Genomic DNA, 212,107 nt, shown 5'->3' with positions numbered 1-212,107 from the left:
TAACTAAGTTACAGGCCCCTGCGGTGCCCGGCCGCAGGGTCCCCGTGGCCCCCGCGTTTTAACCCACTCTGCTGAACCAGAGGCAGCTCCGCCTCCAAGCTCCTAGGAAATAACTCAGGCAAAAGTCTTATGGTTCAGGCTACGTGCTGCTCAGAGGGCTTGTAAGTGTTAAAACGACCTTGATTAGTGGAGGCAGGTGGAATGCATTTGATGACTCCTCAGGCGGGGCTTCAGTCTCACAAAACTGGCTCCTGGCTGCTGCTTCTTAGAGAGTGAGGGCTGGGGTTGTTGCTGGGCTTCCCCCTCCTCAAGCAGTGCCAGGCAATGTAAGGAAGATCTGTTGGAGGAAGTTTGCATGGACCACGTTGGACATCAGCGTGTCAGCCGTGGCGGGGCATGGGAGGGTCCAAGGCTTTTTCTTTAAAGCTGAGTACAGGCAGGAGTTCCCATCATGGCGCAGCGGAAACGAATCCGACTAGGAACCATGAGGTTGTGGGTTTGATCCCTGGCCTCACTCAGCAAGTCAAGGATCCGGCATTGCCGTGAGCTGTGGTGTAGGTTGCAGACAAGGCTGGGATCTGGTGTTGCTGTGTCTGTGGTGTAGGCCAGCGGCTACAGCTCCAATTCCACCCCTAGCCTGAGACCCTCCATATGCTGCAGGTGCAGACCTAAAAAGACTGAAAAAAAAAAAAAAAGAAAAAAGAAAAGAAAAAGCTGAGTACTGGCAGAAGGGGTGGGGGCAGTACTGAATGGTGAAGGGGCCACGGGGACCCTCACCTCACCAGCGTTACATTTACATTTGGCTCTAAGAGTGGTCTCTGCTCTTACACTTATTTGGTATTTGCTTAATAACTCTTCCAGGGAAGAGTTAGAGAACATGTTAGTCACGGAGTTCCCGCTGTGGCTCAGTGGGTTAAGAACCCCACAGGGTGTCTGTGAGGATGCAGGTTCCACCCCTGGCCTTGCTCAGTGGGTTACAGATGCGGCTCTGCAGTGTTGGTTGCAGATGCGGCTTGGATCCGGTGTTGCTGTGGCTGTGGTGTAGGCCGGCAGCTGCGGCTCCTACTTGACCCCTAGCCCAGGAATTGCCATATCCTGCCTGGTGTGGCCATAAAAAGAAAAAAGGAAAGAAAACAAAACTGTACGTCTGCCTTTCAACTTTTGCAAAAACAAAAAAAACAAAAAAAAACCACCCAAAAAACAAACCCACTGACTGTTTAGAACAGCCTTCGGGGCACCACCTCCACTACCAGGCGGCACACCCCCAAAGCCAGGGGCGCTTGGTGACGTGGGAGTGCCTTCCCGCAAAGAGGGCAGAGCCCGCACCCCGGCAATGCTGTACCCGTTGGCTGGGCTGGCCTCTAGGGGGCTCCTCGGCTCTGCTGGGAAACAGGACTTGTTCTGGGGATCTAGAATTCTACATCCTGCTCATTATCAGTTCAAGTAAGCAAAGAACTTGTTTATTGATTTCCCCAGGATTGAATCTGCTTGGCAGATCGTCTGGCTTTTCACTTTAAATAGCTTTCTGGAGACATTGGTGGTGAGATGCTTAAACACAGCTGCGTTGTATTCCTCTCTCTACACACTCTTATCCCACTGGGTTATGGGGTCTGCTTCTCCCTCCCTTTCCAGGGGCTGTGATCCCTGGCAGTGCATTTCTAATGAAGAAAAAAAAAAAAAGTATGTTGGGAGAGTTCTGAGTTTTTGTCAAAATCTTCTGCATGGGAGTTCCCGCTGTGGCGAAGCAGAAATGAATCCGACTAACATCCATGAGAATGTGGGTTTGATCCCTGGCCTTGTTCCAGTGGGTCGGGGATCTGGCGTTGCCATGAGTTCTGGTGAAGGTCGGCAGCTGCAGCCTGGGAACTTCCATATGCTGTGGGTGTGGCCCTAAAAAGCAAAAATAAAATAAAATAAAAATAAAAAAATGGATTTTTATGACACTTGAAATTTGGCCGAGTTGGATTTAAGCCTGGCTGCATTTAGAATGTATTGGTATGACCTGAAGCCTGAGAGACATGGAATTTGGAGGGTGGGAAGGTGGGTTGATTGGACAATGACCATGGGCTAAGTAGTTTGTTCATGTATCTAAATATTTATTGATCTCCTCCTATGTGCCTGGCAGGGTGAGAGATGCCCTAGAAATATCGATGAAAGATACATATTTAACCACAGGAATCCAGTGTTTTTTGTGGGGGAAGGAAAATCCGGAAAGACATGCTGACAGGATGGCCTAAAGAGAATTATGCATAAGGGTATGGGGACCTGGACAAGGGATACCCGCCTCATTGGAGCCTGCGGGTGAGCCTACTGGAGAGCTGACTCAGGCTGGCTGTTTTGTTTTGTTTCGTTTCTATCCTACCCTATCTTATCCTCTCCTATCCTATTCTATTCTAAATTTTTTTTTTTTAAGGCCACACCTGCAGGATATGTAGGTTCCCAGGCTAGGAGTTGAACTGGAGCTGCAGCTGCCAGTCTGCACCACAGCCATGGCAACGTCAGATCCAAGCCAAGGCTGCGACCTACACCACAGCTCATGGCAACACCGGATCTTTAATCCACTGAGCAGAGCCATGGATACTTGGTTGGGTTTGTTTCTGCTGAGCCACAGCGGGAACTCCCAATTTTTTTTAAAAAAAGGGGGAAAAACAGTGCTGGAAGGGTGGGAAGACACCGGTGGGAGGAGACGTGGTTTCTCCCGGTGAGGTCCAGAATGGGTGGGGAGCCCCTGAAAGTCTGGGGAGAGTGGACAGTGGCACTCTGAGCGGGATCTGGGATGAAGGCTGGAAAGCTCTCAGGGGCAGATGACAGCAACACCTCAACCTCAGGGATGGCCCTGGGAGCAGCAGGAGCTGGAATGGATCAGAAGTGGGCAGTGGCAGTGAGGAGACCCCCCCCACCCAGCTGCCTGGAGCCGGCAGTGAAAGGCCCTCCAGGCTCCGCCCCCACCCCAGCCACACGCGATTTTATTTATTTATTTATTTATTTATTTATTTATCTGTCTTTTTGTCTATTTAGGGCGGCACCCACAGCCTATGGAGGTTCATATGGAGGTTCCCAGGCTAGGGGTCCAATCAGGGCTGTAGCTGCCGGCCTACACCATAGCCACAGCAACACGGGATCCCAGCCACAGACTCGGCTTGTCTGCGACCTACACCGCAGCTCACGGCAATGCCGGCTCCTTAACCCGCTGAACGAGGCCAGGGATCGAATCCACATCCTCATGGATCCTAGTCGGGCTCGTTAACCAGTGAGCATGAAGGGAACTCTGTGTTGGCACATTTGAAACGCAGTGGTGGGTTAGGAATGTGTTCCGAGGTATTAACTTCTAAACAACTAAACAACCTACGGGAGATGCCCCTTGTTAACAGTGACCTCTTTGTTAACAAATTTCATTTTTTGTTTGTCTCAGAACTGGTCTGGCTCTAGAATAAATCAACGTGCTGGGCCGAGGGTACAGTGATTCCAAACAGTTTAATGTAATTCCAAGACAGAGTGTGATTACATTTCTACACATATACAATATGCATATGTGAGTTTACGAATTTTAATTAATAACTCGTTTCACCTCAGAGACCGAAAAAATGATCAAAAAGAAACTGTGAGTAACAAGCTATAACATAGTTCACACGACGGGACCCCCCTTTCTCACCCTACAGTTAGTAATATTACAATTAAAATAACTATATTCTTCTATAATTTTTTTTCTGTTAAAATCATCTCATAAATTTACAATGCTATTATTAGTTTCCAAGACTAATATAAATTCACTCCATTTTTCTACAACGAAAATGATCATTAATTTAGAAGCACACGACGTCATGATGAAAAACACAAGCATTTTAGTAGCAAGGACTTGATCAGATAAGAATTATTTTTCTTGTAAAACATTCTAAAGCCAAGTAAAATATCCATTCTTATAACATACCTATAATATGAGACTAAGGAATAGGTTACATATAGGCCTACAACACATTGGTTTGTCTTTTAAAAAAAGTAGACATTTATAAATAAAAAAAGAAAAGAGGGACAATTCACATAGGAAAAAGAGGTACACGAGAAAATACTGTTGCACGCAATAGTTTTCACAAGGATTAACATGGATTAACACTTTTTATTACAGAAACCGTACAGTGAAGGAACACAACAGAGCAGGGCTTCCCGAGGGTAACTGAGCGGAGGGACCTGGTAGAGAAGGTCTGGGCGAGACGACCCTGGGGAGGAGCTACGTTCCTTGGACCGGGGACCGAGCCTCGCCCGGTCCCCTCTTCCCTGCTCTCGTTCTGGGGAGTGTGTCTTCCTGTCCAGAGTGTCCTGAATTCGTGGGCAGCTGCAAGGTCAACATTTCTACGGATCCGTTCTCTTTCCGGCCTAATGGATACCATTTTTGGAAACGGGATAGAATATCAGAGGCTGCCGCTCAATACCCACGGTCGAAGCAAAACGGGATGGAAAATTCCAGTCATCCTGATGTGTTGCCTCCCCTCACTCGTCTATGCCCTTGTCGCTGGGGACCCAGAGAGAGCAGTGGCACCCTGCAGGACCTCTTGCCTCCGCAGTGGCAAGGTGGTGGTGGGGGGGCCGGGCGCCCTGCCTTGGGCCCACGTGCGAAGATGCAGCCTGGGCTGTGGTCCAGGGCTCCTCTAATATGCCAACCAACACTGACTCAGGCTTTTCAAATCGCCTCTTCCTCCTCATCTGTAAAGCTATACTTTTCCTATCAGAAATTTGGCTTGATATATATATACACAAACATATATATCAACATCTACATCTATACAGTGATTCTACTACACTAGAACTTCCGCTGCCCCAGAGTATGACTTCCTGGTCTACTTCATTTGGTTAAAAAAATGCACACAGAGAGGATGAGGAGATGCTTTGGGGGCCAGAAATGATTGTGCCCTGGAAAAGCCACGGGAGAAAGCTTTAAATGAGCAGGAACACAACAGTGAATGGGGTGAGAAGTGAGAGGGAGCGAGAGTGGGTGGAGGCAGCCAACAAGAGTACCTGCAGGAAGGGAGGAGGGAGTGTGTGCGGGGGGGACACATTAGGTGCCATTCAGAAGTCACAGAAAGCTACGAAGGATGGGCATGGTCAAGTCACTTTCCATTTCCCAAGTTCTTCCTTATAACCTGAGCCAAACTATTAAAATAATAATAATAATAACAACAACAACAACAACAACAATAATACTAAAAAAAAAATCTATTGCCCCTTCAACCAAGCAGGTGAATATCTGACAGGGAGGCAAGACCACCACTCACAAGGCTAAGTGGGTCCTTCTTCCTGGCTCATGAGAGCTTCCTGGGAGTCCTGGGTGCCTGGGTGTGGGGCTGGGGCGACAGCAGGGGAGAGGCCAAGGTGGCCACGGGGACAAGACCCAAAACAAGAAGGGGGAGGGAGTGCCAGGAGGCTCGTGTGGAGGCTGGCTGGAAGCAAACTACGAGTGAAGGAAGAGCCCTTTTTCAGATACAGCATATTTACTTTAAAAAAAAAAAAGCCCATTTCTGTACTTCCATTTTTTAAAAATATAATTTACAGCCCAAAGACAATGACATAAAATTCATTTGGTTAATCAAAGCAAAGGAAAAAAGAAAAACCACACAGAGGAAAGCAGGAGTACAATTCAGAGTGGCAAGATGAAAAATATTTTACAATGACGTTTCTAACCAAAAACTGTATTAAGAACATACTATCGACAGAGTTCCCAAGGGAAGAGCAAATGCATTACAAACAAAAACCAGTTCCCTGGTCCCGGGAGGGTTTTGCAGTTTTCAGGGTGTCATCTGCTAAAGGAATGTGACTCAGATCACAGCAGGTCCTCTGTGCTAAGGCTGGGGCACAAGAGAAAAGAAGAAATGAACCAAAACTCTTAGGGAAACTGGTACCTTCCTGCATAAGGAGGGGTCCACTCTCAACCATGACCTCTACCTGGGGGGCGGTCTCTCACTGCCCCTCCCCCCACAGCCACCCCCTCCTCCTGCTCAGCAGCACTTACAACCTCTAGGAAAAAAATCTAGGCCCCCATCTCCTAATGACCCAGGCTTCAAAACGAAGAGTGAAAAAAAAAAAAAAAAAAGTAGACACATCCTTTGACGCTTATTTTGAAGGAGAAAGGAGTGACAGCAGACATACGGAAAACCCAACCAGTGAATATCGGCACGGGGGTGGGGCACGACTCTCCCCTGCACATCACCAATCTGCATGCGGCTGGGGGCCTGGAAATAGCAGCTGTACCTTTGGGGCCACCTGAACCCCAGTGTCCTCTACTGCCTGGTGACTGGAAGCCAGTAGATCGATTAATAAATTAAACATTCAAATCAAGACGAAATCAACGAACCGGGTATCTATCCTCTCTGTCTCTTCCAAGATGTCCAAGAGAAGGCCCTGACGACCCGTATGGATACAACACAGCATCATGAGCTCTTCGCATCTGGCCCAGGCTGTGGACCCACCCCTTCCTGCCCCCCCCCCCCCCCGGAAATCCCTTCACATCTGCTCTTGTTTGCATGGAAACCCATCTGGAGGCGGATGCTCTCGGTGGACTCACACAGCATATGGGCAGATCGCACCTGCCTTGGGGGGAACGTGGCCTCCGATTAGAGACGCAACGGCTGGGGTTTGAAGATGTCAGTTAAAAACAAAAACTTTCTTTAAAAAGTACCAGTTTAAGTGTAAACTATGAAACACGTGAACTATAAAATGTAGCCAGAAAGATGCTGAAGTATCCACAGTCAATTACTGAAAATGTGACTCTCTGGAGATCTTAGAAGGCTCAGAGCATTTGACAGCAGCTAAAAACATATATCCTTAACATGTGCTTTTGAAAATCACATTTGATTACAAGACAGAGAATAATCTCTTCCTTGGTTTAATTTTTGTGGTAGAGATGAGCTCTTTTCAGAATTCACTTAAGCAACGATGATGACCAGCGTATGAGTGAATCGTTATTTTCAGCCCACGCAGAGGTCCTAAGTCCTTTAAACCCCAAGATCAAGCTGGCTACATGATTTCAAAAAAGCCTAAAACCAGGATGAATGCCCACATTTGAGGTAATTATTGCCATCAGGTCACAGTTTGTGTAAGATAATGTATCTAAAACCTTCTTTAGAAAGATCTTTAGGTGCTCTGTCAGAATTCCAGAATACCTATTGAAACCAACCAATTCTGATTAGTTGGCTTTGCTTCCAATGGAATTAAAGTTCTAGAAGGTTCTAGAACTTGTGTAAACTACCTAAGCATTTAGGCAAACAAGCCTGGAGCCAGTCAATAAAGAAGTTTCTGAAATTAAAAGGAAAACAAAAAACCCACCCGAAAACAACTGAGATGTTTCTTAAAGCAAGAATAGTTTCCTAAAAAATTAAAAATCTAAAGTATTTCTAAATTCTTGCCACCTTTCAACCAACATAAAAATGCTCCTGTATTACTAGTAACCTCAAAACTTGGCAAGACACTCTCCTTCCTGATATCCTGAAAGTTGCCTAGTTTTTCTCAGTTTACAAAACCGCTGCCTTCCGTCTGAGGTTATCTCAAAAGACAACCTTATTTTGTTCCTCTTTCTAAAAGTCATCTTGTCTTTCTCCTCCTTTTTTTGTTTTTGTTTTTGTTTTTTACACAAAGAAAACAGTTCCTGGACACCAGACCCACACACAATATTTACAAATTTGGTGTGAATCCTGCACCTGGGTCTACCCAGAGCCGAAAGAGTAGATGATGACAGAGACCAGAAGTGTCATGATATTTCTCAGTGCAGTAAAAAATAGCATTTTGAAAAAAATATATACCTTTAGTATTGCCTTTATAGAATTAACTACAAGCAAGAAAAAAATTATTTTTTTTAAAGAAGAAAAGAACACTTTTTTCCCTCACTCTTACAAGAGTTAGTTGTAGCAGCACTATGAAAGCTAGCTGGTACACTGGAAAGGAAGAGCCAATGAACTCTGCTGTGAACCAAAAGAAACACGCTTAAGAGTTTTCTCTAAAAGTCAAACTAATCCTGCCCCTGCTGCTTGGATCTGATGCAAACGCCCCCTTCACACAGACCTTCTGCTGGGTTCCACACACGGGGCAGGGGTGGTGCAGGGGGACGTTCCTTCGAGGCTTTTCTTCGCACAAACAGCCAAGGAGACAGCCGAGGCTGGCGTCTGCGAGCTCGGTTCTGGAGCTGAGCAGACCCGGGTTCAAGGCCCGGCTCCCCTACTAGCTGTGTGACCTGGGTTACCAGCTTGTGGAGCCAGGCGCCTCACCTGTAAAGGGACTAGTACTGCCGATTTCACAGGGCTTATTACAAAGACGGAGTGAAAACAGGATAAACACGTTTGGCACATTGGAAGTGGGAGCATGATTAAATAAGTGAAACAAAATCCTATTTCAGGAAAGGGTCTGATTAACAAAAAATTTCACTAGAACTTGGGGATTTCGGATCACTGCTGTATTTTCTTTCCTTGAACACAGGCTACTTTCTTAGAGGGTCAGTCAACTTGCTCATCAACTGTAAAGGGGGGTGCTGCAAATGGGGTGCCTGTGGGTTCCTTGACTCATAGAGGGCCAGGTATGAGCCTGACCTGCTGAAAGCACTGAACAAACTTTGGCTAGGACTCGAGGGACACCGCAAGTTTTAACAAAGAGATCGTCAGCAGAAGGCTCTGAGGCGAGGGCTCTGAGTCTGGGGGCGGGGGTATCTCAGAGGCGTGGGGGAGTCAGGCTGGGGCATCACGAAGCTCCTTTCTGGTTCAGGTACCCGGAGCAAGGGCGCCCCTCGGGAGGGTCACTGCTCTGTAAGCGCGCACTGAGTCTTGTGGGAGGAACTGGTTTGGAGCTGGCCCTCTCGGACTCCTGGAAGCTGCAAGAACGATGGGAGAGGCCTCTCCTAGGATGGCTCACTCCAGGGAGCGAGGGCACCAAAGGCCTTTGAGAGGTCTCGATTGCATTTACATGTCATTTCGCCATCTCCAGTTCTCGGCTGAGTCCAGAGACCAGAAGTGAGTCTAAGGCATCAAAGCGGAAATGTACCCACACCCCAAGCCTGGCGCCGGTGTGCAAGTGAACCCCAAAGCACCTCTGGGCAGAAGGTCTGACTCCCCTGGGAAACATGAGATGAGCTAAGCCCCCAGATCCGTGCTGTGCTTCTCAAGAGCAGCAGTATTTAGGGCGACTGACCTCGACTCCTCTCACAAGATGAGCTCAGTTTTGAAAGAAAAGAAAGCAACAACAACAAAAACTCCAGACAAAACGAAAAGCCAAGTCAGGAGAGAGGGGAAAGAGAAAGACAAATGGGATGGCATCACTCAATGATGAAGTCATTATTGCCCAGAAAGGAAGCCGTTCTGTCCGCATGTGGGGGTGTCTCCTAGAAGGGTTCTTTGGCTAAAGAAAGGAACACTTGCACTTTCCTTTCCAATTTGGTAAGGACAGCTCTGGCCTGCTCCATGCTGAGGCTCCCCCACCTGAAATCTCTAAGACACACCGGAAAGAGAAGACAGAGCCCGGGAGAGAAGCGCGTACAGGGCCAGGGGCCAGAATGCTCATGGCAGCGTCGCTTGGGCTGGCGGTTACAAGTGCCTCTCGGCTGCCCCAGGACACCTAGTTTCCCTCTTCTCCCTGCGTTCTGTCCCAGCAGCTACTCATCAGGCCAGCAAGAGCCCTCCCCGCATCCCATCCTGCCCCCAGCACCAGAGACCCCAGGCTGAAAGCCCGGGCCAGCCGGTCGATGCCCCTCGTTTCATCAACCACAGCCCATCAGCAATAGTTCCTTAAGCCTCCTCATCTCCTTCCTTCAGTTTCCAAGAAAGTCTGCTCCCCTCACACACACGCACTCGCACAACCCAAATCCTCCAGCACAAGCTTGTTCAAAAATGAGTGTCTGCAATTCCAAAGCTCTGGTCACGGGAAAATCCGCCTGTCAGCGGCTGGGCTCATCTCACCTTCCCTTCCTTCCATCCAACAATCTGGTGTTTGGGCGGGTTGAGCCTGCCAGGGTGAGGAGGACAAGGCCAGCTGGCCGCCACAGCCTGCCGGCCACCCACCGCCAGTAAGGCCAGAACGCAAATCCAGTCCAGGAGACAACCGTCCGTTCGGCCTCACCCTTCCTTCCCTCTGAACCCCACAAACCACATGCTCCACTTGACAGTATTCACTGGCATCAAGCCTCAGACCCTCCCACCCATCAGCTGGCTCACCCTTTCCCTTAGAAATGGCCAAAACATCACCAAACGTCACCTAGACGGCCGCAAAGACCCAGATGGGTCCACAAGACCCCACGGAGCAGAAGCCAATCCACCTGTGGTTTCTGAGGCTCCACTTGCGACGCTCCTGGACCTTCCTTTCTTCCCTCTTAGCCTCAGCCACGTTTCTTCAGTAAAGAAAGACGGAGCTAACTCCAGAGCAGGTGGCCTTCTAGGTTATCTGTGGTCCTACAAGGACTCCACTGGCATCCCTCTACTTGAGAGCTGGGTCCTAGGGGCGGGCAGCCTTTTATCCATCCTTCTTGCCAGGGCGACTCAGAGGATGGGGTGAGAGCATACGCAGAGGCTGGCTTCTCCCACTGGGGTCTTTCCCTAGGGCTTCTGACCCCTCAGCTCCGGGGCTTAGGCTGAGGAGGGGTTAGGGATAGGGGTGCTTGGGGAGGGCGCTGATGTGGGCTGGCCACTGCCTGAGGTCCCCTTCATTAACTCCAGGGAAGCCAGTCATTCCAAACCTTCCTTCATCTCAGGCCCCGTAGTTTCTAGGTTTGGGGAGCAGCATGTGGGCCATCAATTTTGGGGGAGCAGCAGCCGGAGTGTCCAAGGAGCTGCTGGACTTGGGTCAGTGTTTCTCTAGCCTCCTACTATCCCTCCACCAATTTTTTTTTTTTTTTTGGCTCCATAGTTTGTCCCTGGAATCATGTGCTGAGAAGATGGACTGGGGTCAGGGTGGGGAAGGGGGCCTGAAGGAGGAGGCAGAGTGGTGGAGGTGGGGAGGGGAGGCTCTTTCCCAGGGGAAGGTACCACCTGCCTGGCACCTTCCATCAGCTCATTACCTCCAAGGGCTCCTAGGAGGGGCAGTTGTCTCCGCACTGAAGGCTGCGTGCCGCACGCCACACTCCGGCTGTGCTGATGGGACACGGGGGGTGGGGGTGGGGGGGAGCATTTGGGAAAGGAGCTGGGTCAGCTTGGGCAGAGGTTTTTGTTTTTTACTTTTTTTGCTGGACAGGTAAATAGCAGATTCCAGGCAGGCCCAGGATCTAGCTGTCAGATGGCAGAAGCGCAGGGAACGTGGGACGGACCCGAGGCTCAAGGTTCAGCCAGGGACCCCTGAGCCCGTCTTCTCAGGTCTCCTCCCAGGCCACTGAACACCTAGGAGCACACAGTGTGGATGGGGCCCGTGTCACCAGAGCCCAACGTGGCCTTTTGGCCTGTAAAGAGATAAAGGCCCTGCTTCTTCTTCAAACCTTGTTTTGTGGTGTGTCTTTCTCGAGAGCCTTTTCCTAATTCCTGGATCGTTTTTTCTTTTCTTTTCTTTTTTTTGGTCTGACAAAACCGGACATCGGGATGTCCCTCCTGTCTACTCAGATACTCACAGATAGAACAAAATAAACTTAAATATTCAAGAGAAGACACAAAGATACCTGGAACACCATTTAAAACCCCAACTAAAATACCAAAATGATGATTATGCGAGTCATTACAATGCTAATAACCAAAATAATCCGTACAAATCATATTCTCTTTATGAGCAGCATGGAACTTTCATTCCTGATCTGGAAGAAAGGGCAAGATGATATCAGGCGAGCGCATCATCTCCAGCTGAGGCGGACGAAATCATTCTCTTAAAAGGGAAGGCTGTGTTGTCTCTGCTGGCAAAAGATCAGATCTAGAAACGGGCTGGAAGGGAACCACACAGGGGGGTTCAGGATGCTACCCAATAAGGCAAAAATGCTGGCTCGTGGGCAGCGGAGACTTCTGTACCCGGGTCACCGGGCAAGGGGAGATCCGACGGGGCACTGCTGCCCTCTGGATGCCCAAAGTCCAGAACAGAGATGAGCCCCCCCCGGCGGGCTGGCTCTGGGAAGGCTCTATCTAGCGCATCCTTCAAAGACTTTTCTCCCCCGCCCCTCGCTCGGAGGGGCCGCTTTCCCGTTGTCTCAGGATGATGGCACGTCCTCACGCCTGGATGATCTGGTATGGGTCTCAGCCCCGGCTCCCCCGAGGCGAGCGGAGCACCTTGTCCACCCGCTGGGTACCACGGGCTCGGCCCGGGGGTGCCCCTCCCGAGTGGGTGGTGGTGTCCTTCCTTCCTTCCGGCCTAAGCTGGTTTCAAGCTGGGGACCGATTTCTGTGTAGGCGAAGCAGAATTTACGGGAGGAGAGGGGACATTTCCAGAGTTACTTCATATTTCACAGCTAAGAGCTAAGGTAAGGGCTGGGTTTCGTTACTGAGTTAGGTCAGACATCGTGGTACAAAACACCTTTCACAGTAGATCCTTGAGGGGGCCTGTACAGGGAGGAGGGAAGGTGGGGGCCGCAGACTGAAACCGGAGTGATCTCTTTGCACCTTGGAAACTTGGCTTTGGGGTCAGTTAAGGACTCGGCATCAAAAAAAAAAAAAAAAAACAAACCACTAGGACCACACTTTGAACATCCTATCTCTGACCAGATGGAGCCTCCCGATGTGCATGTGTTCAGGAATAATTTGCTGTAGGTAGAGCCCTCTCCACCCCACCCCCACCAGTGTGCAAAGTCTGACATTTCCAGAATGTATTGAAGGTGCAAAGAGGACAAAGGGCACATTTCCTTGGAAAAAGCTGACTGCCCGTCACCCTCCTAAGTGTCCTTCCAGCCTTTTGCTCATCAGGCCCCCGGAAACCAAAAGCCGAAGTGGGCCTTGGCAGGCCCGGGGAACTGGAGGACACATTCAGCAGCAAACACCGGTTCCTGGTTGTCCAGAGAGAGAAGGATCTGGCAAAACCGTGAGAGCAAAGCACAGCCGGTGGAACCAGAGGCGAGAGGGAGGCAGGCAGGGCTGAGAGAGCGAAGCAGAGGTGCGTCTGAGAACGTGGGGCTGGGCCCCAGGCCCCCTCACCACCCTGCAGGCAGCCACGGGAAGGGAGCCCTGGGCCTGGAGGCGGAAGGCGGGCTCCTGTCCTCTGCCCCTTCTGCATGAGGAAGGAGGCAGCTGCCTGGCAAGGCCAACGTTCCTGAAACAGAGATGGGCCCTCTAGGCCCACACATGGCAGGGCTGGGCCCCTGCGGCGGAATGGGGTAGGGGTGCCGCGTGGGGAGTCTCTCCTGCGGCGTCTCCGAGGTCATCTAAAGCCATTACCACCGTCAGGGCCCCCCACCTCTCTCTCCAGATCCCGGGGCTCCTCCTGGCCCCTGCCAGCTTCCCGACACCCCTCTGCTAGCAAACAGCGGGGGAAAGACAACAGGTGTTCAGATAAAAGAGAAACTTAAAAAGCCCAAACCAAACCAAACCAAAAGAAGGAAAGGCCAGACCAGAGGAAAATGGTACAACAGCACAGAAGAAGGGCTGAGATGGCGGGGCTCGCCTCGGCCGGCTTCGCGGAGGACCGCGGAAGTAAACCCTCACGCCGCATCCGACGGTCGGTAAGGCACTAGGAGGGACAGATGTGAAACCAAGACAGCGAGAGCTGGCGGCCGGGCCGGGGCAGGAGGGCGCGCCACGTGCGCACACGCCCACGTCAGATCACGTTCTTGTTGTGCAATTACACTGAGGCAAAGTCTATTGGTATCGTCGGGGGTGAACAGAAAGGACGACACACGGGTGCAGGCTGCTACATCTCCGAGGGCTCGGCCGAGGCCTCGACCCTGCGCTAACGGGACGAGGGACGGAGTGGAAGAGAAAAGAAATCTTCGGAGAAGAAAACCGACCTTGGAGTTTGCAACACACACTATTAATGACATTGGCGGAATATCACTGCTTTAGGGATTTATCCAGAATGCTCAGAAAGAGACTGAAATGGAAACACTGGACCCTCTCTGGGGGGGGGGGGGTGTCCTCCTCCCCCCGGCCGCCACCCCCCCAGTCCGTCCTGGCAGGTGAGCCAGAACCGGGCTCCGCCAACCCCAGGCCAGCCTCTGAATATGCCTCCTCAGGCCATGGCTGGACCTTTCCAGAGGGCTGCTGACCCTTTATAGAGTTCTGGAAAAATCCCTAATTCTTATGTTCACTCATTAAAAATCTATTGGATTTCCATATCAGGTGTCCCTGACAGCAAATTCGTAAGCGTCACTTGCTGCCATATGAAAATAATCTTTGAGAAGTTCATCAAGTTCTTCAAAAGCTGAGGCCACCCCCCTCACTTCTGGAATCTTCCGTCGCTCTATTCTTCTCCTTTCCAGTTTGGTGCACAATGGGTTCGTGAGCTGTGGTGTTTTTTTTGTTTTTTTTTGTTTTTTTGTTACTGACGTTTTCTTTTTTTTTTCTTTTTTAAAATAAAAAGCATAGATTTCCCCCCTCCTTAAATCCCTTCCTTCTTAAAATGTTCTCTTCTCCACGCTCAGTCCTCCCACTTCCTAGTTCAAGTTTCGTTTGCGTCCCGTCCCTGCCCCCTGCCCCCTCCCCAGCCCGGCCCGTTTGCATTGTTCATGTGCGCGTCTTCAGTATAGAAGGACCAGCTCCCCCCTCGGTCCCTCCTCCTCTCCCTCCTCCCCTGCGGCCATCCCCCCTCCAGTGTTTAGATGTAAGGGTACTGGTTGACCTTGGCGGGGCTCAGTGGGTATCCAGTGTAGACGGTGGAGGCTGGAGAGGCGCTGATGTAGGTCTGGTGGGCAAACTGGGCTGGATACTGACTCGGGTGGATGGTGGGCGAGGGCAGGACCCGGGGGCCCATGCTCACGGGGACCTGGTGGACGATGCTGGCTGGGTAGGCAGTGTGCTGCACGGTGTGACGCGCGGAGCCTTGGGAAGCCACCAGGTGGGCCACGGTGCCGGTGGAGCCCAGGGCTGCGGGTGCCGTGTAGGTGTAGAGGTGGGGCTGGGTGGGGAGGTGGGCAGCGGCCAGGTGCGGGTGCACAGCGCCGTGGCTGGGGCTGTTGTGCGGGAAGGAGTATGGGGCCTGGGCCATCGTGGGAGTGACGTAGGCCTGCTGCCGTCGGTGGCTCCCGGCGCGGTCTGCGGTGATGTGCTGCTGAGCCTGGAGAAGGAGAGGCACCAGGAGAGGTTGTGCTGGGGGCTCGATGCGCTGGAGAGCGGGGGAGGAGGAAGTGGGGAGGGGAGGGAAGAAGAGGAGGAAGGAGGAGGGACAGGAGAGGGAGGAGAAAGGGGAGAAGGAGGGAGTGGGGAAGAGGGAGGAGGACGAGGCGGGGGGGGGGAAGGGAGGAGGGAGACGTGGAGAGGGGAGGAGGGAGAGGAGGGAGGTGGGGGAGGGGCAGGAGGGGGAGGAAAGAAAAGGAGGAGGAGGGACTGGGGAGGAGGGAGAGGAGGGGAGGTGGAGACGTGGGGGGTGGGGAAGAAGGAGAAGGGAGGAAGCGAAGGGGGAGGAGGGATGGGAGGAAGAGAGGAAGGGGAGAAGAGGGAGTAAGAAGGAGGGAGAAATGAGGAGAGAAGAGGAGGGAGAGGGAGGAGAAGGGAGGGAAAAGTGGAGAAAGGGAAGGGAGGGAGGAGGAAGGAGGGGAGGAGTGAAGGGGAGGAGGGGGGAGGGGAGGAGGGGGGGACAGGCTGGGAAGGGGGAGGAGGGGGAGGGCGAGAAGGGGAGGAGGGAGGGGGAGGAGGGAGGGAAGGAGGAGGGGGGAGAGTAACAGAAGACGCCTCCCTCCTGGGCTGGGAGGGCACCAACCGGCCTGGGCTGAGAAGGCAGGCCATGCCCACCTGTTCCCAGGCCGGGAACAGACAGAGCCAGCAGCTACGGGAACGGGAGATACCCCACGGTCACCCAAGGCCACCTGGCCGCTGTGAAGTGTCAAAAGGAGCCCCTCTTGGAGAGCCTGCTGCTTCTCTCTCCCCGTGAAGCTCTGCTCCCTAAGTCGCAGGCTCTCAGAAACCTGGCTGTTTCAAGTCAGACCCACAAACGAGGCAACTCTCCCTCCGTCCCTGCCGCAGAGCCTAAGTCACGCTGACACGGACGGACAAGGCCTCAGGTTACAGCCCAGGGGCTGCTCCACCCAAACTGCCCCACATCTCAGCCCCGAGCTCTGAGGAATCTGGCCTCCTGTCCACCTTGCAGTGCAGCCCCGAGGGACCCTCTGCACACGGGCCCAGCAGCGCCCTTGTTGACACCCCACGACGCCCCGCCAGTCTCTGTCTTTTTCTGGGTTTGGGGTTCCGAGCAGGAGGAGCCCTCACAAGGACTCGGTGGGGCCTGCCTGCTCAAGACTGAGGCCCATCCCTGGTGTTCTGACCCGACTGGGTCGGGGCGGTACTTTATCCTTTGTCGGGTTCACGCAGCAAACTGCGGGCCTGTCTACTTTAAGCTCTGGCACCCTGTCGCTCAGGGCTTCCGAACAGCGGACAAGTCAGTTTGCTTTGGGCTGGCACTCAGTGAGTCGGGGTGCCACCTCCCCCAAGAAGACCCCAGCAGAACATGAGGGGGCGCTCGGGGCACCTCCTGCCACCACTGGAGGGGCCGTGGCCGTGGGAGGCGGGCAGGGGTCCGCTCCGCAGCTGAGGGTGGGGGGCACACCCGTGCTGGGCCGGCCACAGCGGCCTTACCTGGCTGAGGTTGAGAGGCTGCTGCTGCTGGAAGTGTGGCCCCGGCCGCTGCTGCCGGTAGGCGACGGCTCCCGACGAGCTCCCTGAAGAGTGACCGCTGGTGGAGGTCACGTTGCTGGAGGACTTGGACTTGTAGGAGGACGAGTGGTGACTGGTGTTGACTGTGTTAGGAAGGGCAAAGGGTCACAGGTCAGTCACAGGTCCTCAGCTGCCCAGAACCCCCTACCCTTCGGGGGACAGCCGTGGTCTCCCTAGAAGGCATTCCCAAGGCTGCCGGCCACCACTCCGGCGTCTCTCCGAGACCCAGGGCTGGCCTGGGGCTGCGGCTCCTTCCACTGGTTGGGAGCAAATTTCGCTGGACTTGAGAATGACTACCTGGTGCTGACTTCCTGTTGTGGCTCAGCAGGTTACGAATCTGACTAGTATGCATGAAGACGCAGGTTCGATCCCTGGCCTCGCTCGGTGGATTAGGGATCTGGTGTTGCCGTGAGCTTTGGTGTAGGTCACAGATGAGGCTCAGATTCCACGTTGCCGTGGCTGTGGTGTAGGCTGGCAGGTACAGATCCGACTGGACCCCTAGCCTGGGAACCTCCTTATGCTGCGGGCCTAAAAAGTAAAAAAAAAAAAAAAAAAAGAAGAAGAATGAAGAATGAAGAATGACTACCCTGTGACGCTGAAAATCTGAAAATTGTAAGGGGAGTCAGGGAGGGAAGCAGAGTGCTCGCAGCTCCTGTGTCTCATCCAGGTGCAGCTGCGGGCATGTGCCCGGACACAGAGGTGCAGGCCCAGATGCAGCAGGATACAGATGACTGAGTGTCCAAAAAGGGGCCCCCCGAGTCTGGAGGAAAAACCACCGCAATAAAACAAATACGACAAGGACACCATCTTAGTTCATTTCAGTGCCAGGTGATGTGTGAACACCAACTCCCCACAGAGTGGAACTCAAGTCTCGAAGGCGCAAAGGCAGGGGACGGCACGCATGGGCACAGGACTGGTGGAGTCAAGTGCTACGGCTCGCCTGCCTCTCAGTGCCTTTTTTTTTTTTTTTGTCTTTTTAGGGCCATACCCACGGCATATGGAAGCTCCCAGGCTAGGTGCTGAATCACAGCTACAGCTGCCGGCCTACACCACAGCCACAGCAACTCAGGATCCGAGCCATGCCTGCAACTTACACCACAGCTCACGGCAACACCAGATCCTTAACCGGCTGAGCGAGGCCAGGGATCGAACCCATGTCCTCATGGATACTAGTCCGTTCGGAATCCACTGAGCTACAATGGGACCTCCTCCAAGGCTTTGATAAACACATTTCAAGTGTTTTAAGTAATGATACAACATACCACAGGAAAAGAATCACATCCTGTGCAAATATTTAAAGAAGCGGGATGGATCTAGTTTTAGACAATGATGTGAGGGACATGGGAGCAGAAAAGCAAGGACCGCTGCTCTAAGCGGTCCTGCCTCCTGGGCGAGCTACTCTGTTTGCCTTACAGGTTCTTTGCTTCTCATCAGGATTTCTGCTCAAACACGTGCCTGAGAAAGAGCGATTCAGGGCGACGCCCCCGGCCCCCACTGGGCAGGCTGGCCCATGGCCCCGAGCTGCAAAGGCCCTGGAGACACTGCTGTGAGCTTGACCCTCGGCCCCCAACCCCCAGGTGGCCCGCAGGGCAGCACCTGAATCGCCTGGGCCCTGTGGGCCTCACACGGGCCACCACCCCAGAAGGTCCCAGGGCCTCTGGAAGCCACCTCAGGGACACAGACAGGCGGTCTCTCCTCAGGGACAACGGCTTCTTCCTCTGACAAAATCTCCTCGTGGTCTGCAGCCCTGTGCTTCTGAGCAGAGCTACTGTGGAGGTGCTGGGCCTGGGCAGGGCTGGTTTGTGGCCGAAAAGCAGAGAGAGCAGATTTCCTCCAGTTTATTCCCCAGCTTCTTCCACGGCGAGCACGAGCAGGGGGTGATAAATTCCTACTGCGAAATCTGGGGTGAGCCGCTAAATTTATTTGGACGGTTAAGTCCTCAGCCTTTATTCTACGGCCTGGTTTGTTCAGGACAGCCTTCATGGGGTGGAAAGGAATCTTTTTGGGGTTTTTTTGCTTATCTTTTTTGGCTGCCCCGTGGCACGTAAGTTCCCCAGCCAAGGATCAGATCTGATCCTTTAACCCGCTGGGCCGGGGAACGAACCTGCAACCTGGCGCTGCAGAGATGCCATGGATCCCACTGTGCCACAGGGGGAACTCCTGAAGGGATCCTTTTAATCAAGTGGTTACAAAGGGAGAGAGAGAAACACGCTCACTACCACCTCTCTCCCAACGGGGAGCTCCGAAGAGATGCTAAACTCACCAAGATTCGAGAAGGGTCTTTCCATCCAGGAAGCCCCCACCCCCACAAGGCTCCCTGGAAGGGAATGATGCTACTGGTCAGTCAGGAACTCCCCACACCTCATGTCCTTCCAGACCAGCAGCAAAGGAGCTGGGCAGCGTGGATTTTATGGTTATCAAGCTAGTCAGAGAGCCTTCGTAAAGGCAGTGAGGTATGAAAAAACGAAAATGCTGCTTATACAGTGTCATGTCGAGCAGAATCCTACCTTGGCTGCTGCTTCTTTTTTTTTTCTGATCTTTTTAGGGCCATACCCTCAGCACATGGAAGTTCCCAGTCTAGGGGTTGAATCGGCGCTGTAGCCACTGGCCTACACAGGATCTGGGCTGCGTCTGCCTACACCCCAGCTCATGGCAAAGTCAGATCCGTAACCCACTGAGCAGAGCAAGACCAGGGACTGAACTCACATCCTCATGGATACTAGATGGGTTCATTACCGCTGAGCCACAGCGGGAACTCCCTTGTCTTCTTGAACAGGATCTTTGGTGAGGACCCACAACCCCCTGGGGACTCCTGGGGGCTCATGAGCGCTCACATAACAAGGTGGGAAGCAGCAGGAAATGAGAAAACCAGCCCCCGGAGAGACGCCCCAAATTACCTGGCCCCAGGCTCTCACACTCCACCAACACTTCGCTGGCCTGGGTCTTCAGAGGGGGCACAATGATGGTCCGGGGGTTCCCAGTGCAGTGCGTCTCCAGGCTCCCCTTGGTATCAAAGGTGGTAGCGTTGTGCCCGGTGCGGTGCTGCACGGAGTAGGGGCTGGTGTTGCTGGAGGAGTCGGAGTAGGGAGAGTCGTGGACCGTGACACAGCTGATGACGTTTTTTCTCTGCTTGGAGACAGTGCTGGGAACAGAAAGAGAGAAACCAGGGCCATGAGAGGCTGGGAAGTGAGACACCAAACCGGCATTTCGGATCCGGCTGGGGAGAGCCCCTCTGTGTTCCAGGGTGGCGGGGTGGGGTGGCGAGTGGGCAGAAGGGGGACTCCAGCTCTCCAGCGGGGCCCATGAGCGGCACCTGGCTCCCCGGTGGTGGTGGGGTATGTGTGAGGACACGAGGAGGGGCTGGAGCTGGGGCAAGAGAAGCTTCTGGGCCCTCCCTGTGCAGCAGGGCTCGGCAGCACTGCAGGGGAGGCACCTGTAGCCCACAGCTGTGTGGCAGCGCCCTCAGAGCCACCAATAAGGATGTAAACAGAGCAGTTCCCATTGTAGCACAGCGGAAATGAATCCGACTAGCATCCATGACGACATGGGTTCGATCCCTGGCCTAGTTCAGTGGGTTAAGGATCTGGCGTTGCTGTGAGCTGTGGTCACAGATGCGGCTTGGATTCAGCACTGCTGTGGCTCTGGCATAGGCTGCCGGCTACAGCTCCAATGCGACTCTTAGCCTGGGAACCTCCATATGCCACGGGTGTGTCCTTAAAAAAAAAAAGAAGATAAAAGCAAAGAGAAGCCAGCCAAACCCAGGCAACCTGAGGCCCTGGTGCGGGAGAAAAACACCGCTGGGAAAGGAACAGCATAAACTCATGAGGTTTGGGGATGGGACATCCAGGCAACGGAGGACAAGGACATCCAAGAGGAGCTAGGACGCACTGCGAGGGACGGAAGAAAGTGAGGCCCTGAGCAGGCGGCTGACCCCACTTGCCACAGCTGAGGCCCGCAGAGCAAGAGCGGTCGGAGCTGGACTCAGCCTGGTCGACCCTTTGTCGGGAGGGCGGGAGATGGGATGACTGCAGTGCAGGCCGCCCAAGACCTGAGTCCCTTTCTCGGGGGAGGTGCTTCCCCAGTGCCTGGCCGAGGGTCGGGTGGGGAGGCAGTGCAGCTAGGGTGGGCAGAAGATGCCCTGGAGGGCGATACTCTGAACCCCGGCCTTCAGCCTGCCACGGCACCTGAGCACACCGACAGGCAGCCACCGGCTCTGGATGGCTCCTGGCCAGCGTATTTTTTTTATTTTCCTGAGATGTTTATATTTGTGTGGTTACTTGGGGAACCAACTCTGTCTGCCTCCAGGCTTAGTGAGAGGCTGGTGGGATGACGGACATGGCATTTGTTGCTTACTGTGAAGGTTTTAAAAATGGATTTTCATCTATTTTTGAATATTGATCACCTATTTTTAAGAAACATCGATTGCCCTACAGTTTCCAATTCATTTGCTAAGAGAAGACGCTGTTTACAGAGCATCTAATGGAAGACCGCCCCCCCCCCCCCCCCCCCAAGCCCCACGTGTCTTGCCCAAGGTCACATATCCAGTCACAGGCCAGATTCCAAGATCAATCCCCACCACCCTAAGGGCAGCAGAGAGGCCGGCCAACTTGAGCCCAGGCGGTGGGAGGACAGCAGGGCTGCAAGCCCACCAAAGACTGAGGGGCTGGGAGCGAGCCCACAGGAGGTCCCCCGCCCTGCTCCCCGCAGCCCAGCACTGCTGACATGTGGGCAGGGTAAATCTTCCAGGGTTTGCACAGGCAGTCCTCCCTGACCCTGTCTGTGGGTAAGGTCACGGCCTGGCAGACAGAGGTCTGACTTCAGCATGGGCTGGTGCTATGGCCCTGGGTAGCTAGTCAACCTCCGAGTGATTCAGTCTCCTTATCAGTCCGATGTAGATAATAACAGTACCTACATTACAGGCTTGTTTTGAGAATTAAGTGAGAAAATATATGGAAAGTGCTTTGACTCTGTTAAGAACACAAAGTATTGGAGTTCCCGTCGTGGCACAGTGGTTAACGAATCTGACTAGGAACGATGAGGTTGCGGGTTCGATCCCTGGCCTTGCTCAGTGGGTTAAGGAGCCGGTGTTGCCTTGAGCTGTGGTGTAGGTCGCAGGCGCGGCTCGGATCCCGCGTTGCTGTGGCTCTGGCGCAGGCAGGCGGCTACAGCTCCGATTAGACTCCTAGCCTGGGAACTTCCACATGCTGTGGGAGCGGCCCTAGAAAAGGCAAAAAGACCAAACAAACAAAAAACACAAAGTATTCGATAAAAGCTAGCTTCTCTTATTATTAGCAGTTGTAGTTGTGTTACCTCATTTAACATGTGACAAAGGGACTGCAAAAAACCATCTCTAGGGAGTTGCTGTTGTGGGGCAGTGGAAACAAATCTGACTAGTATCCACGAGGACACGGGTTCGATCCCTGGCCTCACTCTGTGGGTTAAGGATCCACTGCTGCCGTGAGCTGTGGTGTAGGTTGCAGACACGGCTCAGATCCCATGGTGTGGGATCTGTGGCTGTGGTGTAGGCCAGCAGCTGCAGCTCTAATTCGACCCCTAGCCTGGGAGCTTCCGTATGCCGAGGGTGCGGCCCTAACAGGCAAAAAACAAAACAAAACAAAAACGAAAACAAAAACACATCTCTAGGCAAAGTGGATTCTACAAAGGTCCAGACTTGCTGGAAAAGTTTCTAGTCTATGAATAAACCGGAAGATTGATATGAAAGAAGTGCAAGCGCATCAGATAGATATCTTGGAGATCTACTCTAAGTGCTACAGGGAATTTCTATACAGAGAAATATAATTCACGTCTCCACCCTTGGCGGAGATTAAAATCTCAGTGGGGGACTGTATAAAAACATGACAAGTTAAACAGTAAAAGCTTTAAAATACTCAGTTAAGGAGAGGGATGTCACAAAGCCTTCCACGAAGAACTGTCAAGTGAGCTGTGCAGACGGTAATTGTTAAAAACTTGAAAGAAGGGGAGGAGTGAACTGACTGCATATACTTACAGCTAACTGAATAAAATGGCTATATTGTAATTAAGGAAGACCTACACTCTAAACATCGTTACCATAAGAGCCAGCAAGTCCATAAGATATGTACACAAAAGGACTGAAAGCAGGAACTCAGAGGCTCGCATGTTAACATTCATGGCAGCATTATTCACAGTAGCCAAGAGGTGGAAACAACCTGTGTCCATCCACAGATGAATGGATAAACAAAACACGGTGTACCCACACAATGGAATATTATTCAGCCATGAAAATGAATAAAGTTCTGATCAACCCTATACTATGGATGAGTCTTGAAAACTAAGTGAAAAAAGCCAGACGCCGAAGGACAGACACTGTGATTCCGCTTACATGAGGAACCTGGAATAGGCAAATTCATACAGACAGAAGGCAGTTAAGAGGTTACCAGGGGCTGTGGGGAGAGGGGTTTGGGGAGTCACTGCCCAATGGCCAAATGAGTACAGAGTTTCTGTCTGAGGTGATGGGAAGTCTGGGAAATAGTGGTGATGGCCACACATACTCTGAATGTATTCGACGTCATGGAATCTGTACTGAAAAATGGTAAAGAGGCAAATTTTATTATTTAAAAAAATTTTATTTTTTGTCTTTCTAGCGCATGTGGAAGTTTCCATATGGGGAATTCCTGTAGGGGTTGAACTGGAGCTGTAGTTGCCGGGCTACACCACAGCCACAGCAACACCAGATCCAAGCCGCATCTGCAACCTACACCACAGTTCACAGCAACACCGAATCTTTAACCCACTGAGCAAGGCCAGGGATTGAACCCGAGTCCTCATGGATTCCAGTCAGGTTTGTTACTGCTGAGCCACAACGGGAACTCCCCAAATTTTATTTTACACACACACACACACACACACACACACACACACACACTTTAAATGGGTGAACTGTAGGGCAGGCAAATTATATCTCACGTTTTAAAAGTCCATATGCTTATTCAGAAACAAAAAAGCAAACAGGGAGTTCCCTGGTGATGTGATGGATAGGATTTGGGGCTTTCACCGCTGCAGCCCAGGTTCAATTCCTGGTCTGGGAACTGAGATCCCACATCAAGCTGCTACACGCTGCGGCTGGGGGCAAGGGGAGGAAGCAAATGAGATCAGTGGGAGGTGAGGTGGGGCACTGACATCTGGCACAAAACCAGACAGTGGGGTGCCAAGGAAAGGTCCCCATGCCTGGAAGGTAGGGACAAGGAATCCGAGGGCTGCAGGAGTCACAGGAAGTTGGGGAATGAGGAGGGAGAGCCCTGGAAGGAGAGCTGCCTTAAAAACACAGACGGGTGTCCCTGCAGCTGTTTCCTGTGGTGGGTGGGGCTGGACTGCGAGCAGTCCTTGGTGTAATAAGATATTATTAAAGGGAATGCCCCCTCCCCCATTACAAAAGGCTCCCGGGACCAGGGTGAGAGCTGGGAGGCTCTGAGCGTGCAGCTCCCGGGGCCTGCACTTTGCTCTCAGCTTCGGTCTTGGCCAGTTCTGCCTGATTAAATAACAGGAACACAGTGACTCATCTGATCAAAGGCAGCCGTGCTGTCAGGGTGGAGACCCCACATGAAGAACAGAGGCTGGCTCGCAAATGGGAGCTGTGCTCTAGTCCTGGCACTGCTATCCACTCACTGCTGTGACTCCGGGCAGCGGCCCGGATCTGGCGGTGTCTCTGAATGTCCCTCCCGCTCCAACCTGCTATGAAATCCATGAGGAAGAGAGGCATTAAAGGAGCCACTGTAACTGTCCCTTAAAGATTTATTATTAAAGACATTTGAAATAGGATGTTCTTTACTCCAACTTGGGAGAGAAGTAAGTGTACCCTACATGCAGGCCTGGACCCAGACAACCACTGCTGACTTCCTGAGACGTTTAGAAAATGAGCAAATGAAACACACACACACACACACACACACACACACACACCCATACCACTAACTTTGGCCAAGCTGTACTAAAATTTAAGTTGGACATACTTGGAACTCTTGACTCAGATTTGGAAATTGTGGAGAAGCTTCGGCTCAGTATGAGTACGAATTTTCTGACAACTGGAATTATCGGAACACACTACGGGCCACTTCACCAATCAGTGAGCTTCTTATCACGGGAGGGTGGCTTTCTGGCCAGTCTCACAGCTTGGTCTCGATGACCCCTGAGAATTTAGGCCCATCTCCTGATGGAAACCCAACGAGCAGTGAGCCTTTTCACCAGAGGTCGAGGAACTCCGCAGGCCGCTATCTCCAGGTCTATCAGAGTGTGGGAGAAGACCTCTCTAAGCTCTTTCTGGCTCTCAGCTCCTTTTTCTGGAAATGCTGGAAGTCAGCAAATCAGTACAACACAGTCTAACGCTGTTTGGGTTTACATGTGACAGGTTTGGAAGAGGTGAAATTAATTTGATGGCTCTGCTTTTAATCTCGTCCATTGTTAGAAATCTCTGTGTTCTACCTGAATGTACTACGCAGATTAGAGAACAAATGGGAAGCTATTATATGAGTCACTTGAAAGAGGAGCACACATCTGACATGACTGCCACAGATTCTTTCAGCTCCTCTGTGCCAATTCCTCTGGGATTCATCCCACGATAGAGCCTAATTATTATTGATAGCTTATCAATCCCATTATGAATTGGTTAATGGAAGTGAGAGAAACGGGAGTAAATGAGCGATATTTGCTTCAATGGCCTTGACAGAACATCACTTCTGCATAAAGAACAAAGCTGCCAGAGTTCGTGACTACGTTGTGTTGTCATGGCAATAGATGATTTTCATCATTATAAAAGGATGAAAGGAAATCAGGAGCGAACAAGACATCAGCCCCAACAGCCCGAGGATCAGACACAAATCTGTGACCCGTCCCTGCAGGGCCCTCTACCTGGGCTACGTGTCTGATTTCTACCCCCGATCCCGGTCACCTCCACCCTTCCCGACCAGAGTCAAAACCCATGTCTTCCAATAAACTTTCCACGACTCACTTCAGCCCTGAGTCCACAGACCATGCTGTATGTCACTGCTCTTCTACTACTGTGACACTGAATACAGGTAATACCCCCCATCCCCGCCACATATGATAGTTCCCAGACCAGGCATGGACTCTGAGCCACAGTTATGACCTAAACCACAGCGGCAGCAACACCGGATCCATGAACCCACTGCGTCGAGCCAGGGGGCAAACCTGTGCCTCTGCAGCCACCTGAGCCATTGCAGTCGTATTCTTAACCCACTGCGCCACAGCAGGAACTCCCTAAATAAGGGTAATATTTATTAAACTTACAACTGCTGTTCAAAGTACTTGACATGTTTTAGCCTCTCGAATCCTCACAGCCAGGCCACTTGGTAGAGAATATTGCAGCTTTCATTTTTTTCAGATGTGGGGAGATGAGCTCACACGGTACTTAGGGGCAGAGTCAGGTTTGAGCCAAGAGCTGGTAGCACTTTTCCTCTTCTCTTTCTACTTGGTGTGTATGTTACTAAGCATGGTCTTAGCTTTATTTTAACAAACTGTATGTTACTGTGGTAAGACTATGTAACATGAGACCTATCTTCTTAACAAAATTTTATCCATTTATTTATTTTTCTTTCTAGGGCTGCACCAGCGGCATATGGAAGTTCCCAGGCTAGGGGGCGAATCGGAGCTCCAGCCGCCGGCCTACACCACAGCCACAGCAACTCGGGATCCGAGCCAAATCTGCGACCTACACCACAGCTCAGAGCAACGCCGGATCCTTAACCCACTGAGCAACACCTGGGATCGAACCCGCAACCTCATGGTTCCTAGCCAGATTCATTTCCGCTGCACCATGATGGGAACGCCTTCACACGATTTTAAATACAGTACTAGAGTTGTGACTATACTAGAGATGTGACTAGAGATGAGGTGCTGGCCTTTAAAACTCATCCCCCTTAACTGAAGCATATACCCCTTGATTCGTGACTCCGCACTTCTCCCCACAGTCCCTGGCAACCAAGATTCCACTCTTTGACTCTATGAATCTGGCTCCTTTGGAGAGCTCATGCCAAAGGTCTTCTGCATGTTGCAGGTTTTCCTTCTTCAGCATTTCCCTGGCTGTGCACGTCACGTCTTCTCATCCATTCATCTGGCCATTCACTGGAAGGGCAGTTAAGGGATTTCCACATGTTGGCAGTTGTGAATAAGGCTACAATCAACACAGGAGTTACCTCTTTGAGGTCCTGATTTCAATTCTTTTGGATAAATACTCAGAAGTTGGACGGCTGGATCATGCGGCAGTTCCATTTTTAGTTTTTCCTGAGGCGCCTCCGTACTACTGTCTGCAGCGGCTGTGCCAATCTACATTTCCCACCCACAGGGCACAAGAGTGCCAGTGTTTCCACAACCACTTCGTCAACACCTGCTGTCTTTTGTCTTTTTGGTAAGAGCCCTCCTGACGGCGTGAGGTGACATCTCACTGGGGCTTGGATCTGCATGTCCCTGGTCAGGAATGATGTGAGCATTTCTCATAGAGCTGTTGGCCACACGTATGCCCTCAGCCCATTTGTTTTTTTCTTTTTTGCTTTTTAGGGCCGCGCCTGCAGCATATGGAGGTTCCCAGGCCAGGGGCTGAAGTGGAGCCATCGTTTCTGGCCTACACCACAGCCACAGCAACTTGGGATCTGAGCCGCGTCTGCCACCTACACCACAGCTCACAACAACGCCGGACCCTGAACCCCCTGAGCGAGGCCAGGGATGGAACCCACATCCTCATGGATCCTAGTCGGGTTAGTTACTGCTGGGACACGCTGGGACCTCCCTCAGCCCATCTTGCAGTTCGGTGTGGAGTTTGTTTTGCTGTGGGGCTGTCCAGAGCCTGCACCCCCTCTCAGTCAGTGTGTTCCAGTCTTGTTTACCAGCCCCTCCCACCCACGAGCCCTGAATACACAAGCTGGCCAGCGGAGCATCCCTCGCAGTCTTCTCTAGGTGTGAGACCCGGGGTTGTCTGCATGGACAGCCATCCCAGCTGATGCAGGCGCGGGCCCGGTCACCTGAACGGGGGTGTGTGCTTCCCACTCCCTTTCAATGCAACTCGAAATTCACACAAGATCAACTGTTTCTAACCAAACTTTCAGGTGAGGAGAGGGACCGGAAGCTGATGCCACCAGGCCAGGGGGCTCCTTCTGATGTATTATGTGGCTCTCGATCTCAAGTCATTGGTGATATATGTGTAAGAGATGGCCACTCTACTCAACACTCAGCAAGAACCGCTACGGGCAAAGACTCTGAAGAGGAGTGGATGTGTGTCTGACTGAATCACTTTGCTGCACACCTGAGCCCAACACAACACTGTAAACCAGCTATACTCCAATGAAATAAAAGAAAGTCAGGAGCTCCCATCGTGGCGCAGTGGAAACGTATCTGACTAGCATCCATGAGGACACAGGTTCGATCCCTGGCCTTGCTCAGTGGGTTAAGGATCTGGTGTTGCTGTGAGCTGTCGTGTAGGTTGCAGGTGCGGCTCGGATCTGGCGTTGTTACGGCTGTGGCGTAGGCTGGCAGCTACAGCTCCGGTTGGACCCCTAGCCTGGGAACTTCCATATGCCTCGGGTTTGGTCCTAAAAAGCAAAAAAAGTCATCAGTGAGAACCAAAAAAATCTACATTTTAAATTTGGTGCATGAATTCCATTCAAGTCATATTAGCCACATGTTTCTATCTAAATATACGGTCTCTCTTACCACACACACACACACACACACACACACACACACACACACACACATCCCATCATCATCATCACTGTGAGATATGACTAGTTTCCGGAGAAATCTGAAGCCAGGGGTGGCCCCAGTCCTCAGGCATCACAGGCGGTGCCAGCAGATGTGCACGCTCCCTCCACCTTCTCATGCAACGCAGCCTGCAAGCCTCTCCCAACGGTGCTGGGTCCACCCGCTGGGCATGGCTGTGCCCTACGCTATCCGACCACCCCTTCCCTCCTCCCTTTGCCCTCAGAAGGCAGGGAGGACACGAGGAAGTCGTTTCACACCAGTGATGGCTCTGCAATATGCTGAAGGGTTAAAGACTGGCAGCTGGGGACAGCAGGGTGCAGGGTCTCCTCTCCAAGAGGCAGCTTTTTCATAAAATGTAGTCCCTTCACCACTGGGGTGTTTGGAACGAAGCCCTGGAAAGAGCCTCATGACTGCAATCTGTGCATCTGTGGGACGTGTTGTAACTTAACACCACGAGGTTACAAGTCCTCCAAACGACACTGTGTGCTGGGTTCCTTTGCTTCCTCCCTCAAGCTTGACTCTGACGCCCCCAGCACAGCATGATGTTGGCCTGAGTGGGTGTGTGGATCCTCTTAAGTGGATGCTAGTTTTTCAGGCCAAAGGCTTTTGAGCAACAGTCCATCAGCTTCTTGACTGTGCCTTTTCTATAGTAACGTCTCTAGATTTTCAATTTAGAGTAAAGAAGAACACTTTTGGGGTCACATTTCTTTTTAGATAAACATTTTCAGAGTGATATGGATGACTCAATCTACTGCAGTTGACATTTTGGTCACATGAGCTGTGACACTCAGAGCAGCTGCTGACACTTGCCGCTGATGCAGAGACTACAGCAGTGCCCTGATGGCCGAAGGGAATAGCCCCGCCACCAGGGATGGTCAGACGACAGAATGAATGTGTGAATTAATTATGGGAACTGAACAAAGCGATTGCTAGCTGATCAGCTGAAGTGGCCCACATGGGTCACACACTTCTGAGGGCAGTAGGATACAGACTCACGGCCTCTAAAAGACAGTTTCGGGATGAGGCAAGGTTAGCAGAAGGGTCTTAATAATAAGATATGCACCCATAAACTTTCTCCAAGGAAATTTCAAGGGAGAAAAAGACAGCTTATTTAGTATATGTAGATAGTCAAATGCTCCTCAAGCAAAATCATTTATATGTATTTATGGGTTTTTTTTTTTTTTTTGTCTGTTTAGGGCCACACCTGTGGTATATGGAGGTTCCCAGGTTAGGGGTCGAATTGGAGCTAGCTCCAGCTGCCGGTCTACACCACAGCCACAGCAATGCCAAATCCAAGCTGTGTCTGCGACCCACACCACAGCTCACGGCACGGCCAGATCCTTCATCCATTGTGCGAGGCCAGGGATCAAACCTTTGTCCTCATGGATACTAATCAAGAGTCCTTTCTGCTGAGCCATGACGGGAACTCCCATTTATATGTACTTAAAATAAGGCTGGTTCTCTACCTATGAAACAGAAACGGACTCCCATAGAGAACAGACCTAACGATTATACACAGAAGCAGAGGGGATTAACAGTAAGGTCCTACTGCAGAGCTCAGGGAACTATACTCAACATCCTGTGATTAACTCGTCCTGTGGGAAAGAATAGGAAAAAAAAAAGAACGTGTGTGTGTGTGTGTGTGTATTACAACTGAATCACTTAGTTCTGTAGCAGAAATGAACACATTGTACATCAACTATACTTCAAGAGAAAAAAAAAAGAAATAAAAATAAGGTTGGTTCTACTACTTAATCCTGGGGGACCCAGAAAAATATCTGTTTGGTTTGTTGTCTGTCTTTGAGTCAACGCTCCAGCCATGAACCTAGAGCCCCCTCATCCACCATCCGGAAAGAAGAGGCTGCTGGATCTCTCTTGGCCTCCTCACTTTTTCAAATCTCCCTGGAGATTGAGGAGAGCTGACTTCTACACTTCCTGCTGCTAGAGCCTCAGCACTACTCTGACCCAGGCCTGGCCCCAGCCAGGGCTCAGGGAACAGTCTCTGGCCTCCGCACTGCCCTGGTCTGGTACCCTGTCCGCACTGGGTGTGACCGTGTGTGTGTGTGGACATGGCCGTGGTCAGAGGAGGTGGAGGACAGAATTTATACTTGCTGAGTTAATGGCTGGAGAGAAATCAGTTATCTTCACCGTCACTAGGATGGCCATTTCCCCCATGTCACAGGACCTGAGTTCCAATTCTGCTACTCAGAACCTCTGTTACCTTGGGCGAGTCACTTATCTTTCTAGGGCCTTGGTTTCCTCATCTACCAAATGGGACTAGAACGAGGGGCCACGCAGACCCCATGCAATGGTGTATAAGACAGTATAGGAGAAAACACCTAGGGAACATTCGTTAAGATGCCCCTTCTCTTTTTTTTCATTTTTGTTTTTTTTTTTTGCTATTTTAGGGCTGCACCTGTGGCATATGGAGGTTCCCAGGCTAGGGGTTGAATCAGAGCTACAGCTGCTAGCCTGCACCGCAGCCACAGGAATGTGGGATCCGAGCCACATCTGTAACCTACACCACAGCTCACGGCAATGCCAGATCCTTAACCCACTGAGCAAGGCCAGGGATCGAACCCATATCCTCATGGATCCCAGTCAGGTTCGTTAACCGCTGAGCCAAGAAAGGAACTCCACTTCTTCTCTTTAATTCACTTGCTCCCAACGTGTTCCCTCACCCTCTGGACTCCTCCTCACGAATGGGCATTGCTGACCATCCATCTGCTCAGGCTACTAACCATGCCACATACTGGGGGTCAGGGATCATAATTTTGCCTTGGCATTCCTCTGAAAACTCTAGGCAATGTCATCTGGTCCTGGATACTAGTGACTGCCTTAACAAGGCCCAACGTGGGCCTACCACGCCTTGTCTCACGCCGGCTCTAAAAGACACGGGTGGTGTGGGTGCTGTCTGTGACCCACCTTCACCATCCCTGTGAGCCTCAGAGGCCCCCAGACTCTCTAGCTGCTGTGTTGAGGCTGAGTCACATTAGGGAAAGTAATTAGCATTTCAGGCAGTGACAGGCCTTTAGCACTGGGGGTAAGTTGCAAAGAGGAAATGAGGTCAAGAACGCAGAAGAGCAGAGAGAAGATGCTCACCGCGCGGGAGAAATCAGGTTTGCGAACAAGGATGGTCAGATCAAGGAGGGACGCCTCCACGGTTCAAAGGGGAGCACTGCCGGCAGAGCAGCTTCCAGCTGGAGGGTGTCTCCAGGGGGGTGACACCCGGGGACACGTCCTTGTTTCCCCAGGACCGCTGATGCTTTCCCGTGAGCTCCTCGGCACCTCCTGGCAAAGTGGACCATGTCCATCCAAGGGGAGACCCTCGAACCCCCTTTTCATTCTGAAGTCCCGCTCTTCCAGGCCTCCTGTTTCATCTGTCTCGCGGGAATTTGTTTCTTTTATCTTGCAGGAATTTGTTACCTCTGTCTCGAGGGAACTTGCAGGCTCCTCTTCTCCACCCGCTGTCCACACCCCTCAGGACACCTGACCTTGAACTGCCCCCTCTCCCCTGCTATTTCCTCAAAGCTATTTTCCTGCTGACTCTCCAGAGTCCTCTGCTAGGTTTGACAGAACTGATACTCTGTTTTGCGTTATAATGATTTGTATGTGTCTTATTTTGCTTATTACCCTGCAAACCTCCGGAGGACACAGACTGTCTACCTTATTTATGTAGCACCTGCGGTACCGAGCAGAATATCTTACCGCTGGGGCCAATAAATATTTACTGTGTTAAATTTTATGATAATTCTGATTTCTAAGAATGAGTAATCGTATTCCCCTCTGCTTTTTTTTTTTTTTTTTCTTCTCATTACAAAATGTAGTCACAATAATGTGATCACATCACCTGGTGGCTGCTCTATAAATAAAATAGCTACTGGTTTCTGTTTTATCCTAGGCAGACTCGATACACTTTTCCTATCTTCCTGGGTCCTAAAACATTCTTCTTTTCAGGCAATAGTCATTTGACCTCTCCAGAAAGCACTATCTTCTCATTCTGTGAGCTTGCCCTCACACCCAGGGACAGCTGACACTTTTCCATTATGCTCTGGCCTCACCCTGCAGCTCCCCCGCCACGACCCCCCCCACCTTGGTGGAATATCTCTGGTGCATTTCATCACCCTGGGCCTGTGGGCTGCTCCCTGCATTTTGCACTTTCAGAAGCTCTGGTACTCAGCAGCCCGTTGTCACTGTGCATGGCGGCTGCTCACACACGCGCCTGCCTATCTGCTCCTTCCCTGCCCTCCCCTAACCTTGACTCACGGACACCAAGGGCCTCACATGCTGCCAAGAACTTCAGTCCTGTTCTCCCTGGGCCCCCAGGGCTGCTGCGGAAGCAACCTGGGCTTCCAGCTGCGGCCTGATCGGTCGGGGGGGCTCTCCCCCTCCTCCTCAGACATGCTATTCAACTCTCTCCTGGAGCACAGATGTTGAGGCTCTGTCTGGTCAGATATCAACGTGAAGTTCCAATCTGGTCAACTGTCGGATTTCAAAACTGCTTTTGCGTTTTTCCAGCTGTGGCACAGGGCCGTGTGAGGTTGTTTTATGCCTGATGCCCAGATGTGCGGCCAAGCTGCTCCAGGCCAGGGGTCCGGCTGGGAGGAGGCTTCCTCTTTGTGAAGCGAGCCACCAGGGGCAGTGACTCAACGTGGGGCTGTTTCCCAAAAGGATGCCGAGGCCAGTTCTGGAGTAGGCAGGCCGGGAGCAAGGCGCTGTGGCCCGTCTCACTGGCCCCATGGCCCCTCCGGCCCCTGCCTACTGCTAGGATGGCAAGTGCTCCATGACATTCTTCGCTGAGACACACTCGAGAAGAGCCTCAGCATTAGAGAGGACACTGAAATGAGAGATACACTAGCCCTACCATGAAAAGAAAAAAAAAAAAAAAAAAAAAAGCAAAACACTGCATTCACGGAGTTCTCTTGTGGTTCAGCGGTAACGAACCTGACTAGTATCCATGAGCATGCGGGATGGATCCTGGCCTCTCTCAGTGAGTTAAGGATTCAGGGTTGCTCTGAAGTGTGGTATAGGTTGCAGACTCGGCTCCGTGCCAAGTTGCTGTGGCTGTGGTGTAGGCCAGTGGCTACAGCTCCAATTCAACCCCTAGCCTGGGAACTTCCATATGCCATGAGAGTGGCCCTAAAAAGACAAACGAACAAATAAACAAAAACCCTAATGCATTCATTATAAAGATGGGAAACGTAGGAATAGCTGGAGTGGGGATGTTTTAATCAGCCAGTCTACACATCGTGTAATGATTTCCAGTGGAGGAATTTACTATCTAATCAAAAGGACTTGTGATGATAATTAGTGACACTGTATCTAATCAGGAATTAATAAATCGGGTCTAACTGTGAATGTTAAGCTTCGCATCCAGCCACGGGATGTGTGCTGACGGGGCTCGGGGGTGGCAAGCTTCCCTTTCTGGGTCCTTGGTCCCACTGTGGAAGCCAGCAGGCTGGGGTTGTGAGATGGGATCTGTGAGGCCCCGAGGCCCAGAGGGGCTAAAAGCCAGGGGACCAACTGCTTGGAGGGGCAAGTTCCAGGGGACCATCGGACAGCCCAAGCTCACACAGCGTTCTGTTGAATGCTGGCTGCAAATTGTGGAAAAGAGGCTCTGGGGCCAGGGCTGGGCTCACAAATGTAACAAATATTTCTTCCCTCTCCCCAGAAAACCCACAGAGAGTAAAGTGAGGTCTTGCTACTTTGGAATAAACAGTGATGCTCTCTGGGTGAAAAGCCAACTGACAGTTTGAAAGACTGGGTTAATCAGACACAGGGAAATTTCTGATTGGACAATTACCTCAAATTCTGAGGGAGCCAAAGCAATACAAGAGAAATATTCTGACCAACTGGGAATAAATGTAATAGCCCCAGGCAGTGATTTTTAAGCTCATGGAGGTGGAAGTCACTGGTATTGTGTGCCTGGTTTTTATGGCCTCAAGTCTCCCAAGTGGAGAGGGCCTACAACTATTTTTGGTTTTTTGGCTGCGCCCATGGCATACAAAGTTCCCGGGCCAGGGATCAAACCTGAGCCACAGCAGTGACAATGCCACGTCCTTAATCACTAGGCCACCAGGGAACTCCTATGACTATTTTTTTTCACTGTGCGGCATATGGAGTTCCTGGGCCGGTCATCAGATCTGAGCCACAGTTGTAACCGAAGCCGCAGCTGCTGCAATGCCAGATCCTTACCCCACTGTGCCGGGCCGGGGAAGCACACCTGCATTCCAGCGCTCCCAGAACACCGCCAACCCCATTGCACCACAGTGGGAACTCCCACCATAACTATTTTTTAAGACCAAAGGGACTCAATTATTTTGGCTTTCAACAATTATGGAAAATCTGTCCGACATTCCCTTGAAATCACTTTAGGCCTCTGGGACATGGCAAAATGAAAACTCAGGGGCCAGGAGAGAGGGATCATCACGTCTGACGATGTAAAGTGGTCCGGATCCACGACAACTGTCTCGGTGCGAGCGGCAAACACGCGGCGCCCCCCAACTGCGCTCCTTCCTGGAGCCCGAAGGTGGCACAGCCTCACCTGGTGGGGGCGTGCTTCTGCTCCTCCTCCTCGTCCGTGTCACTGCTGATGGTGATGACGCTGACAGTGGGGCTGGGGGTGTCGGGGATGACAATCGTCTGCCGCTGCCGCTCCCTGGTGGTGCTGGAGGCCCCGTCGCCCCAGCCGCAGGTGACGGAGGAGCTGCAGGCCGGGCTGCTGTGCACCAGGGCGCAGCGCGGAGGCGTGTTCTCCTTGACGCGCTTGGACCGCTGAGGGGAGCTGATGGCCTGAGAGGAGGACACCTCGCAGGTGGAGATGTTTCTGGAATGATAAAGCCACACACACTCAATGGAGAAGGTCAGGCCTGGCAGCATCTTCCAAGGACCTCAACCTAGAAACACCAGCTTTGTCAAATCTCCAAATACAAAGGCAGAGGGCTGGGGGCACTCCGACCCTAATGTGTGACTCTTTGTTAGCTGCCACACAGATGGGGACAGCACCCTGGCCTTCTCTGGGCCCTGGCCTGTCCCTGCCCCCAGAGGATAAAGGAAGTAGCCAGATTTCGAAGGGGAGGGCCGAGGACTGTGCCCGGGCTGTGCCAGATCCTTAACCCACTGAGCGAGGCCAGGGATTGAACTTGCAACCTCATGGTTCCTAGTCAGATTCATTTCTGCTGCACCACGACGGGAACTCCCAATTCGGAAAATACTTACCAAATTAGTCAGTGTAGTTTCTGATTAACTTTAGAGAAAAAGTAGTTTACTTTTCCCCTCAGCTGACCTTGTCATATCTATACAGTGAAACCAGAGACAGCCTATAATGAAATTTAAGACTGTGATATGTCCTTAGAGATTGTAGCACCTCCTAGCTAAAGTGATGGCAATAAGACATGAAAATAATTCTGTGCAGGTGGATCTATTTAATTTTCTACTTAGCTGTTATCAGATATGTTGCCTGTCCCTTTTGGGAGGCTTGTAATGATAAGTCCTACTGATAAGACTGTTTCGTTTGTACTTATCCTAAAACTATGTGTTTGTTATTACTAATATGTTAACATTTTGAGATTATGTTTTCACTACTCTAGCAGTTAAAATACCTCCACTTGGCAATGTTAAGGAAAAGTATGCCTGATGCCCCCCTGACAAGGAAGAGCTTTCTCGTCTTTTCAACTGTTTTGCCTAAGGCATTGGTCTTAAAAATAGGCAAACATGGGGAGTTCCCACTGTAGCTCAGCAGAAACGAATGGGACTGGCATTCAGGAGGACAAAGGTTTAATCTCTGGCCTCGCTCATATGGGTTAAGGATCCCACGTTGCCCTGAGGTGTGGTTGTAGGTCGCAGACTTGGCTTGGATCTGTCATTGCTGTGGCTGTGGCATATGCTGGTAGCTGCAGCTCTGATTCGACTCCTAGCATGGGAACCTCCACATGCTATAGGTGTGCCCCCCCCCCAAAATAAAACAGGCAAACACCTAACTGTCACTGTAGTCATACTGATCTCGAAATGCACTGGCAAAGAGCCTTCCTAAGGCCAGCTAGGTGGTGAGGAGGAATCAGAGAGGGACTTGCCAACAGGTCGGAGGCTAAGGGTTCCTTCTGCCCCTACTTGGCCAAGGTGAGCACAAGGAGGCTGAGCTCAGGCCCACTGGGCCCGACCCAGGTTCTTTGTGACTGCCCACCAGGCTGAGCATGCCAACGTGTGAGGATGGAGACAGTGGCCTCTGTTGCCACCCAATCTAACAGTGACATGAGTGTGTTGTCACGGGGCTGCCAAACAACAGCACTTTGGAAGCTTGTCACTGCTCCGACATGAATTTCCCTAAGTTGTCAGAAACATCCAAAGAAGAATCTTCTCCAAGAAGGATGACAATTTAGGGAAGTCAGCTTTTGGATCAGCTATAGAATGAAAAAGAATGGAAAAAGGCAGGCCTAATTTCTGGCACCTTGCCACACAATGAGTAGAAGGCCAAAATTCACCAGACATTTCATCTACTGGACTGCTCTCTCTCTCTCTTTTTCTTTTTAGGGCCACACAGATGGCATATGGAAGTTCCCAGGCTAGGGGTTGAATCCAAGCTGTAGGTGCTGGCCTACACCACAGCCACAGCAATGCAAGATCTGAACAGTGTCTGCGACCTACATTACAGCTCAGAGCAATGCCAGATCTTTAACCCACTGAGTGAGGCTGGGGATCGAACCTGCGCCCTCATAGATGCTAGCTGGGTTCGTTACCACTGAGCCACAACGGGAACTCCCTCATATACATCTTTTGATTAATCTATTCCAAACAAGCAATTAGGCACCTCCAAGCCTGGAGCCACTGGGAAGAGACAAAGGGACAACTCCGCAGCCACACAATCCTGACCTCTTTGTTAGGGGTTTGTTTGTAAATCTCTATTTTTAAAGTCAAGTCTATTGAGGTATAATTTACGTACAGTGTAAGTCACCCTTTTGAAACGTTTAGTGAGTTTTGACAAATGTACAGTCATGTAACCCTCATTACAATCCAGACATAGCTCTTTCTCATCACCTGAAAAAGTTCCCTTATGCTCTTTCCTTGTGAATTCCATTCTCTGCAGCCCGAATCCCTGGCAGCTCCTGATCTGATCTCTATCCCTAGAGTTTTACCTCTTCCAAAATACCGTATAAATGGAATCCAACAGCACATGGCCTTTTGTCTACCTTGATTTTTAAGAGTTCATAAAGATGAAACTGCATTTAAAGAGAATGGGAGGAGTTCACGTCATGGCGCAGTGGTTAAAGAATCGGACTAGGAACCATGAGGTTGTGGGGTCCATCCCTGGCCTTGCTCAGTGGGTTAAGGATCCAGGGTTGCCCTGAGCTGTGGTGTAGGCTGCAGATGCGGCTTGGATCCTGTGTTGCTGTGGCTCTGGCGTAGGCCGGCAGCTACAGCTCCAATTCGGCCCCTAGCCTGGGAACCTCCATGTGCCAAGGGAGCAGCCCAAGAATGGCAAAAACACCAAAAAAAAAAAAAAAAAAACCAACACGGGAAAGATCAGTGTTCTACTGGTCAGTGTCTATGATTAACCAAAGTTACTGCTTATAGTTAAGCAAGTACCTAATGAGTTACATTTCTGGCGATTTCAAAGCAAGCACATTTCTCCACTACTTTAAAAAAATGTTACTATGGTTTCGAAAAGGCAACTTCAGAGGTCAGTCTGAGTGTCTTCCAGAAAGAGAAGTGGAAGGGGACAGACCCATTTGAGGCCCCAGGCACCGAACACTGTACCCAGGGACCCACTCTTAGGGTGCCCGCAGGGCCGGCACTCCTACGGGCCTCAGAATGAGGGCCTCCTTTAAACCCTAGTGCTACCCACGCGGCACAGCAGGTTCTACAGGCCACAGCCAGCCCGCTCCAGGGAATCCAGATCTTCAACTTCCAAGCCCCGGGGGAGCCACTCTCACACCACCTACCTCGCAGAGGACTGGTGCTGCTTACTCTTCCGGGAGGAGGTGGTGCTGGTTGGTTGCTGCCGCATCACGTGGGCCACGCCCACATTTAAGGGTTGGGCTGCTGGAAGGGTCACATGACCGGTCAGCAGGGCAGGCTGCTGCATGATGGGATTGTAATGGCTGCCGTGAGCGTGTGTGTTCCTGAAAGGGAGAGGGGAAAGCAGACTCTTTACTGGTCTTATAAAAAACGGAGCTCTTTGATAAGGCAAAGTTCTTTCCCCATTTAAAAGCAAATTAAAACCAAAAGGCAGTTATCTCACCACCTTGGAAGCGTCCCCCTCCCGTGACTTCATCAGATAACCTTCCCCAGAGCAGTAAGGCTTAAGTGGCAGGGGCACAATTTGTTGGTGAGAAAAGAGGGCATTTCAGGTAGGGAGGATGCCAAGTATGCAGACTCAGCTTAAGTTCCGCGGAAAGGAAATAAATCCGGAAAGGAAATACTCCAGCTGTTAAAGTCCTTGAACAGGTGACCCTGCTGTGTATTGTACTTGAGAATTTACAAAGTGCCTTCAATGTGTTATTATATCCACTCCATGAAGTGGACGGAATATCATGGTAATAGCATTTTATAAGGGAGGATATTGTAGTTTATGTGAAAAACAAACTTTGAAGACTGGGAGCCATATGTTTCTGGCATTACAAAGCAAGAACATTCTTTAGAATTCTCTCAGTGGCTGGCACAGTGCTCAAGCATGTGGTAGCTGATCAACCAGTACATGCTTTCTGAATGAACAATTAGATTCACTGAAGGCTGACTAAACACGTATAGAATTTGGTATTACATAAAAATTAATAACATAGACACATGTTGATGGAAATGCTGGCAGCCATTATCCTGAAAACGGGTTGTATGCCACCTCAAGGCTTACCCCAAGGCTTGTTTTCCTACAGAAATATTGAATGGTGATAAATTCAGAGAATTGCCAATTAAAAAAAAAAAGCCATTTAATGCATAGTAAAATGAAAAGTTATAAGAGAACTCATTTGAATTTTTGAAATACTATGAAATTAATCTTTGAAACTTAGGGAAAAGGATGAATAGGAAAAAAAGGAGCTGGGAGACTGTAGAGATTCTGATAGACTTTTTTTTTTTTGCTTTTTAGGGTCACACCTGTGGCTTATGGAAGTTCCCAGGCTAGGAGTCAAATCAGAGCTGCAGGTGCCGGCCTACACCACAGCCACAGTTATGCCAGATCTGAGTCACGTCAGTGACCTACACCACAGTTCGTGGCAACGCTTTAACACACTCAGCGGGGCAGGGGATCAAACCTGCATCCTCATGGATACTAGTTGGGTTCGTTTCTGCCAAGCCACAATGGGAACTCCAGATTCTGATAGTCTTTTGGACAATGACATGGACTTTAGAAACTGATGTTATGGCTTCTTTACTTTGTTGCTGCTTCTGCGAGGGACATGTCATTCTTTTTCCTGTGATATAGGTGTGGCAGTGGTACCTCTCTTTTGTTTACTAGCCACGATTACCAGTATTCTTTGGTCCGCACATTAAATGGAGAAGAGGTCCGAAAGGAATTGTGTTGACTTTAGGTGGTGTCTGTGTGTGGTAACTAGGTCCGAGATGTGGAGGGATAAGAAAAGAGGCATGAATGAATGAATGACTATTGCTGAAATTAAATGAGCTGCAAATGCTAAAAGACAAAGGAAAAAGGGAGTACAGCATACGCGCAGTCTTTAACGAGAAAAAACACAACTGGTCAAACAGCTTTCCACTTGGTTGCTACTGCTAGTGAGCTGGAGTGGGAAGATGGTCTTGCTGAGCATGAACCAGCGTGAGCTGGGGAAGCAAAGAGAACAGATTTTTTGTGTTTGTTTTTGTTTTTTTGTCTTTCTGCCTTTTTTACAGCTGCACCTGTGGCATATGGAGGTTCCCAGGCTAGGGGTCCAATCAGAGCTGTAGCCACTAGCCTAAGCCAGGGCCACAGCAACTCGGGATCCAAGCCTCATCCGCAACCTACACCACAGCTCACGGCAACGCCGGATCCTTAACCCACTGAACGAGGCCAGGGATTGAACCTGCATTCTCACAGATGCCAGTCAGTGTCGTTAACCGCTGAGCCATGACGGGAACTCCAAAGATAACAGATTTATTTACTGCCGGTGGCATGCCAGGTGCTAGTGTGGCACAGGTTCAGTCTCCTCAAGAGCTTTGTTTCTCAACTTTAATTTAAACCTCTGAACGATCCTATGAATTGGCATTACTATCCCCACTTTACTGAAGAAGAACTGAGGCTCATAAGGTTAAGTTATTTGTCCCAGGTTGTGTAGGGCCTGAACTAAACCCAGCTTTACCTGGTTTGAAAGTGCTTCCAGCAAGTGGGGGTGGACACCGGGGGGGGGGGGGGGGGCTGTGGGAAACAGGCTATGTTCACTTCTTCCTTTTACTAGTCAGAAAACTAGATGGTGGAACAGAGGAAGCTGCAGTTGAGGCTTGACTGGGGGCCTCTATCTCTATTTCTTTGTCTTCATCGAGAGCTCTTCATTCACGGTAGCCTTTCAGGTCAGAGTTGGAGCTGTAGGGAGACTCCGTGGTTGGCACAGAGACTGTCGTCAGAGGGCGAGGGGTGGGACCTGCCCTGACGTTCGGGTTGAAGGAGAGACAGCCCAGGGGGCCAGGGGAAGCTGGGGACAACTTGGAGGGACTGCCATTTGGCTCTGCACTTGAGAAGGCGGGCACTGCGGTGGTGTTGGGAGGTACAAGGAAAAGTGGGAAGTGGCCATAAAAACAACAGAGCAGTGAGGAAGCCGATGAGTGGGATGGGGTGAGGTGTTCTGGAACCAGATGCGGGGTGTGACGTGCTGGTGGCTCTCAGCTGGATGACTCTGGGGTCAGTGGAAAGTGAACTTCGCTATCTAAGATATGGCTATCAGCTGAAGAGACACATTCAGCAAAGATACTAGAGTTTGCCATTCCAAATAAACCCTTTTCTGGCAAGCCTTCCCCTGGGAGGTCTGACATGACTCCAGTGTGCCTGTGTCTCCAAACACCTTGAGAACACCCTGTAGAATTGCCTAGGAGCCCCAGGGACTCTCTTCCGCATCCTTTCACTTGTGACAAATCTGTTTTCTGGGAGAGGAATTTAAATCTGAGAAACAATCCAAAGTCATCCTAAGCCAAGTGTGGTGAATTACACTGGCGATCAAATAATGGAACTGTGAGTTCCTGTGTGGCTCAGTGGAAACGAACCTGACTGGTATCCATGAGGACTCAGGTTTGATTCCTGGCCTCACCCACTGGGTTAGGATCCAGTGTTGCCATGAGCTGTGATGTAGGTCGCAGACTCAGAGCGGATCCCGTGGCTGTGGTGTAGGCTGACAGCTGTAGTTCCAATTTGACCCCTAGCCTGGGAACTTACATATGCCTCGGGTACAGTGCTAAAAAACAAAAAACAAACAAAAAACAGTGGAACTGAATTCTGGGTTCAAAATGACAACCAATGTGTATAACTGAATTACTGTGCTGTACACCTGAAACTAACACAACACTGTAAATCTATACTCCAATATTAAATAAAAATTGAAAAAGATAATTTAGGGGGGAAAAAAAGGGCATTCTCTGGTGGCCTAGTGGTTAAAGGAACCAGTGTTGTCATTGCAGTGACTTAGGTTCAGTCCCTGGCCTCGGAACTGCCACGTGCCAGGGGCACGGCCAAAAAAGAAAGAAAGAAAAGAAAAATGACAACTGACTGTAAAGCACTAGAGCTGATTTCCTTGTGTCCTGGTACATTTATTTAAAAATAAGCTCTTATTACACTGAAGTCTTATTCCACATAATCTTTTTTTTTTTTTCCTTCTCTTTTTATGACTGCACCTGTGGCGTATGGAAGCTCCTGGGCTAGGGGCTGAAGTGGAGCTGCCGCTGCCGGCCTACACAGCAGCCACAGGAACGCCAGATCCAAGCTGCATCTGTAACCTGTACTGCGCTTTTGGCAAGGCCAGATCCTTAACCCAGGAAGCGAGGCCAGGGATCAAACCTGAGTCTTCACAGAGACTACCCAAGGTCCTTAACCTGCCGAGTCTCAATGGGAACTCCGTACATAATATTCTTTTTAATTAAAAAAGCCCTCTACAAAGCAGGAGCTTGAGGTACAGGCTCGCCTGGCAGCTCTCTGGGTTGGCAGTGGACACACCTCCCATCCCAGCCATGGCTGCTGCTTTGCTCACCTCCAGTCGGCCAACTGCTGGGTGCCTGCCATGGTCTCGGGAATCACGGCGGCGTGCTGCACCGACGTGTGGGTGGCCACTCCAGTCAGCTGCTGCCACGCCGGGGGGAGCAGGATCTGCTGGGTCCCGCTTGGCCAGGCCTGCTGTAGGACAGAGGGTGTTTGCTGTCACCATGTGTGTTCATCCCGGAACCGATGTGCATGAGCCGAGCACTTACTCTGCCCAGGGCCCAGGGCCCAGGGTTGTGCTGGACGCTGCGACAGGTAGGGAAGCAGAGAGCAGCTCTTTGGCCTCAAAAATTAGGGGAGATAACAATGAACATATGTGAAGTAAAGAGAAGATAATAAGGAAATGGGCAAAGAACAGTACTGAAGAATGACTTGTTTATAAACTTGCTCTGATGAACAATGCTGAACACTTCCAAAAGGTCAGTTACAGATTTTTTTCTGTCACCCATTTATGTGCAAGAGACTGAGGTCAGTTGAACTGAGCCATAAGGCTTTGCCATCGAGAAGCCTTGCATCTATGTCATTTACTCAATATTTTACCTATTGTTATCACTTTGAATCTAGGGGTCCAACTTGTGTTATCTCCGAAATCAAAGTGAACATAATTCTGAGATCACCAAATATCCGATGCTCGCCTGCATCTGGGGGCAACGAGGTGTGACGTGAAGTTCTCAGCTGGGACCTTAAGCTTCATGGAAAATTAGCCCAACCCCTCAAAGCAAAAACGAGACAGACAGGAAGCCACAGCCCAACAATTCTTCATAAATACTAAGCTTTTTCTAAGAAGCCTAAAAAGAACTTTCCTGATCACTCCTTGAATAGACTTGCAGGTGCATGTGCATGGGCGTGTGTGTTGTGTTTTAAGCTCACCGTAGCTTCCATCCCTATTCTGCTTGCCTTTGGTTATTAAATGATTCACACGGCTGTCCAAACATGGAAACTTACAGGAACACCGCTAAGATAAAAGACCTCTTGGGTAGGTCAAGGATGTAAAGGTTTGGGATCTGAGTTATACTTCTCTCCGGGATCAGGCTGGGTGTGACTAACACTGGGTCATTTATATCACGTAGCGGTCCGCAAACTGTGCGTGTGCTTCACGTGTTTTGGCTCATCTGCACAAACAAGCACTCCTGGAAATGGATTACACATCTGAGTCAAGGCTTAGGAAACAGTGATGTGTAGAAAGATGTTATAGCCGCATTTTGGACCAGTTCGCCTGGTCCAGCCTTCCCACGCTGCAGGTCAGACCCAGTGCCATCTCTTCCACCTTTTGCCTGGTGCCTGCTTGCTTACTGGGCTTTCTGACATGGGCACGGATTATACAGTAAGGGCTTAATAAATGTCTGCTGACAAAATGAAAGAAGCAGTTCTACTGAGACAATGAACTATAACAAACTGTATTATACAGTAAGGGCTTAATAAATGTCTGCTGACAAAATGAAAGAAGCAGTTCTACTGAGACAATGAACTATAATAAACTGTATTTCAGATTTACTGAATTAAAACACAGTAAGCAGAAAAATAACCGGTTAAAACAGGTAGGAGTTCAAAAGGTTAAATGCATAACAATTTCACTGGCAGTCCAATTACTGCTGATTTGGTCTGGAGCTTATTTCAGATCTCATAAAAAAGCATGTGTTCTGACCAATGTCATTACAAAACGAAAAAAATCTTGATATCAAGCTAAGGACATTATTTTTCTCCCTATCTCCCTAAAATAGGGAAATTTTACCTCAAAGAGATGGAGGTGAAAGGGCTTTTTGGACCTCTGCCACTGATTGACATGGTCAGCTCTTTGGAGACCTCACTTCATCAGATAGTTCTCTCATTATTCCTTTATAATTTATTAGATTAGAGGTAACATTTGTGGATTCACATTGCGTGCCAAGCATAGAGCTAAGATCATAAATAGATGCTCTGACTTCATCTTAGCACCAGCCCTATGACACAGAGACTATTTTCCGCTCTCTTTTCTCAAATGAATAAACTGAAACACAGAGAAGTTAAATAACTTGGCTGGAAATACGGTAAAAAAAAAAAATGTACACTTACTGCTCTGTCTTGTAAATGACAACCAAAATGACAGTGAAGAAATGAAAAAATGTATAGAACCATTGGGCAGAGAGAACAGGAAGTGACAAGAACAGTTAACAAATTTTGGAAGCTGGAAAACAGAAAGGCACGTTTGGAGTGAACAGACTGAAGGACTCTCAGGTCAAGCCTACATATGAACCATGAGATTGCTTCATCCCTCCCAGATCCCTGGTATTTAGGCATATACCCTGCCCTCTACACCCTGTCCCCATCTCACAGCTGGAGCTTGGAGGATGCTCTCTAGGGAACCCGACTATCCCAAAAGAAAAAACTACAGAAACATTTGAGGAGAGGGGATATGACAATGAAAATGCAGAGATCAGTCCTTATGAGCCGACAGAAAAGCCCATATTCAACAATTCTATCCACTCCACACCCTATGTGGGTTTTCTTTTTTTTTTTTTTTAATTTTTCCTTTTTAGGACCACACCTGCAGCATATGGAAATCCCCAGGCTAGGGGTCGAATCAGAGCTACAGCTGCCGGTCTACACCACAGCCACAGCCACGCCAGACCCGAGGCGCATCTGTGACCCACACCACAGCTCACGGCAACACCGGATCCTTAACCCACTGAGTGAGGTCAGGGATTGAACTCCTGTCCTCATGGATCCTAGTAGGGTTTGTTTCTGCTGCGCCACAATGGGAACTCCTTAGTGCTTCAGTCTTAAATATGAATGAACAGCCAAGGATCACGAGATTTTTAAAGGAGGCCTCTAACGTGAAAGAGACTAAAACACAAAAGGAAACTCAGAGGGAAACAACAAGAGTGTAGGAATCAGAAGGAAATTTCCAAAAATCTGTAATTAATGTCCTCCGAGAATTAAAAAAAGATATATCTCCATGAAACAAGATCATATATAAAAATATACATCTCTATATATCTGTGTCTATATTTAGAGAACAAGAAAGAGCCCTTGGAAATGCGAACTATGACAACAGAAATGAACAATTCCATGAAGTTGAGAAAATCTTAGAATGCAGCACAGAAAGAATACAGAGAAAAGGAGAGAGAGATATGAAAATCGTTAGATCGATTCAGAAGCACCAGCGCCCAATTAGTAAGAGTCCCACTAAGAAGCGCCAAGAAAATGGAGGAGAAGAAATCAACGTAGGAAAAAAGAAAAAAATTCTCCAGATGAAAAGGGCCAATCGGGTGTCCAGGATAATGCATATTCTGAAAGACGCCCGAGGATGCACGGGGCTGTGAAATCGCAGGCCACTCTGGACAAGGCGTCTTACAGGCTTTTTCAGAAAGAAAGAAAAACAACAGCCACCGGACTTCTCAATATGCACAAACACATCAGCACATCAAACACACAAACCTTTCAGAGGTCTGGAAGACTCTGGGGCTGCAAAATAACATACAGAGGAAACTAACCCGACCAAAAAAATGAGACGGCTGTTAATTCCAAGAAAAAGAAGAGGTATGGGAAATGAAATAGAAGCAGAGCATATCGTGAGGGTCAGCTGTGAATGATATGACACAATATGGACAACTAGGTAGATAATACAAAGTGGCTGAATGAAACAGGTTATATAGGAGGAAAGGGAGAAAGGAAGAGTGAGGAGGCGAATGAGACGACGAGAGTGTGTGTCAGTGGGGGGGATGGAGGGGTCATATAAGCTAATGCTCCATCTTCCACGGAAGAGAGTCATTTAACACCTAAAATGGAAAAATCTGTAGGAAACAGCGTAAGTACATTATGTAGAAACGTGGAGTTAAATAAAATGAAAAGGTTAAAAGTTATTGTTTGGGCGGAGAACAGAGCAGGAGACGCCTATTTTCTGAGAGGTCTGTGGCAGCCTTCATCTGTACACAGGGGATGCATCACTTGGACAGAGAATTCGATCGAAATGCAAGAAACAACTTCCCCAAAGTCACGCCGCCAGTCAGTGGAGGGGCTGGCGTCTGAACACGACAGTCTAACCCCAGAGCCCACGCTCCGGGCCCTTTAAGAGGGTGATGTGCGTAGAGGATGGCCTCACCCAGGAACGGGTAGTGGCGGTAACTGCCCGAACATGGCAGGACCATCTTCGCCCCTCAGGCACCAAGCAAGGCTGAAGCAGGCAGCAAGGGGGGTGGTCGGGAAGCCTGGCTGCTGCAAACCACCCGAGGCGGCTTCGAGACGAAGTGAAGTTTAAAGAGCTCAAGCCAATGGTTTTTGTTTGTTTGTTTGTTTTTTGCTTTTTAGGGCTGCACCTGCAGCATATGGAGGTTTCCAGGCTAGGGGTGGAATCAGAGCTACGGCTGCCTGCCTACACCACAGCCACAGCCACGCTGGATCCTCAACCCACGATGGAGGTCAGGGATGGAAGACTGCATGCTCATGGACACCAGGCGGGTTTGTTACTGCTGAGCCACAGCAGGAGCTCCCGATCCAATACTATATAATCAAGAACTGGGAGTTCCCATCGTGGCGCAGTGGTTAACAAATCCGACTAGGAACCATGAGGTTGCGGGTTCGGTCCCTGGCCTTGCTCAGTGGGTTAACGATCTGGCGTTGCCGTGAGCTGGGGTGTAGGTTGCAGATGCGGCTCGGATCCCGCGTTGCTGTGGCTCTGGCGTAGGCTGGCGGCTACAGCTCCGATTCGACCCCTAGCCTGGGAACCTCCATATGCCACAGGAGCGGCCCAAAGAAATGGCAAAAAGACAAAAGAAAAAAAAAAAAAAAAAGAACTGTACTCCCAGAGGTCCCGTTGTGGCTCAGTGGTTAACCAATCTGACTAGGAACCATGAGGTTGCGGGTTTGATCCCTGGCCTCGCTCAGTGGGTTAAGGATCTGGTGTTGCCATGAACCGTGGTGTAGTCGCAGACTCGGCTTGGATACAGCACGATGTGGCTGTGGTGTAGGCGGGCAGCTACATCTCCGATTTGAACCCTAGCCTGGGAACCTCCATATGCTGAGAGTGCGGCCCTAAAAAAAGGGAAGAAGAACTGTACTCCCCATCTCTCTGCCTTTATCTGCTCATTCACAGTGACTGGTGGTGGTCAGGATACTAGTTCTGGGGGCTGGGGCTTGAGAACAGAAATGACAGCTCCTTTCAGGCAGCACCAAAAAGCGTGGCTGGTAAGGGATCCCCAAGATCACCCTCATGTCACCGAAATGAGAGGGTGTCCCTCTTCTTCCAGGGACACATCTTTGGGCCCCTCCCCGACGGAGCGTTTCCTTCTGAGGGACATGTGACACTGCTGGGAGGTGGGGGAGGAAAGGACACAGGCAATAAAACTAATACGAGGGATGGAGTCAAAAGACTCTAAACATTCACAAATAAACTTGAAAAGGTTTAAATCTTTAGAGAAAAAGAAACAGGCCACCTCTGGGGATGTATTTAAAGTAATAATATTTGGAGTGCCTCTGCCTGATATCTAGAAATTTACCCCGAGAAAACTAAAGGCATCAGCTTCAATATTCAATCATTAAAAAAAAAAAAAAAAGAAAGCTGCCATACTAGGTTTAGAAGTCAGCTTGTTTTTGTCCACTGAAGGGACCATTAAGGCATATCTAGGAGAGAACTCCACCTTAGTAAGCGAACACATTAGCATGGATTAAGTGAAAAACAGAAAATCAAAAGCGACCTACAAATAAAAAGACACACAGGGATAATGGATAGGACAGGACTGGTTTTTCTGTGTTTTAACTTCATATCTCTCAGTGAGCTCCGCACGTCCAGACATGTCAGTCTACCACGTCCTTTTAAATGGCTACATGGTGTTCCATTTTATGCACGTATCAATTTATTTAACAAATCTCCCACTGAATAAACATCCCAGTTGCTTCCAGCAGTTCCTTGCTATAAACGCGGTCCCGATTAAAACCCTCGTACATGTATTTTTTTGTTCACTTTCCCACTTAGAGCTCTGGATTAAATCCATTTAGAGAGCTGTTGCACTCTAGGGACTCCTTTTCATGTTGCAGTAGGTAAAGCCCTTCCCTGCTATGATTAAAGGACTGAAACAAACTCAGAAATGCTGAACAATGAAGAATGTCTATTGTAGCTAGTAAGAGATGCTAATTATTATTTCTTTCAGAGATGCTTTCTGGCTTACTAGGGTTAAGTGCCAGCACAAAAAAGGATCTCTAAGTACTCGTTCAAGTACATGTGAATTCTAGTTTTGGGCTCACAGGGGAGCAGCCCTGGGAGGGAAACTAGCCTGGATTTCTGCTACACGAATAAAATACGCACAAGCTGCTTTGCACCTGGAGTGAGCTGTGGGTCTCTTGATTTACCAGGGCCTTTTCTGAACTCCCTACCCCCAAAATGTGCAAAGGAAAGGGAGCCATGAAGACCGTTAAGAGAGGACGGAGTAGAAGGCGTGCTTTATATATTGAAGGTTCTCTGCCTCCGAACTTTCAGCAAGACAGCACTTTGTGTGCCACCAGAAGCTGGTATTAGCGGTCATATGCAGCCTCAGTTTGGAAGTAAGAATAAAGACACGAAGCATGGTTGGCATCAAATCAAACAAGCTCTTCCAGAAAACAGAAGAAGAGGTGATCATGTCCAACATACGTTGTGAGAGTGGCATAAGCTGGATGCCCAAAGCAGATACAGATCCTACAAGAAGGACATTCACGACATTTCTCACCTAAGAAAGTTAGATGCCAAAAAAGTTCACCTTGGAAATACAAGGATAGTTTAACATTAAGTAATATGTTATTACATCTATGAAGTAATTTGTTACTGTAACAGATTAAGGAACAAAAACACAGGAGTATTTCACTTTTTTGGCCACACCCTCAGCATGTAGAAATTCCTGGGTCAGGGATTGAACCTGTGCCATAGCAGTGACCCAAGCCACAGCAGTGACAATGTTGGATCCTTAACCTGCTGGGTCACCAGGGAACTCTGGGAGTTATTTCAATAGATACAGAAAAGACATGTGATGCAATTTAATATTAATTCGCTAAAAAATTAGCAAACTTGATTAAGTGTCCCTATCAACTACTTACAGTAACAAAATCCCTAATGGCAAACAGCTAGAAGAATTTCCTTCCAAGTTAAAGTTCAAGTTAAGGATGCCCTTGGAGTTCCCGCTGCGGTGCAGTGGGTTAAGGATCCAGCATCGCCACAGCTGTAGGTTGCAGCTCTGGCTTGGACTCAGTCCCTGGCCCGGGAACTTACATATGCCATGGGTGTGGCCAAAAAAGAAAAAAGAACCAGTTATATTCCTATTAATCAAAGACAAATAATTGGAAAATACAGCTAATAAAATCATTAATAATGAAACTGAAATACTTAGGAATCATTTTAACAAAAGAAAACTTTAGTGAAGGGAATAAAAGGTAATTTACTTACAATTATATCATGTTCAGGGATAAAATGGCGTAAGAGTATAAAGGTGTCAATTTTCCTAAAGTCAATATAAATCCAGTGCAAGTCCGATAAACACAAACCAGAGTTTGGGGTGTTTGTTCGTTTTCGGCTCGTTCATTGTGGAACCAAAATCCTTACGTAAGAGCGATGTTAACAGTCACGTAAAAAAGTTACGGGACAAGAACAGAGAGATTCTGAAGAACGAGATACAGGAGCAGGGCTTTCCTGACCAGATACCAAGACATGTTATTAAAGTCAGAACAGTTAAGACAATAGGCTATTAGCACAATGGAATAGAAGCGAGCGAGTCCGAAACAGACCCGTGCCATGGGATAGGACGCTGAAATTAAAACCTCAAGCTTCTGTTCAACAGAAGACATTATAAATAAGGTGTCCTTGGGAACCAATGTTATTTAAAAACAAGGGCGCTTCTAAACTAACAACATTTGGGTCAGGCTGTCCTTGATGCCCCCAAACAGAAGTGCTTGTAAAGAAAGAGGATGGCATGGTGGTTAAAATACAGATGCTGGTCTCAGACTTCTTGGGTTTGTGTTCCAGTTCTGTCACCTAATTGCCGTGTGACTCTGAGCCAGCAGTTGGTGCCTCGTTTCCCCTATTTGTTTGTCAAAAGGAGACAACCCCTTACTATGTTGCGGGCATTCAAGCCATGACAACTGTAAAGTGCCTGGCATAGTGGTGATGCATTTGTTAATAAGGTTCAAGCGATATTAAGGATTGATTACTCTTATCATTGCATCACTCTGTTTCCTAAAATTTCTACCACATTTTACACATTTGCAGCCACTTTCACCTCTGTGACCTCAGTCTAAGAATCCATCCGAGTAGCTGTGTGCGCAGATAAGGAAGATACCGGCCTGAAGCTTCTGAGATCCCGGTTTTCAACTATAAAACAAAGAGGTAATTGCCAAGGTTCTTTTTGGCTTTAAAAAACAAAAAAAGAATTTCTATTTTACAAGAAAGAAGTTTCAGGCAAAGAAATGTTAAGTGACTTGCCTTAGGTCACAGAGAATTATCAGTAGAGTCAGGATTAAACCCTAGGTCTCCCATATTAATTTACATCACAAAGATACATAATAATCTCCCCAGACGTTTCCTGCGTCTAAATTTCTTCTTGAAATTGTAAGCTGGATACTTAGGAAGGTAATTCACCTGGGGATCATCGAGAATATTACTGATACCTTCTAATGACTTGAAGCATCTAACTCACCATCGGGGAGGGAACTGGCGGAGATGCATCTCGTTTGCGAGTGACAGTCACACGGATGCTGTTAATACCGGTCATGACAACGAGAGACTTACCTGGGCAAGCAGGCCGGGTTGGATCTGAAGAGGCTGAGCTCCTGGGGCTTGAGTGACGATGGGAACTGCATTTTCCATTCGCACAGAGTAGCCAGCATGCTTAGAGGGGGAGGCCTGCAGTCCTGGTCCACACAGCGGGCAAGGGAGAGAAGGGCTGAGTACCTGGACGCAGTTGGATGGGGAGTCCCCTGCCGGCCAGATGTTCAGCTCTCGGCTCCCTCTGCGCTAGGCAACCCCCGACCCCCCAAATGCCTGGTCCTTTGGAAGCCTCTCCTTTAGTGTCTACCTCAACATGTTTTTTTATGTATTTACTTTTTTATTTAAAATTTTTTATTAAGTTGATTTACAATGTTCTGTCAATTTCTGCTGCACAGCAAAGTGACCCAGTTACACACACACACGTATGTGTTCTTTTTCTCATATTACCCTCCATCATGCTCCATCACAAGTGACTAGATACAGTCCCCTGTGCTATATATAGCAGGACCTCACTGCTTCTCCAATCCAAATGCAGTAGTTTGCATCTACTCACCCCGAACTCCCCGTCCCTCCCACTCCCTCCCCCGTCCCCCTGGGCAACCACGAGTCTGTTCTGCACTAATTTAACATTTTTTAAAAACGCACAAAACAACCTTGAATGCTTTCAAAGACTAGAAGGTCAAATTAAGGAGTCTGTACAGCCAAAAGTGGACAGTTATGTGGACAAATTTCAGCTAGAAAACTGCTTCTGTCATGAAGGCATATCTGTGCATCAAAGCCAGAGCTCCGGGGCGTGGAGGCGGGGGGAGAGTGAGGCTGCACTGAACCATCCACGCACGCAACTTAACACTTCGGGGTTCTCGGACACAAATTCTTGAGCTTTCTGTGTAAGCTGTAACCAAGTAAGTGGTCCATGCCCGCTTCTTAGAGCGTTCAGGCGAAGGGCAGGGGAGCAGGGCTAAAGTACCACGGTGGGGGCGGGGGGCGGGGGCAGGGCGGGGAGCAGTGACCAAGAGGTACTTTTCAGAAAGACACATATTCTTCCCCGAGAGCTGGGACTATGCTGGCTGGCGGAGACGGGCCATTTTTAAATTTTTTGCTCTTTAAGGCCACACCTGCAGCTTATGGAGGTTCCCCGGCTAGGGGGTCCAATCGGAGATACAGCTGCCGGCCTACACCACAGACACAGCCACACAGGATCCAAGCCTCGTTGGTGACCTACACCACAGCTCACGGCAACACTGGATCCTTAACCCACTGAGCGAGGCCAGGGCTCGAACCCGCATCCTTATGGGTACTAGTTGGGCTCATCAGCACTGAGCCACAACGGGAACTTCCAGAGGGGCTGTTTTCTCTAGATAATGCACACAGAGATTATTTCCTGTGAGAAAAGGCAAGAGCCCCCATCGGCATAACAACGGGAGCGCACACAGCAGGACAGGGGGCGAGGGACAAATCTGCTGGCAGGTGGTGAGAATAAGAAGGGCCCAACTTGGTGTTGAGTGCCACTGTTCCTGGGCTGGCGACTGTAGGGTGGGGCCCTCAAGTTCAGCCCAAAGACACGAATCGGGGCAAAGCGTGGGGGCCGGCGCCCCAGAGGCTGTCCGCTCGTCCTTACCTTGGAAGCCGGGCGGACACACGATGAGCGCTTGCTGGAAGGGGTCAGGCCGGGCGCAGATCTGGGCAGTTCCCGTCTGCAGGGGCAGGCTCCGCTGGGCCACTGCAGCCATGGACGCCGCTGAGGGCTGGTAGAGTGCAGATGGGTAGTTTAGTATGGAGACTTCGGGATTGGCTAAGGAAAGAGTGGCACTGGTGGAGGTGGGAGCCTAAAGGAATGGTGGGGGTTAAACAAAAATAAACAAAAATAAAACATGAGGGAGGTGGCAATGCTGGGAGACACGAATCTAAGTCAAACGAACGAACTCAACGGAGAGCAAACCAACAGACACAAACCAAGAGCGAAAAAGCAAAAATAGACAGGGGTGGAAATATGGCTGAGAAGTCGCAGGGAAAGGCGGGCACCTGCAGCCACACGCAACCCAAGAGTCACCCCTGCTGCTCCAAGCCAGGCCTGTTCCTCACATCGTGGGGCCTGGACAAAGGCGCAAAGGGACCCCGCAAGTCCTCTCTAAAGAGTGCAAAGTTAAAAATGAGCCTAGAAAGGATGTATGTATGTACGTACGTCCATTCAGACGCATACACCTTCATCCCCACGGGGACGGCCGGGTTTGAGTTTAGGATTCTTGGATCCCTCGGCTTCCTGCCCTCCCTGTCCCAGCTCCATCCCACACGTCGAGGGCCTCCGGGTGCTTGTATTTGGACTTGGTGCTACAGCCCCTACTGGGCTGATGAAGCCAGGAAGAGGCCCCGCAGGCCCAGGGTCCCGGGTACCCGGAGCCTGGCATGGAAGCACACATTCCTGAGGAGGGCCCGGGACGGGGGCCCTTTGGCTCAGGTCTCAGGGCAGCACTGCTCACAGATGCCCTGCCATGACCGCAGGGCCCTGTTACTGCGGAGACGGAGAGGGACCTGGCGAGCCTGGGGTCCCTGGTCGGAATTCAGCGCATCTCCTGTGGACGTTCAGCCACTAAGGCTGGAAGGCAGAGAAGATGCTAGTGGGTCAAGAGACCGTGAATGGAAACGGGTCAGACAAATACTGACATGAGGTCCTGTCTCCTCTCTCCCTCAGAACAAGAGAGCATCCGCGACTGAACGTCCGTGTGAAGACAGGCCACAGAAGGAAAGGGAATTCTAGATGGGAATTCTCCAGGGTCACCCTCATCTTCTCCACACCGATTCTTTAGCGAGACAGGTGGGGGCTCCCCATGGCTCCAGGTTCAACACTGTTTACGAGAGGTTTGGCCACTAGAGGTTCCAAGGACTAAAACAGACAGGCAGGAAGGAGCCACAAGGCTGTGTGGACACAAACACAATCAGAATTTCAAGAAGGATGTGCATGGGTGCCAAATTTGATAAAATGGACAAAGTTTCATTTTGCGTGTTTCTTATACTCTATTTTATGCTGGATTTCAGTGCAAAGCAGAAGAGTTTGTGGTGCCCATGTTTACATCTTAAGATATATATATATACACACACACTTATCATAAGTGTCTGCTTTTTTTGGGGGGGGGGGTGCATTGAATTGGAGCTGCAGCTGCTGGCCTACACCTCAGCCACAGCAACGCAGGATCCGAAGCGCATCTGCGACCTACACCACAGCTCACGGCAACGCCAGATCCTTATGCCACCGAGCAAGGCCAGAGATCGAACCCATATCCTCGTGGGTACTGGTCAGGTTCATTACCACTGAGCCACACGGGGAACTCCCATAAGTGTCTGTTTTTGCAGCACCATACAGTTGGCCTCCGGCTAACTGCGGCGGAAAAGAAATTTTCTCCATAATTTCTGGTGTACAGCGAAGTGATTCAGTTACATTTATATATATTCTTTCAGATTTCTTTTCTATTATAGGTTAGTACAAGATACTGACTATAGCTCCCTGTGCTAACGGTAGGTCCTTGTTTATCTGCCTTATACATAGGCGTTCGGATGGGGCCAGCACCTGTGTTGCTACCGATGGCATGACTTGTATTTATGTGTTCTCTCCATGGCCTCGCCTCTCCTCGAGCCTTCCCCACAAACACAGTTCCCATCACACGCCTGCTGGGATTCTACAGCCAGAGTCCGGACCCCCCTCCCAGCTTCCTGTCCCCTGCCTCCTCCAGGTTCCCACGCTGGTACTCAACTACTCCCCCTTCTGGTCAGTCACGGGTCCTGCGGCTCCTTCCTTGCAAAGGCCCCTGGAACCCTCTTTTCTGTTGCTGCTTCCTTAGTGGCCTTTTCTCCTGAGGCCTGTGACCTGTAAGGCCCTGACTAGGGATGTTCTGGCCTCTACTTCTTTTCTTCCAGTTCTTCGTGGGCACAGGGGCTAGAACATTCTTTCCAAAAGACGCCTTTGTGCATGTCAGCACCTCTGCTCAAAACCTCCACTTACTGCCTGAGGAACACCGAGTATGCCTCTTGGTCTGGCCTCCTTCCTCAGCCAGGCCGACCTTCCCCTCTCAAAGCACCTCCTCCTCCTCTCCACGCCCATGGCAATGGCCCGTTAATCGGCTCACTGCGATGGAGCGCTGGTGATGACAAACAAAACCACGGTGATACTGGGTCAAGGAGTTCACCTCCCTGCCTGTGGCTGCCTCAGCCTGAGGACGGAGCAAGGTGCTGGGTGGGAAAGCTCTTTATTTTGGACTCGAGGCCTTAGAGAACATTAGCTCTTCCTGCTAAGGAGGGTTGTAAGAACACCGATGGTCCCCAGGGGACAGCAGATTCCAGGCGGCCTCTCCTAGGGTGTAGGCAGAAGGGGGGCAGGGTGGGGAGAGTCAAGCTGGGCCTTAGCAACCCCGTGTGCCAGGAACGGCCTAGGAAGATGGGGTCGGTGACTCTTCAGTGGGACTGGGGACCTGCTGAACAGAGCAGACGCCGAGCAGAGTGTTCACACTTGAGGATTAGAGCAGACACGCTCCTCTCCTATGGTATGTATACACCCAGATAGGAGGGTTTCATTAAAGACTGATACTGAGACTGAAAAAACCCAGGGACGTTTCTTTGGGGGACCTGGTAAGACTAGTAGGTGGGGACAAAAGACTCGGATATCAGAGGCAGCCCGAGGTAGGATGGCAACATCACCCATTCAGTGACTATTTCCCAGGTGTCATCCATATTTCGAGCAGTGGGTTAGGGGCTGGATTCTGTTCATTTTCTGCAAAGGGTTGTGGGAAGAATATTCGGTGTCTGAGTCCCTTTTTAGGTCCAACTGCTGGGATTCTGGTGACAAGACGGATGAGCGGATTTTCCCCCAGGTGTGGAAAAGGACAGGTTTTATGTGTCCTGGAAGGAGATCATGTGGACCCAGCAGGGCCGAGACCAGGAGCAGGGCGCCGAGCGGCACGACCGCCAGCATCCCTTCCAGGTCTGGAACTCCCGACCAGGCGGATGTCAGCCCTAAAAGGATCACAGCATCTCCTTTGCCTTAATCCCCCGTTAGGACAGAGGAAAGCAGTGAGAGGGACCAGTGAGAAATAACCCCCTTAGTGAGTCATTTCTGCGACCTTCCCATGAGGCCAGGAGTCAGTGCAAAGAGGGCTTGGGTCTCTCAAAGGAACACTTTCTGACAGAGCCGAATGTGACCGCAGAGAGATTTTTGTCTGTGGTGTGTGACGGTGGAGGCGTTTTGTCTCCCGGTGAGGTTTGGTGGGAAAATAAAATTCCCGAGGTTCGCACGGTCAGGCCCCCTTGTCTTCCCCTCGGTGCCCCCACTGACCTGGTTGTGGACAGTGTTCAGCTGGTTGTTGAAGGTCATGGTCAGGTTGGTGGAGGTGCTGGGGGCCACGTGCGTGATGAAAGGGGTTTTGCTCTGGTTCACCGTGTCATACATGTTCACCCGGCGCTTGCAGATCTCCATGTTCTGGAAACACGACTTGACGCTGTTCACGCAGGAGGCAGAGATGGGGCATCGGGGAAAGAGAAGAGGGTAACGTGGAAGGAAGGGGAGAAGAAGGAGAGAGAGGAGGGGAGAACAGTTAATCTAACGAACAGCGCGACGGGGAAGCCAACTTTAGGTCTCAGGTTCCTGGATTTCTCCGGCAAAGGCTTTACGGGTGAGTCGGGGGGGACGGACGTGCACCTGCGCTGTCTGGCGACCGCATCTCCCCATCTCACGTGGGTCAAGGTTCTCCAGGCACCACAGACCTCTTTCCTCATGCTGCTAATCCGCCTCCAACTTTACTGCTCATTCTCAGCTTCCAAAGTGGTTTCTGGCCCATCAACAAATGTGTAAGTTCTCTGACTGGGAACATTCAACAGAGGTTTAGGACCGGCCTCCGCCTTCCAGGCGCGCACCCTTTCCAGCGCCTCTAGGGCACCAGCGCCATCTAGGGGTCAGCCCAGGAACTAGCCACCCTCCCCACTGGACCCTGCGTGAAACGAGACCAAAAATATGCGTAATAGTGGCTAACTTTACTGACAGCGTGGTAGGTGTTTGCAAGCACTCTTTCACTCGGTCTTACGAAGAGCCATCAGAAGAATATATACAACCGTGGCCCCTATTTTACGAGTGAGGATGAAGCCGAGAGAGGATGGGTAATTTGCCAAGATCAAGAGCTCGCCTCGGGCAGTTTTCACCTACACACCTACAGTCTCTTTAACTTCCTGCATTCTCCCTTTCTCTTTTCTAATTCTTGACCGGATACATAAAATAAAAATTTGCTCCCTCTTTTTCTTCCTCCATTGCACTGGTGGATCAAAACACTACCCTGATTGTGAATGTCAGGTATAAAAGTGTGGCTGACACCAGCATTCAGGACAAGGAAAGCCACGAGCAGCCTCGACCAAGTTCTTGAAAATCCCCCATAGAGTGTCCTTTAGGATGTATGCCTTGTTTCCCATTCACTTGCATGTCGTCTAATTAAACTTACTTTTCCTCAAAGGCTAATATTCAAGATAATAAGACTCCAGTTAAAATTTCATTGAAAGTAATTATTTCAATTATAAATAATGTAATAAACTTCTACTATTTTAAGATGACAAATGGTTACCGTTTCTATATACCATAGGTAAGCTCTTTTCTGGGCCAAGCAGGTGCAGTGGGCTGTAACCAAACATCTTCTCCATGAATGATGTTTTGAACTGACTTAGACGTTTTTTCTGAGTTAACCACGACTAACGCTGGCCACACAATGCACACGAAATAAACACAGACTGATAACCCTGGAGGGAAAGGAAAACGTATTTTCCAGTAACCAAGAGCTAAAAATACTATTAACTAATGCTGGTAATGCCGATGTGTTTTGAGTATCTACTGAGTACCAAGTCCACTGCTAAGAGCTTTCGCATTCGCTGAAGGAATGACACAATGGATTTTGTGTTCTTTTTTGGACTGTATTTGATGCATCCATGGTTTTCTGACAATTCGACACAAAGCTTTCATTTCTTTTTCTTTTTTCTTTTTAGGGCCATACCTGAGGCATATGGAAGTTCCCAGGCTAGGGGTCGAATCGGAGCTGTAGCCGCCGGCCTACACCACAGCCACAGCAACTCGGGATCTCAGCTGTGTCTGCAACCTACACCACAGCTCACGGCCACAGTGGATACTTAACCCACTGAGCAAGGTCAGGGATCGAACCTGCGTTCTCCTGGATGCTAGTCAGATTCATTAACTGCTGAATCACGATGGGAACTCCCAGCCCAAAGCTTTTAGAAACTCTGAAGTTTCTGACTGAAATGATCTGGGTTTCCAGTTGCAGGTGGGGGAAAGCACTTTCATGAGAGCGGTTTATAAGGAGTCCGTGTGCTAGAATCCCAACACGGAAAAGTGAGTGGAGTCTCTTTCACCGGTTAATCTAGATGCTAAGGCGTCTCTGGCTCAGCCCCAGCGGTGGGGTCTACAGAAGAAGGTGGCCTGGGGGTGTCTTCTGGCCCCAGAGCTCCGCATGGCCTGCCCGGCACATTCTAGGGTCCCTCTCTCGGTAAGCCTGGGTGTGCTTGAAGCCCACTCTTGCCTTCGGAGGCCTGTGTTCCGAGTTTCTAAATTGTCTTGGTCAAGCTCTAAATTGGAAGGGGATGCTCACGATTTCCATGCTTGGTCTTCGCCACGCACGGGGAAGCACGCCGGCATGCTGCTGCTGCTCCTTGGCAGAAGCCAGAGCGAGACAGCAGCCTGGGGTCCTCCTGCCAAGCCGCCAGCTCTGAGCAGTGACGGTCTCACTGACTTAGCGGGAGCCCTCTGGCCAGCACCCAGCCATGCCCACAGCTGTTTCTCAGGCATCCCACGTCACCCCTGAACATGCAAAGACGGATCTTCTGGTGCCCCATCCGGTAAACCACCAAGTCTGCCTTTCTCTCGTGGCACAGACCAACACCCCGACTCACCTTGACCACCCCCAGAAATGGGACAAACCCCGTAATGAGCGTTTGCAAGGGTCGGGGCCACGTTCCTTCTGTGTACCAGGGTCTGCTGTTTCACACATGCTTCTAAGGTGAAGAGGCAAGAGCTGGTTGTTGCAATCGGATCTGACGTGCTCAACAACAACCAGCACGGAGCAGACCTCAAAGACAGGAAGCACTGACCGTGGCGGGCACCACGCCCCCACTTCTCCAAGGCTGGTTAAGGTCCAATCCAGCCTGCAGACTCAGCCCGATCTGATTCTGGCCACGGCTGGGCCAGGGGTGACGGCAGACGCTCTGACCTGCAGCTCCCGCCCCCGGTCCCTCTCCCTCCTGCCCCCCGCGGAGGCTCAAGGACGTGCCTATTTACTCTTTCGCATCCCACGTGCCTCCGGGGTGGGAGGCTGAAGTGACGGCTCTGATCACCCTCAGTTACAGGGTGACTTGCATGTAATTCACATGTCCAAGTTCTGATCCCCTGGTATGTAAGAAAGTGACTGCATTTGGAGATAGAATCTTTTTTTTTTTTTTTTTGGTCTTTTTGCCTTTTCTAGGGCCGCTCCCGCGGCATATGGAGGTTCCCAGGCTAGGGGTCGAATCAGAGCTGTAGCCGCCGGCCTACGCCAGAGCCACAGCAATGGGGGATCCAATCTGAGTCTGCGACCTACACCACAGCTCACGGCAACGCCACATCCTTAACCCACTGAGCAAGGTCAGGGATCGAACCCGCAACCTCATGGTTCCTAGTCGGATTCGATAACCACTGAGCCACTGAACTCTTGGAGATGGAATCTTTAAAATGAGGTCATGAGGATGGGCCCAAATCCAATTTCCTCAGGAGGGGGAGGAAATCAGGACACACACAGGAAGAGAAGGCAGACCGTGCGAAGACACAGGGAGATGTTCACGGCCACACAAAAGCCCAGGAGAGAGGCCCCAAGAGAGAACAGCTCTGCCACACACCTAGATCTTGGGCTTCTGGAAGCACACGAAAATACATGTCTGCTCTTTGAGGCCCTCGGCCACTCCAGGCACTTTGCAACGGCGGCCTCCATGCACTGACACTGCCTCCCCTTCTCGTGCCGCACCTCACCTCTCCTCTCTCTTTAACCCATTCCCTGCACCCCCCAGAGACGTCAGGGGTCACCCCCGACCACCCATCAGACACTCTGGCTTCTTAGCTCCTTCTCATCTCCCGTGACCCATTGTCCATTCCCGGTACCCATTCCTTGGACCGTCAGCCTGGACCGACCTGCTCCAGGGTCCCATCACCGATTCAAGCATCCTGCCTCCTGGTCCCATCGTTAACCTCTGGCTTATTCAGCCGCACTGTACTAACCATTCTTTGAGCTCGTCGCCCCCTCAGGTGCTTTGGCTCCTCCCATCTTCACGTCCTTTCTTACTAAGCTAAGCCTCCCCCAGCCGTCCTTTGGGATAGAACTACGCCACTGCTTCATTTAGGCAACACCAGAAATCGGCGTCAGTTTTTTTCTCCAGCAGCAGCCCAGCAAAACTGCAACCCGAGGGACCCAAGCATCTGTTTCCTCCCAGTGTTCACCCGAGCAGAACAGCTCCCCTCACGCTACCACGGCCAACCGCCACGCCCAGCACCTCTGCTCCATTTCTCTGTTCTGTTTGCTCTGCCTGAACTTTTCCACCCTGCTTAAACCACCACCACCCAGGGCTCGACAAGACAAGACAGAAGCAAGAGTTCCCGTGGTGGCTCAGTGGTCATGAACCCAAGGAGTATCCATGAGGATAAGGGTTCGATCCCCGGCCTCGCTCAGTGAGATAAGGATCCGGCATTGCCGTGAGCTGTGGTGTAGGTTGCAGATATGACTCGGATCCTGTGTTGCTGTGGCTGTGGTTAGGCCAGCAGCTGTAGCTCCAATTCCATCCCTAGCCTGGGAACCTCCATATGCCGAGCGTGCAGCCCTAAAAAAAGACAAAAAAAAAAAAGAAAAAAAAGAAAAGAAACAGCTCTCGCTAAGTTACCCAGAACTTCCAAGGCATTTCTTCTAGGCTCATTTGACCTGATCGAGAGACAGCAGACAAATCTTTGCTAGAGGAACTCTCCCCAACCATTCCCGAGCACATAAATCCTTTAACGACTTCCTGTCGCTCTGAGGATAAAGACCGACATCCTAACACGGAAGGCCTGCCCTTGGCGCTCAGGTCTGCTCCTGCCTGTGTTGGAGCCTCCACACGGCGACACCCTTTCTGCTCTGCTGGCCGTTCCAGCAGGGACCTCCCTCTCCTTTGGGGCTCACATAGTCGGGGCTTCCCCACGCTGCCCCCCGAAGCGAGGCCCCCTTGCTACATGCTCTCCGTGCCCCGGCCATCCCCTGCCGACAGCCTGGGGATCCTTTGGGGATCACTGGTTTAGGACCTTTCTCTCGCCTGCAGACCGGAAGCTCCAGTGGACAGGGCCTCCACCTGCCTCTACTCCAGCCCCTGGCACAGCACGCAGCACAGCGGATGAGCGGATGGATGAATGGAGAGGCCCAAATCCAAAGCAGACGGAGTCCACTCCAGACCAGGTCTGGGAGTAACCTCCAGCAGTGAAGGCGGCTCTGCTTCACCGACGCTGCCCTGCTGAGCACCTTCCTTCGTGCCCAGACACCCAGGCCTGGTCGCCCGGCCCTGAGCCCTTTCACGCTCCACCGTTCCCTCTTTTTGTTTATGTTTTTTGGGTTTTTTTTGCTTTTTAGGTCAGAACATGCGGCATATGCGAGTTCCCAGGCCAGGGATCTAAGTGGAGCTGTAGCTGCCGGCCTACAGCACAGCCACAGCCATATGGGATCCGAGCGGCGCCGGTGGCCTGCACTGCAGCTGACGCCAACACTGGATCCTTGACCCACTGAGAGGGCCAGGGATCGAACCTGCATCCTCACGGTTACTAGTCGGGTTCGTTTCCACCGCGCCACAATGGGAACTCCCTGTTTCTTCTTTTGGTGTCAAGAAAACTTCGGCCCAGTGTCCCAATCTGGCCGCCACCTGTTTTTACAACTACTGTTTCACTGGCGCGCAGCCTCCTTCACGGGTGTAGGTACTGTCTACAGCTGCTGTCAGCTCTAAGGGCGGAGCTGAGGGCCTGTGACAGACCCTGCTCGGCTGCAAAGCCCGAGGTGTACTCTCCGGGGCTTTAAAGAGGAAGCTGGCCGCACCCCCTGGTATAAGAAGCCTCGCGTGGGATACCTACTGTGTGCTGTGGGGAAAATCGAGTAAGTGCGTCATGGTGACGAAGGGGTGGTTCAGGGTCTCGATGGGAGTGATTCTCTTGTCGGCATCTATGGTCAGCATCTTCTTCAACAGGTCGATGAACTCCCGCCGGTCCGCCTTTTCCACCAACATGTCACTCCCTTCCAAGTCTGTGGTCATGTTCACCTGGAGCAAGTGGGGACAGGTTACCAAGACCTCGCCGGGCCTCTCTCCCCCCCCCCCCCCATCCCCCTTATTCCGCGCCCGGCAGCTCCATCCGACCCCTCCGTCACCCCGTCCCGTTCCCAGACGGCTGTGTGGCCCCGAGGGAGGCCCCGCCGGGTGTGAGCACCGCCCAGGGGATGCGGCTGCTCTCCCCGCAGGAAAGAACGAGGGACGCCACTCGCTGGGGAGGGGGGGGGGGGCACGCCGGCACCTGCGGGTACACAGAAGTGACGGGAGCCCCCTGCTCCTGCTTTTAACAGTTAGGCTGGAGGGCACCTCACATGACGCCTCGCTGAAAAGAGCCGCAAGAGCAAGAGATCTGGAGACGGACTGCCTGACAATGCGAACGCACTGAATGCCGCTAAGCGGTTCGCTTAAAAATGGTTTCGATGATTGAGTTTAGAATACAGGTATTTTTCCACAGTTAAACAACAATAATTACAACCAAGCAGTGAAAGATAAGACGTGGAGGTCCTGCTGTGGGACTGGAGGCATCTCTGTAGCTCCAGGACACAGGTTCAAACCCCAGCCAGGCACAGTGGGTTAAAGGATCCAGCAAAGAAAAAAAAAAAAAAAAAAAGGGACACACACACACACACAAAGGTGCAAGGTTTAGGTTTTATTCTGGCTACACCTGAGGCACATGGAGGTTCCCAGGCCAGGGATCAAACCTGCAACACAGCAGCAACCCAGGCCACTGCAGTGATAAACCTCAAGAGAATGCCGAAAGGTTCAAGGTCGTTTGGTTGCCTTTTTTTTTTTTTTTTTTTGGCTTTTTAGTGCCGCATTTGTGGCATATGGAAGTTCCCAGGCTCGGGGTTGAATTGGAGCTGCAGCTGTCGGTCTAGACCACAGCCACAGCAGTGCAGGATCCTAGTGGCATCTGAGACCTACACCATAGTTCACAGCAATGCCAGATCCTTAATCCACTGAGTGAGGCCAGGAGTCGAACCTGCATCCTCATGGATGCTAGCTGGATTCTCAAACTGCTGAGCTACAAGAGGAACTCCCCACAAGGTTTATTTACTTCTCCTTCAGAGGGAGATACCAGAGCCTAAATGCCCCCTTCCACACGTACAGTCTTCTTGCAGCTCCTGAATCAGGGTCAGAATTATTCAAGCCCTGTGTTTGCTGGGATAACCTCTGGCCATGGCGAGCAAGATACCTGAACACAGGATTCTGTGACCAAAAGCAAGTCTACACTAGGATAGCTATCCTTTAAAAACCTTGTTTTATGGTGTTTTCTATATTTTTCAAGAAATTGCTGGAAAGAAATTTCAGCTTTCTCAGACAATCTAAGCTTCTAATCAACTGACAAGTATACTTTACCCAGAATCATGTTTTTTGGTTACACTTATCTTCAGTAAGAGGTGTGCTAAGTGTTTATTGGCCTATAGTATTATTTCTTGATGCTTTGAAGAAAAACTCACTTTGGGCTATGCTCATTTCAGCCTAGTTTTACCCTAAAAAGTGTTGAAGTTCTAGAACTTTCTCTGGGCACAAAGGTGAGAGCCTGTGGTCTCTCCAGTGAGCTGACGGCGAGTGAGTACAGTGGGTTGAACTGCATTCTTGCAAAAGACATGAGTCCTAATCCCTGGCTCCCGGGAATGTGATTTTACTGGGAAACAGGGTCTCTGCAGATGCAAAAAAAAGTTCAGGTCACACTGGAGTAGGGTGGGTCCTAAATCCAAAGACTGGTGTCTTTTTAAGAGGAAGAAAGGCAAATTCCCAGCAACAATGAACCCGACTTGGATCCATGAGGACGCAGGTTCGATCCCTGGCCTCGCTCAGTGGGTTAAGGATCTGGTGTTGCTGTGAGTGGTGGTGTAGGTTGCAGAGGTGGCTCGGATCTCTCGTTGTATGGCTGTGGCGTAGGCCAGCCGCTGCAGCTCCTATTTGACCCCTAGCCTGGGAACTTCCTTTAAAAAGAAAAAGAGAGAAAGATGGGAAATTTGGACATGGAGATAAGAAGGAACACAGGGTTGTTGGCCACATAAAGGAGGAGGAAGAGTTTGGGGCAAAGCAGCTACATGACAGGGGACACTGAGGATTGCCAAGGGCCACCAGGGGCCAGGAGAAGGGCTCTTTCTTCCCAGAGCCTGTAGAGGGAACATGGCCCTGCTGGCACTCTGATTTCAAACTTTGAGCCTCCAGAACTGGAGAATAACTGCCTGTTGTTTTAAGTCACCTGGCTTGTGGCAGCTTGTCATGGCAGCCCTAGGGACTAGTCACGTGTACAGATGGGTGTGAATCTTTCTCATGGAAACGTCAGGAAGATTGGCCAGTACTATTTTACAGCTGGGAAACCAAAAGACTGAAGCTATTTTTAAAGAACTAGTGAAAGGTCTTAAAAATGTTCCACACACCCAACGGTGTTCTGACTGAGGCTGGGGTACCACTGTTCAAGGTCAGGGTCAACCGCTAGGGTTGAGTAAGGTGGATTTCTACCCGCCATCCTGTCTTACTCTTGCAGAGGTCTTGCTTGTAAGAGGCTAACACGGCACAGCCACCCACGGAGCTTACCTGGGCCATATCATCTAAACAGTTGAAAATGTACTTCCTTGCTTCTTTTGACTTAATCCCCGTCTCTGCTTCATGGTCATCTGGTGTCTGATCAAGAGAGGCAAACGCTCATTGATAAGGTGAATTATTTCCCAGCCACGGTGGCGCAAACCCTACAGCGTCTGCCTCTCCCAACAGGAAAGAAGCAAAAGACTTGCCCACCTTTTGGAAGAGACTTGAGTGACCTGCATCCTACTTACTTTCTTTTCTTTTCTTTTTTTTTTGTTTTTTTGCCTTTTTCTAGGGCCTCCCCCGCGGCACATGGAGGTTCCCAGGCTAGGGGTCGAATTGGAGCTGTAGCTGCTGGCCTACGCCACAGCCACAGCAACGCCAGATCTGAGCCGCATCTGCGACCTACACCACAGCTCACGGCAACACGGGATCCTCAACCCACTGAGCGAGGCCAGGGACCGAACCTGCAACCTCATGGTTCCTAGTCGGATTCGTTAACCACTGAGCCACGACGGGAACTCCTGCATCCTACTTACTTTCTCTCGTCGTGCTCCACACTAACTCACTCATCCTTCTTCTTTCCTTCCCGTGAACAGCTCTGAGTCTGGTCTGGAGGGTCCCCAGATGAGCAGGATGTGCCACATCCCCGCTAAGCTGACATTCTTCCCCAAGTTCAAGGGATAAGGTCAGATTCCACAGGTGGAAAGGCAGAAGCCCTTTTCTGCATGGTTTGATTTTTAAATTTAATTTATCAAACTCACCCTCACAGATGCCAAAGGCCAGCCTCCGGTCAACAGCCTAAGATGCTTGCTTAGCTTCTGAATCTCTTTTCCTAACTCTTTTGCAACCACTGGCCACATATTATCTTTAAATGTATTATAGTTTGGCTGTGGTTTCAGTCAAAAAAACAAAACAAAACAAAAAAACAAAACAAAACAAAAAAACCACCCACCCACATCCTTGCAAAAAAAGGAAGCACCTAAAATGAACATAAAACACCCTTAAGATCTGCATTATTTTCTCCTTCCCAGGAAAAAAAAAAAGTTAATTACGAGGCACAGATCAAAGTGAAAGCAAAATATGTTTCCATTAGAGTCAAACCATGGGGTTTACGGTGTGCAATGGGGCGGCCACACCACCTGCCCGCTGGGGGACCCCTCCCGGGAGCCTTCGGATGCAGCTAAGGCTGTTTCCTCTGCCTGGAAGGCCCTCTTCATCCTCCCGACCCCCTGCCACCGCGGGTTAAAGGCGCCCTCCTCCGGGCTCCCCCCTTCCTCCGCTCCTGCTGGGAACACGGCTCGGGTCACGGGGAGGGGGCTGGGCTGGCTGCACGGGTTCGGCCTCCCTCTGGACTGGCAGCTCCTTCAGGGCGAGGGATGGTTCATGTTTCCGGCTCGGAACCCACCAGATCTTGGGAGGGGCGCCCTCAGAGGCAGAAGGCCAAAGGCAGCAGGGCCGGCCAAGCGGGGCTCCTGAGCATTCGAATGCATCCGCCCCGTGGCCGAATCCAAGGGAGAGCCTCCTACCTACCTTCAGCCGCCACAAAGGATAGGGCGAGTCGGTGTCACGGTTGAAAAACCGAGTTGTCTTTGTCCCTGCGCTTAATAAATATTCTGCTGGCAAACCCTGCGTTTGTGAAATATACCGAATCTGCAAGAAAAGAGGAGAATGAAGTCAGGGCTTTTCCTGTCACCACACATGGGGTGGACGAATGGCTCTCATGCCTCTGAGAAAAATGACACTTTTCTAGGGAGGGAGAGGAGCCATCAGAGGAAAAGGGAAAAGAAAGGCGGATAAAGGGAAGCAAGGCGAAGGGCCGCAAGGCTGGGGAGACTGGGAAAACACCCCACACCCCCATCCATCCGCCAGGTCGGGAGCGAGGTGCTGATGTGGACAGGGCCTGTGCGAATACCGGTGCCATGGGAACCCACCTGATCGTACTCTGAAGCCCCTGGATACAGCGGCCAGCCCAGGAACAGCTCCGCTATGACACAGCCCAGGGACCACATATCAATTGCCTCACAAAATGGTAAACCAAGGATGATCTCAGGGGCCCTGAAAAGGAAGAATGGGAAAAAAAAAAAAAATCATGAGCGATGCGGAAATGTGGGCAGCTATGTGTATGGGAATTCCACAGAAAATCCAAGCTTTCAAGCCTGGGGTACTGCGCCTGACCCCTTCGAGGGCCTGTCATTCTCACGCTGGGTTGCCATGGTCCCTGCATCCTTTGGCCTGGTTCTCCCAACAGCAGGGAGCCTGGCTGCATGGTTGGCTGAGATAAAGGGTCGGTCTGTGGCTCTAGAACAGACCCAGAGGGAAGGAACCACGTCTATTGATCTCATCACCACGACATGCCGGCCAGATGAGCGAATACCACTTCACGGAGCGCAGTTATCTTGTGTAGCGGAAAACCTGGGAACCAATCTCTAGACAATGCCTCGTTTTTGGAGAGGAATTCTGAAGGACAGGTATTCTATTTTCAATAATACATAAAACAAGCGGCCTCCGCCAGAAGAGAATTAAAGCCAATAACCGGTCATGCCAACAAACCCTCCCTTAGGAATTTGCATCGCCCTTTCCCAAGGAAATACTATGTTTTTTTATGAGCTTCTAAGAAGTCAACCTAAAAAGGTCTCTATTATAATGACAGAACCCTATTCCTGACACATACTTTGGGTATCAGTCAGAATTCCATGCTAAGCTCTTTCCCAACCGTAGAAATTCTGTTCCTTCACATGATAAACCAGGTTACATGCTGGAATTTCTGAAGGAAATCACCTAAACTCAAAGGGAAAATGTCGCATGTGGTTGGTAATCAAAACCGTAGGTCACAGAGTTCTTCTTTTCTAGGAACTGGTCATGATTAGCTAGGGTTACATTTTGGAGAAAACCACGCTTCAAAGGTCGAGGCAACGCCAGATTCTCAACCCACCGAGCAAGGCTAGGGATGCAGTAAATGCTTTTTAAAAAACGAGGCTCGAAGCACTCTGCTGATACAGAAACGCACCGGCCCCACTCCGGTTTTCTCTATGAACTGCCTCCTTGATTCAGCGATGCAGGAAGAAACTATTCTCCTACCCTTTCAGCGGCCTGGAGTGGGGGTGCAGGGAGCGGGGGACTTTTCTCCATCTGGGTTATCTTGGCTCATCTAGCATACGAGGAGGGACCGAAGGGCTTGGGGCTCTTAGCTGAAGTTCCCCCTGCTTCCAAAGCATCGCCCCAGCTGCTGCTTTAAATCGGCTCTCGCTGCCCATCTTTTTTTCTCTGCAGAGTGGTATTGAAAAAAAACAAGACAAACGAGAGCCAGAATGTCTTGTTTCAAAGTCTTCTGATTTTTCCGATGTAAAAAGGCGTTTCTCCACTTGGAGCTGGAGCGTCAGCACAGCTGCCGGGTGCTTCTAGGGAACCAGAGTCACGTTCTGGGCAGCGAGCACTTGTCCTGAAGCCCAGGGCTGGGTCTTCCCAGGCTTCCGAGGTGCTGCAGAAGGTGGGGTGCGAGTGGCCCCAGGGCTGTTTAATGGGTCTTCCTGGTCCCCGTCCCCCTGCTGCGGGGCATCTTCCACTGCCAGTGTTCTTCCTGGCATCTGGCCCGTCTTTGGTCTTTGTCTCCTCCAAGCCTCGTGGCGGACGGTTTGTGAGAAGGTGGGAGCTGGCTTTTGCCCTCTGGCACTGCTCTGGGGGGTGCTGCAGTGGTATTATTTTTATTTTTATTTTTTTGTCTTTTTAGGACCTCACTGGACGCACAGGGATGTTCCGGGCTAGGGGCTGAACTGCAGCTGCAGCTGATCATTGTGTGTGACTGACAGATTATTGCCGGTAACCTCTGGCAGTGCAATCTCCTCAGAGGTGGAGAGAAAAAACACCCTGTATCTTTTAGAAAAGAAAAGAATATCCAAAAAGACCATTACAGGGCAAACAACATGCTTTTATTCCATGTGTGTCAGAACCTGCTTTTCTTTTTCTTTCTTCTTTTTTCTTGTCTTTTTAGGGCCGCACCCGCTGCATATGGAGGTTCCCAGGAATAGGCGTAGAATCAGAGCTGTAGCCTCCGGCCTACACCACAGCCACAGCAACTCGGGATCTGAGCCACGTCTGTGACCTACAACCATAGCTCAGGGCAACACCGGATCCTTAATCCACCGAGCCAGGCCAGGGATCGAACCCGAGGCCTCACAGATAGTCGGGTTTGTTAACCACTGAGCCATGACGGGAACTCCCAGAACCTGCTTTTCTTTCTGCTGTTACTGTTCTAGAGTCAGGTGTGTCCTCCTCCTTCCTGTCACATGCAGACTCAGACCTCTTCCTGGAAGAGGGATCCTGGTCTGGTCCCGAGAAGTCCCTCCCGTGGTGGCTGCTGCTGGCTCAGCATCAAGCATCTCAGCACCTCTATCCCCCATTCCTGTGACTTGTCCCTTCACAGCCTGGACCCTCCGTTCACCAGATCGGGTCTTAGGAACAGGCTGGTTTGGTTCCTTGGGGACATGTCTGAACTTGACCATGGGGCTGCCCTTCCTACCAGGTTAATCAACTGGTTCTTAAGCCCCTAGGCTGGCCACCGGGGACCTCTGGAAACCCATTTCCCGGATTCTGTTCCCTGATGAGCTGCACAGCAGAATCCAACCAGTAAGAGTGTCACGCAAAGCTCACCTGAGTGATGTTCTTTGGTTAAAAAAACACTAGATGTGGCTTTTGCCCACTCGCATCACACGCACGGGGCCTGTGAAAATTGCTCTCAGGCCATTTTCCGCCAGAAAATGAAAGGGCACCTGCTCACGGTACCGTGCTACGTACAGCAGGGTATTATTCCTGCCATGACCACGGTGAACGAGCGCTCAAGTGTCAGGCGGGATGGTGGGGGGACAAAAGAAACAGACGGCGCAGCCCTGTCCCGAGGCTGGGAAGCACAAGTGACAAATGAAGACACATACAAAATGCACACCGTGCACACACACACATAGGAAAACTCATCCAAGCACACGCACGTGCTCCAGCGTCTCCCATGTAAACAAATGAAGCAGGATGCAAGGACGAAACACGCCCAAACCCGATCCGACCTTCCCTAATCCCTCAGCTCCTAGCAGCTGTTGCCGCCTTTCTCTGTTCTCCTTCCAAAGCTCCATCTCTGGAGAGTCCTCCTCTCCCGAAGCTTTCACCGCTGTGTCTCCTGCATCTCCTCTCCCTCCTCTCGCTGGACCCCCCCGCCCCCCACCGCAAGGGCCCTGAGACCTTACGACCTCTCAAGTGTCCTTGTTGGCAGTGACCCTGTCATGTCCACTGGTCAGCTGCTCAGCCCTGGAACCCGAGAACCACATTTCTTCCTGCACGCAGTTGACCTTTCGTCCCCTTGTGAAGCCGTGCTCTTGGTTTTCACGATACCACGTGCTCCCGTGTCTGTCCTGCCCCTCTGCCTGTGGCTTGTCTGTTCCTTCGCTGGCTTGTCCTCCTCTATCCAACGGCGTCAGGATGGCGAAGCCCCAGCATCCCTCCCTTTCTCCACTGCTCTTCTCTGTAATGGTTGTGGGTGGAACTGTACCCTCCGTAACTTGAAGTGTGTTCTTACTTGGGAATCGAGTTATTGCAGATGTAATTAGTTGAGATGAGGCCACCCTGGAGCAGGGTGGGTTCTTGGTGGGTCCAATATGACCTGTGTCCTTAGACGAAGAGGGATGTGTGGACAGATGCAGCGGGAAGACGGCCATGCGAAGATGGGGGCGGAGACTGCAGTGACACTGCCACAAGCCAAGGCACGCCTGGAGCCCGAAAAGGCTAGAAAAGTCAAGGAAGGATCCTCCCCCAGAGGCTTTGGAGGGAGCGCGGCCCTCTGACACCTTGATTTTGGACTTCTAGCTTTCAGAACTGGAAAGAATAAATATCTGTTATTCTGAGTCACGCACTGTTTCCACAGTGCTAGGAAACAGATACCGTCACTGCAACCATTCCTACAGGTTTACCTTTTATTTTTTTTTGCTTTTTAGGGCCACACCCTCGGCATACAGAGGTACCCAGGCTAGGGAATCAGAGCTGCAGCTGCCAGCCTACACCACAGCCACAACAGTGCAGGATCCGAGCTGAGTCTTTGACCTACACCATAGCTTACAGTAATGCCGGGTCCTTAACCCACTGATCGAGACCAAGGATTGAACCTGTGTCCTCATGGATACTAGTCTGATTCACTACAATGGGAACTCCTATTCCTACAGGCTTAAATCCACGCGAATTTCCAAACGTCTGTCTCCATCTTGGACTTTCTCAGCTCTATGTTCTGGTGGCCTGCCTCTCCACTGGAATGCCCCACAGCATCTCAAACTTGGGACAGACATCCTCTCTCTGCTCCACCCCCACCCACAATAATTCCTCCCTTTGTCTTCCTTGTTTCGCTAAGTGGAATGCCCGCCCATCCCCCACGCCCGTCCCGTTATTCATGTTGGAAACCTGGGAATGATCTCCGATTTCTCTCTCTCCCCCTCCAAGCTCACCACCCAACTCATCAATATTGCAGCTCTGAAAAATATCTCAAAGTGGCCCCTGACTCTACTTCTGCTGCCAACGCTCTGGTCCCGGCCACCCTTCTCGCCTGGGGCTTCCTGTCCGGTCTTTATGCCTTGTCACCCCTTCCTTCGGTCCACTCTCTGCTATTCAGAAGGACTACACATCCCTTGCTTGAGGCCCTTCAGGGGCTCCCCGACACACTGAATCCCCCCCCCCGGCCCACGGGGACCTCCGTGGCCAGGCCCTGCCCAGCGGGGCGCTGTCATTCCACTCCACTCTCCCAGTTCAGGAAGAGGCAGCCCAGCCAGCTTCCTCTCAGGCGCTAAGGCCTAAGCGACTTCTGGACCCAGCGCTTTCATGAGGTGCTGCTGCTTCTGCCTCCAAAGCTCCCTCTGCTCGCTCTCAGGTGGCCGCCCCCTTCCCGCCCCTCAAACCTCAGCTTCCTTGTCACCGCCACAGACAGGCATCCCCTGATACCAGTGCGTCTCCATCCACAGGGCCGGAAATGTCACTTTACAGCACCTTCCCAACAACCTGCTCACTGTCTGGCTCCCCTGCTAAGTCCAGGAACGCAGCACCGCGGCTGGCATTTAGTAGCCAGCCACTCAATCCATGAGGATTTGCTGATTGAATAAACCTTTATTAAATGTAAGAAAGTGCTAAAATATGTGCTGCAGGTGGAAAGTTCTAAGGCAGCGCAAACAAAGGAGAGTGGACGGGGCAAATCCTCACGAAGGAATGGAAGCCTGGGGGAGGGGGTCAGGCCCCTGCAAGGGTGGAGGCCTGGAGGTGGGCCTGGCCTACATCCCCGCCCACCCGAGAGCAGCCCCGCCCACGGCGGGGACCAGGCTGGGAGGATATCTGCCTATGGGTGGTTCACAAAAGAAAAAAAAAAAAAGCCACCTAAGGTAGCAGGGGGCTGAAGAGGCTGCAGGATAACACAGGGTCAGGACCATGGGGCCAAAAAGGACAATCACCTCTTAACTCTCTTGAAGCCATTAGCCACTCAGCTCCCAGGGCTACTAGCTTGATGGAGCCCTCTTCCATCCAGGCCTCTCCTGTAACTCCCTACTGGTCTCCTGCCTTTGGTCTCCATCTTTTCCAATCTACCCTGAAACTCTCCCTCGTTTCAAAGGATGTGTCCTTTTCTCTGCACGCATGACACGCTGATCACGTTTCTGATACAGCTTGCTCCCCGCCCCCGCCAACTCAAATAACACCCCGGCCACCTTCTCTGTGCTGGCAGACCGGGCAATGGAGATAGACACACATCGCTGAACCGGTCCAATAAATACGAACTGACCAGCTACTACTGTACATACGTTTGGGAATCTGCCCTCTACTAAACCTTCTGAGGGGCAGGGGCTGTGTCTCGTGTGTTCTGATCCTCATTCTGGCACACAGCGGACTGCATAAAAATCTGCTCAACATCCAGGCCACAAGCCCTCAGGTGAGGAAGGCACGACCCTATCTGGCCCCTCCCTCAGTAAGCCCAGTTCCGCTGGCCCATAAGGCTCTGTCTGAGCTCCCGGAAGTTCAAAGTCAAGTCTAAAATCTGTTTGTTTTTTTTGTCTGTTTGTTCAGCACACCTGAAGCACATTTCCTAGTTGCTAAGGCACATTTACTCTTTAGTGAAGAAGAAACCATTCTTACCAATGTTTATTCTAAGCCAGAATTCAGTGGAACAATTCGACTGCCATTGAAGTGCCTACTACGCGCCAGGAACCGTGCTTGGTGCCGAAGACGGAAAAATAAACCAGACCCTACAGCCCCTTCAGGAGTGCACGGTCTAGTCAGAGGCGACAAGCAAGCCTAAAGCCAACACGCTGCGTGCACCCAGCGCTGCGGGGAGGGGAGGAAAAGGAGGAGGCAGGGCTCCCCAGGAGAAGTCTGAGCTGAGTCTTGGGAAGTGGACAGGTGGGGTGGCCTCCAGGCACAGGCCTGGGAGAGTGCGTGTCCTCCCCTGTCGCTCCCTCTTATCCTCCCCGCCACTGCTGCCAGGGGCAGTAGGGTGCTCACCATCCATCTGCAGAAGAAAAGCATCTCTCTGTTTCAACCCCACACCCTCAGCAGGTGCCAGTTTTCCCCGATGCCAGCACCATCTCGCTGGCAACACCTCCTATGACAAGAGGCAGACGACTTGGCCTTTCTGTTTCAAAGTTTATGTGCTTAAAAAAAAAAAATAAATCACATTCCGGTTTCTTGTACAGGAGCCGTTTCTATTCTCAGTTCTGCTCCACAATAGGCAGGACGGCTGGCTTGGGAAATGGTCTTTCCTCCCGGGCTCAGAACGGCCCAGGTCCCGTCGGTGACTCATGCGTCACTCGCCACCCCACGGAATCATCTTACAGAGGCTCCTCAGCGTTATTTTGGGACATCGAATACTTTAAACATATATGAAGTGTCAGACAAAATTTGCACCTAAGAAAGAGAGAGACTGTTCCTGCCCAACATTCCCACAGCAAGACACGAAAGCTCTATTTTCCTCTAGAAAGAGAAGAAACTGCCGTCATCTTCAACACACCAGGGATGAAGCTTCGCTGTTTCTCTGCACGGGCTCTCCCTCCGGCTGTGCACACGGCCGACAGGGCACTCGCAGACCACGTCCAGACCCTGGGACCCTCTGTGGGAATGACCCCCAACAGAAGTGTGGACAACTCCCCCACCAAGGTAAGTGGAAACACTCAGGAGCCCTGTGTTCACAGGCAGAATCCAGCTGTGGCTGTGCACCGACTTCCTGGTGCTGGCGGGAGGATGCGATGAGACAGAGCGTCACAGGAAGCAGGGGCCTGGCAATCAGCAGAGACGAAGCCACTTATCTATAACATGGCTAAGGCCATGTGACAGCAAGTAAATAAAGGGCATCTTTCCTGTTTGTTTGTTTCCTTTTTAGGGCTGCACCTGTGGCATATGGAAGTTCCCAGGCAGGGGTCGAATTGGAGCTGCAGCTGCTGGCCTACACCACAGCCACAGCAACTAGGGACCTGAGCCATGCCTGCCACCTACACCACAGTTCACAGCATTGCTGGATCCTTAACCCACTGAGCAAGACCAGGGCTCGAACCTGCATCCTCATGGATACTAGTCAGGTTCGTTACCCTGAGCCACAACGGGAACTCCAAGGCATCCCTTTTAAGGCCTGTTTTCTTCCTCCTAAGCTGAAACATGAGCAGAACTCTGTTTAAATCTATGAAAGCATACACATTAAACATTTTTGGTTCACTGACTTATATGAAAAAGTACAAAGATTAATTTCATCAACAACTAAGTACCTCTCATTTCATTTTAGTGCAACCCCCCACTTCCTCCTAGCGGGGTGCACTGCCCTAACCCTACGTTCCCTTTCGTGGTACAAGCTCCTCCTTGCCCAGCCTCCCCGGCCAAGTTCATGTCGCCATCATGCGCACAGCACGCTAATAAAACAAGTGCAAGGTTCACAGCCACTCCCAACTTGGGCAACAAATCTGCAACATTAATCAGAGAACACAGGAAGAACCGTGCATTGCTGGAAAGATGTTACTCAATTTCTCCGAGTTTTTATTTCACCATCTATAAAATCTGATTATGAATCTTCTTCCCCCCCCCCCCCGCTTTGTCTCTGCAGCAGCTTATGAAGATAAATGATGGTCAGCAGAACTATAAAGCAGTTTGAACTCCTTGGAAGCAAGACACTCTGTTAGTCCATGGTATTTTATAATCACTGATATTATAAGGTGTACTCGAATTGGACTGCAGTGAAAAAGCCCGTTCCCGCAAATATATGCAGATTGAAAGTAACCTCGGTATGGCTGGGGCAGAAGCGATCAAAATGTAAAATTGTATTTCAGATAGGTTGTTAAATCTCAAGTTTCCACCGCAAAAATAAGGAGTCTTGGAAATGCTGACATGTGCTCGGAGCCACTATCTGTGCTGGTGACCGGGAACGGGAGGCAAAGGATGACATCAAAGCAACACAGAGCCCTAAAAAGGGCGGAAATCTGAGGGCGAGGGGGAGGCTTCTCGAGAGAAGCTGGACCTCAAAGCCCAAAGGATCTGCACAGAAGGCAGCCTGAGGGTGGAGTGGTGGAGGGGTGAGTGGTGGAGGGCTTCACCGGCAGCATCCCTAAGAAGATGGGTTCACACCATGTCTGGGGGACTCAGAAGGGTCCTAGTGGAGACCACAGAGCAATCAAGGTCTGGCTAATCAAAGTCAACCTAGGACTGGGTTTTGAAAAAGACACAGCTTCCTCGGTGAATATGAGAAATGCAAGGAACAGCTCTGTCTTAGGTGCTGGGAGATGAGGACAAAGACAAAGAGACGCAGCTTCAGAAGTTCGACACCTGAGGGCCCCTACTGATGTCCATGAGGCTGTGTGCTGATGGGGATGCACGACCCTCCCCGGTGATTCTGCTGTAACTGAGTATCTCCAGCTCTACCAATAGAAATGCTCAAGACTTGAGAACGAAGCATCACATCCACATGGAAAGCTCATCCCACACCATCAGGATTTGGTCACGAGGTAGATGTCATTCTGATGCCCCCCTTGGGCCGTTTTCCAAAGGAAGCGAGCTTCCTTGATTCAGCCGACCATCTGCAGCATAATGTTAGAATCAGAGCGGACGTTTGTTGGATTTGTATTGGCAGCGAACACCTTGGCTCCGAATAAGACTTTCCTGGCGTGCACTAAATTGTAAGTATCTCTCCATCCCTTCCCCCGACCCCTGTGTTGACCCTGCTTCAGCTCTGCAAAGCACAGCACCAAAATCTCACCTTCTGGCTTATACACCAGAGGAAACGGCTGGATCTAGAACTCCAATGACTATAATTTCCAAAGGCTTCTAATGACGTTGGCGTAAACAGGAAACCAGTTCCCAGATGTCTGGTTCCTTGTAAATATCAATAAGAAATGTTGCCAGGAAGAAGGAACTTGAAATGACCCATTGTGGGTCATTTCAAAGATATGCACACTGCCCTGTAATTTCTTATCTTCTTGACACGCACTGCCACACTGGGTCACTTGGCCTGTCCCAAGCTGGGTGGCCCTGTACCTTCCAGTCTCGTTACTGGGGTTTTACCAGCCAAGGGTGGCTGGACAAAGTCTGGTCTTGCTTTCCAACACCCCATGGGACCATAATACTATCAGGTTTTTTACGTGTGTACTTTTTGCCAAAGGACATACTCAGTAAATGTTTGGGGAAGCACCTGTCAGCGAGGGAAACAGACTCTCAGGTTTTTGTGTGTATCTGTATCTAGAGATTCTTTTAACACCTGCACTTCTCCAGGTTCTTTTATAAAGTTGAAAAAAAATTGATTATGACGGTTAACAACACACATACACACACAGAAGTGCATAAAGCAAAAACATATAGCCCCGTGACCTGTCAGAGAGCAAGGCCCAGTGTCCCTACCCGGCGGGTGAAGCCCCGCCCACACACAGTCCACTCCTCGCACGTGGTGGTGACAGGTGGCCTGTCCAGGGGTGTATGTGCCCTGGGGCGGACCCCATGCCCCTGATAGGCTCTGCTGGACCAGAGTCCCAGCATGCACGCAGGGGCTCAGCCCGAAGGCCTGGGGCTGCAGAAATGACTTTAGCTGGTTCACTGTCTCCTCTGCTTTGCTGTTAGTCTCAGGACTGAAACTGTGTAGTTATTTTTTTCTTTCATTTTTTGGCTGCGCCTGCAGCATGTGAAAGTTCCTGGGCCAGGGATCGTACCCGTGCCCCGGCAGTGACAACACCGGATCTTTAACTGCTAGGCCACCAGGGAACTCCCGAAACTGCCTTTGGACCTTCCCCAGGAAGCCTCGTGGTACCGAGAAGGCCTAGCCGGAGTCACACTGTCACCTGCTGTCACCCTTTGCTTCCTGAGACCACACCCCTTTTCTCTGCGCTGGGAGGGAATTGGGAATTTCAGTTCCTGGGGACCAAGTGCAGACGCAGCCCCTCCACTTTATTCCGGGTGGTGATATGTCACCCCCACTGGAGTGAAAGTGGGATGTCAGGCCAGGAAGAAGGACGGGCCTCTGGCACACCTGAGTATGTTAATTCAAGGCTCCCCCTCTACCTCATTAAGAAGGTAAGAGTACTTGTGTGCACATTATCGCTGTCAGGGTAAAACGGACACTGGTTAACACTTGGCTTCGACAGGCCCACAGAGGGCACTCAAACACCTGGCCCAGGAAGGACAGGGCCAGCATGAGCCTGGAGACCAGCGCTCAGCCAGTGAACAAGGACAAGGCCCACCCTTGGGCAATTTCCCTTCCCTACAGCATCAGCTAGCTGATCCCGGGGCTCGTGGGGCTAAATCAGGAGGTGTTCTTATTTATTTTTATTCTTTTCAGGGTTGCACCTGTGGCACATGGAAGTTCCCAGGCTGGGGGTCAAATCAGAGGTGCAGCTGCCAGCCTACACCACAGCCCCAGCAATTCGGGATTCGAGTCGCATCTGTGACCTATATCACAGCTTGTGGCAACGCTGGATCCTTAACCCGCTGAACAAGGCCAGGGATCAAACTTGCCTACCTCCTGGATATCAGTCAGGTTCTCAACCTTCTGAGCCACAACGGGAACTCCAGGAGGCATTCTCCATGGCTGATGGATAGGGGTAAGCAAGACAGGGCCTGAAAACAGAAACCTGCTCCCTCTTTGAGCAGGAGATGCAGTCGGTGTCACTGAGTGGAGAACCACCAATCGAGAGAACAGGAGCCGAAACCCGAGGTGTGAAAAGAAGCCACTGAGTAAAGACGCCAAACATGCGTGGGAGGATGAATTTCCCCTGCAGCCACGGGGATATTCCTGTATCCTCCTCAGAGGCCTCCGCCCTGTATTGCACTGTTGGTAGAGAATTACAGAGAAAGAGGGGCCAACAAAGTTAATACGCTACCTAAGCAAGCTTTCAACTAAAGCCAGGGGCCATCCTGGCCAAGGGAGTAGGTTCTGGCCCACGAAATGCAGTATGTCCTGCCTCCGTGGGCGGCAGGTGTGAGCGGGGGAAGAGGAGCCAGGGGGATGAGGCTGGCTTTGCTCCTCGGGGAAGGGCACACGGTTCTGGCTTTGCCCAGAGATCAGACGAGCAGCACAGGAGCGAGGAGACGTCCTTCACCCAATTCTCCAGCAGGAAACGCTGCAGACATACCCAGGGTCGGTCTGTCAGGACCTGTCCCGGTAGGGACGGGGAGGTGGCTGGCTGGTGTTCCGGCAGGACTTAGAATGGGGAGAGTTTTGCCAAACAAAATGGGCATAAATCCCAGGTCTCTAGCCAAGGGCAACTTATTTAGGGAAAACCTTCCAATATCCAACTTTTGGGAAAGGCACTGGAAAAAAAACAAACCAAACAAAGCTCAAGTTTGCTTCCTTGTGTTTGGATGAAGGAGCAAAAAACAAAGCTGGTTTGGAGTTCCCGTTGTGGCTCAATGGTTACCAACCCAATTAGGATCCATGAGCTTGCAGGTTCGATCCCTGGCCTCGCTCAGGAAGTTAAGGATCCGGCGTGGCGGTGAGCTTGGTCGCAGAGTGGCTCAGATCCCATGTTGCTGTGGCTGTAGTGTAGGCTGGCAGCTATAGCTCTGATTTGACCCCTGGTCTGGGAACCTCCATATGCCGCGGGTGTGGCCCTAAAAACAAACAAACCGAAGTTGGCTCTTTGCAGCTCGCATTAGGGACTGCCGGAGCGCCGAGGACGCACCCTCTGAAAGGCACCTGAATCTTTGGTTCCTGTGGGACAGAGGGATGGAGCCCGCTGGGGACCCTACCGGAGAGACCCACAGCGAGCTGCAGCTTAGGGCCGAGGATGTCTGCGTCGGCGGAAGGGGAGTGAGCTGCTCCCCCAGATGAGGATCCCACGGCTTGTCTGCCCTGAGACTTTTTCTCACCCTGACCACGGGGCCTCTTTGCCATCTGAGCGCGGGACCTGCCCCCTGCCGGTGGAATGGATTAAAATGTTCCTTTTGTTCTCGCGAGTCGGGTCCGGAGAGCCAACGGGCGTGTGGCATCAGGGAGCTGCCCCGCGTCCATCAGCTGGGGCTCAAGAGGGAGAGGAAAAGGAAAGCAAGAAGGAAGAAGGAGGAAAGGAAAGAAGGGAGGGAGGAGCTGACTTGGTGCTAGAGCGAGAGGAAAGAGGGCAGAGCCCTCCGGACTCGTCGGAGCGCTCAGGACCAGGGGCCGCCCCCAGGGACCCCCTCCGGGCCGCTGTCTACTATGTGCCCCTGGCCGGCAAGGCTTCCAGCTCTAATCTGGCCTCCTCCAGAGGAGGCGCTTGCCTATTCGGTGTCCCCACAACACATCTCCAGCCCATCCACGCCTTTCCCTCATCCCGGTCCGGGTAATTATTTCTCTTTTTTTTCTTTTTGACTTTTTAAATGTCTTTATTAAAAGACAGGTTGTTTATTCCTCTTTGCCTCCTTCCTCACTGGTTTTCATGACACAGTTCACCTGATCCTAGAAGCTTCATCAGTCTAAACAGATTGTGGCTTTTCTTGATCAGTTCATGCTGTGTGATGTCTTGAAAACAGTTATCTTACCTACTTTTTTCTTTTTTTTTTGTCTTTTTGCCTTTTCTAGGGCCACTCCCGCGGCATATGGAGGTTCCCAGGCTAGGGGTCTAATTGGAGCTGTAGCCGCCGGCCTACACCAGAGCCACAGCAACGCGGGATCCGAGCCGCGTCTGCGACCTACACCACAGCTCACGGCAACGCCGGGCCAGGGATCGAACCCGCAACAACCTCATGGTTTCTAGTCAGATTCGTTAACCACTGTGCCACGACGGGAACTCCCCCTAATTATTTCTTAAAAAGAGGAAAACTGGTCGGTAGCTTCTCGGCTGGATTGGAAGCGTCTGGAGGTGGTGGTCTGTCCATCATTCATCGCTGTGCACCTGGCACAGGTGCTGTGGGGCGGGGCTGCGCCACAGATAAGGACGGTCACACATCACACTCGCGAGCCAGAAGAGGCTAGGGTTGCGGTGTCTTTTTTCCTACCACAAGCTCTGGGCAAGACACAGTAAACGCTCGACCCGCAGATGTCTGCTGAGCACAAGTGACCGTCCAAGGAAGAAGCAAGCACAGGGATTTCTTACTATGTGTTGCTTCTGTATTTGTATATGCATTTATTTATTTATTTATTTTAATTTCTTTTTTTATGACTCAATGATTTTTTTACATTTATAGCTGTACAATGATCAGGAAGAAGAAGGTGTGGGGAGTAAGCCAGCTCCTTCTAGTACTTCTCTGATAAAGAAGATTTCCACGGAGAACTCCGAATAGACACCTATAAAGTTTTTTTTTTTTTTTTTTGTCTTTTTATGGCTGCCCCTGTGGCATACGGAGGTTCCCAGGTTAGGAGCTGACTTGGAGCTACAGCTGCCGGCCCACACCACAGCCACTGCAACGAGGGATCTGAGCCGTGTCTGCGACCTACACCACAGCTCATGGCAACGCCGGGTCCTTAACCCACAGAGGAAGGCCAGGGATCGAACTTGAGCCCTCATGGATACTAGTCAGGTTCATTAAACACTGAGCCATGATGGGAACTCCAAGTTTTGTTTACTTTTAACGGCAGAAGCTTGACAGAGGAAGTTTGTATCTTTAAAAGATACCTAAGCAGAGGAATGGGTGAAAAGGAGAAACTATTTATCTGGAAATGAGGAAAGAAATAACAATAGAGATGGGAAGAGATGAGGCAGCTAGGGAGATTTTTAGAGGAGTTCCCTGGTGGCCTTAGTGGTTAAGGATTTGGCACTGTCACTGCTGTGGCACAGGTTTGATCTCTGATCCAGGAACTTCTGCATGCCACGCGAGCAGCCAAAACAAAACAAAGAACCACAAGCAATTAAATGGATGACTGAAAGAATGGTTGTGATCATTGGTGTGAAGAGTTCAGTTTTTTTTTTTTTTCTGCCAAAGAATAAAAGTTTTGAAAAAGTATTTAAAGTAACTGAGAGGCTCCCATCTCTGTAGAGGGTCAGCTATGTAAGCAGGTCTCCCCGTGTACGCTTTTAGGCTTGTCTTGGATTCAAAAGTTCCTTGACAAGAGAGCTGACACTTGCTTCCGAAGGAAGCGCTGGGCGCTGGAGTGCCACACACAGCAGGTGTGCACTCAGCATTCGACTGATGAAACGGAACTAACCAAACTCCGTCCCTAGTTTGAAAGCCTCTGACACAGAACTGTCTAGTTCCTTTTCATTCGGCTGCAAAAAGAGTTTGTTTTTCAAGAAACAAAACAACCCCAACTACCCCAAAGGTTCAACTCTAGATTCGACTTTGAGGCTAAGTGGAACCATTCTGCCAGACTCTTAACGACGCTTCCTTGTGTGCAAATCAAACAGACGTCTTCCTTCTTCCCTCGTCCGGGGCCCCCTGAGTTTACAGAGGATGCCAGGCTTCAGATGATCTCAGAGCCCCAAATTACGGGGCAGGAAATCGACACCGGCGGAGAAGTGTGGCAGTACAAACCCGAGTGTTCTGGGTGCACAGAGGAAAGGCTGATGAAAGAAATACAGCCCATGTTCCCCCACCCTGCTATTTTTTTTTTTTTTCTCCGAAACTGCATCAGTAGTTTATTTTTATTTTTTGTCTTCTTAATGCCGCATCCACAGCACATGGAGGCTCCTAGACTAGGGTCGAATCGGAGCTGAAGCTGCTGACCCACACCACAGCCACAGCAATGCGGCATCTGAGCCGTGTCTGTGACCTACACCACAGTTCACAGTGATGCCTGATCCTTAACACACCGAGTGAGGCCAGGGATCGAACCTGCGTCCTCACGGATGCTAGTCAGATTCATTTCCGTTGAGCCACAACTCACATCAGTAATTTAAATGTGAGTATCATTCCTTCATGCACCTTAAACATCTAGTGAAAATGACTTTATCCTGCAAGCTGGAGCTTACGGTCCATCACCTGCTCTGTTATCCCTCCCTCTGAGAGGCCATGATCCACACATTTCTCACTGGCCCATCGGCATCATCCCCAGGAACCATTCTCAGGCCTGTCTTGCTTGGCTGGGGGAGCCAGCTTTGGGCGAGAGAGGCAGTGAGCAGAGGTGGGGAAAGGATGCTGCAGGGGTCTTTCCTTTCCCTGCATGTACTGTGTTCAACATCACAAATAAATGTGTAGCCTGTGTATGTACCATGAACACTGGGATGAAGTGATGAGCCACTAGCTTCTACTCTGGGAAGCAGCAAAGCACAGGGGAGGGGGTGGGGCGGTGAGCGGAAAGCAAAACCCCAAGTGGAGGAACCGGAACGCCAAACGCCAGCATCAGAAGACATTACTCAAAAACAATATGGGAAAAGGCAGAAGCGTATTTCCTCTGTTCTTCTCAGAGGAAGTTCAGAAAAAGGTCAGAAAGAGAACAATGCAGGCCATCTATCACACAGCCTCTAACCTAGAAAGGTTACTACACGCCTGCAGCCTAAGTTCTCAATTCTCAATTCTGTAATTACCACCCCCCCCAACCCAGACTTCAGGCCACCACAGCCTCATGAATGATGCACTGCATTTCCATTTACCGACACCCTCCTGGGTGACCACAGCTCAGGCGCAGGGGGGTGGGCAGGCTCCTCCCCCAGGTGCACGCAGATGCTGCGGATGCTGTGGTCCCGGAGCAGTGAGCGCACGCGTGGATTCGGCTTATGTTGGCCTTCAATTCCCAGCCTAAAGTTTTGTTTATTGAACAAATAAGCACCAGCTACCAGAGGGCACTTTCCTAGGGGAAATCGAGCCCAGGCACCTGCTCTTCCCCTTAACATTTTTACTCAGGCAGGAGTTCCCGTCGTGGCGCAGCAGAAATGAATCCAACTAGGAACTATGAGGTTGTGGGCTCGATCCCTGGCCTCGCTCAGTGGGTTAAGGATCCAGTGTTGCCGTGAGCTGTGGTGTAAGTCACAGATGTGGCTCGGATCTGGCGTGGCTGAGGCTGTGGTGCAGGCCGGCGGCAACGGCTCTGATTCGACCCCTAGCCTGGGAACCTCCATATGCCGCGGGTGCGGCCAGACCAAAAAAATATATATATTTTTTTGCTCAGGCAAAATATGGTTAAAATGAGTATTAAGGATGGTTTTAGAGGAGGCAAAGGCAAAAAGGTGCAGCCTGGGCAGGTGTGTGTGTGTGTGTGTGTGTGTGTGTGAGGTGTGTCTCTGGACGCATCAGCGGTGCCCACTTGGTTCTGCTGCTTGAAATGGGGTGGGGAGTTGCACAGGGGGTCCCGGAAATAGATACTGGGGCAGGAACTGGAGGACCCCCTGTCCGGGTCTGACACGTCTGCTAACGGGCACCCCTCTCCTACCAATTCAGAGGGCCCCAGGGAATCCGTGGGGGCCATTGGTCTTCACCGACTCTATTAATATATCAAAGCAGGTAGGTACTATTCTTGGTTTAGGACATGACTTCTTGGGGATTTTCTCTTAAATGTTTAAAAAACATTAGGCTCAGTGGAGAAGTGTCATCTCAGGCAACCGAGAGAATGGAACAAGGAAACCCATGAAGCAGACAGGGAAAGCAACGACTGAAAGAGCTTCCTTGAAAAGCAAATGGTACACCTGAGTCTATCCCTCTGAGAGGTGAAACAGGGAGAATGTTTAAAGTGATTTTTAAAAAGTGGTTTAAGGAGTTCCTGTGATGGTGCAACAGGATCGGGGGCATCTCTGGAGCCCTGGGACAGAGGACTGATCCCCGGCCTGCCATAATGGGTTAAGGATACCCCACTGCTGCTCAAATCCAAACCTTGGACCGGGAGCTCCATATGCCATGGGGGCAGCCAAAAAATAAAATAAAAAAAGAGAGAGAAAGAAAAAAGTGTATTTAGATACATTCACGGAAGATAGTTCTAAGATGGGCTATAAAAACAGGATATTTAGGAGTTGCCGTCGTGGTGCAGTGAAACGAATCCAACTAGGAGCCATGAGGTTGCAGGTTCGATCTCTGGCCTCGATCAGTGGGTTAGGGATCCAGTGTTGCCGTGAGCTGTGGTGTAGGTCGCAGACGCTGTGCAGATCCTGCGTTGCTGTCGCTGTGGTGTTGACTGGCAGCTGTGGCTCCAATTGGACCCCTAGCCTGGGAAGCTCCATATGCCTTGGGTGCAGACCTAAAAAGCAAACAAACAAACAAAAAGACAGGATATTTAATTTCTGAAGTTGATTGCAAGATCACAAGAGTAAATGAGATGAACATTAGGTACGAATCGCTACTACATAAATGTTATTCGCTATGTGTTTAAAAAAAACTACTCTCAGTTTTCAATCATTTGTTAAAAGGGATGTCTTGAGAGACGACTGGGAGTACAGCTGTGACAGACACACTCCAAGGAGGTCCCTAGTGGTCTGTAGCTCCTGGCATTTATTAACACGAAATCCCTTCCCACGCTGAACGGGTCAAATGTGTGTACCCAATAGGATTCTGACTTCTGAGATGAGGTCACAAAAGACACGGCAGCTGCCACCTTGCACTCTCTCGGTTAACTCTCTCTGGGAGAAGCCAGCAGCTGCGCTGTGAGGATGCTCAAGCAGGCCTACGGACAGGCCCGCCGGACAAGGAACTGAGGCCCCCGGCCAACAGCCAGCGCCAGCTTGCCGGCCATGACAATGAGCTACCTTGAAGATCCTCCAGCCCAGGCAAGTCCTCAGATGACTGCCGTCCAGACTGAGAAGCTCACTCCAGCCAAGGTGATCCTAGATCCCTGGTCCATAGACACTGTGAGATAATACGCGTTAACTGCTGTTTGGAGGCCATGTGTTACGCAGTGAGAGATGACCAATACCTCCGTGTGGCCGTATCTTTAAGAGAAGAGGGATCATACAGAAGAAGCTTGAGGACTGTGCTCTCGGCAAGCTTTAGCGGAGCATCTGCCTAGAGACCAACATCGTGCTGCACCCTGCATTGCTCCCTTCCCTGCAGGGACAGACACTCCGGATGGCAGTCAATGATCACCCACTTAAAAAGGTAGGTGACACGATGAAAATGATGCCTAAGGGGGACTTTCAAGTGCCCAAAGGCAGCCAGGCCTGAGGGACAGAACAAAAGCTGTGAGCTGGGGTGTAGGCTGCAGATGCGGCTGGGATCTGGCGTGGCTGTGGCAGTGGTGTAGGCTGGCAGCTGCAGATCTGATTCTACCCTTAGCCTGGGGACCTCCATATGCTGTGAGGGCAGCCCTAAAATAAAATAAGACAAAAAACAAATAAACAAACAAAAAAAACCCAAAAACCTCTTTTCTGAATTAGTTATTAACATTTGGAAATCAAGTGATATTCCCTAAAAGTTTGGAATCCCAGCTTCTCTTCAAAATCTAAAGCTCTGGCAACTCAAGGCTGCACACGTGCACTTGGCAGCAATTAGCTTGGGCTGAGCAGTGCTGCCCCCTTAAATGGCATACATGTGTGCCCCTGCCATGTCCTCACAGCTGACTTCACCTGCCTGGCCCTAGGAGCCTGCAACCCCTAAGAAAGAGGCAAGAGGCAAGACGAGTGGAGTAGCTAAGCAAAATGACTGTTTTCAGCCGTATGTTGGTGACTGTGGAGTGGTATTAAACTAGTTTTCTTAAACAAAAAAGGTTTAGTCAACAGCTAGCCCAGAAGGGACACCTGAGAACTTAGCAGGAGTATAAAACAATTATTACACTTTACATTAAACAGCATGAACTCGAAAAGGATCCCACATTGAGTGGGTACAATGTATGTTTATGACAAACTCCATGGTATGAGATCCCTGTCAGAGGAAGTGCGGGGCTGGAGTCTCCTTTGCTGACCTGGCTTTCTGCTGTAACAATAATTTACAATAACAGAAGAAAGGAAGGCTCTGGCGCCATAACTCAGTGAGTATCTGCCAGATCGTTCCCTCCTACAAGATACAATAATATGCCCTTTTTTGGCCTTCTCCCAACTCTCCAGTTGAAACAGGATTATAATCAGTTTTCAGAGCAGCTTACTCAGGAATTAACTAGCCAATCCCTGCATAACGGGTTCTTTTTTATTTTTATTTTTTTTTGTCTTTTTGTCTTTTTAGGGCTGCACCCTCAGCATATGGAGGTTCCCAGGCTAGGGATCTAATTGGAACTACAGCTGCTGGCCTACACCACAGCCACAGCCACGCCAGATCTGAGCCGCATCTGTGACTTACACCACAGCTCACGGCAACGCCGGATCCTTAACCCACTGAGCGAGGCCAGGGATCGAACCCACAACCTCATGGTTCCTAGTTGGATTCTTTTCCACTGTACCACGACGGCAACTCCGGATACCTGATTCTTGAACAATTCTATACAGTCCTTTGCAAATTTACAGAAAAAGAAGGCAATGTTAAAAGCAGCATGCTCTTAAGAACATCCTTCCAGAGTTCCCGTCGTGGCGCAGTGGTTGACAAATCTGACTAGGAACCATGAGGTTGCGGGTTCGGTCCCTGCCCTTGCTCAGTGGGTTAACGATCTGGCGTTGCTGTGATCTGTGGTGTAGGTTGCAGACGCGGCTCGGATCCTGCGTTGCTGTGGCTCTGGCGTAGGTTGGTGGCTACAGCTCCGATTCGACCCCTAGCCTGGGAACCTCTATATGCCACGGGAGCAGCCCAAGAAATGGCAAAAAGACAAAAAAAAAAAAAAAAGAACATCCTTCCTAAACAGCCAAGTGCTGGGGTGGGAGGAGGAGGCCCTTGGGCTTGCTGGAAAAGCCACTCCTGGTGGTTTTATTTAAGAGCAAGAGAAAGACACCTCCTGCCTCCCCACTGCACCCCACGCAGGGGGAAGGAAGATTACTGAGTGATGATGCTGTCAACGCAACCACTAGTATTTACTGAGCTCCTAGTGTGTTCCAGACTCTGCTAAGATGGTGAGACAAAGTCATGGCTTCTGGTCTCAAGTAGCTTATTGAGCATCTGGTGTACATGTACAGAAGGATGAATGGGGACAGATATGTCAGCTGGCAGGTGCGTTTATAGAGACCAATCACTTTCTTTCTTTTTTGTCTTGTGGTCTTTTTAGGGTCGCACCTGTGACATAGGGAGGTTCCCAGGCCAGGGGTTGAATCAGAGCCATAGCTGCCAGCCCACGCCACAGCCACAGCAACTTGGGAGCTGAGCCTCGTGTGTGACCACAGCTCACGGCAACACCAGATCCTTAACCCACTGAGGAAGGCCAGGGGTCAAACCGGCGTCCTCATGGATACTAGTCGGATTTGTTACCACTGAGCCATGACAGGAACTCCCAACCACGGTCTTTCATTCAAGAAATACCGAGCCTCCACCCTGTCCTGGATGCTGCATGTTTGGCACTAAACAAAATAGACGGTTTCTGCCCTCATGGGGCTGAAGCGCTAGTGGACTTTGGCGGGCTCACTCCAGGCTGGGAAGAACGGGGAAGAGCTGAGTGAGGCCGGATTCACCATCACCGCTAGGGATGCGCAGGCTTTAGAGTTCGGAGGACGGGGAGGGCCTGCAGACTGGCAAACAGCCGAGGCAAAGGTGCAGTGGCAGGAGGACACAGGAATGGCCAAGAGAGCGATGAAGGGACACAGGGGGCTGGCCAGCACGAGCAAGGGGCAAATGACGCCAGGGCAGCAAAACCAACCCCGCACGTCCGGTGCCCTGGCCCTGGGGGAAGACAACAAGCTATTCTTCGATTCCTTTATTCAGAAAGTACAGATAGAGGGGCGTCTGCTTCTAATCTCGAGTAATAGGGAAAGGCGGCGCGGAGATAACTAAATGCAGGAAAACAGATGGTGGTTTCAGAGATGTGAGAGGATCCGTCACACACGGACAGCGCTACTACACACGGCAAAGGTCTGACACACGGCCTCCCGCTGGAGACGCCACGGAGAGGTCAGACGTGAGCAAAGGAAAGGAGCCACGCGGTCTCAGGGAGCACAGCCCAGCACCCCAGCCTGGCAGACGGGCGCCTCCAAGTCTTCTGTCGCATTAGCAAAGCTTTTCCACCTGTGCGATGTGTCTTTCCTCCTGCAGGTGGTGGGGAGAGAGGCGAACGACACACCCCTGGCCCCAAAGACGGCCTTTAAAATGCAGAGAGGGGAGCTCCCATCGTGGTTCAGTGGTTAATGAATCTGACTGGGAATGATGAGGTTGCAGGTTCAATCCCTGGCCTCGCACAGTGGGTTAAGGATCTGGTGTTGCCATGAGCTGTGGTGTAGGTTACAGATGCGGCTCGGATCCCGAGCTGCTGTGGTTCTGGCGTAGGCCGGTGGCTACAGCTCCGATTGGACCCCTAGCCTGGGAATCTCCATATGCCGCGGGTGCGGCCCTAGGAAAGACCAAAAACTGCAGAGGTGGTTTTATGTAGGCGTAGCCCAGCATACTGAATGACAAGCAAAACAGAGTCCCAAGGACACAAAGACTCTACGGGCCCACGTTCATGTGGGTCTAACGGTACCAGACACACAGAAAAGCTGTTCCACGAGAGCAGCTCTTCCAGGAAACAGCAGTCAAAACACATCTTCGGAACGGCTATAGTTAGAAGGGCTGGCTCTCCAGGTGCGGACAGGAATTCACTGAGCCCGGCATCTGGTGCCTTGCACACCCCGCCCAATGAAAGCGCCAGTGGTGGGTGGCGGGGGCGGGGGTGGGGGGCGTGAGAGCGGGAGGACCAGCAGGATACGGATTCCTACAAACCCAGCAAAGCCCTGGTATCATCTTGATACTCATGGTAACATCAGCCGGGTAATAGCAGCCCCATCCTTGGATCACCCACCCAATCTTTATTTTGGGAACAGCTGAAATCAAGAGAAATCTATTTATTTAATACGTTAAACAAAAGCTGTTGAAGGGATTCCTCGAGAGTGGGAGCGGGATAGGGTGATTTCTCAAGTCCTGGCCAGCACCACGTGTCTAGGAGTCAATTCCGCTTCCCTTCTCATCACCAGCGATGACACACGCCCAGGCGACCCAGAGCAATGGAAGTGCCAGGATGTACGTGAAGGGCTGTTACGACCGAGGAGGAATCACCAGCCTCAGAAAGCGTCTGAGTGGGGCGCGTGGGTCCAAGGCCTGGGGCCGAGGGCTGTGAGCAAGGGACCGAATGCTCAGGGTCCACAAGGTGCAGAGTTAAGGGCAATGACCACACCTAGTGGGGAGCACAGTCATGATAAATGCAAACCGGGGCAGACCCACGTACTGAGGAGTCCAACAAAGTTGGGGGCACATGAAGCAATTTAGGATAAATAAGCAAGTATCAACCTGCCCTTTGGAAAAGGGGAAGATGATCATGAGTTAAGCTGTTCCCTGCGGTGCAAAGGAGGTGAGCAGAACTCCACGGGGAGAGGCGGTGTGAGAGCCTTCCGCCCGTCCAGAGGCGCCGGGATGCAGGAAGGAGTGACCTCCACGGTGTCTGTCTGTCTCCCTCTGCAGCGCTGCACCCCACCCCACGCTGTCAGGTCTCTGCTTCCGGTTCAGACCTGCTTGCTTCCTCTTTCTTTCTTTTCTCCTTTCCTCCTCTTTTTTTTTTTTTAAGGGCCGCACCTGCGGCATATGGAGGTTACCAGGTGAGGGGGCGAATCTGAGCTGTAGCCACCAGCCTACGCCACAGCAATGCTAGATACGAGCCGTGTCTGCGACCTACACCACAGCTCACGGCAATGCTGGATCCTTAATCCACTGAGCGAGGCCAGGGATCAAACCTGTGTCCTCATGGATGCGAGTCAGATTCCATTCATGCTGAGCCACGATAGGAACTCCCCCTTCTCTCTTCCTTTAAAGCACCGCTCCAGGCCCCGGCCCCTCCCTTTCAGCAGTGCCCTTCTTCCCACTGACTCTACAAGCTTCCTTCACTGCCAAAGCAACTCACCAATCCGATTTAAAATGCGTGATTGGATCTGTGCTTTAGAATGTAACTACGGATCAGAATCAGGATTTCAAAGGAGCATGGGAGTTGCTGTCGTCGTGGTGCAGTGGAAACAAATCCGACTAGGAACCATGAGGTTGCGGGTTCGATCCCTGGCCTCAATCAGTGGGTTAAGGATCCGGTGTTGCCGTGAGCTGTGGTGTAGGTCGCAGACATGGCTCGGATCTGGCGTTGCTGTGGCTCTGGTGTAGGACAGCAGTTGCAGTTCCGATTCGACCCCTAGCCTGGGAATCTCCATATGCTGCAGGTGTGGCCCTAAAAAAAGACAAAAAGACATACAGAAGGAGCACACTCCTGACAGGCCCCTTGGGGAACCTGTCAGAGCTGAGAAGGCTTGGGGGCAGGGAGTCAGGAACCTGGCAAGGAACAGCAGGTGGGATGGCTGTGCCACCCTAAGGGGACCACCCTAAGGAAACGGGAGAAACTGCTCTCCTGCCACCACTGAGCTCGTCTTGGCTGACCCACCGGCCTTTTCCTCGGTCCCATCCTTGGCCTCTCCCCTCTTTCAGAACAGACTCGGATGACCTCCAACTCAGGGTCCAAATCCCTTTAGATTGATGTGTTTTGCCAGCTCTCCACTGATTTCGCCTACTCTTCTTCTCTTTCCTTTGCTGCCTCCTCTTCCTTCTTCTCCTCCATACCCTGGACCGCAGCCCCTCCTGTGGGACTCATTCACTGTCAGCCAGCGTCCATCACCAGCTGCATCCCGGGCCCCACCTCTCCTTGGCTTCTAGGGCCACCTTCTCAGAGCCGGAGGCATCGCTGCTTGGACGTCTTGAATTTTACTATCACCTCCTCTCCCCACCCCACACCCAGCCAAATGGGGTTCCTTTCCAGGCCACCCCCTTCATCCCCATAGAATCATTATCTCCTCATCTCCAAAACCAGGACCCTCAAGGCACCTGTGCCCATGGCATCCTCCCTTCCTGCTCTCTGCTTTCTTCGCATCGTTCCCCACCATCGCCTCTCCCTCTTCCTTCTCAGACTCCCACGGCGTCACCCAGATTTCTGACCATCTCCTGGCTGGTTTCTCTGCCTTTAATCGTTCTCCCTCTCCAATCCCAACTACAGATGCCGCCAGACTTGTTTTCCCAGAACTGCTTTCATCACGCCACTTCCGTCCTCCAGATCCCATTTGCTTATCACACGAAATCCAAATTCAAATTGTTCCCTGGCCCTCAGCAGCCATTCCCATCTCTTGATCCCATCTGGTTCTTCTCTGCTCAGTTCATAACTTCTGGCAGGCCAGAATCCTTGCCTCTTATCCCACACATCTGTGTGTCCCTCTCCCCATCCTGTGACGCCTCTTCCCTCTCCTTTTCAAATCACAAACATCCTCCAAGTTCAGTTCACTCTTTTTCGCAGCAGCCTCTCCAAGCCTCTCCCTGATTGGAAGCTGCAGGCTGCTCTCTGCTCCCCTAGCCCTGGCCTCTCCACAGGAGCTAATGCACCAGCCATCTTCTCTCTGGCATTGTGGGTCACTATCACGCTGCTCACAGAGGCTCGGAGTGACCCAAATGTCCCTTTGGACCGTGTCTACTCAGTGTTTCACTTCACTGGTCCAAACCCTGGGGCCTGCCCCATGTTGAGCTTCCAGCCCTCACCTTTAGCTCCTCATCCCCAAACTGAGCAGGACCTGGACATATGCCTGCACCTAAATGACCCCTGGCCAGGATGCCCTGCCGGCCAGACTGTGGCTCTCGCTGGTCTCTGGTTACACAGTCCCATCACTGTCCACGATTCAGCTTCAGTTCTTCCCCCGGGAATGCTTTTGGTGCATTTCAGGACTCTCTTCTTTTTCTGCACTCACTGTCCAGAAAACCTAATTGTTCCCGCCGTAGCGGTTTGATGTCCAAAGAAGCTGTAAGCTTCTTGATGAAAAAGCCATGGCATCTTCTTTTCCAGGACCCAGCGCCACATACTACGTGCTCACCAAAATACAACTGCTTGACTTATTCTGTCTCACATCACGTGCTTGGCCACCGTTCTTCCAGATTCCCTTTAAAAGTTCCAGATTAGGGGCTGGGAGACCCAGGTTCTACACTGGAAGTTCCCATGTACCTACTTTGTGCTCCTGGCTGAGTCTCCTGATGAGCCTGGTTTCTCAACTGTAAGATGGTAGGAACGATTCCTACCTGGTCACCTTATATTTGGGGAAATGTCAATATATGTAGCACTATTAATTATAAGCTTAATCCACTCATTCACTCACGGAATTATTTAATGTAATAGAAATGACCAAGCTAGGGAGTGATGATGAATCAAGAGTTTTCAATTCCACTGAATTATTTTCACAGAATAACTGCCATCAGAAATGGGAAGGCAGGAGTTCCTGTCATGGCTCAGTGAAAACGAATCTGACTAGCATCCATGAGGACACAGGTTCGATCCCTGGCCTCACTCAGTGGGTTAAGGATCTGGTGTTGCCATGAGCTGTAGCAGATGAGGCTTGGATCCCATGTTGCTGTGGCTGTGGCACAGGCGGGTGGCTACAGCTCGGATTCAACCCCTAGCCTGGGAACCTTCTAAAAAAAAAAGAAACGGGAAGGCAAAAACAAAATTTTCTTCATAGAAACTAACTTCATGCCAATGTTACTGGAATATTAGGCATTTTTTTGCACAGGGGTGAGCCTTTGGAAGCACAGATTTGGTTTATTAATGAGATGTCATCCTGAGTAAAGAGCAGGGGAAACTGGAATTCTGATGGGTACAGCAAAGGTGGAAGACACTTCAAAGGTGAGTTCCGTACGTTCCTAATCCTGAGTGCCCACTAGTACAGCTGCCTTCTTCAATTCTCTTCAGGCAGAACCCCAGGAGGTTGCTAAACCACTTGATTGCTTCATTTCATTTCATTTCATATTTTGGCCAACGATCAGGGATTGAACCTGTGCCACAGCAGCTACCTGAGCCACAGCAGTGACAATACCGGATCCTTAACCAGCTGAGCCACCAGGGAACTCCACTTAATGATTTTCTTTTTTCTTTTCTTTTCCTGTCTTTTTAGGGCTGCACCTGCTGCCTATGGAGGTTTCCAGGCTAGGGGTCGAATCGGAGCTGTAGCCACTGGTCTACACCAGACCCACAGCAACACCAGATTTGAGCAGAGTCTGTGACCTACGCCACAGCTCACGACAACGCAGGATCCTTAACCCACTGAGTGGGGCCAGGGATGGAGCCTGTATCCTCATAGATGCTAGCCAGATTCGTTTCTGCTGAGCCACGACGGGAACTCCACTTAATGATTTTATTGAAAAGCCGGGCACCGTCAGTCTTTCTCAAGGAGGGTTCTCCACCTGAGCCGCAGAACACAGAGTCACCTGGGTCACTATTGCCTTCCCAGGCCCCCCAGGCACCCAGTGGAGATGACTCATTACACACAATGGGCTTCCAGGTCGGGAGGGCTTCACTCTCCCCCGAAACCCTGGCTGGGGAAGGCTGGATGGTGATCAATGGACATATTTCTCAGTGAGGCCAATAGCATGTGGCCAAAACCAACAGGGCCCCTGTTTCTTTCTGCCACCAAGGGCAAGGGGGCAGGAGGGACGTTCTTTATGGCAGAGCGTGACCCTGAGGAACGGAGTCGCTTCTCTGCGCCCCCTGCATCCTCCGTCTTTCCCGGGAGTGGCGTTTCTACCTCTGCCTTGCCCTGCATCCCAATCAGGCCATTCAGACCAAACTCAGGTATGCGTGTCTGCAGCTGTTCTCAGGCACGACTTCATGGCATTCGGCTCTTTCTGTGCTCATTTCAGGTCTCTTAAGTGACCTTTTTCAGGTCCATCCTTGTACGAGGTTCTCCAGGCCCTGGGCCCAGGGGTGGGCAGAGCTCTGACCCCAGGCTGCGGTGGCAGCTTTTCTAAGTCAGGACTGAGACTCTTCCCCGGGCTCCTGGTGTCCCAGGCCAGGCTTGCAGTTAAAACGATCATCAGGTCACCACCTCACGTCATCCTACGACTTCTGCAGCCAAAATCCTTTCCCTCTTTATTCCCGGTCCTTGGACGGTACCTTTCTAAGGGTGTGTCCCAGCCAGTGACCTTTCCGTGCAGGAGAGGCAGCTTGCCTCTCTCCTGCCCTTTCTTCCTGTCCTGCCTTGTTCCTTTATTCGGCTCTTCCGGACCCCTCTGCACACGCCATCCTCACACAGGGATACAGTCACCTGCGCTTAGCTCAGTCACTTCTAAAACAGAACTCTCTGGGGTGTGGAGAAAAGGGAGCCCTTCCACACTCTGGGTAGAAATGTAAATTGGTGCAGCCACTACGGAGAACAGTCCACATGTGCCTTAAAAAACTCACAATAGAACGGTATACCATATAACCCAGCAATCCCACTCCTGGGCATGTACCTGGAGAAAACCATAACTGGAAAAGATACATGCGCCCCAGTGTTCACTGCAGCACTATTTACAATCTCCAAGACATGGAAGCAACCTCAGTGTCCATTGACAGAGGAATGGATTAAGTAGATGTGGTATATATATATACAATGGAATACTACTCAGCCGTAAAAAAGAATGAAATGCCATTTGCAGCCACGCACATGGACCTAGAGATTATCATTGTAAGAAAAGTCAGATGGAGAAAGACAAATATCTATGATATCACCTAGGACTTCCTGTGTGGCTCACAACATATGGTATCACTTATATGTGGAATCCAAAAAAAAAAATGATACAAATGAACTTGTTCACTTGGGTCTGTGAACACAAAGATTCACAGACACAGAAAGCAAACTTAGGGTTACCAAAGGGGAAAGGCAGCGGGGAGGGATAAATTAGTAGGCGTTTGGGATTAACGTATACACACTACTATATACAAAATAGAAAGTGACAAAGACCTACTGCATAGCACAGGGAAATCGATTCGGTATTCTGTAATGACCTACATGGGAAAAGAATCTGAAAAAGAATGGATATATGTATATGCATAACTGAATCCCTCTGCTGTGTACCAGAAACGAACATCATTGTAAATCAACTGTACTCCAAGATAAAATAAAAATTAAATTAAAAATAAATAATACAGACCTCTTTACAGCTTCACACCGCATTACCGTGGGTTAAAAGCAGCCCCTATCCTTCCAACGCTCTTATTTATAATTTGGATGTGGAGATTCAGGGTGGTGTGTTCCACAACTCAACTCAAAAATCACCTTTGGATAAGTTTATTTAGCAAGAATTTTTTACATCAAATACAAACTGTTCACTGGTTGGCAATATGACCTTTGCCAGAAGTGGCCCCCCCCCCACTGCCCGCCGCCCGCCACCTGCCCAGGGTATAGCCTAACCATTCATGGGTGCTATTGTCTGCTTCCTGGGAAATCAGCAAAGGGAGGGAGTGAGGGAAGGGGAGTCTTGAGGAAGATAGAAAAAGCCTTTGGGGTTTCAAGTGGGACACAGCAGACACATGAGAACAGTAAAAATAGTCAATTCAATTTTTTGCCCTGGAAGCTCCGAACAAACTCAAATAGAACTTGCAGGACCACAGCAGAATCTGCCATGGTGTCTGCCACAGGACATTTGCTTTCTCCTCGCATGTGACTTGGACTTCATTCAAATCCCCTCTGTAGAAAGGAATGAGGGAGAGAAATAATAGAATTAAAATCACTGCTTGCTCTCTGCCCACCAGGCAGGGGACAAGCGGCTGATCCGGGGTCCCCCACACAGCTGCGGCAGTTGGACTGCTGTTGCCGTGGGGCCGGCAGGTCTCTGATACTCAGAAGCTGGATGCGGCACCTGTGATCACGTGTCCTCCACAACCCAGAGGCTTCCAAGCCCTGTCTCGATGGCTGAACTCCTCTGGGGCTCAAGGTTCTGTAGGCTAGTGCCGAGAGGTGGGGGCGACCTCCCGCCCAGGGAGCAGCCGGGCTAGAGACTCAACAAGGAAAGAATTATTCCAAGAAACAGAGCATATCTGAGCTTCCCTGGCAGATCCGATGACAGGGAAACTCAGAGGCCTCAGATCTTGGCAGGAGATAGGAAGCGGTTTGAGCAGCAACCAGGGGAGCTGCGTACAATGAAGGGAAACAAAATACGAAAAGTCCGAAGAACATAAACAGGGACGTTCCCTTCTCGGAGCTGCCGTGTCACATTCCAGAGGCTCCCGGCTCCGAACAGACACTCTTTATTCCAGACAATTCCGGTGGTGTGCTGGCACTCGGACGTGGGGGGCGGGGTGGAGAGGGGATCTGTAACTTCGGCAACTTCTGTGGTCTAAACACTGTCCCCGAGGCTGACTTCAAGCCACCAACAGTTTAACTCCTGGCTTGCCAAACTCCTGATTATTTCACCAGCAGCCCCCGCACATTGCTACAGGCCACCGACACACCACTGGCTAACACCTAGGTAACCACGCAGTACAGACCTGGACCCAACGGTGGAGTCTCTCCTATAGAATCCCTGGCAACGCTTCATCAAAGCTCTGATGAGCTGCTCACAGAGTCCAAATGTGCTTACCCTAATTCCCTAAGTGTAGTTTGTTTGTTTGTTTGTTTTTGCTTTTTAGGGCTGCACCTGAGGCAAATTGAAGTTCCCAGGCTAGGGGTTGAATCAGAGCTACAGCTGCCGGCCTACACCACAGCCACAGCAATGTGGGATCTGAGCTGCATCTGCCGGCCTACACCACAGCTCATGGCAATGCCCGATCCTTAACCCAGTGAGCGAGGCCAGGGAGCGAACCTGCATCTTTATGGTTCCTAGCCAGTCTCCTCTCTGTTGCGCCACAATGGGAACTCCAAGCTGCTGTATTTTTTTTTTTTTTTCCTTTTTAAGGCTGCACCTGCATCATATGGAGGTTCCCAGGCTGAGGGTCCAATTGGAGCTGTAACTGCTGGCCTATACCACAGCTACAGCCACAGCCACATCAGATCTGAGCCGTTTCTTCGACCTACACCACAGCTCAAGGCGATGCTGGATCCTTAACCCACTGAGCGAGGCCGGGGATTGAACCTGTGTCCTCATGGCTGCCAGCCAGATTTGTTTCTGCTGAGCTGTGATGGGAACCCCGAATTCCCTAAGTGCGTTCACTGGAGGAGGGCAGGATAAATCCGCCTGTCTGTGGCGGTGTCTTCCGCAGGGCCCCCCTCTACATAGTTTAGACAGTTCCCAGGAATCTAGAGGTGTTTCTTCTCCTTGCTAACAACCACCGCCCTTCACATCAAAAGTAAAACTGGCCCCTCACAGTAAAACGAACATACATTGTTCCACATGTAATGCGACCCAAATACAAAGCAATGAGACTATCACCTCCCTTGTTCTAAATACTGTGTTTTTCTTACTCTGTCCTCAGATTGCATTAACCCTTTTTTTTTTGTCTTTTTGCTATTTCTTGGGCCGCTCCCACGGCATATGGAGGTTCCCAGGCTAGGGGTCTAATCGGAGCTGCAGCCACTGGCCTACGCCAGAGCCACAGCAACGCGGGATCCGAGCCGTGTCTGCAACCTACACCCCAGCTCACGGCAACGCCGGATCGTTAACCCACTGAGCAAGGGCAGGGACCGAACCCGAAACCTCATGGTTCCTGGTCGGATTCGTTAACCACTGCGCCACGACGGGAACTCCGCATTAACCCTTTTGATAGTCATTATCCTGTACCAACCACTCATCCTTACAAAACTGTTTCCCCCAACACCCCCCATCATCCTAAAGTCTATTTTTTTTTTGGGCCACACCCTGGGGCATGCAGAAGTTCCTGGGCCAGGGATTGAACCCATGCTACAGCAGCAACCTGAGCCACAGCAGTGTCAATGTCGGATCCTTAAGTTGCTGAGCCACCAGGAGACTCCTCCAAAGTCTTTTTAACTGCTCCCCAACTAATTCCGGTTTCCTCCATGAATTGTTTTTTTTTTAAAACACTATGCCAAGACTGGATTATTACTACATGTATATGGTGAGCTTGCACATGCTGCTGTCCTGTTGAAATCTTTTTCAGTTTTGATGCTATCACCCAGAAACAGCGATTCTTCCAAAGTCTGTGTTACCCACAAACTTGCTAAGCGAGCCTCTTGTGTCCTCATTCAGGTCACTCGCTTTGGCGGAATCGTGCAGCAGGCTCTAAGAGACCTCCTGCTGCTCGGAACAATTCTCTCAGCCGTGATCTTTGAGTGTGCCCCTCCCACCAGCTGAGAGGCACCCAGCTTTGCCACTGTCCAGGCCATGTTCCACATAGAGTTTCAAACAACGGTCAAATGCGGAGCTGAAAGTTAGAACGTATTTTTAGCAGAAGCACACTATATAAAGCTAAGGATGTGCCTGTTATCCACCCTCCCCCTGCAGATCGATCTCTCCAAAAATGTTATGAAGAAAATAACCGGGGCTTGAGGACAGTTCCATCGTGGCTCAGAAACTCCTTGCCTGTTAATTCCTCTTAGAATCTTCTTGGGCATCAACAGATTTACCCCTCAGGTTAGCTAGCACCTCGACTCCTGCAAGTCTCTCTTGGGCTAGCTCTCCTGCAGACACTGCCACACCAAGTTTCCTAAAATGCCACTCTCTTCATGTGGCCCTGTGTTCAAGACGCGCCTGGCATCCTAGCGCAGGTCTTCTCTGTGACTCTGGGGTCCCTCCGTCATCTGGCTCCACCATCCCACCTGTGCCCCCCGCCCCCGGCTCTATTTCTGGCAGCTGCCTCCACCCCTTTTTTTGTCTTTTTGGGGCTGCACCCGAGGCATACGGAAGTTTCCAAGCTAGGGGTCTAATTGGAGCTGTAGCCTCTGGCCTGTGCCACAGCCACTGCAACATCAGATCTGAGCTGCATCTGTGATCTACACCACAGCTCATCCAATGTCGGATCCTTAACCCACTGAGTGAGGCCAGGGATTGAACCTGTGTCCTCAGGGATACCAGTCGGGTTCACTACCACTGAGCCACAAGGGGAACGCTGAGGCAGTTTTCTTTCTGTCTATTGCTGGCTACACGAAATCCTGTTTCCACCTCCCTCAGCCCCTAAAATCGCCCTGCTTTCTGTCCAACTGCGTCCTACCTAATCTTTAAGGTGCACCGCCAGGCCCCTGCTCAGGAAGCTTGTCCGATCACTGCTGGTCCTTTCTGACGTCTGCCTTCCTTATACAATATTCGTTTGCATGTTTACAGCCGTGTCATCATGACTAATGGTCTTGACAACTTGAAGGCTAGACTGGAGACCACCAGGCTGAGCCCTGCTTTTAGCTCAGAAGAGAGTTTCCACCCGCAGAGGTGGCAGCAGCAAGATGTGGCTGGACAGCCCCAGGACCCGGGTCCGAGCAACAGCTCCGCCACGTGGGAGCTGTGTGACCCAGCTCACGGGCTCCTCCACTGCCTGAGGGTCAGATAGGAGGCTATATTGAACGCTCTTTAGAAAGAGCCACACGGCTGTTGGCTGCTGGCTGCTGGGGTTCTTGCTAGCACCCCTCAGCTAAGGTGAGTTAACTGTGCTTAACTGAGTTAACTGTGGGTGGAGACAGGCTTTATTTAGCTTTAAAGCTATTGATGTGCCTTGGGGAACAAACTTTAAGTGATAGCTTCAGGTAAAACTGGGTACATGAGACATTAGAAACAAGCGGACTGACAAACACAAACCATGTCAAAGCTAAATTCAGTCCAAATCTGGGGTAAAATTGAACCTTGAGGGATTAGCAATTTCCACCTCAACCCTGGAAACCTGGAGACAGGGTCACTGATAAGAAGCAACTGACCCAGACACCTCCTAAACTCGATCTGCAGGTTTCTCACAAGCCCACGTTTTTTTTTTTTTTTTTTTTGGTCTTTTTAGGGCTGCACTCGCAGCATATGGAAGCTCCCAGCCTAGGGGTTGAATTGAAGCTGCAGCGGCCAGCCTACACCACAGCCACAGCAATGGGGGGTCTGAGCCACCTCTGTGACCTACACCACAGCTCATGGCAACACCGGATCCTTAACCCACTGAGCAAGGCCAGGGATCAAACCTGTGTCTTCATGGATGCTTGTCGGGTTCGTCAACCACTGAGCCGTAACGGGACCCCTCAAGTCCACCTGTGTTTTGAGAGCACTCGGAACTTTTTCTGTACATGGCCCTCTGCCCATAAACGGCCACAAGCCTGCTGAAGTGGTGCCTGGGCCTCTCTCCAAGCGGCTGCTCCACGGGGGTGGAGGTGGGCGCCTGCTTCATCGCCGCCCTCTTCGCATCTAAGCACCCACCCCTCATCTTCCTTTGCCCCATCATCTGCTTTTTTTCCTGCCCTCCTTTCTGTTAACTATTCTCCAAGAACTGTTTCCCCCTGAAACCTCTCTCCCTCCTTCCAACAACGTGGCTTCTGCCTGCGATTTCCCTGTGGGGTCACGGCGCGTCACCTCCACTGGTCTCTGCTGCACTTAAATGGCTCTGAGGCCACACCGTGGCCCTGTTTCTCTGCTGTCCCTGTCCCCCTCTCCGCCACTGACTTAATCCTCCCCTTGATTTTCGCTGCTTTTTCCTTCTGCGTGCCAGCTCGTCCAAAGCGCACCAGACAGACACATCTAATCTCTGGCCCCGACTGCTCCTGAATTCGATACCTTAATTGTCCAAATGAACAGCCTGCTGATACTGGATATTTACAACACGCCAAACGAACAGCTCAGAATCCCTCCTCCGTCCTATTATAGGTACCCTGTCCCCAGCCTGTCATCAACACCGACACAACCACAGTTTCCAAATGCTTCAAATTCCTTTCCCCTGGCTACCCTTCCCCCTTCTTATCTCACATTCGATAGGCTAGGAAACCGAGCAGATTCCTTTTGTGTAAAATAGCTGCCTTTGCTGCGTCTTCCTCATTTTCTCAGCAGACACCATAGCTATGCAGCCACACTCATCAGCTCATCCATCCCAGACTCACAGCTGTTTTCCCCTCACCCACTTTCCAGAAATCCACACCTGCCCTTTATTCTCACCTCAGCACCCAATGCACCCCCTTGAATTGTATCTGGTACTTAACTTTCTCCTACATGCACGGTCACGTCAGCTGGGACACCGGGGCCAACGGCTCGTCTTGAGCACTGAGAACATTCTGCAGTTACTCCGTTTCCAACGAGACTGTAAGCTCCTTCAAATAAGTCAGTAAGCAGATCTTTTTTTTTTTTTTTTTTTTTTTAAAACACGGAGATGCCCCTTAATGGTGCTTTCAATACAGCAATGCCTCAATAGACCCTGCTCAATAGACCCTGCTGACTGGCAGTGACTGTTAGTAGCCAGAAGCCAATTTCTACAAAGGCGAGCAGTAAGGCACAAACAAAAGGACATCAAGAAAAGGACAGAGATGACATGGTAAGCAGGATTCTGGAGACTGCAATTTTTCAAAATAATTTATCAATACATATGAAGGGCAATTATTTTACTACTTGGGTTCCCTCCTTTAATTAAGAAGGCTGAGAAGAGTATTAGTCAAATCAGAGTTTTGCATGGGGGTGGGAATGCCAGTCTATTTTTAACCTGCAACCAGCGGCCACGAGTCGAGTCAGGCCTCCTGAGACTTGCGAAGTGGCTGGGCCAAGGTGCCACCTTGCGAGAGGGGCTGTCTCTCTGTCGCTACGGTAACACGGAAAACACGAGGCTCCCTCAAACCATTAGCAACCCTGTGGCACTTCTTACAAGTCAGAGGTCAGGTGGTCATTTTATGGACTGGCAAATACCATCTCCTTCCTTGAGGTTGTAACTAGGCAGATAAGATACCGCAGAACGAACTGTCCCACTGGGCAAATGACTTTCTGGGAGCTGGTGAGGGACTCTCAGAAATGCAGTCATTCTTTTAGGATGTCACAAGTGGAGGCCGTCATTTGTTAAGTGGCACCACGAGACACCTTATATTTGGCGATGTGACCGTAATCACTGACCAACCCTTTCGACGCCATGGAACAAAACCATGCTAGAAAATGTACTCAACAACTTCGTAACCATATTTAAAAAACTATTCAAAAAAAAAAAAAAAACTGGATTCTTGCTCTAACACAATAGCTTTTCTTTAATTTTTTTTTTTTTTTAATCTTTTTAGAGCCACACCTGCTGCATATGGAGGTTCCCAGGCTAGGGGTCGAATCAGAGCTGCAGCTGCCTGCCTACACCACAGCCACAGCCACACCAGATCCAGGCCACACCTGCGACCTACACCACAGCTCGTGACAACACCGGATCCTTAACCCACTGAGAGAGGCCAGGGATCGAACCTGCATTCTCATGGGTACTCCTCAGATTCATTTCCACTGAGGCACAATGGGAACTCCTAAGCATTTTTTTTTTCTTTTGTCTTTTTGCCATTTCTTGGGCCGCTCCCGCGGCACATGGAGGTTCCCAGACTAGGGGTCCAATCAGAGCTGTAGCCACCACAGCCAGAGCCACAGCAACGCGGGATCCGAGCCGCGTCTGCAACCTACACCACAGCTCACAGCAACGCCGGATCCCCAACCCCGCAACCTCATGGTTCCTGGTTGGATTCGTTAACCACTGCGCCACGACAGGAACTCCCTAAACATTTTCTATATAGTTGTCATCATCGTCCACATACAATTTTGCATTCTTTGGTCACCTGAAGTTTATCATTACTCTTGTACACTTCACACTTACAATCCAGAGTCCATCCCACTAGTAATATTCCATTTTTCAAACTTTTATTCTTCCTCACTTATTTGCTGATTTTATTGTCTCTGACATTCAATGTTTAGGAACAATAGTTGGATAATTTTATATATATATATATATATATATATATATATGCATACACCTTTTAAAAAAACAATTACTTGGGATTTTAAGGAGTGAGATTATCAGGTGAGAGGATATATAAATATTTACGGCTGCTGTTATAATTTGCTAAGCTGACCTTTAGTAGGATTGTACAAACGTATAGTTCTAAATTCAATTTTGTAATTTTTGATTTACCTCTTGTGCTGAGTCACTGCTGCAGGATCCAAAAATAGCGACTGCCATTTCAGAAGTGGCACTGACGTGTTGGCTTTTATAAAGAGAAAACAATAACCAAGGGTAAGCTCTTAAAAAAACAACTACAGTCCCTGGAAAAAGTGTGTACGTTCGTACAATACACACAACACACTGGTTAATTTCCTTTACCCAGAGAACCATCTGGTTTCATAGGCAATGAGCCGTGAGTACATTCTATTTTACCAGGACTATCTTCTAGGTAAGAGGGAAGAGAGCACTTATTTATATATGATACGCATCAATTTCAATCAACAGTATCTTACGTAACAACAGTCAGATAACTTCCTATTAACCAAGTAAGTATGATTAATGTTACGTGTTGTGGGAAACAGACTAGACTTTTTATTTAAGCTGGTGTCTGCTGAGATATCTCTCACTGATAAATGTTCTTTATCGCAGTTATGTCTTCCAGATTGACGGGAAGAAATTAACAAATGCAATCAGTTCTATTAGAGTTTAATGCCATTGAGTTTGTGATTAAAATTACAAATGTTATTCAGATTTTCTGGGATTGTTTGGCTTGTGTTAAAAATTGTACATTAGATTGGATATATGCTGTTCTATTTATATCTTTTTATTTTTGCTTTTTAGGGCCACTCCTATGGCATATGGAAGTTCCCAGGCTAGGGGTCAAAGTGGAGCTGCAGCTGCTGGCCTACACCACAGCTCACAACAATGCTAGATCCTTAACCTACTAAGTGGGGCCAGAGATTGAACCCGCATCCTCATGGATACTAGTCAGATTTGTTACCTGCTGAGCCACAACAGGAGCTCCCTAGTTGTTCTGTTGAGTGAAGACAAAATCCAGCGTTGAATTCAACTGCTTGAAAATGGTGAAGAAAGGACGGCTGACTATCTTTTATTCCTCTAAATGTAACTATTTACATTGATTGGCTTCTGCCGAATGCCTTTCGAAGGTCATGACATTCTGAAAATACTCAACCACCGAAGAATTCAGGTGGCAGGATCAGCTTGACCTGTGCTTTCTAATGTGAGGTGTGGAATTTACAGAAGGCCCAATTCAATTTTCTTATCAAAAACAAGACCAAGAATGCGGCCTTAAAACCCCTTCCTGTAGGTGAATGAATCCCGTTAGCTAACACCTACATTAAAAAACGAAGGGGAGTTTCTGCTGGGGCTCAGCAGTAACAAACCCGAATAGTATCTATGAGGACGCAGGTTCGATCCCCGGCCTTGCATAGTGGGTTACGGATCCGGCTTTGCCGTGAGCTGCGGTGCAGGTCGCAGATGTGGCCTGGATCCCACAGGGCTGTGGCTGTGGTGTAGGCCGGCAACTGTGGCTCCAATTTGACCCTAGCCTGGGAACGTCCATATGCCACAGGTGCAACTCTTAAAAAAAATAACAATAATAAAAAATAAATAAGAGGAGGGCTTATGGTTTGGGTAGGGAGTGACCTTTCTGGAAGGGCCTCAGAGCCCTCCTCCCTTGCAGGTGACCACACCCTATCCCTGAGGCCAGCGGGTCACTGTGTAACTCAGCCCGCTCTTAAGTCATTTAAAAGGATGAACCATAAACAGAAGCCGTGCTCTCTCGCCTTGAGGCGCTGAGGGTCTGGCAGGGACAGAAGCAGCTACACTGAATTCAGATCAGCAAAGACAGAGGTGACACGGAAAACCGATTTTCCCTTTGAGATGAAGATCCTAAAAACGGTCTTCTAAGTGCGGCTTCTCAGGACTCATGTGTGAATGAGAACACAAGTCTATAAATGGTGCTCCCAAACTTACCGCTTGAGTAAGGTTCTTAGACAATGCGTGGGGGGGGGGGCATTCCTGGGTCCCCCCCGAATTGTTTCAGGGACAACAATACCACCAGTCACAGAGAAATTAAGTGATAAAAGCCAAAAAGCACTAAGGCCCAGGACAGTCAAATAGATTCTATCTCACAAGGAAACTTTAATAATGCGAACTGACATCAACTATGACGGGGGAGAAAAAGCCTGGGAACATTATCAATGGGTCACAGTGCGGCTTTTAGAGGAAATGGATTAAATATAAAGAGCTATTGATGGCAGTCATATGGCAATGAGGTCAACACGACAGCCAGGCACAGGCGTACCCACGGCTGAATTTTAAACTAGGATAATTGGGCTTTATTTACGTCTTGTCCCGCCCATCATATTCATCTGCTATTTACGGAGATTCTAAGACAGAGCAAAACATGGCACAGTTAACAGGTGAAATGGATTTTTTACTAGCCCTACTAAAAGATTTGGTTGAAATTACTCTCCAAGCGCTTTTAGGCCTTTGGCAAGTGAGAACTGATAGGATAAACGCTAGACATTTTCAACTCTCATGACGGGTTTGAGAGGCTGAGCTGAGACGGTTCAGAGGTCAGACAAGAAGCCGTTCCTGCAGAAGCGGACACCGCCCCCCAAGTAACTGGAGGAGGGGTGCCCAAGTGAAAGGGTCCCCCAGGTCTGCACCCTGATTAAGATGCTGGACCCTGACATGGCACGTGTGACATGCTGTCATTACGGACCATTCCCCTTGGGTGGCGGCGGCGGCGGAGGGAGTGGGCACGGCTGTACCTCTTAGTCTCGATATTCAAACCAGATTGTTTTCAGCCACGTTTAAATACCTTCTCGTCTTGATTACAATTTGAAAAGTAACACACTTCAAACCCACAATTTAAAACAGTGCACCAAGGGAGTGATTTGAGACAGAAAGAACATTACGATATTTTTATCATACTTGAAAACAGAGTATTACACCTGGAATTCAGTGAAGTGAAACTGGCATGTCAAACATAATAGAAGGTTATAACAGTAAAAGGTAAAATAATTAAAAGAAATAGTAATTATACCCAAGACAGGTTTATAGAAAACAACATCGGTTAACTCTGCGTTTACAGACAGGAAAAGAGCTGCGAACGTGACATTTTCTCTAAGGCTGTGATTGGTCTTCGCCTTTCTGTCTGCCAGGCTCTATAGGAGTGCTGAAGGCAGATCAGAAAATCAAAGCTGACTAAAAACTATTTATATGATTTGTGTGCCAAAATGGGTTGGCCTCCCTTATGGTGCTTGCAGAGGTGAGTAAAGTTATAGCAAAGTGACTCCAAGGCGTTTATTAGAAATGAGCATTGCCAAGCTCCAGGCATCGAGCGGTATAGTTCAGATGGCAACGCAGAGAGTCTGAATTCTTTCCATTGGTTTCCTACAGGCAGACCTCAGAGATATTGCAGGTTTGCTTCCAGAATATCGCAAGAGAGGGAGTCACAAGACTTTCTGGTTTCTCAGGGCACGTAAAAGTTATTTTTACATTATACCGTGGTCTAGTGTGTTAAAGGTATATATCTTCATTAAAAAGTACTTTACTGCTAAAAAATGCTAACCATTATGTGACAATGCGGGGTTCTCACAAACTTCAGTTTGGAAGAACTGTACTACCTGTGAAGTGCAATGAATCAGAGTATGCTTGTATTTATGGATCTAGTTTAAAATGATACATGTGCGTTTTTGCATAAAATACTGTTCTGGATTTTATGAGTTTCATTTATTAATTTCTTATGGTTTGTCTCTAGCTCATTCATTCACTCAATATTTACCTAGTGGCCTCAGTGCAGACTGGGCATTTTTTTAGATGCTAGAGAGAATATAATGAGTAAAACAGACACATCCCTCAACATTCCTGCCCTCATGGAATTTACATTCTCCCACGTATGACACTTGGGTTTTTTTGGGGTTTGTTGTTGCTGTTGTTTTGTCTTTTTGTCTTTTCAGGGAAGCACCCACGGCATACGGAGGTTCCTAGGCTAGGGGTTGGATCAGAGCTACAGCTGGTGGCCTACACCACAGCCACACCAACGCCAGATCCGAGCCATGTCTGCGACCTACACCACAGCTCACAGCAACGCCGGATCCTTGACCCACTGAGCGAGGCCAGGGATCGAACCCACAACCTCATGGTTCCTAGTCAGATTCGTTTCTGCTGTGCCACGACAGGAACTCCCACATATGACACTTGGGATGTTAGCAGAACTGATTAGCTACTGACTCAGTGATTTGAACATACATTACATTTTCTTAGGTTAGCATGAAATTACAAAATATCTTCGATATGGAAGTCGAGTCAAATTTGTAAGAATGACTGGGACAGTTTTAAATATGTCATACCAACAACTACCACAAAAAGGTCAGTTCAAATCTTAAGAGTATAAGGACTTTAAAATTAAAAGTAACACTGTCATTAGAGTTCCCTCTGTGGCACAAGGGGATCCGAGGGCTCTCCAAAGGGCCAGGATGCAGGTTTAATCCCCGATCCAGCACAGTGGGTTAAAGGATCTGGCGTTGCTGCAGCCTAGGTCTGCACTGATCCCTGGCCCCAGGACTCCCGGCACAGCCACCCCCCCCAAATTATTTATTAATTTTAATTATTTATTTATTAAAATTATTTATCAATACTTTATTTATTAATAATTTAAATTATTTGTTTATTAAAATTATTTATTAATAATTAATTATTAATTCTGGGGGTCAAGATCATCAAGCCCGAATCGCAATTTATTCAGTCACTGAGGGCTGTTCCCCTACATGACCGCCTCCTCTTTAATGCCTATTCTATTTATACAGAATTTACACTTTTCTCGGTCATGGTATGATTTAGTATTTTTTAACATGGTTTCCTCCTTGCAAAAAACAAGGCAAGTTGGAACAAAGCCAACAAGGCAAAATTACCACCTGCAACAATTAAGACAAATATTTTAACAGCAATAAATCTGTCTAGAACAGAAAGTCCCAGTGGTTAGAACAGGGGTGATTCGAAAACAGCGGTGAGAACATTTTTTTATGGGGGCGGGGATGGCCAATGATATTTTGATATGACAGACCTAGAGAATGAGCCCACCCGGCTGGGGAGGGGGGTGGGGGAGATGGGGGTGGGGACAGGGGAAGAGGGTCAGTGGGCAAGAAACCCCGCATGTTGGATGGCAGCACCTGAAGAGAGTGGTGGCGGCTCCTGACCTCGACAGGGACGCACTCTCACTCTCATTCATGTTCTGCCAGCTCCCTCCCAGGGGAGAAGGCGGTGGCCTTCTGAGCACACAGCCAGTCCCCAGCGCTGCTTCCTTTCCTAAGACTACATGGGGGGGGGCGCTGAGGGCTGGGGGAAGCCCCTGGGCACTGGGGTCTGCGGGGGCCCACGTGGGTGAGGGCTCTGGGGAAGGGGGAGGGCGGCAGGGCTGGGCTGGCCCAGTGTCTGCATCTGAGTTCCCTCTCCCGGCTGCAGGTGGGGATTCCCTGTCTTTCTATACCTGCAAGGGCAGGAGGGACCCTGAGGAAGTCTGGTTTTTTTTGGTCTTTTTTGTCTTTTTAAGGGCCTACCTGCAGCATACGGAGGTTCCCAGGCTAGGGGTCTCATTTGGAGCTGCAGCTGCCAGCCTACACCACAGCCACAGCAACACAGAATCCTTAACCCACTGAGCGAGGCCAGGGATGGAAAACCTGAAACCTCATGACTCCTAGTCGGATTTTTTTCCACTGCACCATGACGGGAACTCCGAAAGTCTGTTTTTAAAATGTTTATTTCCAGCAAACCTGGCACAGGGTAAAGCCCATTTGTTAAGGGTGTTCAAAAACTTGCTGACTTTCGGTGTGGGGATCTTAAATATAAGCGAAGTAGAGAAGCGAAGATATTGCGAGCCAAAAAAAGAAAAAAAATAGTGATGCCGTTGGGAGCTCCTGTTGTGGCTCAGTGGTAGTGAACCTGACTAGTATCCACGAGGATGCAGGTTCAATACCTGGCCTCGCTCAGAGGGTTAAGGCTCCAGTGCTGCCATGAGCTGTGGCGCAGGTCACAGATGCGGCTCCGATGTGTCTGTGGTGTAGGCTGGCAGCTGCAGCTCTGATTGGACCCCTAGCCTGGGAATGTCCATGTGCTGTGGGTCTCGCCCCAAAAAGCAAAAAAAAAAAAAGCCATGCTGATAACAAGACTTGTACAGCCTGTCCTGGTTTACAAGGAGCCCTCCGATACCCCTCTCTGACCCTCAGGGCTGTGCCGAAGGCGGCTTATCAGCTCAGAGAGGTCAGATTTCACTCTGCAAAGTGAGCGGAGATTTTTGTTTTTCATCTTTTAATGCTTTCCATGATCCCACATATGAAGCAACAAGAAAATTAGATGAGAAACTGCGGGATACTGATTAGGTAAAGTGGGGAACTTAAAGAAAAGAGAGCTCCACCAGGGCCAAGACGGCCTGAGTCCGTCCAAGAGGCGCGGTGTGAGCCGAGCCTGGACAAGCAGGGCTTCAGAGGGGAAGCCTCAGAGGGAGGGTCTGTGTGTGTGGCTAATGGAGCAGCGAGAGCACAGACAAGGGAACCAGGCACGCCGTGTGCAGATGGGAAAAGACACACTGCAGACAAGGAACCCGTCTGGCCCCAGGTCTCAAACCTGGCACAGACCAAAGACGGCTACGCCAGAAACGAAGAAAAATGGACGCGGTGATCACAGTAATCAATTAGTCTTTTGTTTTCAAAGTCGGTTCCCAGATTGGATTACTTACTTCATTAAGTAGCAGAGTCTCCCTTGATTTGGGTCATTAATGCATATTACTAAAACCTGATTTGCTTTTCTCCAACTCGTGCTTTCTGTACCCTTGATGGGGCTCAGGGTCAAGACCAGAAGGAGGGGCTCGATGTGAACTGGGGTGGTCCCCTCCCTTCCCTCGAGCCAGGCTCCTCCCTGGAAAAGCCATCCAACTGCACTGTCCTTGGAATCCAGATGTCTCAGCATCCGCCTCTATTGGTCTTAAAACTAACAATGGGTTAAATGTTCTCATCTTTTCTGTAGTTACATTGTGTCTAATTTTAGTCTTATTGTACCAGAATGACTGAAGGGGGTTCAACTGCTTTATCTGATGAATGTTGGTGCATCAGACAGACAGATGTTTGCTCCTACAATTATTAGCCTGATGGATTCTGACTAATTTATGGAACGAGATGGGGTATGTTTTCTCCAACAACACACCCTGCTCACTGACTGTATCATCGCCAAACATTTAGAGATGACTAGTTATGTTAAAAATACCAACTAACCACTAACAGAGGTGTGGCAGGCTGAAGTCCTGGGCCTCAGGGCACAGACGGGTTGTGAGCTAGGACACCCAATCCACCTACTAACAACACGAGAAGTCAGGGTATGGCCGGTTGGGTGGGGCTGATGTGAGTTCTTAAGAAAGAGGAGAAGGGTAAGGGTTTCTTTTTTCATTTTTCTTTTTGGTCTTTTGAGGGCCACACCCAAGGCATATGGAGGCTCCTAGGCTAAGGGTCGAATCAGAGCCGTAGCTGCTGGCCTACGCCACGGCCATGGCAATGCCAGATCCGAGCCGCGTCAGTGACTTACACCAGAGCTCACGGCAACGCTGGATCTTGAGTGAGTCCAGGGAGTGAACCTGTGTCCTCATGGATGCCAGTCAGATTTGTTTCCACTGAACCACGAAGGGACTCTGGGGGTAAGGGTTTCTAGTCCAGGGATAAAGTGTGCCAAGCCACCTCTCAGCTGAGACTCAAAACCATGTACTTCCCGCCCTGATGCTTCAACAGGTGTGTGGACTAAGCTCCCCAGTGCCTTTCCTACACCCAGTTCCTTCTCCACTATGAACCACTCCCTGGTAACGTTCCCAACCCACAGGTCCATTAGGTCAGTCCCGTGCTCAGGGAACCAAGCACAGGCTGTCACCTTTCCTGATGGTCCTGTCGTAACTGTACTCATCCCTGCTCGTTCCTCTGGGTAGAGGCTGGCAGCCCCCTGTAAAGGGACACATAAGAAATATCTTTGGCTTTCAGGCCACATGCTGCAACTCACCTCGGCCAACATGGTGCAGAAGCAGCCATGGACACCTGGCCATGGACATGGCGTGGATACCTGTCGGCCGCCGGTGGGTGCTCAGTGCTGGGTATGCGAAGTGAAAGGCCAGTCTCGTGTGTGAGCTTGTGTCTACTGGGCTGACAGGTGGGTGAAGAGAATTCAGCAGGAGGAAGGAGCCCTGCCTCTGACTTGCCCTGGCACCTTCTCTCTACAACGAAACATCTCCTGCTTCACTATCGACACCCTGGAATAAAGGCCTCTCTGGAGGAGGCACCAAGGCACCTCACATGCAGTGGGTACTGAAAAAACTACCAATTCTTTAAATGGCTCAAGCGAATTAAAGCACATTGAAATGAACAGTGCCTTAGGTTTGTCCGACACAGTCACAACATTTTAGAGCTTTGCGATGTCTCAATGTGTAACATACTTTGTTACGGTGAGGGGACAGATTCATAAAGAACATGACTGAAAACCAAACAGGAAATGAGTAGGAGCTGGAGGCTCATCTACGTGTTTCTTTACATATATATCGAACGACAATGATAACAAAACAACAGCCCTGTGACAGTCCTTCCTGGGCGCGGCGACGTACTTTGCAGAGCAGCACTTGGCAAGATCACACCAAGGTGATGCCACTGCTCCGGGGTAGACGAGGGAGGTGCACACGGGCTGGGCTGGGAATCCTATGAGGGACGCCGACTGCTGGGACGGACCCCTCTTTAAATTAGACCTCCAATCAAAATGCTGTCACAGGGGCCCTGCCGGTTATAAATGTGCTATACTGGACCGGGAGAAAATTCCAGGGGCGCTTACAAAACCTCGCTAGAAGCGTTAAACATTCCCAGCCGTTTTCATTATTTGTCATTCAGCAAATGTGAATATTTCTTTTTGTATTCCTACTGAAGCTTGAAATTAACATGGCTTTTTGTTTATTTCTTCATTTCTGCACCCTTGTCAGCTCATCTCAGGAACACACTTTGTTAGCTGGCTGCTGCAGAGCCAAAAAAAAAAAGCCTAAAGACACTCACACCATGACTGGTAAAAGGCTCTGCATGAAATGCCATTTGTTCTCTAAGCTCTCAGAAGTAGAATATCCCTCTTAAAAGAAACTTTCAACACCTAGGATGCCTTTGCCAAGAATCATTTTGACGCGGACCTTAGTGTCTATCGGCCCCCAAAGCCAGAACCCTGGGGGGGCAGAGCTTTCCCCAGATGATGCCGAGGGAGGGTATGTATGGGGGTGAAGGCTGGAGAGCGAGGGTGAACCCGGAATTTTCTAAGGCAAACTGATCTCTGGAAGATGCCCCTCCCTGCCCCCACCCCAAGACTTTAAGAGGAACTTAGCCTATATCTAGCATTTGCAAACCACTCTGGGGCAGGTCCCCTCGGCCCCAGGTCTGTTTCTAATTGGATCCAGCTGGCTTCCTGAGGACTCACCTCCACGAGGCCTCCTCCCCACCAGGAATCTGATTTACACCCCAGCAACACCAGATCCTTAACCCACTGAGCGAGGCCAGGGGTCAAACCTGTGTCCTCGTGGATCCTAGTCAGACTCATTTCCACTGAGCCACGAAGGGAACTCCCAGTCTTTTTTTTTTTTTTTTTTGGTCTTTTTAGGGCCACACCCAGGGCACAGGGAAGTTCCCAGGCTAGGGGTTGAATTAAAGCTGCAGCTGCCAGTCTACACCAAAGCCACAGCAACACTGGATCCAAGCCGCACCTGTGATCTATATCACAGCTCATGACAATGTTGGATCCTTAACCCACTGAGCTAGCCTAGGGATGGAACCCAAGTCCTCATGGATCCTAGTGGGGTTCGTTACTGCTGAGCCAGGATGGGAACTCCTGCAGCCAATCACTTTTAACTTCACATTCAGATGGGACAAGAGCATTGGGAAGACAGAATCTTTCTCCTGCCTGGGCACGTGTATGTTCAAACACGCTTTCTGAACTTCCTCACCAGCACAGGAGAGCACCGCCCCGCCGCCCCCTGCCCCCTTTCAGAACACAGCCCGTGATAAAGCTCGGAGGACAGCTTGATGGTGGCTCTGCCTGTCCTTCTGAGGCTGTGTCTCCCGTCGGTCACAAGGACCCAGGGCCACTGCAGTGCGCAGCATCCCCCAGCCCAGGGTGCCTGCCCGCGAATCTCCCAAGAAGATCGTGATTCATCCCTCTTGGCTGATGTTGACTCATGATCTGAAAAAGCCACTCTTCGACCTCTACTTCGGGGAGACTCTGCACTTTGGGGGAGCTGGTAACACACTTTCCTAATATAAACGTACAGGAGAGGCCATTATATGCAGCCCTCTGATCTTTTAAGCGGGTCAGTGTCTTCACTGCTGTATCACATCCACCAACTAGAAAAATGAACTTCTGAAGTTTTCTCTGCCTTTGGCTTTTAACCCATCTCCTCCTTGGCTTGCTCTGTAACGGATGAAGCTGTCACCCCACAGGAGGACTTGGGACAGGATGGGGGTGGAGGGGGAGGACAAGGGGGGGAAGAGACCCTGCTTTTCAGGCCCTTCTGAGTTGTCCTCATTAAAAGTTGATTTCGAAATTCTGTGGTGAATTTTCAGAATAGGCACTTCTATAAACAGAAGCACAAATCCACTCCCAGAGGATCACCTGCTGTTTTACACATTAGCCCCGATGCTCCGCCCACCCTCCCATCAGCGTGGACAATCAGGAGGTGACCAGGAAAAATTACTCCCATGGCTGCTAAATGCTGCGTAAGAAAAAAGACACAGGAGTTCCCGTCGTGGCGCAGTGGTTAACGAATCCTACTAGGAACCATGAGGTTGCGGGTTCGGTCCCTGCCCTTGCTCGGTGGGTTAACGATCCGGCGTTGCCCTGAGCTGTGGTGTAGGTTGCAGACGCGGCTCGGATCCTGAGTTGCTGTGGCTCTGGCGTAGGCCAGGGGCTACAGCTCTGATTCAACCCCTAGCCTGGGAACCTCCATATGCCGCGGGAGCGGCCCAAGAAATAGCAACAACAACAACAACAGAGACAAAAGACAAAAAAAAAAAAAAAAAAAAAGACACATTTTCTGTGACTCCAAATTAAGCTCCGTTTGCTCTTCATGAAAATTAGGGTGCTGCAACCACCACCAGGAAGCACATGACAAGTCCTGGTTCTCTTAAGGAAAGCCTCAGAATGCAGCCTGAACTCCCCACTGGCCAGGTAGACTTCTCTGCAGCACCTGCTGCTCCTGAGAGCCGGCAGCCTCAAGTTCTCCAAGTCAGAATGTCCCCGAATTTCTTTGTCAGGTGACCCGAAGCCTCGCCTGAAGACAGCCTCTCCTTGGCCTGGGAGCTGCCCCAGACCACACTGGTTTGGTCTGAGTGGGCTCTGCTCTTTCTAGCCCGGGAATCACAACAGCATCCTTCAGGTCTGCGCCTTGCCTTAATTTGCCACCTCTGCTCCTGGCACACGGCTGGGGCCACTTTTGGTACAGACCCTGGGTGAGGCTGGGGCTCAGGCTAACACACGGATGTGGCCACTGCCCCCGCTCCCACCTTTCCTTGGTGCTGATTCAGGCACTGCTTCCACCCTAGAAAGAAAACACCCTTTACTGCTAATTATTAGCTCAATGTTCATGGCATCCCTGGCCCTTAAAACTCAGTCCAAGTTACCTCTCCAGTCTCACCATGTACCTTGGCTCGCTCATTCACGGCTTGATTGACCGAGTCATTCACTCATTCATAAAGCATCCCGAGGCCTACAGTGAGTCAAGCACTGCGCAGGGCACTAAAGACATGGAATAATGCCCATCTCTAGATGAGTTTCCGCCAAACACTCATACTGAGGAGCAGCAGCCAGATCTGTAAGCACGTATGTGCAGGGACGGGTCAGAACGAAGGAGTCCATATGTGCCCCCAGGAGGGAGGTGGTGATCCTCCATCCTGAAGGGCCCGGCTGGGCTGCCACCTCCAATGGGCAGCTCCCCCTCAGCACCCACCCTCCTCTGGGTCCTTCTGGTGGGCAGGGCAGTAATGCATGACCTTGACCCCCACAGGAATGACCAGTCCTCGAGAGCAGAAACGAGGCGCTGCCCCTCTGTGCTCCCCTGCAAGCGGCGCCTGGCTCGTACACACCAAGAGCTCTGTGCCCGGCTACTCTGAGGCCGATGTACCCAGTGGTACATCTCAGGATCAGAGTCAAGAGCGAGCCTCCCCAAGCTCTGCACTAAGAGCCTACGGGCCTCCTCCTTTTGGCGGAGGCGGCAGAAGTGGGCCAGACCACAGCCGCCAGGAGTCACCCAACCGCCGGCCTGGCGCTCCACTCTGAGCTGAGTGCTTTCTGAAAACCCTCCTCGCCCCTGGCGCCTGTGCCTTGTCTGTATCTGCGGGACAGCAGAGGCCCCAGAGGGGGAATGGGTGGCGAGGAGAGGCCCAGTCCTCGGGGAGCAACACCGCAGCCGACAAGGCGGTCTGGTGGGAGAGGGAGAACGCGCCTCCCTCCGTAGCGATGAGGTAGGTTCACCGAGAACCCGTCATCCCTCCAATAATGTCGCTCGCTAATGAATGAAGAACGCCTCTGTGTCTGTGGGATATTAAGCATTCCCCGGGGGACCTGGCTTCAAACGCAAGAGTTTGGACGACGACCTCATCGAGCGCCCGTGTTCTGTACGCACATGGGTGTCACACACATAAAAACACTGTAAGATGCACCAGCTATCCGCTGCAGGAGACAAATCACCGCAAAACTCAGTGGCTTGAAATGACAGTCCTCATCTCACAGCTGAGTAGCGGTTCAGCTATGTGCTCTGGTTCAGGCTCTCTCATGAAGCTGCAATTAGGATGATCTACTTCTGGAGTGCCTATTGTGACTTAGTGGGTTAAGAACCCGACTAGCAGCCATGAGGATGTGGGTTCGATCCCTGGCCTCACTCCGAAGGTTAAGGAACTTGGCATTGCTGCAAGCTGCGGCATAGGTCATGGATGCGGCTCGGATCTGGCGCTGCTGTGGCTGTGGTGTGGGTTGCAAACGCGGCTCAGATCTGGTGGTGATGTGGCTGTGGTGTACGCCGGCAGCTGCAGCTCTGATTTGACCCCTAGCCTGGAACTTTCATATGCCGCAGGTGCGGCCCTGAACAAAACAAAACAAAACAAAACAAAAGGACGTTTTGCTTTTAAGCTCGCCTACATGGCCACCGGCAGGCAGTCTCACTTGCTCTCTGGCTGTTTGGCTGGAGGCCTCGGTTTCTTTCCACGTGGGCCTCCACTGAGCTGCTCACAACACGGCAGCCAGAGCAAGAGACCCAAGAAAGAAAGACAGAGATAAACAGACACAGACAGACAGATGGACACATCAAGACAGAAAGTACAATATCTTTTACAATCCTATCCTGATAGATCCATTATCTATTTGTTACAAAGACACACAGATTTTTTTTCTTCCCTCTTGTGACTCTGAAGGCTGCAGATGCTTTCGAGAATGGTTGTGAAATATTTACTAGGCTCTGAATTTGAGGAGGGCTATGTACGTATGTACACACACACAAACATCTATATATGTATTTTTTTTTTACTGTATAGTGACAGTAAGTACAGTCACACTGTGCCATCCCCAACACCATCCATTTACAGAATTCTTTTCATCTTGCAAAACTGAAACTCTGTACCCATGAAATAATAACATCCTCTCTTTCCTGTCCCTGGAAACCACCATTCCTTCTGTCTCTATAAATGTGACTACTCTAAGGAGCTCAGATAAGAGGAATCATAAATATTCGTCCCTCTGTGACTGGCTGATGACACTTAGCGTTAATGTCCTCAAGATTCATCCATGTTGTAGCATCTGTCAAAATTTCTTTCCTTTTTAAGGCTGAATAATATTCCATTGTTTGCGTATATCCCATTTTGTTTGACTATTCATCCATCAGTGGCCACTGGGTTGCTTCTGCCTTTCGGCTAATGTGAATTATGCTTCTATGAACATGGGTGTACCAAGATTATTTTTAAACGTGTTACGTGTGTAAACACCTTAAACGTGTTTTAAACATTTTCAACAATTCATGTCACTGATGTAGTAGCATTTCAAGACCGTAACAGGCAATATTTGTGCTTTTGAATGAAGGCTGCGGTTGGAGGCTGGGGAACTGTAAGGGTTGTCTTCTCCGGACCCTCCGGGGCTGGGCTGCTCTCCATGTGGTTCAGGTTGGGGGCTGGGAACCTGGCGAGTGTCAAGAATGACCAGAGAGAAACTCACGTTTAACTCTATTTAAAAAAATGTGACATTTTGGTTAAATTTTGAAAGAATAATGTTCAAGGGAGTTCCTGTTGTGGTGCAGTGGAAACGAATCTGACTCGTATCCATGAGGATGCAGGTTCGATCCCTGGCCTCACTCAGTGGGTTCAGGATCTGGTATTGCCATGAGCTGTGGTGTAGGTCGAAGACATGGCTCAGATCCCACATTGCTGTGGCTGTGGTGTAGGCTGACAGCTGTAGCTATGATTTAACCCTTAGCCTGGGAACTTCCATATGCTGCAGGTATGGTCCTAAAACAACCAAACAACAACAACAACAACAAACAAGGCACATGCAGAGAAATTCTCAAAGTGAAAACATGACCACCAGTTAGTGACCCAGAGCAACAGCCAAAGATTAATCCTGTTACAGCTCGGTGATGTCTGTGGCGTGCCAAATTTGCCTGGGGTGTAAATGCAGCCACGGACCACGCGGGCTCCTCCTGAGAGCTGGGGAAATAATGGACTTGCTGCCAGGGAGGCCTGCTGGGCTGTGGAGGAAAACTTAGCAGGGTGGGGACACGCAATGGAAGAGAAGTGGTCACACCTTGTGGAGGTCATGGTGCCGCCTAATTCCGTCACCATGGTGACGTTTCCCTTGAAGTTCTCACCATTATGCTTTAGCCAATACAAGCGCATCACCCAGAAGCCCTTTAGGTTACATATTCTCTTACAAGAAAGAAGCAACTTGCTGTTCAACTGGGAATGAAAATAAGTATTTCCTGTGAAACAGCCCCAGATTATTTTCATAAATGTCATTTATACGGATGAGCTAAGCTGCTGAAGCTACTGGGGACTTTGCCTGCTACAGGGGAGCTGTTCAGAAATACTTCCCATCTGATGAGCCCAGACTGGAGTTCTTCTTGTGCAAACCTGCCCATCCCTGCCTGTTTGCAGCTTCCTGCTGGTTCGAGGGTAAGGCCTGACCTCACATTTAACCATGTGGCTCAGAACTCCAAACTTACAACTTGAATGTTGCTAGAGACTAAGTGGGGTCTAGAGATACCTAACTCAAAATGAGAAAAACAAGAGAAGGAGGAGGAGGAGGAAAGAGTCAGGAGAAATGAGTCAGTAACCCTGAGAGACACAGACCCCTGCGGGGTCATGGACAGAGGCGGCACGGGGCCCAGAGCACATGGGGGCCCAGTGTCAGGGACCCGAGGACAGGGAGCAGCAGAGACAACAGATTTAAAGGGACAGCAGGGCTAGTGTTTGGGAAGGACCTGTGCTCAGCAGGCCTCTGGAGCAGGACAAGGGACTTGCTGGCCCATGGAAGGAAAAGGGACCCCATCAACGCAAAAACACCTGCCTGGGTTTAGTGTCACAAGCACCAGGCACGGCATCAAGGGAGCTGGGCCGTGGTCCTCCATCTGGTCCCTTGGGCACACATGCGGGGTGGGGGTGGGGCCTCCAACCAGGGGTCTGAACCTGGCCAGACTCCGCCAGCAGGTGCTTAGGCCACTTCTCCCCAGCTCCTGGCCACCTCTCTCCACCCTAAACCAGTATGTGTTGGACCCGAATGTGCGGAACGGGACCTGCGCTGAAGGAGGCGGGATGAGAAGACTGTCAAGACGGCTTTTGGCACCATGGTGCTGGGATTCTGTGGGAAAAGCTCTCTTTGGATAAAGGGAAACCTTCCCGGTTATCACCGTCCAGGACCAGCTATCCGTGGGGTCAGCTGTAGAGCCTCGTTTCCACGTCCCTAAGTCGAGAGTTTCTACCGCATGACTCTCTGGCAGGGCTGCTGCTGACGGAGCCTCCGAGAACACGGCAGCTGCTGGGCCCTCGGCCGCGGGAGGAGCCAGCCCTTTGCCCTCAGCAGCAGCAAACTTCAGCGACCGCGTCTGTGGAGGGTGTGCCAACAAACCCACTGTTCTCTTCTTATACAGCAAGACAACATCCTAGATATCCAGTGTAACAGGGGCTTGCTCTTTTGAGGGTTTTTTTACGCCCCTAAGAGTACTAGGTCCCTTGGAAGCATTTAAATTCTGACCTGGCATCACCGCATGGAATACAGTAGATGCTGAGAAGCTGGACTAAAATGAAAGCCTGGTGTCGGGGGAGCTGGCTGGGCCTGGCTCTGTGTCCCGGATCCAGGCTGGTCTCAGCTTCCACGGGTGTAAGTGGGGAGGAAAAGGAGCTGATCTGATGATTAAACGAAATTGTATACGTGGTCGTGCTCTGTAAAGCACACACTTACATTTATATATTAAAAACAAACACTAAATTAAGACCTGTGTCCTATAAAGCAAATTCAGATCCTCTTTGGAATAGAAATACACCATGTAGTACACTTACTTCCATTCTCTTTTCAGAGAAGTTGTTGAATCCATCATATCCAGGTTGTGTGAAAAGAGAAGCTTTAAGAGAATCCTTTATCCAAAAGTAAAACTTAGGAAAAGGGAAAGGTATTTAATATATCAACATGCATATCTAAATTAAAAAAAACCAAACAAACTAGTGCTCAGAGAAACGCCACGCCGGTGCAATTCCTAACTACAAAACATCTGAGACAGTTTTTTCTTTGTATTTATTTTTAAAATTTTAAATTTTTTGGCTTTTGGGGGCTGCACCTGCAACATATGGAAGTTCCCAGGCTAGGGGTGGAATTGGAGCTACAGCTGCTGGCCTACATCACAGCCACAGCAGCACTGGATCCTGAACCCTCTGAGCAAGGCCAGGGATCGAACCTGAGTCCTCATGGATACTAGTTGGGTTCGTTACTGCTGAGCTACAATGTGAACTCCCAGTATTTTTTTGTTAGTAGAGATGTGTGATTTTTTTCTCTTTTTCTTTTTTTTAATGATTTTTATTTTTTCCATTATAGTTGGTTTACAGTGTTCTGTCAATTTTCTACTGTACAGCAAAGTGACCCCATCACACACACACATAAATACATTCTTCTTCTCACACCATCCTCCACCACGCTCCATCACAAGTGACTAGATACAGTTCCCAGGGCAAGTGGTATAAATTTAGTAACATCTGAAGCTTATTTATTTGGCATCAACAACAACCTAGAATAAAATCCAGAAGCTGGAAGTAAACTCAAAAAGGCCTCTGAGCGCCCTAGACAGGTGTCCTGGAGCCCACACACAAGGCTCGTGCAGGCGACAAGGAGAGGCCGGCAGGCCCTCCCTAAGAGCCTGCCTCACACAAACACCCCTGAGTGAGGGCAGAGCCCTGGGCCTGGCTCAGGGGCCCCCTGCACTGGTTCCACATCCTGGACACGCACAGCAAGCCTGCTAAAGGGGTGCAGGGCGGCTGGGCTCTCCACGGTGGGGGCTGTGGCCCAGACATTAGGGAGAGTGGGGGGGCAGGGGGCGGCAAGAATCACATGACAGTAATTGTATCTTCATTATCTTCCAACTGAGAAAACACAAAAAATGCCAAAAAGCAATGGCAGCCAAGCCATGTTCTTCAATACATTAATCACAAGTATGTCCATATGCATTAAAAAAAAAAAAAAAGGCTGTGTGCATCCGTACCAAACATGAGTCTACACATCATGCGGAGGGAGCCTACAGAGCTCTCTGACACGTGTGACCAAGGCCCAGGCAGGGAAGCAGTAAGCAGGGCTTTTTCTTTCTTCCTTTCTTCTTCTTTTTTTTTTAATGATTCTGAAATTCCAGGAGTTAATGACTAGCTCAAGGTCACATGTCTGGCCTTGAGGCCAGAGTCCAGGTCCTTTGGCTTCTGCGCCAGTATTTTTTCAGGACCTTGAACACGTCTGGTTTCGGTCCTGAACAGAGGAGGACACCACACGGGACGGTGGGGAGGAGGTGGCAGCAGTGACAGGAGATGGGCCACACCCTGGGAGGACCAGAGCACAGCCGGCGAGACGGAAACGCTGGGCTCTATCGCCTGGGGGTTGTAGCATCCCGGGCGGCCTTCTGAACCGCCTTGAGCCCGTTTCCTCGGCTATAAAATGGGGATAACTCCCGCTATGGGAGCTGCGCAGCAAGGAGATAACGTAGGTCAAGTTTCTGGCACATGATAGGCACTTAATAAACGGTGGCTCTAGTTACTATGTTAAGAACTCCGTGAATGTAGACAACGGGCGCCTTTTAACTTGAAGCAGAGAGAAGGACATATCGACACAGGATACACACGTGCACCTCTGTGGGTGGACACATTTCATCGCTTCAGAATGACAACCCTGAGGGATCAGGGGCGCTCAGCTCAGGAGAGAGCACCTTTGGGGCAAGGAACATGCACTTGGACATTCTGTGCTCTGCTCCAGCCCCAGCAGCTCTATTTCCAAACCCTGTGACACTTGGCAGTTGGCCTCCAGAAACTCGGTTTTCTCATCTATTAAATGGGCACAATAACGGCTGTCATAAGGATTAAATGTAGGCACCTGGGCTCTAGCAGGTGCTCATTAAATGTCAGAGCCACTCCCCTTTTGTCCTCGACTCCGTGTCAGAAGGCAGCGGGTGCTCTGCTGTGCTCCTGTTAGATTTCTTTCCAGAAAAATGAAGACATTTTTAAGTATGGTGTTGGAATGGGGCAGGTTCAGTCACCTATAAAACTTATACCATAGGCTACTCTTGTCTTATATGTGTGACTCATGGAAGAATTTCTAAAAAAAAAAAAAACACCTCTGCTTCATCCGAGTACTAAACACAGTACCCAGCACGCAGTAAGCACTCAAAGAAGACCTGCTGCAAAATGAATATATGAAAGGAGTGATAAATCAACTAAAATAATCCAAAAAGCTAAAAACGAGCAGTTTCTATGTGTGTAAAAAGTATAGTCTCTCCCTGAAGTAATTAATGCTGAACGGAAAAAAAAAATCTGGAATTGACAAGCAGGAACATACTTTTCCCCCATTCAATAAATAAATAAGAATGGTTAAGTCTAGAAGTTCCCCTTGTGGTGCAGTGGAAACGAACCCGACTAGTATCCATGAGGACGCGGGTTCGATCCCTGGCCTGGCTCAGAGGGTTAAGGATCCGGTGCTACCGTGAGCTGTAGTGTAGGTCGCAGATGTAACTCGGATCCCATGTTGCTGTGGCTGTGGTGTAGGCTGGCAGCCATAGTTCTGATTTGAGCCCGAGCCTGGGAGCTTCCATATGCCATGGGTGTGGCCCTAAAAAGAAAAAAATAAAAATAAAAAAAGAATGGTTAGGTCTAAGCGTTCTGTATTACTCAGGACTTTGGGCTTCTCAGGTTTCTATTTTGACCTGGTTGAAAAAGACCACTGAATTGCAAGTGAGCAGAAATTTATTTCATTGTCTGACTCACAAAACAGATACATGGGGCAAGAGTGAGCTCCTGTCACCCAGCCCAGGGACAGCACCTCCACCTCGACCACACAGATAACAGGGACTGACAGCGACACTCCAGCCACCCTCGGCTCAGAGCCCCGTGGGGTGTCCCCTCCCAGGACAGGACCAAGGACACCTGTCTCTGGAGACACGTGGAAACTCCACCACGGGTGTCACAGGGCCACGTGCCCAGGCTCAGTGGTCTGGACAAGTCCGCCAGCCTGATCACTCCTGCACCTCCCAGTGCTGTCCATGGCCACATGGGAACAGGGACCGATGGTGAAAGGGGAGCGGTGGGGATGGGGCTAGTGGGAGGATGCTGATGAGCAGACGAGGGGTGCGGGGTGCGGTGTCCGGGGAGGGGAGGTGGGGTCCCCATGCCGACCCAGCGCCAGTGATGCTGCCGCAGCCACCTTAGCAATTCCTTGCCGATCTGCCACACGGGGTATTTATCTGCCTCAGAGGACAGTTACAGTCTAAGAATTCCCAGGGTCCCCCCATGTCATCTGGCCTGCCACGCCGGCTCGGCCTCTCCCCAACACGCCATCCCTCTGGCTGCGACTTTGCCGTTTTGTCAAGCAAACAAAATGCATGCCTTCCCTCATCAACACTATCTCCACGAAAACCTAGTGAAAAAGTAATAAAAGTGACATGGAGTTTATTAATATTCACACTGCTGCCCACTGCCAGCAGCCGCACGTGCGCCAGCAACAGAGGAGGAGGCTGCCGGCAGCCGGTCCTTGTCTTCCAAGTGACGGTCAGCACAGCGGGCGGCTCCTGAGCCGAGGGTGCGGCCGAAATAGAACTGCACGGCCATCGAGAGGTCCCGCTGGGTGGGTGGCCGGCTGGGTGGCCTGCAGGGTGGCTGGGGCTACCCCCACCATGAAACGGGGCTGAAGATGCCAACCTGGTTACACGACATCGGTAGGACCAGGAGGCAAACCTCTGGAGCACATGACAGAAGTGGGCAAACGTTTTCCAAGGGGCCAGAGGAAAGCAAAGAACCAGAACCAATCAGGGCTGTTCTACTGAAGGAGTCACAGGACGAACAGTCTGTTACAACCCACATGAACTAAAGGAGCAGGAAGGATGTGCACTCATGAGAAAACTGTGGGCAAAGTTGCTGACTGTGCCCCCAAAGGGTGGTTTGGACAAATTACCCCCAGTCATGGGGAAGCATGACTGGGGAATAGGGGGTGATCAAAACAGAGCCTAGTGAACTCGTATCCCGCTGAAGACAGCCTGGCTGTGGTCACAGTGACTTCGAACCTTCCTTACAGGAGTCCCCTTGAGAGACAGGACTACTTCTTTTTTTTGGCTTTTTTGCTTCTTTGGGCCTCATCCGTGGCGTATGGAGGTTCCCAGGCTAGGGGTCGAATCGGAGCTACAGCTGCCAGCCTACATCACAGCCATGGCAACGTGGGATCTGAGCATCATCTGTGACCTACACCACAGCTCATAGCCACCCACTGAGCCAGGCCAGGGATCGAACCCATATCCTCATGGATACCAGTCGGATTCGTTTCCGAGAGGCCCACTCTGCTGCATCATGGCAACACTGCCTGGCCTTTGACAGGTGTCCAAGAAATGTTGCCTGAATGAAGGGGGAGAGCAGAGCCGTACGTCAAGATCAGGGGAAGAGCAGACAACCAGCCAGGAAGGGAAAGGGCGCTGCAGACCCGCAGACACCAGGGCAAGAAGCAGGAAAGCCATGGATAAGGCCATCTTTGTGGAGCACTGGCTGGTGGTGTGGACAGTAGGGGAGGAGAAGCAAATATGTAAATATACGTGTGGTAAGATGCAAATTTCTTTTTCTTCTAAAGGCTGGTGGGAATAAAATCTAACTATCCACGTGGCCATCGGGGGGTGGGCCAAGGGTGAAATGCCGAGTCTTTATTGATGAAGGAAGACAGGTGACGGAAAAACAAACAAAACCCAGGCAGTCGGAGCTCCCTCTAGACGGCAGGGCCGAGAAAGGGGGGTGACACAGAGGGGCACAGACATAAACAGAGGAGGACAGGGCGGGGCCGGGGGCAACTGTGAAAGGCAAGTACTTAAGTACTTGCGTACTTGCAGCTCCCGGGGGTCACCATCCCTGGGGACACACGCGTCAGCATTTTCCTCTTCAGAGAGGTGGATGTTTCCAGGCATTTCCACAGGCCGGGCCCTGCATGCCTGGATTCCACCTAGTCCTCACACGTTTATTCTAAGACAGTGTCACTGTCCCTGATGCAAGGATGAGGAAGGCTAAAGAACCTGCCCAAGGACACGGTCAGAAAACTGCAGAACTAGAATTTTTTTTTTTTTTGGTCTGTCTTTTTAGGGCCGCATCCATGGCATATGGAGGTTCCCAGGCTAGGGGTCAAATCAGAGCTGTAGCCGCCGGCCTACACCACAGCCACAGCAACACAGGATCCGAGCCGCATCTGCGACCTACACCACAGCTCATGGCAACACCAGGTCCTTAACCCACTGAGGGAGGCCAGGGATTGAATCCGAGTCCTCCTGGATACTAGTCAGATTCATTTCTGCTGAGCCACGACGGGAACTAACCCTAACCCTAACCCTAGAATTTTTATTTCAGGTTTTCCAGCTCTAAGCCCAGCAACACCAGATACCTCAGGAAAACCAAAATGTCATAAACCAAGGTCTTTCTTTTAAGACCAGGATTAGTCTCCCTGGTAAGTCAGGGACAGGGGAGGCAAGCACCACACCACAGAGAGGCAGACGGCCCGGCTCTGGGAACCCTGGATCAGTGACCACCGCGCACCTGTTCTGCAGGTAAGATCATGTTCCCCAGAGCAGCACCAATCTCCACCTTTACACCCTGGATGCCCTCAAAGAGAGTGAAGTTAAAGCTGTTCCTTTTCTTTCCAAGTCAAGGGAAAAACAAAACAAAACAAAACCAAAATCTACATTAGTGTTTCAGCCTAGCACCAGAAATATATAAATGATCCTTAAAAAAGTCTGCTTTTCTAAGGATTTTTAGATCAGTTCCCACAGTTACCACACAAATACAGCTCTGAAAAGCTACTCATATTTGGGAGTTCCGTTTGTGGTGCAGTGGAAATGAATCCAAATGGCATCCATGAGGATGTGGGTTCAATCCCTGGCCTCAATCCAGTGTTGCCGTGAACTGTGGTGTAGGCTGCAGACTCGGCTAGGGTCCTGAGCTGCAGTGGTTGTGGCGTAGGCTGGCAGCCACAGCTCCGATTCGGGGCCCTAGCCTGGGAACTTCCATACGCCACAGGTGAGGCCCTAAAAAAAGCTACTTATATTCAAGTTGGCATTTTTGACAATTCTGGGCCCCATGTACAAAAAAAAAAAAAAAAGAAGGGCTTAAACCTCAGTTCCCAATAAAATCTCATCCTACTCCCAACTTTTAATTTTCTTTAGTTTTTACCATTCCAACTTTTGAGCCTGAAAAAGTTCTATTGAGGTGCAATTCGCATTTCATCAAATTCACCATTCTGTGAACTATGCTGTGGCATTTCATATATCCCCAGTGTTGTGTGGCCACTACCTGACTCACCTCTACCACATTCCCATCCATCACTCCAAAGAGAAACCTCTTCCCCATTCAGCAGTCTCACCCCTTCCTCCTCCTTTCTGCCCCCGTCAACCACCAATCGGCCTTCTGTCTTCATGGGACTATCTGTCCTGGTCACAGAAAGAGAATCATATAACAGGCGGCCTGTGTGTCTGGCTCCTGTCACTCAGGACAGTGTTTTGGATGGACAGCCACGTTGCAGCTGTGTCACTGGTATCTTCCTCTTGACGGCTGACTAATCCCCCCTTGTACGGCTATGCCAGTTTGTTTAAATGGTTATCCACTGCTGGACATCCGGGCTGTTTCCACCTTTGGGCCACCTGAATAATGCTGCTATGAATGTACAGGTATTTGTCTGAGTACTTGTTTTAAATTCCTTTGGGTAGTGCAACTGCGAGGATCATATGGTAATTTTTTTTTTCTTTTAGGGCTGCACCTGCGGCATAGGGAAGTTCCCAGGCTAGGGGTCGAATTGGAGCCATAGCTGTCGGCCTATACCAACAGCTGCAGCCACGTCAGATCTGAGCCGTGTCTGTGACCTACACCACATCTCACAGCAATGCCAGATCCTTAATCCACCGAGCGGGGCCAGGGATCAAACCTGCATCCTCAAGGATACTAGCTGAGTTTGTTATCACTGAGCCACAAGAACTTCCTCATACAGTAATTCTACACTTAAATTCTTAAGAAACTGAAAAATGTTTTCCACAGTGGCTGTACTAATTTAAGTTCCTACCAGTGATGTATGAAGGTTCCTGAAAAAATTTCTTTAAACATATCTAATTTATGAAAAAAAAAATCCTGAAATGATTTTAATTAATGCTGACCTTTGCGACTCATGAAAGGCTTAGGGGATTTATGTAACAGTTTTCCTTTAAGAGGCCCTGTGAAAGCTCTAATCCCCCATCAAGTACAGAGACCACGTTAATCCCAGGACAGACACACAGGACATTTACAATCCAGCTAGTGGGGCTGACACCCGGGATCCAATACAAAATACATATAAGTCCAAGAGTTCCATCAAATGCAAGGAGGCATAGCATACAGATTTTATTTGATTTGATTGATTGATTTTTTTTTTTTGGTCTTTTTGCCTTTTCTAGGGCCGCACTCGCAGCATATGGAGGTTCCCAGGCTAGGGGTCTAATCGAAGCTGTAGCTGCCGGCCTACGCTAGAACCACAGCAACGTGGGATTGGAGCTGCGCCTGTGACCTATTCCACGCTGGATCCTTAACCCACTGAGTGGGGCCAGGGATTGAACCTGTAACCTCATGGTTCCCAGTCAGATTCGTTAACCACTGAGCCACGACGGGAACTCCCAGAGTACAGATTTTAAATGCAACAAGAATTTATACCACACAAGGGAGAGATGCACGGAGAGCAAAGTGACCAGAGAAAGATGGATGGAGAAATGAGAGCTAAGCCAGGCCTTGAAGGACAGGTATGATAAGTAAGAAACAGAAGAACCCCTGGCTTCCAGCCCACGGCCACCTTATGGATGAGGATGCTCTGTCTGCTGACGGAGGGCAGTTTGAGGAGCAAGCACCCCGAGAAGGAGGCGCTGGAGAGCTGGGCTTCTCCACCTCTCCGGCCACCACAGGGCACTATCTCATTTCCCAAGGGCAGCAGGGAGTTTGTCTCCTGCGGAAGAACCCCTCTCCTACCTGCTAAGCAAGGCAATGCTGGCATGTGTCATTAGCAATGTTCAGTTTCTGTGGCAAAACAAACCCAGCAATCCTCCTGCTGTGCAGGCAAAATTGAAAGTATTTAAGTGGTGGGTCTTGCTAGATGAAAGGAGAGGCCATGAATAAATGCGCAAGGTCCCTCCCTGCTCCCTCCGCAGTGCCTGGAGACCTGGAGACCTGGAGACCGCCAGCTCGCTGGGCTGTGTGGGCCTTCCTCCCATCGCGGGAAGTCAGATTTCTGCGCAGAGGAACACTTTACCGTGTGACGGTTGGGGACACCCAGCTGCTGCAAGGCCTGGAGTGAGAGGGTGCGGGTCCCTGTGCCCCACGCCCAAGGCGGTCCTTCCCAGCGCGGAAGTTCGCAGCATTTGCACTTCGGCGAGTTCATGGATTAATTGTCTCAGCCTGTCGATGCCACTGTCTGCATCTAAGCCATTTACCTTTACAGGAGTAAGCTCTCCAGGCTGAGGCTGACCGGTTCCTTAACACCCGGAGGGACCAGCCATCTGGAGGATGCGCATGCGCACTGGGGCCGCGGGGGCCACGCCGGAGCTCTCCCAGCCAGACACGTTTATTTCCCAGCTCTCGGAGATGCTGTCCCGCCCTGTGTGTCAAGGACACCACGTTTCTAGGGAGGGAACAACAAACAAAACCAAGCAGTATGCAAACCCAAGTACGTGGCTCCGAACACGATGAGAAAACATACCGGCTCTAGAGGATAGGTCGCTCCTCTGTATGAGGGTGGGGAGGGCAGGAGGGCAGCACAGGAGCCTGCTCAGATCAAACACGCTCCTGAGCCTGCATGCAGCCCAGGCCCGGGCAGCAGGAGCTGGAGGCTGCCCTTCTGCATCCGTCTCTGGTCTAGATACCTCTGCAGGGGTCCTCAACCAGGGCAGGAATCACCTGGACAGAATGGGACACGATGCACTCCTCGGGGCTGGTCACTAACATGTGGGTGGCCCGAGACAAGGCACTGACCCTGTAGTGAGATGGGGAACAATGCTGCCCCACATAAATCCAGAGAAAACTGTAATTCACAAAGATACATGAACCTCAATGCTCACTGCAGCACTACTCACAAGAGCCAAGACACGGACGCAACCTAAGGGTCCTCTGACAGAAGAATGGATAAAGAAGATGTGGTATAGACACACACACACACACACACACACACAGGAATATTACTCATCCACAAAAAATAATAAAATAATACCATTTGCAGATTATCATACTAAGTGAAGTCAATCAGAGAAAGATAAACATCATACATGACGACTTTTATGAGAAATCTAAAAAAAAGATACAAATGAACTTATTTACAAAACAGAAAGAGACTCACATACACAGAAAGCAAACATGATTACCCAAGGGGAGAGGTGGCAGGGAGGGATAAATTAGGAATTTGGGATTAACGGATACACACCGCTATACATAAAATAAACAATGACCTAGCGCACAGCACAGGGAACTATACTCAGTATTTTTTTTTTTTTTTGCTTTTTAGAGCCGAACCCACGGCATATGGAGGTTTCCAGACAAGGAGTTGAATCAAGGCTGTAGCCGCTGGCCTATGCCATGGCCACAGCAACGCCGGGCAGGATCCGAGCCATGTCTGCAACTTACACCACAGCTCATGGCAACGTCGGATCCTTAACCCACTGAGCGAGGCCAGGGACCGAACCCGTAACTTCATGGTTACTAGTCGGATTCATTTCCACTGAGCCACAATAGGAATTCCTATGCTCAATATTTTGGAATAACCTCTACGGGAAAAGACTCTGAAAAAGAGTATCTGTGTATGTATGTATCACTTATGTGATACCTGAAACAAACACAACGTTGTAAATCAACTCTACTTCAATAATAAAAGAAAAAGCAAACAATGCTATCTGAGCTACCCCGGTGCTATGATGACAGTTACATAAAGCTACGTTCTAGGAGCACAGAAAATGCGAGTTATCATCATAAGCAAAGGTAAGCTGTCAATTCCCCCTCAGAGACAGTCAGGCCCACTCAGCCCCTCTGCTCACTTCTCTGGGAGCTTCCAGTTCCCGAGGCTTTCGTCCCAGTGGGTGGGTTCCTCAGAGGTGTTCTCTCCAGAGAAGCTGCAGCACACTCCCCAGGCCAGGGGTCCTGTGCCCACGGCCTCTGCAGTGCCCTGCGTGCCTCTAGAGATGTCTGGCATCACGTGCTGAACGGAGCTTGAAAAGTAAGCCTACCAGAGGCAGATACGGGTTCTTCTGCACAAACCAGGACACAGAATACAAACAGGAAGAGTTGGAAAAAGAAATTCGAATTCTGCACTTCTCAGAGAAAAATCTATCTTCAATCTTACTGTTTCTGGTGGTGCCGGCAGAAACCTCACTGGGGTCTGCATGGCCGCAAATGGAAAGTCAACACACGAACACATTTCCTGCAGGGACAGCAGGGCAATGAGCTGGCTCTATTCTGAGAGCCAAGCTCTCACTTAGCCGTGTCCCTAGCATCCATGTGTGGCGGTGCCCGGAGAATTCCCGCTGCTGCGGGTGTGTCCACCTGGATTAGTGTTGGGAACACAGGTAGAGGGAGAGAAGGGAAACGCCGGGGACAGTGAGGAGAGGCAGGTCACATTAGAAACAGTAACGAGTTACCACCTCCACTCTGCCCAAGGCACGGGGCGGGGGTGGCTGCGCGGGGCTGAGCGAGGGTGGGAGCGGGGGTGGGGGGGACTCACACAGACCTTCTTGGTCCCCATGGCCCTGCTGAGGGAGGTCAGGTGACTCACCGGGGTCACATGGTCGGCCTGACACTGAGCCCCGGGTCTCTGTCTCCGTGTCCTCCCTGGATGAAGCCAGCAGTGGCTGGTCAGCTCAGCTCACTGTCCACACCAGCCCCGGGTCTCTCGCAGGGTCTAAGAGCCAGACTCTGGCCCCGGGAAGGGTACGATTCCCTTGGAGGGCAAATGGACAAGTGAATAACAAGCCAGATCCCACAAGGCCCGAGTATCCCCAGGAGAAAAAAACCACTGCTGGTGGTGCAAAACCTGGCACTTGGGTGGTTTCACAAACAAGAGGGACGGGGCTGGACTTGGGGGTCTGGGTGGGGTGGAGGGAGCTGTGCGGGCTCACGCAGGGGCCGGGGGTGGGGAGCTGGGCCTGGAAGAGGATTCTGAATTCCGCGTTGGGAATTGGGAACATGGGAGCCAGAGCAGGAAACACGGAATCACGAGGGAGCTGCAGGGGGCATCTGATGAGCCAGGAAGGGTACCTGGTGCCCCTGCGCTCCTTGGAACTAAAGCAGAGAGTGGCCTGGGTGGCACCACAGAGCCAGGCAAACAGGTGTGTGGTGGCCGTGAGCTCAGGGCTGCAAACAGACGGGGACCTCTCACTGCCAGGAGGGTCACAGAAAACCTGTGTCTTCAACCAACCCTGGGGAGGACACTGCAGAGGACACCGCGCAATGACAGGTACACACTGGGGACTCTCGTTCCTTCCAAGGAAACAAGTGAAAAGTTCCTGTGTGGGGGGGGGGAGAACGGAAGGAACGCGGCTCTGTGCCCAGCATGCGGCCTTGGGCCACAGCCCAGTTACTGGGGTGCACAGCACAGGTCATGCTGCCGGGAACAGGGGCCTCTCTGTGAGGCCCGTCACCCAGAACACAGACAATGGAATCCACTGCGTCGGGGATGGCACACAGGTGCCGTCTCTCCAGCGGGGGATAAAGGGGAACCTTCGCTACAAAACCAGCATGAATATCCCCACGGATGGAAGGCCTGCCATAGGGAACAGCTGGTTTTAGGAAAACTGCTTTGTCTAAAAGGATGTCTTTTCACACCTGCATGTGCTGGCCGTGACCAGAATCCTGTAAGAGCCAAGGGCAGCGTGGTAAAGCTGGATGACCAAGCCACTTTTTTCTCTCTCTCCTTTTTTTTTTTTTCTCCCTGTCTTTTTGCCTTTTCCAGGGCTGCTCCCGCGGCATACGGAGGTTCCCAGGCTAGGAGTCTAATGGGAGCTGTAGCCACCAGCCTACACCACAGCCACAGCAACGTGGGATCCGAGCCGCGTCTGCGACCTACACCACCAGTCATGGCAACGCCGGATCCTCAACCCACTGAGTGAGGCCAGGGAACTGAACCCACGTCCTCATGGGTGCCAATCGGGTTCGTTAACCGCTGAGCCACAACGGGAATTTCCATCATTTCTCTGTTACTAGTGGTCACTGTCCTTCACCTTTAGAGGACAAGCCCATGACCTACCTACACATGAAACAGCCCATAAAATAAAAAAAACCTTCATGATTAGAAATGCTTCCGTCAGCAGCAGCTGTTTATTCCCCAGAGTTGTTTTCACAGCTCCCTGGTCCAGCCATTTCCAGAAATGACTGCTGCCCGGCTGGCCATCCTGTTACACGATGAACCAGGATATCTTTTCCCCAAACACAACACAACACAAACAGGAAGAAAAACTGGGCGAGATAACGTTGAAGGGCTTCATATTACCAACCATTTCCTTAGAGGTCTTTGGGGGTAAGGAGCTTTCACACGGTTACTTAGAACTTTTTTCCATTGACTTTGCTGCTGTAAGTTCTCTGACTCTGGGCTCATCGCCCCCACGACGGGCGGGACAGCGCAGTCCCCCTCCCTGAGGCCTCCCTGCCACTCCTCCTTGGGGTGAGGACTCGCCCTTCACAGCGAGAGCATCTGATCCTCAGGGCCAGGGCTATTTCTGTGTTGCGCGTTCACACTCGGTGCATTTTCATTTGCCAACAGACGTTCTAATTCACAAAAAGAAGGGAATAAGAAATCCTTCACTGGAGGTCCGTGGATGACAGAGAAGCGGCACCAGCAGTCTCTCCCTCACGTTCCGCCCAGAGAACGTTTAGGTCACGGTCAATAATGGCCTAAGTCACGTTGTGACTGGAGAACACACTTCTGCAGTCACACGAAGCAGGATCGGAAGGGGCTCCAAGTATGGGGACCCCTACGGACCAGCCTTCCTGCTGCCACTGAACTCACACACCTGACACACCCACACCGACACACACTCACCAATCCACCACCCCTACACACGCACCAACACACATCACATTATAGCACACCCCCCACACATCCAAACTCACACCCCCACATGCACCAACACACATCACGTGTGCAACACATACCCCACACATCCAAACACACACGCCCCACACATCACATATACAGCACCCCCCCACACACACATCCAAACACACACCCCCACCCACAGCAACACACATCACATCACACATACAGCATCCCTACCCCAACACACACCCCTTCGGGGAACCCCTAAGCAGAGTCTTGCTCATCATTCCAGTCTTCTGATGTTGGCAGAGATGGCACGTGGAGTGGGACACTGGCAGGTGGCAAATGCCATGTCCCTTCATGAGGCTTCCAGTGCCTCGCACCCCACTCCCTCCCCAGGGCTTGTGCACCCGTCTGACAAGGGCAGAGCTCACGGCTTTTCTGCAGGGATGGGAGCAGTGGCAGGAAGGTGATGGCCCAGCCCCTCAAGTCAACAACGGGGCCCTGAGTCTCCCTCCCAACTCAGAGAAAGGGACGTGGCTCCTCAAAAGCGAATACCTTCCCTGTTGCACTGGACACGGTCCCTTCCTGCCACCAGAGGAAACCCACCAAACACACTCCTCGAATGCCCACTGAATGGGCAGTTTGTGCTGGGCCTCCACAAGGCTACAGGGATGGAAAGCAGACAACTCGTGTTCCCAAGGAGCCTGGGACTACAGCTCATCATCGACAGCTAACGACGACGCCAGGCCAAAGAAAGCACATGCTAGGTGGGAGCACATGAACTGGGCAGGAAGCTGGGGAGGGCGTGATGGTTACTAAGGGCACCGACGTGAGGGGCGCACAGGCGGCCACCTCACTCAGCCCCTGGAACAAATTCAGGAGGTGCTGCCGTATTTCACTCGTAAGAGAAAACAACCGTGAGGCTCAGAGAGGTTTGGGAACTCACCTTAAGCCACACAGCAGTAAAGCAGCAGATCTGAACTCACATCTGTCAAGGCAGGGATGACGAGAAGCAGCAGGAGAAATGATAATGACAGCCGTGGGCAGAGCGCTGGCGTGGGCCAGGCACGCGCTGAGCAGCGTCCACTGGCTGTCCTCGCTGTGGGAGACCTTTGTGCCCTGAACTCCTCAGTACGAAGACGATGTTATGGGCACACGACTAGTGTGTTCGTAACGTCTCAGAAGCAGAGAAGGGGTTAGTGGCCCAGCAGATGGCACTGTCTCCAGGCCGCCAGGTTCCCTGGGCAGGTCCTGCTGTGCTCGGTGCCGTCTTCCTGCTGGGAAGTCATTTCTAATTTTCTGTAAAGGTACAATGGGACCTGACAGGTGTTGGCTGATTTCAGGGAACTCATCTGTTAAAAGCCGCGTCAGCTGTCTTCAGGTTTTAAATTGAAATCTCACAGGTGGAGAGGCGAGTCAGAAAGAACATTTTTGGTGGCATGTGTCTGCTCCCCAAAAAGCGGAGGGAAGGGGCTTTCATGATCCAGAGTTTTGGTGGAAAATAAAATAACTGGCTGGGGTCGCCAGTGTCGGAAAGTGAGACACGTGGACAAGGAGAAATCTCGACAAGGCTCTTTACTTCTGCAGAAGGGCGCGGGTGCTCAAAAAGTGTGCCCGCCCAACAAAGGACCCTCCCCTGTTGACCCCTAACGCAGATGATGTATCTGTTGGCTAATCTGAAACAAACTGTTGCTGGGAGAAGAGGTAAGGAGGAAGCGGGGTCGCAGGGGTGTTTCTGCTGAAACCGGATCAAAATGGAGCAACCAAGATTTCCTTTGATAGAAAAGACATCATGTTACTTTCCACAGTCCCGAGGAGCTGTGCCGGCTGCCCTGGGCCCGAGGTTTAGGTCAACAGGGAAGGGACCTGGAGGAGAGACTACAAGCAGCGGTGCACAGACGGGTTCCTGGAGGGTGACACCGTGAGCTGAGCTGCAAGGACACGAGGCCACCAGTACCATTCATTCCTTCATTTGGCCCGTTGGTCACCTGCTCCTGCAGCAAAGGAGCCTGGGGAAGTAGTTCCTACACTGTCCCCTCGGCATGTGGCAGAGACCAACTCGCCTCCACCTCAGCCCTCGGCTCCTGACACTCATTCAGGCCCCTCCCGCGGCTCAAGCACCTTCTTAGCCCAGAGGATTCAAGTCTGCCTGAAAAGGCATTTCCCCTCTATTCCCTTTCCATTCAAAATGCCACATGTAATTGGTGGGGAAGACAAAACCGGACCCCCCGGGCATGGGACGGAGCTCCCATTTTAGAGCTTTTGCGGTGAAAACCACGGTCTTTCTGACCTTGACCGCGGCTGCCAGCGTCTGTTTCGGACCCCATGTCATTGGAGTCTGCTCAGGCCCACCCAGTCCCCACATGAGCTCGGCCCAAACAAAGGCACAGGAGACCAACACCCTTGGGGACCCTCAGAGCCACAGCTGCCTTCTTTCCGGGGCACGATCCCAGAGGCTACGGCAGGCTCCTCGGAGGGAGAATGGGGCAGCCCCCCCAGTTCCCCCTGGTATCAACCCCCTTCCCTGCCTTCTGCTTCCTGAGCTCTTCCGCCAGACAGACGCCCTGTAACCAAGCCCTGTCTCAGGCTGTGCTTTTGGGGACACTTAATCCATGATGATTGCGTCTACAATGTCATCATCTCCATCCCTGCCCAGGACCCAACCCCAGAGCCCCATTCCTCCATTGGCTCTAACACCCCGTGAGCCAGCAGCGCAGGGCACTAAGGGAGAAAGGGCGCGCTGGGCTCCACCTGCCCTGCGAGGCCATGGCTGGGCACATCCCCTGGGAAGGCGGGTGAGGGGTGGGGAAAGGATGCCCCATCTGTCCTCACTGCTCAGAGACCCCAGCCGTGGGAGGGCCAAGGGCAGGAGAGAGAGGGTCCATTCCTCGGGGAGAGCACCCAGGACTCGGAACATCCCAGCGGCCCCGGGAGAGGGGCACAGGGACTCCAGGGCAACGCGCTCCGCCTTCTCGCTTTCCACGTCCAAGCGGCGAGGACGTGGACGAGGGCAGTGGCGCCTGGCACACCCACCGCTGGCTCCCCGGGGACAGCTCATTCCATTCCAGATGTGGGGGCCAAGCTGCATAGCTGAGGGCACTCCTACTCGTTTCTTGAAACCTCAGCACAAAGCACAGTGTCTGGCACATCTTCGGAATTCAAAAAATTACTTGTTCGGTGCATAAATGAGGGTTATGGTCCTGAACCCAGCTTGGGTTCCCGGGAGAGCTCGGTGGCTCCTCAGCAGCAAGCGCTACACCAACGGCAAATTATGCACAAGTCATGTCTGCTAATGTCTCTGCCGCCCACGCTTCCCCCATCCACCCGCAGAGCCCTTCCTGTCGCCCGCGCCAACCACGTTTGGATCATCACTGTCACCACCATCGAGGCAGAAGGTGTTTGACCACAAAAAAAAAAAAGTCTAACAACGAGGCCCCCTGGAGGGGCAACCAGCCACTCAGACGGAAGGCCAGCAGCTACACACCAGGCTGTCAAGAGTGGGCCCACGTCCCCCGTTTCGATGGGGCAGATAGTAAACCCCCTCTGGAGGATGACAGGCTCTGGGATCCAGGCCACCTAGAGCAGCAGTTCTCGAAGGACAAAATAATTCTAAAAGTTTAAATAAATGAAAACACTGGCAGGAAACCTCTGGAGGTGATGGTGAGGTGATGGTGTTTGAGGCATACATGAGTTTCACAAGAGTACAGACTTTTCTCCAAACTCATCAAGTTGTACACATCAAATATGTCCAGTTTTTCTAAGTCAATCATACCTCAATAAAGTGGCTTTAAAAAAAGAATGAGGGAGTCCCGTAGTGGCTTGGCAGTAATGAACTCGACTAGTATCCATGAGGTTTTAGGCCTCGATCCCTGGCCTTGCTCAGCAGGTTAAGGATCTGGCATTACTCTGAGCTGTGGGGTAGGTCGCAGACTCGGCTCAGACCCCTTGTTGCTGTGATTGTGGTGTAGGCTGGGCTGCAGCTCCAATTTGACCCCTAGCCTGGAAACTTCCATATACTGAGGGTATGGCCCTAAAAAGGCAAAAAAAAAAAAAAAAAGGCTGCAGAGCTGGTATTAAATCTATGTCACCTGGCTCCACCCCCAGAGAGCCTGCCAGTTAGATTCATTTTGCAACCCAGGAATCTCCATTTTGAACAAGCACATGGGTGACACTGCGGCAGGAAGGGCTTTGGATCACACTTGGAACGGGTTTATACGCTGAGCCCAGGAGTGGTTCCAGCCCTACTGTCCTCAGGCTTGGGGACATGCAGCAGGGCTGAAAACTGGGCTACCTTTCCAGGGAATCGACATGGCTTCTGCACCTGGGCTCTTGACCTCTGGGGTCGCTCCAGTTGGCTCATGCGATCTGTGAAGGCATATAGTTTTTCAATGTCTTTGAAGTTGTGCGTGTTTGGTGCATGTGTCTGTGCGTCTCCCTCCCCGTGGCAGGCACCTATGGACGTCAGCATCTTTGCTGTCACCGAGGTGTTCGCAGACACACCTAGGTCTGCATGTGTCACGATGGGCTTACACGGTGTTTACTGAGTTTATTCATGTGACTGTGTGTGCATGCATGTGTGTTTCACCTGGGCAGAGAAAACACTCACACACACAGAGATGCAGAGAGGCTCTTGCTTTAATTATTTCACACCACAGAAGACCTTAATTTCAAGGTATTTCACCACACGACTCGAGGCCCTAGAGACAAGCAAGGGAAAAGTGATGATCACGTAACAGCCCAGGTAACTGCTTGCTTCTCCTCAGAGAAGAAACTGCAACTAAAAGCCTTCATACATTTCTTGTTTTTTGGTTTTGTTTTTTATTTTGTCTTTTTAGGGCTGCGCCCGCAGCACATGGAGGTTCCCAGGCAAGGGGTCGAATTGGAGCGGTAGCCACCTGCCTACACCACAGCCACAGCCACGCCAGATCCGAGCCACACCTGCGACCTACACCACAGCTCACGGCAACGCCAGGTCCTTAACCCACTGAGCGAGGCCAGGGATCGAACCCGCAACCTCATGGTTCCCAGTCAGATTCGTTTCCACTGCACCACGACGGGAACTCTAGCCTTCACATATTTCTACCCACCTCCCCCACGCGGGTGAATGAGACTGTGAGGGAGTTGAATATTTCACTCGATATTCTCAAGTGTAAACTAGCACCTTTTTCCAATGTATCTGCTAGTAACAAATGGTAAATTAATTGAAAAGGCTAATGCCTTAATGCAGTTGCTTTCAGAGCTCGTCTTGTCAATCCAACTTAACTTCCAGTCAGCAATCTTTTCCACCTTGTCATCTGCACACACGACACTTTCTGAAACTATTTTTAAGGTTTCATTAAGCGATGCCCCCTTTCTAAAAAACGTTGCTATAGTTGGTGTACAACGCTCTGTCAATTTGTGCTGCGCAGCAATGTGACCCAGTTACACATGTACAGACATTCTTTTTCCACGTTATCCTCCACACGTTCCATGCTCCATCACAAGGGATGAGACACGGTGCCTCAGAGTATGGGGTCATCTTCCCCGTTGATGGGGAGGCGATGACGGAGGGTTCCCACTGTGGGCTGAGGCCATGGCCCCAGTCCACAGGGGGCTGAACCACAGACCGAACCCCCAACTCCGGCCAACTGTCTCCTAAGTGGATCCCCCCAGGAGTGTGGGTGGCTCACAGCTGACACTGTACCCATCTAATGACTCAGGGGGACACAGTCAGCTGGGGACGGACGGGGCTGGGGCTGGAGCTAAAGTCTCTCAGGTCTCCTTCCAGAGCCTATTGCGTGACAGCAGGGGAGGGACCTGAGACCAAGTCCTGGAGACCCGAGATGCACCGTTGTGCCTTAGGGAAAGCCGGGCCCGTCAACAAAAGACAAAACTCTTCCCTCTAAGGCAGCTCTGCAATCTCACTACCAGAGTTTCAAAGCACTGAACGTGTCCACATTTATACTGCGGGTGGGGGTAGGGGGATTAGAACCCAGAGCCCCTTCCCTTTATTCAGGAATAACTGCTCTTGTCTCCTAGCCTCTGGGTCGCCCCCACCCGCCCAGCTTCTCAGGCTGCATCCAACTGATTAACCTCACCGACATCCTTAGCTTCACTGACTCACTCCTTCATTAAATCCAAGCCCTCACGCCTCCATCCAAACGCTCCCTTGTCGGACCTCCCTCACCCAACCCTTACAGGTGTCACTGCAGTGCCCCTGGGAACTTCCACATGCTGAAGCTGCAGCCCTAAAAAACAAACAAACAAAACAAACAACAACAAAAAAGATGGACCTCAAGAGTCCTTCAATATGGCTCTTGTTCTATAAACCTTTCCTATTAAACGATCTTGCAAAAGCTTTCATTGACTGAGTTTTTTTTACCCGTTTTTTCCTCATCACTGGTTCCCTAGAGTCTCAATGAATATCTGCCAAGTGATCAAACAACTGCAATCTCAAAGTACTGGAACTACACTCTAGCAGATTTGTTCGCGTCTTTTCATCTCCTCAGACCAACCGTGGACTCCTCCAGGTGAGAGGTCATGCCTTATGTCCTACCTTTCAGCGCACCTACCGCAGGACACACAGCAGGTACCCAAGGAATGTTGGATGAATTGAACTGAATTAACACAGCTCTCCACCCCTACCTAGAACCACTATGGAATCGACTTGAACACGGTCTCTGCGACCAAAAGACCCGAACCAAAAGGTTAGATTATTTTGAAAAAGCAAATTACTGGCCATGTTTTATGTCCGAAATTTTTATGCTCCTCCTTTTTTTCAATCCTAGTAATCGTCTGAAGTGGGTCCAACCAAATTGAGACACAGTATTTCTCTCTCTCTCTTTTTTTTAATGGCCACACCTGCGGCATATGGAAGTTTCCAGGCCAGGGGTCAAATCAGAGCGGCAGCTTCTGTCTACCCCACACCCAGAGCGACCCCAGATCTGACCCACGTCTGTGACCTAGACGGCAGCTTGTGGTAACACCGGATCCTTAACCCAGAAACACAGTATTTCGAAGAGGCTGGAGCAGAAACAAAAAATCCACACATGTGAACCGCTGACTATCTCCTGCCTGAGTGGTGTGTCTTTTTGTTTGTTTTTTCCTAAGTGGAGCTTAATATTGGCTCTTGTTTTTAATGCACTGGTCTCGCTAACAGTGGAAACACCCCAACATCAATTTACTGCTGCTTGCTCTAAAAAATAAGTGGCATCACTGTAGAATCAAATGCAATAGTCCCCCTTTATCCACAATCAACCACAACCCAGAAACATTAAGAGAAAGATTCCAGAAATAAACAATGCCTAGTGTTAAACTGCCTACTGTTCTGAGCAGTGTGATAAAAATCTCAAGTCCGATCTCTCCTGCCCAGGATGTGAATCATCACTTTGTCCAGCGTGTCCCACCCCCCTATTGGCCCCTCAGTAGCCAAGTCAGTTTTCAGATGGGCTCTTGAGGTGTCTTGGCGCTGGGGTCCTGTAGCCCTCATTGTACTTAACAATGGCCCTGGAGTGATGCCGGCAACTCAGATACGCCAAAGAGAAGCTGGAAAGTGCTTCCTTTACGTGAAAAGGTGAAGGTGGTCTATTTAGCAAGGAAAGAAAAAGACAGTCGGCTGAGGTTGCTAAGATCTACAGTAAGAATGAACCCTCTCTCCGTTACATGGTGAAGAAGGAGAAAAGAAATCTGTGCTAGTGTTGCTGTAGCACCTCTAAGTGTGAGTTCCAGCCACAGTGCATGATAAGTGCTTGGTTACGATGGAAGACACTGAATTTGCACAATCAGATATTGTGAGAGAGAGCGAGCGCATGTACATAACTTTTATTACAGTCTCCTGGTATACCTGTTCTATTTTAACATTAGTTATTGTCGTTAATCTCTTAACTGTGCCTAATTTATAACTTACACTTTTATCACAGGTACGTATGCATAGAAAGCCAACGAGTACATATAGGGTTCGGTACTAGCCTCAGATTCGGGCATCCACTGGTGATTCTGAACGTAACCCTGAGGATAAGGCAGGCACTTCCAAGGCACATGAGCAGAAGCACACAGAATTACCTCCAACTCCATTCCTCAGGGTGTGAACTCGTGAGAGGTGACACCATTAAGGAAATTCCTTTCTCCCAGCGCGGGCCTCAGACACGGGCCCAAGCTCACCTCCAATTCCCCCGTGGTGCATCCCGGCACACGTGTACATGTGTGTACTTGAAAGTCCCAGGAGGACTTTCTCCAGGGACGCCCCTCTGGAGACTGTGGGGTGGTGGGTGGCACCCTGGTAGAGGTGTGCGCTTAACAAGCTCTCCGGGTGATTCTTAGGCACCATCCAGCCAAAGAACCAGTATGGTTTGACAATCAACGAGGTAACAGACCTTCAGGTTGGAAGGTCACCTTGGAAGGGGCTCTCCACACATCAGACTTTAATAATGGAAAGAGCAGCCTCTGCTTCCTGCAGAACACACGGTCGGCCTGCCCCTGAGAACACCTGCGGAGGTACGCCTGACCTCCACAAACACGTGCCTACAGCCGGGAAACAGCTCCCCACGGCACAGCTGCTCCTCCAGGTCCCCCCACGGGGACAGGAACAGCTCTTTACAGCACAGCATCGCCACGTCACTAGGCAGAGACGAGGGGGCGCTGGGACAGTGAACACTGTCATTTACAAACGAGACGGCCCAGGTATGCATTCTCCCCTCTCGAAGTGAGAGGGCATCCAGCTCAGATGCGGGGGCCCCCGGAGGACCCAGGTCCTGGACCCATGGGGTGAGGACTCCTTTGCTCCAGGCGGCTCCAAGAGACAGGACCTCAGGATGGAGCTGAGGACGTCTTGCTCAGGTTCACAAAGGGGAGCTGGAGAGCCTTCCCCCACCCGGCTCCCCTCCCTTGTAAGGGGCAAAGCGATCGGGAAAATCAGCTGGGTGATGGTGGCCGGGGGCTGGCTGTCCCACACAGCTAGGGTTAGCACCGACGGCTGGGGACTGTCCTTGCACCCTCAGGCTGCTGTGTGGTGGGACACCACTCCGGGGCTCCTGGGGGACAGATGGGACACTGCGACCAATTCAGAGATAAAGCATCACTGCGGGCAGGAAAGCTGGGCTGGCTTTGACGTTGACTGTGCCCTTGAAGGCAGGGCGGGGCGCGGGGGGCCACGGTGAAGACACTTGTCTTTTTGGCCAAAGTGACCCCAAAGGAAAAGGTTACCGTGTTCAGAAGTTCAGTCATGTAAGTGCGAATGACAGGGGGTCACATGACACCCACTTCCCAGGGAAATGGGGGTGCAGGGGCCATAAGTGGAAGGCGTAGAGGGGAGTCAATGAAAGCCCTGGACCCTCGGCAAACAGACCTCCACACCTGATGACAGGGCGGTTTCTCTTGCTGCCAGACCTCCTGGGCCCCCAGTGCCCGGGCACCGGGGCAGACGGGAGAGCACAGTAGGCCTGGGAGTGGGTCTGCGGAGAGAGGGGTGGGTGCCCAGGGTCTCGTGCAAACACGAGAGTGCCTAAGAGTCCTGAAGTCACTTCGATTCATCAAGTTTTGTTCTCACTCTCTTGCCTTTTAAACAGTTTTAAAAAGCCCTTTTACAAGTTGCTATGCTCAGTTTTTAATAAACTCAAATAAAGCCAGTATTGTTCACGAAACAGCATCAAGATAACTAGTAAAAGCCTGAGCAGCCCACCTTGGCTGCAGTTCGCCCTCAGTGCAGGCCAAGACCTAGGAAGAAGCGGCCTCTGGCGTGTTGCAGGGCACCCCTTGGCCAGGGCACTGGACGGGCTGAGGACCGGCGGTGATGGTGACCTGAGGTGATGCCACCCCAAGCTCAGAGAAGGACACTTTCTAAAAAGAGGGCCTGCAGTTCCCACCCAGCCGCCTCCTCCACCCACTTCCCGGGGCCCTCCGCCTTCTAGCGCAGCTCCCCTTCCTGGGCAGCCACAGTGCTGGGGTCCGCCTCCCTCTCCACACAGCTCTGATGGGAAATGCCTGGCTCTGGGGCCCTCAGCCGACCCCCCGAGTGTAAGAAGAGTGAGTGGGAGGACCCAGGTGAGCCGGAGAGGGTCCACCCCTCCTGAGCCCAGCAGGTGGAGCAGGAGCCAGGCTCCTCCTCAGAGGCTGGGAAATGCCTCCTACAGGGAGAGCGGGGCTTGGGGAGGGAGGGGCAGCACCAGAGGAGGGGCCTGGAAACCTGAGTCAGGATGAAGATAATTCAGGCGAGGGGGCGCGTACAGGGAGGAGGAGAGGGGACATAAGGTCATGTAGGAGGTCACACAGGGAGACCTGCTGGTCCGCCTCAGAGCAGGTGACAGGCCAGCTGTGCCCACACACAGAAGCCAGGCTGACCTCATAACGCAACAAGCCCCTCCCTCGTCACCCCTGTCTGGATTCTTCTCATCCCTGCTGACCTGGCTCCCCTGCCACGCCTCCAGTCTTTGCTCCCAGCCCCCGGGAATCCCTCCCAACGCCAGAACGTCTGTGCCAGGAATCTGACCTGGCTCCATTCTTACACGGCTGCTCAGCCTCATCTCGATGTGCACATGGCCCGATTTCCCGACTAAACGATGAATCGCTTGAGGGCGGCGATGTTCTCTCCCCCGCAGGGACCAACCAACGCTGCGCCTCCTCTGTGAACCCCGCCGGGGCGGGGCAAAGGGCCTTACCTGTAATACCTGGACTGCAAGTAGGTGGAGCACACAGCCTTGGACACGTGACTGGCTGACCCAAAGTCGATGACCTTGACTCGGTACGGCTGTCTAGAGGGATCGACCAGCATGATGTTCTCCGGTTTGAGGTCGGCATGGATGAGACCGAGGCTTTTTAGTTTCATCAGGGCCGTGGCCACCTGCTGGAGGACCGGGCGAATGTATTTGAGGGGCAAGGGGCTGAACTTGTTCTGCTTCAGAAAGTCATAGAGGTTCTGCTCCAGCATCTCGAAGACCAAGCACGTGTGGTTCTTGTGCTGGAAGCACTCGTAGGCGCGGACGAAGTTGTAGTCGTCGGCGCTCTCCGTGCTCAGGCGCGCCAGGATGCTCACCTCGATCTGACCTTGGCGGGCGTAGGATGGGTGGTTCTTCAGGATCTTGATGGCCACGATCTCATTGGTGCCCCGCTTCCAGCACTTGACCACTTGCCCAAACGTCCCCCGGCCCAGGAACTCCAGAACTTCGTACGTGTTGGTCATGGAGCACAGCACCTCATGCTGGACCAGCTGGTAGTCCCCCTCGCTGTTGGAGCCACTGTTTTTGGAGGTGGCAGTCGAGGTGGTGGCAGTGGCGACAGTGGCCCCACTCGCGGTGTTCTGAATCATGGGTGGGTGCTCTTCGATGATCTGCACGCTGCTCGTGTTCTCAATCTCCTCACTCTTCCGCTTGAGTCCGCATTTTTGGTAGGTGTCGAGAAGGCTCACAGTGCTGCGACGCATGAGGTTGTGCGGGCCACCGAGGACTTGCCCAGTGACAGACGTGCTGCTGGCGGACGTGACGACGATGTGCCCGGCGCTCCCTGGGAAGATGATGGTCTGCTCGTAAGGTAGGCCTGGGTTCGGGATGGGCAGGGAGGCGCTGACGGTGGCGGCGGCGGCTGGCTGCGAAGGCGGCGCGTTCTTGCTCTGGCCATACACCTTGCTGTGCGAGCCGTACCCGGTCATGTCCCAGGTGGAACTCGGCTCTACTTTCAGCTTCTTCACGCTACAGAAGGCACTTGATTGGAGGGTGTGAGGGGAGAAAACTTGCACATGTGAGGCCATACCTGCAGGGAAAAGAAGAGACGGGGAAACAGAGAGCTCAGTCACCGACGCGTGAACCAAGCCACGCAGCCGCTTCGGGGTGGCGCCGCGGCCCCAGGCCCTGCAGTCTTCTTCCCATCTCGAAAGAAGGTCCGCAAAGCGAGTCGGCTCCACCCCGAGGTACAGGCTGGGCACTTGGTCTGTGGGCCCCGCAAGTTCCCGTGTTTCACGTGCCACCAGCGGGAGGGTGGGGGGCTGGGAGAGCCAAGACTCAGGGATACTGGGACTCCCCCCGGTGGTCTAATGGTTGGACTTGGCGCTGTCACCTGCTGGGGCCCGGGTTCAGTCCCTGGTCTGGGAACCGAGATGCCACATGGACCTGCTGCACGTCGAGGCCAAAAACCAGATAAATAAAAAAAAGACTCAGAGACAGAATACCAGGACTTGGGAGTTTGTTTTTTTTTTTTTTTTCTTTAAATAAACACTGTTTGTGATAGAAACAAATCCCTCCTCATCGGGATGCAATCCTATTAAAACTGAAGACTGGGGAGGTCCCGTTGTGACACAGTGGAAACGAATCCGACTAGGAACCATGAGGTTTCGGGTTGGATCCCTGGCCTCGCTCAGTGGGTTAAGGATCCCATGTTGCCGTGAGCTGTGGTGTAGGTCGCAGACATGGCTTGGATCTGGTGTTGCTGTGGCTGTGGCATCATCTGGTGGCAACAGCTCTGATTAGGCCCCTAGCCTGGGAACCTCCATATGCTGTGGGTGCAGCCCTAAAAAGACAAAAGACAAACAACAACAACAACAAAAAACCCCAAAACTGAAGACTGTATGAGATGGTCCAGGGAATGGTCATATACTTAGTTGTCCCATGTGGTCAGCTACTCCTGGCCGCTGACCCTAAAACTGTCAGGTTAACTCACTGGAGGAAACATCTTCCCACAGAGGTCAGATCGTGGAGCCCCTTGTGATCTGCTGGCTTCTGGATGAACTGTAATTACCCCCTGGCATCTTAGTCACCTCAATTCTGCAGGGCCGAGTCAATCAGCAGTTGGTCTGGTGTTTTCACGCAGATAGTCTAAAACATTTTATCAGCGTTTTTTGGAGGGGAGCGGGCAGCACAATTCATGGGCTCTATGCACTCGCTTTTCCTGTGAATTTCATACAGCAATACATTTATCTAGAAAGTACTATTATTTTATATCAAAATCTCACCTACGATTGAGACAACCTCAGAAATCGAATGACGGAACACTGTCTGACTTATAACTATGGTGATATCAGACGCAAACAAACATTTAAAGAAAATGTACTCAGGCTAAAAGATAAGGCCATCAGGAAGGATAAGTCCTCGCAGGTCAAGGCTGAAGCAAACACCGCCCACCTTCTCAGCTGCAGGTGAGAAACATCTCCCACAAAAGCACAAAGATGGCATTTCCATCAGCACCGTTGGTGGTTAGCCACTCTGTGTTTGTGTATGCACCCCGGGACGCAGACCTGGGGTGCTCATTTAACGTTTTCCTTTTCACCTCGTTGGTCATCACACGAGGCCACCCTCTCAGCCACGACCCACCTTGCACCTTGTCCAGAAGCCCGAGGCCGGCAGCCTGGCTTTCCGCCTTCACCCTCTTCATGTCAAAACATCCCTGAATTTACCTCCCTTCTCCACTGTCTCCTCCGTCCTTCAGGGCTCAGAGGAAGAGGTGTCTCCCTGCCAACACTAAGAAGCTCCCCCTCTTCTCACGATTCAAGCTCTCTCACTGTCTCTTGAACTCCACGCCCCCTCTCGTCCACTCCCTTTTGGCTTTCCATTTCTCCCCGTTAACTGGATCCAAATCCTTCGGAGGCGCTTAATAATTAGGTTTTGCCAAAAGAATCCAAGGACAGTCTCTTTCTTCTGCCTTCGGAGGTGCACAAGGAAACTCCAACCTGGAAGGCAGGAGAAGTAATCCTTTCCCTCTTCCCTATACTCAGCGGTCTACGCGCCTCTGCTTCAAGGCTCACTCCTTAATCCACCTCCCGCACACGTCCACGCACTGCAGGACTGCATCTTAAAGGCAAATGACTTCATAAGTGCCTCGTTCGACGGCCTTTCTTTCAGCCCCTATTCTCCTTGACCTCTGAGGAGCATCTGATACTGCTGACCACGACTTCCTCCTTGATGCTCTTATCTGCGCTCTGTGAATCTGTAACCTGCCCATCCTGTATCTGATTGCACACTACGGGCTGGCTGGTTCCTCTTCCTCCTTTGGTATGTGGGCATTTCCAGTACTGGGACTCCGGTCTCTTGGGATTTAAACCGTCATATCTACACAGGCAACCCTTTCGTGTTCATCGCAGGCCAAGCACTCCCTCGTGCCTCCCGCTACAACATCCAAGAGGATCGTCCAAAGATGAAGCCCTTATGTCCCCCGAACACCCTGGCCTTTTCACCCTCCGAGGTAATGTCCTCACGACCAATCATAACAGAGTCGTCTCGTCACTTGGTTCCAAATCCAGGTGTGGATTTACCTTTGATGATTCTTCTCTGCCTCTGTGGACAAGAAGGTGCGGGGTCTCATTGCTCCTTCCTTCAAAATGTCTTTGGCACCGGTCTGTTTCTGTTCTAGCTGCCCCTTCTATGGTTAAAGCACTTACCACCCTCTGGCAGATGAAGGCAAGTGCAGGCATCTGGATGACCTGAGCCCTCTCTGTTCCTCTACTTTGCCCCTATTCAGCCACCAGATGATCTTCCTAGAACATTTCTAAGCATGACACTCCTCTGTCCAAAAACTTTCCATGCTTCCTCAGTGTCTAGAAGATAAATCTGAGGACGCTTAACACCTTCGCATTTTGATTTCGACGGCTTTGTTGGCTTCGCCTGCAACGATTAACCTTTCCGACCCCTCCATTTGAGTTGAGCTGTTCTAGTCACTGTTCGTTGAATGTCTCCGGAATGTCCGACCTGCAGGCTCTTACACCACGGCCCTGCACGCCTTCTCGGCTTTTCTCAACTTACCCAAACAAGAGCCAGTTCAGATGCCTCCTCTTCCCAGAACTCCAACCCACAGTGACATTCCCAACCCTTTGCTCCTAAGGCGCTTATCACACATGCTGCCCATGTGGCCACAAGCTGCACTTCCATCTTGCAAAAATCTCTTACCTTGAATTACCTTTTGTGCTATGTAACTTTTTACAGGATTAAGTCACGTTTCTATAACCAGGCTATATTCTGAGGGTGCAAGCTACAGTTCCTTCCTCTGTCTTCTCCCCCCCCCCCGCCCCTGCCCCCAGCAATGAGCCAGGCTCGTTATACATGGTGGGCATGCAGCTGATGGAATGAAGCATTCTAACTGACCAGACTCCAGGAGAACTTAGTTCTCTGGCTACAGAGCAATTACCAGTCACAAGCACCTCTGGAACCTGGTCTTCCTCTGGGGAATAAAGAAAAACCTGCCAATGCCTTTCCACCTAGACCAAGGCAGAGTCCAGGCAGCTTCTGTCCTGGGGGCAGCAGTCACTTTCTGTGTGTACGTCACCCTGGATGTGCTCTGAGGTCCCAGGGGCAACCTCAGCCTAACACCTGCTCTGAACCCCACCTTGATCCTGATCCCACAGACCCGACAGAGGCTTCCTTCCTTGCTGGGGTCCTGAACTGTGTGATGTGACCACACTTCTGCAGACAGCCTTCTGCCTGACCAGACTCCTCTGGCTTTTGCTCATTCAGAGGTCACACTTGACCTACTCCTCCGACTGCACTTTTTGTTCAAGTCCATCTCCCCTAATTCTATAATGACACAGACAATGGCTTTTCTACATTTCTCAATATTAAAGAAGCAAACTGCTGAAGGTATTTTATACAACCTAGAGATGACCAAGCCCTCGGCTTTTAGTAACTCATCCATTGACGAGGCAAAGCAAAAGAAGCCTTTCGTTTATTCCGTGCAATTTAGCCTGCCCCCCTTCCTTACTCCTCCATCCTCGGCACTTCATGGTGGGAGGGTGCTGAGGGGTCAGAGATGGCAGAAGAAATATGCTGATGTGACATAAAGGAGATGCAGCTCCATTCTCTATTTCACTGTCTCAAAAACTCTCGGTGGATAGGCCAGGGCGGAGAAGTGGAATTTTACAGAGGGGAAGAGAATGGCCTATGACTTATTTGCGACTGGGACGACAGCCAAGCGTCATAAAATTGTGGAAACTGTCACTGGCTACCTCTGGTGACAGATTCCCAGGAGCAGAGAGGGGACCTGCATGGCTAGAAATAGCCTTCACTGCGCCGGCCGCCGCTGCAGACTCTGGCCTGGCCTTGGCGTGGCCGCTCAGCTCCTTTGTAAGGTCAGCAGCCGCTATTCTAAGAGCTGGACGCAATTCCCGAGACAGCCTTATTTTTCCTCCCAGCTTTGCTGAGATATAACCGACACAGAAAATTGTGTACATTTAAGGTGTGCAATATGGAGATTTGATATGCGCATATATCGCGACATTACGACCATAATAAGGTTAGTTATACTTTCACCACCTCATATAATTACCTGTGTGTGTGCGTGTGTGTATGGTGAGAACATTTAAGATTCACTCTCATGGCAACTTTCAAGTACAAAACACAGCATTGTTAAGCCAGTTACCAGGCTGTATATTATATCCCAGAACTTATTATTATTATTATTATTATTTTGTTTTTTTGCCATTTCTAGGGCTGCACCCGCGGAATATGGAGGTTCCCAGGCGAGAGGTTGAATTGGAGCTGTAGCCACCGGCCTACGCCACAGCCACAGCAACGCAGGATCCGAGCCACATCTGCGACCTACACCACAGCTCACGGCAACGCCGGATCCTTAACCCACTGAGCAAGGCCAGGGATCGAACCCACAACCTGATGGTTCCTAGTCGGATTCATTAACCACTGAGCCACCATGGGAGCTCCACATCCCAGAACGTATTTATCTTAGAACTGGAAGTTTGCCGGTACAGCCTTGCTACCTTTACTCTGTAGCGGAGGCCATTTCACTCTGTGAAGCAAACTGCTCAAAGAAAACAGCTAAAGAGAATGTCTTTAATAATAATAATAATAATAATAATAAAATACTATTATTTGTTTTTCAATCTCTAAAATAATCCTAGTAATAACCAAACTTATTTCCAAACATTTCTCCTTGAGAGGACTTTTCTGGAACAACTCCTTCTAATAAGTGGTGCTCAAACGGCACCCAGCCCACACTTTCCGAGTTCCCTTTTTTTTTTTTTTTTGGTCTTTTTAAGGCCTCCAGTGGCATATGGAGGTTCCCAGGCTAGGGGTCCAATCGGAGCTACAGCTGCCGGCCCACGCCACAGCCACAGCAACACCAGATCCTTAACCCACTGAGCGAGGCCAGGGATCAAACCCGCAACCTCATGGATGCTAGTTGGGTTTGTTAACCACTGAGCCATGATGGGAACTCCAACCTTTCACACTCTATTTATCCTGATCCCCGAGGCTGGGGGCAGGAAGGGGGAAGGCCTCTGTGTCTCACCCGAGGAGGAACTGCTTCCTCTCCTTTCGTTCTCTGTTGACCCCCGTCCTCTCCAAGGCCTGCTGCCCTCTTATCTGTCACTCTGCTTTTCAGAAAAGGCAGGGGGCTTAACAGACCTTTTCAGTTGGATCTGATGGCACAATCTCAATTGCTTTTGGGGTCATCTCTGCCCTTCCTACTGGGCTCTTGGAAGGGAACATGAATTTTTCTCCCCCTTCCCTGGGAGACTGGGAGGCTATGACCAGATGGGGGTGAAGCTGGATTTTTGAGCCTGGGTTGTGAGGGAGCCGGGAAATCCCTGGAGGATAAATCTGTAAAACTTACCCCCGCTCCCTGGAGGGGCCGCCAGACCCCGATCATTGCACAGAAGCCTGGGGAGATGCCGGCGTAACTCCGGACGTGACGGCCGCAGTGTCACTCATGTGAAAGCACAGCAGTCACTGCGATTGGGAACTCAAGTTTCTAAAAGGCACGTCCCAATGACCATCTGTCACATAAGCAGGTCAAAATCCCAAACACTGTGTATCAGATATTCATCAGGACCTGACATGCTTGTTAATGTTACAAGTTTATGAGGATGTCTGTTACACAAGTGACCATGAAAAGCACTTAAAAACAGATTTATTAGAATTTGAGTCTGCTTACATCATACAACCATATGTAAGGTATTCCTCCTTGCATAAGGCAAATGAAATACAGCTCCTATAAAATGGGCATTAAAATATATCCTGCAGTTAGCAGAATTTAAGTCCACTACTTGAGAGAAGTCATTTCTTATCACCACAGATACAAAAGACTGCCTCTTTCATGCCTCGCACAAATCTGGGTTCCTGGTTACATTGGGTGCATTTCTGACAGCCTGTAAGCTAAAGGCAATGAAATTCCTGGGGCCCATTTTTGGCCACTTTAATCAAATGCTTATTTTGCACTTTTTTTTTTTTTTTTTTAACTGGGGAAGCTGTGTTCTCTGGTTTGGTTTTTTTGGCTGTACTATGTATGGCATGTGGAAGTTCCCAGGCCAAGGATTGAACCTGTGCCACAGCAGTGACCCGAGTGGCTGCAGTGACAACACTGGATCCTTAACCCACACCACAAGGGAACTCATTTTTTTTTAAATTTTTCATTTTTTTGTTTTTTGATTTTTAATTTTATGGCCACACCTGCAGCATATGGAAGTTCCTGGGCCAGGGGTCGAATCAGAGCTGCAGCTGCCAGCCTACACCACAGCCATGGCAACACTGGATCCCGGCCACATGCTGAAGCTTGTGGCAATGCCAGATCCTTAACCCATTGAATGTGGCCAGGGATGGAACCTGAATCCTCACGGACACTATGTTGGGCTCTTAACCTACCGACTAAGCCACAATGGGAACTCCCTTATTCTGCCTTTAAAAAAAAAAAACATGCATGTAAGTCTGTATTTCATTTTATTTTATTTTATTTTTTGTCTCTCTCTCATTTTAGGGCTGCACCCATGGCATATGGAGGTTCTCAGGTTAGGGGTCCAATTGGAGCTATAGCCACCAACCTATGCCACAGCCACAGCAACGTAGGATCTGAGCTGAGTCTGCAACCTATACCATAGCTCATGGCAACGCCAGATTCTTAACGCACTGAGCGAGGCCAAGTATCGAACCTGTGTCCTCGTGGATGCCAGTCAGGTTTGTTAACCACTGAGCCATGACGGGAACTCCTAAGTCTGTATTTCAAAATACTACTTTTAAAACATCTGCCTTCTACTCTTTATTAGAGATGCTATTTATGTCCATAAAATGCTATCATATTTGACTTCAAACCCTATTAACTCAGGATTCTCCGGATTTTAAAATCTTGAGCACCTAGTACATGCCAAGCTCTGGGCTGGATATTTGGTGGACACAGCAAACACACCTCTGACTTTGTCTGAGGCAACCCAGAATTACCCTTGTTATGCCAGTTCAACTAAAATGTGCATTCTCGCCTCTTTCATTCTTACAAGGGTCCTAGTTTGAAAACAAGGATGTTGGAGTTCCCGTTGTGGCTCAGCAGAAATGAATCTGACTAGCATCCATGAGGATGCAGGTTCAATCCCTGGCCTTGCTCAGTGGGTTGAGGATCTAGTGCTGCCGTGAGCTGTGGTGTAAGTCACAGACACGGCTCGGATTCTGAGTTGCTGTGGCTGTGGTATAGGCTGGCAGCTACAGCTCTGATAGGACCCCTAGCCTGGGAACTTCCACACGCCGAGGGTGCGCCCCGCACCTCAAAAGACAAAAAAACCAAACCAAAACAACAAAAAAAGAAAACAAGGATGTCAAGTGATGGTTTAGGTTCTTATAATAAGTGGAAAAATCAGACCCTGACCCCAAAAGTTCAAATCTGGGTAATTCTATGTGTCTCTGTCTTAATAATTTAATGAGAAATTTATTTTTCTAGGGTTATGAAGAATTTTTTCCTACCTTAAAAAAAAAGAATAGTGAAAAATCTTCATAATCTTCCTGAGCTCTTAACTCACAAGAATTTTTAAAAGGTCATTTGTTAAAGGACTGGCTCGCTTAGTTCATCTTTTCCTACTTATTTGCTGAATTTCTTCATAATTTTATATTTCACAATTAGATGAACTGAAAAGTTGCTTCATATCTGAGTACATTTCCTTTCCATTTCACCACCCAAAGTTATCTACTGGAAGATCAGACTCTGGTGAAACTACAGGGATGAGTTCAACCATGATTTTAAAAAAATATTAAACTAAATTCAATTTCACTGAATTCTATCAAGGCTCAAGAGAAGGAATTAGAAATAAAATAGTGGCACCATTTTTATCAGCATGTAGAATTTAATTTTTTGTTCTTTTTTTTTTAGGGCTGCACCCACGGCATATGGAAGTAACCAGGCTAGGGGTCCAATCGGAGCTGTAGCTGCCAGCCTACACCACAGCCGCATCAACGCCAGACAGAAGCTGTGCCTGCAACCACAGCTTATGGCAACGCAGGATCCTTAACCCACTGAGTGAAGCCAGGGATCGAACCTGCATCCTCATGGATACTAGTCGGATTCATTTCCGCTGAGCCACGATAGGAACTCCTAAAATTTAATTTTGGTGTCGCATGTGTAAAATAGATCACCACTCAGAATCCAATTACATTACTGAACAGAACAGAAGCATGACCACCTAGTTTAAGAGGCTCCAACTTCCCCACCTCCTAAAGTCCTTTGGCCACACACTTCTACCCAATAGTCAGCATTTGATGGGAACTACAGATTTTTTTTTTTTGTAATACAGAACTCAAAGGAAGGACCAATCCCCATATCTAGCTGAAAACTATATCTCTCTTACATGTCATGTTATGCACATAAGATATAATAACATTACAGAATATTTCAAAAAACATCAAAGAATGTTAGAATGTTAGAAATATGCATCTGAGGAGTTACCGTCGTGGCGCAGTGGTTAACGAATCTGACTAGGAACCTTGAGGTTGCAGGTTCGATCCCTGGCTTTGGTCAGTGGGTTAAGGATCCAGCATTGCTATGAGCTGTGGTGTGGGTCGCAGATGTGGCTCGGATCTGGCGTTGCTGTGGCTGTGGCTGTGGCCGGCAGTTACAGCTCCAATTAGACCCCAAGCCTGGGAACCTCCATGTGCCGTGGGTGTGGCCCTAGAAAAAGGCAGAAAGACAAAAAAAAAAAAAGAAAAGAAAAGAAAAAGAAATATGCATCTGAATGGATGTTTAAAAACCTAGGAAAGGGTTAACCTGTAATCCTTGATTACCCGTATAACACCATCATTTGATGCTTCAGGCGGTTGAAAAGTAACACCAAAAAATTTCTTCATTGACATATGGAACAATATTCATAAAATTTCAATGACAGTCACCCTGCTTATCAAGTGTACATTTCGCAAGTGGTGCAAAGATAATTTTAGGTTAGCACATTTCTAAATGATACATTTCCAGAACAGTATATACTAAATGTCTAGAGGGCCTGTGTAGCATTTTCCACCCAAGTCTCTTTATCCACTAGTTGTGTAATGTTAAATAGCATATTCCAGCAGAGCACAGTTTAGGATCCACCACAAGCTCTATAAAATTCTTTATCAATGACAAAAAATATCACAATACTGATTTCATATGGGTCCTCTATATGAAAAGACTGGGGTTGGAGACAAAAGGAAGCACAAAGACATCTAAGACATCAGCACTGTACTAAAGGAGCTTAAAAATCTCTCGGGAGGTTGCCAAGTTCAATGCAAAGTGAAAAGGACAACTGGCAATTCTGGGCACCAGAAGCCACTTGCCAAAGTCAGCACAACAGGAGTTCAGAGGCAGGAAACCCTCTGGGTTGAGGTTAGGCCAGGGTTTACAAAGGAGGTAAGATCTGAGCTGGGATTAGAAAGATGTTCTGTCCTTTGAAGGGCAGAGGGACAGTGCTCCAGGTCCTGCTAACTGGGTGCAAGCAAATCAGGGTGCTGGTGGGTGGGAGTGGGGGTGCAGCCAGCGCTACGGTCTCTGCCCTCAGGAAGTTGAGGCTCTTCCTGGAGACAACAACTTAGGAGCATTTAGTTACAGTAATACCTTAACAAATGCCCACCCCTGAAGTAACTATGGGTCCACACTGTGTGTACCAACAGCCTCCTTACCCAGAATTGTCATCTTCTGATAATTCAGATCTTCTAGAAGTAATTTTTAGATACTGAAAAAGCCTGTGTGAAGCCCTCTCGCTAAGCCACTCACCTTACTCACTGTCATCTAACACAACTGACAAGTCGTAGAGGGACTGGGTTTGCTCTCTGGGTCAGACCCAGAAGCTCACACCCCTCAAGTGTAAGGTCAGCTGCATTTCCCATGTTCCAGGTGAGTAAGCGGAGTGTAGGGAGATGCCACGGTTTTCGTCCAAGTTCGCTCTGCCACCACTAGCAGGGCTGGGATTTGAACTGAAGTCTACTGGACTCCAAATCCATGCTGCTAACCATTCTTCTTCTTTGTGCTTTCGGGTCTTAGACTCAAAGCACGAGATAAGGAGACAGGTACCATGACAGCCAAGGCAGAAGTGAGAGCTGGTACGTGAGAGGAGACAGATCTAGAGTAGGGGGCACATTGGAGTTCCCGTCGCGGCTCAGTGGTTAACAAATCCGACTAGGAACCATGAGGTTGTGGGTTCAATCCCTGGCCTTGCTCAGAGGGTTAAGGACCTGGCGTTGCCATGAGCTGTGGTGTAGGTCGAAGAGGCGGCTGGGATCCTGTGTTGCTGTGACTGTGGTGTAGGCCAGCAGCTACAGCTCCGATTCAACCCCTAGCCTGGGAACCTCCATATGTCGCGAGTGCTGCCCTAAAAAGACAAAAATAAATAAATAAATAAAGCAGGGGGCTCATCGACTGTATGCCACCTGGTAAGACAATGACACCCACTACTGTGATCCCAGCTCACCCAGCGTTTCTCTGTCCTCCGGTTATGGCGACATCTGAGGAGTTGACTTAAAACTGCTTAAATACAATAAACTGACCCCCTGAAAGAGGTACACGTCACTCCTCTGGGGCACAGCGGCACCGCGGCCAGAGCGCTGGTCCCGAGGAGGAGGACCTGGGCTGTCACGGCCGGCCAGGGCCGAGGCCACGGGGACCTGGGCTAGAGAACTGCCTGAGAAAACAGCAAGGACGTGGCAGGGAAGGAAAGGCCAGACACACGGGCAGATGGGACGCAAGGGCAACGGAGAGAGAGGACTCAAACAGTCCGGGGCCTGGAGGGACCAGGGTTCCGGGGATGGTGACCCGAAAGATGGGAGGTGGTGTGAAAGAGTGGCTTCTCTTGGGGGACAGGATAACGGAATGCGTCTCCCACAAGCTGGATTACAAGCACCGACAGGAGATCCCAGCTGACACAGTCACTGACCAACTGTTCCTCCTGCATCTGAGGCAAGGAGGTGCTGAATTTACCAGTTACCGCGTCAAGAGCCGCTGGTCACTGACAGTCAGCATCCAGTGCCCACCGGCTGAGTCGAATCCTGAATGAAGACAAACCGTTTTGAAAAGAGAATGGAAATCAGGCATCGGCGGTGGGGGAAGAGGGCACGGGAACCCCGAACCAGCCCATGCAGGAGGCCAAGGGCCAAGGGGCGGGGCCAGAAACATTGCTCAACGAGGCTCCGCAGGACAGAGCGACAACGACAAGGAAACGCGCAAAGACTGACATCAAAGGTTCAAACGGACCGAGAAAGGAACAGTGCTGCTGCCAGCACCGATGATGACGGCAGAGTCCAGCTGGAAGCGCTCTATTTTGGACAGAGCTCACTGGGGGCAGCCGTAACAACACATATGTAGCCAGAGAAAAACCGGGACGGGAGAACGGGCGAGAGGTCGTGGCTGGAGGAAGACCTGAGGGCTGTCGTCGGCACCTATGGGAAAACGGGGTCCATGCGGGTAAAGCCCTTTCCCAGGAGGGACGAGGTAGAAAGTAGAGCAGGAGGCCAGTGACACAACCCTTGGGGGCACAGACACTGTCAAACGGTATGAGGAGGGCAGCATGAGGTGCAGGGAGAAGTCAAGGATAAAGCGATGGGGGAAAAAAACAAAAGAGACTGATCTGGGGGAAGGAAGACAGAGAAAGCCCCACTGGGCGTGGCGGGGAGCAAGCCACGGGCCGGGCCCTCTTTTCCCACAGGGGCAGCAGGAGAGAAAGACGAGAGCCCAACGCGATGCCCCTTATTTTCCCACAGGGGCAGCAGGAGAGAAAGACGAGGGCCCAACGCGATGCCCCTTACTTTCCCAAGAAACAGGCTTCCCTTTGGGACTTTTCAAGTCTTTTAGGTCATCTTCCTTGAATCTGCACATTCTCCCATAAGCTGTGCTTCTTCAATAGAGAAAACCTCCTCTGCCTGCCATTTGCCGAGGCTCCACAATCTGTCTACCTGCGGGTGCATTATTTGTCTCCATCAGCCCCTCTCTCTGGTCAGACGTTCTCTTCCCGAAGGTTGCTAACTTCACCTACACCAGCTTCAAGCCTCTCCCAAATTCCCCTTCCTGTGACTCTGCCGCAGTGCCCTGGACTAAGCCATAAATCATTAGGGATGCGCCAGCCTTTCACTGCAGCGGGTGAGGACACGGAGCCTATAAATTGATTATCTAGAAGCCATGTTCCCAAGTGCTCAGAAGCAATCTGAAAATTACCAATCCAAGATAATTCTGATGAAGAAAAGCATGAGACTGATAAGATGACACAGAAGGTTTTCAGTTTCTTTCTCCAGGAAACTGGTAGGATCAGTGAAAGGAAAACAGGAACTCAAAAACACCTTTTTCAAGGAATAACTGCACTCATTAAGAACCTAAACTATTAAAACAGGAGTTCCTGTCATGGCACAGCGGAAGAGAATCCGACTAGGAACCATGAGGGTGCGGGTTCGATCCCTGACCTCACTCAGTGGGTTAAGGATCCAGCATTGCCATGAGCTGTGGTGTAGGTCGCAGATGTGGCTCGGATCTGGTGTTGCTGTGGCTGTGGTGTAGACAGGCAGCTCTGATTCGACTCCTAGCCTGGGAACCTCCATATGCCATGGGTGCAGCCCTAAAAAAAAAAAAAAAAAGCCTAAAAAAATTATTCAAACAAACAAAACATCACCACCACCTCAGCACAGGTGTATCTGTTTGCTAGACTGGGGAGAGGAAACAATAGAAGTTTGTTTCCTCCTGGTTCTGGAGGCTGGAGGTCCAACATCAGGGTGTGGGCAGGGTCAGGTCCTTCTGAGGATTGTTCCAGGCCTCGATGAGGTCTGTCAGCAGCTGTTTTCACTCCACATGTGTGTTTACATCCACAATCCCCTCTTTTATTTTTTTGTCTTTTGTCTTTGTTGTTGTTGTTGCTATTTCTTGGGCCGCTCCCGCGGCATATGGAGGTTCCCAGGCTAGGGGTCGAATCGGAGCCGTAGCCACCGGCCTACGCCAGAGCCACAGCAACGCGGGATCCGAGCCGCGTCTGCAGCCTACACCACAGCTCACGGCAACGCCGGATCGTTAACCCACCGAGCAAGGGCAGGGACCGAACCCGCAACCTCATGGTTCCTAGTCGGATTCGTTAACCACTGCGCCACGACGGGAACTCCACAATCCCTTCTTTTATAAGGACACCAATCGTGCTGGACTAGGGCTCGCTCGAACAACCCATATCTTGACTACCTCGATCAAGACCCTGCCGCAAACAAGGTCACGTTCTGAGGTCATGGGGTTGGGAATTAAACACGTCAGTTTCTGCAGGTGGGGGGGGGCGGTGTTGGGGGAGACACTTCAACCCTTAGCCGTAGGTTTAAGGACACCAAAAGCATTTTGCTAACGTGTAACTTTCTCGGGATACGTCGTCAAGATGTTCTAAAAGAACTCAGCTTTCCCCTCCTTGGAGAGGTGACATTCTGTGTTGTCATTTCCCTGGATCTTGCCTCAAAGGACCCAGGAGGGGACTGCGATTAGTCAGATGTTATACATGGAGACAAGCAAAAGCAAAAGTGCTTATTTTGAATTAAAGTCTGCCTAAGTTTGTGTTATTGACACAGTGCTTCTAGAAAAGAGCGCGCAGGAACGGCTCTGTAACGTACACGGAGGGATCACTGTGGTCACTGGGGTATGAAAGAGAATTGGAAGGGACACATTAATAACACCAAAGTGGGAGTTCCCACTGTGGCTCAGAGGTAATGAACCTGATTAGTACCCATGAGGACGCAGGTTCGATCCCTGGCCTCGCTCAGAGGGTTAAGGACCTGGCGTTGCCATGAGCTGTGGTGTAGGTCACAGGTGCAGCTCGGATCCCGAGCTGCTGTGGCTGTGGTGTAGACTGGCAGCCGTAGCTCTGATTCGACCCCTAGCCTGGGAACCTCCACGTGCTGCAGGTACGGCTGTAAAAAGACTAACACCAAAAACCCCCCACCAAAGTGGGAAAGTAAACGCCGCTTCTCATTCCCATTCTGAGTGTACCAGACGTTTCTGAAGGAGACCCTGAGTACACTCAAGGGACAGACCCACCGTGGGCCGGCGAGGCTGGGGGAGGAGGAGGAACTTGCTTCTTTGGTGCTGTTCTGGTGTCAGTAAGGAGCACCACCCCCCACCCCACCCCCGTTGGTCTTTTCTCAGACTCAATCTGCTTCCCTTCTGTTACCCGCCCTGTCGTTTTAGTTCAAAGGCGGTAGGGACTTAACTTTTTTAATTCTGCATTTTCTTCCCAACTGAGGAGCTCAAGATCAGCTTTTTTATTTTATTGTCTTTTGTCCTTTTAGGGCCGAACCCTCAGCATATGGAGGTTCCCAGGCTAGGGGTCGAATTGGAGCTACTACAGCTGCCAGCCTACACCACAGTCACAGCCACAGCAACGACAGATCCCAGCCGCGTCTGCGACCTACACCACAGCTCACAGCAACGCCGGATCCTTAACCCACTGAGCAAGGCCAGCGATTAAAACCGAAACCTCATGGTTCCTAGTCGGATTCATTTCCACTACACCACGACAGGAATACCAAGATCATCTTTTAAACACACTCGTTAAAAAGGGTGAAAGCATCAAAGCATCAAAGCAAAAAATCAGCTACATTTTTGGTGTCCACCCAGAGTTCCATTTAAATACACATTTTTCGAAGATCTAGAAGTCTGTTCACGTGGTCCCTGAAATGTTCTCCGTGAGCTGGTTAAAGCTTCAACAGTATTCATGTTTGGGTGTCTTTTTTTTTTAGGGCTGTGCCTGCAGCACATGGAGGGCTAGGGTTCAAATCAGAGCTGGAGCTGCCAACCTATACCACAACCACAGCAACTTGGGATCCGAGCCGCACTTGCGGCCTACACCACGGCTCATGGCAACATCAGAGCCTTAACCCACTGGGTGAGGCCTGGGATCGAACCCGAGTTCCCATGGACACTAGTCAGGTTTGTTACTCCTGAGCCGTGGCTCCCACAACAAATCTCTACAAAAGTGCTGTCCCCAAATCTTTCAGCCATTTCTGATCATTGGGAATCCCCCTCCATTCAGTGTTGTTTCCAGATCATCACTGAGCAGCTCAAGGAAGCAGTGACCAGGGGCTGGGCAGGTACTGAGGGGTCAGGGAGGGGTCTGGAGGGGCAAGCGTAGGCCTCATGGAATTTTTCTATCTTTTAGAAATGGGTTATAAAGTCCCAGTCACAACTAAAAATCTGATAGTCGTTTCCCTTTCCGGCAAAAAGGAAGCAGTTTTTCTCCAATGCCTCTTACCAAGTCACGTGTTTCACGTAACCCTTACCCATCCCACCCCCAGCCCATAACTAATTTGTCTTTTGAGCTTAGCGTCTCCTTCCGAAACGTTTGGCACACTCAGCATCAAAACTGAAAACCCTCCTTCCGCTTCCGTGCTGGTGTTCCTGTGACCACGGGCCACGGCCAACTCTCTTACACCAACAAATCACGCACCTTCTGTTCCTCTGTGTTACTCCTGTAACACAGAGGAATAAACTCTAGTACTGTATGTCCCCTCAACAGATACGCTGGGGTCTTCACCCCCAGTACCTGTGAAGGTGGCCTCATTTGGAAACAGGATCTTCGCAGGTGTAATCAGGTTAAGACGAGGCTGTTAAGCTGAGTTCTGAGCCAGTATGACTGACATCCTTGTAAGAAGAGGAGAACAGACACAGGCACATAAAGAGCTCCACGTAAGGACACGGGGAGAGCGATGCGGCTGTGAGCCAGGGAGGGCTGCGGATGGCTGGGGCCACCCGAAGCCAGGCGCAGGCGAGGAAGGGCGGCACCTGAAGTCCCAGCCGAGCGTGGCCCTGCTGCCGTTTTGCTTTCTGACTTGTGGGCTCCGGAACTGTGAGAGAATAGGTATCTGTCGTTTTAAGTCACCTGGTCTGTGGTACTTTGTAATAGTGGCCCGAGGAAACGAACGCACTTTGTGATATAATTCAGGATGCAGTTCATTGGGAAAAACGTGCTCGTACTGAAGCTGTGATAAAGTATTTACAACAGTCACAGGTCATGCCGGCCAAACGGCAGACTGCCCCCGACAGCCTGCCTCTGCCGCATCGCCTCCAGGCTGAAAGGCAACAGAAGCATCCTTAGCCCACGGCCCCATCTCACTTCCAAGTCCTGTCCTGTGGGGGCGGCGGGGGGGAGTGTTGAACACCTCCTCTCTTTACGCCAGTGTATTTGCTCTTCATGCTCAGCATGTGACTCTGAAGCAGCACAATCTCTCTGGAAAGCAGGGAAAAGCTCAGTGCGTCCCCGCTAGCCACAGCAAGTTAAGGAGGCCTGGCTGGCACGTGCCCTGTCTAGACCTCAGCTTCTTGCCTTGGAACAGAGAAACCAGGACAAGGGGGCCGCCTTGTGCATCCTGCTCTCAGCGTACCACCTGTCGCTGCCTTGGGTCCTCATGTTTATGTATTTCTTTGAACATTTCTCTCCAAGGCTGTTATCTACCTGCAAAGAAAACTTTGTGAAGATACCACAGAGACCCAGCAATGCCCAGGAGGCCCAATGCATGGAACCCTGTCCCCTGGGTTCTTTTCAGAGACAGAATCCCTTCCTTCCCCCTCTTCAAAGCACAGCAATACATCCTTCTTACGTGACTTAAATGGCGACTGCTGTTTACAACCGTAACTCTGCATTATAGCTCTCCTTTGCTCCTTGGAGAATTTTTTCATTACTCTCCGTTGCCTTTAACTGATGAAACTCAACTAGCGATGGATGTGGGAAGCGCCGACCGATGGTGGGAGGGGGTGGGAAGATGCGAGGAGGAAAGGGGGAAAGGCAGGCAGGGATGCTGGGAGGGAGGAAGGGCGAGGAGGGGGAAGGAGAAAGAAACAAAAGAAGGGAGAAAGGTGAGGAGCCAGAACACCTGCTAGCACAAGCGAAATGATATTGTGAGCACACGCAGGATGATAAAGTAACACTGGGATGGGTTCTGTAAACTACAATGCACGATATAAACGCAGAGCAGTACTGTATATTAAATATACCATATTTAAGGAGTTATTTGCGTGCGGATGTTGTGAGTATAAACATCAGCCGGTAGGGGATCCCTTGGCAGGGCAAACAAGAGCTAGCTGTTCCACGCTGTGTAAACTACAGCAGGTTCTTAGGTCTGCGGCAAGGACATTTGTATGCTGTGAGTCATCAGGCCAGTCCCAGCGCTGTGACGACCCAGCAACCCCACAGCACTGGCCACTGGCACATGGCTGGAGGGAAGGTGCCCGCTGCGATCATACTGGATCCTGCTCCCTCCCCGTGGAGCACAGCGAAGACGTCAGAAAGCTCTCATGTGCCCGCTCTGGGGCGCACAGGATGGCAGCTGGGGACAGAGGCGGTCCTAACTTAACAGCGGTTTGTGTTCCAAGGGCTCGTTTCCGAGTGTTTCTGAGGTCTGCCCCTTGCTGGCTGCAAGGTCTCAGTAAGCAACGCAGCCTCTTTGCACCTTCAATTTCCTCACCTGTGAAATGGGGGGAGTGGGTCCTGGTGGCGAAGTAATGAGTCAGCGTTTGTCACGCACTGAAAGGGGCGTCTGGCCCACAGTCGGCTGGAGGTAAGCAGTCGGTGACAGAGGAGGAGCGGGGTGGGTGGGGAGAGTCACCGAGGCCCAGCCAAGGTCAGGCACCGCCCACACCAGCTAGCTGCGATGGACTGAGTTCTCACGGAACCACGGTCCCTGCGGCATCCTGCCTGGCGGTCCATCGGGGGACCCGGCGGGCTATTTCCGAACCACTGGACAGCCCGAGCAGGAAGACAGTGAAACGGGACGAGGGCTGACGTGCTCCTCATCTCACACGCAGCTCCTGGAGGAAGGGCAGCTGAGTGGGGAAGAACAACTTCCTTCCACCCTGCCCAGGACCCCGGGGTGTGCGCAGGGCTTCCGAGATCCTGATACAGATTCCGTATGTTACCGACTTCACCTGACAAACGTACGCCTTTCTCTTCCGGGTGACACCTCCATCAAAAGCGTTCCCCGGCACACTATTATCTTTCGAAGAAACAAGAGGGACCTGCAGCAGAGCCCGGGGAGCTATAGTCGACATCTGCTAATAACCCAGAGTGGAAACCGGATCACTTTGCTATACGCTCAAAACACTGTAAATCAACTACACTTCAATAAAAAAAAATTTTTAAAAAAAGCACTACTCCTGGTCATAAATGGGACCCCGTTTATGGGACTGGGTACATACTAGCGCACATGTGTTCTTTTATGTCAACTATGATCTAAGTGGTTTTGATTGAGCATTTAATACAAAAAAAAACCCTGAACACTCCTAATATATGCGGTGTTTCTTTTAAATGAATTATATATGTTCTACTTTATTACCACGTTTATGAAAACACTTTACTACCAAGTTTACAAAAGTAGGAAACTTAAAAGGATGAGATAAAATACACACATTCTTTTTTTTTTTTAATCTTTTCAGGGCCGCACCCATGGCATATGGAGGTTCCCAGGCTAGGAACCTCCATATGCCGGGTCACATTGGAGCTGTAGCTGCCGGCCCACGCCACAGCCCCAGCCACGCCAGATCCGAGCCACGTCTGAGATCTATACCACAGCTCACGGCAACGCTGGATCCTTAACCCGCTGACCAAGGCCAGGGATTGAACCCATGTCCTCATGGCTACTAGTCAGGTTCATTACCTCGGAGCCACGATGGGACCTTCAAAGTATACACATTCTAATATTTTCTTTGGTATTCCAGTAAATTGCCCTTCACTCTGAAAACCCCTGGGGAACGCAGGGAGCCAAAGGCAAGTAACCTGGAATTAGCCTTGGCCATGGGATTAACCTTGGCCAATAACAAGTGAGAAAGGGGTGTCATTTCCAGGCCGAAGCTTTTGACAGCCAATGTGCAGTTTACCCATTCGGTCCCGCTTTCCCTTGCCAAGGCAGGCAGTGATGGGTCCGGGAATGGAAGCAGGAACCCAATGAGCATATCGAGGAGCCCAGACCCCAGCTGACCCAAGGTGGACAGGCAGGAAGATCATGGAGCAAAGCTTTGGTGTTTTAAGTTCCTGAGATCTGGGGCGGGGGGGAGAAGGGGGGAGGGGCTGCTGCCACAGTATAACTCAGCCCATCCTAACCAGCGCTGCAATTTTCCTTAATGCTGCTATCCTGAATGAGTCTGAATTAATGAGGTTGAATGTAATAATATTTTGATGCTCAGCATCCTCACCCATCAAAATCAGAGCACACATCTTTTTTTCGAGACAACTTAAAAAATTCTAAATAGTTCAATCCCTATCTTTCATATTTTAGCATCACTTCTGTGCTCTTTCTGAATCCATGTGTCAAATAATGGAACAGCTCCGGTCTTCACAGCTATGAGTGACTTCAGGTGTGCACACACTTAGCCCCCCCCCCCAACAACCTTCCTGAGGCAGTGGAAGGCAAAGGACCACCCACCACAAATGCCGCTTGTCTGGTATGGAAACTGAGACAAGTGCCCTTCCAGTGACTAAAACGGGAAGCTGCTCTCCAAACCCAAACAGCAGTTGGGCACAGCAGAACTTAAGCTGACATGCCCTCGAGGGAGAACTAGCTTAGGACCCGTGGGGAGAACGCTTTTCACACCCCGCCCCCAGGTGCGTGACGCGATGGTTATGTTCTGGGTAAAGAATATTCAAGTTCTGCCATCATAAAAAGCATGGGTATTACTCACAGTAAGCTCACAAGCTGGCAAGGCACAGTCTGTACCCCCTTTATCACTGCAGTCAGCAATGGGCTTAAAAATAGCATTGCTCATACACCCAGGGTACTACTGATTCATTAACGGCCAAACAAACGCTATTCTGGACTCCTTACTTACATGGGATCTGGACCGAGACTCCTCGAATTGAGGCGCAGTATCTGTCATTCCCCTAGCAGGGGTGTCACGTTGTATTATTTCACAAATAGAGATCGGCAGATCCTAAAAGAGGAATCCTCAAAAATTACAAACCAGGATTTAAGATGCCATCTTATTTGTGACTCAAAACTGAAGAACCTAAAATATAAATAACCAGAATACCTATAAATTTGGAAACTATAATAGGCTGAATGTAGCAAGACAAAGACGGGTGATGTTACAATGATAAGTGACAGGTGTCCCAGTGAGGTCTATAAATAAGAGTCTGAGATTTTTTTCATTGTTAAGGGGGAGAGACAGTATTTGAAACTAGATGCCAGATATAGGTTCTTCAGAGAGAAATATTTCTGGAGCGGAGAATGTTTTCATAATTTATAGGTATCCTAAAAGCACCGTAATGCCTTTTGCTCAAATTCTGTGCTCAGTAAGCAATCTCTGATCTTTCACTGGGATTCCAGAAAGACTCCTTCTGACTCAGGAGGAAATGCCCCGTGTATGGATACCCAAGATGGTCTCTTTCAATGGTGCAGATTAGTCAGTCTTCTGTCGGATCGGTTAGGAGGAATCAGTCCTTCTGAACCTCATAATCCTTGATGAAGGTATGAAGTCAGATCCCCATCTGTGCCAAGCTGAGGAGTCTACAGGCCGTGGTGGGCATCCAGAAATATCATCTGAGTGCCTACCAGGTCTTAGCAGCACCCCAAGTGCTATGCAAAGACTACAGGCGTCGTGACCAACGGTATTACTGCTCTTTAAAGACGAAACGGGTGACAGGAGAGAAGACCACTGACTGCATCAGGCAGGCGTAACTGTTACCAACCGAACGCTGCAGGGGTCAGGGAGCCTGGATGCAGAAGGGCACCCCAGGAGGAGGAAGGGGGCAGATGAAGCACAGAGGCCCGGGGAAACACACTGGGCTTGGGGAGTAAGATGAGACCTGGTCTTATTTGTTTTCTAAGCCATCTATGTTCCCCAGAACCTGGGTGAGTTTGTTGATGCAATATAAAAATAAGATAGCTTGGGAGTTCCCATTGTGGTTCAGGGGCAACAAATCCAACTAGTATCTATAAGGATGTGGTTTGGATCCCTGGCCTCGCTCAGTAGGTTAAGGATCCGGCATTGCCATGAGCTGTGGTGTAGGTCACAGCTGTGGCTCGGATCCCATGTTGCTGCATCTGTGACACAGGCTGGCAGCCGTAGCTCTGATTTGACTTCTACTTCCATATGCTGTGGGTACAGCCCTAAAAAGCAAGAAAAAAATAAAATAAAAATAAGACCATTGGAGATAAAGCAGGACGGAAGCCATCTAAAGGGAGCATGAGGCAGAAGAAAGGGGTCTGACTTCAGGGAGGCTCCCGCAGGGCGAGTGCAAATGAACTTGGAAAGATGGGAGTCAGGAGAGGAGGGCCTCTGGCACCTGCCTCCACGGAATCCTGGAGGTCGTGGGAGCTGCAGAGATATTTGCTGGGGGGAAAGGATTAGCAGGGCGTCCGGATGGAAGACGGGCTCATGGCAGAGCCTAGAGGAGACCTGCTCACCTTGGAGGTGCATCTGGGAGGCAGGATCCTGGAGGAAACGCAGCATCGGTGAGAAGTAAGCAAGGCCACAGACAAGAAACGAAGGAGCTAAAGGCCAGGGAAGGCAGCGGGCAGGAGAGGAATCCAAGAGAACATGTAAATCATGGTGACAGGTGAAGGAGGCTGGTCCCTTTCCTGGCGTGGCAGAGGGCACGCATGGCCAGGCCGGCTGGGTGACGGGCCTGGGAACACGGGAGCTTATGGGGCATGATGGCAGCTCTGCTGCCAGAAAGAGCTCAGACACACCAGGGGCCAGGTGGCTGCAGTGCTTCCCTGAGTGACCCCAGACACAGGCTGCAGGGGCCAGGTGGCTGCAGTGCTTCCCTGAGTGACCCCAGACACAGGCTGCAGGGGCCAGGTGGCTGCAGCGCTTCCCTGGGCGAACCCAGACAGCAGGCTGCAGAGGGTCGTGCTGGTAAAGACCCTCCACCCCCAGCCTGCCCGATTCTCGATTCTCATCCTGTATCTCCAAGGCCAGAGGTGGCCTGAATCTCAGTCAGTGCTTGGGCCAGGTCTCAGAGTTACCGCCTCCGCTGACGCTGGGAGGACACTCATACTAAAACCTTAGGCCCCAGCTCAGGTCTGGAGGGACAGAGACCCACAACAAGAAGTGAGAACACACAGAAAAAGCCTCATAGAAGCTGAGGGATCAGTCAGAACAATTCAGCCAATCAGGGAACCTCTTGTCACACAGAAGACAGGAATGGGGGACACCCAAATTTCCGTTTTCGTCCTGGTGGCAGGACACAGGAGGAGTGCTCCGGTTCTTTCACCAGCATCAAACGCCCTCAATTTACTCCTCCAAAGGGGGCCAAGGGACCAGTGCTGACAGTCCTTTCTATGTCAGCCCCCAAAGGGCGGCGAAGGGCAGAAACTTCACTGCTCGTGCGGCTCCCAGCTGCTCGCCCTGTGGTCTTGACCCTGCCAGCCAAGCCCTCTGCATTCTTTTTTAGTTAAGCAGAAAATGAAGCTATCAGCTCCATTTCCCCTCTCTCTGCATGAATCCATTTCTCTTTTCTTCCTTGGCTCACACTATATGGCTCATGTAAGATTCCCACTGAGTTCTTCAGTGACTCTTACCTTGCTAAATATTTTTCTCTTCCAAGAAATGCTGAATCAAAATAAAAGGTGGGAGGAGGTATGAGGATACAGTCTGAGGGGCAAATGGAAATAGAAGGTACAAGAATAAGCCTTTTGATTACCATGTTCCCAGCTTTTACTCCTTCCAAATGCTAAGAATCACGGGGGTGGTGCTCTATGGAAGTGGAGTTAGCAACCCCAGGAATCCGCTCACTCCTGCCTTAAAGTCCCATTAAGTCACCAGGAACTCTTGCAGGACAAGCTCTGACACAGTCAGATCCAATGGAGAAACCACTCTGCAATTTTGCTCGCCGTCCTCCCCTGCCCCTTTTCATCCAAAGTACGGCTGAGAATCACCGGCATCCCCTTTCCCCTGGACCATAGGACAGTGAGGTGGCAATGGGCCAGGGCTGGTGGCACCTGGGAATGTGGGATGGGAGTCCGGCACAGGATGGTCCTGGGTTCCACGAAACGATTCGGAGCCTTGGGATGGCTTCAAAGCCATAAAACAAAACAAACAGGAAACAAGATAGAGACTTTCCTTGGCTGCAAGCTAAAATTTGGGAGAAGTTATCAGAATAAAACAAAAGAGCGAGGTGGCTGGGGAGGCTGGTTTCCTTTTTCTTTCCTGCTGCTTTAAGAGCAGAGCCACACCTGCTCAGACACTAAGTGTCAGTACGCAACTCGGGGGGTGGGGGGTGTTGCAGCTTGAGATAGTCAACCAGTGACCCAGGCACCGCGTTACTTCTGAGTTAAGGAAACACCAGCGGGTCCCGGCATTCGAGGTGGAGGAAGGACCCAAGTTTATGAAAAGAAGGGCCACAGTGCGGAACCCCCAGCTCCAGCTTCACCATCTGTACAGAGTCCACGTGCTTCCCCTGAGCGGGAGCCAAGCCGATCTGGGCCACCAAGAAGACCTCATTCTAAAAGGAACGAGAACATCGCTGGGTCAGCTGACAAAACTGGGGTACGAACCGTGGCTCAGACAGGAGCACGGAATCAGGGCTGAGTTCTCCGAGCCGCCAACTGCTGGGCGCTGCGTGTGGTGAGCGTGGGGCGGGACACGGCGCCTCGTCCCCTCGAACCCAGCGTGATGCTGGCCCGTGCCCTTTGGTCCCATGCGGTAGCCACTCCCCACGACAGGTGCCCTACTAAACACCTGAAAGTGTGGCTTGTGTGACGGAGGCATTGACTTTTACGTCCTGTTTACTCTCCATTTAAACACCCTTTGGGGCTAGTGGCTACTGTGCCGGATAGTGCAGAAGTCAGGGACCAGGACATTCATAACCTACCCTCCATTCATTCAGAAAAAAACAGCATTTACCAACATGTGAATATATACACGTGTGTGCACATACCCGTGACAACAAAGAGACGCTGAGAGGGAACGCGGGAGTGATAAAGCAAACGGCTCAACGTCATCACCTCTGAACCTGGTGAAGGTATGGGGCTCGTCTCTGTATTTTTTTGTTGGTGCAAATAGTTTTTTTCTTTTCTTCTTTTTGGTCTTTTTAGGGCTGCAGCCGCAGCACATGGAAGTTCCCACGCTTGGGGCTGAATCAAGAGCTGTAGCCGCCAGCCTACGCCACAGCCACAGCAATGCCGGATCCTTAACCCACTGAGCGAGGCCAGGGATCGAACCTGTGTCCTCATGGATACTAGTTGGGTTCGTTTCCCCTGAGCCACGATGGGAAATCCCCAAATAACTTCTTCAATATACGACAGAGCACATGTATTCATTCATCACTGGACTCTAACAGGCTCCAAGTGGAGCTTATTTGCAGGTAGGAGGTTGGAAGTAGGAAGTTCAGGGCGACCCCAAATTTGGAACAGACATCGTCCAAAACACTCAGAAAACACTCGATGTGCCCTCAAAACACTGCTCACCCAAACCTGGAGCTTCTCTCCAGCGGCAGCGGCGGGACCAGGGCTCCCCCTCTCCCGCCATGTCCCCGCCCACGACTTTTCACTTGACTCCTGGTCAGCACGCCTACGTCCGCAGAGGACCTGACTGCAATGCAGGTTCAAGGCAGTGTCTACATCGCGGCCGCACTGCCCTATGACGCACGGACCACAAAAGGCATCCTTACGAAAGGTTCAGTTCAGTGGTTTTGAGGCTATTCAGAGCTGGGCGATCCTCATGACTGCCTGATTCCTAAACACTCTCAGCCTCCTCACAGAGACCCCACACTCGTCGGCAGCCCCGCCCCGCGCTCCCCCCCACCCCCAGCCCCCAGCAACCGCCAATCGACTTTCTGTCTCCACGGATGGGCCTATTCTGGACAATTCATATAAATGATAACAGTACATGGCCTTTTGCGTCTGGTGTCTTTCCCATAACATAATTTTTTAAAGTTCATCCACATGGCAGCACATCCCAGCACTGCATTCCTTTTTACTGCCAGACCTTCCACTGAATGGACACAGCACATGCGTTTACCTCTTCAGCCGCTGAGGAAGTGGGAGGCGTTTCTATTTTCTGGCCACCTCTATGAACAGCGCTGCTACGAACGCGTGTACAAGAGTCTGTGTGGACAAACATCCATGGTTCTCTTGGGCGGAGACCCTGGAGTGGAACTGCTGGGTCGCGTGGTGACTTCAGGTTTATCCTTTTGAGGAAGTGCCACTCTGTTCCCAAAGGGGCCTCTGAAGTCCCCAAGAGTCATGCCAGACGGCAGCCCAAGGCAAAGCCCTCAGAAGGCAATTCCATAGATGTGGCTGCCCTTCTGCCGTCCTGTGATACCCCAGGCTACATTCAAAGCAGGAGTCAGGGTTTGTTTGGTTCGAGGTAAATAGAGAAGCTGTGACTCGCTCGGTGCCAGCAGCATGCTTAGCCTTGCGCTGTCCTGGAGGCCGAGCCAGCACCTGGCATGGCAGGCGAGGGCTGGCACTTCGTGCGCTGGTGCCAGATGAAGAGGCCCTCTGTGCACAGCACAGCTGCAGCGGGGTGCAAGCTGGTACTCTTGCCGTGGGTCCCCTCAGCACAGCGAGGCTGTGGGGGCTACTGGTCCAAGCCTGTACGAGCTACTTACCATCACCCGCAGACTCTGCTCCTGAAAACGCCCACCCTCCGAGATGGCATGTGGAGAGGGCGAGGGCCACGAGAAACCCAGGGAGCCATGAGATGGGGAAGACGGCAAAGACACGGGGCCTTTGGGGCCTGTCACCTGTTAGTCCTGCTACATGGCACAGGGAGAGCTAAAACTGGCACACATGCACTGAAGCCCAGGAAAGCAGCCAGGCCCCCCCATCGATGCCACTGGTGATTCAGAATCAGGCCTGTGGTCCTTCTAAGGTGGTGATTAACAAATGCCTGGGCTTCATGTCAGGGCACCAGACGAAATTCCTAGGCAAAAGTGCAAACTGCACAGCGACGTGGGCATGTTCTGAGGCCTGGGTGATGGGCTGACTTCTGCACTGGGGGAACCTCGGCTGTGTCCTCCTGCCATTCTGCGCTCCGGCCCTGCCCCCTGCCACCTCTTACAGCATCTCCCCTGTCCCATGCCTTTCCCATCTCGGGACAAACTTTGTTGCCAAACGCTGTGGACCCAACTGTCTTCCAAGGGCAAACTGCTCTCTCTTTTAAAAGAAACCTCGAGGACATTTTTGTGCTGTGGGGATGGAGGAGGGGCCGCGGGTGGCCTGAGATCCTAAAGGGGTCCTACCCGGGACAGAGTCTGTCCAGCCGGCCCCAGGCCATCGGCAAGGTCTGGCCCGCGCCCCCCATCAGTTGCCTCTCAAGCCCATGAATATTCGGCCGTTCAAAAGAGCTCTGAATTTCCACAGGAAATTACTCTTATCCCACGCGCCGTCATTCTTTAAGTCATCATGTAATAAACATCCGTTAGGATCGCCCTTACTGCCTTCCCGGCATCTGTGATGAAATTGGCCTTTTCAAGGTACAGGTCCCGGGGTCCAGCGTCTGGTCTCAGGAGCAAAGTCCGAGGAGACAGAGACACGAACGCAGATGATGCTTCCACAGACGATCTCACTTCATCCTCAAACCCCGTCAGGCTGTGAGGGTCGTCCTCTCTTTAGGGAGGAAGAAAGAAACCCCGGGAGACTAACAGGCTTCGCTGCCAAAGGCCATGAGCGCGTAAAGTGACAGGACCGGGGTTCACACGCGCGCAGCTCCCGCCCTCCAGCTGCGTGTTCTTCGTGAACGACACAAAGGACAGCATGTCAAACACCGCACACCCTCTTCCAGGTACGACGTGGTTATCTGTAAAAAGCCCTGTGGGGAGTTCCTGCTGTGGCTCAGCCGTAACAAACCCGACGAGCATTCACGCGGACTCGGGGTCAATTCCTGGCCTCGCTCAGTGAGTGAAGGGTCCAGCGTTGCCGTGACCTGTGGTGTAGGTGGCTTGGATGTGGTGTGGCTGTGACTGTGACGTAGGTCACAGATGTGCCTTGGATCTGGTGTGGCTATGACTACGGTGTAGGCCGGCGGCTGCAGCTCTGATTGGACCCCTACCTAGCCTGGGGACGTCCATACACCATGGGTACAGCCCTTAAAAAAAAAAAAAAAAGATAAATAAAATAAAGCAAAACAAAAAGAACAACGGAGTAGGAGTCAGAAAATCTGGTTTCATGTCTGGCTTTGTGTTAGCTTTGATCATATCAACTTAGTATTTCTGAACACAGGTTTCTTTGTGTGCCTAGTGACCTAGGAGCTGTTAATTTCTACATGAAAAAAGAACAACAAAATTTGAGATCAAAACCGTTTTTAATAGGCCAGGTTAAATCAAACCAAGCTGCCGTCTTCACTGCAGGACTTCTCAGAGCCTTTAACATACCAGCGCACACGGTGCATCTCCAAGAGGGCCACACGAGGTGCTCCACAGCCCAAAGTTATTTCATAAAGGAAAACTTTCTTCTTTTTCTACATAAAGCATTTAATGGTTTTTAGTCAGGATGGGAGATTGGAAAATATTCTTTGAGATAATCCCCCAGGAATCTTCTAGCTCTAAAAGTAAATAATTTTCTGATTTATCTCATCCTTCCAAGTAGATGGCACACTTTCTGAGGGTAGAATGTGCTTTTCTGCAAAACTGATGGCAACCACGTGGAGGCAGGGCCAAATGTTGAGAAAAACAGAAGGAGAAGAGACAGCTGCACCGTAATGGACTCACATGCCTACAGGGACCTCCTACCCTTTTAAAACAATAACCATCATCCAAATGCAACTGGCCTGGCTGTGTCCTCTGAGCAAATTTCCCGGGCAGTGAAGAGATGTGAAACTGTCCTGATGGACTTACGAGGAGGACTCAATAACGTCTGTCCACGGCCCTTCAAATCCATGGCGAAGGAAAGGCCAAGTCTTCAGGGCAGATCTGTGGCTCGGCAGTTTCACAAAGTGGTGGCGCTGGCTCTCTGTGGGAGGGGACGGTCCAGGGTGACTGCCAAGGCCTTGACTTCCCCCTGGTGTGCAGGGAGAAGGGGCCCTAACTATAGTGGCCCTGAGAGGCTTCCGGAGGGGGCAGGAGACCCCGCTGGGCCTGGAGGGATGAGCTGGACTTGAATCAGCAGAAAGGGGATGGTTATAGATGCCAGGCTGAAGGGATGGAGAGAAAGGATGAGGGTGGCGGAGGGGCAGCAAGCGCAGAACGCGTCTCGGGGATCCTGAGCACAGTTCGCAGAACGGGGAATAATTTCCAGGTCCTCTCAGGCAGCTTCAAGGTTTCCCGCAACACTCTCTTCTCTTTAAAATAGACCCGTGATGGGGAGTTCCCGCCATGCTGCAGCAGAAACAAATCTGACTAGGATCCATGAGGACGCAGGTTCAATCCCTGGCCTCGCTCAGTGGGTTAAGGATCTGGCATTGCCGTGAGCTGTGGTGTATGTGGGTTGCGGACACAGTTCGGACCTGGTGTTGCTGCAGCTGTGGCGTAGGCTGGTGGGGACAACTCCAATTCGACCCCTAGCCTGGGAACCTCCATAAGCCGTGGGTGCAGCCCCAATAAATAAACAAACAATAAAAATAAAGAAAAAAATAATAAAAAATAAAATAAAACAGACCCATGACTATCCTTGAGACATTTCTATATATGACTTAAAATTCCCAGATCACCCTTGGAAAATACGTGAGTCAGGGTGGCGGCGGCAGCACTGTGGAAGGCAGACGATGTTCTCAGATTAATCGCTACGCGGTCTTTGGCTCCAACATCCAGATGCCCACAGCGCAAGGGGGAGGACACTGCGGTGCTGCAGCAGCAACAAAAGCTGTGCAATTACCTCTTAGGTCCTCCATCTAGAAAAACAGAGGACTTAGAAAACAGCCACTGCCAGAGCTCCCACTGCGGTGCAACAGGATCGGCAGCAACTTGGGAGCCCTGGGACGCAGGTTCGACCCCTAGCCCGGCACAATGGGTTAAGGAGCTGGCAGTGCCACAGCTGTGACTGAGTTCAAGGCTGCGGCTCAGATGTGATCTCTGATCCCTGGCCCGGAAGCTCCACAGGCCGAGGGGCAGCCAAAAAAAGAAAAAAGAAAGAAATAGCCACTGGCCTGTGGGTTCTGCCACAGCTCCTCTGCACACCCTCCCTACCCTTGCTGTTCCAGGCTCCAAATTTGGGCTCTAGGGTCAGAAAGGCTGGGGGCTCTGTGCTAAGAAGAGCTCTGGGCAAGACGTATGGGTAGGGTTTAAGAGGTCCTGGCCACTCGACATCTGGGCCATTAGTTCTTGATGTCACCTGAAATGTTATAGATTTCTGTGAGAAACCGGGTAAGAGGAATGAACACTGACCGAGCACCTATTTAAAAACCAGGAACAGTATCCAGAATGTATTATGAAGTCTTAACACCTCGACAATAAAAAGACAAATAACCCCCCGTTTTAAATGAGCAAAGAATCTGAGCGGATATTTTCCCAGAGGAGATACACAAATGGCCAATAAACTCACGAACAATGGGCAACGCTGTTAGTCATCAGAGAAATGCCAATCAAAACCACAACGAGATACCAAGAGATGGAAAACACACGTCTGCACAAAAACTCGTACACAAACGTTCCTAGCATTATTCAGAACGGTCAGAAGAGGGGAACAACCCGAATGTCCACCAAGCGACGGTGGATAAACCAAATACACACAGTACATCATACAACGGAATACTGCTCAGCCGTGAAAAAGGAATGGAGTATTGATGCTTGCTGCGACAGAAATGAAAGATTAAGCAAAAGAAGCCACACACAGAAGACCACATGTTGCAGAAACCCATTTACACGAAATGTTCAGAACAGGCAAAGCCTGGTGCAAAATGTCCGGAGACCAGAAAGCAGATTAGCAGGAGTTCCTGTCAAAGTGCAGCAGAAACAAATCCGACTAGGAACCATGAGGTTGCGGGTTTGATCCCTGGGCCTCGCTCAGCGGGTTAAGGATCCGGCATTGCTGTGAGCTGTGGTGTATGTCGCAGACGCGGCTCGGATGCCGAGTTGCTGTGGCTGTGGTGTAGGCCGGTGGCTACAGCTCCGAATAGACCCCTAGCCTGGGAACGTCCATATGCCATGGGTGCAGCCCTAAAAAAAGACAAAAGACAAAAAAAAAGAAGAAAGAAAGAAAGCAGATTAGCAGGTGCCCAGGCCAAGGGGGAGGGGAGACTGGGGCGTGACTGCTAATGGGTATGGGATTTCTTTCGGGGGTGAGGAAACGGTTCTGGAATCAGCTAGTAGTGATCAATGCACAACTTTGCAAGTATACTAACAACCAGTGAGTTGTATTTCGAAAGGATCAACATGGTGGTGAGTGAATTATGTCTTATTAAAGCTGTTTAAAAAATAGGCGCAAGGGTAAATCCTTGATACTGGTGATATCACCTGCCAGTGAGGCAGAAGTGAGTAGTACTGTTCCCTCTCTGCAGTGAGGAAACCTGAGCGCCGGTGAGGAACAGCTAACTGCGGAAGAGCAGCACGGCTAGCTGCGCCGCGGAGGACCTCACCTCGGGGCACCGACCCCAAGGGCCACGTGCTGGCCGCCGCATCATGCGGCTTCTCGCCACGATGATAAGCTACCTGGCCATGGCAGAATGGCTCTTCTGGAAAAAATAGCACACCCTGGACAAAGAATCCCTGACCGACCTAAAAGGCCAGCGTTGGAAGTCACGTGACAGGGCATCTCGCCAAGTCCCTGCATTTCACAGATGAATAAGTGGAGCTTCGAGGTCGTCCACTGGGCTGCCCGGCCAAGGCGGCAAGGCCGGTGGGGAACGTTCACCTGCTCCTTTCACAGACACGGAGCTGGCGTGCTGTTCACCGCAATTACGTGAAGTGAAAAGGCAGGTGGAGTTCACCCAGCTGGGGCACACAGGTCAGCAGGTATTCAGCCACCGTCAAACACGCTGGCCTCACATCCACATCCCAGCCCGAGGATCACTCGCGCTGGCTGCAGCTCCGATTATTCTGCAGTTACCCTGAAATTTTCTCTCCCAACCCCAGGAGTGCTCTGAAAAGTCCCACCAGGGTGCGACTGTTCCAAGGATCCCTCGGAGCTTTTGAACTACTGAGCAGGAACAGGGAGCTCTGGATTTAGCATTCAAGTGCGAGGATAAAGGCCAGGGAGGCTTAAGAAGCTTCCTCCCCTCTAATCTGAAGGGACTCTATGGGGAACCACCTGAGAAGGGAAGGGAAGGACGACTGATGCCAAAGGAATTCCAGCTGCAGCCATGGGGTCTCGAACACGCGAAGCCGGTGGTCTTTTTGACACCTGCTGCATGTCTCCACGGGATGTCCACTCTCCCGCTTCAGATGGCCCAGATCAAGTTCATAACCCTGTTCTTCACCCCACAAACCCACTCCTCCTGCTTCCCCCCTTCTCCCAGGACTACAGCATCATCGCCACTCTCCCAGGGGTCCAGCTAAACCTTACCCTGCCTGCCTCCCGCCGGCCCTGGCCACCGGCTCTAAGTCCCCGTCCGCCGCCTCCTGCGCGCACTGCGGCAAGCACTGTCCTCAACTCAACCAGGAGGTCAATCCCACCCACGACGCATTAAGCCCTTCCCAGCAAGTCACGGCCAGGACTATTTAAACACAGAACAAGAGACAAAGAGGAGACGGGTGACCTCACGTGAAGAGGTCACAGAGAGGTTATTAAATAAAAGATAGAGCCAGGAAGAGCGGAGCAGATGGGGCTGCGAGCCGCTCTTTGCTTGTACCCTGCTGGAACGGAAAGGCACACACTGAGACACGGGGACTCCTGGCTGCCTCTGCAAGTTATTAATTATTTCAGTGTAGTCCCTCTGAACTCTCCATCTGCTGATGGCTGCTACAGTCACATCATCCCGTGCAAATGGAAAAATCTGTGACCTGTAACTTGTGCCCGTCAGGGCAAGCTAGACACCCACTGTCCCCAGCCAGCCTCGTGCACCCCTGCCCGGAGCAGCCTCAGGCTCCCTGGCCGCCCACCCACATCAAGGCCATCCTTCAAAGACCAGGTCAAATAAGCATCCCCGGTCATTTGGGACCTCAGAGGTTTTCCTTTGTGTCTCTCCCACGGGGTTCCTCACATCTTACCCCGCAAACCTTGAACTCTTTTGTTGCTTTGTTTAATCTCGTCTGCGATGGGTTTATGAGGTCTTGGGAGAAGCGTGAGCGTGGGCTTCGGTGAGCTGAGGCACTGTCACCCTATCTGTGTGGGCACAAGCCACCAGCTGCTCTCCCTACTTGCTGATGTCCCCCCGAGTCCCCGAGCACGAGGCTGTGTGCCAGGTACAAGCTCCCGAATGTACTGGGGGTTGACCTCAGCCCTGCTTCTCTTCCGAACCTCTTCTCAAATGAAAATCCCTGCCCTCCAAGGCCCAACCATTCCAGCTCACCACTCAACCAGGCGAATCCGGCCCTCGCTGTCACGACAGCCCCCCACCCTGCTTAGAGTTCAGTCTGCTGGGATGGAGGGGGGGAAGGGGAGGCGGGGACATCCTGATGCAAAGCCTCTCCGCAGGACACTCCCACTTTGTCTCGGGGTGTGGAAAAATCACAAGACTAGTCGAGCCTCTCACTTCTCTGTGAAATCACAATGATAGCGGAGTGGAGTTGGGAAAAGGTGCAGTTTTTTTAATTACATGGGGCACTGAGCCAAAGCTAGTGGTGGTGAGACACGGACAATGGTCACTGGACCAGGGCTGGCCAGCACAGTCACAGGAGCCGTTCTTGTTCGCTGTGAAACCGCATCTGAGAACGCCCAGCTGTGGGTCTGTTTTAGATTCTCAAATAGCCCACGTGCACTCTCTCCAAATCAGCATCCCCTGGCCACACATCCCACGGAGCGGCCGTCAATGCAGATGGCGAGGGGCGGGGGGCAGTGTTGAACTCCAGGAGCTTTTATTGGGCATCTGTACACAACTATTGGGAATCTAGCACACATACTTCAAGGGCCACCCTCCTGCTTTCAGAGAAGGTGGGCTGACCTGGACATCCTTGACCTCCTAACGCTGGGACTCTGGGTCCCTCCGGGTACATCAGGGGCCAGCACACACAACCTGAAACCAACTTCTCAGTCCCCCTGGTGCCTCAGACCCAGCATCTCCAGCCTTTCCTCTCCTGCTTCTTAATCCGCCCCATCTCCCTACTGAGTCCTGAACAGCCGAAGAGGACCTGGGCTCTGAGAAGCAGGCCCGTATTAAGCATCTTTTTAGGAAAACACCTAGAAACTTCTGCTTGCGTTTCTTCACGTTTATTCCCACCAGAGTCCTGCTGGCTAAGGACAAGGCCACACTCAAGGGCACTAGCAAACCCAGGGTGACCAGGTAACCCAACCCTCCCATGAACCTCGCTAAAGATTCAGGCCCCCCGGTTTTCCCCTTTGGGCCCCAGCCCACAGCCACTTATGTTCTAGATCCACAGTGCCCAGCATGGTGTCACCAGCCATGAGTGGAGAGTTAAATTAGAACTTCAGAAATTAAACATGCACTTCAGCCACTCCAGCTGCCTTTCCAGTACTTAACGGCCACACTCAGCCAGTGGCTACTGTGCTGGAGAGCGGAGATCGCAAACATTATAGTCTGGACAGAAAGTTCTGTTAGACAAATCCGTTTGCCACAGTGAAATTTAAACTTATGGGTGGCCAATTTTTTTTTTTTTAAGTCGCCTTATGGTCTTGACGAAAATATGTTTCCAACCCTAATGGACAAGGTGTTTCCCTTTAAAAAACCCAATTAAGGGAGTTCCTCTTGTGTCTCAGCGGTAATGAATCTGACTAGTGTCCATGAGGACTCGGGTTCGATCCCTGGCCTCGCTCAGTGGGTTAAGGAGCCGGTGTTGCCATGAGCTGAGACGTAGGTCGCAGACGCAACTCCCGTCCTGCGTTGCTGTGGCTGTGGGGCACGCTGGTAGCTGCAGCTCTGATTCGACATCTAAGCTGGGAAAAGCAAAAAGCAAAAAAACCAAAAACCAAAAAACAAAAACAAAAAAACCCAATGAGGCAAAATGTCACCTCAGAGCAATGTCCCTCTTGGAACACACGCTCGCGTTCTTCAGAAGCTGGTCTGCTTGTCGGCGCTTCTCTTCTCTTTACTTCCTGAAGCCTTATATCCAATGGAAACGTTAACCAAAGCGCATGTGCGATTCTTACTCCTCTCCTGGAGTTTATGTCACGATTTCTCCATGGGTTCCGTGCTGTGAGAGCTGCTGTGACACAGCGCCAGAATCCGAGTGGCTTAAAACAAGAGAACTGTGTCATCCTGACTAGAAGTTCAAGATCACAGTGTCAGCAGGACAGGTTCCTTCTGAGGCTGTGAGGAAGCATCTGCTCCAGGCCTCTCCCCTAGCTTCCAGTGGTTTCCAGAAATCTTTGGTGTTGCTTGGAATATAGATGCATCAGCCCGAGTTCTCCATCGTGCTCACAGGAAGTTCTACCTGTGTGTGTGTCTGTGTTCAAATCCCCCCCCCAAACCCCCCGCCCTTTTTTCCTTTTTTAGGGCCGCTCTTGTGGCACATGGAAGTTCCCAGGCTAGGGATAGAGTCAGAGCTGCAGCTGCCGGCCTACACCACAGCCACAGCAATGCTAAATCCGAGCTGCCCTACACCACAGCTCAAGGCAACGCTGGGATCCTTAACCCACCGAGTGAGGCCAGGGATTGAACCTACATCCTCATGGATACTAGTTGGGTTTGTTTCCACCGCATCACAACAAGAACGTCCCCCCCCCCTTTTTTATAAGGACACCAGTCATATCGAATTAGGGTCCTCACATCCTGGTATGAACTCATCTTAAGTAGTGACATCTGCTGTGACCCTGTATCCAAACAATGTCACATTCTGAGGTACTGGGGGCCAACACTTCAATGTATGAATCTGGAGGGGGACACAGCTCAACCTATAATGCGCCCTCAAGCCTCCAAGAAAAAGCACCCCCCACCCTGACACACTGTCTGTTTGCATCATCCTATTTTTTTATATAATGATTTTTATTTTTTTCATTATAGCTGGTTTACAGTGTTCTGCCAATTTTCCACTGTACAGCATGGTGACCCCGTCATACACACATGAGCAGATCATCATCCTATTAATATAAGAAGATCCATAAGAAGCTACTGACCTCTCAGCTCTGTGGGAGCAGGTGGAGACCCGGGCAGAAGCTTAGACCACATAACGCCGTTTGTATCATCCATCAAGTCAACTGGAGCCCATCACACTAGATTTGAACAAGGTCCAAAACCTGGACTTTGACAGGAGAGCCAAAGGAAAGGGACGCAACTGTCACGGTCACAAAACCAGAGCTGGGACGTGCCTCCACATCCACTGAATCAAGCCATCTGAGAGTACAGGCCGCTTCTCCAGGTGATGTGCCAAACGCAGGCGGAAAGCATCGCCCCTTGCCCAGACTCAGCATCCTGCTTCTTTGTCACCATCGTCATACAGATCACTGCCTGAGCTTGTCAACATGATCGCAGAGGACACAGTCACCCACCAGCACCTGGACCCAGGAGAGTGCTCTGGTCCAGAGTCCACACCTCCCAGTTACAAGAAACAAGAGAGTGATTTATGAATCTAGGCAGCATGGAATAGAGAAAAACAAGATGCTTGTGTGCTAGAAAACCTGGTGAGAATCTCAGCTTCGACACTTACAAGACAGAAGATCTCGGGTAAGGTCATCAATCCCCTAGGCCTCAGTTTACCCATCTGTAAAATAGGGAACATGAGGCCCGTCTCACGTAGTGTTAACGAAGACCAATGGGTGGCCTTCATCCTAAAAAATGACATTTCCTGAGCTCCAGAGATGTACTGCTGATGTCTCCCAACCAGTCTGTGGGCTGAGCAGCCACCATTATCCCCGCTTCTGAACAAGCACATGCAGGCTTAGAGCCCAGAGCCAGGTCTCTCTGATGGCAAGGTCACACCCTAACCATTGCTGGTCCGCGTGGTACACAGTGGGAGCTCTATAAATGCTCATTCCTCCTGCTTCTCTCCTGTGGGGTCGTACACACCGTGTAACGAGCCATGCTGTGCTGCCATCCACCATTCCCCATGCCTGCACCAGAGTGAAAGATGACCAAACACCTTACAGAATAAATGTCACCTCTGTCACAACACAACCCGTCTCTCGTCTGACTCTTTCATGACGAGCTCTCTTGCTCACTACAGCACATTCCCAGCAGGTGCGGGGGCGCCTCTGCCTGTTCCTCCCCCTTCCGCACTGTCCCACCTCCATCCGTACACCTGCGACAAGAGGATAGGACTTAATGGTTTGACTCTTGATGGCCCCCCCTCTCCCTGACTACTCGGCCTGTATACAGAGGACTCTGCCCCTGGGTAAATGGTGGTTTTAACTGTTAAGCTTTGTCCTTGGGAGTGGTTAAATAAAAATAGATGTTAGCACAGTTTTCCACCCAATTATCCTATTTACAAAAATAGAACTCTCCTTTGTGAGTGTTTCAAATAGAACCCTTAATTTCTACTGGAGATGCAACCTTACCAGGTCGATTCCTAACGCCTGGATCAGTGAACTAGAATACTGCGTGGTGGGCAAATGGGCTACAACCTCAAACTCTCTCTTCAGACGTATACATACAGCATACACAGCTACTTAGCGTACGCGCGCGCACACGCACACACACACACACACACACACAACCAGTTAAAGAAGTAAAGGCTGCAAAGACTGTCTGATGGACGCGTAGACTGGCATTGCTGCTGGGGGTCTGGCAGTCATGGGACAGGGCACAAACCCGGTCCTACCTATGAGGGAGAGAACTGATGGGGGCCACAGGGGAAGGCTCCTTGTTTGACGAATGGCTTATCGGGATGGATGGAACCCCGGCCGGGCGGACGGCCGAGGGGATGATGGAGAAACACGGATCTCTGCTGGGCCAAGCACACGTGCTAATGTTTACCACCCCTGAATGCTGGATGCCGACCTGCGCCCGCTGGGAGATACGGAGACACATGAGAAATGACAAAGGGCTGGAGGAAGCAACTCCGCCGGAGCTTACTGAACCATCAGAGGTGGTCAGCTCCCATCAACACTTTGAGAAAGGACACATGCACCGATTCTCCCCACGCCGCCCATAAAGACGACAGGCTCTGGCTCTTCCAGAAAAGAATTCGGAGGAAGCGGGTCGGGGGAGGCCAGGGGAGCTTCCTACCTTGGGAAATGCACTGTCCTCTCTGGACCAGGCACCACAGCCCCCACCTTAACTGAACTGCCCGCAGGCCACCCACAGCATCGTCTCTTCTGTGTCTGGCACACGAGACACACGCAGGCACATGCACACATGCTCAGAAATGGTTAGGTTTTCTTTTTCTTACTTTTTTGGCATCACCTGTGGCACATGGAAGTTCCCAGGCCAGGGACTGATCTGAGCTGCAGCTGCAACCTACACCACATCTGTGGTAACACCAGCTCCTGAACCCACTGTGCCAGGCTGGGATTAAACTGGCTACGCCAGAGAGACAAACCAGATTGTCAACCCACTGCGCCACAGCAGGAACTCCCAAAGGCAGGATATTTTATTTTATTTATTTATTTATTTATTTTTAATTTTTGTCTTTTTGCCATTTCTTGGGCCGCTCCTGTAGCATATGGAGGTTCCCAGGCTAGGGGTCCAATCGGAGATGTAGCTGCCAGCCCACACCAGAGCCACAGCAACGTAGGATCCAAGCTGCATCTGCAACCTACATACACCACAGCTCACAGCAACGCTGGATCCTTAACCCATTGAGCAAAGCCAGGGATCGAACCAGCAACTTCATGGTTCCTAGTCAGATTCGTTAACCACTAAGCCACGACGGGAACTCCCAAGGCGGGGTATTTTAAATGTTCTTCAAGCCACCCCTCCCCCTGCCCCTCCCCCCCAGAGATGCTCTTCTTTGGTTGGGCGAGGGCTGCATCTCTTTCATCACAGAGGCTGTCGCCCTGCATCCTCTGCCCCATTGTCAGCCACTTCCCACCCTGAGTCTTCGCCCAGCTCACAGTCACGAGCCCCATGGGTGTCCCGGAGACCCCTGAGATGGAGCGGGTCACAGAGCTGTTCTCCACATCCCAAATGGTCCTGCGCTGAGCGAAATGAAATAACCTTCCCGTGTGTCCCGGTTACCCCCATGCCAGACCTCGCTGCCCCCCCGATGCGGAGGCTGCCCTGGATTTGCTCACGTCTACACTCCCCTCCCTCCCTTCTGAAGCGCTGAAACGCCACCGTCTTCCTGGAGGCACTCGGAGCTGACGCCTCGGCGTCAGGACCACTGCGCCCAACATTCCCTCGGTTCTCATTCTTTTAGGATTTTATTTTAAGGAGCTGCTTCTCCAAAGTCATTTCCGGTAAAGCAAATCCTGGTTCTCCTCAACCCGTGTTGCCTTCCGGAAGGAAAGAGAACAGAGCCGCACACTCGGCCGAAGCACGTGCGGTACGGGCCACACCTGCTCCCCTGAAACACAAGGGACTTCGCTTCGCCAGACCTTCCAGGCTGAGACTCCTTGACCGAGAACAGTGGTCGGTGCTGCCGCTACAGGATGAACGTCTGCATGTCTGACCCCATCAATCCCCAGGAGACTTAGGTGACAAACAAGGCCGCAGGGAGCACAGGTTTGTCCCCAAACCAGGAAATCAACTCCAGGGTCCACACCCCACTAGAGGGTGTCGCCACCTACTCTGGGAGGGCACAGGTGGGCATCCGGCCCGAGGTTCTTCTGTCCCGGAAGATGGTGACCAGGCTGAACTACTGGACGCGGGGCTCTGACCCAGCGAGCCTCAGATGCTGCTGAAACGTTCTGAGAGGGACATACTTGCACACAGTGGCTGCCTTGCCAGCGCAGACGGGGGCAGAGGGGTCACTGGCACTTCCTGAGAGAAGCCTCTGGTCGCAGCCGAGGGGCAGGAAATAAAAACCCGGGTTCCAGAGGAGCTGGGTCAAACTGGAAATCAGAGAGGACGAGCGACCACCAGTGGCTTCTCCATGCCATGCCGAGACCAGCCCAGCTCTCTTGGAGGGAGAATGCCAGGTCACTCGCCCAACATGGGGAACACAGGAGGAGAAGTGAGAGGGTACCGGAACGAGGTGCCTGATGTCACGAGTGATGGAGCAAATGCCGACCTGGGACCACGCAGGGAGAAGGAGCTCTCCCAGCTCCGTGCGTGTGTTTCCCGACAAGAAACAAAAAGTCTGGTGCATCGGAATAGCCAGCCTGTCTTAAAAATAACTTGTTTTAGGTTGAGCACAATAGGGAAAATGCAGAAGGAAAGCTTGTCTATGACTCTTAAGGCTTCCGAAAACGTCCACTTCGAGGGTGCAAGGATGGCACGTTGGTGCACATGTGCTTGCGTGTGCACATGCACATACACACCCACACCCACACACACCCTGTCTAGCACAGTACAGGCAGTTAAAAAGGTAAAACTGTTCCTTTCATTGTGCCAATCAGGAGATGGGGAAGGCGCCAGGCGAGCAGGCATTTAAAGCAGATTGCCCCATTTAGGAGATATGATTCTTGGAAATGAAGACTGGCACTCTTCCTAGACTAAAGGTTGCACTGAATAACCAAGGAGCAGGAGGGCAGCAGCCTGGGCTGCTGGGCTTCAACCTGACTTGAGAGGTGAGTGCCACACAGGAGCCAGGCATTGCAGCACAGACAGAAAAACAAGGAACGCTGGGGCTCCGGCTCCCGGCTTCAGCTCGGGATCGCGTCCTGTTCATCCCTGCGTCGACACGGGAGGAAGCGGGGTAGAGCTGCAGGTCAGGCCCCAACTGCTGGGCTGGAAAGAGGACGCGGCCCGTCCAGCCCTGTCCTTTAGGTTCAGAACCATGTGAGGTACAATATCACTGTATCTAAGTCTCTCGGGATAAAAGGAAGAGGAATGGGAGATGCTCGGGGTTGTCACCTGGCTTTGGGTCAAGGCCACACCCTCCTGAAGCTTCATTTTCAACAGAAGCAGGTGTACAGGGACCTTTGGGTGGCAGTCACGTAAGAGCTAGAAGTGCATCCTTCAGATTCATTCAGCCAAACTGGGACAGTTCCACTGTCTCTCAGAAGTCACCGTGCAGGTCGCCTGGCAGGACATTTTAGGCAGGACCTCACTCTCCAGCAGCCTCATTGAAAGGTGCTCAACCTGAACACCCCCAGCTGTAAGGGAGCCACTGATCCCCAGGCTGTCCATTTGTAGAGAGATTTCGACATTAAAAAGTTCTTTCTGACAGTTTGATTAAACCTGCTCCCTGTGGCTTTCGAATCATTGGTCCCAACTGGGTCCACAGCTACCTTTTAAAAATCCATCTGCCCTTCAGATTTTGCTTCTGTCTGGTGCAGTTCAATTCTCAGCTAGTGCCATCAGCTCATGTTTTCTTCCAGCAAATGCAGATGTTTCCAAACCCTGTTCTACCTTCCCTGTCTCTCAGGTTCAGATACTTTAGGGAAATCTACCTAAAAGAAGGAATCACTGAATTAATCCTTCTCTCTCTGTCTTTCCCCGACCCTCAACCCAAATATGCCTAAGGACGTAGTAATTTTTTTTTTTTTTGGTCTTTTTTAGGGCCACACCCACGGCATATGGAGGTTCCCAGGCTAGGGGTCCAGTCGGAGGTGTAACCCTGGCCTACACCACAGCCACAGCAATGCAGGATCCAAGCCAGGTCTGCGACCTATACCACAGCTCACGGCAACCCCAGATCCTTAGGCAACCCCAGATCCTTAACCTACTAAGCGAGGCCAGGGATAGAACTGCGTTCTTGTGGATATTAGTCAGAGTCGTTTCCTCTGAGCCACGACGGGAACTCCAAAGGCAATAATCGTAAAAGTCACATCTTTTTCTTTTCTTTTCTTTTTTAGGGCCATATGAAAGTTCCCAGCCTAGAGGTGGAATGAGAGCTACAGCTGCCGGCATACATCACAGCCACAGCAATGCCGGATCCTAATCCACTGAGCAAGGCCAAGGAATTGAACCATCATCCTCACGGATACCAGTCGGGTTCGTTAACGCTAAGCCACAATGGGAACTCCAAAAGTCACATCTTTTGAACAAAATTGGGGCAGTATAAAAATCCAGTATTGTCAGTCTCGAAATCCCTGGACAGTGATCAAAAGTCTCCTGCAAACTCACGCGCACGTGCACACACACACACACACACACACACACACACACACAGTTTGAATCTGCAAAACAAAGACTCAAAGGGTCAAGCTTTATGCTAATAAAAGGGGTATCCATGAGGGAACAAGGTAAAGACAATTGTGTATATCTTTCTATATGGCTTAAATTTAATTATTTTAACTTTCAAAGAGAAACGTAGAGAGAATGACTTACAAATTCCCATATAGGGAGTTCCTGTTGTGGCTGAGCAGGTTAAAAACCCTACTAGTATCCATGAGGATGCGGGTTCAATCCCTGTCCTTGCTCAGTAGGTTAAGGATCTGGCGTTGCCATGAGCTGTGGTGTAGGTCACAGATGAGGCTCAGATCCCGAGTTGCTGTGGCTGTGGGACAGGCTGGCAGCCGTAGCTCCAATTGGACCCTTTGCCTGGGAACTTCCAGATGCCACAGGTGTGGTCCTAAAAAGCACACACACACCATATACCTGCCACCTAGATTTAACATTTGTATACTTTTGACCTTTCACTAATGTAAATACATTACCTCTCTCAAAAAAACTAAATTTGAAAAGTTCTTAAACTGAAAAGTTGAAAGATGTGAACTAACCATGTGCCACGCTGGGGACACAGTCACTCTGACGAAGAACTGATTTTTAGAGATTTGTGAAGACAGTTTTTAATTACTCAGGTGACCCTTGAATAACACAGGTTGAAACTGTGTGGGTCTACTTATAGGCTGATTTTTTTTTTTCAGTCAATATATTGGAAAAATCTTGGGAGAGTTGTAACAATTTGAAAAAACTCACAGATGAACTGTGTAATCATAGAAATACCCGCCCCCCGAAATCAAGAAAAAGTTAAGTATGTCATGAATATATGTAGATATATAAAGAACACACAAAATATGTGTTAATTGACTCTTTGACAGTCAATTAAAGCTTCCACTCCACAGCAGGCTATTAGTAAAGCTTTGGGGGAGTCAAAAGTTATCCTTGAATTTTGGGCTGTGGAGGCGGGGGTTGGGGCCACAAACCGCTGCACTGTTTAAGGGTCAACTGTAGAATCCTCAGTGGACGCACTCTAAGGACAACACACAAAGTACAAAGTTAAACTTTCCTTCGCAGTTGCAGCATTCGTAGTGATATAAATAACGTAAATGTTGTAATTTCAAAACTGTACTCCGACATTTATAGGTTAAATAATAAAGATTTTTTTTTTTCTGTAGAAGAGAAAGGAGTTTTTTTGTAGTTTTTTGTTTGTTTTTGGTCTTTTTAGGGCTGCACCCACGGCATATGGAGGTTCCCAGGCTAGGTGTCGAAGTGGAGCTACAGCTGCTGACCTACACCACAGCCACAGCCACGCCAGATCCGAGCTGAGTCCAGAACCTACACCACAGCTCACAGCAATGGCGGATCCTTAACCCACTGAGCGAGGCCAGGGATCCAACCTGCATCCTCATGGAACTCCAAAGAAAGGAGTTATGATAAAATTGAGGAAAATAAGTGAAAGCAGGGGACTATTGAAACTGAACATTAAATTGGAGCTTTTTTTTTTTTTTTTTTGGCCAAGCCCAAGGCATGCAGAAGTTCCCAGGCCAGGGACTGAACCCGTGCCATAGCTGTGACCTGTCACAACTGCGGCAATAGTGGATCCTTAACACTCTGAGTCACAAGGGAACTTCCGTTTCAATCTGAACTCTTAATTTTTAACATATATTTTCCAACTCTGTTCGCTTAATTCTATAGAAACGAGTCACCTCCATAGCAACAACTTCCCCTAATGCCCAGATTGTGGTCTCTAACACCACTGTCCAATACCCTGCAAAGTCCCAAGATAAGCCTGGGGCACTTGTGCCACTTAGTGAGAAAGCTTTTCAAGATTATGGAGGTTCTGGGAGTTCCCGTTGTGGCTCAGTGGTTAACGAATCCGACTAGGAACGATTAGGTTGCTGTTTGATCCCTGGCCTCGCTCAGTGGGTTAAGGATCCGGTGTTGCTGTGAGCTGTGGTGTAGGTTGCAGACTCAGCTTGGATCCCGAGTTGCTGTGGCTCTGGCGTAGGCCGGTGGCTACAGCACCGATTAGACCCCTGCCCTGGGATCCTCCATATGTTGCGGAAGCGGCCCAAGAAATGACAAAAAGACAAAAAAAAAAAAAAAGATTATGGAGGTTCTGACAAAAGTTCACAGGAACCAGCTGAAGGAGTCTCCCTGCCTAAAGTTATAATAAAAAGATTAATGATTAAAATGCACCAAAGCAATAAAAATCCATGAGTATATACTGATAAAAAGAAAACGCAGGAGTTCCCTGGTGGCCTTATGGTTAAGGATCTGGTGTTGTCACTGCTGTGGCTCGGGTTCGATTCAAAGCCCACAAGCCTTCTGTATGCCATGAGTATGGCAAAAAGAAAAGGCAAGGAAAAGTCTCATTTCTCACTATTTGAAATGGCTATCATTCAACTCCTTACTTTGAAAACTAATGATTAAAGGGTGAGGACTAGCAAAGATCCTGCCTTTCTAACCAGGATCAAGGTAATCAGATGGCCCCAAGTGAAGAAGAAAAAAATCTACTTCATATTAAAAAAATGAAAGATTTAGAGAAACACTGTTTTATTAAAACCCAATGAATACACGTAAGTTCAGGCAATAATTATCATTTGGTGCTAAAAGCATTCAGTAAGTGGTGAGTCGCTCAAAGTTACACCTCAAAGATCACTTTTTGGTGTCAAGCGGGGGGAATGAAACTGCCTGGCAGAAGGTCCAAGGCTGCCATAACCCTCATCCAGGGGTCAACCCGGGCTTTGCTAATGCTGGGTCCCTGGAAGGTGGAAGAAGTGCCCAGAATCACCTCAGCCCAAAATGAACTTGAACCCATCCCTAGAAACAGGAAATGCAGGGGTTGAAGAATCCAGCGCCACGGCGCCCTCAGGAAGCTCTAGAAGACGAGGGCTTCTAAGGACAGCTGGCCCCTTCCGTTAGGGAGAGACTCTGCTGGGTTGGGAGACAAAAAGAAAGTTACAACCAGGGGCAGTTGCATGGTCTTAGACTAGATACTGATTTGGACAAACTGGCTTAAAAGTATACTTGGGGGCCAATAACAGAAATTGAATGTGGGCAGGGAATTAAAGGAAATTTACTGAAATAAAGGTTGGAAATGGTTCACTGAAAAAAGCAGATTACAAATCAGTGCTACATCATTTTGGTGTAAAAAAAAGCATATGCATATATACATGTATATACACACACGTATATATATACACATATGCGCACGTGCACACACACACATATACACACACAGAAACACACAGGAAAAAACCTACAAGGATAACTGTGGTCATCTCTGGAGAGAGGTAAGAGAAAGGGGGAGAGTGTGTTTGGCTTACCTTTACTTTCTAACTTTTTATAATGCACAGGTGATGTTTCCATAACACATCTTTAAAAAAAAAAAGCTAAATGAGGCTTTAAATTTCATCACTGCTAACCTACTAGAGACCACCTAAGAAATGACATGTGCTCTTTCCACAATATGCTAAGTGGTCTGCCCACCTGGAGCAGGCAGGATTCTTGGGGTGCCCTTGGAAGTCTGCTGTTTAGATGATCCTCTGGCAAGTCAAAGCTTCTTCCCCAAACTATGGCAAAGCTGTAGGAAGAAACTATTACCAGCTAAGGTCTCAGAGGGATGAGAGGACGGTTTGAGAGAAGAAATTAAAGTCAGCATTTATTTAGTTAGTTAACTAGTTAGTCTTTTTAGGACCACACCCGTGGCATGTGGAGGTTCCCAGGCTAGAGGTGAATCGGAGCTACAGCTGCCGGCCTACACCACAGTCACAGCAACACTGGATCTGAGCCCTGTCTTCCACCTTCACCACAGTTCACGGCAATACCAGATCCTTAACCCACTGAGTGAGGCCAGGGATCAAACCCACGTCCTCATGGATCCTAGTTGGGTTCATTACTGCTGAGCCACAAGGGAGACTCCGAGGTCAGTTTCTAAAAGGGGTACCAAAATGCCTCCTCAAGCACACTTTACCTCTACTTTCCTGCATGAAAACATTACCAGCCAAAAAAAAAAAAAAAATAGGAGAAAAGGGAGACCAGTAGGCCTGAGCAGAGCTCTCAAGCCCAGGGAGAAAGCCCTGGACTGGGTGTACCCGAGGGCATAACCACCCTCGGACAACAAAGACCCATGCTCACAGCCATTTCCAGACTCACTTGTCAGGATGGGTCTTCTCTTTAATCATCATTCTGAAACTGACTAGGCAGACTAGAGGCTCTAAGAGGGTGACTTCTCCCAGTTTCTGTATTGTAGCTTCATACAAAGATCTGTATGAACAAAAGTTTGCTGTGTACAATCACTTACTGATTCCACAAGTTTTAGGCCAGGTCTACAAAGTGTGTGAAGGCAACATGAGCAGACAAGACGCTGTGTCCCTGGCTCCTCTCCTCCCGGAGCCGGCAGCTGATGCAGGGGCGGCGGGGGAAAGAGACACACCTGAGCACCCGGGCCCTGACCACTCCAAGTGTCCCGAAGGAAGAGCATGGGGTGCCCTGAGATCAGAGGAGTGCCATCTAATTTACACGGGAGGAAGTGACAAATGTCACTTCCGTGTGACTGCTGAGTGTGCGGGAGCTGGCCGGGCAGAGGGCATGCACACATTCCAAGCAGGGAGATGGTGTGCAAAGGTGCTGAAGCAGGAAACCGCAGGGGACAGCCACATGCTGGAAGAGGACAGGATGGGGCAAAGGGGAAAGGTGACCCACAGTGACACTGCGGAAATAAGCTGGGGCCGTGCTGTCGCCGTGTGGAATTCTAGTCCACGTGTGCTGGGAAGTGGCTGGACATCGTAAGTGGGAGAATGATTAGACCTAAGTTACCCTTAAAATCCACAAGGAAATCAGCTGGAAGCTCCAGAATGGATGTGGGCGGCAGCTCAGGCGGGCAGTGCGGGTGAGACACAGAGGTCAGTTCGACCAGGTTACCAGGGTCCAAACGACAGCCTGAGAGCCAAACCCAGCCCAGGGCCTGTTTTTTGTAAATAAAGCTTTACTGGAACACAGCCCTGCCTCCTCATTTATGTATTGTCTACAGCTGCTTTTGGTACCACAGCAGAGCTGAGCCGCTGTGACACCAGCCATTCGGCCTGCAAAGCCTAAAGTATCTACTCCCTGGCCCTTTACAGGAAGTCTGCTGACCCGTGGACGAGGGGATAGCAGTGGAGCGAGAGCGAGGTTCACCGTGGAGAGCCGATCTGCACTGTTCGCAGATTCCGTGTTTGCAAATTTCACCACCTTGCTAAAATTTATTTGTAACCTCAAAATCAATCCTCAGCAGGTTCTCTTACAGTCATCCCCGGACGTGTGCCTGCTGCTGAGAAAAATCTGGGCTGCAGGATGCCCGATGCCTGTGTTCCCAGTTGAGGTCAAACGAGGTCGTGCTCTGCCCTCTTGTTTCAGCTCTTATACTATAAGCAAGGATACTGTCCATGGTCTATTTAATGCCATATTTTTCATTGTTGATGTGTTTTTTTTGTTGGGGATTTAAATTTTTTTTTTTTTTTTTTTTTTTTTTTGCTTTTTAGGGCTGTACTCACAGCACATGGAAGTTGCCAGGTTGGGGTTGAATTGGAGCTATAGCCGCCGACCTATGCCACAGCCACAGCCACGCCAGATCCGAGCTGCATCTGCAACCTCCACCGCAGCTCATGGCAAAGCCATATCCTCCACCCACTGAGAGCCAGGGATTGAACCCGCATCCTCATGGATACTAGTCAAGTTCTTAACCAGCTGAGCTACAACGGGAACTCCTGTTGGGAATTTTTAAATGATCTGCAAGCACAGTGATGACGGGCTGTCTAGAGTTCCTAAGTGCAAGCAGGTGGTGATGTATCTTTCAGGAAAATACATGTGTTAGGCAAGCTTCATTCGGGCATGAGTTATAGTGCTGTGGGCTGCAAGTTCAATGCTAATCAATCAACAATATATATTAAATAGGTGTCTTTAAACACAAACACACATAAAACAAGGTTACATACTGATCAGTTGAGAATATGACCAGTGACTCAGAGGAGGCTAATCCAAGGCGCAGTGGTTCATCCAGCATCTGCAGTGACTTCACAGGCCATGGCTATGGTGAAAAGCAAGGATGGCTATATTTGAGAGGCGCAATCAATAAAATTCGGCGACGGATTACACGTGAAGGAAAAAGGAGTCAGGATGACTGTCAGGTTTCTGAGGGGAACTACGGGGCGGAAGAAGATGCGGTTTATGGAAATAAAGATTTCCGGGAGGAGCACATATTTCAGAAAGTTGACCAAGATTTTTTTTTTTTCCTTTTTTGGCCACCTCTCGGCATATGGAGTTCCCTGGTCAGGGATCCGAGCCGAAGTTGCGACTTACACCACAGCTGTGTCAACGCCAGATCCTTTAACCCACTGCGAAGGGCTGGCGATCGAACCTGTGTCCTGGTGCTGCAGAGATGCCACTGATCCCACTGTGCCACAGCAGGAACCAAGACTTTCTTTTCTTTGTACATGGAGAGTCTGAGATGCTCGAGAGACATCCAAATGGAGATGGTGCATAGGATGCTGGCTTTATGACTTCGGAGCTCAAAAAAGAAATCTAGGTAAAGATACAACTTCGGGAGTCCCTGGCACAGACAGATGGCGCGTGGCCCTCGGGCATGGTATTCTTCACCCGCCCCCAGAACTGGAGGAACTCTTTCCCTTCCCGACTGAATGGGCAGGTGATTTTAAATCTTTATCTAGGTGGTCTGTTTAATATAAAAATACTTACGAAGGGAAATTAACCTGATGGTATATATCTGGAACCTGATAAATATTCATAGCCTTTGGCCTACTCATGCTACTTTGGCGAACTGATCCTCAAATTCAGACACTGCTTGATGTTAGATAGAAAAACTTAGAAATAACTGCTAGGACACCCAGAAACAGCATTGATGCAATGTTACACTGACAAAACGACCGATATTTTCCTCGGTGATTGCTTTGACAGATTCCAAGCTTAGAAATTTCAACCCCTCCAAAGACTGAATATCCACTTTTAGCTTCAAGCTTTTTCTAAAAATGGATTTTTCTTTTTTTTCCTGCCCATTGACAAATTTACCTTTACCAACTGAAATGCAGGAGGCTTCAGGGTAGGGGCTTCCGCCTGTTTTGTTCGCACTGAATGTACTTGACAGACTTTTGGTGACGTTGACATTCCAATCAGGCAGAATTTATGCTGGGCTCGCGAGGATGTCAGGTGATAGTATCTGCTGAGATTTTTCAAACTGCTATCACGTGGTCCCCGTCGCACTTATTAAATCAGGTTTCCTCTCCCCTCTGCTTCGGGTACCTCCTTCATCATCTATTAAATGCTCAAAAACAGGGCCTTAAACCTGGTGCACCTATTGTGTGTATAGACGGCTCTGTCAAGTGTTGTGTCGGATGTGAAGCTTTATAGTTCAGTTCAACACATGGCAGAGGTGGCCCTTGCACTGCGCTTTTCTCTCAGACCTGATTCTTCTAGGCCCGCCACTTTATCTTTCAGGAGGATCAACAGAAATCAGTTTCTCAAATGTTAAAACACTTATCAGATTTATTTATTTATTTATTTAGTTTTGTCTTTTTAGAGCTGTACCCGCGGCATATGGAGGTTCCCAGGCTAGGGCTCCAATTGGACCTGTAGCCGCCGGCCTACACCACAGCCACAGCAACTAGAGATCTGAACCACATCTGCGACCTACGCCACTGCTCCCAGCAACGTTGGATCCTTAACCCACTGAGCAGGGTCAGGGATCGAACCCACGGCCTCATGGATGCCTTATTCAGATTTTGATAGAAACAAAGAACATTTACATTTGGGAAAGAACTGGCTTATTTGCAAATTTCACTCTCTTTTCAAGGAAGGGATGGGAAGACCCTCGGCAGCCAGAGCCCGGTGTGCGAGGGTAGGCGCTCTGGGTGCAGCGCAGGGGCTGTCTCAGCTCAGCCAGGTGTGAGCTGCTGAACCTTCTAGGGCCTCCACAGTTCAGCCCGGTGGGGGCAGACCCTGCCCTGCAGCATCACCGTGAGGATCTGATGAACTTATGTGCGAAAGCTTAGAGAAGAACTGGCAGCAGCAAGGGCTTGATAAGGGTTTGCTGTTACCATCTTCTCATAACCTTCTTTTAGACGGCTGCATAAGATTATTCTCAGGCATCTGTTTTCGCTGCTCAAATGGGCTCATGGCTTGGCTGCCCTTTACCCTCCTCCACACCAGCTCGTGGACTAAGTGCTTCACGCCCACCACCTCATCGGCTCCTACCGGACGGAGAGGCGGAAGCGGGACAGCAGAGCCCCAGGGAAGCGACATCAGCGCTCTTGCACGCCAGCCCCACTGCAGCTGCCTCTACTCCAAGAAGGATCCTAGGTCCTTCCTATGGGGGTTAACCCTGTATCTCCTGGCTGAGTGTTGCGTACACCACTCCAACTGCTCGCCAGGCCAAGAGCACGCTCAGGTGTCAGCAGGGTTCGAGCCCTGGCTTATGAGACCCTGGACGTGTTATTTAATACCCATAAGCTTCAATTTCCTCTTCTGTAAACAGAGAAAAATCACAGAGCTATTTAGGTGGTTACTAATAACCTATTATTCCTCTGAGGATGATACCTACCCATTCTGCTCTGGGGCCCCAGTGCCTTGGCGCATGAACTCCAGGCTGGCTGGCTCTGGAGAACAGGAGAGGAGCCCCTGCGTTTACCGACAGGCCCTGGAGAAGATGGGGCCTCAGCCCTCAGAGCTGAGGCAGGAAGGCTGGAGGCTGGGTCCGCACCAGGACCTGTGGCTTCAGGAAGTCACGGCCAAGAAAGGCTGCCGCGGCAGGTCTGACGCCCACGGGCCCAAAGCAAGTGCTCAGCCACGAGGCTCCCACCAGATTCAAAACATGGCCTGCTTTCTCATTCTGGATGCATTCCTCTAAAACTGGAGTTTGAGACTAGGAATGCAAATTCTGGGAGCTCCCTTCGAGGCTCAGTGGAAACGAATCTGAGGGGCATCCATGAGGATGCAGGTTCGATCCTTGGCCTTGCTCAGTGGGTTAAGGATCCTGTGTGGTGGTGGGCTGGGTAGGTCACAGATGCAGCTCAGATCTATGTTGCTGCGGCTGTGGTGCAGGCAGGCAGCTGTAGCTCAGATTTGATCCCTGGCCCTAAAAAGACAAAGACATGCAAATTCTCAAGCCCCGCCCTGGACCTGCCGAAACAGAAACTCTGAGGGTGGGGCCCAGGGATTTGTCTCTGCAAGCCCTCCAGGTGAGGGACAGTTTCCAAAGTTTGGAGACACACTCCTCCAAACCAGGTCCCCACACAAGCGCTCCCCAGAGGGAGCTCCCCATGCACCTCCACTCGGATCCTGACCCTGACAAGGAGAACGAGGCAGATGAGCAGCCAAGGTCAAACAAAGTCAAACAAAGAGCAGGGGGTGAGGAGCCTGGCTGGCTGTGGGCAGAAGGGTGGGAGATAATAGGAGGTGGAAGCCTCGGTGAGATGACATCACGGGAGGCCGGCAGGAGAGGCTGTGTGTGTCAATGGCTGAAACACACACAACAGAAAAGCTGCTGGATTTCCTGGGCTCTCTGTCAAGTTTCACTGTAGGAGGAGCAGACTGGTTATCGAGCTCTCCCCAGCCAGCAACAGGAAATGGGGCAGTTTCATCAACTATGCTCTGTGGAGCAACTCAAAGTACAAGATCAAGGTTGAGGAGGGAGAGAAAGGAGCAGAGGATCCAGTGAGGCAACCACTGGCCGTGACCTGTATCAACCGGAAATATTTCGAGTTGCCTCTGTTGACCAATAATGTCAACCTGCTTTACGAGCAATAAGTCCCCTTAACAGCACTGACCTTAGAACACGGCAATGGGGGCTCTGTCCTGGAACCCCCTACCTCCGAGGTGTCCCCCAGGGTCACAAGGTGTGTCCACTCACAGGCTGGGCACCTGTCCTCCTTCAGCCACCCCTCTGGGGCCCTGGGACCCCAGGAATCCCTACCTAGAAGGCCTCGTGCCTGCCTCCCGGCCTTCGCCAGGCAGGGCCCGTGGTGTACACAAAGGCCAAGCAGGTGGCCAAGGGGCATCCCTAGGTCCGAGGGCATGAGGAAGTGGTTGGAGGCTGGACACACAAACCAGGGGTGGAGGGAGAATGGCTGGGTCGCAGGCCTGGTTTGGCACCGTCCCCCGAGGATTCACCCACGTCAAGTCAAGCCATCCCTCAGTATGAATGGCCCTGAGTTCAAATACTGTGAAGGGCCACTCATGGGGATGGAAGTGCTTCCAAAGGAGGCTGGAGCAGCACCAGACAGAAGGCACACCAACAGGACCCCAGCCGGGCTCAGAGCAGCCTGCTGAAGTCAGGTAGAGGGTCACATCAACAGGAAAGAAGGAGTCAAACTGTACTTTGGAAAATTAACGTTCTTCTTTTTTTTTTAGAGCTGCTGAAGGACTGAAAAGTGCTGTGAAACCCATCACAACTGTCCCGGTTTCTCTTCCGTGGTTCTTTTTTTTTTTTTGGCAGGGTGGGGGGACTGCTAGGGGTCCAATGGGAGCTGCAGCCACTGGCCTACACCAAAGCCATAGCAACTCGGGATCTGAGCCATGTCTGTGACCTACACCACAGCTCATGGCAACACTGGATCCTTAACCCACTGAGTGAGGCCAGGGATCAAACCCATATCCTCATGGATCCTAGTTGGGTTCGTGAACCACTGAGCCACAAAGGGAACTCCTCTTCTGTGATTTTGCTGGTTTTGTTTCTGTTGTTAGTAAGTAGCTCATGGGGACAAGCTGTGAATTTTCTCAGGGCAACATAAGGAGCAACTTCCCCAGAGAAGACTCTTTAAACACTGGAGCTCAGGGCATGTGGCCTCGCTTTGCTTGGAACAGTAGGTAACAGTCCCCAGGGTGGGGGGCGGAGGGAGAGCTCAGGGAGGCACTGTGGGCAGCAGGGCACCTGGGAGGCCCAGAGCCCAGGTCCTGGCTTTCAGACTCGGGGGAAGGTGAGTGGCTCTGACAGTCCCATGGGGACCATTGCTGAGGAGCTCCTGCCAGCAGCAGGGAAGCTCCTCTTGGGGGTCAGTGCCCTGGAACGCCTGTGCCCAGGGCTGGAGTGGGCATGGGGGTGTCTTGCTCCACCCCCCTCCAACGCTCAAGGTGATGCTGAGGCAGCCGCTTCACCCCTCTGGGCCTCAGCTTCTGCATGTGTCAAAGCAGGATCCAAATGGGTGATGACCTCCCTCGGGTTATACTGAGACCCTGTAAGATCCTGCGATGCCATGAAAGCCAGGACATAACGTGAGAGAATCTAGAGAAAGAAGAGAGTCTTTAGAAAAAAACAGAATACAGCCGTGCCTTGGTATCTGAGTATTGGTCCAAGACCCCTGCGGATACCCAAATCCGAGGATGCGCGAGTCCCTGGAATAAAACAGCGTAGTATTTGCACATCACCCACGCACATCCTCTGGTACACTTGAAATCGTCTCAAGATTAGTTATAACACCTAATACGATATAAATGCTATGCAGATAGTTGCCGAGCACATGGCAAATTTAAGTTTTGCTGTTTGGAACTCTCTGGATTTTTTGTTCCCCAATATTTTCAGTCCACGGTTGGTTTAATCTACGGATGTGCAAGCTGTGGACATAGAGAGTGGATGTAAATATCTTGGTATTGCTAACACGGCACGCTTCCCTGGTTCGGGCTCACCACTAGAAGGGGTGGGGAGGTCAGTGGAAAGGAACGAATGTTGGCTGAACCCCCGGGTCACGCTGGCAAGTGTTCTGCATACGCGCCCTCCCGCGTGACCCCGACGGCTGTGGGCACCCCACGGCGCTCCTGCCTTCCCTCACACCTCGGGGCTCCCAGTCCGCCTAACCCTCTGGCGGCCTCATTCCCTCTCCGACGTCCAGGCCAGGAAGCATTACCTTCTTCAAGCATCATTTTGATTCTATTCGTCCCTTCTCCACCCCATAAAATGTCTCTCGAATCAGAACCTGTTTTAAGCCTTTCAGCAACTGATCCCCGGCACTGGTACCCTTAGCTGCTGCTCTGCTCCGGGCTCCCCACTCCAGCCAAGCAAAAATGACTCTGCAAATGAATGCCCTCCTGCGCTCGGCTGGTCCACCGGGTTAAGCTGGCACAAGAGCGCTGCTGTTTCTGTTGTCTCTTCGGAGGAGCACACCTCACACCTCACAGATCCCACATCTCCGCAAACAGGCTGAGCCACAAACCTGATTTACATACAGCACGTCCCCCTCTTTCGGTAACTTAACCCTTTAGGTAACTTAACCCTTTAAGAGGCCTTCGATCTTTTTAGGAGTGAGTCATGGTATAATTAAATGAAAGAGTTTCTTTATTTTAACCATTTTCTAATGGAAACTTTTCTGTAACACATCAGAGAACCCCACCCCCCACGCCGGGTCTCAGTTAACAGAACATAATGAATATCGATTAATCTTTTCCTGATGGTGCGGGTCATGCTTAATGATCACAGCGCTGGAGCTGCCAATGTCTGTGCTTTGGGGGCGTGGGTGGCCCCAAGCCCGCCCCCCCCCCCCACCGCCACCCCTGAAACGCACTTTCCTGCAGAAGCTCCTGCTCTCAGCCCAGATTCTGGTGAGGCGGTGCAGTTACACAGGACTCAGGAGGGTGTAACTTGCCGCCTTTCTGCACAATTTCAAGAACTTACACGCTGCTTTTTGTCCAAGCTCTATAAATGCTTCATTAGAGAAGAAAAAGATCAAACTTCCACATTCACCAACAAACCAGAGTTTTCCAAATCGCATCACCACGTGACTTGGAACAGGATGCCAGACACACACACCATTAAAATCTGCTTCTTTAATTCTACGCAACTAGAAGTTCTATAACTGGCATGATGGATCACCTTTTTATGACATGCCTCTGGGAAGTCAGTGTATATTGTGAATAACGATTCCAGAAGTTGAATCAAAAAGGTAATACTGATAGGGAAGAAACTGGAAAACATTCCAGGGGGGGAAAAAACCCTTATTTCATCAGGATGCAATCTGTAACTACATGAACCCTAAGGGCTTTTCTCCCCAATATTACGGCAGGTTGCACAGTGATCTTTCATTGAGAACGGACAGCACAACCTGGAGGGAAATACCCTTGTCCACGCACATATTAAACTGCGTTCTTTCTGTGACCGTGAAGGTCTTATAAAGTCTACAGCATTAGCACATGCAAGAGTCAATCAATCTTCATTCTGCTTAAACACAGTGGCATTTAATTAATCAGAACCTACTAGAGCAAAAGAAGTTAGGCAAGAATTGCTAAAACAGACCACTTTCAAAAACACTATAAATCTCTTCAAGCCTGGGTTTAGAAATAAGTGGCCGTAAAACCACAAAATTATTTTGCAGTTTGAAACGTTTGCTGCTTTTAAAATTTTTTTACTTCTTTTAATTTAAAATTAAAAAAAAAAAGTTTTTGTCTTTTTAGGACCACACCCATGACATATGGAAGATCCCAGGCTAGGGGCAGAATCAGAGCTGCAGCTGCCAGCTTACACCACAGCCACGGCAGCACCAGATCCGAGCCATGTCTGTGACCTACACCACAGCTCTCACTAAGCGAAGCCGGGGGTGGAACCCGTGTCCTAATGGATACTAGTCAGGTTCATTACTGCTGAGCCACAATGGGAACTCCCTGCTTTTTTTAAATTGGCAACTATTTTACTAGCTACTTCCTAGCTGCAAAGTCACCCATCAGAAAATCGCAAGATGAATGGCTTTGCCCATCATAACTTCTGCCTTTTCCATTGGCTTTAAACCAGAGATGGAGGAACATGGGCTGCAAGTGTGACCTGCAGTCACTTTCATCAACACCTCGCTTACTCATGGCAGAGAACCTGGAAAACAGGTACCGCTTTCGCTGATTCAGAACCTCTCGAGCATTTGACAAACCGTCCTTCCTAAACCTGGCTGAGCCCATATTACACCAAATTGTCAATTCGTCCATGCACTACCTCCTTTGGAGAGTAGTTTGACTCTTTTTTTTTAATGACTTATGTCAGCTGCATCCTGTCTGTCGGATCTGTTAAGTAAAATAACGAAACAAGGCTCTTAGCCACAAGGAGAGAGGTGAAATGCAAAGCGATCGCGAAGATTCCAAGGGTCAAGCAGAGACGGCATTGCTGGGCCAAGGAGGGATGGTTAGACACAAGCACGTACAAGAAAAATAAAGGCTCACATGCACAGGGGCGAGCACACCCACGATGAGTCACCTGTCCAGGGCTGGTGTGACGCAAGTTATTACTTAGATGTATTAAAGGGAAGAGTCAATTCCACAGGTACATATGAAGCACCTACTAGGTGTGAGGAACTGCACAGCTACGGAGGGGGACACAAAGATGACTCGGATGTGGTTCTCGCCCTCCAGGGGCTCACAATGAGGCAAGCACCTTGAAGGCGTTTTTCTTGTGCATGGTGGACTAATGAGGCCATGATTACAGGACTGTATTCAATTTTGACCACTACCACTTCTTTTTCAATGCCAGAAACCAGAGAGATTTGAGAGGCAGAGGACACAAGATAGGCTCTGGGAGGAGAAAGCTAGAGACTTAGTTATTATCTTCGAGAATATGAAAGTTTGCTTTTTTTTTATTGTTATTTTTTTGCTTTTAAGGGCTGCGCCTGTGGCATATGTTAGGTAGTTTCCAGAATAGGGGTCGAATCAGAGCTATAGCTGCCGGCCACAGCCACAGCCACATGGAATCTGAGCCATGCCTGCAACCTACACCACAGTTCACAGCAATGCCGGACTCTTAACCCACTGAGCAAGGCCAGGGATCAAACCCTCATCCTCACAGATACCACTTGGATTCGTTTCCACTGTACCACAATGGGAACTCCCAATAGGAAAGGCTTTAGAGAAAGAAACCAAGTAAAAGAGAACAGTTTGAATGACAGGAGGCGAGATCTCAGGCCCGCCCAGGAATTTCTTGACAATCAGAGAAACAGAACACTGGAAGTGGTTCTGAAGGAGTTCCCAAGATGGTCTTTTCCTGGAAGAAATGTTCTGGATAAAAATGACAATTCCAAGTTATGGCCATGCATCTTGCGGAAGGCAAGGAACTCATTTCTCCCAAGGTCCCGCTCTGAGCTCATGTTCCAGAGAGGTGAGAGGTGGAGATGAGTCTTCCTCCTCCACAACTGCCTTCCTGGAGGGATCGGCTAACTGACCACCTGATCTATATTCCCACCAATAAGGACCACAAACTACCTGGAATTAAAGATCTCGGCCAGGCAACAACGCCAGGAATGGATCCTCCAACAGCCACCTAAGGTGAATGGGGCCACTGGCCAAATACCCAAGCCAGAAAGTCTTTGAGCCACGCAAGCGAATAAGAAATGTGCTGCTTTTACAAGGATAAAAAATGTAAGTAATGAAAGAGGAAGACAGAATCTTCTGCCAATAAGAGATGGTAATTTCTTAGAAAATCTACAGGAGGTATTTTCTACATTCAGAAATACTTTTCTGAGGGAACCCTCCTACACTGTTGGTAGGAATGTAAATTGGTACAACCACTATGGAAAACAATATGGAGGTGCCTTAGAACAACTAAATATAAAACTACCAGATGACCCAGCAATCCCACTCCTGGGCATATATCCAGACTAAACCTTCACTGCAAAAGATTCATGCACCCGCATGTTCATTGCAGCACTATTCACAACAGCCAAGACATGGAAACAATCCAAATGCCCGATGACAGATGAATGGATTGAGACGATGTGGTACATACACACAACGGACTACTACTCAGCCATAAAAAAGAACAAAATCATGCCATCTGCAGCAACATGGATGGAACTAGAGACTCTCCAGAGAAAGAGAAATACCATATGATATCACTTATATCTGGAATCTAATAGACGGCACAAATGAACCTATCTTCAGAAAAGAAACAAACTCGTGGACATGGCGAACAGACCTGTGGCTGCCAAGGGGGAAGGAGGTGGGGGAGGAGTGGGAGGGACTGGGAGTTTGGGGTTAGTAGAGGCAAACTATTGCCTTTGGAGTGGATAAGCAATGAGATCCTGCTGTACAGCACAGGGAACCATATCTAATCCCTTATGATGGAACATGACGGAGGATAACGTGAAAAAAAGAATGCGTATAAATGTGTAAGTCACTTTGCTGTACAGCAGAAGTGGACAGAACACTGTAAATCAACTACACTAAAAAATTTAAAATTTTTTTAAAAAAAGAAATAAGCTTCTGATTCCAAGTAAAGAAAATATTTCAAGAGAAAATAGAGAAATGGGGGTCTTCCTTTTATACCTCAAGAAACATCAGCATGTAAGAATTTAGAACTGGTGCATGTGAGTGTGCTCGAGCGAACACGTGCACACACAAACAAGGCATTCCATCTTGAGTCAGACCACAGTCCAATGAGCTCAGGTTTAGTTTTGAGTTTCCCTTCCCACCCCCTGAGCTCAAGGTCAGGGACCCTCCATAAACTTTTGTTAAATGGATGCTTTAAAGAAGTGCCCTGCCTATAAAGCAGGGGTGACAGTGCCTACTTTGCGGGTCTGTTAGGAGGACAAGTGAATCCATGAGGGTAGAGGGTGGGGCACAAACTAGGTGGGGTCTAAATCACAACTACTGCCATGAACATCAGATATTTTGGTTTCTTTTGTGTGTGTGTGTGTGTTTGCGTCTTTTTGCCCTTTCTAGGGCCACACCTGCAGCATATGGAGGTTCCCAGGCTAGGGGTCTAATGGGAGCTGCAGCTGCCAGCCTACACCACAGCCACAGCCACGCAGGATCCGAGCCACGTCTGCCACCTACACCACAGCTCCTTAACCCACTGAGCAAGGCCAGGGATCGAACCCACAACCTCATGGTTCCTAGTCGGAGTCGTTAAGCACTGAGCCATGACGGGAACTCCACTTTAGCTTCTTTTAGAGGAAAAATCAAGACCTTCTCCTCCCCTCAACAGGTTCCAGCTGTATGAAGTGGAACTATTCCGCATTTGGGCCTTTCAAGTTCACACTCCATCAGAGGTTATGCAAAGTCTGCTGGCATTATTCTGAACCTCGCCTTTGACAGCAACCTGAAGAGCCTGAATTGCCATTAGAAGACTACCAGAAAGCACTGGCAAATGACACTTTCAGAGAACAACAAAAAAATACTCATGTATCACACCCTCTTGATCATCGCTACTTTGTTCCATATAAACCTCAAAGGTGGTTCCTTTAAGCTTGGTCTCTATGGGAGGAAGGAAGAGAGAAACATAAAAAATAAAACATGAAGCACATGAGCAGCTGTAACTTGCATAAAGCGCCAAATTTTCTTTTGCAGGAAAATGATGTTTGACGACGCATCGCTCCAGACCCTGGCTCGCGGTTGAGTGGGTGCCTCCCCTCGGAGGAGGCCCTTGGTACTAACCCACCTCTGGGCGCTCCCTTGCCTGGCCTGCCGCCTGGGTTACGAGTGGATCCTGATGAAGGGCAAAGATTCTCTTTCATACTTTGGGATACTTTCCCAGAGGCGCAGCTGCAGCCCCTGTGGCTCTGTTCTAAAGGTTTGTTGCCTCATTTTTAAAGTGGCAAAGAATGTGCCACCAGAGAAGAGAAATCCTCCATCTGAAACCAGCAGAAGCTCGGTGGGAAGAAGGAATCTGGAAAGGTCACCCAGGGGGTCAAAAAAGGCTCTTTCTTCTGCGGCCACAGGGGGTTTATTATGGCTGCTGCCCAAATTGGAAAAGGAATAGCAGGAGATTAATAATTGAAATGTTGCTATTATTGGTTTTCTAAACTATTTGTGGGTTATTCTTTCCCTGGAGTCATTACGCCTATAAGCAGCTCAAAAGATAGAGGGATTTAACACGTACTGAGAAAAAGCCTATACAGCTGGGTGCTTTAACATATACTTGTTTCCAATGGAACCCTAGCACAATCTAATAAGGCTTAAAAAAAAAAAAAAAAAGCAAAAAGCTCCCAGAAGTTAAGTAACACACCCAAAGCCATACCCCAGATTTCTCTGACTCAAGTACTATACCACACTGCCCAGGACTGGGAATAAAATTAGTGAGCCTTGATGTGCTACATAAAGATGGAGAAAAAGAAAACAATATTTATACCTCCCCATTTTTAAAATATAAAACATAAACCCAGGACAAGATATTTTTGAACATGTGTCATCAAATTCTTTTAATGGAGGATGATTCAGAATCCATTTCTTGGTAGGTGTCTTCAGGCCCAGCTGATGACAGCCTTCAGCACAACAGTTTTGGGAAGTCTGACTGTGTGAGCCAGCCCCAGTGGACACAGCACAGCTCAGGTTCAGAGGAACACGGTGAAGGTGGAATTTAGGGTCCTCTATCCGGACCTGTGGCCCTACAGACCTCTGTGGTTGGCCTTTGCACTGCGTATTGGAAAAAGCTTTGCTAAGTTGGTGGAGTAAACACAATTGCAAGGGGAATGTTTAAGCTTCTAAAGAAAATAAAACTTCTTTATGTTTAGAATTTTAGAATTCTTTTTTACATTTTTTTATTAGTTGATTGACAATGTTCTGTCAATGTCTGCTGTAAAGTGACCCAATCATACATACATGTATATATATATATATATGTATGTATATATATATATATATATATATATATTCTTTTTCTCACATTATCCTCCAGCACGTTCCATCACAAGTGATTAGATATGGTTCCCTGTGTTATACAGCAGGATCTCATCGCTTATCTACTCCAAAGGCAAGAGTTTGTATCTACTAACCCCAAACTCTCAGTCCATCCCACTCCCTCCCTCTCCCCTTTGGCAACCACAAGTCTGTTCTCCACGCCCATGAGAATGTTCCTTTTCTATAGATAGGTTCATTTGTGCCATATTATTAGATTCCAGATATGTGATAGCATATGGTATTTGTCTTTCTCTTTCTGACTTACTTCCCTTAATAGTCTCTAGTTCCATCCATGTTGCTGCAAATGGCATGATTTTGTTCTTTTTTATGGCTGAGTAGTATTCCACTGGGTGTATGTACCACATCTTCTTAACCCATTCATCTCTTGTTGGACATTTAGGTTGTTTTCATAAAATAAGCCTTTTTAAAGAAGTTTCACTTGATGGGTACCAAGCCACTGAAAACGAACGTGCTATTTATAAACCTATCCTTAAAAGCAAGTCATGGAAGACCGATTACACTTTCCTACCCATTAATTCACTTTCCTACCTATTATCAGACTTACCCTGCGCAAAGAGTCTTTCTCTCTAAATACCTGGCAGTTCCAAATGTTCTGCCAATGCCACTGGGGCCCTCATGTCAAATCCCAACCAGGGGCAACTGTACCCCCAGTTAAAGAAATAAGTACATCCCCGAATTCCAGCTGAAAGGCCTGACTTGTCATTATTTATTCTTTTCTGGAGAAGCAGCCCATGTTCAATCTTCCAGGAGCTTGAAAGCTATTAGAAATCACTCTTCTGGGACAATTCCTCAGGAAAAGCCCTGCTCCTTCAGCACACACACAAGGAGCCCATGTGCTCTGCTGGGGATCTGGTAAAAGTCAGGTTCACTAAATCCAATGCTTGTCGCCAAGGAGAGAAAAAGGAGGTCACTGGAGTCTTAGAGGCACTCAACACAGGAAGCGAATGTGGGTTCCAGCAACACGATGTTTGACGATAGAGGTCATCCGTCTGTTTTAGAGCATGACCAACGGTCTCTTTCCACAAAGCCCCAGGGGCCTAGGCTTGTGCAGAGGGATGCTGGACCGGGTCAGCAGGGGTGAGGAGGCAGACTAGGAAAAGAACTACCGAGCTGTGCAGAAACTCTCGCAGAATCGAAGGGCACGAAGCACAGGAATAATGAAGAGAGCACACAGAGAAGACCAAGGGGGACCTGGGGTTGACGGAGGTGACCACGGAGGTCACCCGGGACACAGAAGGCAGGTTTGCAAATAACAACAGGGAGCTCCCGAGACCTTTGAGATCGGCGCTGATTCTTAAGCCACAACACCTTACTCACCCACAGGTCTTGATCCGGTGTCCTGCACTAAAAGAACACTGTGGGAAGGACAGGAGTGCCAAGTGTTGGCCTCCGAGGTATTTAGAATGAAAGGAACACGAAGGGAACCGCACGGTTCCCAAGACGGCTTTCGACAAAGTTGACAAAATACATCCCAACCGGCATCCCTGGCCCCCCTGTGAAAGGGAAAGCAGCCGTCTACTCTAGTTACAAATTCAATGCCAAGTTCCTTCTCCAATGCTCACCCAGAGTGTCCAGCAGAGGGAGTCTCAAAGAGGTACTTAATAAAGAGAAAATTGTTTCATTTTAACACTCCATAGACAGTGGGAGCATTGACTGTAGCCCCCTCCCAGAGACACAGGCGAACAATGAACGCCGACCGGGTCTTCCTAGCATGTTCATAGAGCCACCGGCATGCTCCATCCTGCGTGGTGGAGTGATCAGAAATTTCGTTTTGTTTTGTCGAATGGTTAAATGGACCTTGTGTTCTTCAGAATCAGAGAGGAAAGCCCCTGGAATAACATCTCTCTGTTGCCTTCTAAACAGGCCCCTTTGTTTCTAGGAGAGTCTGAAAAAAAATATTTACAGTCCATAGGTTATTTACAGCCTTGTTATCCAGGGCCTGACTGGTAACTTTATTCCATCCACAACCCTAATTCATCTGGAGCCCTGGAACTAATAACGGATTTTCTTTTCAGATAAGTTTTTTTTTTTTTTTAATCTCCCTTTATAACAGAGAGAAAACTATTAATGTGCTCCCTGTCTCACTGGCCGCGAATGTTCTCTGGGTTTATAAAAGAATTAAAAACCCCTCTCCTTGCCCCTCCTCTGTTCCCCACAAACCCTTGCCCTTCTCATTTGCTATTTCATCCACAGAATATCTGAACAAAACCGAAAGAAAGCCAGATGGACTGACGCTAAAAGTATGTAAAGGCTGCTATTTCCATGATTTCATGAGAAAAACATTTTCACGATGAAAAGGACTGGAAAAAAAAATCAGGCACCCTTTGGTTCAAAATTCCTCGTACTACAAGCACACACATACAAAAAACACACCGAAGAGTAAAAACTTAGTTGATTCCGGTTTGATTTCGGGGTGGAAGCTGACAGAACTGACTTAAGAGAAACGAAAGAGTGCAGGGGAAACGCGGTGCTTCTGCCTTCCGTTCTTTTCTTTCTTCCTAAAGACAGATCAGATCAGAAAAAGCACCCAACGCCAGGTGAAGGTGCACGGCGCAGGTTTACCCAGATCCAGCGAGACAAACCTCCTGGCTGCCTCCCCGACCTGAAAACCTAAACTACATTCTCCCTTACACACGCTGCTGCGGGCAGATTTTAGCCAATTTCATTGTTCTGCCTGGGTCTGAAATGGACTTTTTCCCTCTCTCTCCCCCTCTCATCACCTAGCCCGGTACATTCCGATCCGACAGCCCCCCAAAACCAGAGGCTGGCGAAGAATAAAGGAGCGTGGGGTGGGAATGGAGGGAAATGGAAGGGAGCTGTGAGGACAGAGTGGAAAGCAGATCATCCGAAAGGTAATTTTCTCCCGGGGGGGGGGGGGAGAAGCTACAGCGCATCACCTTTATTTATTACAAATAAATAAAAAGCACCGTCATGGATCGGTCTTTGCCCCGGCGCCCCCTCCCAATATCTTTTCTTCGGGCACTAGCCCACCCTCGCACCCCACCCCCCCGCCTCTTTCTCCACCCTGGAAATTAGATCTGTTCGATTCCGGAGCCCGGTCGTTCGCCGGGCAACGGAGGGGGCGGCGGGGAGGGGGCGGGCAGCCAGTTCGAGCCCCGGGGGTGGGGCGCGGAGGCCGGGCGCCCGGGGGCTGCGGGCCGGGGGCTGCCTGGCTAGGGGGCCGCGGGCAGAACAAAGCTGCGGGGGCCGCGGCGGCCGGGCGGCGCGGGGCGAACGGGGCCGGCGGGCCGGCGCCCCTTACCTTCGTACACGGGGGCCATCGGGGCCGGGGTGTCCGCGATTCATGGCAACGGAGAAGGGAACGCGGCGCGCGAGCTCGGCCCCCCCAGCCTCAGTCGGAATCTGCCATCTTGAGCCTGTGTCTCCGCTCTCGGCGCAGCCGGGGCCGCCAGCGCCCGCATCACCGCCTCACTTGGCCGGCGCCGGGGGAGGGGGCCGGGCGCCGCCGCCGCCGCCGCCGCCGCGGCCCGGGCCCTGCGCGGGGCTCCGGGGCGGCCGGGCGGGCGCAGCGGCCGAGGCCGAGGGCCGAGCGGCCGCGGCCCCCGAGCGGGTCCGCGGTGGGGCGGGAGCCGGGGCGGGCAGCGCGCGGCCAGTCCCCGGCCGGGGCTCAGCTCAGCATGGCTGTGTGTGGGGGCTTCGGCAAAAGTTGCACGGGAGGCGGAGGAGGGGCGGGAGGAGCCGGGGGAGGGGCGGGGGCGGGGGCGGGAGCGGCGGCCGAGCGCGCGCCAGCGAGCGAGCCGGGGAGCGGAGTCCGCGCGCAATCGAGCGCCGATGGCACGGATGCGAGGCGGGGAAGGCCGAGCGGAGGGCAGGAGCCGGCCGGGGGGTGGGGTGGGGGCGCGGATTAAAGGAAGCCGGGCCGGCGAGGGAGGGCGGGGGTGCGCACACTTGGATTCTGATTGGCAAAGGAGAGCGGGCCCGCAGGGGCGGCCGCCGCCGAACTTTGCGTGTGCGCGCCGGCTGGGCGGGAGGGGCTGCCCTGGAAAGGGAGCCCCGGCCGGCGGCGTCTAGCCGTCGCGCACCTGGCAGGCGCTGCCCGGGGTCGGGCGGGGGGGGTGGGGAGGGATGAATGGAGCAGGGGGCGCCCGCCCTCCCCCGGGGGGCGGGAATGCGTGAGTGGAGGAGCTTTTCAAATCCCGACGAGGTCGGGGATGCAGAAGCCATGCCGCGCTCGCTTAGGGAACGCAGGGTGGTCGCTGGGTTCCTGCGGGAATCTGCTTCCGCCCTGTCCCCTCGGCCACGGGGGCCGGAGGGCACTCCTCCCCGCGCCTATCACCTGGACGGGTGTTCCACCGACTTCCTCCCAGGCCCCTGCCTTCCTCAACACTCTCTCCCAACAGGGCTTCAACTCAACACTCTCCAGACTCTCCGCAGCCCGGAGCCTCGCCAGTGCACTCCTGCGGCTTCGTCTTGGATTCTTTGGTAGATGCCCTGCCATCGCCCCCCACCTAAGACCTGAGTCTCCTCTTAGCCAGTGTTTTTAAAACTGTGGGTCGTGACGCATTAACTGATCATGAAAGACATTCAATGGATGGCAACCAGCTATTTAAAATAATCAAACGCACTGGAATAGAAAATATTAGACCCCACTGCCCATAGTAAGAGTAACTATTTGTTTCATAAACCTTCTGTCTTCAGTTATCCATACTGGACAACGATGTAAGTTGTATTTCCCTCTCCGCGTCAGGACTCAAAAAAAGTTTAAAATCTGTATGTCGGGGGTTACAATAATGAAGGAACCCATTGTCTTCCCACTACCTCTTATTCTTCCCAACCTCCATACCCTGTGACAACCTTCTCCCCCCAAAATCCCCGAAGACAAGCCTTTTCACACACTTACCTAGTTTTGTTAGTTGCACATCATTTCCACCCCCCCCCCCCCACCCCCACCCGCCTTTGCTCAGGATGACCTTGGACTTTGCCATCTATCCTCCTTGCCTCTGTCTTCTGTGCTACAGTTTCCACCACTGCGCTTAGCCTAATGTCACTCACATGTGCGGAATCCTAGACTACCATGGCTAACAGGGGCCTCAGAGATAGTCTGTCCCCTCACCCAACCCTTTTAAAATAGAAAAGATGAGGCCCGGGGAAGTGAAGTATATTGCCCAATGGTATTAAGTCTTAGGGTTAAGCTCTCAGCTCCCACTCTGGTGTTCTTTGCTTCATACCATTCATTCATCCCTTCCATCTATCCACCTGCCATCTTCATCAGGTCTTAGCCCAGTTTACCATAACACACGGTTTTGTTTTTGTTTTTGTTTTTTAAGTGTTTGGCTACATCCATGCCGTGTGGAGGTTCCAGGGCCAGATCCTGAGCCCTTACAGAGATAACACCATGTAGTTATGCTATAGTCCACGGCGGCGGGGGGGGGGGGGGGTCCCACACAGTTCTGACCATGCCACACTCCTGTTAATACCCTTGAAAGAGTCAACCTCTGGCTATAGGACCGAGTTGCCCAGCTCCTTGGCTCTTATTCAAGAAAGTCAGGTTCTGACTTTCCAAGCACATGAGTTCAGCAAGTCACTGCCTCTCCAGCCAAACTGGTTTACTCGTGGTCCTCTGCCAGCCTTGGCCAGCTGTGCCTTTGTGCCTTTGCCCAAGCTGCCACTCTCCCACCAAGGAAGCCTTCTCCATCTTCTCTCCTTAACCAGATTCCACCTGTGTCTGGTCTGACTCATTTCCTCCACAAAACAGCCTGAGGTCCCACCAGATAAAAAGAGACCTCAGTTCAGCTCTCTGCTCTTTCACTCAGTAGCTTGGTCATATTATTTAACCTCTCTGAACTTCAGTTTCTGCATCTTGATTATAATGAGAATAGTAGGAGTTCCCGTCGAGGTTCAGTGGCTAAAGGATCCGACTAGGAACCATGAGGATGTGGGTTCGATCCCCGGCCTTGCTTAGTGGGTTGAGGATCTAGCGTTGCCATGAGCTGTGGTATAGGTCACAGACACAGCTTGGATCCCGCGTTGCTGTGGCTGTGGTGTAGGCCGGCGGCTACAGCTCCGATTAGACCCCTAGCCTGGGAACCTCCATATGCCATGGGCGCGGCCCTAAAAGAACAAAAAGAAAAAAAAATATATAATGAGAATAGTAATAATAACGACGTTCTTCCCCTGTACCTATATGTCCCTGTCGTGACCTTCACCGTACAGGTATTATCTCTCTTCCCCTTTGCAGTCATACCTAGTGGCACTTTCTGCAGTGATGGAAATGTAACCACTTGTGGCTGTAGAGCATATGAAACGTGGCTGGCGTGACAGAGGAACTTAAGTTTTCATTTTAGTTAATTTTAATACCGACATATGGCCAGTATCTACCATCACGGCTAATGCATCTCTAAACTCTAAGCTCAACAGGGGCAGAACCCATCTTGCTTGGCATTATATTCCCAGCAGTGGCACATGGTAGCTACTGTGCAAATATTTGTTGGATGAATAATAGCTACCATTTATTGCGTGCTCCCTTGTGCCAAGCACACCACCAAGAACTCGGTGTAACTTACTTTTGTACAGTCCTTCCTACAGCCCAGAAGTGAGATTAGATGAGAGTCAGAGTTCGTAAAGAGGGCTGGCAGATAGTAAAAGGTGACTGTTATTATCACAAAAACCTCCCTGTGTCGGAGTTCCCACTGTGGCGCAGTGGAGGCGAATCTGACTGGAATCCATGGGGTCTCGGGTTCCATCCCTGGCCTTGCTCAGTGGGTTGAGGACCTGGTGTTGCCATGGGCTGTGGTGTGGGTTGCAGACACAGCTCGGATCCCACATTGCTATGGCTGTGGCATAGGCTGGCAGCTGCAGTTCTGATTGGACCCCTAGCCTGGGAACTTCCATATGCTGCAGGTGTGACCCTAGAAAAGAAAAAAAGAAAAGAAAAAAAAAATACCTCCCTGTGACCAACTGATTTTCCTCTCTTCTTCCTCTAGGCTTACTGAAGAGCTTTGGCCTGTCATACACTCTCTGTTGTCCCCTGCCCACTGCAGCCTCAATGGTGACTCACCTCTTCTGGGGCAGTGCCCTGTCCCCACAACTGGGTTGGCAGCATCTTGGGGCAAGGTCCATGGCCCGCTCCTCTGGATGTCCCTTGGCTCAGGGCTTGCACTGACTGAGGCTTAGTAATTGCCTCTAACTTTGTTCCCTCTGCTGGTTAGCCATGAGTGGTTCTAGGCAGCCTCCCTGATATAGCTCCTCTGTCCCCCCAAGATTCA

At 50.6% G+C, this 212,107-nt stretch overlaps 1 protein-coding gene and 2 long non-coding RNA genes across 6 annotated transcripts; 1 reads left to right on the top strand and 2 right to left on the bottom strand.

Moving 5' to 3' along the window:
- Positions 1-3,455: 3,455 nt before the first annotated feature.
- Positions 3,456-208,413, bottom strand: HIPK2 (homeodomain interacting protein kinase 2). Of its 4 annotated transcripts, none has more exons than XM_047762979.1 (15): positions 208,144-208,413; positions 143,666-144,752; positions 67,159-67,282; positions 66,758-66,877; positions 65,237-65,323; positions 62,490-62,674; positions 56,667-56,829; positions 52,965-53,172; positions 51,368-51,489; positions 42,632-42,771; positions 38,414-38,593; positions 35,020-35,301; positions 19,625-19,869; positions 16,650-16,810; positions 3,456-15,135 (listed from the first exon to the last, which is right to left on the bottom strand). In XM_047762979.1, the coding sequence occupies exons 1-15, from the start codon at positions 208,160-208,162 to the stop codon at positions 14,677-14,679; spliced, it is 3,582 nt and encodes a 1,193-aa protein (XP_047618935.1). In that variant the 5' UTR covers positions 208,163-208,413; the 3' UTR covers positions 3,456-14,676. The 4 variants fall into 4 exon arrangements, with proteins under 4 accessions (XP_047618935.1, XP_047618937.1, XP_047618934.1 ...); XM_047762981.1 differs by having other exon boundaries at positions 52,965-53,091; positions 208,144-208,409; XM_047762978.1 differs by having other exon boundaries at positions 42,632-42,774; positions 208,144-208,408.
- On the top strand, positions 51,954-54,447 carry LOC125117241 (uncharacterized). Its single transcript, XR_007132553.1, has 2 exons — positions 51,954-52,248; positions 54,036-54,447. It is a non-coding gene; the product is annotated as an uncharacterized LOC125117241 (long non-coding RNA).
- LOC125117240 (uncharacterized) lies at positions 188,770-190,017 on the bottom strand. The gene is made up of 2 exons (XR_007132552.1): positions 189,723-190,017; positions 188,770-189,609 (listed from the first exon to the last, which is right to left on the bottom strand). It is a non-coding gene; the product is annotated as an uncharacterized LOC125117240 (long non-coding RNA).
- Positions 208,414-212,107: the final 3,694 nt, after the last annotated feature.

Source organism: Phacochoerus africanus, chromosome 16 (assembly GCF_016906955.1).
Source record: "Phacochoerus africanus isolate WHEZ1 chromosome 16, ROS_Pafr_v1, whole genome shotgun sequence".
Classification (NCBI taxonomy): Eukaryota; Metazoa; Chordata; class Mammalia; order Artiodactyla; family Suidae; genus Phacochoerus; species Phacochoerus africanus.
Note: the sequence above shows the minus strand (reverse complement) of the source record. Positions and strands in the feature narration are given on the sequence as shown.

Excerpts from the sequence above, each read along its gene's own strand:
- HIPK2 (XM_047762978.1), bottom strand. Across the intron at positions 66,878-67,158 it reads GGGCTTCAGAGTACGATCAG|ATTCGGTATATTTCACAAAC; the intron begins GTGGGTTCCCAT and ends CTTTTCTTGCAG. Across the intron at positions 51,490-52,964 it reads GTGTCCGCCCGGCTTCCAAG|GACTGCAGGCCTCCCCCTCT; the intron begins GTAAGGACGAGC and ends TGTGTGGACCAG.